This window comes from Vigna unguiculata, chromosome 7 (assembly GCF_037176805.1).
Source record: "Vigna unguiculata cultivar grain cowpea cultivar isolate G323 ecotype 2 chromosome 7, ASM3717680v1, whole genome shotgun sequence".
NCBI classification, from domain to species: Eukaryota; Viridiplantae; Streptophyta; class Magnoliopsida; order Fabales; family Fabaceae; genus Vigna; species Vigna unguiculata.
The window spans coordinates 294,301-551,443 of NC_140798.1; the positions used below are offsets into that span (position 1 = coordinate 294,301).

At 30.1% G+C, this 257,143-nt stretch overlaps 27 protein-coding genes, 1 long non-coding RNA gene and 2 pseudogenes across 47 annotated transcripts; 16 read left to right on the forward strand and 14 right to left on the reverse strand.

Annotated features, from left to right (window-relative positions):
• Positions 1-4,445: 4,445 nt before the first annotated feature.
• On the reverse strand, positions 4,446-6,405 carry LOC114192248 (uncharacterized). The gene is made up of 3 exons (XM_028081906.2): positions 5,638-6,405; positions 5,351-5,546; positions 4,446-5,257 (listed from the first exon to the last, which is right to left on the reverse strand). The coding sequence occupies exons 1-3, from the start codon at positions 5,989-5,991 to the stop codon at positions 4,689-4,691; spliced, it is 1,119 nt and encodes a 372-aa protein (XP_027937707.2). The 5' UTR covers positions 5,992-6,405; the 3' UTR covers positions 4,446-4,688.
• Positions 6,406-17,360: 10,955 nt separating this feature from the next.
• On the forward strand, positions 17,361-20,555 carry LOC114192066 (protein LIKE EARLY STARVATION, chloroplastic). Its single transcript, XM_028081637.2, has 4 exons — positions 17,361-17,878; positions 18,502-19,187; positions 19,455-19,645; positions 20,025-20,555. The coding sequence occupies exons 1-4, from the start codon at positions 17,437-17,439 to the stop codon at positions 20,461-20,463; spliced, it is 1,758 nt and encodes a 585-aa protein (XP_027937438.2). The 5' UTR covers positions 17,361-17,436; the 3' UTR covers positions 20,464-20,555.
• Positions 20,556-21,107: 552 nt separating this feature from the next.
• LOC114190003 (2-methyl-6-phytyl-1,4-hydroquinone methyltransferase, chloroplastic-like) lies at positions 21,108-22,605 on the forward strand. The gene is made up of 3 exons (XM_028078741.2): positions 21,108-21,801; positions 21,876-22,182; positions 22,279-22,605. The coding sequence occupies exons 1-3, from the start codon at positions 21,257-21,259 to the stop codon at positions 22,432-22,434; spliced, it is 1,008 nt and encodes a 335-aa protein (XP_027934542.1). The 5' UTR covers positions 21,108-21,256; the 3' UTR covers positions 22,435-22,605.
• Positions 22,606-25,173: 2,568 nt separating this feature from the next.
• On the forward strand, positions 25,174-26,408 carry LOC114192208 (calmodulin-1-like). The gene is made up of 4 exons (XM_028081851.2): positions 25,174-25,350; positions 25,444-25,601; positions 25,696-25,776; positions 26,145-26,408. The coding sequence occupies exons 1-4, from the start codon at positions 25,275-25,277 to the stop codon at positions 26,280-26,282; spliced, it is 453 nt and encodes a 150-aa protein (XP_027937652.1). The 5' UTR covers positions 25,174-25,274; the 3' UTR covers positions 26,283-26,408.
• Positions 26,409-28,238: 1,830 nt separating this feature from the next.
• Positions 28,239-33,681, reverse strand: LOC114190601 (uncharacterized). Of its 3 annotated transcripts, none has more exons than XM_085676246.1 (8): positions 33,454-33,681; positions 33,259-33,318; positions 32,217-33,167; positions 31,654-31,854; positions 31,329-31,532; positions 31,024-31,206; positions 30,701-30,901; positions 28,239-30,460 (listed from the first exon to the last, which is right to left on the reverse strand). In XM_085676246.1, exons 2-8 carry the CDS (start codon positions 33,299-33,301, stop codon positions 28,782-28,784), a joined length of 3,462 nt encoding a protein of 1,153 aa, XP_085532372.1. In that variant the 5' UTR covers positions 33,302-33,318; positions 33,454-33,681; the 3' UTR covers positions 28,239-28,781. The 3 variants fall into 3 exon arrangements, with proteins under 3 accessions (XP_085532372.1, XP_027935353.2, XP_027935354.2); XM_028079552.2 differs by having other exon boundaries at positions 28,239-30,520; XM_028079553.2 differs by having other exon boundaries at positions 28,239-30,517; positions 33,454-33,680.
• A 2,079-nt stretch (positions 33,682-35,760) lies between these two features.
• Positions 35,761-38,352, forward strand: PRPL28 (Ribosomal L28 family). 2 transcript variants are annotated; one of them, XM_085676247.1, is made up of 4 exons: positions 35,761-35,917; positions 36,020-36,136; positions 37,784-37,846; positions 37,952-38,352. In XM_085676247.1, the coding sequence occupies exons 1-4, from the start codon at positions 35,839-35,841 to the stop codon at positions 38,182-38,184; spliced, it is 492 nt and encodes a 163-aa protein (XP_085532373.1). In that variant the 5' UTR covers positions 35,761-35,838; the 3' UTR covers positions 38,185-38,352. The 2 variants fall into 2 exon arrangements, with proteins under 2 accessions (XP_085532373.1, XP_027934999.2); XM_028079198.2 differs by lacking the exon at positions 37,784-37,846.
• Positions 38,353-45,522: 7,170 nt separating this feature from the next.
• On the forward strand, positions 45,523-52,911 carry LOC114192131 (protein argonaute 10-like). 2 transcript variants are annotated; one of them, XM_028081739.2, is made up of 22 exons: positions 45,523-45,898; positions 46,886-47,427; positions 47,653-47,861; positions 48,028-48,177; positions 48,259-48,392; positions 48,482-48,591; positions 48,692-48,798; positions 48,923-49,061; positions 49,142-49,258; positions 49,779-49,886; positions 49,979-50,050; positions 50,145-50,267; positions 50,351-50,510; positions 50,652-50,773; positions 50,930-51,067; positions 51,166-51,308; positions 51,446-51,508; positions 51,590-51,653; positions 51,764-51,899; positions 51,989-52,062; positions 52,204-52,330; positions 52,443-52,911. In XM_028081739.2, exons 2-22 carry the CDS (start codon positions 47,005-47,007, stop codon positions 52,640-52,642), a joined length of 2,919 nt encoding a protein of 972 aa, XP_027937540.1. In that variant the 5' UTR covers positions 45,523-45,898; positions 46,886-47,004; the 3' UTR covers positions 52,643-52,911. The 2 variants fall into 2 exon arrangements, with proteins under 2 accessions (XP_027937540.1, XP_027937541.1); XM_028081740.2 differs by having other exon boundaries at positions 46,991-47,427.
• Positions 52,912-60,975: 8,064 nt separating this feature from the next.
• On the forward strand, positions 60,976-65,457 carry LOC114189800 (pentatricopeptide repeat-containing protein At1g64100-like). Of its 7 annotated transcripts, none has more exons than XR_014996522.1 (5): positions 60,977-61,178; positions 61,570-63,657; positions 63,900-64,049; positions 64,649-64,928; positions 65,017-65,457. XR_014996522.1 is itself a non-coding variant. In XM_028078498.2 (3 exons), exons 2-3 carry the CDS (start codon positions 61,743-61,745, stop codon positions 62,503-62,505), a joined length of 672 nt encoding a protein of 223 aa, XP_027934299.1. In that variant the 5' UTR covers positions 60,976-61,178; positions 61,570-61,742; the 3' UTR covers positions 62,506-62,736. The 7 variants fall into 7 exon arrangements, 1 of the variants encoding a protein (XP_027934299.1); XR_014996525.1 differs by having other exon boundaries at positions 63,982-64,049; XR_014996524.1 differs by having other exon boundaries at positions 61,570-63,595.
• A 1,991-nt stretch (positions 65,458-67,448) lies between these two features.
• LOC114189953 (uncharacterized) lies at positions 67,449-74,773 on the reverse strand. Its single transcript, XM_028078683.2, is given in 19 exon segments — positions 67,449-67,728; positions 67,730-67,750; positions 68,028-68,085; positions 68,283-68,374; positions 68,456-68,575; positions 69,084-69,173; positions 69,311-69,403; positions 69,490-69,574; positions 69,688-69,806; positions 70,377-70,490; positions 70,571-70,696; positions 70,940-71,042; positions 71,583-71,667; positions 71,749-71,997; positions 72,332-72,476; positions 72,571-72,700; positions 72,797-72,860; positions 73,242-73,478; positions 74,289-74,773. Coding segments are annotated over 19 exon segments (2,136 nt in total). The 5' UTR covers positions 74,455-74,773; the 3' UTR covers positions 67,449-67,689.
• A 6,388-nt stretch (positions 74,774-81,161) lies between these two features.
• LOC114189881 (heat stress transcription factor A-6b-like) lies at positions 81,162-82,797 on the reverse strand. The gene is made up of 2 exons (XM_028078602.2): positions 82,227-82,797; positions 81,162-82,067 (listed from the first exon to the last, which is right to left on the reverse strand). Exons 1-2 carry the CDS (start codon positions 82,488-82,490, stop codon positions 81,342-81,344), a joined length of 990 nt encoding a protein of 329 aa, XP_027934403.1. The 5' UTR covers positions 82,491-82,797; the 3' UTR covers positions 81,162-81,341.
• A 2,922-nt stretch (positions 82,798-85,719) lies between these two features.
• CLH2 (chlorophyllase 2) lies at positions 85,720-87,510 on the reverse strand. The gene is made up of 3 exons (XM_028078603.2): positions 87,314-87,510; positions 87,058-87,212; positions 85,720-86,504 (listed from the first exon to the last, which is right to left on the reverse strand). Exons 1-3 carry the CDS (start codon positions 87,405-87,407, stop codon positions 85,809-85,811), a joined length of 945 nt encoding a protein of 314 aa, XP_027934404.1. The 5' UTR covers positions 87,408-87,510; the 3' UTR covers positions 85,720-85,808.
• Positions 87,511-88,726: 1,216 nt separating this feature from the next.
• LOC114189858 (uncharacterized) lies at positions 88,727-89,684 on the reverse strand. Its single transcript, XM_028078574.2, has one exon. The coding sequence runs from the start codon at positions 89,459-89,461 to the stop codon at positions 88,943-88,945; it is 519 nt and encodes a 172-aa protein (XP_027934375.1). The 5' UTR covers positions 89,462-89,684; the 3' UTR covers positions 88,727-88,942.
• Positions 89,685-91,526: 1,842 nt separating this feature from the next.
• LOC114189781 (uncharacterized) lies at positions 91,527-92,341 on the reverse strand. Its single transcript, XR_003605732.2, has 3 exons — positions 92,236-92,341; positions 92,024-92,137; positions 91,527-91,807 (listed from the first exon to the last, which is right to left on the reverse strand). It is a non-coding gene; the product is annotated as an uncharacterized LOC114189781 (long non-coding RNA).
• A 2,318-nt stretch (positions 92,342-94,659) lies between these two features.
• Positions 94,660-99,242, reverse strand: LOC114192139 (VAN3-binding protein-like). 3 transcript variants are annotated; one of them, XM_028081755.2, is made up of 7 exons: positions 98,847-99,242; positions 98,189-98,296; positions 96,857-97,307; positions 96,146-96,406; positions 95,863-95,912; positions 95,597-95,654; positions 94,660-95,412 (listed from the first exon to the last, which is right to left on the reverse strand). In XM_028081755.2, exons 1-7 carry the CDS (start codon positions 99,177-99,179, stop codon positions 95,189-95,191), a joined length of 1,485 nt encoding a protein of 494 aa, XP_027937556.1. In that variant the 5' UTR covers positions 99,180-99,242; the 3' UTR covers positions 94,660-95,188. The 3 variants fall into 3 exon arrangements, with proteins under 3 accessions (XP_027937556.1, XP_027937555.1, XP_027937554.1); XM_028081754.2 differs by having other exon boundaries at positions 98,189-98,299; XM_028081753.2 differs by having other exon boundaries at positions 98,189-98,308.
• A 19,381-nt stretch (positions 99,243-118,623) lies between these two features.
• LOC114192075 (CCR4-NOT transcription complex subunit) lies at positions 118,624-125,882 on the forward strand. The gene is made up of 12 exons (XM_028081649.2): positions 118,624-118,936; positions 119,246-119,356; positions 120,595-120,681; positions 121,445-121,498; positions 121,659-121,804; positions 121,950-122,100; positions 122,179-122,316; positions 123,243-123,314; positions 123,396-123,469; positions 123,568-123,709; positions 124,536-124,614; positions 125,534-125,882. The coding sequence occupies exons 1-12, from the start codon at positions 118,778-118,780 to the stop codon at positions 125,629-125,631; spliced, it is 1,311 nt and encodes a 436-aa protein (XP_027937450.1). The 5' UTR covers positions 118,624-118,777; the 3' UTR covers positions 125,632-125,882.
• Positions 125,883-128,248: 2,366 nt separating this feature from the next.
• On the reverse strand, positions 128,249-130,158 carry LOC114192463 (neurogenic locus notch-like protein). The gene is made up of 6 exons (XM_028082196.2): positions 129,960-130,158; positions 129,522-129,680; positions 129,274-129,354; positions 129,068-129,193; positions 128,744-128,839; positions 128,249-128,563 (listed from the first exon to the last, which is right to left on the reverse strand). Exons 1-6 carry the CDS (start codon positions 130,048-130,050, stop codon positions 128,487-128,489), a joined length of 630 nt encoding a protein of 209 aa, XP_027937997.2. The 5' UTR covers positions 130,051-130,158; the 3' UTR covers positions 128,249-128,486.
• A 5,914-nt stretch (positions 130,159-136,072) lies between these two features.
• LOC114190632 (protein IQ-DOMAIN 19-like) lies at positions 136,073-138,572 on the forward strand. The gene is made up of 4 exons (XM_028079591.2): positions 136,073-136,822; positions 137,008-137,241; positions 137,456-138,101; positions 138,297-138,572. The coding sequence occupies exons 1-3, from the start codon at positions 136,397-136,399 to the stop codon at positions 138,092-138,094; spliced, it is 1,299 nt and encodes a 432-aa protein (XP_027935392.2). The 5' UTR covers positions 136,073-136,396; the 3' UTR covers positions 138,095-138,101; positions 138,297-138,572.
• Positions 138,573-141,320: 2,748 nt separating this feature from the next.
• TPR3 (Tetratricopeptide repeat (TPR)-like superfamily protein) lies at positions 141,321-148,682 on the reverse strand. Of its 2 annotated transcripts, XM_085665098.1 has the most exons (10): positions 148,408-148,682; positions 147,440-147,533; positions 147,303-147,353; positions 147,021-147,194; positions 144,231-144,410; positions 143,911-144,030; positions 142,974-143,020; positions 142,806-142,817; positions 142,548-142,681; positions 141,321-141,821 (listed from the first exon to the last, which is right to left on the reverse strand). In XM_085665098.1, the coding sequence occupies exons 1-10, from the start codon at positions 148,551-148,553 to the stop codon at positions 141,733-141,735; spliced, it is 1,047 nt and encodes a 348-aa protein (XP_085521224.1). In that variant the 5' UTR covers positions 148,554-148,682; the 3' UTR covers positions 141,321-141,732. The 2 variants fall into 2 exon arrangements, with proteins under 2 accessions (XP_085521224.1, XP_027937314.2); XM_028081513.2 differs by lacking the exons at positions 142,806-142,817; positions 142,974-143,020.
• Positions 148,683-158,729: 10,047 nt separating this feature from the next.
• On the forward strand, positions 158,730-160,958 carry PHT4;6 (phosphate transporter 4;6). Its single transcript, XM_028079350.2, has one exon. The coding sequence runs from the start codon at positions 159,502-159,504 to the stop codon at positions 160,789-160,791; it is 1,290 nt and encodes a 429-aa protein (XP_027935151.1). The 5' UTR covers positions 158,730-159,501; the 3' UTR covers positions 160,792-160,958.
• Positions 160,959-165,000: 4,042 nt separating this feature from the next.
• On the reverse strand, positions 165,001-165,927 carry LOC114192675 (universal stress protein PHOS34-like). Its single transcript, XM_028082453.2, has 4 exons — positions 165,678-165,927; positions 165,479-165,579; positions 165,282-165,403; positions 165,001-165,211 (listed from the first exon to the last, which is right to left on the reverse strand). Exons 1-4 carry the CDS (start codon positions 165,865-165,867, stop codon positions 165,124-165,126), a joined length of 501 nt encoding a protein of 166 aa, XP_027938254.1. The 5' UTR covers positions 165,868-165,927; the 3' UTR covers positions 165,001-165,123.
• Positions 165,928-173,429: 7,502 nt separating this feature from the next.
• Positions 173,430-182,626, forward strand: LOC114191604 (uncharacterized). Of its 7 annotated transcripts, none has more exons than XM_028080880.2 (13): positions 173,431-173,831; positions 174,670-174,849; positions 175,525-175,645; positions 175,723-175,780; positions 175,906-175,958; positions 176,034-176,089; positions 177,249-177,401; positions 177,553-177,749; positions 178,034-179,457; positions 179,646-180,578; positions 181,168-181,558; positions 182,168-182,230; positions 182,311-182,626. In XM_028080880.2, exons 1-13 carry the CDS (start codon positions 173,773-173,775, stop codon positions 182,376-182,378), a joined length of 3,756 nt encoding a protein of 1,251 aa, XP_027936681.1. In that variant the 5' UTR covers positions 173,431-173,772; the 3' UTR covers positions 182,379-182,626. The 7 variants fall into 7 exon arrangements, with proteins under 7 accessions (XP_027936679.1, XP_027936680.1, XP_027936681.1 ...); XM_028080881.2 differs by having other exon boundaries at positions 175,723-175,762; XM_028080882.2 differs by lacking the exon at positions 173,431-173,831 and adding an exon at positions 174,944-175,012.
• A 2,520-nt stretch (positions 182,627-185,146) lies between these two features.
• LOC114192245 (putative protein phosphatase 2C-like protein 44) lies at positions 185,147-187,810 on the reverse strand. The gene is made up of 5 exons (XM_028081904.2): positions 187,576-187,810; positions 186,887-187,162; positions 186,112-186,373; positions 185,634-185,767; positions 185,147-185,548 (listed from the first exon to the last, which is right to left on the reverse strand). Exons 1-5 carry the CDS (start codon positions 187,606-187,608, stop codon positions 185,411-185,413), a joined length of 843 nt encoding a protein of 280 aa, XP_027937705.1. The 5' UTR covers positions 187,609-187,810; the 3' UTR covers positions 185,147-185,410.
• A 2,840-nt stretch (positions 187,811-190,650) lies between these two features.
• LOC114189991 (large ribosomal subunit protein eL14-like) lies at positions 190,651-192,553 on the reverse strand. Its single transcript, XM_028078725.2, has 5 exons — positions 192,414-192,553; positions 192,199-192,300; positions 191,225-191,354; positions 191,030-191,142; positions 190,651-190,860 (listed from the first exon to the last, which is right to left on the reverse strand). The coding sequence occupies exons 1-5, from the start codon at positions 192,414-192,416 to the stop codon at positions 190,810-190,812; spliced, it is 399 nt and encodes a 132-aa protein (XP_027934526.1). The 5' UTR covers positions 192,417-192,553; the 3' UTR covers positions 190,651-190,809.
• A 4,126-nt stretch (positions 192,554-196,679) lies between these two features.
• Positions 196,680-197,737, forward strand: LOC114190377 (albumin-2-like). Its single transcript, XM_028079229.2, has one exon. It carries the CDS (start codon positions 196,773-196,775, stop codon positions 197,457-197,459), a length of 687 nt encoding a protein of 228 aa, XP_027935030.1. The 5' UTR covers positions 196,680-196,772; the 3' UTR covers positions 197,460-197,737.
• Positions 197,738-199,360: 1,623 nt separating this feature from the next.
• On the reverse strand, positions 199,361-200,591 carry LOC114190251 (photosystem I reaction center subunit IV, chloroplastic-like). Its single transcript, XM_028079061.2, has 3 exons — positions 200,162-200,591; positions 199,693-199,758; positions 199,361-199,603 (listed from the first exon to the last, which is right to left on the reverse strand). The coding sequence occupies exons 1-3, from the start codon at positions 200,393-200,395 to the stop codon at positions 199,499-199,501; spliced, it is 405 nt and encodes a 134-aa protein (XP_027934862.1). The 5' UTR covers positions 200,396-200,591; the 3' UTR covers positions 199,361-199,498.
• A 4,477-nt stretch (positions 200,592-205,068) lies between these two features.
• On the forward strand, positions 205,069-206,127 carry LOC114190114 (albumin-2-like). Its single transcript, XM_028078884.2, has one exon. It carries the CDS (start codon positions 205,161-205,163, stop codon positions 205,911-205,913), a length of 753 nt encoding a protein of 250 aa, XP_027934685.1. The 5' UTR covers positions 205,069-205,160; the 3' UTR covers positions 205,914-206,127.
• Positions 206,128-210,905: 4,778 nt separating this feature from the next.
• LOC114190113 (uncharacterized) lies at positions 210,906-212,811 on the forward strand. The gene is made up of 2 exons (XM_028078883.2): positions 210,906-211,587; positions 211,656-212,811. The coding sequence occupies exons 1-2, from the start codon at positions 210,989-210,991 to the stop codon at positions 212,638-212,640; spliced, it is 1,584 nt and encodes a 527-aa protein (XP_027934684.1). The 5' UTR covers positions 210,906-210,988; the 3' UTR covers positions 212,641-212,811.
• Positions 212,812-231,470: 18,659 nt separating this feature from the next.
• On the forward strand, positions 231,471-232,392 carry LOC114192398 (albumin-2-like). Its single transcript, XM_028082109.2, has one exon. The coding sequence runs from the start codon at positions 231,524-231,526 to the stop codon at positions 232,202-232,204; it is 681 nt and encodes a 226-aa protein (XP_027937910.1). The 5' UTR covers positions 231,471-231,523; the 3' UTR covers positions 232,205-232,392.
• Positions 232,393-235,556: 3,164 nt separating this feature from the next.
• On the forward strand, positions 235,557-236,577 carry LOC114189852 (albumin-2-like; annotated as a pseudogene).
• A 15,067-nt stretch (positions 236,578-251,644) lies between these two features.
• LOC114190671 (albumin-2-like) lies at positions 251,645-252,651 on the forward strand (annotated as a pseudogene).
• Positions 252,652-257,143: the final 4,492 nt, after the last annotated feature.

Genomic DNA, 257,143 nt, shown 5'->3' on the forward strand with positions numbered 1-257,143 from the left:
TTAATATATTATTATTATACAATTTTTATTATTTTTAAACTACACTACAGATTATTAAATAAATTCAATATCTCATATATTAGTAAATTGAAAATTTCATTTTATTTAAATCTTATTTAGTTTTATAATTAAATTAAACAATGAATAGCATAGTCTGAAAGAAAAGTTTGTACCACTAAAAATAGATTTCAACGCATATAAACGCGTATTTAGATTTGTTCCATTATTCTAATGTTTGAATCATTTTTTTTTCTCTCTAATGAAAGTTATTGGTAACTTAATTTAAGTGCAATATATATTTGGTAGCTATAATATTTTGGGATTTAATTAAATGTTACCTGTTATTTTAACTTGTAATTTCATCATTGATAATGACATGTTTAGAATCAAGTTTTGTTGAACGTAAACAACTTTTTTTAAAATTAACGAACTTGATATTTTACTATCGATACTTCAGAACGTGTTATTTTTACATTCAACATTGGTTTAATGAAAAATTCAAAAATATATAATAAGTCATGAAATTCTTATTTGTAAGATGTACTCTTCATTTATATTATAGTCTTAAAAATAAAGAATACATATTATTTTAAAAGAAAAATATTTAATTACAATGTAATTTCTTCTTAATTGATTATCTTATCATGAATTAATTACAATCTCTTACTACATATTTAAAATGAAAATTTATCTATATAGCTTAGATGTCTTTTATTGCATATATGGATTATGATGGTGTATTTGTCTTTTTAAAATGACATATATTTAATATGTAGTAAATAATTCAAATTATATATCTTTTTTGATAAATAGTCGTTTTAACATCTTAAATATTATCCTATTACATTTTTAAATATGATAAAAAACAACAAATTTTAATTTCATTAATTTTATATAAATTTGATTAATAGTTATATTAATTAAACATGAACTTCATTAATTGTACGTGTCTTTTAGCAGAATATTTCAATATGCTAATTCTTTATAATAAAGGACAAATTTATTATATAACATAGATCATAAAAGAATATAATAGCGATATTAAGAGTAATTAAGAATAATATATCTATAAATGATTACGTAACCACCAATTAAGCTATACAGTCTTTGATGTAAGCAACTATTATTAACAAATTAATTATCTCAATTTGTGTACGGATTTTGATGCAAGTAACGTATTTTTGATAGATTAGTTATCTGAATTCATATAATAATGTGTTTGCTTCACGCAATAAATTAATGTAGAAGAATTCCCTTATTGCAAGCAATTTTTTGGAACATGTCTTCTCGTTTATATTTGTACAAAGCCTTGATTGCAAGTTTTGTTTATGCTAAGGTTAAAGTGTGAAAAGGTTTAATACCAAATTAGGTTACTACTTTTAGATCCAAAGTTTAGTTTTGCAATTATGGATTTTTCTAATTTTAATACAAGCTTGCATTTTATTATTAAATATGCGTTTGATTCTCAGATTGAAAGTTTAAATTCAAATTTATTTTGTATTAAAAATCATAAATAATATTTTGTGAGTTTTTGTTCTGTTTTATTGAGTTCTAAATAAGAATTTATTTTAGAACAAAATCATAATTAATAATAAAAATTAAGTTTAATTAGTCGGATAATACTCACTTTCATTTAGATGTGTCAGTTTGGTACTCGTTTTTAAAAATGTGTCAATCTAGTCCCAACTTTTGAAAAAATGTTTTGATTAGGTTTGTTTCGAACAAAAATTACTAAAGTCGTTAACTTAATTCATGATTTTTTCCACTCAATTTTAATATAAATATCAATACTTAATTTTGTAAGTCATTTTAAATATCAAAATCGTTAACGGTATCAAAATTTTTTGTTGAAAATGACCTGATTGAGACATATTTTCAAACTGACATATCTAAATAAAAGTGGATATCATATGACTAATTAAACCTAAAAATTATAAAATAATAATAATAAATAATAAAAGCAAAATGTAAATATAAAATTTGTTTAAAAATTTATTTAATTTTTAATCGATTTATCGGTACATAGTACATAGTGATAATTATCCATACATATGATATGAGAAGATACATGATGTTGGATGTGAGAGTGGATCCATATCCATATCTTATGATATAATGATATGATATGATGGTGTGAGTGGCAATAAAGAAAGAAAAGAGCTTTACTCATTCACTCACTCACTCAGTTGTGAGAAGAAAAGAGACTTGTCAAATCAACATTGGATAAAGGCTCTTCACTTTGTTTTCTTTTTCCTCAAACCCCCACTCTTTCTCTCTCCCAAACTCTTCTCCAGGTTAGGTACCATAAATAAATCCTTATCATTTTTTTAGTATTATAAATTAATAAAAGAAGATATTTTAATGTATTATAAATTTGCATAATTAAGAGAAAGTGTGATGAAAAAATATGCATATGAAAATATAAATTGGTAAAGAAGAAAGGGTGGCACATGGTGATGTGGATTTCGTGTGGGTTGGGCAAAGGGTTGTAAAAAATCAAATTTCCACTTCCTAAGTAACCTTTCTCTATCCAATGGGCTACAACCAAACAAACCAACATTAAACTAAAAATTAAAACCCATTCTTATGTTAGAGGTTAGGTGTGGGGTTGCTTTCATCACCCTATTTATCAGTTTATGTCTATTTATTATTGCAAACTTTAAAAAAATACACTTTTTATTTTATTTTTCAATGGTCATGTTTATTATTTTTTAAAGTTTCTGAAGCAGAAGGAAAAGGACCCCTATTTTTTCTCTGACAGGAGAGCTTTGTGATGGGCCCACTCGCTTTATAAATGAGTTTTGCAATATTAGTAAATATCATAAATAAATAAATGCCTATTTTTTCTTCAAATATTATATACTGCAGTTGGGCATCGCAATGGATTACTGGGGGCCCACTGCAATCATTGTGAATTATTTATGTTTAGTTCACAAGAGTGTCGTAAATTCCTAATCCTATCATCAAAAGAATTTCATATTACATTCTCACACAAAACCTCATCTTCTTAACAATTCTAAATAATTGCGCAGAATTATCCTTGTTAATGTAATACCAGTGATTCTAACTAGTTATGTTTTCTCTTGGAATTTATAGAAAGATATAACTTTTGATAAATTCTCCATCTTATATGAGTTATCTTATATTTTGTATTTTCTTTCTTTATAACTTGTATAATCTTTTTTACTATATAGAAATATGTGATATAAGTGTACAAATAAATTTATCTTTTACATGAATGGAAAAATTATAAAGGAAAAGCATGTTGAGATGGTAGAAGGAGGCATGGAAGTGACAAAAATATAATATAATGGCACAACCATTTCTGATTATTTTGTGCCCTTCATGGCACCTCCTCCCCACTGTCAAGTCCCAGAGACCACAATCAAATTTTTCATTAGTCAAAGTAACTGTTCACCTAATCCCAGTTTCCTTTTCTTTTCGTTTTTTACACAAACTGTGGATTCCATTCTCTTTTACTTTATCATTCATACTAAAATATCTTTTTCCTATTTCTTAATTATTGAAAATTTTGATTTTTTTTTTATATTATAAGGTATTAATTGAACATAGTATTTGGTGTTTTTTTTTTTCTTCAGCAGTGGCTTGTAGTATGACTAACAGTATCGCAAATAATTAGGCATATTCTGTCAGGTTTCATTTAAAGGGCCTTGCTTGGTGAGAGAAAGGAGCAGAGATTTTCACTTTTTCACTTTTCCTCTTTTGCTTTTGATGTACTCCAAAAGATTTTTAAGATTAAAATAAATAAGAAGAAAGAAAATTGTTTTTAATATTCCAAATGCAATAATAATTTATTTACCCTGTCTGTCTCTTCTCCTTCAAGTGATTTCTTCACAGGTTCCCCAATCCTCACGAAATTCGAGATGCCACGACCCTTCTTCCTTCTTCTGCAGCTCCATCCTGCATTTTCATCAGTCCACAGTCACCATTAATTTTTGTATAATCTAACGCATATAATATTGTTTACACATATTCAATGCTTCTCCATCTTTATCCATTCCAGAGTTCAATGGATATTAGGGAAAATTATAGAAGAAGAAAAAGGAGGATCGAGTATTCATGAAAAGATGAGAAAATTTAAGATAGCAAAGTTTCATACTTCCTTGTCTCCTTTCAAGGGACCAGAACGTTGTGAGTAGTAGCACGATGCCAAAAAAAATTTGAAAGTTGCTGGGTCGTGTAACTTGTAACTTCTCTCTGCACTTTCTCAATCATGATGAACCAAACCAACACTCAGAAGAAAATAAAAAAAAGAAAGAAAAAGTGGTTCCTATTCAAAACAATTAAAAAAGAAAGAAAATTCTGATCATGGCAGAAGCATAGTACTGACATTTGGGAAATCGAAGCAAAAGAATCTCTCGGCGCCATGCATGCATCCTCAGGTGGTTTTCTTTTTTCTTTTTCAGTTTTATGAACTTTAGAAATTTTTTAATTTCAGCTTTTCATTTTATTACAGATCATATTGCTGTAGCAGCAGCTTCTTACACTTACACGGTGCGAACCAAAAAAAAAAATTACAAAAAGTTACTTCTTACAAATTTCCCTTGCTAACAAAAGAAGGGAAAACAAAATTAAAAAAAAGGGAGCCTCATCCGATATTTTCTCTTTTATATTTTAATTTTTTAAGTTCAGAACTAAAAAAAAAAAAAAAATAACAAAATTTTTTTCTATGGTTTGTCCTTGAGAAGAGAGGCCAATCCGGTAACCACCTTGGTCCCTCTCTCGACGCTCTTCGGCTTCACCGCTGGCGGTTGCCACGCCGTAGTAGGTGATGGCGACTCTGCCTTCTCCTTGCCGGAATCAGCCACGGACTCGGTCTCGTTCTTCGGCGGTAACTCGCCGAAGATCAGCTCCAACTCACCGCAATCGCTCTCCCTCGACGCTGCATCGCCGGAGTACATTGTTTCCGGCGGAGCTACGGCGACTTGCACGGAGGAGGACGGGGGTTGCTTCTCCCTAACGCTAGACGGAGAGAGCCACTTTGCGAGCATGTAATCGCGCTTCCTCCAGGGCGGAACGTGCATTCCTTTCTTCTTCAAACTCTGCTTTGCCGCTTCGGAGACAATCGCCACGATCTGCTTCAGTCTCTCAGATTTTCCAACGAAGATGAACGGCAGCGATTGAAGAATTGCCTTGTAAGTTCCCGTGGATCTCGCCACCTCAAACTCGGATCGAAAATCCACATCCACGATCAACCTCTCACCTTCCACAATCGCATCTATGAATTCGTATTCACCTGAACCAAAAACGAAAACACTCTCAGTCAGCCAAATTCAAATTCAACTCCAAATCTAAACTCAAATTGAAATTCACAGTTGATTAACAGTACCAGCAGGACACGACGAAGTTTTCTCCCATTTCGATTTGCAGATGGAAGAATCGTAACCGAGAGCAGAGGAAAGTGCTTCTGCGACTACCTTTATCAGATCGTCTTTCCTCTTAAACAACTTGCCATTTTTCTCCACGATTCTAGCCACGTCAGCTAACAGGTTCCTCTCGCCTACACTCGCGCAGGGGATCAAAGTCTGCTCATCACAAAATCAAAATTGTCATAAATCAAAGAAACTGTAGTAAAATTAAAATAAAATTGGACTGTAATTGAGATTGATTATCCACCTTGAGCGATTCAGCGGCGTCTGTGGTGGATGATTCTGGTGGCGGTGGCGCACCAAAGAGATCGAAATCCTCTTCGTCGGAGCTATTTACGTTGAAGCAGTTGCAGCGGTTGCGACCACATTTCGGTGCCGGAGGTTGTTCCTCCATGAAATTCTGCACCATTTTCGCCAAGCACACCGAGCTCGGTTCAAACTCTGTTGTCACATCTTTGTTGTTCTTCGGTAACTGACGGTCAAAGACGAACAACCGTTTCAGCCGCGACTTCAACACCGACTCGTTCCGAACAACCACCGCGTCCTTCACCTTCTCGGAATCGATGTCGATTGCAATCGGTTGAACCTTCATCGGAGCCATGCCTTTCTTCTGTTGCTACTCCTTTTTCTAATTTTTTTTTTCTCCAAAAAAAAAAAAACCCAAACCCCTATTCAACACACATTCACCCTTCTAACTTCCTACACCAGTCAATAATAAGTCACGGATTGGGCGTGTTCTTCATGAGAGAGGAAAGGTTAAAAGAAAAAAAAATAGAAAAAAGAAATTTTAATTGGTAATTTTGTATGTACGGTTTTCTTTTCTTCTAGGCTAAGAGAGTGAAGGTTTCAAGGTGAGGGTTTTTCATGGAAAACATGGCGACGGTGGTCGGAGAGACGAGCATTGGTCATCGAAGGGGAGTTTTGCGTCGCCGGAGTGTTCATTCTCCGGCGGTGAAGAAGAAGAAGAAAGGTTTTAATAATTTGTTTTAGTTTTTTCTTTTTGTGTGTTTGAAATTGTTCTGGATTAGGTGACTTGGTGGGATTGGATTTTATAACGAGTCAAGGTTGCTGACATGGACATTCTCACGCCACGTGTGCCCGACGTGGCACCAGTCGTTTGGGCGATGAAGTTTGATAACCGCACCCAGTGTGCACGGAAAGGTTTCTCGACTGAACGACGCGTGGTGCGAATGATTGCCTCAACTCTGAGTCAGTGAAGTTACCGTTCAGCCCTTGGCTGTAATAAAAAACACCCACCTTCATTTCATTCATTAACTGATTGATTGATCATACTGCTTTTTTCCTTCTTTTTTTTTTCAAAAGAAAATAAAATTATATAATTTTTAAAGAAAAAAAAAAAACTAATGATGCGTGAGAGTGGAGAGATGGAGATCTTTATGGCGTGTATGTGAAGTCCATGCTGTCATAGATGTTTGCGCCTAAAGTTTTCGACACGTGTCCACGAAAAATAGTTTTATACTATATTTTATTTTCTATAATCCATATAAAATGAAATACTTGTAATTTGAATGATCGGAAGGCATCAATTTATTCATGTCACCAGCACAAACTATATAATATCCATAATACTTAATAGTATACAAGAAATTACTAGAATGTGTCCATAGTATTTTTTTTTATATCCTTCTTGGCATCATATTAGGAATATAAGTAACTTAAGGTCTTAAAATATATTTAAAATATCCTGTCCTTTGTGTCAATACAATTCATGAAGTTCATAACATGAATGTGAGGAAACAGAGTTTGAATTGTAAAGATGAGACCAAAAATTTGTTATAATGTGGAATTGAAGTATTCCCTTTGTTTGAAGATGATTAAAAGAGTTTCCTTTACCCATGATGAATTTTTGTTGCAGGAATGATGATAAACCCTAGATCATCGATGCCCTAATGGACTTCATTCATGCTGCAATGATAGTGTAGGTAGCTTATGCGTCATTTTAGCAGTGTGGACCTTTTCAAATTTTCATGAGCATGGAAAGTTTAGGTTGAAAAAATGATGGAAGGAATTGTCGTTTATGAGAGTTAAAATGGTGAAAACAAGAGTTATTACAGACCAGGATTGAAGAGTACTCTACCATTCTACAATGTCGGGTCAATTTCTCATCATATTTTTTCACAGACACATCATTTTGTGCAAATAATATATCATTCTTATGAGTAACATAATTCACTTAATGTGAATTGGGGAACAAGAATTGAATGGAATCTTTTAGGGAAAAAAGAAAAAAAAAAGAGAAAAGTGAGAAAAAAGATGAAAGAGATATTTCATTTACCTTGCATTTCTTTTGGCAAAAAGAATAACAAAAATGAGGAGATAAGGTAAAGAATGATGAAGCTGAGCTTCATGAGTTTCATCATTTGAATCACTCACCTTCTCTTTTTGTTTTGGAAAAGAGAAAAAGAAAATTGTAAAAGGTGTTAAGAAGTAAATTTTAAGTCTAACTCAATCTCACTAAAGCCGTCCTTTAAAGTGAGGTTCAATCATGTTTAAAGTTCAATTCTTAACATGATATCAGAGTCATAAATTAAAGTCTAAACAAAATTTATTATTTGTTTAATCTACTGTTCTACCTGCTATCAAATCATATCTTACACTCGATATGTATATGATTTGACATGAAACGGTGTGTTAGAAGTACTACATTAACTAAAAATAAAATTAATTTATAATATATTAATACATACAAATCTTATCTTACAAATTAGTTTATAAGATTGAATTAGACTTAAAATAAAGATCCAAAATTATGCTAGTAAAGTTTTGTGTTGAATGAAAGAAGCATTTAGCAAAAACTTGAAAATGTAATGAATGATATGCTCCATTGCAATTGAACACCAAAACTTATGTGGCCCAGCATTCATTGGTAACATCAAAGGAACAATATTGTTTTTCTTTTTGGGATTTTTTGTGTACCACTATGGTCTGTAGATGAAATCACAATGTCCCTTTTCTGAACCTTAACATTTCACCATCTTCATCTTTAGCTCATTGTCTGTGCTACTTCATTCTTGAACTTGAGTTTTGGTGCTAACCATTGTGTTCCTTTCGCACATTCAAATTAATATTTACATCAAACAAACCCTATGATAGTACAAAATGCATGCAGAGTGGACCAACCTCGATCGATGTTCAAAAAGCACCTCACTTTATAACAAAATATTTTAACTTTTTTAACATAAAAGTAAATATCAAATGGTATTTATTCATGAATTTTTTTTTTCCTTTTCATAATTTTGGTGCATTAAAATATTGGAATGATAAATTTTAATTGTGAAGTTGCTTAGGTTGAGGCTATGGTAATTAAGGAATTGCATGACACAATGAGGCCTAAAGTAATTAAAGCTTTAATTAATAGTTTTGCACAGACACGTGTGCACGGCACATGACTATGGTTAATTAATATCCCAAAACATTATTATTTGTTTTTAATTAAAAAAAATTAACTCACAAAGCTTGTGAGAGGTAATTCCATGATCCTTTCACTATTATGGTGTTGAAAAGGGAAACGGTTGGCAATTAGTGATGCATAATGATGTTGAATGGATTAAGCTATTGTGACTAAGCCCATTGGATTTATTTTTTCATGATGGAAGACATTTGATGCCTCTTTAGTGAACATCTTTTGATGATGTCTGCTGAAATTATTGATTTTTCTTTTTCAAAAATTCCATCTTTTGCTCTAAATCTTTTCGGAACATGGGGTGGTTATTACCTCCAAAGATAAAAAAAAAATACTTTTTTTTGTGAATTGAACAAAAGTTTCACTAATTGGTTTGGTGCATTATGGAGAGGTCCTATATTTCCTTAAAATTTACAAATTTCATCGTTTGAAAGATTCACGTCGACTACAAATAAGGCCAATTCACAATATATAAGTGGGTGCAATCCTCACCTTATAAGCCAGTTTTGTGGGGTTGAGTTAGGCTTAAAGCTCACTTTTAACATGGTATCAGAACCTGGTTAGAGCATATTCTAGCAAACTTTCTTGGATATTATATTTCACCTAATGTCAGGTCGCTAACGAACCATCCACTAATTCTTTGTCCCACGCACAAGATGAATATACCTCAGCGTGAGGGGGTGTGTTGAAAGTCTCATATCAACTAAAGATAAAGTCAATTCACAATATATAAGTTGATGCAATCCTCACCTTACAAACCGGTTTGTAGGGTTGCATTAGGGTTAAAGCCCACTTCTAAAATAAGGTAATGTTATGTATTTAACCTTGCTTTCTTATGAACACCATAAAGAATTGTCTTTGGAGATATAAACTATAGAGAAGAATTACTTGGTGGTTCCTAAAGCTTTGGTGCATGAACTTCTTACTCACATGATGCCATTTGGCCCAATTTCATGGGTTGTTTTATTTTATGTAATAAAATCTCAATTATTATTAATAATAATTATTATTATGTTTCATGGGATGGATTGTACACCACATTCATATGTGTGGACTAGACCCATGACGAATGGCACAATTGTGAGTTGATTGCATTATTAAAAAAATGTTTGTGTTTGTTTTTATCAATTGGTACAAAAGTTGGTGTGTAAAATAAAAATACCTCATTTTGCTATGTTGATGTATAAAATAAAGAACGGATAATGAGTCATGAGGACATAAAGGTTAATGAAAATGAAGGGCGTGTGAAACATCATACCTAGTCCTCACCAAAACCATTTCTTACTTTTTTTTTTTTGTTTTGTTTTCTCGTGTCAATGGCCTAAACCAAAACCATTTAGGTTTTTTTTAGGGTCCAAGGGTCACTGTTGATAATGAATCAGTGGGCCATTCAATTGGGTTTATGGATTGGGCTCATTTGATTTCATGCAATGGAAATGTAAAAAAAGAGTGTAACTAATTTCAAACGATGTGGGGACCTAATAATAATTGGTACTCTTGTGCTCATTGCAATTCCAATATGTGGCAATCTCTCGGCCAGAACTTTTTCTTCTATCATTATCCAGGTTTAATTAGTCGAATAATACATATTTTTGTTCATATATGTCAGTTTGATACTTATTTTTAGAAAGGTGTCAATTGAATTTCAATTTTTTAATAAGTATTTTAATTAGGTTCATTTCAGAAGAAAAATTATTAATGCTGTTAACATTATTCATAACTTTACTTTAATATAGATATTAATACTTAATTTTGTAAGTCATTTTAAATATTAATATCGTTAACGGTGTTCATAATTTTTTTTTTTTATATAAGAGACTTAATTGATGTATGTTTTCAAAAATTGAGACTCAATTGACACCCTTTTAACAACGAATATCAAGCTGATACGCCGGAATCAAAGTGGGTACAATCAAGCTGATCAAACCTTATCCATTACCGTTCGATTTCCTGAATTGTTTTTGTAACATGTCCTTTTTTCTTTCTTTCTCTTGGGCATATTCGGTGAATTTCATAATAAATGTGTGGTTTGGATATTCTTTTATGGCTCTCGTTCTAAAATAAATTCCAATAAGAGAAATATTCTTAAAAAAATAATTCAAAATATGATGGTTATCGTTTCAGTGAGAAAAAGTGTTTAAAAATCCTCGTACTTTTGAAGGCTTCATCTCAGTTTGAGGGAAATCAAATTTGAGGCATTGTAAAAGACCCCTTATTTCGTTCTACTTTTAGTCGTTTCTTTAAATTTTACAGAATTCAAAATTTGTTATTCTGAATTCATTTTTATTTGAAACGTGTTTCTTTATTAGTTTGAAAAACATAACAATTGTAGAGCTAAATGTAATGCAATGTTTTGTTCAAAATAGTTTAGAAGTTAGAAGATATAGGTAACACGGTCCAAAAAATGGGCCATGAACGCCGCACTAATATAATGGGCCCGAGAATGGCATACTGCTTTGATGGGCCTCAGTGAGCATAGGAGTATGTGTTATTAATGTTCAATTGGACTTCAGACTTTTTTTTTATGTTTGAGGGTTTTTTGAGTTTAAAGTTTATAGAACAACTTATAATCACAAATCTGACTTCCATCATTACCTCCAAAATCATTTTTAAAATGATATATATATATATATATATATATATATATTAGTTTTAAATTAAAAAAAATGAATGAATATAATTTTTTTAATTTGGTAAAAAGAAAAATTGTGTGTATTTTTTGGTTTTTACATTTTGTTATTTTAATAATATATTTTAATATTATTATATATAAATCAATGATTTTATGAATTATTATTGTTGATTTAATTATATATAATGATTAGTTTGATTATTTAAATATATTACTTATTCAATTAAACAATATTATTTATCCTTATATATTATGATTTGTTTGAATTACGGAATAATTTGTATTATTATTGTTATTTAAGTTGGTTAATTAACAATAAATTTAAATTGATGTAATTAGGTTGAAATCATTCTTTTGTCATTAAGCTTTTTAACTCTGGATTAAACATAAAATTATAGAGTTTAAATATTATGATACACAATATTTATTGAATAGAATAAATATAATTAAATTGTAAATAATTATTTTTTAGCAAAATACGAAGAGCTGGCGGCAAAGGAATAGTTAATATATGTCTTTTTAATACGTCTACACAATGATATTTTGAAAGAGGTTTAGATATTTGTTACCAGATTAAAAAAAATTATATTCATTTATTTTTAAGCCTTTTGTTCTCACAAGGTCTTTTTAAGCCTTCAGAGCGCAGTTCATCCAAACATGATTGTAAGTTTAGTCTATTTCTATTATTACTGGTAATGTACATGCATACATATAGTTGTTAATATTGGTTTCTTGTTGATGCTTCCGATAACCATTGATAATTTTGTCCGATCACTTTTAAATATTTTGTGAGCATGAAGTTTCGTTTCACAATCTAGTAAAATTGTATGATTCTCGGTTTAAAAAGTTTGAAATATATATAGACACAAACGAGACTAGAATGATGGTACTCTTTGGTTTGTCCCGGTATATTTTATACTATGGGTTAGTTATACTTGTTTCCTACATTTAAATTATGTAGGAAACACCCAACTTCAAGTTGCTTTTACTAAGTACGTTTGAAAATTAAAATTAAGTAGTTATTATGTTGAAGCGTCTTCAGTGGTATTTTATAGTTATATATTTATACTTTTCGTTTACGTGTTCTCTAACACAATTATTTTGTCGCTGCTACCAACACCCAACTTGAAGTTGCTTTTGCTAAATATGTCTAAAAATTAAGTAGTTATTATGTTGAAGCGTCTTCATTGATACGTGTTTTGTTTATAGTTATATATTTATACTTTGTTCTTTAACATAAGATTTGGATGCTAAGTTTGTTAAATAATACTTGGTGAAGGGCCGAAAGAAGTATCTGGTGACAAATGAAAAATCACAATGTTGGACCCGTAGAATTACATTTGAGTGTTATCTCACATACATATGGAAGAAATTTTATAAGGACAATAGTTGGTTGCTAGTCACGGTATAAGACTTAAGGTAGAGAATAACCAAACTCAAACCAACATAATCTTTTTAACCTAATAACATTCATATTTTTAAATTTGGCAAATGGTCTTTCATATTAATATTTGAGTTTAAATATGTCAATACTAATATTTGAATTTAAATATGTTATAATATTTGAGTTTAAATATGTTATAATATTTGAGTTTAAATATGTCAATAGTATAAATAATTCAAACATCATCTTAAAATATATTTAAGATATTTAACATGTCAAGAAACATTATTATAATTAAGTTAAGAAAGAGGAAAACTATAATTATTAATTTCTAAAGTTTAAAAACTAAAATATATTTAAGCTTGAAATAAATACAAATTTTAATTTCAACGTCCATATTTTGGATACTAAAATATGTTTAACTCATTTTTTATCTATTCTTGTCTCCAAATTCTTACATGAAAAAAAAAGTATGCCCATTTTTATTTCTTTAATATTTTAAATATTAATTGAATATTTGTTTTACAAAAAAAATAAAGATAATGGTAAAAAAAACCACATTACGAAGAATTAAATATGAAAATAATACACAAAGTATTAAATATGAAAATAATACACAAACTTAAACTTAAATAAAACAAATCAATAAGTTTAACTATCCTTTCCTTACATAAGGTAAAAAAAAAAATCTATAAATGTGTATATTGTGATGATACTAAATAGATGTAAACCCTTAAATAATACACAAACTTAAATAATAAATCAGAAGTAAGTTTAATTATCCATCCTCATGTGGACATGTGAATATCTATAGATAAAATTTGTCATAAATACTAAATAAAATTTGTGAAGAATATTAAATAAGTGTCAACAAATTGACATATAATAATTACTAATAAATACTACTAAATCTTATTTAAGTATTTTTGTTTTAGATTTAAGTGACTAAAATAAATTTATTGGTAGAAGAAGTATAAATTAGAAATACTATTTAAAAATAAATTTTATATTTCTTGTTTATCTAGACTATAAAAAAATATTTTATAAAATGTTAATTTTTTGAAATTTTTATTTGAACAAAATTTTATTTAATTTGTTTTTGTAAAAGGTTAAATTAATTTACATTACTATTTTGTCAAATTTATATATATATATCCACAGAGAATACCATTCAGAGATACCAGACAAATAATCAACAAAATTTTTTAAACACAACAGATAACATCCAACTATTACCATCACCCATCCTCATCATCTACGCATCTTCTTACTGATTTAAATATTATTAAATATTAAAAAAATTAAAGTAAAAAATATTATATATTGTTAAGTATTAAATATAGAAATATACATCTTGTTTTTTTATTAAATTTCAAATATATAATTTAGCTTTAAAAGTTCATAGAAAAATATAAATTTATATTTTGTTTTACCTGACAAAATTCACTTTATATAAGTTTACTTTTCCAGTAAAAACATCAAATGTGTCTTTATAAATAAATTAAAGCACTGATGACCAAATGTATATATTTTTTGGATTACCTAGTAAAAACCAAGTATAGAAAAAGGTAAACTTATCAAATATGCCTTGAAAGCAAATTTTAAGAGAACTTTATAATATTAATTTTTTTAAACGAATATAAATTATATATTTTTTTATATTCTTAATAATTTATTAAAAGTGTATAGAATACAAATTAGAATAGGTAATTACTTGATAAGAATGTTTCACTAATTTAAGATGGGAAGACAAAATAAAATGAAGTTGATTACCTTATAAAAATGTTTCAATAATTTAAAATAGAATAAAATAATTTGAAATAAAATAGAATAGAAAGTAAAATAGTTAATAAATTAAAGATGTTAACAAAACAAGTACAGAAATAGAAGGATAGAGATGATTACACCTAGTCAATCATTTCCATCAATTGCAGTTTCAGATAATGTCGCCACTCGCCACAACTATTCATTTGTTATTATCTTACTTAATATTTTTTTCACTACTATTCATGTAATTTCCTCTTAATTTTTTATTGGAATTATGGTCTTACTTGCTACCTAAACATTTGCTACACAAGTAAAAATGAAAAACACTACCATGCAGTATATTGGTGGGATATAAATAATAAAATAAAGAAAAAATTAATAACTATTTCTTCTTCATAGAATAACCTTAAATAAACACTTAAAATATACTATTCATGCTTTTGTTCTACCCAATGATACTTGGTCCAGTGGGTGGCGTTATACCCGGCGGCGGAGCACTTGGCGGCGGCAAAATCTCCGGGGGCCGCGGTGGATCCACTTCCGGTGGTTGCTGTGGCACCTTCTCCGGCGGCTTCGGCAGCGGCGTTTCAATCCCGGGTGGGGTCAGCGGGGGTTTTGGGGCATCCGGTTTCGGATTCGGGTACGGGCCAGGAGCCGGATCCGTGAATATTTCGGGTGTGGTGACTATTTCGGGTGGTACATTGGGGTCGGTTTCCGGGTCAGGGGTAGGAATCACGGGTTTCTCACTGGGAACGGGAGAAGGATGAACTTTTGGCAGGGAAGGGATCTCGGGTGGGACCCGTTGCGAGTGTTCGGATATTTGATTGGGTTGAGGGGTGAACATGGTGATTTTGTTGGTGTTTGTGAGGGAAATTGAGGATGGTGGAGTTTTGGAAGTGAAAAGGGTGTGGGGAGAGAGAGGAATAATTAGGGTTCTTATCTTGAGGGTTTGTGAGAGAGAGGATGAGATTAATGTGGACATTGACGAAGACATTCTCTGTGTCTTTTGTGTTTTTGGTTTTGGTTGTTCTTGAATGTCCTGTGTTGTTGTTTGCATGAAATAGTGGGAAATGGTTCTTAACTTTACATGCATGGAGAAACAGATGTGAGTGTTAAAACACTCCAACGCACACCGTAGGATGTTCTTTGCATGTTTTTCACTCACCACGTGGCAAATGGAATCCATAGGTGTAACGTAATGGTGATTTTGATTTGTAATTTTGTTTGTCACTCTTTACCCCTTTACGAGAAACAAAATATTACATGTTCACGTACAAAAGATTAATTCACCTTGAAATGATTAGCTATTTGGATTAAAATTATGCTGGATTTGTGAACTAAGAAATCTACATTTGTATACATTTATTTGCTAAAGGAGCGGTATTATGAAAACGTGAAAAAAATAATTATGATCATCACTTTTTCCATGAAGATTGAGTTTGTTGCATGCTTTGATATTACAATTCAAGCAACTGTCAAATTTTAATTTAATATTTGTTATTGTTAATAGTAGTTTCTCTTTAAGAGTGATAAATACTTGAAAGAAACAAAATACATTGATTTTAAATATTTATCACTTAAAAAGAGAATAAAAAACAGAAAATGTGTATAATGAGTAGACAATGATAATAAATAATGTAATTAAAGGTTTTATGTCCAAAATATTTATGGTAATGTTGAGGGGATGAGTAATATAAATAAATCTTTCTTAATAATATTTTTTATTTAAGGAATGATGTTGTTATATAACATGCAACTACTCACTCTAATTTACTTATATAAATTTTATTTAATAAAGGATAATAACTTAATAATGTGAAGGCATGCTACACATTTAAAATTTAATATTGAATCTTCATACAATGACGAGTCAAATAGAACAAATGTTAAACTATTTTTCAATTTCATGATGATTAATGTAATTTATACAACGGGTTCAATATAAAGTTACCTTATGTATAATTATTAGATCACAGATATATTAAATTATTTTTCTCTATTCTCACTTCATCAAAGATATAATATTCTTTTAATAACTAATTAAATTTTAAATTATGCAAATAAAAAATTTATACGATGAATAAAACATGTAAGATGCAACTGTTTCCATTCATCAAGATTACATCCTTTAGAAATAAAAAAGAAAAGAAAATTTCTTGCAGACCGAAAACAAAACTATCAAAAGAAATAAAAATATCAAATTATTGTTGAAAAGAACATTTTTAAATTGCTTTAAAATAGATTCAAACAAGTTCTTAAAGTCTTTCTTTAAAAAAAATTGAGCATAAAAAGAAATATATTTTAAAAATGTAATTTTCTTGTTGGATGAATGAAAGTAAATTCATAGAATCATCTCCAAACACATAATAATAATAATAATTATTATTATTATTATTCTTTAACGGCTTTCACGTGATTTCTTCTGTTTGCTTTTATTTGCTTCAACGTATGCAGCGTACCATGCACGGAGATCCAGAGTCACAAAAAGTAATATATTGTAATAAAAATCATTTTAATGAGTTAAATGTGAAACTAAAAATAAATTAAAATGAAAAAGAAACTAAATAGAAGCTTTGGAAAAAGTTAGTACCCTAATAATACGGTTGGGTTCCTCCCTTGAAGACAAAGAAAATGTCCCTCATCTTTTTAAAAAGTAAAATTAAAAAAAACCCTTAAATTCGCCATCATTAACAAAATTGACATTCACCATTTTACCCTTCCCTCTCATTGGAAACGGTATAAATACTCTCAAGGCCACATTTCACTTTCACAGTTTCACTCACTTCACTCTGCTTTCCGATCAACGATTTTCTTCACACACTCTCACGCTTCGCTCTCAATGCACTTCGGAACCTGTGCCGCTGGTGCACCACACCGTTGGGTGCACCTTCACCAGCAACACGGAAACAGAGAATGGATGCGAGTGAGAGCGACGGCGCGTGGAGGAAAAGAAGACGGAGACACCTCCTACTTGGAGATGTGGAAGAAGGCGGTGGAGAGAGAGCGGAAGAGCGCGAACTTCAAGACAATCGCCGAGCGCGTGGCCTCGACACGTGAGGAAGGCACTGCGCATGACGATTTGGAGAAGAAGACCAGCGAGTTCAACAAGCTTCTCCAAATCCCTTCCGAAGAGCGCGACCGCGTTCAGCGGATGCAGGTCATCGACCGCGCTGCCGCTGCCATCGCAGCCGCCAAGGCACTCATTCAAGATCGCGGTACTGCCGGTTCTGGCGACAGCGACGGCGGCGACGGCGACAACGGCGACCGCGAACGACAGCGCGGTATAACCGAATTACCTGTTTTCGATCTCTTTTGCTTCTTTCTTTCAGTCTTTTACATTATCACTCAATAATCAAGAAAGATAATTAAAAATCAAGAAAATCAAGAAATATAATTAAAAATCAAGAAAATTAAGGTTTCTAATATTTTACATACTGCAATTAAATTTTGGTTGCCTTTTTTCTTTTATCTGCGTTGATAATCTTGGAATGCGGCCGCGTTCTTTTATTTTAATAAAGAACGGCAAACACAGTAATAAGGAAATCAATGCTTCTGTAGCATTGAGGTTGCATGGTTTGTGAATTGCCTGAATTTTGAAGATTGCAATATAACGTGCTGTGAAGATTCTTTCGTTGGATTTTCTTAATTAAGAAATGGAGTGGTTTAATTTAGTTTTATTTCTAACGGAAGTGTTACTATTGATTTCTTGTATTCTAGTTATCAAAATTTGAAGTTAGCACTGAGATTGAGGTTACATGCTATATTAATCTAATATTCTGTGAATATGCTATTGTGTTTATTTTATTCCCTAAGAAATTGATAGTATACTTGAGAGATGTTATTGGAAGTGTTGATTTCTAATTTATTGTTTTTTTTTTTCGTTTGTTTGTTAATTATGTGATAGAATTGGATTCGGGAATCGGAGTGCGGAGTGGAGTTATTCCTGTGCAAGAGTCAGCAGCTCAGGGAAATGGTGTGCCTGGCCCTGATTTTTGGTCCTGGACTCCTCCCGTGGAGAGCGACCTTCCCTCAGGTGAAGACAGTGGGTTGCAGTTAAATACTAAGGCTTCCGTTCGTCCAACTTTGCCCAGTGCAGTTGTGGAGAAGGAGCGGACACCGCAATTTCTCTCTATTCCATTTGAGAGTTTACTTTCTCGGAGCGAACAGAGTGACACTCTTCCACCATTTCAGTCACTTTTAGAGGTTGAGAAAGCGGAATCTGCATCTGAACAACAGTTAAGTTCCTCGTCACTTACCCTGGAAGAGGAACAGTTACTTGGTGAATCTTCTTCTGGCTATGCCGAAGAAGCAGCACATGCCCTTAGTGAGGCCAATAAATGGTCACCCATTGGAGTGAATCCGGATGGATCAAGATGGTGGAAAGACACCGGAATTGAGCGAAGACCAGATGGCGTGATCTGCAGATGGACAATGACCAGAGGTGTTAGTGCAGACACAGAGATTGAGTGGCAAGAGAAGTACTGGGAGGCTTCTGATGATTTTGGCTATAAGGAACTTGGTTCTGAGAAATCTGGCCGTGACGCATATGGAAATGTTTGGCGTGAATTTTGGAGAGAATCCATGAGTCAGGTTAGCAAAATTTGACACATTTAATTTGCGTCTAAATAGCTTTCTTATTTAATTTGACACATTTAATTTTTCTGAAATATGATTAGTGTATTTCTAGAACTCATCATTACTGCCTCCATTCAAACTCTCTGTGATTGGTCTCTACCGTACCTTGCCAATTATTGATGCGTTAGCTTTAGTTGTAGCCACATCAGTAAATAGGTCTTGGACAACAGATTCGTTCTTTCATTTCAGTATAATCATACGATGTATGGTTTTGGCATGCAGGAAGATGGGCTTATGAATTTTGAGAAAACTGCAGACAAGTGGGGAAGTAATGGTAAAGGTAATGAGTGGCAGGAAAAATGGGGGGAACGCTACAATGCCGCTGGTCAATCAGAAAAATGGGCAGACAAGTGGTGCAGTATTGACCCAAACACACCACTTGCTCCAGGGCACGCCCATGTTTGGCATGAAAGGTAATTGTCAATAAAATTATATTGGAATTTTAATGCTCTTTTTAAAGAATTCAGACCTCACTGTTTAGAATGTTTAATAATCTATTGAAGTGTATATCTTTGTTCAAGACTCTTGGACTGCAAATGATACTTTGCACAGTTTATGCGTTTCATGTCAACTCTGTCTAAGCTTTATGAATTGATGAGAGTATTTTAGATTTATTTTTCAAACAAGATAGATGTTCAAGCTTTATGCAATTTGTTTTTTCCGTGAAGCTTGATTTTTTGACATGATTAAAAGTTGAAAGAATATATTATTTGCTTGCATTGCGAGGGATCTGGTGTGTGTGGTTTGAGAATTTGATGTTGAGAATTTGATGAAGAGAAATGGTTTTGGCAGGTGGGGCGGGAAATATGACGGGTATGGTGGGAGCATAAAATACACTGACAAATGGGCGGAACGATCAGTGGACGGTGGATGGGAGAAATGGGGTGACAAATGGGATGAAAACTTTGATCCAAATGCTAACGGCGTGAAGCAGGGAGAGAGCTGGTGGGAAGGTAAGCATGGAGAACGCTGGAACCGAACCTGGGGTGAGCATCACAATGGCACTGGTTGGATTCACAAGTACGGCAAGAGCAGTTCTGGGGAACACTGGGACACACACGTCAATGAAGAAACCTGGTACGAGAGATTCCCTCATTATGGCTTCTTTCACTGCTACGAAAACTCCGTCCAGCTCAGGCAAGTTCCCAAACCTTCTGAAATTCAGCAAGTTCCCAAACCTTCTGAAATGGAAGTTCCCAAATCAGAGATACAGCAAGTTCAGGAGCCTTGATTACCCAAAAATCATCTTGTAGAATAAATACTGTGTTCTTGTTTCCGATACAACAGACAATGATATATACATACTCTATTTCACTCGTACAATTTGTTTCACTCGTACATAATCACGTGCTAGGTAAAGCATTACATAAATTCGTTCATTACCGGTTTCAAAAAGAAGTGCAAAACACCCCAGAATATTCGTTTATTAATATTAAATAAATATGATTTTTAAAATATATTATTCGCTTAAATCTATGTTATATGGCACTTCTACTTTAAAAAAAGTCATCCAAGAGGCTTTCCTTGTTAATTAAATTATAAAAAAAATCATTTGTAATAGAATGCAGGGAAGTTATGAATACACTGAAAAGATACATCTTTTAAAATTGAAGAGAAATTTATGGATAAAAATGATTAAAATAGTGTTTATGGATAATAATGCAAAATCCAAAAAGGAAATTTAACTAAGATTGATTAAAAGCAAAATATTTTAAAAATTATGGAGGGTAATGTATGGTACTAAACTAGTAAATAGAGAAAATCCAAAGGGGCTGCAATTGAAGTGATTGTGTGCCACAAGTGGCGATTATAAGCTAGCGTCAGAATGGATATGTGGTGCACATCCACCAATATGTCTTTCTCTCTTACCGCATAATCCTTACTTACACAACTCTACCAACAATTTTCTCTCCCTCTCCTGTTTTCATGACATAAACAATCAACAGTTGCTTTCCATTTTCCACACGCAATGTGCCATTCATTGCAACTGTAGTATTATTACCCTTTCTTCATATATATCAGTTATGGCCTCCTTAATGCTGAGTGGAGCCCAGAATCCAAAGCTCATCACTGGCTTAGCCTCAACTGCTGTTAACTTGAACGACAAGTGCTTGTTCAACAAGGGTGTGCTGTCTCGTAACAAGTTGAGGGTCAGAAAAAACATGAGCCTGAGATGCAGCCTCTCAGCCTCAAGGCCTGCTTCTCAGCCCAGGTTCATCCAGCACAAGAAGGAGGCATTTTGGTTCTACAGGTTTCTGTCTATTGTGTATGATCATATAATAAATCCTGGGCACTGGACCGAAGACATGAGGGATGAGGCGCTGGAGCCTGCCCAACTCTTCAGCCGTAAGCTGAGGGTGGTGGATGTCGGAGGTGGAACTGGCTTCACAACTCTTGGAATAGTGAAACATGTGGATGCCAAAAACGTCACAATTCTTGACCAGTCACCCCACCAGCTTGCCAAGGCTAAGAAGAAGGAGCCCCTGAAAGAATGCAAGATAATTGAGGGTGATGCAGAAGATCTTCCATTTCCAACCGATTATGCTGATAGATATGTTTCTGCTGGAAGGTACGTAACAACAGTATTTACCTTGATAACAATCTAACCAATCATATAGTCTAATAACGATGATCGTTGTTCAGTATTGAATACTGGCCAGACCCGCAGCGTGGCATTAAGGAAGCCTACAGAGTGCTAAGGATAGGGGGAAAAGCCTGTGTTATTGGTCCGGTCCACCCAACATTTTGGCTGTCTCGGTTCTTTGCAGATGTGTGGATGCTGTTCCCGAAAGAGGAAGAGTACATTGAATGGTTTAAAAAGGCTGGTTTCAAAGACGTTGAGCTGAAAAGGATCGGTCCAAAATGGTATCGTGGGGTGCGCAGGCACGGTCTCATCATGGGTTGCTCAGTCACAGGAGTGAAGCCTTTGTCTGGAGACTCTCCCCTCAAGGTACGTACAATATTGCTTTTTCTTTCTTCTATGTTCTGTTGTTGTAATTCTACCTAGTACATGTTCTGAAGTATGTTTTCATTTGGCTTTATGCAGCTTGGTCCCAAGGTAGAGGATGTGAAGAAGCCTGTAAATCCACTGGTGTTTCTTTACCGGTTCATCCTTGGTGTAATTGCATCCACTTACTTCGTACTAGTACCAATCTACATGTGGATCAAAGACAAAATTGTTCCAAAGGGCATCCCCATTTAAGATTGGAAAAACGTAGGAGGAAACTTAGTTCTGTGCCATTGCTAGCTTTGTCTGTTTTTGTTGGAGAGGATTTTACTGAGTTTAATTTGTATCTGTCATTTGGCAAAGAGATATAGAATGTGTGATGTGGTAGCCTCTTGTTCGATCAGTAAAATGTTGTGCTTCTCTTTTGCTTTGTTTTTTTGTACCAAATGTACACGACTGGGTTCTTAATTTGACACTAAAAATATTAAAGAAAAATATTGGAAACTTCACTTAATGCAACAATAACCATAATTTGACACTAAAGTATTTAAGTTGATGCTAGTGTCTTTTTACATCAAGCTTTGTCTCTACCCTGCAATTTTATAAAAATAATATACCATCTAGATTTTTTTTTTAAATTTCGTTTTTCATCAATAAATATTATAAATTAGGTGATATTAATTGATATTAATTATTCATAACAAGAAATTTGAATAGTATTATACATGTAAGGGCATTAAAGTTTTATTAAAATTGATGTTATTCATTTATTACTAAAATTGAAACATCAGTGTCGTTAGAAAGAATGACACATAATCTTACTATATTCTTTATTGACGTATTTAACTAAGTACTTTGTTAGAGTACTTCAATTAGACTTTTTAATGTCGATGTGCGTTTAATACTTAATAATGATATGTGGTTTTAAGGTATGTCATAACAGTTATATAATATTATGTATTTCTTAACAATTGTGTAATGGTAATCTCATAACAATTATCTAATACGATCCTTCACACAATTATACAATTTTGTCACTTAGTATTTTAGCATAAAATATTTTTGTCTATGTGATATATACTTGGATATTTGTTAGATGATGTAGAAAAATGATTGAATATGCATATGGTAATCCACACTTTTGGAACTCAATGATGTACATATTTACATACAAATTATTAAAAAAAGAAGTCTTCTAGATTTCAAAAAAATGTTAGCCTAGTTTGAATTTGAAAGTACAACAATTCCACAATAATTAGTTAATTTCGTTTTCTATTTCTTGAGATTATGAAACAATTATCACTTCCTACACTTTTAACATGTTTTCAATTCTTACTATTAAAAAAAAAAATTATCAATATTCTGCATATTATCTCTTACCTACCGTTAATATTTTCCAAAGTAGTAACAATAAACCAAAGTTGGTGAGTTATAAAAAATAAAAAAAAAAAACAAGTAACAGAGTTACATATTCACACAAATAAAACATGGACTTAAAAAAAAATTATAGTAACTATAATTACATTTAATTAAGTTTGTTAATTATTACTATTATTGTAAATTTTGATAACCGAAACAGAAGTTTTGACCCCTTCCAATGAAAGAACATTACGTGCGATATTGTTTTTCCCAATGGAAATTAATTAGAACAACAACACTACGCGTGTTTTTCTAATTCTTAAACCGCGTTGAAAGCGATCAATTCATTCAACGCCACACGTAGAATTTATGAAACCTCCTTCTCACGTAAATTTCATAACTATAACATTCAATCTTTAGAAAAATATTTAGTTTTCTTTTCTAAGTAAAACCATTTTCTATTATTTCATAAACACAATTATCACTTCATATCAATTTTAATTAGGATTAAACATGTTTTTATCCTTAAGTTTAAGTAAATTTTGGAATTAGTCACTTTCGAAACTTTATATCAATTTAGTCATTTATTTTTAGAAATGCGTGAATTTAGTCTTCTTATCAAATTTTGTTAAGTTTATTTAACATTTTAAACGCATTTTATGATAATATTTGAGTTAACATTAAAGTAAAAGTATGTCAAACAGTATAAACAATTTAAATATTATCATGAAATGCACTTGAAATGTCAGATAAATTTAATAAAATTTGATTAAAAAAACTTAATTCACACATTTTTGAAAAGATGAAGTACTAAATTGATCAAAAATTTTGAAAATATACTAATTTTAAATTTTACTGAAAACTTGAGGAACAAAAACATATTTAACCATTTTAATTACCATTTATATATTTATTAAATGAGTTTTTCTTTATTTTCTTTGTTAATTGCCCTCTCAATGGATTTGAAAACATAGTGTCCCCTAAACATCAAACCCTCCAGCTGTCCAAATTTCATCCCCAATATAATAGTTCTGCAATTCATTAAACAAATATGAAAGCCATTATATCTACATTCTCACCCATCTATATATAAATTTCTTTAATTATTTATTCTTTTACATATAAATTGTTTAGAAGTAGATTTAATCAGTAATCTAGGATAAAATTTCGAGTGATACTATAAATTTTAATTCATAATTTTAATATTATCTTAAAAAATAAATTTTAAACATAATTTAACTCATAAAATTAACCTGTAAAATAAAAATTACGTTTTTTATATGTTATGAATTAATTTCATCTCTTATCATACAAGACTTAAAACATAATTTATTGTGAAATTATATTAAGAATATTATTATAATATATAGAATAAGGTATGATATTAAGACATGGATAAAGATAAAAGAAGAAAGATTAGAATATGATTCTTTTCTCCGTAACAAAATCACAGATAGACACCACAGTCATCAACGTGGTTTGACTATAGCATACTTTTTTTAAAAGTTTTAATTGAAAAAGAAATAATAATAATAATAATAATAATAATATGTGATTAATTAGCGTTTCCACACTGAAGCTACCATCTACAAATACCCCAATTCAGGTTCAAATTTTGTATAATACACCAAACATCAATCAAATTTCTCTCTCTCTCTCTCTCTCTCTCTCTCTCTCTCTCTCTCTCTCTCTCTCTCTATTTTCTGAGTCTGTTTTGAAGCTCAAACAGAAACAGCATGGCAGAAGTTCTGAGTGAAGAACAGATTGGTGAGATCAAAGAAGCCTTTGGCTTGTTTGACAAAGATGGAGATGGTGAGTTTCCTCGGAATGAACCAATGCTTTTTATGCATTTCACTTTTTCTCTTTTTCAGTGTTTGTTCATTTCACAAATATAACAATTCACAGGGTGCATCACTGTGGAAGAATTGGCCACTGTTATCCGATCACTGGATCAGAACCCAACAGAAGAAGAACTCCAAGATATGATAAACGAGGTTGATGCAGATGGCAACGGAACCATAGAATTTGTTGAGTTTCTCAACTTAATGGCCAAGAAAATGAAAGTAATCTTCTTATCTATGCTCTTAATATTACATTCATTTCTCTTTCCAGAGAGATTAATTATTAACAATATCCATCTCATTTTTTCTGATTCAGGAAACCGATGCAGAGGAAGATCTCAAAGAGGCCTTCAAGGTGTTTGATAAAGATCAAAACGGTTACATTTCAGCAAGTGAGGTATATTATATATACCAATTTTTTCTTTGACGGCAATGTGAAATCAAAACCATTCTAAGGGTTTCTTTCTTCAAAGTTGAACAAAAAGGAAGTAGGGTCAATATGTTGCAAAATGCAAACTAGATTCCAACTCATGAATCTCTTCCCTTTTCAATATTTTTCTATAAATGTGCGTTTACTTTTATGGCTACGTAGCAGAAGCTGCATATGCATATGCAACTTTTTTTTTCCTTATAAAATTTCCACGTCAAGTTTCAACCCCTTCAATTATTCATATTCATGCGGTGTCACTTTTTATTTTTTTAATTTATCTATGCATAATAATATTATGTGAAAAATAAAATTAAAATTGTTGGTTTGTTATGCAGTTGAGACACGTTATGATAAATCTTGGTGAGAAATTAAGTGATGAAGAGGTGGAGCAGATGATTAAAGAAGCAGATTTGGATGGTGATGGTCAAGTTAACTATGAAGAATTTGTGAAGATGATGATGACCATTGGATGAAACTTTCATATCTTTTCTTATTAATGTTTCTTGTTGTACTAATGTAGCGCATATAATTTTTTTTTTCAGTTTAACATTCCTTAATTATGTTTTAAAATTAATTAATCTAATTAAGAATTGCTTAAATTGGACTCTTTCTTTCTTTCTTCATATGTTAATGTATGCTGCAATTTACTTTATTTCATATTATTATAAACTACTTTATTTTATTACTTCTTTTAATTCTAAGCATGAATTAAAATATAAAATTTTTATTTCGATTTTACGATTTAATTAAAAACACATGAATAATACAAATATTGCCACAATTAACGAGCAATTAAATTAAGTTTAAACGTATAGGTTGACGCCATCCGGGTCGAGTTAAATGAAAAGTGAAAATATTTTTATAATAAATTAAAAATTTAGACTTGATTTTCCTATGACCGATTTATTTAAGTTGAAGTCACAGGGAACGATTTAAAAAAAAGAAAAAAGAAAACAACAATATTTAATTACAACGACAACATTAAATTATAACTTTAATTTACTTGGAATTGTGTATCTTGTTCAAAAACTTTAGAATTGATATATAAAAATAATGCTAAAAGCACGTCAAGTTTGAAGATTGAAAAATAAGTTACACATTTAAAATTTCTAAGTCGTGATGTATTATTACTCTTCTGTTCCTTAAAAGTATTCATAATATATGATACAAAATTGTTACAGTAAAACAATGTCAAAGTGTAATTTTTCAACTTTTATCATTATTATTAATATTATTTAATTCATAATATTTATTTATATTCTTTATTGTATCTTTTTTATTTAGAATGGTCTTAATATAAAATATGACCAAGTTATAAAAAGTATATAAAAATATTATTTAACATTATATTAAGTCTTTTTTTAAGGTCCCAAAATTTCTGCAATAAATTTTGTTGACAAAACATTGTTGCTTAAACACAGTCGTAGTCAGATATATTTACTCGGGTTGTGTTTGACTTAATTATCACACGTTGAATAATAATTAAAATAGAAACATTTAATTAAGTTAGAAAATATTTGGAATTAATAAATAAGCTTAATTATTTGATACTAAAACTTCAAGTAATTCTAATTTAGGATTCCTAAATTAAAAATAAATTTTAGTGGTAAATATGGGAACAAAAACAATTTTACTCGTAAATTCTAAATCTTTATATTCTAATCACAACACTAACAAAATTAATAAAGCTTGTGCTTTCTTCAACACTGTTCAAGTGATGATCATGAACACAACACCCTCTGAGAACTTCTGAGAACTTCTTCAACCAGGGCTTTCTAAATGGCAATGACTTTTCGTAGTTTCAAACTTAATCTCTAAGATCCAACCACCCTACAAACATGTCTTTTTCTTGAAACAAAAGTACGACATATAACAACAGTTGACACAGTGACTGCTGAATGAGAACCCTTTCAGCTTTTGCTGTTCAACTTTGACCTATAAAACAATGGTTGCTTTGGAGTTGGACACATGTGCTTTATCATCAGAAAATTTATGGAGAAATTTGTCATTTTCTCCACTTCTTACAACATCATCTCTTTCTGATGTAGCCTTGGGATACACATAAAACAAATAAACAACACCCATTCATATTAGTTGTTACACTCACTTTATGTTTACCATGTTTTCTCCAAAGATAATGTCTACAAGTCATACTAGGTGGTGCCTTTAAAAAAGAAAAATGTGTATACAGAGCTTGCACTTAGCTGTCTTTAAGCCAATATTATGTCTCATATTTTTCTAGTGTTCTAATGTCTCATTACCAAACTATAATGTCACATTTTGTTGCCTTTGATTTTTGAGTTCTCTTTTCAGATACATGTTCTTTTGGTCAACAGTTTTTTAATTATGCAGATTGATGATTACATATATATATATATATATATATATATATATATATATATTCGTTCTGTTGTGTTGTGTATAAAAAATTCAAACACAAGAATGAGGTTTTATGAGTATGATTGTCCAAGTTCACTGTGGAAGAAAAAAAGAAAACGTTACAACATACAATCAAAAGCAGAAAAGTTTTGGTGTCTCTACATCTGTGAAATCTCTCAAACAAAGTTAAATTTCACAAGGAACCACTTCATCTCGAACTTGCATCAGAAAATAACCACGGAAAACAATGATCATGGCTGCTGCACTGCCCCCTCTGTTGGTTGAACTCACCATGATGCCAAATTGCTCATCAGAATTCTCCAGATCAAAACTTCACTTTCAAAAAAATAAATTACAAGGCTTTAAATTGAAGTCACAGTTGCAGTTTCTTTGCAATCTTTTATATTAGGGAGGCTTGTGGAGAAATGCCACAGATGTGGTTGCACTTGCTGTCACATTGTGGTCTTGAAATCTTCAAAACCTTAACGTTGTAGCCACCACTGCAATTGTGTTCTGTTTTTAAAACCTTGATAAATTAGAAAGAAACTCACAACACAAAAGAGAAAAGTAAAATAGAATTGTAAGTGTAGTTCTCAAGGTACAGTTGCACAACACATGCAGCTGCTGAAGAAGGAAGACCTAGTCTTTCGCTTATCTTTTTTAGGTGAAGTAGATGACACTGTATTCTTTGTGCCAGCATGGTTTTCTTGTATCCGTGACATGCCTAGAAGATGAGCTTCTTCCTCTTCTTTTAAGAGGCCTATGAATGGAGCTTTAGATTTTCTAGAGTAACTTCTTTCCATAGTAACTATTTTCTCTTCCACTGGCATTTCTTCACTGTGTAACATGCACTGCTCATATTGAGCATGAGGCATTGAGTTGATGAGATTCAAACTGGTCTGTTTTGAGAAGCTTTCATTTGCAGACTTATTCTGATGAAGCAGTGGAATCTTATCTGATTCTCCAGGCCTTGCTTCCTTTCTGAGGTTGAGATTGAAGCTTGGTGACTTTTGCATCTGACTAGAGGTGTTTGGATTGTCAGGGTTTGATTCAGTACTGAGCCTTGTTATGCTTTCCCTTGTTTCATAGCCACCATTTTCAAATATGGACTTATTTGAATATGGTGCAATACTGGACATGGTAGCTGTAGAAGCTGTTAGTTCTGCTTCTGTATGTTGTGAATCTTCTTTACCTTCTTTCTCAAATGCTTCTTTATCATCCAAGTTCAGAGATGGAACTGTTAACTCAGAAGAATTAGAGTTGTCAATGGTGTGGCCAGAGTTTCTGGTCTTATTTGTTTGCTTGCAACCTAAGTTTGGCATGCTGGTAGCAGTAAAACTTTTGTCTTGCTTTACATTGTCCTGATGGTCATCATAGAAATGCAACAAAGAGGAATTATTTTTCAAGGGAAAAGATTCTTCCTGATTTATAGTTACCAGATCACAATTGCAGTGTTCTGACATTTCAGTCCCCTCAAAAGTATTTACCAAGACATGTGAAATTTCTGGATTTTGATTTGTTTCTTCAATTTTGTTCTCGTTCCCTTCCTCATGTCTGCAATCAACATCAGTTAAACCTTCAATAAGAGAAATCTTTTTGGCTTGAGGAACCACATAATGTTTTTCTTCTGAAGTAGCACCAGTTTCCTCTGAAGTCTTGTTGGAGTTGTTAATAAAATCATCGAATGGTACTCCATTCTCAGTGACTTTAGGTTCTTCAACTTGATCATTGGTGACAAGCTTGGAGACATTAGAATCAAGTAACATATTTCTCTCTCCATTGCAGTCCCCATTAGACTCTACTGACACATCACATATATACACCATATTGTATTCCTTCAATGAGTCTTTCATGCATTGATCTGGTTTGCAATCTTGTGAATTCTCCATTGATCCACTTCTGCTTAATATACTTTCTCCATGTGGTACCTTGCAATTTTCCTCATGGTCAAGTTCAATTGGACTAACCACAATGGAATATTCAAGAGGTGAGGTTTGGGAATCCTCAGTAGTACACTTTAACTTGGTCAATGAATTACCATTTATGGTGGTGTCAATACTTAGGGAATCAGATGTTGTATCCAACATGTCAGTACATAATTCTACATGGGATTTCATTTCTTTTGCTAAGTCATCATCCTTAATCTGCTCAGAGTGAGAATTAGTATCCAACAAATTATGTTCTAGGAGTGAGTCTGTGCCTACAAATGATTGTTCGGAGAGAAATTTGTCTGGCTCATCATTGTCAGAATGTCCACTTGATTCTTGAATCTCTATATCATTTGACATGTTCACAGCACTTAATGTTAAAACCGTTGTTTCCTCTACATCTGCTATAATTCAAAACAAGACAACAAATACATCTAAAATTTTCATTGTGGCTTACAATCTCTGATAATTTGGAAGCATTTAACATTAAAATCTAAAACATTTCAACAAGTAGGATCTAATCAGGCACTATAATCAAGTAAATCTGGATAAGGCTATCAAAATATTGACAGAATTGTCCTAACCTTGTTGGATTGGAGGCTCATTATTAAGCTGATGATTATATGTTAGCAATATTTCTTCTCTCAAGCATGACTCTTCTTGCTTCTCGTATTCTTCAGTGCCTTCTAGTGAAGAACTTGACAAGATCTCAGAGTTTGTAGCTTTAGCTTCAACTGATCCATCGTTTGAAGTGTCAGATTGACCGACTTCGATTACAACACCCCCTATAAAAGCAGAATCATAAGTCTTTTTTATAAATTACTCTTACAATTTGGCTTCGTACCTAACTAAACTGGTATTAATCAGTTAACTAAGACTGTCAAAATATTAACAGAATTGTTCTAACCTTGTTGGATTGAAGGCTCATTATATGCCACTAACAAGTGTTCCCTCAAGCAGGTCTCTTCTTGTTTTTCATATTCTTCAGTGTCTTCAAATGATGAAAAACTCTCAGAGTTTCCACCTTTTGCTTCAACTGCTTCATCATTTGGAGACTTTTCAGGTTGTCTGAAATCAGATATTTCATCCCCTATAAAACAAAATTATTAAGTACTTTTTTCATATATTACTCTTAGAATAAGGCCTGACTCAACTGGAATTAATCAAGTAAATGTAGACAAGAGTCTCAAAATATCTAGAAAAAGTCCTAACCTTGTTGGATTGAAGGATCACTGTTGAGGTCATGATTGTCTGTTACTAACATGTGTTCTCTCTCGCGTGTCTCTTCTTGCTTCACAAATTCTTGAGTGTCTTCCAATGAAGAACTTGACAAGATCTCCAAGTTTCCACTTTCAGTTACAACTGATCTATCAATTAGAGACATTTCAGGTTGTCTGACTTCAGTTATTTCATCCCCTACAAAACAGAATCGTTAATAAATTACTTAGACTTTGGGCTTAAGGCCTAACTCAACTTGGTTTAAGAAAATGCGGATAAGAGCTATCAAAATATTAACAGAATAGCCTTAACTCCTAACCTTGTTGGATTGAAGGCTCATTATTAAGGTGATGATTACATGTTTCTATCCAGTGTTCTCTGAAGCATGTCTCTTGTTTCTCATATTCTTCAGTGCCTTCCAAAGACAAACTTGACAAGTTCTCAGACTTTCCAACTTTAGCTTCAACTGATCCATCGCTTGGAGATTTTTCAGGTTGTCTGACTTCAGTTATTTCATCTCCTATAAAACAGAATTATGAGTAATTTTTTTAGATCACTCTTAGAAGTTGAACTTACAATCTAACTCAATTTTACAAAACTTATTTATAATAACAGAACATCTGAAGTTGGACAAATGTTGTCGACACATTAACAACACCCTTTCATGCCTATTAATTGGCATCTAAAGTATAGACAAACACAGGAGACCCAATAACAGATTTTGGATAGACTTAAATATCATTTTAAAATTTGGACTCACCAAACTCAATTCCACAAAATCAGTTTAAAGCTTATAAAGACTAGATCACATCTAGTCTAAGTGAGATTTGAACAATCCGTATTAGTTATTTTATAAGCATCATTATGAAAGAAATTACTAACCTGAACCTTCAAAAGAATTTGTCAACTTCAATGCAGCATCGGAAGCTGAGATGATAGTTTTTTCCTGAACATCTATGCTATTGACAGTAGGCTTTACTGCATTAGCATCTTGTTTATCTTCCTGAGTTGTTTTATCATCAAATTCACTTGTTTCATCATCAAAATTGAACCTTGTTTCTATCTGTAGTTGATCAAATTTGTCGTCAATTGTTTTGTGCTTTTGATGATTTACATTAACATCATCCTCAGGGTCATCTTCTTCCAATAAATCATTTTTAAGTGAACTTATAGAATAGTGGGAAGTCATTCCTGTAGCCTTCTCCTGAACATCTTCAACTTCAGCAGTTGGATGTATTTTATTTTCCATATTCAAGTCATTTTTGCAAGTATCTTCTTCCAACAAATCATTTTCAAGCGTGCTTTCTGTATTGTTAGAATTTAGCCCTGTGACTTCATCCTGAAAAGCTTCTGCTTCTCCCTCCTGAACATCTTTGGCTTCATCTGATGGAATCATTTGCATGTTTTCTTTCATACGATCATCATGATTATCTTCTTGCATTGTCACTTTTCCAAGTTCAGTTGTTGCATCTTCGGAAACAAGTGCTGCTTCACCTATCTCCTGAACAACTTCAGCTTCAGCTGTTGGAGGAGTTTGATTTTCCATATTTACATCACTTGCACGAGTATCTCCTTTCATTGAATCATTTTCAAGCACTGTTGTTGCATGGTTAGAAGCAAACCCTATAGTTTTCTCTTGAGAGTCTTCATCTGTTGTAATTGTTTGAGCTTTCCCTTTTACATCTTCTCCATGACCTTCATCCTGCCATGTATCTTTCCCTGGTTCATTTGTTATATCAATTGAAGCTTTTTCCTCAACATCTTTGGCTATAGATGTTTCATTAGTATCGCCTTGGAAACCTTTTTTCTCAGCTTCACCTATGTTATCTTCCTCTGCAAAATGGAAAATGAAATTAAGAGTTAAAGATAGGAAAAATTGTACTGTAATTAACCAAAATTTCTTCAGGAATCCAAAAACATGTACCTTTGATAGTAGATGTGTTGTTATTACCCATTTCGTTGCCCATGCTCAGCTTTCCAAATCCTGCAATATAACCAATGTAAAGAGATTATTATGCTATAATCCCCACACAATTGATTTGCTTATAATAGAACAAGATATATCAATTAAAAAGGCTCCAAGTTAAAAATCTCCAAGAACAACAAGGCTATGCCATACCATGATAGTGATACTGATGATGATGTTCACATGCTCTTAACTTTAGACATTTGAGGACAGCTTCATTTGTGTGACATTGCCAGAGTGTTTATAGCCAGTAACATGCTCTTGCTTGCTTCATATTCTTCATTCTGGGTCATATATGTCTGCATAATTATCACACCCTTAAAGTAATTGATCACATATAAAACCTCATCTCTTTTTTATCTATCTGGCATTACAAACTTAGACCATGATTGCTTCATAATCTAAGATATAATGTGACCAAATAAAGTTCACTTTCGGTATGTCCATGATTATTAAGCAGCCTTAAACTATCACTGGCCTATACCATCATTGTTCCTATGCTGTTTGTTGTTGAGCTTTTGGGAATACATATTCAACCTCAAAGGGCTTTCCATGTGTCTTAGAAAACTTTCCAAGTGTTTCTGCTTTTCTAAAGTAAGGAGTTAATAAGGGTTTTGTTGCACTGTCTGAATGGACAAAGGAACCAATGAATAATAATAAAGGTAGGATCATGGGACATGTCCATTAGAAATTTGCAAAGAATGAGGGTCACATAGCCATTTTCTGTTTACTTTTCCATTTGTGAAGAAACTTGTGTGATGATGATGATGATTAGGATTGAGTAATTGGGTTTGTTGTTTCTTAATTTTTTTTTTCTGGTACAGAAAGTTGATTCTTTGTATGCAAGGTGGCTTGGGAAACAAGTACCATAATTTTTGGCATTGGACTCATCATTGTGTGCATTATTTCTCTGTACTTGTTGCTTTTCTATATGATAAGAAGTTTAACAACTCACACACCTTCCTCAATTGTTTAACTCTTGGAAAGGAACATGAAGAAAAGTTTATTGCGTTTGTCAAAGGTGTGATATTTTTATATGGCATGGCCTGTGTCCATTGTCATCTTATTTAACTGAACTTTAATTCGATAAATACAATTTGAGAAAATTTAATAAATTATTTTCAATATTAAATTACAAAGTTTTTTTTCTTGATATTACTCAAATTTAGTCTATTATCTATAACATTATTGTGGTATACTACTAGAAAGAAAGTTTTGTCACATGTAAAGTATTATCATTTTTTATGACTAATAAATTCTATGGGCCTTTTAAATGATTTATAAGAACATCTTATTTTTAGTACAAAAAAGCACTTTCTCACAAGTATCTTTCTGCTAAACCAATCAATTAAATAATTAAATGTGACCTTCGTCAATCTTGTCTGGTACTTTTAGTCTCTGTATTAGATTTATGTCTTGCATATTAAGCTTCATCGAAGAGATTGGTGATTAAAGAGATGTAATTATTATGAGAAAAATAGAAGATATATAATCTAGAAAAATCTCTAAATGTCTCCAAAATGAGTGTATTTGTTTTTAGTCTTGGTCTGTTTTCTTGTGTACTTAACATAATTATAGAAAAATCTCTAAATGACTAAAACATGAGTGTATTTGTTTTTAATCATAGTATGTTTCCTTATTATACTTAATATAATATGGTGTCTCTGTTGTTAAAATTAACATGACATGTAAACCTAGACGGATTTGTAGTCACATTATGTTTGTATTAAGTGTACTTAGGACATATACAATTTTATAATGTAATTAGTCGATACATGTAATCTTTGATTAATCTTTTACAAACACTAAATACAAGGTTGTTGGTATATTTTTATTTAGTATATTATGAAATGAACCATGGAAACACGAACTTATAATACAAAAGGAAACCATGACGAAGACGAGCATACTTAAGTGTGCTTGAACACTAAGAGTTAGTATTAATTGTGTTTTCCTTAAGTGAATTAGTTTGATATCACATCAAAACAATTATAATGATCTCAAATCATATTTAATCTAATTAAGATTACATGTAATTTAAATTTAATTTAAGTTATACTGAATTAAAAATATCCAAATGAATATACGTATGTTAATACATGTATTTTAATTTTAAATACAATCTCTTTTTATTGGTTTATTATTGGATTTATGTGATAACCAAATAAAGTTTTTTAATTAAATTAAACTCAGTTAAAATCCTTTGAAATTTTTCTTACAAGTTGTTTACGTTTTTAAACTGGGTGAAAATTATTCTTTCACTAACAAGAAATTTGCGTCATTAATATCTCAACATAGTGACAATTAAAAATCATCACAAAACAATAGATATAAATCTTGTAATTTAAGTTTATCATAAAAATAAGTGTTTCTGACCCTATTCAAAAGAAAATTTGAAAAATCATAAATAAATAAAAAAATAGATATAAATAATATGGATAAAATTAATTATAATTTTTTACATCTTATCCGGGTGCAGGGCATGGTGTGTGGGTAGCAAATAGTAGGGAGTGTGAAGAGATAACAAACGCAGAGGCAATGACAATGGCAATGGCAATGGCAAGTTCTGCAAGCTGTGCGGTGTCGTTTAGGAACAGCTTCGCTCTCAACAAACCCTGTAACACTCATCTTCTCTTTCTTCCTTCTTCCTTCTTCCATTCTTCATCTTTGATTCTGTGTTTGTGTTTCTGAAATCAATGGTTTTGATTTTGACTTTCAGCGGATCTTGGGTTTGTGACCTCGCAGTTGAGCGGCATCAGAATCTGCTGCCCCAAACTCCCCACACCGCCCCTCACCGCTTCTCCCTCCTTCCCCACACCTCTCCCCATCGTAGCCAGTAAGCAATTCCCGTTACTTCTTCATTTCTCTAACTTTCACTCAATTCGTTAACCCTAACATTCATGTTGCTTCCCATTAGTAATTAGGAAACGTATAGCCAATTCCAAATTTTGTTCCTCTTCTTTTAATTATCTCTACCAATATACTTCCTCTACCCGCAAAATCTTAAAATCACCGCATTTCCAGTCTTGAGATATTCAAAATTGTACTTTTAATCTGTAAAGGAAATTATTGCTTGCGAGAGGGAGGTTATTTTAGTTCAATTGTTTCAGTAAAAAAATATTTATTTTGTTTTTAATATATGTGACTGTAGTTATCTTAAGATAGAGATTATAAAGATAATACCAAATTTTAGTATCCATTTCTGAGCTTATTTACTCTTTAAATGCTAATAATACTAGTTATGTGTTGTAGTTATACACTCACCGATGGCAATTTCTGTTTTTATTCTTACTGGAGGAGTATATGGTGCAATGTATTCTTTTTAAGTGTTGGAAAAGCAGTAGCCCGGCTAAGTTGTGACTCTCTTTGGAATTGCCGAAACTGCAACTTCAAGAGTGATGGTTTCTTTAGTCCCACGTCAACCAGTGATATGGTTAAAAAGGAATATACAAGTAGGGTAAAAACTTCACTTTACAAACCTGATTGAGTTAAGTTAGATCCAAACCCAAATTATAAGATTAAGTAATTGAGTATCAGCGTGATATATTTCAAACAATTAAGGAAGTGTATGGTGCAATGTATTTCTGAGATTATAGAGTATCAGTATGTATAGTGTATTTCTAGAAATTGAGAGATTGTTAGTGTAGGGAAACAAAGGCTTGGGTATTGTGTGAATTTGGAAGAACTGATACAGAGTGTTAATATAATATGCTCTATGTTAATTGCTCTGATTCTTTCCGTCAGTAAAGCTATCATATTGTTTTCTTTGTTCTCTGATTTCAAATCTTTATATAACAAATGATGAAAACATTTTTTTTTTGTTTAAAATTGAAAATAGAAAATATTTTTCAAGCAAACGTCAAGAGAACATGCATAACTAACGATTTTCTAATATCGTCACTTGTTGATGTGAGTCTATCTCACTGTCATTATTGTGTGATACTTCTTAACTGCAATCTATGAAGCACTTATACTTATACTTTTAGATTCTTCGCTGATACGTATTGGTGAAGTGCCCACACTTTGGAAACATTCATATCTAATAAAACTAAGAAACATAAAGTATGTGTAATGCAGAAACATGGAAACATTGTCTCTTCATAAATCAAAATGGAAATTGTTTTCTTTATATATTATTTTAAAAGGGTATAAGATTGACAGTGCTATTCCTGTATATAAATAATAGAAAGTAAGTTATTATGACAATGATTTATATTTTTTATTTTATTTTGGTAATGTCTAATAAATTTGTTTATGAATTGGATATGTACAACTGCAATCATATATTTATTATATTTTATAAATTTTTAAATGTGCATCTTACACATATATCTTGTTATTTTTAAAATAAAATTTTCTTTTGGCCACATCTAATGCGTGCATCATAGACTGCAATCATGTTACTATGTTAAATTTATTATTTTGGGGGTTAGATATGTGTAAATGGGAGGATGTATATTTTTATTTTCCATGTACTTTACAGTTTATACATGTCCGTGGAGTGCATTTTTGGGCAAGTCACACTTTGTGATCGTTTGGCTACAAGGTTGAATAAATTTTATTTTGCTGATTCAGAAAAAGAAAGAAAGAAAAAGTAGTTGGTTGGTGATTGATTCTTCTAATGATGTGATTTTATTGTTTTTCTTTTCAGGGAGAGTTTGTCCCTTCACTGGAAAGAAATCAAACAGGGCCAACAAAGTATCATTTTCAAACCATAAGACAAAGAAACTGCAGTTTGTGAACCTTCAGTACAAAAGAATTTGGTGGGAAGCGGGGAAGCGCTATGTAAAGCTGCGTTTATCAACAAAGGCATTGAAAACCATAGAGAAGAATGGACTTGATGCAGTTGCAAAGAAGGCTGGAGTTGATCTCAGGAAGAAATAAGAGTACCTAATTATGGTTTTGTAACAGAGTGGAAGAATACATTCATGTTCTTTAGATTTTTCTTATCCGTATATTATTTTTCAGAAGCAAGTTGTATTGTTTGTAGAGAAACAAGATATGGAGAGCTCATAGGCAATGAATTTCACTGATGGAAATCTCTTTGATAAATCCCTCGTGCAGCTTATAATGTCCATGGATATCACAGGATCATTAGTGGCTGCATAAATGTGAATTATCCTACTAATATTTTTTTATGTATTTTGAATTGTAGTCACCACAACCAAAAAAGCTGTTGGCAGAGTCTCTGGTTTTGGCTCTTAATATGGTAATCCCCTTGCAATGAAGAGAATAAAGTGAATGACTATGATAGGTACATTTATTATCTTCTTATCTATCAAGTATGTGGAGATGTTATATAAATCAGTGTCATATTTAGAGAGTAGAAAATGCTGGGTTTGGAAATCACTATTAGTTTTGTAATTCTTTAAGCTGCTAAAAGAACAAAAGTGTTTGTTTCAAGGTGTAAGTTTTCATCGTCAGAAATAGCATTTAAGAAATATTATACCTGGAAATGTTATTCTGTATGATAGGTTTAGTTGACATTTAGTTTAATCACAAAATAATTAAAATTTAATTAATTGAAAAATAAACGTTAAAAAGAAATGAGAATAACAAATTCATGAAGCACTTCTCTCCAAAATTCACTGGAAAAGCCAAAAGCACAAAAAAGCAACATATATAGGCATAGACAAGAAGAAAAACATAGTCAGATGAAGATTTTATTGGTCTTTGGTCACCTCATTCATTGGGATTTGAAACTTATAAAATATTTAACAATAAAATAAACACTTCCAATCATCAATAAATAACATAACTGTTAATATTTTAACACATAGATGATTTGTTACGTTGTACTATTTTTTTTTTTCAAATAAAACTCATGTTAGGTATTATTATCATGAAAATTTTATTGAAGAAAAGAAAAAAAAAATATAAAAAAGCTAAGTAAATGTATGAATGAAAATTTCTTACATACTAAGAGATTTTTCATTGGGTTGCTTTCTTATTTTTCAAAAAAAAGACCTTTAAAATTTTTTAAATTCTTATTTTGGAAGATTTAATATTAACATTTTTTTACCGACCTCTATCAAGTCTCCTTATAGTTTAAACTAGGTCATCATCATTTTTCGTATTAGAATTTTTTTTCTCATCAATTATATTAGTTCATTTAAAAACTAATTTTAATTCTTTCGCAAAATAAACTTCTTTATTAGTTAAGAAATTACAAACTATCTCAGAACCACTATGAGGTGAATTTAGATGCTATAAACCTTACAAACTATTGATGGGAGTAACATCTTACAAAAAATGCATATCAGCCAATAAATCAAACTCCACCGGCACATCTATAATGGAAACGTCTAGACACAATTCATTCCAAACACATATTATTATGATTAACCATTAGTGACTTCACTCCCAAACTAATTTTTCACTTTATAGGAACATATCCTTTCATATTTGATATGTGTACCTCTATTTTAAATTACTTCACAAAAACTTTTGCCCTTAAATGTTGGCTGATTTGGGGGATAGGGCACACTCATTGTTTATATCATTGTCAATACATGAAATTTCTTCCTAAAGTAATCACTTATTTTTCACTTTGGTTCTTGATAGGAAAGTTAAGAGGTCACTATGGTACACTTTTAACATAATCATACCATAGGAACCATGCATATAAAAAATTCTTCAACAAAACAAAAAAAAAAGGATAAAAGAAAATAGAGAAAATATTTTATTGAAATGATAATGTTGGGCCTTTATTTGCAATGAACAGTTGCAGGCACAGTAAAGCAAAAAAGAATCAAATTGGATTTAAAATGTCTCTTTTCTCTTAGCTTTGCAGCTGATAGGCCCATTACCACCTCAAGCCTTTTGTCAGCTCCAATAAAGGCATAAAGTGGATACTAAAGCAATTGCAAAAGTTTGGGACACTTTCAATGAAAATCATGTCACAATTTTTATTTTTTTTTACTTTTCAATAAATCATCAACTTCGTCTCCATTATTGTTTTGGAACTAAAGTAGTAAATTTAAAGTAACATTACTAACACAGTTCACACTTTTTCAACCATCGGCAAAATTCATAATTTCTTTTTATTTTATTTTTTGGTTTGAGTTTGCCAACTACAATAAACACTGCATTTTGGTCTTAGGGAGTACTGAGGTGGCCCAAATTACTGTACGGAACATGGATTGTATGGCCATGTAAAAAGATAAATTGGCCCATGGACTTTAGGACAGTTGTGGGCCCAAATCAAACACGTAAAAGACAAAAATCTATATCTTTTCTCTTTGAACTTGTCCCACTTTCTGTCCTTTTTATTCTAGAAAAAAAGGTGAATGTGGGGCTTGGGCTATGGGATTAGTGGATGATAACCATATAAATAATAAATCATTTACTAATGAGTAAAGTTGATAATAGAAAAAAGGTTATAATGCACATGCTCAGTTTTCTGGTTCAGTGACTTTCTTTTTTTCCATATCATGCTCGAATTTTATGAAACTATTATACAAATTTCTCTCCATTGGATTTTTAATAAAGTTGTACAATTCAAAACTTAAATTCCAGATTATCTGCTAATTAATCTGCGAAGATAATCATAATTATTTATTACAAAACAAATAAATTGTAAAATTATGTTTGACAATAAAATTTAATTGAAATTTTATGAATGATTATTAAATTTTACAATAAATTGTTTTATTAGTTAAATTATTAAGGCAAATTATGCATAGAGGTAAAACAAATATCAAATATCCATCATGCACAATTTCCAGACACAACAAAACACAAACCCTTAGACATTAAAAGAGTAATTATATAGTTTATAGAATTTTATTATGTAGTAGTAATAATTTCATAATGAATAAGATCTTCAATTGATGGAAGAAAATAAGTGGTTAGTAGGCAGAATGTGAGTATCATTATGATGGCAAGCATGCTTCATAATGGGGAGAATTCCACCAACATATATCTTAATGCATATTCTTTTACATGACCTTGTAATTCATAATATTTTTCATTTAAATATATGTGGGTTATTCTTTCTAAACTCGATGGATTTCTAAACTCGATGGATAGTAAATAAAATGCAATAATATTTTAGGGTTTTACTATAACTAGTGTGCAACTGTGATATTATTGAAGATATTAAAAGAAAAATATTTTTTTAAATTATATAAAAACAGATTAAATAAATATTAGGGAGTGCATTTTTTAAGTTTTTATAACATTATTTTTTACCTTTTATTGGTATTAAGTTTTGTGAATAAAATCAACTTCTTTACGACTTTTATTTTATTTAATTCAAGTTTATATTTTGATTTTGTATTATTTTATGTTTGTTTATCTTTAATCTTTATTTTTTTAATGTTAATGTGAAATAATTAAATAGAAAATAATTTTGATAGAGAAAAACAAGCTAAAACTCAATGAAACATTAATAGACAAGAAAAAAAATGATTTTTAAAGAAATCACGTCGAGGGACACGAGAATCGCACCCAACACTGTAAATATAAAGAACTCATTTGTAGGATTATATTCTCATGGACTACCTCTTGAACGGCCAAAAAACCATTGTTGGGCACCAGGTTAACTCGTTGGACGAGTTGGTTGCTCGTTGTGCGTAAATGATAATCCAAACCTGTAGTATTCGATTCACTAGGCAAAAATATGCTCGTCTAGCGGAGTACGAGTTAAAGAGCATTAACTTTTATGCTTCGCTGGGCGAGAATGAAGCCGTTAGGCGAGAATGTCAACCATGACACACAAATATGGATATTTAATCATGTTTCTATGAGAATTTTATGGCAATCCTAATTTTGCACAAATAGAAATATCTTGAGTGCTTGGAAGAGGCTCTCAAGAAGGATAAAGGAGAGTTTTCCAACATCCCTAATAACCTCCAAGAGCCTATATAATATAGTTGGCTAGGATCGGTCATTGCCTAACCAGGATAAACTTTTTATTGTTCCTAGGTATTTTAGGGTTGGATATCGTGAAGAAGATAGAGACGTAACAATTTCTTTATGGTATTAGAGCAGGTTCATAACATGTTTTGTTTCCGTTGCCTTCTCTAATTCTTTTTTTGTACCTTGCAAGATGACTTCTTGTGATGAAGACAAGAATATTCAATTAACACATAATCTTCACCAGTCTCTCATCCCCACCGATCCTTACTATTTGTACCTAGGAAAAAGTTTTGTTATGATTCTTATCTCACCACATTTAAATGAAACTAATTATAATTCTTAGAATAAGAACATGAATAGAGCCCAATTGTCCAAGAATAAGTTGAATTTTTTTTTACGGGTGCATTAAGACTCCTTCCAATGACCCTCTTTACAAAGCATGAGAAAGATGCAAGGTGATGATCCTTTCATGGATCATAAGAACCTTATATGAAAATATTGCAAAAACCGTGATCTATATTGAAACAACTAAAAATTTATGGGGACTAGAGATTTAAAAAAAAAAAAAAACTTTTGAGTCTCTAATTTGAAGAAGTTCACTCAATTAAATAATGAGAAAGGAACATCACCTAATATTTTAGAGAATCAAACATACAACATTATATGAGAAGAGTTGAAATATAAGAAAAATAAAAATGGTGAAATATATGATAGCCGGGAGACGATGATAGAGTTTTGAAAAATAGGTGATATGAATATGAATGTGGCATCATTGAATAAAGTTGTAGCAAAACATTTCCATTTGGAGAAAAAAATATATAATGTAGTATAATGTGTTTCTTTATAAGCCTTGTTCTGAATACACCTTTTAACCTTCACTCAACTTTCATACTAAAGAAACAAAAAAGGTAATTAAGCACCATGATAGTGATGATGAGATCATCATCATCATCACTTGTTTTGTTTTCAACCCTAAGTGGTGAATGGGTTGAATGAGTGAGTGGGTCATGCATACATGCATGCTATGTGTACATGCTACAAACATAGCATAGTACACTTCAATCAAATATGTCTTAACATTTTTCATTTGTATTATTAAATTAAACATAATCTTATTATTGTAATAATAATAATATTAATAATAGAATGAAAAATGTAGAATATATTGGGATTGGGAATGTTGCATTGTTTGGGAATTCCCAGTTTTGTCCTCAAAGGATTCGTCTTGATCTCTCTCTCTGGTGAGGTCTGTGGAGGGTAATGATTTGATGCAATAAATGTATTATGGAATCATGTGAGCATGCATCCCAAACCATCCAATAACCCATCATTATCTCTTATAGGACAATTATGCTCCTCACTCACACCACTGCTCTAAATCTTTTTTTCACTTTTCCTATCTTTAAAAAATTTAAACAATTCTCAATCAATCAAAGCAAATTGAGAAATAGCATTTGAGCTAAATTTGATGATTGTTGTAAAAAGTACAAACATAGATATGATGTTGATTATTGCTTCTATAGTAGTAACCTCTATTACATCTAGGAAGAATATTGTGTTGATATTTTTCTTAGATAATCATTTGTTATAGGAAGAGTTTGCATTTATGGAACTCCACAAAACTTAATTTTCACATTCTTATAAAATCAACAAGGATAAACAAACCCTACAAAACTAGTAAAAAAAAATAAGAAAGAGAGAGAAGACCCAAGTCTATACCATAAAAAAGAAAAACACGTACGTGCATGGAGACGTGAACAAATCCATTACCTAATACATGATAAATATCAAAGATAACAAAATAAAATTCAAAATAACGTCCTTTTTAGTAAAATGAGATTTTTTTTTTATCTCTAATTATTATAAATTTCTAACATTTATATATAATAGTTTTAGATAGTTTGAATACACCCACCATTTGTAGGGTATAGTTAGATTTTAGAGAGTAAAGATTGAAGTATGGAAAATCATTGGAAGTGGAGAAACACATATTGAAAAAGTTAAAAGTGAGGGAAGCATAAGAACAAATAAGAAATTGAAGAAAATAGTGAATCATAACCCTGTCAAAGTGGTCCAAACAACAACACAAAATAAAATGTTCTTGGTAGGATCATACATAAACTTTTTTTGGGTTTCAATCTTATATAATCTTCATTTAAATATCAAACAGGTTTCATTTACATGTTCATATTCCTATGATTTAAAAAAAAAAACATAGGAATATGATAATAAGCATGGGATGGTAGTGTCTGCAACAAAATAAAAGATAGATTGAAAAGTATAATGTGTTGTTGTTGGGGTCAATAAGTAATGATCCACTACCAGGTTTCCAACATGCAACCTTCCAAATTACACTTGAGTGTGCTTTCATCAAAAACCTACTTCCATTTCCCACCGTCGGATTTCATTTCTCCTGGGTCCCCACTCATCATATCATCATACACAACACAACAACTCCTCCTGCAAATTATTTCTATTTTTCGACAACCACTATAAATACTAATCGATTACTAAATCAAAATTAACTTTTGTATGTTTTAAAATTACAATTAATTATCATTAACTAGTACAGTGAAATGTAAAAAATAATAATCATTACAGCTACCTTAAAAACAAAAACAATAGTGAGCTTAGGTTTTGTCTCTCACACACTCACACCCCCATGATCCAATGATTAGCATTAGCCAAAGGCACAGTGCACCCGCACCCCACAAAGTGAAGAATCATGAACGAGGTTCAAGCGGAGCCCTTTGGTATGGTCGTGAATCTAATGATTTGAAGGCATCAACCGTGCAAAGCCCTGGCCCACAGGACGGTGCCGTGAACCGAGAAGCAGTGAATCATAGCGCAAAACTCCAACTAAAGAAAGTGGCGTTAAAAAGAGAGAGTAACATAACAGTTGGAAAGTGGACCCCACCAAATGGCGAAAACCATTGAATCGACCGTTACGAGGCTTACCCAAGCAGAGCGTAAGTGGATGATGGGCAGTGAACACTTAAACAAAGTAAAGATTACTGCGACATTTGCATTGGGACGAGGAAACAGATTTTACTATCCAATTTCTCAGACCAACACAAACAAAAAACCTTTCTCATAATTACGTAACTCACCAAATTGTTTTTCTAATATTAATAATATACTTGCATATTTAAATTTATTAACTTGTTAAACTCTTCTGACATGGGTATGGAAACTGTTTTCTTGTACAAGTTAAAGATTGGTTTTTTATTTTTGAAATGAAAAAGAAAACAAAGCATACATACATAATAACATTGCAGAAACCTGCAAGAGAGAGGACTGCAAGTTCGAATTATTCTTCTTCCTTGTATCATTGCTTTTATAATCCTCAGTACCTCTTTTGGACTTATTACCCTCTCTCTCTCTCTTTCTTCAACTTTCACCATTTTTTAATATCTCTCTCTTCATAGCCTGTGCTGCTACAACAACAAGGGGTGTAATGTAGGAGAGAGAAGAAGAAGTAAGAGGAATACAAGAAGGGAAGGCAGAGCCTTTTTTTTTACACGTGATAAAGAAAACACCAAAAGCTCTTTTGCATGCGTGTATAAGATTCATCACCACCACCACCACCACCATCATCTTCTCCCTTTATCTTCCGTTTTCCCTTCTCCGTCTTTCTAAATTCTCAACCTTTCCATACACCCCCACACTAGTTTTCACGTGGCTACTACTTGTTTAGTTTGCCATACGGCCTTATTTGCTAGCAAAGAGAAAGAGGGTGAGTTCAAGTTGTGTTTTTTTTCTTCTCCTTTTTATGTTCTCTTGGTTTAGTCGATTTTCATTTTCTGTTTTGACTTTGTTTACGCTTCAAGGCATTTGTCGGAGAAAGCATTTTGTTATCTAGCATAGCCTTTGCATTACTTTTTTTTGTTATTGTTTATTTATAATTTTTTTTTCTGTCTGCAAATCTTCTAGACAGTGATTTTTCTGCCCTTTTCAATGTTTATTCTCTTCACTTAGGATGTTTTGTTCTTGATTTTTGTTTTCTTCTGGTTGTTTTATTCTTTACTCCAAGGCACTCCTTAAAGGTTTGTTTCAAACCTGTACAGTCAATATTTTTATTCCAATTTTTTCGTTTGTTTATTTGTTCAAGTGTGTTTTTTTTTTTTTGTATGTGCCTGTGTTTGGTGATGTTTTCAGTTTTTGGTAGGAGGAGACAGGTCTAAGGAGTTGGTTTTGTCTTCTGGGTATTTTTCATTTTCTGGGATTTTCATATATATGTCTAATCATATTTTTATATAATAAGTTTTTCTCTTCCTTACACTCACTGATTAATCTTTTTTTCTTGCTACGTTTGTTTGTGATATTTCGTGAGTGTGACAAAAAACTTTATAACCGAGCTCCATAATTGCATTGGGATTTCCTTTAAAGCAAAAGGGCAGAAGAAAATGTTGTCAAAATTTGCTTTTTTTGTGATACTTAGCCCTATGGTTCTACCAGCTCACCATTTTTGGGTTTGCTTGCTGAAACAAGGGTGACTTGTTGGATTTTTTAAGTTTTGCAAAGGAATAGTAATAATGTTTGTATCCTTAAACAATGCATGTACTTTAAAGTTTTCACAGCATACCATCACCATATTTTACTTTATGCATTAGTCCACTGAGAACACAACTCGAAATAATTAAGTTTTACTTTTTGGGTTCTTACTTTACAGCAATTACTACTCATTGATTTTCTATCTTTGTTTGTTTGTTCCTGGCTGAAGCAATTGGCACTGCTTTGCTGTTATAAGCAAAGACTAAACGTCAAAAACTGGTCATCTTTGACAAAGTGTGCTTCTTCTTTTGTGTATCCATTGGCCACCACTCAGCACAAAAGGTGAACATGCCAGTGAGACAGATGAGGGAGAGCTCAGAACAACATCTTGTTATCAAGCCCCATTTGCAGAACCCCATGAATGGAGCTAAGAAGGTTCCTAGAGCTGTTCAAAATGGCAAAGGTCCACCACCACCACTGCCACAAGAACCCCACAACCAAACTTCACCTCATGCTAGGAACAAGGGGAGAAGAAGGAGCAGAGGTGGCAGAAAATGTGACCAAGTGGATGTTTTGATGAGACCTATTGTTACAAGTGGTGTTGAAAATGGAAGCACCATGTGTGGTGAAATAGAGATGGGATACCCTACATCAAGCAAGTCTTTGAGCTTTGCTCCTAGGCCTGGCTTTGGCCAAGTTGGGACAAAGTGCATTGTGAAGGCTAACCATTTCTTTGCGGAGTTACCAGACAAGGACTTAAACCAGTATGATGTAAGCTCCTTTTGCTTGCTTGACCTCTATCACGCTACTGTTGCCCATTTTTGGAAGTATTTAAGCTCTTCCTGTTATTCCCTCTTATATGTGCTGTTCAATTGCAGAAGGATCTGAATGGGGTTATGTTATTGCTGTCCTTTTCCCAGTTGTAACATTTATGACTCCTTAAATTTGGTCTGAAGTTTTGTTCTTTTTGTTTGTTGCCCTTGCTGTGTTTTGTAGGTCAGTATCACCCCTGAAGTCTCTTCCAAAGCTGTGAACAGGTCCATAATAGCAGAACTCGTGAGGCTGTATAAAGAGTCTGACCTTGGGATGAGGCTTCCAGCATATGATGGCAGAAAAAGTCTGTACACAGCAGGGCCACTTCCCTTTTCCTGGAGAGAGTTTAAGATAAAGGTTGTGGATGATGAGGATGGAGTTAATGGCCCCAAGTAAGATTTATTGCATATATACAGTTTAAACATACTGAATATATATGTATAATAATCTCATACTTTAATTTGGCTTTAAAGCAAAAACATTTGTGTGTATCTACCGTATGTATGCATCTGAATTAAGTTCAATTCCCAAACCAACTGACACTTGCCCCATTTTCAGAAGGGAAAGAGAATATAGAGTGGTGATCAAGTTTGTTGCTAGGGCAAATTTGCATCACTTGGGTCAGTTTCTGGCTGGTAAACGTGCTGATGCTCCACAAGAGGCACTCCAAATTCTTGACATTGTATTAAGAGAGCTATCATCTAAGAGGTAGTTTTGCCAAGGAACTGACAGAAAATGTGAATTTTTATGTTCATGTTTTGTCTCTCACAAAATCTTCTTTTTCTGTAGGTTCTGTCCAATTGGGAGATCATTCTTTTCACCAGACATTAGAACACCCCAACGGCTTGGGGAAGGTTTGGAGTCTTGGTGTGGATTTTACCAAAGCATAAGGCCTACTCAGATGGGTCTTTCCCTCAATATTGGTATGTCACTCACCATGGATATCATTTGCTGAGGGAACTACTGTTTTTATAACTTCAATTTCTGATTGTACTCTTCTTGCATTTCATAGATATGGCTTCTGCTGCTTTCATTGAACCTCTTCCAGTTGTGGAATATGTTGGCCAGCTATTAGGAAAAGATATCCTGTCAAGGCAATTGTCTGACGCAGATCGCATCAAAGTACTTATATGAACAAAGCTTGCTTAGATGATTTTTTGTATAGTATATTAGTACCATTAGTACTATAAAACTTACAGAGCTACTTTAAGATGTCTAACAGATTAAGAAAGCTCTTAGAGGAGTTAAAGTTGAAGTAACTCACAGAGGGAGTGTTAGAAGAAAGTACCGAGTTTCTGGTTTGACTTCTCAACCCACCAGAGAACTTGTGTAAGTAATGATTCTGATTTTATGATATTTTAGGATTTCCAGTATCTCTTTTTGTGCACCAAGTTCAAAGAAGTTCCAATTATTTTCCACAAGTTATCTTAATGGCAAGGCTGTGTCTCTTTAGGTTTCCTGTTGATGAGAACTCAACTATGAAGTCAGTAGTTGAATATTTCCAAGAGATGTATGGCTTCACAATTAAATACACTCACCTTCCTTGCCTTCAAGTAGGAAATCAAAAGAAAGCAAATTATTTACCAATGGAGGTAAGGGGAATTCCTGGTAATTGACATAGCTTATTTTCTTTCTAGTAATTATTTGATCATTCTTACTTCTGGTTCCTCAGGCCTGCAAAATTGTCGAGGGACAACGCTATACGAAAAGGTTAAATGAGAAGCAAATCACTGCTCTCCTGAAAGTTACTTGTCAAAGACCTCGTGATCGTGAAAGTGACATTTTGCGGGTATTTTGTTGATTTTGAGTTGATGAACATTTGCTCTAAGCAGTTTTACAGTTAAAATTTCTCTCTGCAGCACTCTGAATGTATGACTACAAATAAACTAACATGCATTATTGTCCTCGTAATTTGAAAAAAAAAAGAACAATAACTGCACCAATGTTTATATTTGGTTTCAGAACCACTATTTTTATGTTGTTCACTTTTCATTATTCCTTCCTAAAGTGTACTTAGCAAAATTATGTTCTAACCCTTGTCTGTGTGTCACTTACACCTTGAAAGTCAGAATAGTATAAAACTTGCAGACTATAATATGATTCAAACAATGCTGAAATTGGAAGATGCAAATGATGTTTCAAACTGCAAAGCCCGTGAGGGAGATCTTGTAGAAAAATAAATCCTACTAAATAAGTAAAGTTGAATAAGGAAGAATGCATGCAACAATGACACTTATATCTCTACACTTCGAGAAGCTAAAATATAAATTTGGACCATCAAACTTACGATTCAGTTTTTCTTCATGCAGACCATTCAGCACAATGCTTATGATCAAGATCCTTATGCAAAGGAATTCGGGATTAAAATAAGTGAGAAGCTAGCGTCGGTAGAAGCGCGAATTCTTCCAGCTCCATGGGTAATGTGCTTCTCCACCAAAATAGATGCAAGATAAAACATACTATTAATTCTTTTGCCATTATTCATTGATATCTAGTACATGTTTGCCAGCTTAAATATCATGAAAGTGGGAAAGAAAAGAATTGTTTGCCCCAGGTTGGTCAATGGAATATGATGAACAAGGTATTGTTTTCATGATGAACATTGATATTACGATGATCCGTTTTCAAGCAACTGTGAATGTAACTATTTCACCTTTTGTTGTTGAATGGTTCAGAAAATGATAAATGGGATGACTGTGAGCCGGTGGGCATGCATAAATTTTTCACGAAGTGTACAAGACACTGTTGCTCTCTCTTTTTGTACCGAACTAGCTCAAATGTGCCAAGTATCTGGCATGGTACTGTTCCTTCTATTCTCTTGTTTATTTTTGAAGAGTGAGCAAGCTTTCTTCTTGAAATTCATATTGATTTTTGGTTGTAGGAGTTTAATCCAGAGCCTGTTATCCCCATCTACAATGCCAAACCCGAGCATGTGGAGAAAGCTTTGAAGCATGTTTACCATGTGTCATCGAACAAAACCAAAGGAAAGGAATTGGAGCTTTTATTAGCAATATTACCCGACAACAACGGTTCTCTCTATGGTAAGCCACCTTAATGGTGATAAAAGTGCATGACTAAGTATTGCTGTTTTGTTTCAGTTGACAGACATATAAGTGCTGTTCCAAGTTTAAAAGTTCTAAATGCTTATAACTTCATATAACTTTTCCTTTTTTTGTTTTCAGGTGATCTAAAGCGTATTTGTGAAACTGACCTTGGTTTAATTTCTCAATGTTGTCTGACGAAGCATGTCTTCAAGATCACTAAGCAGTACCTGGCTAATGTGTCTTTGAAAATCAATGTCAAGGTTTGTTTTCAACTTCTGTCAATTGTTTGACAATCCTGTCATTTTTGGTTTTGCTGGCCAATGTAGTCAATCCTTGCTCAATGGATATTGTCAGAACTGTTTCTCTTTGGAAGGCTTCCAACAACTTAATGATCATTTAACATCTACTTAATGCAGATGGGAGGTAGAAACACTGTTTTGGTTGATGCCGTAAGTTGTAGAATACCATTGGTTAGTGACATACCAACTATAATATTTGGAGCAGATGTTACCCACCCTGAAAATGGGGAAGACTCCAGCCCTTCAATTGCAGCTGTATGCATTTTGATCCATTTGTCTTAGTTTTTATAATATTGCAGTGAATCTTTTGGCTTGTGGTTGCTGATATATCTGTTACCATTACCAATCTATAGGTAGTAGCATCTCAAGACTGGCCTGAAGTGACAAAATATGCTGGTTTAGTGTGTGCTCAGGCTCATAGGCAGGAACTTATACAAGACTTGTACAAAATGTGGCATGACCCTGTTCGTGGCTTAGTTAGTGGTGGCATGATCAGGTAATAATACTAGAGATTTCACATCCTCTTTTCTAATTCTCAGTGTTGTTTTTTTGTTTTGGAATTATGGGATTTTGACAATGCAAGTTTCACTTCCCCCCTGCATCTTAAATATTTTGTTCTGTCCTTTTTTGCAGAGATTTGTTGATTTCCTTTAGAAAGGCAACAGGACAAAAGCCTCTAAGGATTATATTTTATAGGTATGTAATTATGATACAAGGGCTAGTTTTTTAAGCATTATAGTTTGTTGAAACTGTTGTGCTAACAAGAACTTCTAACAGGGATGGTGTAAGTGAAGGGCAATTTTACCAAGTTCTACTTTATGAGTTGGATGCAATTCGGAAGGTGAGAATCAGAATTTTTTACACATTCTTCTCACATACGTTCTAATAGGTCAATTTATAAACACATGTTGTGACAAGAATACATATATATATATATGTATGTACTTGCAGGCATGTGCTTCTTTGGAACCAAACTATCAACCTCCAGTAACTTTCATAGTTGTACAAAAAAGACACCATACAAGGTTGTTTGCAAACAACCACAGGGACAGAAACAGTACAGATAAGAGTGGAAATATATTGCCTGGTATGATGACTGTACCTGAATAAATGAGCTTCTTTTTTTTTTTGTTTAAAAGTGATTATCTAATTAATTAGATAATTTTTTTTTCTCAGGGACTGTTGTGGATTCTAAGATCTGTCATCCAACAGAATTTGATTTTTATCTCTGCAGTCATGCCGGTATCCAGGTGGAAGATAGTTTTATATCTGTTCTATGCTGAGCTTTATGATTAAAATGTTGATTATGAAGAAAAATATTTTTTTTTGCCAAAGTTTTGATAAATGTCATATTTGTTTTTGTTAAGATTGTTGTTTGTGTTATGATGCAGGGTACAAGTCGTCCTGCACATTATCATGTTCTTTGGGACGAAAACAACTTTACAGCAGATGGAATCCAATCTTTGACAAACAATCTATGTTATACATATGCCAGGTGTACACGCTCCGTGTCTGTTGGTAAGCCCTTGTCATTGATTTAGTTAAAGTTTGTTTCTTTATATTATATGTATTGATTGAATTCTAATTTGTTTGCAAAGTATAAATCTTAATGAATTTGATTCATGTGCAGTTCCTCCTGCATATTACGCACACTTAGCTGCATTTCGAGCACGGTTCTACATGGAACCAGACATGCAGGAAAATGGTTCTTCCGGTGGTGGTGGCGGCGGCGGTGGTTCGAAGGCAACAAGAGGAGGTGGAGAGTGTGGTGTGGTGAAGCCGTTGCCAGCTTTGAAAGAAAATGTGAAGAGAGTAATGTTTTACTGTTAGATTGTGCAGTTGTAGCAGATGCATAAAATGTTTCATGCGACAATGTTTTCCCATGATTATAGTTGTAGAGGCTTTTGGTTGGACAATGAGAGGCACATCATAGGTTTAGTGTTGCTAATTCTGAGTTCCAGCCATCACCAAAAATTGTTCAAAGATTAAATTAGGCATCGGAAACAAACTTCATGAATCAATCTTTATTGTAGAAATTTTTGCCTAAAGGGGCATTGTAGATGTTCAAATAGTAGAAAATTTTCAATTCTCTGCTCTAATTGTTATTAACTGTGTTTTGAATTGGTAATGCAAAATTTTTATCAACGACTTCAGTCATAGGTTTGATTAGTTTGAGAAAATGTTTTTATTTTTAGTTTGTCTCATTTAAGAATTTATATAGGAAATGGTAAAGTTATGTTTTTTTTATATATTCTATGTTTTTTTTAATCTTTCTTTGCATAAATATCAGGAAAAAGAATAAGACAATGAACACAAAATTTCAAATATAACTTCTTAAATTTATCTGTGATTTAGGATCCAATTGGAAAACAACTCACCACCCTTTTAATTGTATAAGAACTTATGTTGTATTTATTTAAAATTCAGGAAGTTAATATTTATTCATAAATGCTACAACAATTTTAAATGTTTGTTTCATATCTGCAGAAACATCAAGTTTTTATTTTAAAAATGTAGAAATATGTTTGATGGTATGAAAATAAATTAAAAAATAAAACGTAAGTAACTATTAACGTACTAATATTATATATATCGCAAATACATCAGAATAAGTTATACGTTACTCTCTTCGTTACTTCTTTTCTGTCTCAGCTCTGATAAAATTAGGTCTTTTTAATATTTCAAAAATATTTTATAATTTTTTTTCTTAATTTCTAGAAGATTTAGATATATAAATGTTTGGTTATCATGATCACGAAATGTTATAACAAATAATTATTAATTGTACAAAAAAAATATACTTTAAATCATTAATTATTGAATACCGGATGCTAGCCAAAAATTATAACTGTAATTCTTTTATATAAAAATACATTTATTATGTTAAGTGAGAATAAAATGAATATAATAAAAAAATAAATTGTTTTTATTATAATTAAGAAAATTTATTACTATATTTCATCAGATTTAAACATATGTTTGATGCAATATTTCATCAGAGTTTTTAATATAAATAATATGAAAAAAATAAAATAACTTTTTAATAAGTAAAAATTAATTTATGTAATTTTTTTGAAGTTTACTATTATTATTATTATTATTATTATTATTATTATTATTATTATTATTATTATAAATAAACAGTAAGAAAGAATGATTTAGTCATTAAGAACCTAATGAGGATTTGTGTGCTAAATTATTTGGACAATTTGAATGATATTTTGCATTAAGCAAGTATTAATATATAATGAAAGTATTAATATGACTCCCAATGAAGAGGAATACTTTGTTATTTTATAAACCGTTATATAGTTTGTTAATAGACTTCAGTTTTAGTTTTACATAGAATCGAAGCCTAGTCTATATAACTTTTGGATGTATCGTATGATTAAATCTTTCGTCAACTACATAGTAAAAATGTACAATATTATGATTTAATATACTTTGTAATAACTATGTGTAACATATATTTGTAGGATATTTAAAGTGTTATGATTTAAAATTGTTATTTATATATTATTGCATTTTGTTGTTTTGTTTTTGTCTAGATTCATAATTGTTGGATTTTTTTTTTTTATATGTGTTATTGATATCACTTTTATTTTAAAACCTTAAAAAAATAGTATCATAAACATTTATTTTTATATAATGTTTAATTTTATCTATTTTATTCAATATAAGACTTTGACTAACACTTAATTATTTCTAATAATAATAATAATGTAAACACAGAAAAAAAAATATAATAGACTTCAATTATAAAAAAAAGTCAAAATATATAGTGAAAAATAGACTTTGGTTATACTATAAACATAAACATGTAGTCGAATAAACTTCAATTATTTTCAGAATCAAAACTTATTATTCTATTCAAGTTTTAAATATATTAGAATAAATTTCAAAATGATTTAGAGAATAGTTTTCGGTTGAAAAACCTATTCATTTTTTTTCAATCTTATTTTAATTGATTTTAGCTTTAGTAGTGAAGACTTTTATCTCGCTTGAATATATTTTGATTGAAAAAATCAAAATATAAAATAAAAATGGTGCCAGAAAGTTTTCACTACACCGGTGTTTATTTTGCTTTGAACTTAAAAAAAAAAGGTATTAAATCTTTGTTTTTTTTGTGTTATGAAAATGGGAAGGATGAGATTACTCGAACAGTTGAAGATTAATTTTTTTATTTCTTCTAAAAAAGTAATTGTTCTTACTTATTTTCTATGCATACCAAATTTCATTTGGGAAAAATTTTAAAATATAATTTCACTTTTGAGTTTTTTTTTTTTTTAATTTGGATTATAATAGTTGAAATTTTCTAAAAGAGAGTAAATTGAAATAAAGAAAGTATTGTGTCAATCTTTAAGGACGTGTAACAGTTATCTTTGTTTATGAATTTGAAACTTTGAAATAAGTACTGATGGAAGAAATTAACCTTCTATAAAAAATATTAAACTACATTAAAAAAATTACCCTTTTTAAATGTATTCGTTGTTTATAAATTATTATTAACAATGCTTCTCAAAAGAATTTTTTTAGATCTAGTTTATAACCAACTAGGATACAAGATAATTGTTGAAAGAAATATCATAGAGTGAGATATCAAATTTTGTTTAGTATAGAACTTCAATAAATAAAAAATGTAAAAAAATGACAAAAGAACAAATTATTTTTAAAAAAATCAAACGTAAAATTTATGCAAAACCTTTAAATAATTAAGTATTAAGGTGTCTAATCAAGTTCATCGAACATTGAACTACTAAAACTTTTTTTATTTTATTAATATAAAGAGTCATTGAAACTTTGTTATATTTTGGGGGATTTTCCATGTTGATTTCTTATAAAGATTTGTAACAGAAGAACTTTCCGCTATTTTCCCATAGCTGGTTGATACGCAATTTCTCATAAATAATTAGTAATTTTATAATTTAAAATTTCGTAAGAAATTTTTAAATTATTTTTTATCAGAAAAACTTTATGCAAAATAAAAAAAAATGTAGAGTAAAATTTTATGTGAAAAAAAAAAATCATTGTAAATGACTTTCTGAAGAAAAACCATTTAAAAAATAACAAATATTTTTTACTGTAAATTTAAATTTGGTAGATAATTTTTTTGTGTTAATTTTGAATTGACATAGTTTGTAAAAGATTGTGACATGATGAATAAAAAATTGTATGGAGAAAAGGTATATACTATATGGAGTTGAACATGTGAAAGTATAAAGAGAGAAAAATGGAAACTTGTGTTTTGGCTTTAGATGGTGCAGAGATTGCTTTTCATGGACCTGGTTATGCTGCCTGTTCCTTTAGCCTCTGTTTCTCACTCATAAATAAATAATAGTAAAATTTCTATCTTAGGTAATAATTAAAATTTCCATACAAAACTCCAAAATTTTAGTCATCTTCTTCTCATTAATAATAGATTCTCTCATTCATTGTCAACAATCTATCACTGCAAAAATTTGTTTTTTCTCATATATGGAACCACAAGTTATGGCTATCACCATACTCAAATTAAAATTATATATAAAATCTGGAAATTCTTTTTTTAAATGGCTTAAATATGTTTTTAGTCTTTCAAGTTTAAGTGAAATTTAGAATTAGTCACTCTTCAAAATTTTTAACCAATTTAGTCCTTTATTTTTGGAAATGCGTGAATTTAGTCATTTTACTCAAATTTTGTTAAGTTTATTTGACATTCCAAACGCGTTTTACAATAATATTTGAGTTAACATAAAGAGAAAATGTGTCAAACAGAGTAAACAATTCAAATACTATCATGATATACATATGAAACGTAAGATAAACTTAACAAAATTTGATTAAAAACTGAATTCACACATTTTTAAGAATTAAAGACTAAATTGGTCAAAATTTTTAAAAAAATAACTAATTCTAAATTTTACTAAAATTTGAGAGATAAAAAACATATTTAACCCTTTTTAAATATCAGTGCAAACATGATGATAATAACGTTTATTTTCAAAGATTTTTTTTTTAAATTATAAGTATATTATAACCTAGAAAATGGCAACATTGTATATCGTATGAAATTGCCAAATAACCTAACATATACTATTATTATAACATGTTTTAATCATCATAAATAAAATGCTATTTATTCAAACTTGCTTTTGGACTTGATCAATCTAAAACTGACTGGTATAATTCCTTAATTCAAGTAACATATATAGTAAAAGTGTATCACTATTATTTCTAAATTCTGAATTTCAATCTAAAATTGGCCATCTTATGATTTTAATTTATGTATGTTACATCATGCTAAGAGGTAAAAGAACAAATTTGCATATGTTACAAAGAAATCAGACGTAAATTTTTGAGCAATTGTTCACAAAAATTTCACTATCTCATTTTTTAAGTTGATTATTTTTCTATAGAAAGCTAAGATAAAGCTCTCTATTTTTTTTTTCTTGAAAGCAAAACCTAGTTCACATATACATTTAAAATCCTAAAATTGCGATCATGTGCTCATTTTTTATGTAAGCCTAAGACTCTGGTTTTGTATGGTTAAATATAAAAATAAACCCATGTTAAGATATAAGTAAATGTTTTTTGTCTAAATTTATGTATGATCAATTTACATCAATATATAATCTACATTCATTTGATGATTAAGTTGGAAAACAAATTTGTATCCACATATATCTGTGGTCCGTGGATACTAAATATATATTCTGAGTAGTTGATATGATTAGTATTTAATTATGTCGTAAAAGATTAACTTTTTAAAATTTATATTTTGACATAATTCAATAAAAATTTATTTTTTAAAAAGACTTAATTAATTTGCATTAATATTTTATTGAGTAATTTGACTTAAATTTTATTTAAAAAATAATTTTAATCTGAATTATATTTTAAAGATTTATTTAAATAGTTTAATTTAAAATATTAAAAAATTGAAATATAGAAAAATCAATTAATATGCATGAGTAGTCAGGTATATAAAAGAAATTCAAGGATGTTTTTTGGTGAATGTATGTCCCCCACTTGAAATTAAATATTCTCTACATTGTTGGAAAATGAAGGGAAATATCTCTTATATTGTTAACTAACAAAATCAGAATAATTTAATCTCCATTTTTGTTTTATGATTATGATATATTGTACAGATTATCGAGAACTATATGGTTTCAAGTGTGAAAACCTTTCTCATAAACCCTAAACCTAAACTATATGTTTTATGATCACATCTACGGTCTTCAATTTCATAAACTATTCCTTTTCACTCTCTCTAGCATGTAAAATAAAACTAAATTTCCAATGATTAATTGAAACATAATTAATCCAAAGTACATTGAGATTTAAAGTAAATGGAAATAAAAAATTGGCACCGAAAGAAGATCCTTAAGTGATGGGATGTGTATGGTGGTAGAAGTGTTATAGATAGATAGATAGAGAGAAAGAATATGGAAAGAAAAGATGGTTAATTTTGCATCTTCATGAAATGAAATGAATGTTTAGTAATGCATGTCTAAGCTTCCATAGCCATGCAAGAATGGTCCCCCCCATACATGTTTTCTCATCTTCTTCTTCTTTCTCTTTTTCATTCTCACTGCTAAATTGCTTAATGAAATGAAATGAAGTGTGAGTGTGTAAAGGGTCCCCCACTCTCCCAACCCAAACTCCATTAATGCTCTTGCAATATATGTACATACAAAACACTCACTATCTTCTCCACAAAAATGCATGGTGTATTGTTGGGGTGACAACATTCATTTGGGACCACTTTTACCTACTTTCTTTTGTCTACCTCTTCAATTTTTTTCTTTTCTTTTCACTCCTTTCTACTTCCCTAACACAACTATATCTTCTAATATTCTATACCATATCTTCTGAGAGTTGCTATATATAATGCTCCTCACTCCTACTTTTCTTTCATCCATTCTATATATCAATTACACTTCCATCATTTCTTTTCTTTAGTTCTAACTCTTTCATCGTATCATCGTATCATGAGATTTTACTGGTTGAAGCTGCCAGCGTGATCTTAACTTTTCTTTATTAAAGAAAAGATTAGATTACGTGGTATCTTCACCCAGTTGTTGATTACATGAATGTTTTCTGTTTATTCCGGTAATATATCTTTATTAGTGTTTATTCATGTTAATATATCTTTTGTTAGTATTTAGAAAGGAAGAAACAAAATATACTTTTAGATTGATTTATCTCCATTTTTATTATTTTCTTTTTTTAAAATTTAATAATTAAAATTAATTACTCATTAAAATTATTAGATTTAATAAAAGTGAGTAGTTATAATAAGTATTAAACTCTCTTTGAAATTATTTTGGAATAGCTTGATCTATCTACTTGTATAAAAGGAGAGATCAAACTTTTCTAATTAATATTACTCCCCGTCTTAATCTTTTTTTTTTCTTTCAATTTAATGGGTTTACCAAATAAATCAACTTTAACTCTTATTAAATTAAAAACATTAAAAATAAAGATGAAGAACCAAATTTTAATTCTTATATTTAGGATGATCATATGTTTAATTGTTAAGCTAATTAATGAGTAATTATCGTCTTCTTGTTTTCTTTGAATCTAAGTTTAAGTAGTTATTCATTTATTTTCCCTTGATTAAAATTTGGTATAACATGGATATGCATTTGAATGATTGTCTTTTCTTCTGTTAAAGTCTAGACGACTTGTTATTTCTTAACTTAAGCATTTGAGCAGCATTTGACAAATTTCTTTGACAGAGAAATAAATAAGAAAAAAAATTATATAAATTAAAAATACAAAACATTAAAAAATTGATATGAAATAACTTTTTATAAATTAGTTTATATATGAGTTCATTTCTATTTATGAATATCATTTAATTTTTTATTTGAAAGTTATTTTAAAAATGTTTATCTAGAGATGTTCTCAATCCAAATCATTAATGGTTTTAAAATCCATTGTTTTTGAATGTTGATGTTAGAGGATGAATATATCTAAACTCAACTCTATGAATCAAGGTTTGCTTATGAGGATTTTAGAGGATTGAATTCGAAGGATGTATTTGAATAGAGGGTTCTATTGATCAATGTTTAATACTTGCCTCTTTAGTGTTAAAGTCAGAAAACGAATGTCTTTGGATTAAGAACTTTACGGGTCATGACGTTTTTGTGTTCTGTTATAAAAAAATATATTTTTTTAATATCATAAGTTTTAAACATTAAACGAGTTTATTTTCAAAATTGATATTTTTCATTTTAGCTCAGCCACCTGTTTGTGATTGTGGTTTCCACATTGTAATTTATTATGCGAGCATATGATCGTATAGGTTGAGAAAAATGCACAATATTAAGAAAAATGGTCATTATTAACAATGTTTGGGAACAATTTGTATTTTTTTCCTTTTCAATAAAGTTTATGGTTTTTTCTTTTCAATAAAATTTATGATTGTAAAACAATAATATTTTTTTATTTTTTATTGATATTTTTAATAAGTTGAGAATAAAGTTTTATTATGCAATTTGTGTTAACTATAGACTTGAAGAAAAAAAATGAGGAGTTACATTTTTAAAAATAGATATTTATATACATTTTTCTTATTTTATTGAATATGATTTCTTACAATAATTTTTTTTTGTTTTTTTTTTTGAAGTGGGAGAGATAGAATGAAATACGTTTTTCATAGGATATTTTGTTGTCTTAATTTTTGAAATTTAATTATGAATTAAAGTCTCATATCGTAAAAAATAGACAAATTAAATAACATATAAGAGGAAAACATAAAATATTATTTGAGAAGAAATTATAGATAATTGTTCATCAATTCTTTAGAAAAATTATAGACTTTCAAGAAGAAAGAAAACAAAATAAGTTTTAGGTACTTTCGATACTTAATATTTAATAAGTAATGTATTAATTTGTTGATTTCTGAAGGTGTTATATGGTACCACACATGAAAATATCAATCAATATTTCGTATTTATTGAAAATTACTAATAAAAAATAATGAAGTTTTTTGAAAGTATAAAAAGCTTAATTAGCCTTAAAAAAATGTTATAACTTGTCAAACAAATATATGTTTTTAAATAAATTTGTTGTAAAAAAAAAATTGTTATCATACAATATGTTTAATAATAACTTTGTTAGTGTCATTTTTTAATTGTGTTTATTATATTTATAACATTCCATTTCCACCTTATTTTTTTTTTATTCATTTTTCGTTTGGAAAACATGGTGCGAAGAAAGTTTAAACAGAAGAATACCTAAGGTGAAGTCATGCTGTGTTCTTTCACGTTGACGGCACCACCACCACCGCCACCACACTGCCTCAGCAAACGGAAGAAACACAGACAACTCTTGCCGCTCATTCTAGCATACACAAGTTCACGTCTTTGCCTCTCCGGTAACCCTTTAAACCATATTTCACCATCTCCCTTTTCACTCCCTGCACTTCCATCATGTTATATTATGTTCCCCCAACTTTGTTCAGTTTGTAGCTATGACTCAGTCATTTTACATTACATCTATACACTGAAAATCAATCTCTCTTTATTAAAAAAAGAATGGTTTTCCAATATGTATGTGTCTGTATGCACTCTTTCCGTTTGTCAAAATGTCTCCCTATGATACCCGTTTGTTAGTTCCTTTTCTTATAGGATTACTTTTTTTGAGAAAAAAAAATAAAAGGTTGGCACATACCCATTTGGTTTGTTAACTTATATTTTTTATTTTGTTTTTGGTTATTCTGTTTAAAAATATTCATTGTATGTTAATTCATATTTTCCATGTTTTAGTTAGTGCAGAAAATAAAGAGTTTATGGATAAGGGAGCTGTTTTCATTCTTCCATGTAGTTCTACTGTTTTGTTGTTAAACCTAGTGGAAGGTCATGGGGAAGGACTGAGAAATTTAGAGTGAGCATATTGTGTTGTGTGTTTGGAGTAGAGCACATGTGGTATACGGCGAGGTATGCAATTCCTGAAACTTCCTCGCCTTCTTATGCCACATATGAGGAGGATACATCTACATTCGCAGCCATTGCCATCGGAAAGCACTTACAGAATTGGTGGTATTGATGATGCTGTGGCTTTGATTCATCGCATGGTTGATATGCATCCCCTGCCATCGATTGTGGAATTCACCAAAATCTTAGGAATGATTGTGAAGATGAAATACTATGCGACAGCTATTAATCTATATACCCTAATGGAATATAAGGGTGTTGTGCCGTTTACAGTCACTTTTAACATTTTGATCAACTGTTTCTGCCACATGGGTCGGATGGATTTTGCATTCTCTGTAATGGGTAAGATTATTAAGTGGGGTTGTCAACCAAATGTGGTGACTTTTACTACGCTGATGAAGGGATTGTGTGTTAATGATAAGATGCTGGATGCACTACACATTTACAATGAAATGGTTGCACGAAGGATTTTGTTCGATGATGTTCTCTATGGAACCTTAATCAATGGGCTGTGTAAGAGTAAGATGGGAAACACAAGAGCTGCCATTCAACTGCTTCAGAAGATGGAGGGACAGTTGGTTAAGCCCAATCTTGTAATGTACAATACAATTGTCCATTGTTTGTGCAAAGATGGACATATAAATGAGGCACGTGTTTTGTGTTCCAAAATGATTGTTCAGGGAATTTTCCCAGATATTTTCACTTTTAGTTCATTAATTTATGGTTTGTGTCGTGCAGGCCAACGGAAAGAAGTTAGATCTTTGCTGAATGGGTATTGTTTAAACAATAGAGTGGATGAGGCAAGAGAGTTATTTAATTTGATGATTGAAAGAGGTGAACAACATGACATTATTATTTACAATATTTTGATGAATGGATATTGTTTAAACAATAAAGTCGGTGAGGCAAAAAAGTTATTTCATAGGATGATTGAAAGAGGTGAACAACCTGACATTATTACTTATACTATTTTGATGCATGGATATTGTTTGATTGATAGAGTGGATGAGGCTAGAAAATTATTTCATGGGATGATTGAAACGGGTTTGGTGCCTGATGTTTGGAGCTATAACATCTTGATTAAAGGTTATTGCAAGATTGAAAGAGTGGATGAAGCTATGAATGTACTTGAACATATGTTTCTTACGAATTTAGTTCCAAATATTATAACTTACAATTCTCTGGTTGATGGTTTATGCAAATCTGGGGGAATCTCTGATGCATGTAAGCTTGTTGATGAAATGCATTATTGTGGTCAACCACCTCCAGATGTAACCACTTACAATATCTTGTTAGAATCTTTATGTAGAATTGAGCATGTTGACAAGGCAATAGCATTTTTTAAACATCTCATCTTCGAAAGAAGTTTTGCCCCTAATGTTTGGAGTTACAACATATTGATTAGTGGCTGTTGCAAGAATAGAAGATTGGATGAAGCCATGAATCTTTTTAATCAAATGTGTTTCAAGAATTTGGTTCCAGATATTGTAACCTACAATATCTTGTTAGATGCTTTATGCAACGGGCAGCAACTTGACAAGGCAATTGCATTATTAAAATATCAAATTGTTGATCAAGGTATTAGTCCAAATTTGCGCACATACAATATACTTATAAATGGGTTGCACAAAAGTGGGAGGCCAAAGACTGCACGGAAGATTTCCCAGTATCTTTTCATTAGAGGCTATCATCCAGATGTCCAAACCTATCTAATCAATGAGCTTTGTAAAGGCTATCATTAGAGGCTATCATCCAGATTGTTAGAATAAAGACAGGCCTCACTTTTACATTAAATGGAATGCAATCGGCTCCCTTCCATGATATCGGAGTCAGTTATTCATCTGCTTTGGAGAAAAAGGTAGGAATGATGAAGCTGAGAAGCTTTTTTGACAAATGATCACTACATGTGTGGAAACCAAGGTTAGAAGTTTTAGTTTCAATTTAATTAACTTTTATGGTCATCAAATGCTCGTTACTTTTGGGTTTCATATGTTGGACCAGATAAATGCGGTATTCCATTAATCTCAAATCCCAATTGTTTTTATCCTTTTCAAGTCTATAAATATCTGTGCATTTTTCTTAAATTCGTTAACAGAACTTCTTTTGGGAAACATGGCAAAGGAAAAAGGTTGTTTTATGTATATTTCTTTGACAATTGCTAGGCCTTCCCTGATTGCAATATGCATCGATGCGTTCACTGATTGTGATTTATGAAAGTTTACTGAGTGGAAATGCTGCTTGCAGTCACTAGGGCACCCTGTTCCAGGGAACTGCTCCCCCTTTTTTCCTACTGCCTTCAATTTCAACTCCAGGTAATATTTATTATTGATTTGGAGCTTAAGTGTATTTGAATGTTATTTTTAAATTTCACATGGTTTCTAAGGCAAGTCTGAAGTGACTGGCATCATATTTTGCCTTTATTATTATGAATTAATTGGCTTTAGTTATGGGTGAGGCCTGGATGTTGTGCTTAGGTGTACAGATTTTTCTTGACAGAAGATTGTTTCGTTAAGGCTTGAAGATTAAATTCTTCATTGACCCTTTCAGAATTGGAAGGAAAAGTCCTTTGTTTGTTACGTAGTATATGTTTGAAGAAATTTCTGCATAAATAATTTTAGAAGAGAAAAATAAGAAGGAAAAAATGAAACTAAGATCTCTATTTAAGTTAAAATTAGTTTATAGATGTGGTAAACATTAAATTTTAGAGAACTTAATAAGATATAGTTTCTAAAAATTAGTTTATACATCACTAATTTTACTTTATGCATTGTTTTTATTCTGAAAAAAATATAGAAAGAAGTTTGTTTCAAATAGACCTATATTATAATAGTTTTAAGAATCTGTTTGTTGTACATGTTTTACGTTCGAACCTCGTGTATATGTATATTTCAAATGTGATATTTCATTGCAGGCAATACTAGGGGCAAACAGCTAGAGAAGTTGCTTCGGCTGCTTTATATTCACTGCTCCTGCAAGCTTTTCAAGGTGCTATCGAAGAAAAACATGAAGAATTTTTTTTATGTGCATGTTGAATCGTGGTTTTTAACCCTGCGAAAAAGGAACATAACAGACACGAGAGAAAATTATTAAAAGGGATCTGCAAATAATATTCTTATGAATTTGGTTTTTTCCCGATTCTGGTGGCATAATCTACTCTATGTAATGGTATGGGGCCATTGTTGTTATGCATGGTGAGCAATTCCTGCTAAACGGTTATATGATACATTGTTTGAAGTCATTTATTCGATCAAATTTGATATTTATGCATCTATTTTGCAGATGGAGAATTCTTGGGCAGTTATAGCATCTTGATTATAGCTTCCACCCAAATCTCTTCTATTCCTCTTTCCTCCTTGTTCAGGGTCTTCATTGAAGAGAATTCTAATAAAAAGAAAAAAAAAAAAGGAATGGAGTGAAGAAAGGGAGATATATCTGGTTTTCATTGACTTGAAGGCTTTGAAAAAGAAAGGATTTTGCATTTATAGCCCATACACCAAGGAAATTAGAAAGAGGAAAATGATCGCATGGATAAAGTGTAGCACAAGATGAGAAGAAAAAATAGATGATCTAAGAAGTGTGTTTTTAGTTTGTAAAGCTAATTTCATTGTTCAGAAATTATTTATAACCTATTCCAAATGGATAACACAAATAGATTGAGATATCTTTTATATAGAATTGTCAAGTTTTAATAGATTAATGTTATTGCATTTATATATGAAACTAATGTCTCTTGTTGCAGAATTTTAATACGTTAAAACATGTTTTTAAAGGACTGAAATCACTAAACTATAAATTTTAAACCGTTTTATTCGATTTTTAGACTTTGAAGTGCTTAAGCAAAATTAACATATTAAAATAAAAATTTAAATTAATTAAATTATATTTTTCTTACAAATTAAACAAGAACATTTTAATAGGTTAAAAGCGTTTAATATGTTAAAATAAAAGTCAACATTTTAAACAAATTAAAATAGTTTCCCATGAAGTATTCACTTAAACAAAACAACATAAAAGAAAATAAAGAAATCACTTAGAATAAATTTAAACCACAAATTATAACATAAACCCATATTCTAGTACAAGATTTTTAATTCATGTAATATTATTATTATTATTAAATCTTTAAATTTGAAGCTTTTGTACCAACATCAACAAGTTACCATATAAAAGTAAAAATTAGTTCTTATGAAATTCTTATGTAAAGATAGATGGTAAGATCAATAGTTCTTAAGAGTGAACCATCTTCATAAAAATTCATGTAAGAATGTAGCACTCATTTATTTCACATAATGAGTATCAATGGAACATTTTTTCTATAAATATTTCTAGAAAAGAAAAAGAAAATTTAAATCAGCCTTTTCACAAGGTAATTTCTACAAAAACTCCGAACTCTTGGCATGTATTCCAAAGATTTCATACTTACATTTGCTTAAATATAATTTCTTCTTAGGAAAAGTTAATTAGGGGGAGAGAAGATACTGAAAATTTTAGGTGAATGACAAATTTGACCTCTTAATATATGAATGGTGATAATATAGTGTTTAAAAAGTCTTACTAAAAGTAAAAATTATAATTTAGTTGTTAGATATGTAAAAAAATATATCAATAATATTTTCTTGTATAATTTAAAGACAAATTGATCCTCTTTGACATTACAACATAATTATTATGTTTTTTACATATTGAGTAATTAAATCATATTTTTCACATTTTTAAGGACTAAATTAACTCATTCAAAGTGGTATGTATTCTGAAAATTTTATATGAAACCTGCTCAAAGATTTAACGACTTCATGTCTATTATATACATTTTTACTTTTTCTTGTTAACATCAACACTATAAGCTTTCAATGCCTTCTTATTTTTTACATTAGGGTATTTTGAAAAGCTTTCTTTTAATATATCTCTTAGAAAACTAAAATTAGTTTAGTAATAAATTTTAATTTTAGTAAAATTCTTGATAAAAAACTTCAAAAAAATAAAACTATTAGAATTAGTTTATGCACTAGCTCATAAATTCTTTAAATTTATTTAATTAATTTTAGTTTATAGAGAAACTCGTTGTATTTTTTTCCCTAAAATTCTTTATAAAGAAGCTAATTCAAACAAAGTTCATTTATACAATTTTTTTTTAATTTTTAATTTTAACTTGGGTAAGTTAATTTTAATTTTTGGAAAGAAACTTATTTCAATTGTTATTTCTTATTTTCCACTACTAAAATTTCTTCCAGACATGTTTGTCCAAGGACACATAATAATAAACAGGATTGGTTAATGAGTACCTAATTAAAAACTATTTTAGAAAATCTTTGATTTAAAATATAGGTATTTAAAATAGTCATATAATTGTTTTAAAATATACATAACATTGTAACAGGTTACAATCTTTTGTTCTATAAATATTTGTATATTTTCATGTTACATGAGAGGCTAATGCTGACACAATCAAGACAGTGTGCAGGTTTTTAAATCAAGGAGTAACTACTTCTATTGTTTCTGTAGCATGTTGTTCTAAATCATACCATATATTACTGGAGTTTCAAAATTTAAATATTATACTTTTGAAGGATAGTATTTAAATATTATACATATCAACTATCTGGAATATAACTAACCATTATCATCAACATATATGCATTGTTTTCTATAAAAATGAATCTTGATATACCAAGAAGACCTGCCTTATCATAAAGCTACCACAAACCATAAAATGAGGTGCAAGTGATTGCAAACTTGTATAAACTATGACATAACATGGATGACATGTTAGCATCATCATTTATTCATTACATGGATATCTCAAGCCATTTTCATCTTCAGGAGTGAACAATTACACTCAAAATTTATGAACAGAAAAGAATGAGAACATTACCTTTTTTTTTTGTAACTAATTTATCTATACAAATATTCACAAACAGAATTGGAGTACTTGGCAACGGATCAAGCTGATACTCAGACATGGTCAAAGTCACTGTTTTGGAATGTATTTCCCCTCCACCGCATTGTCAAGTTTCTGCAACACAGTCAATTTTTTCATTGAAGACATTATTCCAAGTTCATGTATTAGTATGTCACACCTATACAAAAGAAAACTAAAGCAGCAAATCATCATAAACAACCAATTCTTCCATTCTTTACTCCATTATTTTTTTCATGTCAAAGAGAATGGCTGGTGCAATTTAGCTTTTCTGACAAGTAACAGTTAAGTTGCTTAGAAGTGCTATACAGATATATAATGGAGCTTATCCAAAAAATACATATAAATATACACTGGAGATTCAGATACGTACATTGGTAGGTATATCAGCTGGAAACAAATTTATAGCTGTTGCATTGAATTCAAATTCACTGCAGATGACAGAATTTTCAAATCAGAAACATGCACAGACCAAGAAAACCATATTTAAAAGGTAATCAACAAAAGTTACAGTGAAAAACAAGATGATGAATTTAATATACCCCCATAATCAACAAAGTTCGAACAATAAATGAGAAAAAAAGTTGCAAATAGTCATCATGAGGTATGTGGATAAGAATCTCCATACCATTTGGAAAGTACTAGCTTCCAGACATATGGGATGAAGAACTCCTCTGGGTGACTCTCTTGTTCATACGTGAAGTGCAGTTGAGTAAACATCTGCCAAACAAGATACAGTCTTACAAAAGAAAAGAAAGTGATCATCACTAAACCACAAACCATAAAATATTTTCGTTTTACCTTCATCCCATCAACGCGCCAAGATCGACAGTTATCAATTACCACTTGGAGTACTTCATTGACTGACCATCCACCATCCATTCTTTGGGCATCCATGCGACTGTTAAAAAATTCTAACACCTGCAAATATGATAGGTTTGGAATAGTTTATAAAAGGAGGGAAAAGAGGAATAACTGACTATGACAGTTATAACCTCTGTAGAGTAATTCTGTTTTAGTTTTTTAAAACTGTCATGTAACTGATTATTATAAATAATCAGAGATTATAGGAAAAAGGAGTTTTTTGGTTTTTCCTGAAAGGATCTGGTAGGAGAGTGAGGATCTCTCAAAGCTTCCTCAGTTGTAATCTTGAGTTCTCGCTTCTTCTCTTTTGGCACATGCAGTGTTGTTCAATAAAAGTAATCAAGAATTAATCTTGATTGTTCTGTATTACTAATTGTATCAAAATATAAAATACAATACATTACTTGAACACTCTTGAGACATGATGTATTATACAAACACAATATTCACAAATGTAATGTAACTAAAGAAAGACTATGAAATGTGCTCCTTTAAAGTTGCAAGATTTTAAAGGGAAAAAAAATGTATGATGTTAGAGACTTAGAAGGAAATACATGAAACGTACAGTATAGATGTTTTCAATGAGCTCATTGAAGCGGGGATGGTTCTTGAACGGCTGAAAGACATCCTGCTTGTGCATTATTGCATACACCACCTGTCCCCGTCACAAAAGCAAAACATTTGATGTTAAAGGTCATAATGCAAATATAATTTCTTATTATTGGGAAACATGTAGAATTTGTTTTGCATATGTCAACTCTGAAATTAATCAAGTGCAACATTACATTGTACCTCAGGATTCCGAGGCAATGCATAAGTCAGAATTGCATTTATAATTTCTAGTATAAGCCTCAAGAAATCAGTATATATGTGCAACTCCGCTGACTGTATCAAAAGACACATTTAGAAAAAGGAACAGTCAAAAGTTTGTAGTCAATGAATGATAAAAGTGAAAAGCTTTTATCACATACCATATCTACAAGGCTACTTATTTCAATTGAGTTGTTTTCTGCATCGTTGAGCTTCTTATCTCTGGGATCAGATAATTTGTTATACCTAACGATAATCAACATTAGAATCAAACCTTAATACAATAAATCAGTCATTCAAGATATAAATATGAAATGGATATAGTTTATTATGAAATCCCAGAAAGAGTGGCAACATACTTCCTTGATAGCATGTGAAAGAGGCTGACTAGCCTCTGAGATGCATACGGACTCAAATGGTGGACATGAGGTGCCATGTTTGCCAATGTTGCCAGACACGTTGTATGAAGATATACATCCTATCACAATTCAAACAATATCCTTTTAGCCCAACATCTAAACATATCGAAGAAATAATTAAGTACATCATGTAAACTTAAAGGCTTACACACACAATAGTCTAAATTGTGCTATCAAGGTCAACAATCAAAACTTATAATTTACTGGAATAAAAGCATATGCATGTGTTCCTCAGGAACACATCAATCCATAACATTCTGAAATATGAAAAAAATTAAGACAAGCATTTTTTTTCTTTTTCTGCTGAGGATTGGAGTAAGGAGAAAAAAATTAAACTGTGAAGTTTAGGATCAGAAGCCAGCCCAATGTTTTTGATCTTCTTGAGTTGAAGTATCTTGAAATTGAAAAATGAGACAATATTTAAGCAAGACAATTCAACCCACAGCATCAATCAATTTATATATTCCATTAATACACTCATAAGAACAGTCAACAAGTCTCTCATAATAGCCATCTCAATTAGCCAGTGTACTAATAATATGAAACTTAACTAATCAGTCAGAAGAAAATGGAAGCTTAAATACATGGGGTAATTAAATTAATAGTTCCACTTGCATTAAGACTCGTACCCGGAGTTTAGACAAATTAAACTGTACAGTTCTGATAAGAATGATGACCATGAGAGAACCAAGAGAAGTCTGGAGGAGGAGTCGTTCTTTGTACCATGGAACGGTTGGTAGTATCTGTCCATAAACATACTAGATTACTATTGGCACAATCATTACAGAATAGACTTTGTCTAATGCCAAAAAACAAGTCTTACCAGCTTATGGACTCCCGCATTGAAAGAAGAATCTTGACTAAGTATGAGAAGTATAATCAACAACATGTAAATTTGATTGGCTGTTCTCCTTCGAGCATCATATAATGCTTCTAGAATGGGCATTAACTGTTAATTTCATTAGATAAACACAAAGATCAGATTATCAGACTGTGACTCAGTCCTCATTCATTTAGAAGCACTGGTAAGACTGGTATGATTAAGATATAAGAATGATTTGTCAGATTTTCAAATCAACCAGTTACATATATCAAATCATAGTCAAGGAATTCCACTAATATTTATCCATACAATATAATAATCAATTCATTCCACCTTTTCTCAAGAGGATTTAAGTTTATTTCTTCGTACCAATGTATCCAAATCAGTCCGGACCAAGACATACTCCAGAAAGGTGGAATTCCCTTGCAACAAAGAGTACAGAAGTAAGACAGCTGTTTCATCAGCTAAGCACCTAGAGAGGGAAAAATGTTGAAATGTTTATAATACTGTCATTTAAAATTCAATATAATGAAGAATACACTAAAAGTACGTTATGTATATATTACAGACACGCTTGCTATTAAAAAAGTAAAACAAAATATTAAGATACCACATGCATACCCATAACTCTATATGTGTGTGTGAGTGTGTGTGTGTGTATATATATATATATATATATATAAGTCCAACAAGGAAAGAAGTCCAAGAATTCTCGCTTGATCTACATGTGGTGGGAACAGAGAGAAAGAGGAAGGACATTCATCCAGTGGTGAACAGAAAAACATAAGAAACAAGTACTCTATCATCATAAGATTCACTTACAACTGATTATTGATACATTTTTCTGATAATCTCATTTTTTGAGAAACGGAAGTTACCATCTTTTCATGATAGTATGCTGGACATGTATATTCTATTTTGAATAGCATAACTCAACTATAAACAAATATAAGTTTGCTACAGATCTAGTATGTCAGTTATCAACAGCACACTCAGGCAGCCTGATACTCACATGCCAAGGGTATCAAACAATGGTGAAAAAGGCAACTTTACATGCTGATCACTGTGTGCATTATCCTCAAATTCTACACGATCCACTGCATTTAAAGCATTGGAAAATAAAATTATTGATCTCTCCAGTCAACTAAAAGAACACAAAGATATAAAAGATATATTACATTCACAATCAGTTGCATGCTCTAAGGCCTTGCAGTAAGGGTTGTCAGAAAAATATGTGTCCTCTTTAGGTAAAGAATCTGAAGAAGCAGATACTTGATTCTCTATGAGAGAATAGCCCTCACTCACAAGACATTTATGATAATGAATGAGAACAAGAAGCACATGAAGACTGCTATCCGCTATTGGATCTCTTGAACCTTCACTGCTTGAACTGATCAAATAACTGAATGGCAATAAAACAATATTTGCTGAATGGAGAAAAGGAAATGCCAAAAGAAGTGACAGTCAGTAAGTCTCCAACTTTGAACAAAAAGAAAATTATCACAACATTTGTAAAGGGTCTTTCTGACGGACACTGGTTAAGAAATTAAAAAGAGAAAGTTTTTATTAAAATAAAAATTATAGTCGATCACATTAAGAATCATAGGGAAGCACACTTTACACATCACAATAAAAATCTTTCTACTTTTAATTCCTTAATAAGTGTCTTTAGGACACTAGTTAGCATTTTCTTTTCATAAATAACAATGTATGTTCCACCTCAAAAGTCCGTATATAAAAAATTATATTCATTCCCCATACCAGCTGCAGAACCAACTCTCTTTAGCATGCTATTCTCACGTCCATCATCAAATATGGGATAAGAAGCTCTATTAAAAGGAATACGAGGACGGCTAATGTAATTTAAAACCAGTTTGCACACAACTGAACTAACCAGATGACCATCCTGCAAAAGATAAGAGTGCACTAACTTCAATTGCTAGCGGGAGATCGCGAGAAACTAAATAGCCAAATTAGATATTTAATTTTCAGCTTCTTACCTGAGCCATCGCTGCATCGAGAAATGGGTTCACATCATTCGATCTAGGAGATAGCCCACATAGAAGCTGAGTTGACATTGCAATAATCGTAAAATTAAGCAGCTCCAGATGTAGGAAATATGTATTGGGACTATAAGAAAACAATATATATAATCAGGGTGAAAAACGTTTGCAGTTTCACACAATAACTCAACAAAAGTTTATCAATTTATTATCCCTGGTATACCTCAAGTCTACAGATCCAATAAAGTTAAGCACATTCCTCATAACAAGAATTTCAATGGTCTGATCTGCATTAGAATAGAGCATCTGGATGAATTTTAATAACTAGAAGAGGAAATTTCAGGGCCGGATATCTGAAAATTTATTACCTTGCCACAAAACCAAATAAATGAAAAAGTTAACTTAATGCACTAACAGTGTAAAATACTTTTGCACTAGCATCAATCACAGGTTGCCATGAATAATATGCTTGTTGACTTTTATAATAACTAATTTGAAAGTCACGCTTTCTTAATGATTGACAATACAAAAAATATACTAATAGTGCATAGAAATTAAATTCATAAATAAATAAATAATAAAGAAAGATAAAAAAGCTTCCTAGATAAGGGTACTTAGCAAAGATGAATTTCTAAAGTTCTATGAACTTTATAGTACATAGTACTTACCTCCCAAAATACTTTTTGGTATCGACTCGTTATCATGGAGAGACAGGTACAACTCAACAACACCATCTTGGGCACTTTCAATCAAGTGTTTTAGGAACACTGAAGTGAAGCAAACTGCATTAACAGCCTTTTCATAATCCAACGGTGGCACACCAGAAGTAGACATGGATTCCTGCAAGTAGCATGCTAAATGAAACAAAATCTTCGCAAGATGCCTCGTCTTACAGTTGTTTTTTGCTGCAAAATGAAAACCAAACATTAGCAAGCAAAACAACACCTAATCAATAACAAACTTTAGCCTCCTCAATACCATAACTAGCATGCAAACTAGAATTCAACGCTTTCCTGCAGTCACATACCAATTCCTTTAAAAAGAACAGGTAATTATTAACAATTGCTTCTGAGGAACAGACGAAGAACTCAAATCACCACTAATTCATTAATAACACAATTTTATAGAGAAAAAAATTCCATATAAACAATTAAATGGTTCCTTATTGAAGTTTTCTCTTAAAACAAAAACAAAGGTTTAAACTATTCACTTGGTCGTATTTTAAATTTTAAATTTTAATTTTTAATCCCTATTTGAGAAAACAGCAAGTTTATGTACCTGTTTAGTTTTGTTTTTGTGTTTGTAGCAGTTTATTACTTTCATAAAGTTTTTGTAGCAATGTTTCTACACAAAAAAAAAAAAAAATTCCCTGGTGTTAGCCACATAACCCAAAACTTAACTTGAAAAGTGTTAAGAATACACTCTTCTAAACACATTCTTTCAATTTTATTAGTTAAATTTTATTGAAACCATGTAATCAGAATAAAAAAATCATTAACTATAACATGAGAGCCACAAAATTTTGTGATTTCTGATCAATTTCAACAAAACTGAGAGAGAGTGGATTAAAAAAATGTGCAGGGACTAAAACTTTTATGTTTCTTCCATGAAGAGACTAAAACATGAAAGTTAAAATGGGTCAAATATAGTACCAAGTGAATAACTTAACTAAAAACAAAAAGAATGATGAGAGAAAGCAAGAGTGTATGACAGACCTAATAACTGGCAAGCTTCATGAACACGTTGTGAGGGCAATTGGGCATCGAACGGAAGCTCGATAAGCTTTTGCCAGAAGTCAGAGGAGAGAGGTAAGGACTCATCACCGACGAAGGTTCCGACGAGATGCTCAACCGTGTACGGCGTCGACGGTGCCGCCCCCATTGATTCGTTTCTAATAAAAAACTATGTTTTTCTCACTCTTTTTTTGTGGCGGGTTCAGGGAAACAGCATTGAGATGAATCACGGTGAGAAATGAAAAGGGTTTGATGAGAAGATGAAAAGGAAGGTGGGTTTTGAAAATAAGAGAAGTTGGTGCACTACGACAAGAACAAGGCGAAGAAGAAGAAGGAGCAATGGCTTCCAAACCAAGGTTTTCAAACACAAGAACTATTTTTTTTGCATTTGTTATGGTATGGAGAATTGTCAGCTTTCATTCAGAAAAGACAACAGATTGTTACATTTTCTTCACAAATCAGAGTAAACAATTCAAGGAAAAGGACTAAGATCCAACTCAATGATAAATATGAAATTACATTGTTCAGTCAGAGTAAGAAAATGTTTTTCTTAGAAAATAGCATCACATTTTTTCTTAATGTAATTTTAATTTTAGCTAAAAAATATTGAGAATAAAAAATCACAGGTTTTACTTTTTCTTTTCACTAAATGAGTCATTCATAATTTGGTATTTTCTGTAAATTCAAGGTGTTAAAAAATACAATAAAAAAGGTGGTAAGAATATTGTATTCTTCTTAGTATTTCTCATAAATAGTATATTTATGTTTACATTGCAATATTGTATACTTTAATTTCTCATAAAAAGCTAAAACATTATACACAAAATTAAATATAATTTTTTAAAAGAAGTTAAGCATATTAAGCAAACATGTTTTCTTTTATGTCAAAGAGTAGGAATGTGTTTAAAACAAGTCGTACTCGAAAATTTGATACGATAGCCTAATCAATTTAAACTCAAATTGATCAAAACTTTACAATATATGAGATAAGATTAACTTCATTTATTAAATAATATATTTATCAATCTTAAATCTGAACCTTGTAAGAAGTAACAAGCATAAAATTGAAATTAATATATGTATATTCTATAGTTTTAAATGAATAATATAAGTATAAATATAGCATTATATTATATAAAATAGTATTGTAAAGGAGATTTTTTTTTATCTTCAAATTTCAAAATATCTAATTTATCCTTTAAATATAATAATTTATTAAATTTTTAAAAATTGATTATTAATTTTACAAATTTTTTATAAAATCAGCTGTTTCTTCTCTTTTTCTTTATTTATTAATGATTATTCTTTCATTTATTCTAATATATATTCTCACTTTATTTTTAATAAACATAATTTTAATTTATATATTAATTTAATAATATTAAAATATTATCACCTACTAATATAATATTATACATATTTAAAAAATCATAAACACATATGCGAGTATTTATAAAGAAAAACGATATTAATATATAATTTTGGAAAAAATTATATTCTTAAAAGTTTTATAATATTATGATTAAAAGACTTTAATATATCTTAAAAATTATGTATAATATCCTTATAAAATGTAAAACGATTGAGTAATAAAATAATTTTTTTGTTGTTATGAATACATCAGCAATTTTTTGTAACAGGAGGCGATGATGCAGACGTGCCACCAACACCAAGACACTCTCCTCGTTGACTCCGTAGTCCACACAACATAGTCAATGTTCCATCACCATTAATTACCAACTTTTTTTTTCCTATTATTTTACTTTATTTTATCAATTATCACTCCAAATTTTATAAATTTAAGATAATTTAGTGATAGATACCCAACCAACATCTTAAATATAAAATTTATTATTTATACAATCCTCAGTCAAAGAAATAGATAAAAACAATTAGCATATTAGATAATTTATTTTATAAGATCTCTCAAAATTTCAAAAATACTCAAAAGTTCATATTTAAAATTGTTCTTGTTACTGTGAAACTTACAAAGTTATACAAGAAGATATTTATGATCTTAAATTGATATTAGATTAAGTCTGATTAAATAAAATAATGAAGCTTTAACCACCGATTTATTTTACTAATAAACTCCCAAATTTAATAGCTTGACTCAGACAGATACATGGTCTTCCCTTTGGATAAGGTTTGGAAAATGAGGTAAGGTAGGTCCTCCCTTTCTTATCATTCCAACCAAAAATTTCTCTTATTTTATTTTATTAAAAGGAGTTCATTTTAACTTATTAAAGGGGCTATTTTTTATTGTTTATCAAAATATTTATTCAAACATGAACTTAATATAATTTTACTTTAATTTTTAAGTAGTTACTTGGAATTTTAGTTATAAATTTATAATCATATTTTTTTTCAAAATTACTGTTTATAATAATCTTATTCTACAGGAACTGTTAAATCCCAATAATATAAATAAAAAATGTCACCTAGATTATTATTATTTTTTATTTTAAAAGCCGAGGAAAAAAGGTTGGGCTGAAACCAATGTGCGCTAATTCATTCTCCACCTACAAATGCATTTAAAATATTCTTACAAAAGTTAAACTAATCTTTTGTTAATAAAATTACTGAAAAGTTCAGAAATAAGACACTCTGGGCGATGTGGGCCAATAGCTGCTTGCCCTGAGGCCCAATAGTACGCGTAGAAGCCCAATAGATATTAGTCATGGTCAAAGAATTAACCACCTCATTTTTTCAAATTTTCTGCTAATTTTTTTTGTATTATTTTCTGTTGAATATTAAAAACATATTATATTAATATTTTAAATATTTTTTAATATATTTTAAAACGTCAAAATTAATGGTAATTAATGTATTATAAAATCACAATAAAAATTCAAATTCTTTATAAGTAGGATTTGTATGTATCAAAACACTAGTATGCAATTATTTTTTATAGTTATGCCATTATAATTTAATTGAATGATATTATTCAAATCAATATATTTTTCTTAAAAATATTACACTTTTTCCCCTACCACGGATATTTGTAATATAATTATGCTTATGGTAGTATAATAATTATCACTTCAAAAAGCTTTTTAAACTCTCTAAACCTTTTTTAAAGATTTTCGACTAACATCATTAATCAAAATTTTGATATAGTTTTTGAATATAATATATCATTTATTTTCTATTTTATAATATGTGCTCTATATTAAAATGGACTGGAGAATAAAAATGTAATTACGTGATAGTAATATGAAGCCATTTTCATGTTATTAAAAAAATTTAAAACAGTAAAGGTAAATTCTGCAAAATTATTTTCCCTCTCTATTTTATATCCAGAAGCAGTACCTGTGTCACACACACACACCAATCAAAGCTTCTGTTACACATGCATGCATGCATGCATCTGTCCATAGTATGGTTAATAATGTATGATGATGTCCCTCAAAACGGGTGCTAAATTTTTTCACTTTTTTGTTTATCTTTTTGTGTACTTTTTGCCCTATGAAAATAATAAGGATGCTATAATGTTTTTAGCTTAATAGTATTTTCTTCTATATTTATATTAATTATTCAATATTTTCTTTTATTTATTTTTATTTAATGTGATCCTTATATTATGTAAAATGATTATCAATATTAATTCATCTGGATAATGATAAATTGACATCTATTAATATAATTACTCACTTTTCTTACGCATTTACTATTCAGGAGATAAAATGAAAGGAGTGATATCAATCCCAATTTAAGAAAAAAACCACCTTTAAAAGAAATATATAAAGATAATATTAAGTAAAAAAATAAATAAAGAAAACATTGAATAAAAATATTTATGAATTTATTAGTTATATAGAAACTTATTCTTTCATCATCCAACAAAAATAGAATCAATAATTTTGTTTGACATCCGCAACAGATAAATTTCAGTTCCTAAATTTTAACGAAAAATTATAATTTATTTTTATCTTAAATTTTTATATAATTTAATTTTTAAACTTAAAAAATAATAGATATAATTTTTTTAACTCAATTATACATTAAATTTTGTTGACATGTCAAGTAATTATCAGGCTTACATTTGAGTTGTTTATGTAAAATCTTGAAAAATGACATTTTAGAAGTCGTAGTAGTTTAAAATAGTAAGATTCGATTATATTTAATATTAAAATGTTTTAATATAATTAGTTTTGTTATAAATGAGTTTCATTATTTTAAAATATATCATCTCTCTGGAAATCATTTTTCTAGAGTTTTCTAACTTCTCTACAAAAGTTCTTGTTCTTTGTTCACTTGATTAAAGATTTCATACCGCAGAAGTGATCCTGGCAGTGAAGTCTTCAATTTGGACTGACCAGTTTTTTCAACCGTGTAAGTTGCTTTATGTTTGTTTTCTTGTGGGTCTTTCTGTCCTGACTTGCATTTGACCCTTCTTTTGGTTGCATGTGAGGTTTTAATCTTCTATATGAGTATTTGTTGATCAATGATCATAACGATATGTCCTTATGATTTGTGATGTTTTTATGTGTAGATAGAAAATCTTATGGAGTTAGAAGAGTTTTGGTGTTTTTAGAGCAATTTAAATTGGATAACAAGTAAGAGAAACTAGTCTTAAACTTGTGTATAAATGAGTGTTTATGATTTGTGCCTTTGCTTGGAATGATAAAGTTTTTGAACTTGTATGATTTTGGTTGGTTAATTTGGTTAATTAGATTTGTAATTCTTGTTGTATGTTGTTGTTTGATCTTGTGGTATTTGGGAGAAAATTGAATTTGAGTCATTATTGAAATTGGTGCTAGTTTTTATATTTTAAAAATTATATAGGATCAATATTTAAAAGAGGAGTACCAATTTGAACTATGAAACAGGTTCAGATCACCTAAAAACTCCAAAATGTATTTGTTGTTATATGATATGTTGTTGGGCAATAGGTTTCATTGTTGAACTCCACTTTTTGCGAATTGATCAACGTTGAGCAGCATTTAGGTGGTGTTGAGCGCCAGTGTCCACTGTAGGTTTGGGAGATATGAATCTAGGGCGATGAGCGCTAAACTTTAGCGTTGAGTGCCAATTTTTACATGCAAATGGCATTAAGCGTGAGATGACCTGTTTTGTTTGTGTTTTTTGTTTAACTATTTTTCTTTCTTTTATTGTTGTGTAATTGTGAAGTAAAGTATATGATTGGTGTATATTATGAAAACAAAGATATATGGTGAATTGTTGAAAGGTTTCCCGAGGAGGAAATTCCATTGATGATGTGTGTTCATTAAAGTGTGTCTTGGGGTTGAGACTATTCCATTTTTTGAGGCTATCCTAAACTCTACTGCTATTTATACTCATGTAGAGGAGAATGATTAGGTGGTGAGAGTAGCAGAATGTCATGTCATAAAGATAGTTCCATTGTTCTTATGATTGTAACAAGGATTAACCTTGTGTGTGATAGCTCAATAGAATAGTTTATATCACCACAAGTGCTTGACTTCACACGTATGATTCAAGTGCACATATCCGGATAATATAAAGTCTAGAAGAACTTGGTTGACAATATAATATGTTGAGTGGTTGTGTTTTATATTCGGCATGAAACTTATACACATGTGAGATGTTTAAAATTTATTTGTATCCTTTGTTCAACTAGTTTACCCTATATGTTTTCTTTGTTTTCTTGTATTGTATTTTTTTCTTTTACAATGATCACCGGCGTGGTGTGAGCATATGATGTTGTAGGTATAAAAACATCTTTAGATGAGAAACTAACACATAAAGTTGAAAAATGCTTTAGGAACATGACCGGTTAGATTTTTTTAAAGGGAATCGCATAAATGCAATGTTATATTTATATAATCATGTGGTTGGTTGAATTGTATAATTTACTTTATACTCTAGGATCTATTTTGAATATTATTATAAAAGGTCTTATTTTACTAGTTTTATATTACTGAAATGATATGCCACATTTTGTGTTGCTTAAAACGTTATCATTTAAAAATTAGTTTTGAAAGTTAAAACATAAACAAATCTCAAATTCCTATTTAAATTTACAAACTAAAATTCTATTTGACCTTATAAGAAATGAAAGCCAACTACATTCTTAAAATTATATATATATATATATATATATATATATATATATATATATATATATATCCAAATATCCAAGAATAAATGACAAATCAATAATGTAAATAAATAAATTTAGAAATATCATTAAAATCAATATATCTGGAGTTTAAAATTTTGTTAAACGTCTCAAAGAATTTAAAGAAAAAAAAAATGTATTCAAATTTACCGCACACCAATACTCCTACGACAAAACAATTGTGAATAGTTTTCACTACTATTTTTTTTTTCTTCTTATAAAGGGTAAATACATGACATTTACCCTAGAAAAAGGTGGTAAAGGAATAAGTAGCAGTTTGAAAATTCTAACTTCTTTGATTGGGTGCTGTAAAGTTAATGTCATGTTGATTCACACACTTTTTGAATATAGTAGATCGCACTAGCTAGAATGGTCCTTTTATTTTGGCCTAGGATGTGCTAGAATGCAAAAGAACATCAACATAATAGTTTGTTTTCAACAATAATGTTTTTATAATATCCAAAAGTAGCCTCTTCTGGATTTGTTTGGAATGTAACCAAGACTTTCATCTTCCAATCATATCTCAACACCACAACATCCACTTTTCGGGTCAAATCACTAAAACCCATCTAATATCTATCAACAATATTACAACAAAGCAAATTGGTTAGAAGAAAAAATACATTTTTTTCTTTTTATTTCAGAAGAGGACTTGTAGTGCATCTATCTACATATGGTTAACATTTTCCTTCAGCATTCGTGAGATATCTAATTTACGAACTTTATAAATTAATTCACTATTCACTCACTAATTATAGTAATCAATAACAATTCCAACTCAAGCAATTCAGGTAGCAACACAAAACCAAATAAAAAATAAAAATTCCAGATGCATGTAAAATCTGTCAGAAAAAGAACATAGTTGAAGTTATTTTTGACCAAAAGTTTTAAGATCATACCGCAAACACAACCTTGGACTGCATCAATCTTATTTAGGACTTGGAAGCTAAATAACCAAGTTCCTCAGACAACAAAGTTACATCTTCATTATCATCATCATCTTCCAATGCTAGTAGATCTTCTTCAACACCCTCATTCAGAAGTTCTTCCCACAGTACTTCCTCAATGCCTTCATTTCTACTTTCAGCTTCACCTCCTTTCTCCTCCTCACCACTTTGTTCCTCCATGTTCATAGCAAGCTCTATGTCAGAAACTTCAAGCTCTGACATTTCATCATCATACTCCTCTTGTTCAAGTTTAACCAAATCTGAGCATTCTTCAGCATCACAAATAGGCCTTCTTCTCTTGTTGGAAAAAGCTTCTTCCAGCTCCTTCCTCCACTCCCTTTGTTGAACCAATTGTTGCAAGAAGTTGGGGTTCTGCATTGCCCTTCCCAAGAACTTCATCATCTGCTGCTGTTTCTGTTCGGTCTTTCTGAGCCTACTTTCCATTGATTGAAGATGGTTCTTTGTGTTCTGCTGTTGGTGTCTGAGTTTCACCAGCTCCATCATCAGAACTTGCTTGTCACGTTTCAACCCATCCATTTCTCCATCTAATCCAAACCTCCCTACTTCAACACAATGCTCAAGAGATCGTTGCAGTGGCTGAGGTTGATGACTGCTCTTCCTCCTCCTTATCATCTTCAATAGATGCCTTTGTCCTCTGAGAAACCCTTCATTGGCAAACTCCCATTTATCAGGATCCACCTTTCTAAACCCCTACAACAACACCAAGTTCCTTCTTTTCAAATCCCTAAAATCTCAACAAACAATTCAGACACACACAACTGGAGAAGATTATATGGATTCGTGGTTGTAACATGAATGCAGATCAGAAGAGTTAATGAGAATACGATGATGTAATTAAAGTATACGTACATAGGTGTTGAGCTGTCTGACAAAGCTGGAGAAGTTGTTGTGTTTGAAGTATTTGGGGAGAAGAGTGATGGAAAAGGCTTGAGGATCCCACACAACGAAGCTGTTGTTTCCTCTGCTCCATGAAACTATGTCATCAGTGGAAACATCATCGACTATGTCGTAAGTCTTTGTGAGGAACGGTGGAGGAGCACTTTCATGAAGCCCCTCAAGCGGTTGTGGAGAAAACTCTTCCTTCACAATCACAGGACCATCATCATCATTCATATTTCCAATATTCAAACAAATCAATCCACACACAAGCTTCGATCTGGGTTGGTGAAAAACGATGCCTTTGCCTTTCGTTTTTGAATGTGAAGCTCTCTCTCTCTCGCTCTCTCAACAAGGTGATGATGATCGGTGTCTACTATTTAGTTATCTAAAATGGAACTGCTTTGGAGTGAAACTCAAAGGAAAATTGGATTCAAAGGGTGGCACCATAAGACAAAGAAAGAGTTTTGTAACGTGTGAAGTTTAGAGAAGTTGTCCCCAAGCTCTTGTGATCGTACATGGATTTGGAACACAATAAGAGGTGGTTGGAAACTCTTCCGAACAGCTTTTAATAAGAATTTTATAAAAATAAAATATGATAAATTTTAAAATCAGTCAATTTTAAAATTTTAAACTAATTTAGTTTTTTATATTTTAAATTACATAAATTTAATTTTTTTAATTAAATTTTATTATATTTCAAACATATTTTATAATCTTATTTAATTAAACATTAAAGAAAAATATATCAAACAAAATAAATAATATAGATACAATTTTAAAATGCATACGAAACATCAAATAATCCTAATAAAATTTGATTAAAAAAATTAAATTCGCATATTTCAAACAAATAAGGATTAAATTGATCCAAAATTTTAAAATAAACTAATTCTAAAATTTAATGAAAATTAAGAAAATAAAAACATATTTAACTCAAAATATGAATGAGTTCATGTGTTTAAAAAGTTGTTTTTTCTGTTAATAAAAATTAATTTTAATTTATATGTAAATTAATTTTTTATATATATTTTTTTCTAGAAGTTATTTTAAAGAAACACCTTCAATGATGCATCAAATAAGAAATAGTATCTGTTGTTTTTGTTCTTTCTCTTTTTTGCAGTCCTTTTATAAAGATCACATGAGTGTTGAAAGGAACAAGGAGGCAGGTGGCAACCTGATATTTCTCGTCTCAATGTTTCACTGTGTGATTTCATTAATTATTTTTTATTTTTTCCTTTTCTGTTTCATTTTAGAGACTGAGTTGAAGATGTATTAGTGTTCATTAAAGGCCATGTTGGCTTTCATATTAATGTTTACTAATTTATATGCTTTTTTTCTTTAATTCTTCATCAAGTTTTCAATTTCTGAATATTTCATTCTTCATCTTTTTTCACACATTTTATTATTATGGTTTCAGCATTTTCTATGTATTTTATCACCATAACTTTTTTATAAAAACATAATTATAAAAGAACATTGCTTTATGTGAAGAAGTTATAATATGAATAAAAGGAAAAAAGAAAAAAAGAAGAAGATGCATTATTATAAGACTTTACTTGTTAAGTTTAGAGTATGAGAATGTGGCAAGTCGTTATGTTATTATAAACAGAGAAGTTTGCAGAGAATTTTTTTAGGATATTTCCTCTTTGGTTCTTTCTTTAATCATTGTGTTCATCTCATTTCGTTTGTCCTTTTCAGATGTTCATAACTCTTGTGAAAATGAGTTGTCAGAAGTTTCTGGAATTTTGTGAAGGAAAAGATTGTAAATGGAAAGGATAATGTTCTTAATATTTACAACAAATTTAAATATATAGAAAAGGATTTAATGTAATAATAAAAAGTATGATTATTGTTGAATCTTTAGCATAATATATATATATATATATATATATATATATATATATATATAAATTATGATTTCAACCTACTTAGATAGTTATTTAAAAAATAGAAACAGAAAAAAAATTGCTTTTTTTTATAACTACGTTAGAACAGAGACAAACTTAAAACAAAATTGATAACATATATCAATTTTTGTATGTGTGTACTATAAAAGTCACGTATAAATAAATTATTTTTAATCATAGCTAATTTAGCATAAACAAAGAGATTCGTATTATTCTTAGATATAATGTGAAACATATTATGATCAAAATTATATTAATGTTTTGCAAATGTGAGAAAATTCCTTAACTTTTATTTTTGTTAAAAAGAGTTTTGTAAAATATTTATAATATATGATTTCATAACTTAACTAATTAATCGATAACAAATTTATTTATAAATATGTGAACAATGTTGTTGATTTTATTCTAATAGATATAGATGGTATAAAATACTAGTAATTTCTCACATGAGATTAGATATATTATTTTTAAATTAAAATTAAATGAATTTAATATTATATATTATTAAAAAAATAGAATCTGAGAAAATTAGGTGAAGACTCTTTAATGATTCAATAGCCAACAGTCAATTCCAATCAAAGAATGGTGTCCCTCTCAACTTAAAGGTATTTAAAAAAAATGCATTCAAAATTATATTTATTATTATTGTTGTTGTTTAAAACTAGAACTTTATGTTGATGTTTCACATATTAATTTAATTCGATTTTTTAGTAAATAATGACTCAAATAAATATAAAAATTAAATGTAGGCTGATTTATTTTAGTTTTAATTTAATATAAAATTTAACAAAAACGCATTTCACAGTTTAATTTAAGTTGGTTTAAATTCTTCAAGAAAAGCTGTTCGATATTTATAATACAAAATTTTCATGTTAAAAGATATGTTATGAATATTTGGTGTTCATACTAACTTCAGTGTTCTGTTGCTTGACAGAAAGAAAGAAAAAAGTAGATCGTAAATAAAAATTATTTGTCTGAAGAATTAAGAAAATAATATTACAATAATTTTGGGAGAGATAGTGGTAATTTTTTATTTTTTATTATCAATATTAATTTTGTTTTAAAAATAAGATTTGGAAACAATTATAATGTCTAATATAATCAATTACGGGATATTATTAAAAACTGAAAACATGAATACACATCAACATATATAAACACAACAGAAACAGTAATTAATGATAAAAAAAGTTCCAACAATAAGTTGAAAAACCTTTATTCACTCTATTATATGTAAAAACCAAAAAGTTTGGAATCAATTTTAGTATACAAAATTCCAAGTTCCTAACATCACTTCAACTATGGTTACTGGTTTTTATGTCTGTCAAATAGTTCTATCTTTGGTCTGTCAAATAACAGAAAAAGACCAAATGCAGTATAAAAGAAAGAGCAATTTATTAATATCTTGCTCAAGATGATGCAAACTTCACTTGTAACTCAGAAGTTGAGTGATATGTGACAAGTGTGATAATAGCAAAAATATGAATTTGGATTTTCGGTTGATTTTTATATACTGTTTCGTTACTGTATTTTTATAATATACTGATTATCATCTATTTTAACGTTTTAAAATCATTACATAATATTCAAGAGAAAACAGCAACAAAAAACACCATCAGAGAATCCGAACTCAGAAATATAAGGTCTACATCTTCTGTGAATTTGACAGATAAGAATCAAATTTGAACTCCAATGGCAGACTCACATGCCTGTCTCTGATACCCAACAAGTCCCCATAATCATCATGAAAGTATGCTTTCAAGAATGCAACAATAACTCCTCCAACAAACTTTCTCATTGGTTTTCTGGACTCTCCATTTTTGCATGAACAATATGTAACTTTCCCTCTAATTCCTTTGGTGTCATCATCTAGCATGTCAGAGTGGCCATAATCCTTGGCCACAAAATACCATGCAGGTTTCTTACACTCGCTGAAGAAATTCTCATGGTTCACACCCTTAGGTGCACAAGGAGGAAACAATGGATTCCTTTTCACTTCACCAAGACCTGACCCTATCACCATCACTGGCATGTCAAAATCAAATGAGTGAGGAACGTAGGAGAGAACTGGTGGGGGAGTTTGCTTTCCTTTGTCCATTCCATCAACTGGGTCCACTCCTATCAAAGCTGAAAACTTTATATCAGTGCTGATGTTTAGTTTCCTCAGAGAAAGAGCAAATGCTGTTTTTCCTCCACGACTATGCCCAGAAAGTGCTACCTTGTTCAAGTTTGGTCTTACATTTGGTGGAAGAAACTTGCAGAGTCCTTCTGATAGCCAATTTGTTATTGCAGCTGCAGAATGAATCTCATCGCTTGTATCAGGTCCTGCCACTGTGTACAACTGTCAAACGCAAACAAGATTGAAATTTGTATCTCCATTCATATGGGATAGTTGCATCAAAAAGGGTTAGTCACATACACTTAAATCTCTGTTAAGAAAGTTGTGGTAGAGGATCAAGGGAAAGAAGCCAATTTGTTTGCAAAGGCCAAGGTGTCATCATGATGACTTCTTCCTCAACATCAAAACCAGACCTAATATCTAATGATTTCCCATAATTATGATGCTTAGGACATGCATATATCCTTATGTCTAAAGGGGAAAAAAAAACTTACATTGTACTCATGCAGTGTAGTAAACACGGAAATGATGATGATTGAAAAGAATAATCTCTGTTATGCCTGTGTTTGTTAATCAAGTAATGGCATGATAAACTATAACCTCTGAGAAATAATAATCCCAAATCTATTTTCCCAATCAATTAAACACTCTAAGATAGCATGGTCAACCACTGAGACAGTATAATATTATTCACTAAGATGTTTTCTCATAACTGATACATGAAAAAGCAAGTAGCTTTTTACAATAATTAAGGAGTAAAATGGTAAGTAGTGACCTGAGGAGCAATGACGATGAATCCATGAGAAGCAACATGTTGTATCAGCTGAGAATAGAAGACGTTGTAAAGAAGATAGCCATGTAGGAACATCAGAAGTGGGAATTCTCCAGCTTCAAGAGGAGTAGCAATCAAGAGAGGTTTTGGTGGTGGAACTGAACGCAGAAAAACAAAAAAAGTTACACAGAGAACTGAGTTTTGAGTAACCAAAAATTACAGAAACATAATTGTAAAAGTTAAGGAAACCATAGTGTACCATTGTTCTGTGTACACGACGAAGATTCAACCCTTAAAATCTCAGTTGTGTACTTTCCGATGTCAAAGACAGTGGTAGATGAATAAGAACACATAACTGAAAATTGAGCTTCTGCTAAGTTTTTGCTGCAGAATTAGATGATAAACTTGTGGCTTTTATTTAGCCTTGTTGTGTACTTTAGTTTCTTTTGATATTTTGGTTTGGCTGAAGATGATATTTTAACTTTTGTTTGACTTTTAGTGGACCAAAGACCCAACAACATGTTTGAGGCTAAAGATTCTTTATGCACAAAAACTAATGGGGCTTTGCTAATTCCACCCCCTGTTTAGCTAAGTTCACACCTTTAATTTCCCGTATTTTTTTTTACAAAATACTTTTCATTCAGAGAAATACAAAAATATGCTGACTATGTTAAATGAATTTCATTTTACTTGTAAAGCGCCAATATTGATTTTTTATTGATAAAAAAAAATAGTAAATCTGTGATATAAAATAACACTTTATCGATAATTGATAACAGTGAGAGAGGTACAACCTTTTTATCTAAGAGATAAAAATACAAAAATCAAGTTATAAACATAAAACTAATATTTTAAAATATATAAAAAAACAAAATTGTGAAAAAAATATGTGACAAGTTCTACATTAATTATCCTAATATGATAAGTCTAATAAAAATGAAATTAAGAAATATTATTACACATATCTTAAAACTCAATGAACATACATTTGAAAAAATACAAAAAAAAATATTAAATTTAATTTTTGTTTATTCTTTCTGTCAAAAATAGTGTGAAATATGTTCATGACCTATTCTATTTATGTATCTTACACATAAATATTTATTTCTAATTTTTTTAGATGTTGTTGAATATATTGTTAAAATATATTAAGTTATACTGACGGTTTAAATATAATAAGACATCATTTATTGTTTACTCCTATTATCCTAAAATTTGGTCTGATAAAATTTAGCAATAGTTATTAATCGAATTGGAGTTTTTTTTTTTCTTTTATTTAAGCATCCATTTCTAACAATAGCTCTATTAGTATTACTACCAATTTTCTTTGTTTTATCTTCTTTTTCATCTTTGTATCACATGAACAATTTTTTTTTCCTTGCTTATTGTATCTTCTTTTTTTCTTTTATTAACATTTACCAAAAATAATAATAATAATAATAATAATAATAATAATAATAATAGTAAACATTGTGTTTCTGATGAAACTATTTACATTTTCTATAACTAATCATCTAATATTTTAGTTTCAAAATTACATTATCATAAAAAAAAAAATCTTGAAATTAAAGGTTATGTTATTTTAAAATTATTATAATATTATTAATTATAACATTATTACATTATGATAAGAACAAAGTTTGATAATGGAGGTGGGAGAAAATAAGCATACTACAAGAAAAAAACTGATCATCTCATTTGTGAAGATTTGGATTGAAAAACCGAATCCTTTGGATGATGATGACATTGAAAGCATAGAGAAGGGAAGAGAGAATTTGATAAATAGATTAAAATGAAGCATCCAAAAAGAAGAACATTAAGGGAAAATTTCCAAAAATAAATAAATCCCATTAATGTTCATTCATGTTAAGAGGTTGAGCCAAGAAAATCACTTAACAGGAACCAGCTTAAGATTTGGAACATAAACACTTTTTTCATTTTTCTGAGAGGGGCTTCTCCAGAACCCAGATCCGTAAAATCTCTCCCACATCTCTTTCTCCAGCTCCACCATGTCCGAGTCTTTCTCCGCCACGCTCCGCCGCCGAAGCGCCGCCACGTCCTCCTCGTCCTCGCTGCACAGCGGGTACACCCGCCCGGCGCCCATGATGTCGTCGCAGCATCCGCACGTGCACCGTCGCGAGTGATTCACCATCTCCAATCCATCGCTGTTGCTCCGCAGATGCCGCCGCTTCCGCCGCAGCGCCTTCTGGCAGAGTCTCGCCGGCACCTTGTACATCGTCAGATACATCATGTTCGCCAGCCCGAACGAGAAGCAGCAGCACACGGCGGCGGTGCCGCCCACCGCCTCCCCCAGCCTCGTCCCCGTCTGGGGGAAGCTCCGGCTCTGCGTCAGCAGCGGCTGCCCCGGGCGAGACACGGCCGAGCGGAGAACAACCTTTTTCGACATAACTGACGTCGTAGCCGCTACCTGACGGCAGTTATTAGTTTGGTTTTTTTTTTTTGTCTTTTCCCCTTATCCTTCTCTCTTCCGTTTCCGTGATAATCCGCACGGGGTGTGGATGTCTCTTTAAATTTGAAGAAATAAGGGAGAAAAAGTTTTATGAGCGAAAGGTTTTATCGTTTTGTTCTGTGCTTGGCCATGGCATGGGAACCAGGTGCAGAAATGGTGAGTTATGAAAGTCAATATATAGGGAAAAAATTTGCTTTTTATAGGATATTTAGTTTTGGGAGATGATGACTAAGCTAAAATGTAGGAGGAGATGAATAAGGTGTTAACTGTGGCCGTTTTTTTAGGGTTTAGATTGACTTAGTTCCTCGTCACATTGCCTATTTGGTGAGTTTGTTTCTCAATATATACGTTTTACCAATACAGATCTTATTTGAATATTAGGAAAGAGAATGATACTTTTCAATCCATTATTTTTTGACCTACTTTTAACTCATCATTTCGATTATCACTAGATTATCATATCACATCATTAAAAAATATAAAAAAAATATAATCTAGTGATGATTAAAATAATAAGATAAAAGTGGATAAAAAAATGAATTAAAATATCATTTTCTTAAAAAACAATATATAAAAAACAAAATGAGATAAAGACGTATAGAGAGACTAAATTACTAATTATACATAAATTTAAATTTTATCAATTTTATTATTAATTTATAATTTTCTATCATCACGACTATTTATTTGATATTTTATTAAAAGTGAGTCACTATTATAAAATGATTAAATAAAATCTGATCTCTCGATATCCATATTTACTTATTAGAATTAAATTGAATTATTTCTTTCACCTCAAGTAAGGAAGTGTGAAACTTCAAATGTTGGGCCACTAAATTGGAGAAAAGCCCAGCCCAACTACCAATTACTTGTTCGGCGCTTCTTCCTGCACCTCCAAGACGTCTTCTGTACTCTCAAAATTTACTATTATACCCTTCATTAATATACAAGTGAAAGTGGGTAGCAACGCAGTAAATTTCATTTACTGCGTCGCCAACTTCTCTGCACCCCAAAATAATTTCATACTATTTCTTCTCCCGTTTCTTCTCCGTCTCATTACTCATTACTGTGCCTTCATTTAAAATTTTTTCCGTTTCATTCTGGTGTGGTCCCTAAGCTTTCATCTTCTGTCCAGGTTAGCCTTAATATTAGCTTAACTTTTTTTTTTCTGTTTATGATGTGAGACGGAATTTGTATTCCGTTTCAAAATGTATGAAACAGTTTCCACATTCCGTTTCAAAAAAACAACACGAAATCTTTATGAAACGCATTCTGGCATCCGTTTCACACCAATTTGAAACGGAATACGTAATCCGGTTCGAGAAAAAATTGAAAAATATTTGGGAAACGGAATACGAATTCCGTTTCATAAAATTGTGAAACGGATTCTGTAATCCGTTTCAAAAAAATTTGATTTTTTTTTTGAAACGGATTACAGAATCCGTTTCACAATTTTATGAAACGGAATTCGTATTCCGTTTCCCAAATATTTTCAATTTTTTCGCGAAACAGCTTACGTAATCCGTTTCGTAAAGGTGTGAAATGGAATTTGAAATCTGTCTCACCAAGAAACAAAATCTCAAATTTATCCTAATGATTCATACAAGACCAAGCAAGTTATCTCGTGGTTTACATGAGTTAATGTCGAACTAAGAAAGGAAACAATATGACAAGTACCACACATGTTTCCCCACCAAATGGTTATGTCATAGCATAAGAAAACATCAAACAAGGGTCAGCACTTCATGAACAATTGTAGATAGTAACACAGAAAAATAATGCTAACAAATGATGAAATAGTAATATAGAGAATGAATACTTGCACAGGCATCAAGGTGAGGATTATAAGTACATGGACAATTTTGTTGCATTTTACATGGTAGAGATGTAGGTCACAGGAAAAATATGCTCGTAAACTACAACTGATAAATACAAGGGATACTTACATATTTGTCAAATTGAGGATTATAAAAAAATAGGTTCCTTGGTTCATTTGTTGGATTCAACAGCAAAAAGGTTCTTTTGTTCATCTGTTGGATTCAATAGCCATCTACAGAACATCCATGTTGCACCAATAACCGATAGAAGAGACAACAAGGCCAAGCATCCAAAATGAGAAGGATCATTTGCAATTATTGCAACACCAAGCATTATGGACTCCGCTAAACTAGCAACAACAATCTCTGTCGTTCCAATGAGATTTGCTTTGGATGATGGGATTTCTGTCTGGAGAATTTGTGCCCCTACAACATCATATGACATGTGCCCTAACCGCTATAAAATCTGAACAGACAGAAGCACAACAGTTTATGTTAACAAAATTCAGTTTGAACAAACTTGACAAAAGTTAATTTTACATTAAAAATACAGTTTAAAATTTTCCTACTTCTGCTGTTATAACAGAATTTCAATGACCTGTTGCAACTTTTTTCAAAACTGATATCTTGTACTCATCTTATATTAGTGAAGGTTCAGACACTTCATACTTTCGTGACTTACAATCAGAAATAAGAAAGTAAGAAGAGGACTCTGATGAGAAATCGATCCACTCAAGTATACAACAACAGCCATGCTGAGAAGTAAAGCTTGAAATACCAGCCCAACTGCCCCAGCCTGGTACAGGGAAACAATAATTATCTTAATAAAAAAGAGTGCTCAAACATTCCCATGTGCAAGAGTAAAATTAAAACTACTAAAGATAGAGAACAAACCTTTAAAATGCCAAATTGCTCGACCAGAGTTGAAGACACAAATGTTGCAGCAACACCCATGACAACACACATTCCACTGAATCCTCCTATGATAGATGGATGTAAGCCTGCATAAATATTGGGAAAAACCAAAAAAAACACCGAAACGGATTCCAGGTTCCCTTTCAGCCGTTTGGGAGACGGCTTCCACAATCCGTTTCAGTTAAAATAAAATAAAAAAGGAAATGGATTGTGTGTTCCGTTTCAGCTTTCTGCGAAACAGATTTCACAATCCGTTTCGTTAAAAAAAAAAAAACAAAACGGAGTGTGTATTCCGTTTCACGTATATTTGAAACGGATTTGGAAAACCGTTTCTTATTGCTTTATTGGATTGCGTTATGGGGGTGCAGAGGGTGAGGGTGTATGGTTTTGGGGTGCATAGGAGCGGTGAAAAAGAGAGAGTTAGTAACTCTTAATTTTTACCATGGACAAACATGGAAATAAATTTAATTTTGAGGGTACAGGAAATATTATTGGAGGTGTAAGGATAAGCCCCCTTACTTGTTTCAGCTCATTAATGGTCTTGTCTTGTTTAGACACCAAACAAACATGTGTTCACAACACAATACACAACTAAACAAGTCCCGTTGTATAGTTCAGTATAAAACACCAACAATATTTATTTTTACTGCTAATATCAACAGTATTAAAATTATATTGAACGGTATTAATGTAAATGTTTTAATCATTTATTAAATATAATTATGTTTATTAAAATTAACTATATATATCTCTTCAATGATTACAAAGTTTATGCTTCGATAACAACTGTGTATGCTTTGATTCCTATATTACTTATTCATTATACAGAATATTATGAATTATTTTCAATTTAAATAAGTATTTATAAAATTATCATTTTGAATTAGTAAAAACACATATATTATTGCACATTCGTATTCAGTAATAAAAAACAGTTCGTATGATCAAGAAAATATTATCATTGTAAAATAATGATATTGGTAAAATTGTAAAACTAAATTGTACGTCAAAAGTACATTTATATTGGTGTAAATTAATTGTTGTAGATATTGTTTCTTGTCTAAAGTCTAAATGGTCTAAATATGTCTTAGATAATGAATGAATCATTTTTGTTAGTCTTCGTAATTTTTTTAGTCCCTGTGTAATTGAAAATTAACACTTTCATTGTCTTTATATATATATATATATATATATATATATCACTACTTAACTATTTGTGTTAAAAAGAATAAATGATATTTTCAATACAAATAATCTACCTTACTATATGAGTATTAAAGACAAAGATACTAATTTAAAACTTTGAAAGGGTGAAAATAAATAAATAAAAATAATAGGACAAATATAAAATTCACACATTTTATAAAAAAAAAAATACAAATTTTAATTTAGAATTTTATAAGAATGAAAAGCAAAGAAACCTCTTTTTTTTAAAGACCTAAATCAAACTCACAAATTTTAAAAAGTGCTAAAACTATATTTAAGTCTAACTAAATTAAAAAGTAGAGTATACTACATATTGTAATTTTCAACTTAAATATATATTTGTTAAATCATTAATTTGAATTGGTATTGTTTCTCAAATACATTTTAGTTATATATATATTTTTCTCTTAACTTTAAGTCAATTTTGAAATTAGTTCATTTCGAAACTGTAGACTAATTTAGTCATTTATTTCTTAAAATACATAAATTTAGTCTTTTAAATCAAATTTCAGAATTGTATTTGAGTTGTTAATACTGTTTGACACATTTTTTCTTTAATGTTAAGTTAAATATTTTATGAAACGCGCTTCAAATGTCAAATAAACTTAACAAAAAATCATTTAAATCAATTTTTTAAAATTTATTTGATGTTTTAAACATATTTGTTAGCTAACATTGAAGCGAACATATATTAAACGATATAAACAAAATTAAAATACTATAATGAAATCTTTTTAAACATTAAATAAACTTAATAAAATTTGATTAAAAAAACTAAATTCACATATTTACATAATCAAGGGACTAAATTAGTTCAAGATTTCTAAGAGAAATTAATTCTAATTTTCACTAAAATTAAAGAACCAAAACATATTTAACCATTCTATAAAATAAAGTTAATTTTCATTATACTATGTCTGAATCTGACTCACTTGTTTGAAGTCATGATTGGCAATGAAGAAAAAGAGTATTTTTTATTCCCTAGCTAGGTTTGCACACAATGTGACTAAAACTTTATGAAAACCATTTAGAGAAGGGCAAAACAAAAGAGGCTTTAAATTTGAAGTTACCACATGTTGAAGTAAAGTTAGGAATAGTTTACATGTTAAGTCACTCTCAGCTATATTTGCGAAGGCATATTATATATCTGTTCACCACTTTACTTTAACCAAACAAAACACAAAGTGAAGAGGAATATAATCCAAAACAATGATGACTATCTCACAAAACCTTAAACTATTTCTCGGGATCCAATGAGAGAAAGCTCAGATCAACATGTATAAACAAAAGACATAGATCATCAACAACAACCTTTGTCTTTATCTTCAATGCTACACTTCACTCAAATCTCACCCTTTCTTTTTTGTTCTTTTCTTTTGACTAACTTTGGTCTAAGATACTCACTCACTCCTTTAACTTCTTTCCAAATCAGCAAAAGAACAACACCAAGGTTCATTCACATGATTTTCTCTCACTTTCCCATTCAAAAAATACATAAAAATGTCCCCCAACATTAAAGAAAGCAAGAAAGAAAACCCTCATATCACATAATTGGAACTTCATTTCAATTTTTTTTTTTTTTTACATTTGGATCAAACCCCCCACCCCATCATGTATCAAAAGATATACTACCATGTTCATTAGATCATTATCATCATCAATCATACTTTCCCTTTTTCTCTTTACCCTTTTCTCTTTTCCCAAATCCCAAAATTTCTTCGCACAATCAAACGTTGCATATTCTGTTTCTGTTGTTCCTCTCGGCAGCAATAGATAGAAGCCTCGACACACCCTGAGTCCACACATCGTACTCTCTCTGATTTCTGCACTCAAATTCAACAACACCACGCATCACTGTTTTCAAACCAAAGTAGCGACGGTTCTCTCCGCCTTCAAGCAAGTGCCGACCAGGCCAAGCAGCCATGTCTTTGATCACTCCGAGCACCACATCTGTGCAACATTTTTTCAAAAAAGGGGTTTGGAATTAAACCTAAAGAACAACTCTTTTCATTCTTTTTCCTACTTTAAAGACCACAGCTTTCACAAATCCCTAAACCGGACCAAGACCCACCTCCAATTCAGTTAAATTATTTCGAGAGTGGGACAAAAAAGTAAACCAAAATCAAAGACTCACTCTTCTTCTTTTTCGTGATGGTCCCAGCAACGTGCCTGCTCTTCATCTTCACCATAACCTGAGACCATAAAAAGAGTTATCACACCACTTTCACATTTCTCGGAAAACTAAAACTTGTTCTCATCCCCTTCACATCACATCATTCTAAGCGCCCTCACTTTACAACCTTTTTTTTTTTCACAAACCGGGTTCCTACTCTTTAATCCATCACCAAATAATTGCTTATCTAATACATGATTTCGAACAAAGTAAACAAAAAGTCGCACCTGGTTCATCCTGTTTATGTAAACGGATACAATTTTCCAATGCAGTTCACCTGCAAGAGCAACAACCGATTCCTCAAAACAAATCATTTCCTAATCATCGTACAAGGAAGAAAAACAGGACACTTAAAATAACACGACAGGATCTGCTTTACTAATGTCTTTTTACTCCGCAGACACAAAACAGAGACCATGCCTAATTATAGCAGAGAACAAAACTCATTGTAACAAACGTTCTGAATCAAACAAAATAAAATAACATAATAGAAATGTATTGAAAATATACCGGTGCGTGTGCGTTTGAGAAGTTCACAACCTCTGGCTAGCAATTCTCTGCTACAGATACCCAAGAAATTTTCTTCTGGCACAATTTCACCACTGAAGCTACTATTAGAGCTGCCATTGCTACCATTGCTACCGTTACCGTTACTGTTACCTATACCACCACTACCACCACCACCCAAATTCTTCTCCACAGGAATCACGGCTGCTATGTTCCAAACCTCCTTAAGGACCCTCGCTTTCAACGTGGCAGCACCGCGTAAAGCTGCAAAATCAGGCCACAAACACCATGCTCAACACAAAAGCATCAAAACCCCACAAAACAATCCTATGTAGGGACAGAAACAGATCCATTTTGCAAACAAGAACTAATGTTAACTGAAAATATTGCATGAACATCAGAACAAGATAATATAAAGTTGTCCTATGTCAGGATATATTTCCAAAAAAGCTAGTACAAAACAAGGGATAAAAACAATAATTGAGAGAAAATTCATTCACTTTAAAAGTTTTTTTATTTGGTTCTTCTAAATTTGAGCAAGTGTGAAGTAAGTAAAAATGAAAAATAATTACCACAAAAAAACTTCTACCCTTTAAAGTCATGTATATTACAGTTAAATAAATTCAAAATATTTATCGAATTATAACGTTAATTTTTTTTTCACGTTAAAGCAATTAAAGTGAATGTCATTTGTTTCTAGTGTCATGGGCATACCTGTGGCCGCAGCTGCCGTTAACGTCGTGATGTCGCCGGCGGATCTCACGTTCACGGCGGAGCTGACCACCGAGGCCAGGTGGTCGCGCTCGGCACCCATGGCCTCGGCCGCTTCCACACACTGGGCTGCCACCAGAGTGGCCGCCGATGCCACCGCCATGTCAGTCTTTGCCATCTGCTCGTCCTTTCCGGAACCGGAAGAGGCGGCTCTGGCGGCGGCGGCGGCAGCAACAGCAGCAGCGACGCCAGCAACCGAAACAGCCGCGTGGAGCTGAGCATTGTGCGCCCTGGTCTCCTCCTTCTTCTTCTCCTTCCTGTCCTTCAGCCACCTCCCCACTGTCTTACCACCGCCTGCGGCGGCGGCCGCAGCAGCGCCGCCGGCACCCCAGTATTGACCGTTGAGACCGGTGATGATGCTGGTGGCGTTGTGGTTGTTGTTGGAACGGTTATACTGCAGAGAAAAAATTCCATGTGGTGGGCCATTCTTAGCAACAACATAGACCAGCAACCAACAACTTGTATTGCAACATCAACTTTGTGTGTTTCACAATGGATCTTGTCGTGTCAGTGAAAATATTCTGTGTCTATTTCCAAATCACTAATACCCCTTATCAAAATTTGTAAATATTTTAGAACCAAGTTAACAAAAATTGTTAACATTAGTCTCTGCTGTTCTGAACAAAAGAACAAGGTAACAACCTTGGCGTGGCAGAGGCCAAAACTGTACTTATCTTTATTTATGTTTTGGTCAATGCCTATGGTTAACTTATGCTGAATCCATTTTTCCAATTTTTCCTCATAGGGTGGTCCATCAGCTATTAATGCAACCCAGTGGGAAATTTTTTTTCAGGCATGTTCAGGAATCAGAAGAATGGTTATTGTTGGCGGTGCTCACCAATTTCACAAAGAGGGGGGGACCACTGTGTAACCTTGTAACTGAAATTGCAAGGGGAAAAAAAAACAGCTTTTGGAATTGTAAACCTAACGAAAAAATTGAAACACTCAGAAGCATGAGGATTCCGAAGAAAAAATAGTCCATTTTTTAGTGGGCAGTGGAAAAATGAAAAAAAAAAAAAAAAAAGTACTAACTAGTTTGTTTGTTTTGTTTGGATTGAAGAGAGAAAAGCAGAGGAGTCTCTCTTAAGTTTGTTCTGTTTTGTTGGTAAGAGAGAAAGCTGAAACTACATGGTGGGTTTGGTTGGTTGGTTTGGTCCAAGTGTGCAGTGATATCAGTGTTCGTGCTTTGCACCAAAACAAAAAGTATAAACTCCATTAAAAAAAAAAACATGTTTGTCGGTTGAGAGAGAGAAAGAGAGGGAGAGACATAGTTACCTTGAAATCGTCAATCTCAGAAGGAGAAACCGGGGGGCTGTCTGTCAGGGAGCCATTAAGAGGGCCACTGCTGTGAGAGAGCCTTCCTGAGGTTCTTGGCGATACCTCCTGCTGACCAAACTCAAAACCACCCATTCTGCTTCAGTCTTTTCTCACCATTAACACACAAAAATGGAACACTACTCATACAAACATATTCAAATTAAGGATATATGTTCAAACCACATTTACTTAATTTAATTTTTATACATCCTATGTATTTTAGTTTTCATAAATTTTGACAGTAAAAGCTAGAAGGTTTAAAATTGTATATACATGAACGAAAAAGTTAAAATGTCTAAAATAGATTGTTTAAATGTAATTAAAAACAAAGAAAAAGTTTGTATATCAAAAGAAAAAAAATCAAACTAATTAAAGTGATCTTGAAATGTTTACAGTAGCAACACTGATACAGAAAAAAAAAAACACGGTTTCCTTCACTGAATTCAACCACTGATATGCTCCTACTAAGCAACAAACACATTGAAATCCCTACGAAAAAATTGAAATAATTTGATTTTGTTATTCTCCTTTCTACATAGAAGTAGTTGCAGAGAGAATAAAGTGAGAAGTGAAGAAAGAGAAGACGAAGAAAGAATGGAAGAGTGAGAGAGCATACGGAGTGAGACATGATACGATCCATGATCATCTGCGAGGTCTCCGAGGAAGCAAAGGAGAACGGGTTGCCGGAAACAGTGGCGGATTCTTCAACTTCTCCAGCTATGTCTTCGAGTATCACAGAGGCATTAGAATTGTTGGAACAAAGGTTAAGGTGGTTGTTGCTGTTGTTGTTGGTTTTGTTGGAACAAGGTGGAAGCTGTTGAGACGAAGAGAGGGCCTTGGAGACTTCCATCGCGGAGGCGCTCCAGGACCGCGAGAGGAACTCCATGGGGTCGCGAGGCGCCGTGCTGTGAAACGGGTCGGGTCTCCATGCGGGTCGCTCCTTTTCCATTATCGGGTTCGGGCTTTGAAGAAACGAAGATGAAGAGGTTTTGTTTTGTTCAGAGAATCAGAGAGGTTTTAAAGAAGAAGAGGGGAGCGGAAGTAACAAGTTCTATTAAAAGAGCACGGAGACATGTGACAACCGTTGATCTTTGTCAGGATTCGATCAACGGATATCGTTGCTCGATGCCATCATGCAAAATATACCCTACCACACTTCATAAAAGATATAAAGAAGGGGAATTTTTGACAAAGGGAAAAAGTGAGGGGAAAAACATGTTGAATAGGTAGATCAATTAGAAGCTTTAATTGATTTAGTAATATATTTATATAATCAAATAAAAATCAATAAATTCCATAGAAGTTCTAATTGATTTAGTAATCTATTTATATAATCAAATAAATTTCAATAAAAAAAAAAACTTTGGTGTTTCACTCACAATTGTGGTAAAAAAAATGGATCATTTTTCAAGTGCGGAAAAGGAAAAAAGCACCATAGATGAGTTCTACTTTATACCATAGTTAATAATAAAATCAAACAATTCAGGATAAGATTAAAGGGTCTTTGATTTGAACCTTTTTTTTTTTTGTTAAAAGTGAGAAAGTGTTTCTATTTGATTTTCTCAAATCCCATGTTGATACTTTTTTTATATTAAGAGTAAATTAGTTGTGTGCAAAACTAAGCTGTCAATAAAATTTATTTAAATGTTGTAAACAAGTTGATAAATAAGTTTAGTATATTTCTTAAGTTGAAATTAATTTTGAATTTTTTTTCTAATTTTAATTTTTCTGAAAAAAAAAATGGATGAGATATTTGTCTTTTGCAGGTAGGTCCATGATTCAGAGAAAAAATAGTACCATATTATTCGTTAAAAGAGGCAATGCAATGCAACTCTGCTTCTGCTAACGATACGTGCATATGCCACTCACACACAAACAAAACAATCGTGATTTTCATAATTGCCAAAATCAATTTCACTCAACTTTTGTAACAAAAAAATTTATACATGAACACTGTAAAATAATTGTTTTATTTTATCTTTTTCATTCAATTATAAATCATTGGTTACTTTTCATACGAATGATCTGAAAAAGCACATACTATTATACTATTCCTCATTAAATAAATGTGTGAAATTATTAACCTTCACTTACTATAGTTGTTAACACTATAACTTTTCCTTAAAATAGTAAACAAATATATATTACCACAAAATATTAAGTTGTAAAAATTGCTTAATTGTTAAACCCCAATTAATAATTTGCACTTAGAAAAATAATCTAAAAAGGGATATATAGAGTTTATTGAACATAAGCTATTAAAAAAATGGATAATTTCACCTTTTTTATTAAATTTCTAAAATACTAAATATGTTTATTAATTTTTTTTCTCTAAATTGAAACTCGTTTTTTAATTTAATTAATAATCTATACTATTATATACAAATGATTCTCTATTTGTTGTATATATTTAATTTTCTATTTTACTCTTTAATACTTTTTAAATTAAAATAATTGTTTTATCAATTTTATTTTTTAAGTTATTTTTTATTTAATCATTTTTTAAATTAACTATTATTATAAAATTTAACTACTTTTTTAAACTAAAATAAAAAATATAATAAAAAATTGTCTAAAAGAAATAAATCTTACCTATAACAAAATTTGTAAAAGTTATTAAATTTTTTTATAATTATAATAATAATAAATAATTTTATTATTTTTTATTGACATAAAAAAAAATAATACACGTTTATTTTCACTGACAACAATAACTAAATCAAATAAAAAAGTTTTTTTAATAACAGAATTTATGTGTTAAAACTGTGATGGTCATTCACAGATTTAATAAATGTTTAAATTTTTAAAAAATAATATAACACATTTGTTTTAATAGTTTGAAAACTTGACATGTTTCACCAGCAAAATACATGCAAGTTTAATTCTCTGACAGTGTCTTCACCACTGATCTGAGATCTCAGTTTCGAACATTGCCATCACAGTTTACCAAACCAAAAACATCAATTCAGTGCACGAGAAACATGACACTGTGACATTATTTAACATATGTAGAGAACTACAAAGGACACATGGTTAGGTTTATCGTGAGAGTGGAAGATACAGTATCAATTAAACTTAATTAAATTTGAGTTCAATCATATAAGATATTAACACCATTCTGAGTCTAAAATCGTAAAATAATAAATTTATGAATTTTTATTCTTACATAATATTTTACTTTATTATATCTAACCAATATGTAATTTAAACTCACACTTAAATTTTTAACTAACATCGATCCATGTTTTAGCATTTAGCATTTACTACAACATTAATGGATCCTTCACTGTACTGCTCCATTCTTGGATTGTCACGAGTTGGTAGCAGAGAAAGAGGGGACAAGGATGTTACAGTTGCATGAAGCAGAAGTGTCTGATGAAATAGTTTTAGGTTTTAAGCATGCATGACATGAACATCTATCACTCTAACTGTTCATCCAGCTAGCTTGTCCATTAATGAGATTCCTTCCTTTCTCTGGGTTCCAACCTTGATTCATACATATTAATGTATGTCTTCATCTTCATGCTCACCCTTTCTTTTTCGCTCTTAATTAATTCATTTATATATATATATTTTTTCTTTCAAACATTATGTGAAATTATTTGCTTTATTAAAGCACTATTTTTAAACTATTTGAAATACAAAAGTTATTGAAGTCTCACGTCGTTGATTATAAAGAGAACATCAATGAATACAAATTTTTAATGTTAATTTTGAATATATTTGTTAGCATTTGATATGATATATAATGTTGAATCTATTTCTGGTTACATTGTCCACCTGCCACACGAATGGAAAAGGAAAATGGTGGGAATAGTGTTGATAATCATTCATCTTTGGTTGAATATATATATATATATATATATATATATATATATATATATATATATATATATATATATATATATATATATTTGCATTATCGTCAAAAAGTACGTACGTTTGAGTACACCCAATTGATGAACTTGTTTGCATTAATAACTACAAGAGTCAAACTCATTAGATAATATTAAATGCATGTTTTCACCTTCAAATATAACTATATAGGATAGATTTGAATAGTCATGTCAAACATTTAGTGAAGTTATTTTGAAGTGATGGTTAAAGATGCCGTTTTGAAAAAGTTTTAAATATTTTAATTTTATAGCATAGTTGAGAGGTTTTATACAAGGATTTGAATTCAACCGAGTCTACACAAAAATTAATCAAAGGCACAGTATTTAAAAAAATGTTAAAATTAATAAAAATAATATTTTAGTTATTTTAATTTATTAAATTTTAAAAATAATCAATTGAGTTATTATTGAAAGATTTCGTAACATAATAAATGATTATCAACTTGATCGATTAAAATTGAGAATAAATTTATATATTTTTAATGTTCTAATAAATTAATTGATTAAAATCTCACATAATCAATTAATTTTACTTGTTTAATCAAATATAAAAATAATAATCAAGGATCAAATATGTTTTTATATTTTAAATTTCATTAAAAGTTGATATCTAAATTTTTAGTAATCAATAATTTTTTATTTTACAAATTGATTTTTAAATTAATTATTATAATATCTAGTAATTTTTATCATTAAAATTAATTATTAATGAGACATTTTGTTTGTTGTAGTAATTCTTTTGTTATTTATATTTACACTATGCAGACATTATTAGAGTTTAATATTAAAAATACATTTTTGATGAAAAATGTGTATATAAACAATAGTCTCAATTAGTAAATCTTGTTAGAGCTTTGGTTGTTATATCATTAGAATGATTATTATTTAGTCTTATATTAGTTTAGTTATATTAATGTGATAGATTATGATATTTTAATTTATTTTTTTTAATCTATTATTTTAATCATTATTAAATTATTTATTTTAATTTTTTTAGTAATATAATATAATGATCTAATGATAACTAAAATAATAGATTAAGAAAAATGAGTTAAAATATTATTATGTGATACTTATTGGTGAGTTTTACTGTAAGAAAGGTATGAATATTTTTTGTCATTTGTTAGCTAAAACTAGAGTGCAGGAATCCTTGTTGCATGGACAAAGACAGCATGAATAGACATGAGACAGGTAGCCATAATGCAGAAAACGAGATTGTGACGAAACCAGAGAGACACAATACACAGTACAAGAAACAGCACTAGTGATCGAAAAATAATAAGTCATTGTTACTATCAAATATGCTGGAAACAATCCTTTGTGTCTTCATCATCATATATATCTGCAAGCTGGTTTAGGTTAAACACGTATATATGTAGGAGAGATAGATACAATTTAACAACCAATGGCCAGCACATCATAATATCATATATATTCAAATAATTAATCTTCATATTCTATTACCCTATCTTATAATAATTTCTTAATCATTACTTCTATCTATGCACATCACATGCACGTACGAAGAGGGTTAGAACAATAATCAAAGAAATAATAGAGAAGGAAGAAAGGTGGTAAATCATTATTATTCGATAACATGAGAGAATATTATATATTAATCATTTAATTTTTCAGGTGGGTTTAATTTTGTCAGAAAAACTCTTTCACATGTCATTGTTTGTTAATTTTATTGATTCTGTAGAAAGTGAAGGGAGTGAGATTTGAGGTAACTTAATTTGGAGGTGAGAAATTGATTGTCGATCTTTAACTTCAAATTAAAAAAGAAGTTAAAGTTGAAATTAAGAAAGCAATGAGAAGGGTGAAAACGAACGGTGCATAATTTTGGTCATGTATTCATGTAAAATGTATCTGTGTGCGATGCTTTAGGATACTTTATCGATATTTATACATGAAGTATTTACTTTATAAAATTGAATAATGACTAATTTTAATGACAAAAATAATTATTCATTATAATAATCAATTTATAAACTAAACATTAGTGATAACTAAAATAGCTCAAAAAATTATAATTGGTTTCTATATATTAATAACTAAAATAGTTTCAATCATAAATTGGTTTATAAATTAGTCATTAACATTAGTTATCAAAAGTTTTGACTATCATAATAACTGGTCTCTAAATTGGTATCTATTTAGGAAATTAGTCTCTAATATATTTTTTGTTACTAAAATTGACCATTACTTAAGAGTTGTCTTGCATTGATGCTTTTATGATGACAATAGTTTATATTTTTTATGTTAAAGACTTTAGTATATATGCTTTGATTTGGATTCAGATTTATTGTGTTTTTAAATAAATTGTACATTTTTCAATATTTATATCATGTATCTATCACTTTTCGTATCATATTATTTTCAAAATAAACGTATTGGCACACCGGATACTTGTCTTATCCAATACACATATTGCATCCGTACATTATAAATAAAAACTTAAAAAAAATAAATTATTTCAAATTTTAGAAAAAATAAAAATAAAATTAATTGAAAGTTTTAAAATAAAATTCACATGCACTACAAAACAAAAGCATTGTAAGGATACTTCAGTCACTAAAAAATCTTAAATCGGTCGCAAACTTTTTAACTACCGAAAACATGTAGTTACAAAAATCTAATAACAAACCAATTAGCAATCGAAATTAATAAAAATTGAAACGTATTTAATTATTTATTTACGTACGAAAGACTTGTATTCATAAAATGATTTAATTAAATGTGAAGTGTAAAAGTTGAATAAAAACTAAAAATAAAAGGAAAGGAACGTACAAAAAGAACTTTATTTCAAGAAAAACTAACAATAAAAGGAAATGAACACACAAAATGATCCTTTTTTATTCAATTACACTGTTTTAAATTGTTGTTTAGAACAATTGGCAAAACAGATGAGTTAAATATATACATGTATTGTTTGAATGTGATACAGATAAAGCATTATGCCGCAAATTAATATTTTGAACAATTTAACACAATTTCAATTAGTAATTTTATGAATGTTACAATTTATACTTACATTTGATTTTTGTCATATTAATTCTATTCCTCAATATTTAATCTATAACCAAGCAATTTAATCAAAATTATCTCAAATAGAATATTCATTTTTTGTATATAATTGCAATAAATTCTACAAGGACGTAACATCACACTTTTAGAAACTGAGTAAATAAAGTATTAATTAAAAATTTTGCATGCAGATTACCACAATTAAATAGTGATTAAAAAAGTTGATAAATATGTTCGTACCTTTTTTTTTATCTATGTTACTGCCCAATTTTTTCTTCTCCGTAAAATTAATTATTTTTTAATTTAAAAATAAAAAAATAATTAGTCATTATATTAATGAATTCAGACATTATTTTATAAAGTAAAGATATTAATATTTAAAATTTATGTATTATTAATCGAAAATTATAATTATTAATAAAAATAGTATTTAATTGATAAATGAATTTAAACTTGTAATTTTTTATTAATTATAAATATTATTTTAGATATCAATTATTTTTTTTTATAAAAAAGTATCTAATTATTAGTCAATATTTTTTTTCCTCTAAATTAGTTCTCAGTTAAATTTTTTTTGTAATATATATATATATATCAAAGTTAAAGGTTAAAATACCCAAAATTACTATAATATTTGGGGGTAAAATTCAACTATTATACAAAAAAAAATGCAAATAAAGGATATAAGTAATATGCGTTGATGAGATTTATTTAAAAACTAGAAAGATGAGTTACCAAAAAATATCACCTCAGTAATAAAGTTAAAAAAAAGTTAAATATGTTATTAGTTTTTAAATTAAATGAAAATTTAGGATTTGTTTATATTTTAGAACTATGATATATTTTTGTCTCAAATTTTAAAAATAAATTGATGTATAAACAAATATCAATTTAAAATATCATTTAATATATAAACAAAATTTAACATTAATAAATTAAAAAAAAGTATTTGCATTATTTTTAAAATTTTAAAAACTAAAATATATTAAAGTTTAGTATCCAATTTTACATATAAATTACGAATTAAAAACATATTATATTTAACACATGAAAATAATAAAAATAAAAATAAAAATCTTTTGTTGTGCATCTTTCATAACTGTCCTAAGATGGAAATATGCAGATAAAATATTCATATACAAGGACCAGATGAAACGTCACATGCTGCGCATGCAACCTTTTGGGACCATTTAACGCAACAAACTATTTTTCATTTTCACTTTTTACTGTAAAACTATTATTTCATTATTCTCTCCTTCATGCTTTTACACAGAAAGTATCTACAGTTAAGAATAAAAACAAAAATATAACATAATTTGAATATAATTTCTTCTTCAATTATAAACTATATTTTTAAATCAAGATGAATAATTTGAATACATGTCATTTAATCTTCTCAGTCACTTTCTGAACAAAAAAATTTATCACAAAAATTATAACCTTCAGTGAATTTGTGCTAAACACAAATTAATCCTTCTAACACACAACTTAATTACATGTACTAAATAATGCATTAGGCTTTTAATTTCCATTTGAAAAATTAGAGAAGGATGAGAAAGATGATTGAATATTTGAGTGTGACTCTGAAATTAACATGAAAAAATAAATATGGAAGGGTATGGTGGGTCCAAAGTGTTCTTTCAGTGTCTGACCCAACAATTACAACAGAGTCTGTGACAGATACGTTTTTCCGTAGCAAAATCTTCACCCTTCATTCAATATCTGAAATCACTGACGCTTCTTCATTTTTTTTGCCCTAACTTTCATTCCCCTTTCACTTTCTCCCCCAAAAGCTTCACACCCCTACACCTTTTTCTCCTTTTCTCAAACCCTTTTTTGTTTCTTCTACCAAAATTCAATTCATCAAAATTACTTATTTTAGAATTAAGAATTCAAATTTTCAGTATATTTGGTTCGGTATTAGATAATTGATTCGAACTTAATCAATTTTTTTACACGAAACAACAATTAGTTGTTTTTTATTCAATATAATTTTTTTTATTTTTTAATTAATTTTGAAAATCATATACAATTTGCGTTAGAAAATAAATTATAATCAATTCTAAATATTTTGACGCAGAACTAATAATCGAGAGTTAGCAAAATAGTCTTTGACATTTGTTTTTTTTGGGATGAATTGGATAAAATTTACTTAAATAACAAAGTTGTTAGAAGATGTATGTTGGTGTGAATTTTGTTTTGATTTTATTTGGGTTTTGGAATGTTAGTAATGTGGAAGAGACAATGAAAGTAAAGAAAGGGCAAAGAATATTTGTGTGGTCAAATATGTGGGGCTGTAAATGGTTAATAGGTTGGTGACAATGGTGAATAATTGGATAATGTTTGTACTTTTGTTTCTTTTAATGCCAACATTTTTGGCACTTGCACCCACATGACAAAAACATTGCTGGATCTTCCTGCTCAACTTTTCATTGAATTTTGAGCATAATTACGATAACAAAATTTATGTTTTGCTGTAACTTTCTCCTTTGTGTTACAGAGTAATTCACCTTTATGCTTATACTGAATCTCATGGAAAAATCACAGTTTTATTGCAATGGCTATTTAGTTTTTGAAAGAGTCGAATCCTTTTTTCGGCTACTAAAAAATTTTAGGGCAAAACAGAGCTTTGAAACATTACAAACTGAAAACTATGCCATAAACAACCTTTTTGTTTATTCCTGTGATGTATTTTGAATCAATGGTTTTGTAGACGAACTTCATGGCAATTTTCTAATATAATAGTTTTTATGACGTCATATATGATTTTTTTTTATTTTGGGGTCGTTTTTAACTTCAATTTGTAAAAATGATTCATTGATTTTTTTTTTTTTTGCAAAATAGGGTCAAGTCGTCCTGGTGGAGAACGACATTAAAGGTGAAGTCGTCCTCCACTCAGGCGGTTTCTATTTTTTACTTTTTTTTTTAAAAAAAGTGAAGTCGTGTTGTGGAAAGCTAGTTTCTATTGATGTGAAAAATAAAATTGTCTTTGTACATAACGACTTTACTTTTCAGTTTTTTTTTGTTTGACGTTGAAGTTTTCTATTTTTTCTTACAAATTTTGTTCTCCGTAGATTATTAGTGCAGTGAGTGCTATTGTATTCTCGAATCCAATATCTGGTGCAAATGTGATTGTTTTTTAAATGTTGTTTGTCCATGTGCATGTTATATTATATGATGTTGAATATGAAAGCAGAAAAATACCAACACGCAAAAAAAAAAACTGAAAAGTGAAGTTGTTATGTACGAGGACGACTTCACTTTTCACATCAATAGAAATCGATCTCTCATAGCACGACTTTACTTTTTCTTAAAATAAAAAAAAAATCGGTTGGGAGGAAGGCAACTTTACCTTTAATGTCATCCTCCATCCTGACGACATATATTTTGTAAAAAAAAAATTAATGAGTCCATTTTTACAAATTTGAGTTAAAATCGACCCTAAAATACAAAAAAACCTCATATATGTTTATAGTTTCTCGATTTTAAACTGAGTTTAATCATGGTCAACTCATTTAAAATTGGTGTTTTTGAATCCTAGGAATTTGAAAGAGAGTTTATTTTAGTTTATATGTTCAACATTTTATACAACATTGTTAGATAAACATTTGAAGGAAAAATAAATGTGTTGTGAAAATGAATAATTTAAAAAAAAACATTGTATAATTAAGGTTCAACCTAATCTTCACTTAAAGTTTATAATTTAATATCAAGAGAATTTATTAAGGTGTTGTTTAAAGTTTATAAAGTGAAGTGATTAAAAGCATTGAAATATGATATGGTTATTATGAGATTATATAGTGGTGGGGTGCATTGCATAAATAGGATGGTCCAATGTCATAAAGGCATAGTTTTCAGCATTAACACAAAGATAATAAAGCTTAAGAAAATAGTGGTTGAACTCTATTAGACTATTAGTACCTTTTCATAATCCCTATGCTAATTCTTATTAAAACCAAAATTCTGGAATTAAACCCTTGATGGGACCTTCAACTGCATATTAATTAATGCTTCTTATCTATCATACAATTTCATAAACTTGATGGATCCAATTATATAAATTTGATGGGACTTCGATCACTTGGACCAATTCACATATTTAATTTGTAATTGTCATATCTGATTTTATTTTATTTTCCTTTAAAGTGTTACTTAAATTTCTTCAGAAAAAATATAATTTTAATAACTTTTTTTTATTGTTGATAAAGTACGTATAATATTTTCATATCATCATAAATGTATTATATATAACAAATATATTTGTTTAAGTTTGTATTTTAATCTTAAGAATTTAATGCAAATTTAAATAGGATGTAGACTTATGAAAAGTTAGAAGTGATATAATTACATTATAAAAGAAAATACAAAAGAAAATAAAATGTATAATAAATATAAAAAATACGTTATAAGATAAATTTCTTACTTTATTTTATTCATATTATATATATATATATAATATTAAACATAAATAATAAAATAATAATAATTTTTTAAAATAAAATTAGAAAATAAATGCAACACTGAAAAATAATCGATCCAGAAAATTTGATGAGACTTATAATTAGTTGGTGAAACGTATATTTCTAATTTGCAATCTTTTTTGTGTTCACAAGTTTTAATGTAATATGATGAAGAAGATATTTATACAACGATAAGGTTGTTGCTGAAATTGTGATTACGTCCATATTTTAAACCTTAAAATAAGTTTTTTTTTTATTATTATTATTATAAGTCATTTCTCCTGCTTCGAATGTCTGTGGAGGGTATTCGACATGAATATGAAAAGGGGGATATTTTTTGTTTATTTATTATTTTAAAACGTTTTAAATTTTCTAAAATTGGTTTTGCTACTTTAAACTTTACATTAAAAACTGATGCTTTTAAACTTGTCATAAAAGTAATAGGTTGATATTTTTATAATAAACATCAAATGTATTATTTACATACTATGTTGATTTAATACAAAATGATAATACTCAATTATTTATTATTTGCTAGATTAGTTTCAATTTCATTTCATACATTTAAAGCCGTTTGCTTTTTCTTTTATTTTTTTTTTGTTTGACAATAAAAATGTCCAAACTCTAAATTCTTTATATTATTACAATTATTTCAAGTTAAAAATAATTTTAAAATCTAATAAATTGAGGATAATAGAGTGTTCTTCTATTTTATATCTATCCCTAATGAGATCGTAAAATTAAGAGCAACTTATTAGAAAGAAGTAAACTTTTATTTGTGTGTGTATCAAAATTGTGTGAGATTTATAAAGTGTTTAATTTTTTATTTTTTGTTAATAATAAGTTGTTATTGGTGGGTAGTGCTGCAATTTAATCCTATGTGGTAATGATTAAAAAGTTGAAGGATGTATATATTATGAGATGGGTCAGAGCTCCATCAACTCATCAAAATCAAAAGCAGATTCAGAATTTGGACTTGTTTCTTTCTCAATTTACAATTATACAACCATTGTACGTGCCAAATTATGCAAAGTTATAATTCTATTTGACTCATGATTGTAGAATATCATTTTTTTAATGCGTGCTAGAAAAATGTGTTGTTAGCAATGGAAGATAATTTGAACAAAAAGTTAGAAAATTGAATGTTTCTTAGATTTAAGATTCTCCGCTAAAGATCGTAACACATTTATGAATTTATATAAAGTATAAGAACTAAAAAAATATAAATTATTTTTTCTTAAGTTTAGTCCTTTCGGTAACTAATCGAAAGAAATTTGTACAACCCGCAACAGTCGGTCACCAAGAATCGAACTTGTAACTTGGTTCTGATACCAATTGTTATGATTGAACATTTATCACTAGACTAAAAGTTTTAGCCATTAGTAAGAGCGCAACTCTTTTTATGTAGGAGTGTAACAACCAAAGCATCACGATAATTTGATTGTGACTCGACTCACTTGATCTTTATCACGAGACAATTGATGTCACTTACAACAAAAATATCAGTGAACTTCTTTCCTTACGAGATCTATCAATAGTATCAATTTAGACAAGTACATACGATCTCCGAGTCAAAAGTATTTTTGACAAGAATTTTAGAAATAGTGAAATGAAGAATCGAAAAATATAATGTGAGAAAGCAAAGGGACAAGATGAATTGGAGAATGATTATGGCATATCTCATAGGAAGCAAAATGACTCATTTCATAGATGAGATGGTGAAAGAAGCACCCAATTGAGTAAATATGAAAGTTTTGTATCCATTTTCAAATTTCAAATTTGGTTTGAGTGGAATATTTGATTACGAGCACTAACACAGCAAATGTGTTTGCACTAAGGGGACTTAATTTGACTTCAACATCACATATCAATCACAATACGATTCACACACATAAAGTTGGTTTTCAGCAATTTCCTAATCAAATTAACTTCATGCCAAAGTTGAAGATACAAGTGCTTCTTTCTTTATCAGGAAAAAATGGAACAAAGAAAAAATCTTCTTGGTTATGGTTTCAGTGTCTTTATTATACAATAGGGTTCTGCTGTATTTGAATATCTCTATCATCTATATGTAGCTAAAGGTGAAAGAAAAAGATATATAAGAAAAGTACTATAGTTAGTTTTGGTAGTTTTAGTCATTTACCAATCTATCAACAAAATTTATTTTCAATTTAAAATATTAAAATAACATTTATTATTTTTGCTTAATTTTGAGATTATAATTTATACATTTCTAATTTTTTTGTTAGAAAGACTATCAATAGATTATTACATGTATTAGTAAGGATTTAACTAAAGTTCTTTCACTTTTTTATTTTCCGGAAAAGCCAAATGGGAGTGTAGCTCTTGATTCATTGGAACTAGAAAACATTGTAAAACTGGGGGAGTGAAAAAAAGTTAATTTATTTTATGATCATCATAATGATGTTTAATTAAAAATAGCAAGGGTACATAGTCCTATATATTTGCTTTGAAAATTTAATAATATTGTAATCGATTATAAGTGTTTAAAAATAGTGTTATCGTCACCACCTTGAAGTGTTGTTCATGATTTTGAAATAGGTGCTAATCATTTTTAGAATATTCAACAAAACAATGTTAAAGAGAATGAACAATAATCATAATTAACCCTAAATCTTTGGGATATGTTACTCACGGCGCATGCTTTTGCTAACAAAAGATTCCATAGAAGCTAACACCAAACTCAAACTCAATATAATAAATTAATAATCAAACCACACACTTACCTAAATTAGGAATAGTTTTAATCTCTAATTATGATCATAAATAATTGGCATCATTGTTTTCGTCCATAGTGGGATGGACCTATACCATAGCCACATAAATAAATATTTTTTTTTTGAGAAATGAATATTTAATGGGAAGACTTTATAGTATGCTATGTACGTAAATCTAAAACTAAAATAAATTTTAAAATATAAATTTGGGAATGTGCTATTTTTTTTTTTTTGTGTTTAGATTTTATTCAATTAATAGTAGTTATGTGATAAATGCGATTAAATATTTTAACAAGTGTAGATTAGCTTTTACTATCTTTTCTTATTTATTGAAAAGACAAAGTGCATGGGATTCGAGAAAAAAATTGGAACATAACATAGCACGAAAGATAGTAGGCACACGTAGTTTCAAGTTCCGATGTTCTTTCTTGAATGTTACTGTTTCCAAAAGGAATAAACATAATAGTTTAACAAGTTTAGAAATTGATTAATAGATAATATAAATTAATTAATCGTAATATATATATATATATATATATATATATATATATATATATATATAATGTTACATTTTTAGTAAAAATATGCTTTAAGCTTGTAGCTAAACAAACCCAACACTCTTGACTAGAATTTGAACTTCTACTTGTAGAATGTTAATACTAAATTCAAATTTAATTATTGATGAATCATTTAATTTATGTATCAAATAAAATCACACAATAAAAAGGACCATTTTAAAACTTTGCCGCGAACTTTGAAGATGTTAGATTCAACAATAAAGCAATGATAAAAAGGGTCAAAAGAGAGGAGTTCTCTTATTCTTTCACGCAAAAAGAAAGTTAGAATGGGTTCAAATTTTGAAAATAACACCCATTGCTATTAAGATCAAAATTGACACAAAAAGAATGGGGAAAGGGTATTTAGATTGTGAAATTCAAGAATGAAAAAGAAAATCAATAATGAACTATAATATGCTAAAGTTTATTTAGACCAATTAATTGCTTTTTCTATCTAAAACTAATCACCGTCGTTAACACATCTATTTCTATTTAAGAAAATAATACTCTTTTAATAAATATTTTTGTATTTCATGTTTTATATTTTTAAAATTAGAAGTCTCATTTTACCTAGTAGACTTGCCTTTAAAACTTTATGAAACAAAGAAGAAGAGAAAGGTATTTGACCATAAATTTTGTTGTTTTTTTTTTTTATGCAAACATATAAGAACTGTGTTTTAAGTAGGAGTGGTAATGTGGGTCGATCTGGCCCGTTTAGGCTTGGTCCGCATAAGGCCCACACACTTTATGCGGGCTGCAAACACTGGTCCGTCCCGCATATTTCTTGGCCTGCGGGCCCGTGGGCTAGTCCATTGTTTTTTAAAAAATTTTATGATAAAACTTTGAATGTTCAAAATTTGAGAAACTTTAAGAAGTTCACAAAATTAAGTAAAGACTTTGGAGAATTATATGATAAATTGATAATTCAACATTTTCATTATATTCATATTATGACATACACAATGTATTTTTTAAATTTTAGCACATTTAAAATACATAATACTTGTCTTATTCCAGTTATACAAGAATTTGAAACATTAATGCAATAGTCCATAAGAAAATAATTAATACATATAAGTGTAAGTTTTTTTTTTTTAATTTTATGCGGACTGCAGACCAGCCCGTACAGACTGTAAACTTATATAAACCAGACTACTGCGGACCTGCAAACTCACTACTCTGACTCACTTCACATTTTTTTTGTAGACCGGCATGACAGGCCTAATTGCCGACCCTAGTTTTAAGAGAAGTGGAGGAAGGGAAATAATATAGGTGTGGTTGTAGTTGAAGAGTGTTGAATATATGAAAGATGGTTTTGGAGGATGTGATATAATAATGATGGTGGGACTTAAGCCGCGAAATAAGGAAGCGCCAATGGTGAATGGTGTACTTGCATTTAGCAGATAATCACTGTTATAAAAGTTTTATTGTCACTAAATTATAAATTGCATTATAAAAATTGATTTTATTTTTAGAAACTAATCTCAATATAAAATCATATGTTATTACATTTATCATTATTATATTTATACATGATTTTATAAATATAATTAAAACAAGGAGTGTGATTCTTATTTTATTAAGAGTGAAAAAGTTCTTTTAAGACGAATTGACATTTTCAGTCTACCATCATGACCGTAGGACCATTTTATTTAATTTTTCAAAACTGATTTATTAAAATCAAATAATATTTTATAGAAATATAATTTTAATACGCAAATTTAAATCGTGAAGTTAAATTTTTATTATTATTAAGAAATTCTTATATTACATAAGATTTTCTTTTTATAAATTTGTTAAGGAAAATTGCAAGTTATGTTTTTCTAGAAGTTTTAATTAACAGATAATTTCTTCTTGATAATAATTTTCTACAAAATTATAAAATTTGTAAGTATTTTCTACAAAATTATAAAATTTATAAGTATTTTTTATAAAATTTGTTACGAAAAATGTTTTACATAAAATATTTTACAAGAAAATTGGTAACAATTTCTTACAATTTTTTTTCACAACAAAAATTATAATTATTTAGTAAAAAAAATTTAAAAACAAAATTAACGGAAAATATTAATTTTTTACTAATTATTACTAATTGTACTAATTACAGTAATTTAAAATTTAAAATAATAATATGTTGTTAGAAATATCCAGTTAAATATTAAAAGGAATTAATAAATGTACTTTTAAGTAATATATAATAATAATAATAATAATAATAATAATAATAATAAATAAGCAAAATATATTTAAAAAAACAATGGCAGCTGGCGCAAGACTTTGGTCTCATCCTAATTATAGTAGGTCCGCTCACACCCAACACATTGTCACTCTTATTTTCATTAATAATAGACGAAAACAAACATCCAATTTAAAATTAGAACGTGATATAATTATTTTTGGCTCAGAACCACGTATATTTTTTTTTCTATAACTAAATCATTCAATTTTTTGTTCATAATTTAGTTTATTTTTTTATTTTTCGTAAGTTTTATTCTAACTTCAGTGAATATGTTATTTTTTCAATAAAATACGAGAGATAAGAGTCATTTTATTAAAATTTAAGAACGATGAGTATGTTCTTTTAACACAAATGAATTTTTGAATATGTATTTTAAAATTATAAATGAATGGCTGTCATTTTGTTAAAACTATAAGATATACGTGTTTTTCTTTTAAAAAATAACAAATTAACTAAATGTTTTAGTATAAAAGTACATCAGATGGAATGAAAGTAAATGATATTTTTTCATATTTGAGTACAGGCACAAGTGTGTTTTATTTTTCTTATAAAGAGAAGAAGAAATGTATCGAGTATTTAAATATAATTTTAATATCTAATTATATTTTATTTATTTATGCTTTTGTCTGCTTGAATTTTAAAAGTAAAGTAATATTTGTGAATATTTATAGCTTAATTTAAGATCGATTTAATTTTACTCTTTTATACGTTATTCTTATAATAATAATAATAATAAAACACTTTTTATGATTAAAATGACATCAATTATTTTATTATAATAATAAATGTCAAGCTTCAATATTCTACATAATCATAAAAAATTAAATTATAATACGATTTTGACCTTAAAATACATACTATCGCTTTTAACATTTACAGACAATGTATGATTTTGCAAAAAATATTAATTATTTTCGAAGAATATTTAATAATAATTATATTTTCTATCACTTAGTATTAAATATAAGTTGCTATTCAATAAATTATTCTCCTCCTTGGTTATACATTAGACTTTTTTTTTTTTTTTACTTTTATCTTTTAAAAACTTATTTATTTAAATAATTTTGCTTGAATTTTTACAAAGTTATTTTATTTTAATGTATAAATTGTATAATAACTAATTTCAAAAATATCTCCTCAAACTAATAAATAAAATTATTGTTAGACTCAAATCATCAAACAACAACAACCAAATACATACATGAACACAATACGAATAAAATAAAAACGGAGAGAAGAATATCTTTGTATCCATCTAAACGTTGGATTCTGATTGTTTAAACAAAACTAAACCAACTTAATTTAGGACATAAATGTGTTAGTAATTTTGGTCATATATATATATATATATATGATAAATAATTAAATATGTTAAAGTTATTATATTTTATTAGTTAATTTATTAAAATATCTATTAATTTTATTTATGACTAAAAGTATAAATATTTATCAAGAAAATATTAATGGTATACATATTTATGATATTATAATTTGACGTGAGGAACAAATTAGAAATAATATTATCTTTAGAAAATAATATTCGACAAATATTATATAAGGGGTTATGATCGTCATCGGATAACACGTTAAAAATTATTTGATTCCTTTCTCTTTCTTTTCATCATAAGAAAAAATCAAAAATCAAAAAGTCAGGTGCTCTACAGTAAAATATCAAATACTAAACGTGCTTTTAGTCCTTTGAGATATTGAAAACTATTTATTTTATTTGAAGGTTTATTTTATTTATGTTTTCAAAGGCCAAAGAGAATGTGGATTGAAGGTTTATTGTACTTGATTAGTTGATACTAGTTTGAATTGGATAATATTTTTTTATTTTTTTATTATTATATTTGTAAAGATTTAATGTTTCCGTGGTGCAAGTAATCATTTTTCATATTTAACTTAAGCATGTTTTTATTTGAAATAAATAATAAATTTAATTGTATGAATCATTGGGATATACTATTATCTTACAAAAACTTAGAGTAAAAAAATATATTTTTAAAGTATTATTGTCGAAATTATCTAATTATCTTTATATTTAAATAAAATTAAAATGTTATTTTATATATTTTTATGATAAACACGATATCATTTAAAAGTTTAAGTCAAATACAATTTAAATACATAAATTATAATATCCTTAATTATAATGAGTTCAAACTCTAAAACAAACAATATCCTTAATGTCAACAAATAATTTCTCTTTTAGAGTATTATTATCACAATTATCCAATTATATTTCGATTTAAATAAAATTAAAATGTTGTTTTGTATTTTTTATTATACACACAATAGTAAAACTTATGAGTATACTAAAATTGGAGATAGAAGATGATGAATTTATTTTACAATTTAGTGATTTAATTTGAGGAGAACATCATAATGTGTGCATAGTGCTGATGCCACCAAATATGATGATAGCTCTAATAATTCAAAACTAGGGTGCCATGCACTATTCACTCTTCAACATACACATTCTTATCAAACCAGTGCCGCAAATAAAGGCTTTCTGCTCTTTGTCTTTTTACCAATTTTCTTCACAAATATACCTAAATGAAATTAAATCTTATATAATTTTAAATAACTCATATACACATTAAAAATATAAATTTAGAGAAGTTAGATAAAATAAATTCGGTAGAGTTAATTTAATTTATACTTTTCTCAAAATGTTTCTTGGAAAAATCTATGATGGATACATGTTATATCTAAGTTTTCTTATAAAAAAAAAAGATAAAATTGTTTTTGATTTTGAATTTTGGAATTAGTTTATTTTGAAATTTTTGACCAATTTAGTCTTTTATTTTTTGAATTCTGTAGATTTAATCCTTTTAATCAAAATTTGTTAGGTTTATTTAATTTTTCGTACGCATTTTAAGATTGTATTTGAGTTGTTTATAATGTTTAACATATTTTTGCTATAATGCTAAGTTAAATATTATTATGAAACGTACTTGAAATGTTAAATAAACTTAACAAAATTTGATTAAAAGAACTAAATTCATGTATTTCAACAAATGAAGGATTAAATTGATTCAAAATTTATTGAAAGTTGAAGAAAAAAAACTTTTAAGAATTGACACAGATAACCCATTCAGTTTTCGTGTGAAAGTTGGATAGGCTTTATGGGCTTTAACTCATTAGTATTTCGAGCTTTGTTATTCGCACCTCCCATATTTGCTAACTATACGCCCTTGTTATTTATTTATTTTTTATTTTTAAAGTACTGCTTCTTGAAATACATTGGAATATGATAAAAAAGGAATGTTTGATTAAAATAATAACAACAAACACATGTTTGGAGACTAAAATAAAAAGGTTAATTTCAGAGATCTAAATAAAGTTTTAAAAAATTCCAGAGACTTATTCACTGTAAATAAAATAAATTCAGCAATGTCGGTAAATAAATAAATAAATAATTTATTTGTTTGTTTATTGTTTAAAAAAATAATTTAATTTCCTTTCGTGTTCTTGTTCATGGTGGTGAGTATTAACAGCAGAGAGCAGCATAGAAGAGAGTGAGACAGAGAGAGAGAGAGAGAGAGGAAGAAAACCTAGAAATCACGTTTTTGACTTAAGAGTGTGTCCCAAATTGTGAAACCCTAACACAGGAACGCAATCTGGAAGATGAGCATTCGAAGGTTGAGTAGCGAAGAATCGCAAGCGCTTTACTCTTTACTCAGAGCGGAGCAGCGTCCATTCCATGAGATCCTCTCGCAATTCAACTCCTCAATCCCTTCCTCTCGTCATTTCACTCTCTCTTCCTATATCCTCTTCCTGTTGCAGGTAACAATCCCTTTTCTTCTCGCCCTTTTTCAATCCTCACTCGCAATTCAAATTTCTAGGGTTTATCTATCAGAAATCTTGTACATAATCTGGCACTGATTCGAAACTCATTCTTGCATGTCAGCCTTTTGGGGGATTTTTTGTTTGCTCCTTTTAAATTGTTAGGATGATTAGGTGGAAAATGGGTTGAATGAAAATAATGGGCTGGGTTTTCATTTTTTGTAAGGGGGATTTGTGTTTTAATTTTTGTTCGATACAGCATTTTGGGAGTGGTTTTGATGGTTGTCTAATGGAATCTTTTGTGAGCAGGACAACAAGATTCTCACCACCACTGAGAGGTTAATAGCTTTTTCTCTGCTTGTTGAGGCTTATTCATCCCAGAAACCTGCTTCAAATCCCTTCATAAGCTTTGTTGTCAACGTAAGCAGTTATTGTTATTGATCTTGTTGTTGTCTTGTCAACTTTTTTGTATGGGTACTCTATATGATTTGTCTAATTCTCTAAAGATTGGGCCAGTTTTTGAATGCAAGAGAAGGATGATGTGGTTGTTTATCAAATATGAAATTGTGACCATAAGAAGGATGAGCTGGCACCTTAAATAAGGTTTTATCATTGAATTTGTTGAAATATTGTCAAAGATATGTGAAGGATACATTGCTCAGAAGAATGGAAGAACTGCTTTTATACCCGCATCTGTACTGCATAGCATTTAAGAGTCTGTGACTGAAATCTCACACACATATGGAAAGCTAACATTTTTATTGCGGAGTGATATTCCACTGTTCACTGTTTCTCAAATCTGAAGTTGTGACAGTATAACTAACTGTATTTCTTCTAAATGAGAATTAAGTTATTAATGAACGTGCTATCCAGAAAAAAGAGTTAACCAACATTCATCCATAAACTTGAGTTTGTGCAAATTGAATTTGAACTAAGTTTACCGTAAGTGATGGTGATTTTTTGTGAATTAACACAATTTTGTCACTATGGTGCAGAAAAATGTTTGAGTTCGTGGTAAACTGATATGGCTTTAAGAGAATAAAGAGAAACATGAGAAAATATATTATTGATATGGTTTGAGAGCTGATTGCTTTTTTAGGGTACTATAGTTGCTTAGATCTAACCAACTGTTAGTTATTTACAACAGAATAATAACAGGAATTGACTGTCTGACAAGTACAGCTCTTACTGACAGAATGCAGTATGCTATACAGCATAATAGTTTTTTATTTAAAGTTAAACTAGCAAGTGGACAACCATGTGATAAGATAAGTGGATGAAGGGAAGATAATCCAGATGTCCAATTGGAGGTGAGAGGAAGAGCTAAGAGTGCAATAAGACAAACCATTAAAAGGAAAACCTTCAAAAATGGTGTTATTTGAATATGGATATTAGATAATTACTTGGTTTATGTAGCCAAGCTTGCCTGCTGAAATACGTTGAATGGTGTTAAGATTTCTCTTTAGACAATTCCAATTTGGAACTTATAGTGAAATTCTTATCTGAAACAAGTATGCAAGGTTAATGATAAGCAATTGGAATTGTATCATATTTCATCTCTATATAAGTAATAAGTTAGATTTTGGTTTTTTTTTCTCTACATTTGTTTGTTATCGTGTTATATTACTGTTGAGGTAAGGATAATTTCTTGGTTACAGGCTTCCTGTCATGAAGGGTCAGAAAAAGTTGAGAGGGCATTTATTCTGCAGCTACTCGGTTTTGATAGCTCCAATAGTGGGAAAGAGGTTATAATCTGTTTGTTTTCCCTTAACAATTGTCACTTATATTGTTCAGTCTTTTATTTATTTTCCATAATGGTGCTTTGTGTTCAATGTCATTCCTATTTTATACAGTTAAACTTCATTCTTGTTACCTATTTGCAATTATTCTTAGTTTATAGTCTGGGAAAGAGCAGATACTTGATATTGTTGTTAGTCTTGTGCAAGTTTTGATGTTATAGGTACTATTCGAAAATCACCCTTGGTCAAGTGTGGAATAAGTAGATCAATAATTTAAAGGTGTTCTTTTTATCTGTAATTTTGTTGAAATTTAACTGGAAAAGGGAAATTTTAGTAAGTAGTAGTATGATATAGGAAATAAGTTTTTAAGGGAGTCGTCTATTTGACTGGTTTCTGGTTCATATTATTATTAATAGATACTGCCGATGTGATTATTTTAATCTTTTTTCCTTTCAGCCGTCATATTTGTCTGTTGGAGTTCTAACCGTTCTATGTTGCATTTACATTCTCTCCTAAAAATTTCCTTGAAAAAATATATCTTCTTTTTGGTCATTAAATTTGTTTTATATTGGAAAAATTGTGAATGGAATGTTGTATGTTGGTTAAACATGTTGCTAACGCATTTTTTTGTTCTAGATTGTCACATGTTTCGCATGCAACATGCATCTAAGTGTTTGCTTTTGATCTTCCATACTTTCTATTGCATTAGATATATATCTTTAGTGGTTTGTTATTTCTGAGGTGTTTTTCTTTTCCTGGAGGATTGCAGTTTCTTAAACAGTCTGCATCAGATTATGTTAAAGGATTTGATGAGTCATTACATGTAAGTCACAATATGCAAAGCACTTACCCGTACTGTATCCAATATTGTCCTTCCTTAATATCTATTGTCTTTGAGATACATCCCTGCTTTTTTAAATTTCTCAGGATAGTCCTTCCCTTGATTTAGGATTTCTATACTTATTTATCCTCTCTGATTCCAGGAGTTCCCTCCACTAGATCAGTTGAAGCAGCAGTTTTCTGATAAAGTTCATCTAGAACCATATCATTGCTTATTAAGAGATGGTACTGTAAAAAATGTAGTCCCAGACCCAGATGTTCCCCCAAGTTGTGATGCAGATTCATTAGAGTATGGCCCATGCAGTGGATTTTTTATTATTAATTATTAATTTTTAATTTGTTTTTTAGTCTCTTCAGTAGTTTCCCATAGCTATTTTAGAGTGGCAATTCAAAGTTCATATATGCTCTAAATTATTATAATTACCAATTTAAAGGTTTGACGTGCGGCCTGGAACAAAAACTAAATATGGTGCTGGAGATAAAGAAGAGGCAGTAGTTGGGTTGTTGTCAAATCTTTCATTGGAAGGATTAAATCCTCATTGGATCAGACCACTTCCACCAAGGCTGCCTATACTTGATGGGGAGGTACTGCATATTTGTATCTTCTATATTTGATTATTGAATCTTAGTGATTAATGCTATTTATACTTGGAACCTTTTCAGCTAGTTTGGCTCAACCCTGATGACAATCATGAACTTATGTGGGACTATGGTATGTGTGTTGATACCAGCAGGGGGGCTGCGGTAAGGGACTTAATTGCAAAAGCTCTGAAGGGAGCCCTTGCACCGGCACAGCAAGAGGTTGTTATTATTATTATTATTATTTGATAGAAGAGGAAAACATTGTAGGAGCAAGGACACCTAGTCGACCTCTTTGCATCTCTGTTAAGGATAAATGGATAATCCACTTGAAAAAATCATCTACTTTACACTGAATAAAGCCAAACTCTTAATCTTATCTCAAATCATTTGTTCAACTCTCGAAACAATTCAAATGAGTGTTACAATAACCAAGTGGCATGTGAATTGTACATGGCCATAAAAAATTAGCTTCTTTAATATGACAAAAATCTTTTAAGCTAGTTAAAAAATGGCCTACTGACATTGGACATCATTAAGAAACAGCAGCAGAACATTTAAGAACAGGTGAACTCATTTTGAACAAGCACAACACTATTTCTTACTTATCAAGGGAAACAACCTTTTGGTTTGTGTCCAATGCTGAAACTTGTAAGATTATGATTGATTTTTATGTTACGGTGTCCTGATTGATTTTATGTGGTGGGTCTCCTGATTGATTTTTAAGGAAAAAGTATTTTCTTCTTTAGCTTGGGATATTTAGGAAAACTAAGTAAACCACTGTAATACTTTTCCTTGTACTTTAGCATCAATGATTATTGAGTTCAGGTGAGAGACTGAGAGTTGAAATGAGTTCAACCCTCCTATACAAGAGATTACAACAGATTTATATGCTGTAACTGATTGTAACAAGCTCTAACTATCATTTAGTTTGAGATGACAGCAGTTTATCAAAATATAACAATCTAACTGGACTACTGCTGTGCTGAGAAATAAAAAATATATAGATAAAACTATACTCCAATGATAATCTGCTGTATATTCCTTGCTAGTTGCTACATATTCAGTATGGAAAGTGATATCTGTACGTTTGTTTTAATTTGTCAACTGTTTAATGAAATACGACTTGTAACTTTCTTTTAATCCAGCAAGTCCTGGTGGAGCTAGCCAATGATCCAAAGCTTGTATATCACTGTGGACTGACACCAAGAAAATTGCCCGTACGTGTTTTTGTAATCTTTTTGGTGAATCAATGACTGAGTCAGGTCTTGATGTTTTATTCTCATTTTTCTTAAAATCAGGAACTGGTGGAAAACAATCCTCTTATTGCAGTTGATGTTCTCACTAAGTTGATAAAGTCTCCAGAAATATCAGAGTATGCCTTTTTTATCTACTATATGTTTGTCATCTAGTATATAGATTACCTTGTTCCTATTATTTTCTTTATTTCTGTTTGCTTATTTATGGATGCAGATACTTTACAGTGCTTGTCAATATGGATATGAGTCTACATTCAATGGAAGTTGTGAACAGGCTTACGACAGCAGTTGAACTACCGTCACAATTCATTCACATGTACATAACTAATTGTATAGCATCCTGTGTGAGCATCAAGGTACTTCACGTTACCTCATTGCCATATGCTTTTACTTTTCACTAAACAATTGTGTTCTTCACAAACATTCAATGGAGGCGCCAATGTTTTTGTGTGTTGGAGCTTCATAGTTCTTGACTTATAGATTAGGTAGGGATGTTGGATTCAGTTTTTTTCTGTTATTTTATCACATATGGAAGTTGCATGGTAAACATAAAAACAATAGGGATATGGGAGAATTTGGAAAGACATGATAGAGAAATAATTGACCTTAAGGGATAATGTTGTGGTATGATAAAAGTGCTGCTTTCGAGATAGTAAAGGTTGTCAAATTGTAGAGTCTATGTAAGCTTGTGTAGTTTTCGTAAACTTGATTTATAAACTTCTAAGCGTTTATCCAATATATTAATCAAATGATATTAAAAACCCCATTAATGCATTATATGCATTTATAATAACCTTGATCATTGCTCAACATTTTTGACTGCGTAATAAAGCACTAGCAGACAGAAGTGCGGTAGTACTTTTAGTACTATATATATGATCAAAGTACATAAATGACCAACCATTTATCAATTAAAAAAAGCAGTAGTTTCTAAAGTGAAAACATGTCAAAATGGACTTTCTCATATCATGAGTCCTGGTGAAACACATCATTATGGTTTCCAGGGAGGATTACATTTGATTTCAAACTAATTGACTTCTTGACTTGAGAGTTCATGCAAGTTTACACAAGTTTAATTATGTAGATAGCACCTTGCTTTGTCTACCTATGATGATGATGATAATAATAATATTGTAAGTATTTTTTTCATAATTAACACCTATGCCTTCTACTTTTTATCAGGATAAATACATGCAAAACAGGCTTGTGAGACTTGTCTGTGTGTTTTTGCAAAGCCTCATTCGGAATGACATTATTAATGGTGAGTTTACCCTATTGGTGCTTTGCTGAATAGTTTTGTCTCGTAACATTTTTCTCTTAAAATGTGAGTAAAGGGAAGAAGATGAATTGTTGTTATTGACTTTTTTTTTTTCTGGATAAACTATGATTGGTGGTAAGTGGAAGGTGTAGAAATCACTTGAACATGTTTGGAATTCGTTTAAACAGTTAGATAATATTTTATGTAAAATGAACAATACTTTGTTGAAGGCACACATACTAACCAACAACTTTTGTTTCCTGAATGATTCTAGAAATATTTGTTACAGGAACCATAAATAATCTTTGCAAGCTAGCATAAAAAATTAGTTGGGAAATAAATTTTTAGTTACATTGTACATACGGCTAACCCTGCAATGTTCCTGCCACCCTGCAATTTGAATTTAACTATGCTTTAGGGCCTGTACCTCTATGAATTAGAAGAAAACATGGGTTTCCTCCAAGGATCTCCATAAGTTCCTATATTAGATTTAGAGGTTTTGACACGAATAGAGGCTGAAGGAGACTTTGTGGTTGTCCAGTCCAGTTTGAAAAAAATATATGCTATTTTCTTTGCTAAACTTTTATCATTGGAGTTTATTTGGGATTTTGTGGCAAAAGAACAATATTGGAGCCCGTCTTTGTATTTCTTACGAGATTGACATGCAGTGTTGCATGTTCTATGTTAGTTTGTCATTTTTTCCTGGACTAGTTTTTTTTTTAGGATATCTTATCCTGTATTAAAAAAACAGTATTGAGAGTTGATTTTGTCGGGTTTCTTGTTTGTTGTTTGCTATTAATTCACAATTATGGATCTACTTAGTGTATTTTCCTGTAAATGGACGTCATTTTATACATTGAACACAAAAATAAAGAAAAATTGCAGCATGTCACTGATTTTAGTAAATGATCCTAACTTGCAGTTAAAGATCTGTTCATCGAAGTTCAAGCGTTTTGCATCGAGTTTTCACGGATTAGAGAGGCTGCTGCGTTATTTAGACTTCTCAAGTCTTTGGAATGATTGTTGTTTTAGCTTGTCAATTTCCCCCTCTTGCTGCTCCAATTTCAAGACATTCTGTAGATATGTATCTACCTAGAGCTAGGTAGCGTTATGTACTCATTTCAAATTGTGGACAATAAATCAAGATTATAGCTTTAATGTCATTTGCATTTAATTGTAAGGGTTTATTTGTGAAATGTTCAAACAAGTTAGAGTAGACAATTTAGAGTGTAATTGAATTCTATTCTATAACTATATAACTATACTCCTCACCCTCCCTGTGCTTGTCCTTGTGTAGCCCTTTTCTTCTATGTTAGTCGAGTAAAATAACAAGTCTATGAGTACAAGTTTCCCATTTATAAACAAGATGTTGCAAAATAGAAGTGTGTAATCTTATTGATTGTTGAATTTAGAATTTTAATTATTTTTACTCTAGGTTTCAATAGGTGTGCTAGATACTCTATCATTAGTTATATCTCATTACCTTAAATTTCTAGTTTTAGTAATGATTTTTTATAAGAATTAACATTAATTTAATCGCTTGGGTAACAATTTTAATTTAAATGCTGAAATCTCATTAACTCGATTTAATTTAGTCCCTTTTGAGTGGGTTTGATTTGAAAATAATTAACCGAAAGTATAATTTATTCGTTACTATGTTGAATTTGGAATAAAAACTACTCTAATTGAGATATAAATCTGTTATTCTTTTCCATTTTCTGTTCGATTGAAAATCTTGTATTTTAAAATACCTACTCAAACGAGTCTTCTGGTTTAAGAAATTAATGTAAAGTATTTCACATCATGAAATATTCTAAAAAGGCGAAGACATTTCTAATTGTTTATTAACATGAACAAAGAAATACTTAAAAAATAGCCTAAGGAGTGAGATGAATGATAAGATAATTGATTTATAGACATTTCCTCGTCTGGTACAAATCAAATATTAAAATAACATTGTCATAAGTAGATAAAATAATATTTTTATTTATTTATCAAAAGAAGAATAATATTTTTATTTATTTATCAAAAGAAGAGGATTCTTTAAAATTAGAATTGATTTTCTTTTGATATAACCAATGAAAAATATCCTTAAAGAATAATTAGGGATATGAAATATATTTAATACATGCACTTCCACAATATGTTGTACTTTTTATAGAAAGAATATTGGTAAAAAAAGTGTGAAAATGTTGGGTTTTAAACTTTTACTCAAACACAATAAAAATATTAGTAAAATGACGAGTAATTTAATAAGCAATTATCAACTACTACTGTAACTTATATTTTCTATTTTAGTTCTCAATGCTTCAAAAGAATTTAGTCTACTAAACTGATTAGTTAGATATAAGAATGGGAAATTGATATAAACATATAAATATAAATAAACATGAATTAATAATAAGAGTTGAATACCCTCATGTACTATTATCATGAAATTATTTGAATCACAAATTCAGACTAAAATAAAAATAACACAAGAGCAAGGATTCTAAATAAGAATACGAATTAGTTATATATGGACTATAGCTTTAAAGGAAGAAAAAAAAAGATGAAAAAAATAATGGATAAAGAATATTGCTTTATTTGTGGAAAAAGAACTTTATATTTTTCCAAGATAAACTTAAAGTATTGAATCACTACGTCATCTCTAGGAACTAATATAAAATAATCAGAAGAAACTCTCCACACACTCAAGTGCCGAAAAACAATCTCAATTTCATGTATTTAAAAAATGTTTTTACAAAAGACTAAATTGTTTGAGAAAATTGATTCTATTTTATGCAAGAGAATCAAGTTTGGTTGATAGAGAAGTTATAAAAATTTACTTTTCTTTGATCTAAATTTTTCATCTACAATTAATTTTAAAAATTGATTTTTGGTGTCTCCGAACAATTTATTAGTATGAATTGATTTTAGGTGTTTCCAAAAAGTAAAATCAAACATACATTTACTCTTAAGAAGATAAGTCATCGTTTCAAAAGTGAATGATATTTACCATGAATGTTTGATCATGCTTTCTTTACCTCTTTTAATACATATATTCATTGTTTTATTTTTGTATGAATATGACTAATATATTTGCCACATAATCCATTAGGATATAATATATTAAAAATATGAAAATATTTGATTATATTTTTATTTAGATCAAAGAGTCACAATAAAAAAAATAAAGAAAGTAAAAAGTTGAAATCTTTTCGAAAGTCAAAATTATTACTCCTATCATTTTTTAAATCTAAAAATTCAAAATGAGTTTTCAATTTTACAGATAAAGACGTGAATAAAAAAATGTTTAAATATATCAATATAAAAAACAGATATCTGCATATATAAATCAGTTTATATAGAAAAAAAAAATAGTCTTTAAAGGCTTTTCTCCCTCTCTATCAACCATACAAAACAAGATGTATCTAAATATACATTTTTTACTTAATTATCTGATATAAACTCTTTCTCCTAGGATTTGAATTATCTTAAAAAACTTATTTAAAAGCTTGTTTTGAAGTCGGAATTTTTTAAACATCTTATATAATCCTTCAAATGGCGGCAAATTAATATTTAAAGAGAATTTCTATTTGAAGACTTGTTAAATAGCTTTAAAACTGAAACTTCTTAACTATAAACAAGACAACACTTAATTAAGATATGGAGTATTTATCTCATTTGTTTATGATATCGTGTAAAATATTTTGAGAATAATTAGTATTTATCTCATTACATTAATATGCTATGGAGTATTGTATTATACACCGAGAATAAAGAAACAAGAGAAATGAAGATATATAATAACTAAAAGTGTTGTGCATTAAACTCTAATGTGATGGCATGGTAGCCAAATAAATAGCAGAAGATGAAATAGTTCTAAAATAATCCTATTGCAGTTGGAGCATGGCCACCAACAAAACTACCATGCTCACCCTATGGGAACTTCCTTCTACCATTGAGCTACCTGTTAAACCCAAAATATTAAATATAAAATAATCAGAAAGGATACTACGAATACTGCAAGAAAAAAATAATCTTTAATAAATTCTAATTATATAATCATTTATTTGTAAATATTATTTTGAATTTATCTTTGCAAATGTTGCTAAAAATTGATTCTTAATTATACATATGCAAGAATTACCTTCATTCTTAGTGTTGTCATTCAAAGCGGGTGGTGCAGAGCTTGAAGAATTTGTCACTGATATTCCAAGTTCAGAGCATCCCATGCCAAGAGAACCTTAAACACACAAAATTCAAAATCTCAAAAAGTTTATACCAAGATAGACTTTAACTTAACTTTGATACCATATTAGAAGAGGATTTTAGATCTAATTCAACTTCACAAAACTTACTTGTAAGTGAGATTTGTATCTCATTTTATATATTGTGAATTGACCTTATTTCTAATCGATGTAAAACTTCTAACATATCGGTCATAAAACTATAGTGTGGTTTGTAATCTTACATTGTTTGAAGCAAGGAAAGGTCGTGACATTTAGGAGATTGTAATAGCCAGCATCACATGCACAATTGTAGGAGAACATTGATGTCTTGTTGCATGACCCACCTCCACAATCAACCCAACGGCAAGCTAAAACACTAACACAATGTTAATTAATGATGTTTCATAAAACCTTATCAAACTCAAAATGTCACTCATCTTTCAATTACCATCAAAAATTGACTCATTGGATTTTGTTGCCTTTTCTTGAACAGGAGCAGGGGCTTCGGAACAAGAATAGTCCAATGTACCTAAACACAACATTCAAATATTTCACCATTTCAGATAGTAAAATACTTCTTAACTTAACACACTTTCTTATTCAGTGAAGTCAAATTCATGCTAAAAAACATACATAAAACTTTGTTTGTGTTAACATATTACTAGTGAGGAACAAGTATGACAGAAAATTTCTTACAATTAGGAACTACGCAAGGAAGAAACTTGAAGTCTGAGTTATCATCATTGGAAAGAACCTGCTTCCAACCAGGTTGGCACTCACATTCAAAGAAGAAAGTGGTGTTCTGAGAAGCTTTGCATGTTCCTTTTCCACATTCCACTCCTTTGCAGATCTCATCTGAACCCATCTCACATAAGAAACAAAACAAAAACATCATGTCAAAACAATCACACAACTCATCGAAAAAAAAAATGTTTCAAAAGATCCTTTCATCGAAGATTTGAATGATTAGCAACATATGATCTCAAAAAGAGACAACTTTTTTGCATGCAAGAACCGTATCTTCTGTGTTGTCGTATAAAGACCCATCAAAAAGTTTTACATGAACTCTCAAGAAATCTCAAGAATGGAAATGAAAAACCAAGAAGAAGATTAGAAAAAGAAATGGTTACGGACCAATGATGGGAGAAAGGATGTTATCAGATGTAGAAGGAAGAGGGTGTAGAAGAAGAAATGCAAGAAAGGGTATGAGAGTTGCAAAAGCCATTTTTGTGAAAGTCAAAGAGAATGAGAAGGAAGAGCTTTTACATAACACAAAAGGTTAACACCAGAGAACAAAAAAAGGAAACGTTGTCTTCAATTCACTCTTTTTAAAGCAAAATCTGAACCTTCAATCACTTCTTCTCTGTTCTCTGATTACTGTTACAGTGATCAATTAATGACTAAGATTTTATTTGAATAGAGGAATTAACATAGTACAGAAAAAAAAAAAAAACAGTGTATGGACACAGTAAGTCATTGGAAGTTGAGTGTTTGACTCGTATTGTGTGTGTATCGCTACACGTACTCATAACTTCATAAATGTTTTTTAGGTCATGCAACCGTCCAATGTGAAATATGAGTGCTCTCAATACTTTTTTTTATACCATCAATAGCCTTTGAAAAAGTCAACCCTTTTCCTTTTTCTATTAGTCATGTGTTGCCCATTTTCTTTCTTTTATTACATCTTTCAACTTTTATTTATCATGATGGCAAATAAACTTTTATGAACATAGAGATATGGTCGATATTTATTTTAAGTTTAAATTCATCGTTTCCCATGCGGGTGAATTTTAGAATTAATTTATTTCAAAATTTTAAATCAATTTAATTTTTTATCTTTAAAATATGTAGATTTAATTTTTTAATTAAATTTTGTTAGATTTATTTGATATTTTATATGTATTTCAAAATTATATTTGATGTTATGTTAAATATTGTTATGAAACACATTTACAATATCAAATAAATTTGTATAAATAAATTTGTATAAATATATCTATATTATAGTAAAAAATAAATATAAAACACAAGTTTCATATACTTATCAAAACATAGAAAACAAAAATAAATCTAAATTTTTATTTTAAAAATGAGAGCCGTTATAATCAAACATGCATCCTTATCTTTGGTTATTATCTTGTCCTTTTTTTAATTATAATTTTACTTTTGTACTAAAAATTTTTTCCATTTAATTAGACCAATTTCTGTCACAATTCTTAATTAGTCTGTTTCACACGCAACAAAATCGAACATATACATCCATGTTATTCACAACGTATAATCCAATCATTGTATCAATCCATCAAACATTTCATGTAAATTTAGTTCATATATATATATATATATATATATATATATATATATATATATATATTAATACAAATGTTTTGGAATATCTTTAAGTATTTAGTGTTCTAAAGACACACTGGTTATTAAATAAAGACATTTAATTTACTACACAAATCTTATGAGAGTGGTTACAAATTTATAAGAAACATAGTTTTACGCATTCTAATAAAAAAATTCAATTTAGTATGCTTGAAATAATTAAAATAAATCAATTATTGTTATAAGTTTTTTAATTAGAACAAAGTTGTTATTAGATACGTTTGATGAAAAGTATTCTTACATAAAAAATGAGTGTACTTGTGAAGTTGAAAGACAGTAAAAAATTTTGAGAAAAAAATTACAAATTTTTAATCCACAAAAACTACTAATTTAAAAAAAAAAAAAAAACTTTTTACATAATACAAACAACAAAAATTACATAGCAGTAAAAGTAGTCGAATAAAAAAATGATATATTTTGTAGACATAGACATGTTTCTAATTCCATAATTATTGTTGATAGCATGTTGTGGATGTTTAGATAGGTAGTTCAATTTGTATGCTTTGACTTTTTGCCATTAACTTTGATTTTTTTGCCCTCTTATTAATGAACATTTGAAATTTCCCAAAAACCTTTTCTTTTCGGAAATTGAAATTCCCATACCAAACCAAACCTACCATATCCTTTATTCCGTCTCATTAATACCATTTTCTGGAAAAACAATTTGTAATCATTATTTTTTTTTTCTTTTCACAAATTTATTAGGAATTGTTGAGGAAGGTATATGCTTCAAATAAAATGGTGGATTAACTTAAATACTAATCATTAATCATAGAACGGTCAATTTTATTCATAATTAGTGCAGGCTAATAAATGGGTTCATCTAACCAACCCATTAATCATACAAATTTATTCAGTCTTTCTAATATTTCATGTTTATTATGTATAATATATGAATTTAATTAATTAATAGGGTTGGCTGAATATATGCACAAATATAACACTGTAACACAAAAAATTAGAGAAAATATTTCATCAGTTAGATTGACATTAAGATGATGTTTCAACTCATCTTTTTTGACTTATTTTCAATTCAGTATTTTAATCATCATTAAATTATTTATTTTAATTTTTTTAGTGATATCATATGATGATCTAATAGTGATTAAAATGGTGGATTAAAAGTAAGTAAAAAAAATAGATTAAAGAATCATTATCCAACATAACAAATATAACAAAAAAAATCTGATAAAATAAATCTATGACAACCTGAAAAAAAAAAAACTAAATAGACACTAAATGATGGATTAAAAGTAAGTAAAAAAATAGGTTAAAGAATCATTATCCAACGTAACAAATATAACAAAAAAACTCCGAGAAAATAAATCTATGACAACCTGAAAAAAAAAAAAAAAACTAAATAGACACTAACACAAGCAATTCCCAAAACTGATTTTCTTAACCATAACAATTATATCATTAAATAAGTCAATAAAAAATCGACGGCATTAACAACAATTCACAAATAAGAATTTGACCAAAATAACAAACCGAAAAATTCTAGAACAAGATCAAGTAACTTTTACACCAAACTGCAAACCAAGTTCACAAAATCTCAACTTTGAGACAAAGGAAATATCAAATAAATTCTTTACAAGAAATGTTTACTATCATAGCAATTGACCATGTGAATTGAAATGCAAGGAAATAATCTCTGTATAAACTCTATTTGTCGAAATCTTGGTTTTGTTTTCAATCTTCACAAAATAGTATATTTTTCATCTCACTCAATGATTACATTGACCATACAATATTTATCTAAGTTGTTTCATGTCTAGTTATGTCATTAGTCATTGTGACAACTTTAACAAAATAAATCATATTGAATCATTTAAAAAAAAAAGACTAAGTTAAAAAAAAAACTGAGAAAATACATTAAATATTTTTAACAGATACTAGAAAAAAAAAACGCATTAAACAAAAAGTAATTAAAAAAATGAGCGCAATTGAAATTTTAATTTTGGACTTGTTATAATGTAGTTGGCATAATACGTACATGGTCTGGGGTCCATTTAAGAAACCCATGATGACTTAGGAACAGTGTTAATTGGATTATGGACCACTAGGCCCAATTTAGTTTTGGATGTACCAAAATGCTCTACCTTCTAAATCAAATCCTCTAATACCAACATTTTTATGCCACCTTCAAGAGAAGACAAATCAGCATTTTTCACAGGACTTTATGCAACACACATGTTCAAAGAAAGAATTTCATGTACTATTATTATTTTTATATATAAATAAAAGGTGTGATAATTATGCCACAGACCATTTTATCATTACTTCAATTTTTAATAACATACCAAATTATATATCAAAAATTTATTTTATCTTTTAATGGAGTACGACTTCCGATAGAGTCTCTCATGTCAAGACATTAATAAATGATCCGATAATAGTTTGATAATGAGACAACAAATCGAACAAAATTATAAATTCTACTAAAATAGACTCTAACTATAATTTTAATATTATATTAAGAAATATGGTTAAATATCTTTCTGGTCCTTTAACTTTCATTAAAAATTAGAATTAGTTAATCTTCGAAACTTTAATTCAATTTACTCTCTCAATTCTAGAAATGCATGAATTTAGTTCTTTTAATCATAGATTCAGTTCTTTGAACCAAATTTTATTAAATTAATTTGAGGTTTCAAACACTTATATCAATTAACATTGTAGCGAGAATGTATTAAACAGTATAAACAATTCAAATGATATCATGAAACGCATTTAAAATGTTAAATAAACTTAACAAAATTTGGTTAAAAGAACTAAATTCACACGTTTCTAAAGTTGAAAAACTAAATTGGACAAAATCTTTTAAAAGAAACTAATTTTAACTTTTATCGAAAAAAAGTTAAAGAAAAAAAAAATATTTAATCCTAGAGAAATATATCTAACTTAACTTTAGAAAACTTAATTATTAACCTCAATTAAAAAATATATAGAATACTCACGTGATGGATGGGTAGGTTAATTGGTTTGAAAGCCATGCTTTTCACCGCATTGAGGAATTTGCTTGGTGATGATACCAAGTAAAAAGGGCATTTAAATAGAGAATAAAGAGAAGTGAATGGAGCAAATCCCAATGCTTTGTTTCCTGAATGAAATTAGGTAGTCAAATTGAGGAGTTTAGTGATCACAAAACATGGCATGTGATTGCCAACAAATAATTTGTTTAAGCAAAGATGTATATAGAATTGATGTAAGAACACAAATCACAACTCCATCATAGGTATCATGGGACCCATTTTCCTATTTAAATTGATAGCCATGTGTAAACAACCATTTCTTGTCCTTTCCTCTGCTACATTATTTCCATGCACCGACTCCATTTTCAACTTCTTTTCTTCGTTGCACCATTTGCAACGAAAAGCCTAATTATATATGAAGTTTTCAATTCCCTTCATTCATAAAAAAACAACGTGATTTCCTAAAAGTTGAAAAATGCATTCATTATTACAATCTAAATGTAATCTTTTTTTTTTTCTTTGTCTTGAATGCAGTTTGATACAGAAAGAGTTAAAGTGCATGGATGATGGAGCATTGAATAAGAGTGACTTTTGGTTATGAGCCAAACTAATTAATCTAGCCATTTAAAAACTTTGGCACTCATGGGTGGTCCTCACTTGTACCATAAAATTAAATTTTAACATAAAGTCATTCAACTCTATCTTCACTAACTCACTTGCACTTTAGTAGTTGTTGTGGGAATTTGGGAGCCAACAACATGAAGTCAAGAGTTTCCTCTTGAGGGGACATGGGAGAATAAATTTTAAATTCATATTTTTTTTCTTCACATCTTTTAAATGTGAAATATTAAAGTATAGCTACTTATAAAATATTAAAGAATTTTCAAAAAAAAAAAGGAAAAAGAAAAGAGAAATTTTATCTAGAAAGATATTGAAACTCTTCATTATTCTCCATTGTCATTAAGCAATGACCCAGGAAACTTGCAACACATTATGCCAAGAGAGTGCATGAAAGCTCTTGAATCCATGCAATCTTATTCGATTTAGGAATATAATGAAAAGGAAAAAGGTGGATTACTTTTCACAATGCATTGCCATGTCAAGGCAACCTAGGTTAGGCAAAAACAAATGAATAAGAAAAAAATAACATTAAATTGTAATTTTGTTCCCCTTTAGTTCTTGATCCAAGATTTTACTCTTCAAATTTTGGAAAATATAGAATTATTTATTTTAATATGGTATTTTAAGTAAATAGGTTCCATCTAGGATTCAATAGAACTAGAAAAGACATGCAAATTCAAAAATCTCAAATACACTATTTAGCTATAAATAAATTTGGATCTCCATCTAAATTTTTTTACCTTTAAAATACGTTGATAATTATTTATTTTAAAATTTTAAAATATCGTACTAACATATTTTTAACGTTGATCGTAACACGGTATCAAAAAATTCAGTAGAGAAACTAAACTTGCAGTTAATAAACACATGTTTGAATGAATGAGATGTGAAATTGATGGAAAATAATGTTTGGTGGTGATAATAGGAGTTGTACTTTTTCCATGGTTGATTATGGAGGCTAGCCAAACAAACCCTTGTACCCAAGAATGAGTATTTTAGAAGGATTCTGCCAGTTGTTGTTGACGTACTTTTCACATGCTTTCTGATCCAACCCATTTCTCGTTAACCGACAACTCAAATCACCAAACCACACATTGCAACCAAGCAAATCTCATTTTTACCTTAACTTTTACAATAACTGCTTCACAACTCTCGGTAACTATGATCTTTAACTGATTAACAGCAGACACATGATGATGAAACTCTTCTAGATTTGAGAACAAAATTGAAGCTAAAACATTACACATTCCTTATTTATGTGTGCAAAGTGTTTTGATTGGTGGCAATGGATCTGTAAGAGTAGTGTTAAGGAGGTGGGCATTGGCCTATGATTGAAGCTGCTTCTGTGCTTCTCCTTATGTAAGCAGAGGAGTTACCCAGTTACGTGGACATGGATCCAAAAATGCACTGAAAGAGATAGTTGTAATGGAATAAGTTGAGGGGCCAGTGAAAATGCTGAGCTAAATTTAGCATCAGATGGGGACCATGGTATTGAAAGCAACATGTCAAAAACAGATGTGAATAAATCTTGCATTTCATTTTGTTACTTTCTTCAGAGTTTTTGATGCTATCCATGTTTTGAAAGAGATGGGGAGAACAGGCAAATGGCTCAGAAACTTGTTGACAGGGAAGAGAGACAGAGAAAAAGAGAAGGAAAAATGTGGTACCAACAACCTCTGTCTGTTAAATGCCACAACACAGAATCCAACAACTCCTGCTTCTTCAACAACAACAACAACAACAACATCATCAAACACTCCGAAGGAGAAAAGAAGGTGGAGTTTCAGGAGATCATCAGCTTCCAGGGAACTGAATCTTGCAGAATCTGGTGTCACTGCCTCAGTGACAGTGCAAACTACCACCACAGATGCTGAGAATGATCGAATGAAACATGTTACTGTGGTGCCTGCTGATGCTGCTATCATCTGCTTCACTCCTGATTCCAATATATCGTCAACAAGTATTGAAGAGGCTGCAGCCATTAAAATTCAGTCAGTTTTTCGGTCCTACTTGGTATGTTATGTCATTTGAAGTTGTTTGGTTTGAAAAAATTTAAATCTGTTATGTATTTCAGAAAACAGGAGACAATGAAAACAGAAAACTTTTTCTCAGATAGGCTAATATCGGAGTTTGTGTGAGTGTGTGTGGAGAACTGATACTGGTGTGGTGTGACTAATGCTTCAATGTTTGTGTAACAGGCAAGAAAGGCTCTGTGTGCTCTTAGAGGACTAGTGAAGTTGCAGGCACTAGTGAGGGGTCATTTGGTGAGAAAACAGGCCAGGGAGACACTAAGATGCATGCAGGCTTTGGTCATAGCACAAGCCAGGGCTCGTGCTCAGAGGGCAAGGATCGTGTCAGAAGGAAAAACTGATCAAAATCTTTCACCCTACAGAATAACCCCAGAGGACAACTTCTTCATGAACATGTATAATGTGAGTTCAATAACTGCACCTTTCAAATTGCAGAAGCATGGTTTGTTTTAAAACTTTACATGAAAATTTTCTGATAAGCACCAAGGTAGTGAGAAAAGGATAAATTTTCATTTTGAATTAACTGGAGAAGCATTTTATAGCACATATCAACGAAAACAGACTTGGTAATCTTCTGTTTGATTGATATATTAGAATGTGGTTTTTGTTCATCTAGGAAATGGAAAGTGGTTTGGAATTGGAAGAGAATGCCAAGATTGTTGAGATGGCTGTTTGTGAATCCAAAGCTAACTCCAGAGGCAGAAACAGCTCTGCAAATAGAGAACTTTGTGATCACAGATTTTCTGCATATTATTCATCAAACGGTTCATACAAGGAGGAAAACTACAATGCATCATCACCTGCACCATCAACACTGACAGAATTGAGTCCAAGAGCATACAGTGGTCATTTTGAGGAGTGTTCCTTCAGCACAGCACAAAGCAGTCCCTATTACAACAACACAAAGCTACCCTTTACCTTCCCTAAACCACCCTACACAGAGGCCATGTCCTATGACCACCCTTTGTTTCCAAACTACATGGCCAACACAGAATCATCAAGGGCCAAAGCCAGATCACAGAGTGCACCAAAGGCAAGGCCAGATTCTGTTGAGAGGCAACCAAGCAGAAGAAGGGCTTCAATGGAAGGTAGAAATGTGCCAAAGCCAGTTAGGATGCAGAGGTCATCTTCTCATGTTGGTATCACTGCTCAAAACTACCAATATCCTTGGTCAATAAAGCTTGACAGGTCCATAGTCAGTGAGTGTGGCTCTACAAGCACAGTGCTCACAAACTCTAATTACTACTGCACATGATCCTGATGTGAGTACTGCTACTAGCCAATCTCATGTCACATGTTCTCACCACAAAATTGAATTCATAGAGCAACACATGAACAAATCAAAGGAACCATGTGTATTAACAATAATAGACTTGCATAGAGACTAGGTCATGTCACTTAGTTTGTTAATACTGTTTGATCTGATAAGGTTTCACTGTTGCTTGTTTTGGCTGCAGCATCATGGACTTTCCACTGCAACAAAGAGTACCCGTTTTGCAGCAAGTCTAAAAATCCAGACTTTAGACTCTAGAACATATACCAGACTCTGCATTTACAAATTGGGGGTCCTAGATTGCAAGGGTTTTCCTTTTTTTTTTTTTTGAGTGAAGTTCAAAGTTTGAAGAGTGTCTTCTTGTATTTACTGTGTTGTGGATTACACTACGACTACGAGAACACATTTTAACTGTTTGTGAACTGTGTATAAATTTTGCAAAGTCGGATATTTCCTAACAGCAATTGTATTTGGACATGATTTTTCGTAAGTACAAACAAGACTTAAATATGTTTCAGTCTCTAAATATAGATGCAAAATTAAAATTTGTATCTATTTTAAATTTTGGTATATTTTGATCTTCAAACTTAACAAATAAATAGATACAATATTTTAATCCAAAGAAATCTTTTTAGATATTAAACGATGTTTCAGATTGTTATGTAAGTTTAAAAGTGTAAGATGGTATAAATAAATTTGATATTCTTGAAACTCTCTTAATAAAAAAAAAAAGCTTCATGCAGTTGGATTAGAAAGATTATATATACTCATTTTTAAATTTTGAAAATCAAATTATATCGAAGTTTGAGATATGAACGAATTCTAATGAAGAACTAAAAACATATTTAACTAAATAAATAATATCAAAACATGATAAGTAAAATCAAAGAGATGTAGCGTGATTTCTTGTTCAATTTAGATGTTTCAATGTCTTATTCTAAACTTGAAGCTACTTAGGAGATAAGATTAAAACTTATGCAGAAGTGTTGTTATGGCAATATTATTATAAGTTGGAGCCATGTTGCTTACTCTGTCATTAACACACAAGTGTTGGATAATGTATAGCACATGCAGGGCTACAAATGGATAGATTTATACAGTAACAGACTGGCATAAACTGCTTATGAAATAAATTTGTACTTAAGCAATATAATAATGAAAAAATAACATGGATTATCAAAGGAAATGCATATTAATTCTCCAAACACACTTTGTTTAGTAAAAACAAGCATATGAAATATATAAAATTTTAAATTTAATCTATAATTTATGTGATCGAACCATTAACTCCTTAATACAATACCTCATCTGGTTGAATTACTAATCCAATTATAATAACATTAATAAGTAGGTCATCTAAGGGTTTTGTCTTCTGAAATACTAAAATTCATTAATAGAAAAGTATATATATCACCACATTATAAATTGGCAAACTAGGAAACATGTTTATTTAAAATAATAGAGTTTAGTGATCTGAGTTTATTTTCAGAAAACATTAGAAACATTTTAAAAAATTAAAAGTCTTTAAGATTAATTTTTAGATTTTGGAGTGAACGAGAATTAGGAAAAATATTATCATTTTTAGTTTGGAATGACAACGATTAAGACTATCCGAATTTGACTGCATTTGTTCGAAAAGTAAAAATTTACGTTTATATTCTTTATTATACTTACTCATATTTATTTTTCATGGTATATATATATATATATATATATATATATATATATATATATATATATATATATATATATGGCTTTATTAAATATTGTTTTCCAAAAATTAAAAATTAAAAAATATATAATATTGTTTTCACGTATTTGATGTCTAAATGATGAATATACATATTATCTCATCTTGATTTCCAGATAAAAAGAAAATAATACAATTGTATAAATTTAAATTTCAATGTACAATATCGAAAAAATTAAATTAAATTTAATAATTCAAAACAAAAATAAATATAAATAAAGACACAAACATAATATATATATATATATATATATATATATATATATATATATATATTTAACCATTCTCGTTCCTTCATAATTAATTTTAAAAAAATGAAGATATTACCCAATCAACATTTTATTGGACAACATGACGAAATTTATGTCCAAATCCCAAAAAACGTAGGATATCCGAAATTTTTACTTTTTCAATGAAATAATGCTTCGTATAAAAAGTTCAATACTTTTATTCCCAAACCTGAAAAATTATTTAACATGTCATCTCAAGCCTTATGCTAGCAGTGTTGCTGTATCCAATAGTGTTCCTATTTTCTTATGAATATTTCACAAAATAAATAACCATTAAACATATGCTTCCACAAGATTCTTCTAACTCAACGAGTAATCTCAAATGAATAGGCACTTATATTAAATACTTCTAAAAAATAAAATATGGTTTATACGAATGAAGAATCTACCTAGTAATAGACTACCACAGAGTAATGGAGTATCTTTTCACATTATTTGAGACTATTAACAGATAACAGAAAGACCAAACCGTGAAATTCTACAAAGTAAGCATGTTAGTTTAGGCTTGAGCAACTTGTACCAAGTTTTTTGCTTCTCTGATAATTCTCCTAGTGCTTTCATTTCCTCTTGTCATACCAGTAATGTTTTCATTGATCCCTTGGCATATAAACACTGAGTGACCCACATGAATGTTCTTTTGTAATCACTAGTCAAGAACATGATCCACTTTTGCTGGGACCTCATTTAAGCCAAATAAATGACACAAAATTGGATGTTGACAGACATGCCTCCCACAAATGACGTCAACCATTATGAATAAACTATGAGCTCTGACACTGTTACATTTTTTTTATCCCAATCCACTCAAATATGAAACAGATATGTTTATCTTATATTTTGCAGGGCACCTGAATTCTCTCATTTATATGGAGAAAATTAGAAGAACTTTTTAATCATGCAATAATATTTAATACCAGACAAATATTTCAGTTCAAAATTTCAATAATCTCAGTGATTATGTTATCATAATTCATGTTAAATAGGATACTAGATCAGTTCTTCTTTCATACTGCAATGTAAAAGAAAATTACATGACTTTTGGGGTTATAGTAAAAGTCAATAATTTTATCCTATGTGTGTGTGTGTGTTTGTGATTGTTGACATTGTAAACATTCTTTACACTATCCATGCATAGACCATTTTATTCAACAAACAAAAACAGGATACATAAATAAATAGTTGATCTAAATTTGGACATCCACCACCAAACTCAACATCCATATCCGAACCACAAAGTTACATATAGAATATCTATGCTACCTCCTTCAATACTATCCATGCATAGACCATTTTATACAAGTACAAACAAAAAGGGCAAAGCTTCCAAACCAGAAGAACAGAAAGGCAACTGTGAAAAAAAGGTACCAAAAGTTCAACTCCTTGATGGCTTGAATAATTTTAAATAATTAATAAATAATATATGGATCTAACAAAATTATGAAGCACACAAGCTTGCCAGCATTTGTCACATCCCAAGAACACAAACAAAACATCACCAAATTGCATCTGTATTGGTTGAACAAGCAAGTCTTCAAGTGAGCCTGTCATTTCTACCTTACGAAATAAATATACACCAAGTACTAGTGATGTACACTAAGATCGGGGCATCTTTTCTTTGAATAACCGGGGAAGAACTTCATGAGCACCAATGTCCAAAACCTCTGGATCCCTGAAAATAACAAACAATATAGTTATAATTTGTTAATCTCCAACAGCAGTAGAGTAGCGCTTGACCTATTAAGAGTTAATATAAGGATGGAATTGAAAGGAAAATGGCAACGCACTTACGATGTAAAATAGTTGTACATCGAATCACAAATTCCTATAGACTTGTTTGGAGAAACTTCTCCATAAGCACTTTTAATTGAGAAAAAATGAAAAGAACTTCTCCATAAGCTAAACTTAGCTTACGTACAAGTTTAAAATGACAATTAGAGAAGTCATATGAGAGAATTTGTACAGACTAACCTATGCATAAGCAAATTTTAGCTTATGAAGACTCGTTTCATTTTTACACATAAAAGTTACTATGATGTTGAAATTTATTTGACAGAAGTCAAAACTTTTAAATCTAACCTTTTTGAGAGTTCTTTAAAGGCTTTCTTCGATATAAAAGATACCTTTTTAAAGCTCTTTTTCTTAAAATTTTGTTTGGGTCAATTTCTTGAGGGAAAAGAAGCCTAAAATAAGCCTAGTCAAACACTACCACGCTAGTGGATAGAAAGTATTAAAAATAGGAAAAGAGAATAAAGTTGATCAGAAACGAACTATTATAAGCATATATCCTCATATGTCCCAAAAAGAACATTTGATAGTTGCAATATCACCCCCAAAGATTGTTACAAAACTTATATTCATGTAAATAAGAGTATGCAAGACATAATAGGAGGTAAACCTGCACAATGTCTGTCCCTTTTCATTTGAACTAGGTATGAAAAGGAGCTTTCGCAGAGAGGGTGACTCAAACTGAACAAAGAAACCGTCACTGTGTGCATGTTTCCACTTTCTCGATCCTTGGCCCTTCCAGACCTGCAGGAATAGAATATAATTAATAGATTCTGCAGCCATTTAGAATTTGCAATTCTAAAATACACATGGAATTGAGGTTGTAGGCTGATCTGTCAGAAAATGAACATTGACTAGATAGATTTACATGTTCAAAAAGTATGACATTAACATGTATTTGGCCAATTAATGCACCAGTACAGCCCCAAAAAGAATTGAGTGGAGAAGATGGCTGACACAAATTTAAAGAGAAACAACTAAAAAAGTCCTTGATATAAAGAACTTGGATTTGCAAAAAGAAAAATGGTATCATAAGGTCGATGTAGTCAGAATCCCACCATGCACCTTTAATTTTGTATTAACCTGAACAGCCCAAAAGGAGAGAAATTGAAAGAAAGAAATAAACGGAGAGGAGATGGAATGGAAAGGCAAGTATAAAGCAAGTCACTGGCTGATACCTTACATATAGGCTTCCATGGGAACGTTAAACTATAAAAAGAAATAGTATTGAAAATGAAATGATAAGCAAAAAGAAGACAGCACATCCTTGAAAAGTAAAGGGAAGCCTCCATTTTATTTCTTTTACCCGTTTTGCCTTTTTAAAACACACCCTTGACGAGTCACTACATCAGCACTATTGATGTAATGAGCTCGTCAGTGAACAAAAATCATCTTTCCTATTGAGACTACCAAGTCAAGCTTAACAAGTATTTGACAATCCTCTTTGAGTAACAAAGATCTATTGTATCAAAGTGCAAATTTAACTAAACATAAGCCATTTGGATGGGAGACATATCCCTTCAGTTCAGTCCCTCTGCAACCATCTTCATGTGCTGTGTGGCCATGCCTAGAGTATGTAATGTATAAAAAAAACCTAATGGTAGCAAGTGCCCGATACTTTAACTACATGAATGAAACTACAGACCTTTTCCTATTTTCTTTTCATGCAGTGCTACACCACTGAATTTGAAACATCAAAGGGCATGAATGCATCTGAATTAACTCATATTGGGCCCACCTAAACTCATACGTTGATCAGCTTAAACATTTTGGAACGTGCAAATTTCACACACCTTGCATGCTAGGAGTGAAATTATGACTTCTCTTCACTTTCCCTGTTAACGATGTGATAAGCCTCAAAAGTACCCCTTAACCTAGTAATAAAACTTCCCATTTAACTTGAACTTCTTAACCATTTACAGCATCTGATGTGGAAGTTTCAATCATCAATGCTTTAAGAAATCAGAAGTTACCTGTGGATAAGCAATAATGCTTTTGGGAGTTACCAAGCAGGCTGCTTTGGAGAAAGACTCCTCTGCGTACTGCCTAAGAAATGAAAAGCAGTTGCTGTGTGTATGGGGTGATTCAAAGGCCTGCCAAATAAGATAAGAAAAATAAAAACATTAAAACTTATAATATAGCATTCAGGGAAGTTTTAAGAGTTGATAATCATAAGTGAACAACAAAAGCCATCAAAATAAGCAGGAATACTAAGCATAAAGTTCAGAAATAAGATATCCAAGCAAGGAACCACAATTATAATTGCACAAAGATTTAAAAAGAAAATGCATACCTTATCAATATTCACAACTGGGGCATACTTATCGGTCTGTGTCTTTTCCTTATCCAGAAGAAAGTAAACTCTAGCATCCACTGAAGATGTTTCATGCCACGATTTTACGGCGGTCTCTATTGTCTCAACAAGGAATGAGAACAAATCTTTCCATCCTTCTTCAGATCCATACTTTCCAGCCTGTACGGAGATCATTTAATCCTCTCAAGGGAAATTTTAAAATGATGCAGGATTATATGGAGAAACGAATTATTTCACATCCATTAATAAATATAAATAACATGAAATATAAGTTTAAGGGAAACAATAAAATAAAACATCTAGAAACCAAGATACATAAAGTAGAAGGAAATAGATATATTTCCAACAATCTCAGTTCATTTTTTCAGTTGTTTTTCTCTGTCTGAGAACCTGAGTCTCTGCTGTTCATTCAGTTGAATTTCGATGTATTAATGCATTATTCAATTTTCAATGTGTTGATATCCTACAGCTTATTGTCATAAATTTCTAGCAGCACCAAGGATGTAGAAATTCTGCGTCCCACCTTCGTTCAGACATGGGAGACAGAAAGTTAGAGGTAAAATGTGAGATCACGACTCAAAATGGAAGGATCCTAAAAGGGGGGCATATCAAGTGAGTATGGAAAGAGTTAATTTTAGTCATACAATAAAATACAACCACACAGAAATATTCAAAATTATTGCTAGAATAGAGACCGTTGACACCCCAATGCTTTAACAAAAGACTAGGTCTTATCATAATTATTATACCTTAAAGAAAGTCAAATTCTGCAAAAAAATGTGTCCTTATCATTAAATGGGGCAAGAAATTGAACTTCCAAGGAAAGATACAACATACTAAGTCAAAAACAGAATATTTTATCTAGAAAGAAACCTATAGGAGCAGAGATTTGAGTAGCACAATCAAAGATTAAAATATGTTTTCAGCCAAGACATTTGAAGAAAAAGTACTTGGGAATTAGCTCGAACAGGCTAGTAAAGAAGAATTAGACAGTGAAAAATTGAATATAAACAGTTGAAAAGGATAGTGAAACTCGTGGCTCTTTTGTTAAGGATTAAGGACTACCAGGCTCCTGTTTATGAGATAAACTAGTATATAAATTAACATGTATAACTTTTTGTTCATCATCTTCTCTCTCCAAGCTCTTATTAACACTCAATGGGGACTTCATTGAAGATTTTGTTTTAGAGATAAACCAATAGTCTGCCTGATAATGAATAAATGCTGCATTGAGTAAGGTTTGTTGTTGTTTGTTTTTATTTGAAAAAAAATATATATTTAGAGTAGAAAACTTAGTTTAATCATCCTTCTTGTCTGTTTATGATTATTTTACACTTGATCATCCAATACGGTTGTTTGGTTAAGATTAGCATACACACATACAAACACTAGAATAGACATAATCGGTATTAGTGTTTTGCAAAACCAATACAAGTTTAACCAACATTGTCATCCATCACTTTGATTTCCTACTCGTGAAGAAGTTTAAAATCCAGAGCTGTTACAGTTTATGTTTCTTCCAAGTTCCAACTCCACCACTTGACTCCCTTTTTTGTTCATAAGCAAGTAATTTACTAAAAAAAAGTGAAAGATGCAAAAATAAAGGATAAGACATCCATAAGGGAAAAGGACAACGAAGTAAAAAACTTGAAGAGGAAAAGGGGAAAAGGCAAAAAAAAAGAAGCAAAGACCAAGAATATTGCAACAATGCATGCTAATCTCTCTGAAGATCTAGCAATATTGCATATATTGGTATTTATTTATTATTCTTTTGGTGTCAATAAACTCAGGTCATTTAGAGTTTATAGTCACTTTTGATTGCTTGCATTCAGCTTGTGAGATGTTACACTCATTACCACACCAGAGATCACAGATATTTGAAGGTTTTGTGGCAGTGACTCTGAACAGCATCTAAAACTCATTTTGTCCCCATTTCTGTGTTGTCATACCTGGTTTTGGAGGATTATTTTATTATATCTATCTTTCTTCATCTGAGGTGTAATGGTTTTGGAAACCTATGTTTGAAACTCTTTCCCACAGACCCCAGCAACATTCTGTCCTTTGATGCAATCCCTCCAACCCACAGATTTCTAACATAGTTCAGGCCAAGCCCCGCAACCATTGATCTAATGCACACACACTTACCCTGTTCAGCCTGTCCTCTATAGCACGACTCAGTCTTCACGTAAGTATTTTCTTTCTAACACAGGTCTTACCTTCCACCTTCGTTTTGTGGCATTGCCGCTCAACCTTTTGTTCCATTATCATTGATTTGTATATTTAGGCATAAAACTGAGACTTCTGACTACTAATTTTGAATATATCTCAAATTTTGAATTGTTACTTTTATTTTTTAACTATTTTAAGGGTAGTCTAAAATATATAATTCGTATTTTAAAATCTTCATAGTAGTGGTCATCCCACTATGTGCTATCTCACTATAGTGATTTTGTGGTCAGCCACTCTGCGCTGTTAATAGGAATTGTTAACTATGAGATTAGCCTACACGGGGATAACTATACACTGAATTTGATACCTTTGACCCGATTTAAGAATATACATTATTCCAAAACTTCTGTTTCTACCTTTGTGTATTCATTCTCTCTTTTTGTCTCTCTTCTTGATACCTGATTCCCTTCTCTTTCTCCCATACCCTTTCCAAATCACATATGTGCGTGTGCATTAATTAATTAATGCAAAAGAAAAGCTGAGAAAGCACATACTTTTTTACCACTCCTAGTTACAGATTGGGAAGACATGTATACTAACCATTTCAGATTTCAATGTATCTAAATGTTTGGCCACGTCAACATTGGATCTCATATTCTCCACTTCTTGAGCTCGCTTGCTATCTTTCACCAGTTGGTTCAACCTCTTTATCTTTTTTAATACTTCTTGACTTTGGGAGTTATACTGCAATGCTATCTGAAAGGCAGCCAAAGCCTACAAACAAATATTCACACAAGCATACACAATAAGAATAAAATCCTAAACCAGAGAAGAACAAATAGCTTTCAATTAAATCTAAGCAATAAGCTATTGAATACACACATCGTCATATCGTTTCATGGCTTCCAATATGCTCCCCTTCCTGAAATATCCCTGGAAGTGTATTCAAGCAGCATCACTCCAAAAGGTATTACAAAGGTTCAGACACTCAAATATTAACAAATTAGATAAACATTTACCTTTTCCCATTGGGGTTTTAATTTGATTGTCATCTCTGCATCATCGAGAGCTTTATTAAGCTTATCCAATTGCAGCAATGCTGCAGCACGATTACTGGAAGACACCAAATAAACAGAAGAAACTACAGGAATCAAGATAAGGTTTATGCATCGAGTTCACATTCACACAACATATCTGACATGAGAAAAGTGTTGATCCAAACTACTAAATTTACATAAGAAAGAAAAAGCCAGTAACTTCTAAGTGCCACGCCACGCAACACATTTCTAGAATGGCCTATATGATTAATTAATAATTATTTCTAACAATATGCCCTCTGACATGAGATATAATTAGAAGCTCAATTATAGTGTGTGACAATCAACAAATACTGATATCAAATGAAAAGTAAACATAAAAAAATATACCATTCAAAAAGAAACTTTTTCTACTCCCAGAAACAAAAAAAAAAAAAAACTTTTATTTCTTTCCACTTTCCCTTCAATACAAATTTCAAACTTTTCTCTTTCCACACTTGCTTCCTCAGTATCAAACAGACCATGAAGCTCAGTATATTTCACTCAGCTAATCAACACAGTTAACTGAAAGAAACCTGAAAAGGGAGTCTTTTTTTTTTCCTATTTAAGAGTTTCAGCTTAAGCCTTAAGCGTCATATCGATCTAACTCCAAACCAAACAACACACATGGGCATGCCAAACTGTCACTAAAAGACTAAATTTCTGAAACTCTGATAATACACTGGCAACAAAAACTGACAACTCAGTCTATATAAAAACCGAAAACCCCAAGTAAAAGAATAATGATAACAAAAGAAAAGAAGAAAAACCCTTTCGTGATTTCAAGGGAGACAAAATAAACAAGAGGGAAAAGCAGAGTGCTGAAGCAAATTTTAAAACCCACCAATTGAAAGAATTGAATAAAGACACCAAGATGAAAAAAGGTGAAAGTTTTGAAAGAAAAAAGGTACCTATAGAGAGTAGGGTTAGAAGGGTCTTGCTTGATGGCTTGAGTGTAGAGTGCAGCAGCTTTGAGATACTTTCCTGACTTGAAAAACTCGTTGCCCTGATCCTTCAGAGACATCTCCGAACCTGAACCTTCTTTCGTTTCTGCCATTGATGATCTTTTTCGTCTTAACCTTCAAATCTGTGATTCTGGTTCCTAAATGATGTCTGTAGGGTTTACCACAAAGATGCTTGTTCCTTCCAAAACCGCTTTCTTTGGTTTTAGATGTTTTTATTTCATACTAAAAAATAAGAAATAATTGTACTTTACCCCTCTTATCTTACTTTTATTATATTTAATTTGTTATCTTATCTTTTAAGAAATAATTTTAATATTTTTTATAAATGTGTTGAATTTTGTTATTTTACCAGTTTAAATAAAATTAACTTTTTAACATCGGTTAAAAATTTAATATCTTTTTAACAGTAATTTATTATGTGATAATTAAGGATAACATCGATGGTGAGAGGGTTCTGAGTCTAACACCTACCACTAACATTTGATTACTCAAAAATAGGTCAAAATAGTCATATAATATACTTAGGTTAATAACTTTGATTTATTTTGCATGACTATAATTTTGTGGGTTAAATCATGTAAATTTTAAAAAAATGATAAATAATATTTAAAACTCTTAGAATTTTCATGTATGAAAAAAATCTCATCAATCGTAACTTTAGATATATAATCTTCTTCATATATATTATTAGTTAAAGAAGAAAAAATCTCGATCTACATAACATAATTATTCAAAACATAAAACAATTAACTAACGAAAAAAAATCATAACTAAAATAAAAAACTAACAAATTTAATTATGTCATAAAAAATTATAAAAATAATTAATAACTCAATATTTTTAATACAAAAAATTTATATTTAAAATGTAAAAGAATGTGATTAATAAATACTATATCATATAATTAAAATATAAAAATTAAATAAAAACTTATATGAAAAATTAAAATATCTATTAATGTATTAAAAATAATTAATAACCCTGAACGTTTAATCTATAACAATATATAAAGGGGATTTCCTTTTTTGTGTCCACTTTTCAAAATACCGATTTTACTCTTTAAATATAATAATTTATTAAATTTTTAAAAATTGACCGTTACTTTTACAAACTTTTTATAAAATCAGATGTGTCTGCTCCTTCTCTTCTTCTTTGTTTATTAATGGTTATTCTTTTATCTGTTCTGGTATATTTCACTTTATTTTTAATAAATATAATTTTAATATATATATATATATATATATATTAACTTAATAATATTATAATATTATCACCTACTAATATAATATACAAACAGACGCGATAGTACTGTGTCTAGTACAAAGTAATACATATTATAACTTAAAAATAAACGGAAAACAAAGTACACAATGAGAAATGAACTTAAAAAGTATTTTAAGATAAATAACACATATTAACTAGTAGTAGTTTTATGTGTTCGTGCATGTTGAGATTAGTTTATGTCAATAATATAATATATATATATATATATATATATATATATATATATATATATATATATATATATATATATATATATATATATATACGGTAATTAGTAATTAACTGAGTTAAAAAAACTTCAACATACATTGTACATTTCTGTATTTCATCACATTTAAAATTATGACAAGTCAATATTAAATGTTGACAATGATAAATATATTTAACTGACATTCATTATTTTTCTGTTACAATGAATGTGAAAACCTGATTTATGTGTTTATCAGATGTTCACATTTAATACACTTCTAAATACGTTACGTACGGTGACATCTGAATTTTAAACATATCGAATGTCGACAATTAGTATTATTTTGTCAAAAAATAAAATAAAAATCTTGCATTATATATGTCCACATCCATTACCGATCTAAATCGGATATTAACATCTGATTTCTGGACCTACCAGATGTCGATAACATATATGTTTTTTATTATGTTTTTCTTAACCGAAGGTTTATATCCAATATTTAGTGACATTTTTATTTATTCAAGTATTTTGCTAACAATGCATCAACAATAAACCAAAGACACTACATAAAGAAGGCATAAACAATATAATGAACAACTTATATCGACAAACAAGAAAACAGATATAGTTATGCATTGCAATGCAAATGATACGTGGAATAAAAAATACGTCTTAATGAAAATAACAATCGCTGGACTATAGTACCCGGATGAACAATGACAAAGAGAGACACGAGTGTAAATGGGACCATATTTTTTTTTAAATGATTTTCAAACTTATTATATTAATTTTTATTTTTATTCACTATTAGACAACTTTTTCATTTTCACACTTCTCCCTTAACTATTAATTATGATTTTAAATTTATTTTGTAATTACTTAATACTTTGTAGTTTTACTTCATCTATATCACCTAAATATGTATGCTTTGATTATTTTTTAATTTAACGTCGACCTATGAAAATTTACAGTTAGAGAATTAAATCTACTATATATCTAAGAAGATGTTAGTATAATGAAGTTACTGAATTGGCCATTCTAATTCATTGACACGTGTCTCAAATGAAGGATTTTTACGTCTTTTCTCTCTTCTTTAAGATTTCCCGCTTCTTCCTCCTCAATGGCTGATAAAATTTTTGAATGACCCACATTCAATGCTTGATTAAAATCTTGATTGACGTCTGACCAATAATTACTATTTTTTTTTCTTCTCCAAGAAAAACTATTCGCATTCTTCTTCTTCCACAAAAATTTACAAAACCAGAAGAAAACCCTCAAGGTTGTCTTCTTCTTCTTCTTCTTCGTCTTTGTCTTCGTCTTCTTCGTCTTCGTCTTCGTCTCCTACTCCTGCCGTCATATCCAGTTGAAGGTAAGTTATAATAACCCAACTTTGTTTTCGAGTTTTCCTTCTCGATATTCATAAAAGGGTTTTTTTACTTCTTCTTATCACTTATCCTTCTTCATCTTAATCTAAGTTTTTTTTTTTTTGCTTCTTAATCAGTTAACATCTGAAAGTTAGGTATTGTTTAATAGCTTGAGTTCTCCTTCTTCATTAGAGGTTCTTCTTCTATTTTTTTAACTAAACTTTGTTTCTATTTTGTCTCTGTAGGTCTCCTTCATCAAAGGGTATTTTTCTACTTTTTATTTGGTGAAATATATCCAAACATTCTTTTTCTTTCTGAAATTCTAGGGAGCATAATCTTTCATCTATGTTTGTTTTCTCTTCGGTCTTGATCATGTAATATTTATTTTTATGTTGTATTCAGACACTTTTTTTTTGTTAAACTTTGGTACTTCTCCTTTGATGGTGTATGACATATTATGGGTTTGATTTTCTTCAAAACTATTGTGATGCCCTAATCATGCCAAAAAGATCATCGATTATCGATTATCAAGTTGGTGTGTGCCATTAATTTTTCCCTTTGGATATATTTTCTTGCTAGTGGATCGCCAAAAAACCAAAATATTTTTTTAGGTTTTTGAAAAATATTCAAGATTTGAGGTGCGGGAAGAGATAAGAAGGCATGACCAAGGGACACAAATGGAGGGAGCTTTTGGCTACAGAAAACCATTTATTAAGTTGGACTTCTTTAAAAACCCTTTTTATTTTATATTATTAGTTGGTGTGTGTATTTTTTTTTCTACGATTTTCGTAATAAAAAACAAAGACATTGTTTCCTCTTAGTAAAAGGGTACTTTTTTTGTTAAGCTCTATTTGATTTATTTTTTATTATGGTTGTAATTTTTATTACTCATTTTGGTTTGTATGTGTTGTGAAGGATAATTCATCAAATATTCAAGGCTGCCAAATCAATCAAGGATAATATGGCTTGAGATATTTATGCCATTAGTAATTAAGGATGCACTCCGGAAGGTAATCTGCTTTGAATGCTTGAATTTTTATGCTCGAAGCCTCAAGCAAACTGTTTTCCATTTTAAATGGTTTGAAACAAGATAACAATGTTGTACCCCATTTTTATCAAGAAATATAACAATCATAATGATTTTTTGTGCTCCAATAAGAAATTGCTCTTGATTTCTATCAATTTTACAACGACTCATAATGTTTGTAAAGAATAAGCATTCATGCATATTTTTTCTTTGAAAGATACAAGGTGCTTCATACAATTCTGTAAAATTATAAGTTTGATTGTAGGAATTTTATTCAAGAGCAAGAGGCAAGAAGAGGAGTTCCTCTCTTTTTGTGAATAAATTTCTTTTGTCTACTTGAAGGTACAAAATATACACATGTTACTTATGTCTATCTCTACATCTTCAACTTTTGAGGAAATTAACTAAATTTAATGACAGCAGGAACTACATTTGTTGAATGAGAAACGCAATCTGGTGAGACAACTATCTTAACTAAGCAAGGTTAGTAAATGTCTTTGTAAATTATAGTTATATTTTAACATCTTACTTATATAATATTAGTCTTAAACTCTGAATGTCAAACATGTCAAATTTATATGTTCCAAATTATTCTTCTCATACTCGGTCAAGATTATTCTTTTAATGCGAGCATTCATAAGTTGGTAAAAGTTGTTTGATATTAGATTTTGTTCTAAAAATATATGGATTGTGATATATGTTAATGGTAATGTGGTATATGAATGGACAGATTGGTGTCCCATGGTACAAAGAACACCTTCTCCAGTAGACATCTTTTGGTTCTATTATTGTCATAATTCTTATGAGAACTATACAGTATCATCTGATGCAATTATATCTCATGTAGGTTATTTAAAGAGTTACAGGACCCTTCAGATGTTAGTGGAATAACTGAGGTATTTATTTACACTTCTAAAGTTTAGGGTAATCATTTTGAGATTTTTGTCATGGGAGGTGCATTATTTCACACCATCGAAGAATAATGCATAAGAGCACCTGCAAAACTTTGATGCCAACATTTGGCCTTTTCTTGTAAAGTATAACTTATGATAAAACTTTGGAATTGTAATTAGTGGTAAGTTTGTCAAAGCTCTTATACTTTTGTTGTGTTATTTTTAGATATTAGAAAATAGTGCATGAATAATTGCTTCTAAATCATACTTAAAAACTAAAGTTTTATTTTATTCTCATAATTTAATAAAAGTGGTTAGCAAATTGGTTTTCAACAAGATTTTCAATTTTCTCCCAATTGTAGTGAATAAATTATATATCATTGAAAATTCATCTTTATCATCTTTCTCATTAGCTTTTTCATTGTGCAACAAGTGCATACAAAAGTTTTAGTCTTTTGGAAGAGCAATATGCACAAGGAGAAACAATTTTGAATGATGATGGTGGAAGAGAAATTCAAAGAATTACAATTCAACATCAGAACATATACAAAGTTTGGGGTCCTCAAACCTGACACTAAGAATAAAGCCTTTTATTTAAATTTTATACTTATTTGCATATTTGAAACATTTTAATTTAAAGCAAATTTTTATCTTCATCTTCTGTTAGTCTTTGTAGCTTGACTAATACCAACTGAAAGGAATCATGGACTACAACTTGAAGATTAGTTAGTTTGGTTTTTTAATGAGCATGTCAAATGTTGTAGTTCAGTCAGGAACTAATATAGTTGGTACGTTTTATCAAGATAGGCTGCAAGATGTAATATCCAAAGCTTTATTAGCTTATAATATATTTTGTAACCTTCTCATCTTTATCACTATAATTAGTGATTGAAAATGACCAAAATCCATGAGCAGAACAATGTGAAAATAAAATGTGTATCTAACTTAGGATTTTTTTCAAACAATTACAGACCATTGGTTATGTATTAGCTCAAGTAAGTACAAATTGGAATGGATTTATATTATCAATAATTATATGATTTGTTTCTAACTTTTTTATTAATTGACCAATTAATTTCATTCATTGTTTTTAATGTTCTAATTATGAATGGATTTTTTTTATAATCAATAATTGATTTTATTAATTATTTTAAATTTCTTTAATTATAAATGGAGTTTTAATTGGTAATTGCTAATACTATTGTAATTATTAGTATTTTTGTTATTATTATTTGAATCAATAAATTAAATATTTATTATTTATAATAATAATAACAAATAAATAAAATATGTATATAGCATTTATTATGTAGCACATAAAATTGATATTCTAATATATAAAATTGAGTTTATGCATCACAAAATAGATTTTATATTTATATTTATGTTTTATTATATTCATATATATATATATATATATATATTATATTCATATATATATATATATATATATATATATATATATATATATATATATTTATAAATCTTTGTACAGATGTGATAAAAGATTTAAGAAAAAAAAGTATAATGTTTTATAAGTTATTTTATAATGATTTTTTTATTTTTTATTTTCTAATTTTTAGACTTATTATTATAATAATAATAAATATGTATATAGCATTTATTATGTAGTGCATAGAATTGATATTCTAATATATAAAATCGAGTTTATGTATCACAAAATAGATTTTATATTTATATTTGTGTTTTATTATATTCACATATATTTGTTTATAAATCTTTGTACAAATGTGATAAAAGGTTTAAGAAAAAGAATATAATGTTTTACAAGTTATTTTATAATGATTTTTTTTATATTTTTTTTTCTTCTAATTTTTAGACTTTTTATAATAATAATAATAATAATAATAATAAAAATATGTATATAATATTTATTATGTTGCGCATAGAGAATTGATATTCTAATATATAAAATCGAGTTTATGCATCACAAAATAGATTTTATATTTATATTTATATTTTATTATATTCATATATATATTTTATATATATATATATATATATATATATTTATAAATCTTTGTACAGATATGATAAAAGATTTAAGAAAAAAAAAGTATAATGTTTTATAAGTTATTTTATAATGATTTTTTTATTTTTTTTCTAATTTTTAGACTTATTATTATTATTATTATTATTATTATTATTATTATTATTATAATAATAAAAAATGTATATAACGTTTATTATGCAGTGCATAGAAAATTGATATTAAAATTGAGTTTATGCATCACAAAATAGATTTTATATTTATATTTATGTTTTATTATATTCATATATATATATATATATATATATATATATATATATATATATTTATAAATCTTTGTACATGTGATAAAATATTTAAGAAAAAAAGTATAATGTTTTATAAGTTATTTTATAATGATTTTTTTATTTTTTTTCTAATTTTTAGACTTCTTATTATTATTATTATTATAATAATAATAATAATAATAATAATAATAATAAAATATGTATATAGCATTTATTATGTAGTGCATAGAATTGATATTCTAATATATAAAATCGAGTTTATGCATCACAAGATATATTTTATATTTATATTTATGTTTTATTATATTCACATATATTTGTTTATAAATCTTTGTACATATGTGATAAAAGATTTAAGAAAAAAAAATATAATGTTTTACAAGTTATTTTATAATGATTTTTTTTATTTTTTTTTCTAATATTTAGACTTTTTATAATAATAATAATAATAATTATTATTATTATTATTATTATGTATATAACATTTATTATGTTTCGCATAGAATTGATATTCTAATATATAAAATCGAGTTTATGCATCACAAAATAGATTTTATATTTATATTTATGTTTTATTATATTTACATATATTTGTTTATAAATCTTTGTACAAATGTGATAAAAGATTTAAGAAAAAAATAATAATATTTTACAAGTTATTTTATAATGATTTTTTTTCTAATTTTTAGACTTCTTGAGTTTTTATTGTCAAAACAAATAAAATCTAATTGTGAGTATGAGTCTTATTTACTTATACAAATATATTCATTGTATTAATTTATTGATGTTGTACTCTCTATGTTTTATAATTCTTTAAACAAAAATAAGAAAACAAATAATACATGTCATATATCACAGATAACAGAAACTATAATATTAATCCCAAAATTTTAGTATCTAAATCGTATCCAACCTAAAAAGAGTTAAATGTCTCATAAAATTTCAGGATCCATACTAAATATATTAAGAACTAATTTTAATAATTGTTATAGACAAAGACATGTCCTCAGACCAATTCCAATACGGTCTCTAGCCCGAAATCCATTTGCAGAAAAAAAAAATTGTTTCCACCCATAATTGAGAATTGTCTCACATATATTTATAATTATACATAACTAAATTATTTAATTAAAATTATTTAAACAAATTGTTGATTTAAATATAATAACAATAATAAATATTTTAAAATATTAAAAACTAAGAAAAAAATAAACAACGACCCCGTATTATTATTATTATTATTATTATTATTATTATTATTATTATTATTATTATTATTATTATTATTATTATTATTATTATTATTATTATTATTATTATTATTATTATTATTATTATTTATATATACATCTGTTTCTATTTAAAAAAATTACATCAATTTCGTGTTTTATTTATGTTTGTATGAACCCTAATATACATATTTTTGTATGAGACCTTAACATATGCATTTCATCTTAATGTAATATACATATGTTTGTATCTGCATGTGTTTCTGTTACTATATTTAAAAGTGTTAACATCAATGTTATGTTATATTTATTTTGTACGAGACAATATTATATAATAAGCCCACATCTTACTTTAGCAACAACCTCTGCACTATTTCATTTTAATCTAATATACATGTGTTTATATCTACATGTCTTTCTATTTAAAAATTTTAACATTAACTTCATGTTGTATTTATTTTATACGGGACCATATTATACAATATGTTTGCATATTACTTTAACAATGACACATTGATACACATTTTATTTTAATATAGTATACATGTATTTATATCTACATGTGGTTTTATTTAAAATTTTTAACATCAATTTCATATTGTATTATTTTATACGGGACAATATTATATAATATGTCTACATCTTATTTTAACAACAACGTCCCGTAAATACACATATTATTTTAATATAATATACATGTGTTTATATCTACATGTATTTCTATTTAAGATTTTAACATCAAGTTCATGTTATGTATATTTTGTACGAGACCATATGACACAATATGCCTACATTTTACTTTAACAATAACCTGTGCATATGCATTTCATTTTAATTTAATATACATGTGTTTCTATTTAAAAATGTTAACATCAATGTCATGTTATATTTATTTGTGTGGGACCATGTTACATAATATGATTACATTCTACCTTTAGCAACGACCCATACATACTCATTTCATTTTAATATAATATACATGTGGTTGTACCTACATGTGTTTTTATTTAACAATTTTAACACCAATTTTATGTTGTGTTATTTTATACAGGACAATATTACACAGTAGGCCTACATTTTACTCTAACAACGACTCGTGGATATATATTTTATTTTAATATAATATACATGTGTTTATATCTTTCTGTGTTTCTATTTAATGACTCATACATATGTATTTCATGTTATATATATTTTTTGTACGGGACCATATTACATGTTTACACTTTACTTGAATAATGACTCATACATACGTATTTCAATTTAATATAACATTCAAGTGTTTATATGTACATGTGTTTCTATTTAAAAATTTGAATATCAATTTGATGTTGTATCTGATTTATACGGGACCATATTACATAATATATCTACATTTTACTTTAAAGATGACTCATGAATATGCATTTTATTTTAGTATAATATACATGTTTTTTATTTATATCTACATGTGTTTATATTTAAAATTTTTAACATCAAAATTTCATGTTGTATATATTTTATACGGGACTATATAACATCATATGTCTACATTTTACTCTAATAACGATACATGCATATGTATTTCGTTTTAATATAGCAAAAAATGTTTATATATACACATATTTCTATTCAAAATATTTAAATCAATTTTATATTCTATTTGATTTATACATGATCATATTACATAATATACTTACATTTTATTCTAACAACAATATATACATATACATTTTAATTTAATTTAATAATAATATTATTGTTAATAACATTAATATTATTATAAATTATTACAATTAATTAAATCAATAGTATATCTAAATAATAAAATTAATCATTATATGTAATTAAATCAATAATAATAATCATTCAAATAATTGATTTATATAATAATAACAAAATTTTTATTTTAAAAATTACATAACATAAAACGAAAAAACACGATCCGTGCGTATGCACGGTTCCCCCTACTGGTTTTAGATTGAAAAATAGATGTAAGCGTGCGACAGAAGATGAGGCAAATGCGAGAGAAAATTGGTGAAAGTGCATAACATAAGAAGACTTAATAAGAAAAAAATGACATTAAAGTACTGCGGCGTCGATGGTATATTGTAAAGTAGATGTCATTAATCCGAAAACTCTAATTTGCGCTGCTCTTTCTCTCTGCGTTTTTTCAAATCAACGGCACCCGCAGCCTCCATGCATTGCTTATTTGTATTGCTTCATGAAGCGATGGATTTGAGTTTTCGGAGGCATACGAGAGGAGAGTGAGAAACGTCTCTGAGAACCTTAGAAATCTGAGTTCTGTTAACAACAAGGGTTGTTTGGTGACGGGGAATGTGATAATTTGATGCTTTCACAGTCGTAGGTGACAGATTGGTCCGATCTGTGTTGTGGGTGACAGATTGGTCCGATCTGTGTCGTGGGTGACGGATCTGGTCCGATCTGTGCCGTAGGTGGTGGCGCGGTAGTGGTCTGCACGGTGACGTGGTGATGAATAGAAACGATGACGGTGGAGAAGTTGAAGGAAGCCATGGCTGTAAGACAATGAACGTTCTCATCTTCCTCAGTTTTTCTCATTACGGATAACCCGCATTCATTCGCATTTGACCGTATCCCCGATAACATAAACGGTCGGATTGGGGTGGATTGGTCTTGTTGACCCGAATCTGCCCAACCCGACCGGTGTTCAGTCCTCCTTCTTTTCTCAGATTTCGTCATTTTCTTATATCTTCAATCAAAATCAATTTTGTATTCTGACCTATACCTGTTGGCCATGAAGCTCCCTCAGCGGTACTTGATTGTTATTTTGACCTTCATATGCACCTCGGTTTGCTACATCGAACGAGTAGGGTTTTCCATCAGTTACACAGTTGCTGCTGATAGTGTTGGGGTGAATCAATCGAGCAAAGGTACAATACTGTCCACCTTCTATTACGGATATGCGTGTTCTCAGGTTCCCGGAGGATGGGCAGCTCAGAGAATCGGTGGCAGGAGGGTCCTGCTTCTTTCGTTTCTGTTGTGGTCACTGACTTGTGCACTTCTTCCTCTCGATCCCAATCGTGTTATGCTTTTAGTCGTCGCTCGTTTGCTCGTTGGTGTAGCACAGGGTTTTATTTTCCCTTCCATTCATACAGTTCTAGCACAGTGGGTTCCCCCTCATGAGAGATCTAGATCCGTCTCTCTCACCACTTCTGGGATGTATCTGGGTGCAGCTCTCGGAATGCTTCTTCTTCCTACCCTGGTTAAGTTCAAAGGTCCTCAATCTGTGTTCCTTGCGGAGGCAGCATTGGGTGCTTCATGGTCTTTACTTTGGTTCAAATACGCCACCGATCCCAAATCCACTGCTTCTGGTGTTGGGGAATCGGTGTTACCCGTCAATAAAAAAATGGACTCTCACAACAAAAAGGTACTTTCAGCCAAAATCCCCTGGGTCAAAATTTTAACCAGCTTCCCTGTGTGGGCGATCGTTGTCAATAACTTCACCTTTCACTATGCTTTATATGTGCTAATGAACTGGCTCCCAACCTACTTTGAATTGGGCCTTAAGCTTAGCCTGCAAGACATGGGTTCCTCTAAAATGTTGCCCTATCTCAACATGTTCCTGTTCTCCAACATTGGCGGTGTTGTTGCCGACTACTTGATCACCAGGAGAATATTATCTGTCACTAAAACCAGGAAATTCTTGAACACCGTAGGATTCTTGGTTGCTTCTCTTGCCTTGGTGGTGATTCCCAGTTTCAGAACTTCTGGTGGTGCTGTCTTCTGTTCTTCTGTGGCTCTTGGTTTCTTGGCACTTGGCAGAGCTGGGTTTGCGGTGAACCACATGGATGTTGCTCCGAGATACGCTGGAATAGTGATGGGTGTTTCTAATACTGCGGGTACTTTAGCTGGCATTGTGGGCGTTGACCTTACTGGGAAACTTCTTGAAGCTGCTAAGGCTGCTAGTTCTGATCTTTCAAGTCCAGAAAGCTGGAGAACAGTGTTTTTCATTCCTGGATTTTTATGCATTTTTAGTTCTTTTGTATTTCTAATATTTTCAACAGGAGAGAGAATTTTTGATTGAAGTAGCCTTGTCAATTTCATGGCTTAGTTTAGTTCTAGTTTGCTTATACTAGTTTAATTGATTGTTAGATTCTCGTTGTTACATGCTTTAGTGTAGATTTGCTTTTCCATTTTAATTGTTGTTTTGAAGTTATATTAGATAATCACTTTGCTGTTTTTGGAGTAGTATTTTATCTGGCTCTTCTTAGTTACATGTGAATTCTAGTTTAGGTACAGCTGCTGTATTAGAGTAGTTTTTTTTTTTTTTTTTAATTCTGTTTTAACATTCATATAGTCCGTAGCTTTTCTTAGTTCAATTTGCTTCTTAATTCTAGAATTTAGAGATAGATACCCCTCTTGAATTACTAACACATAGGATAGCAAGTTCATTAATACTTTTACAGTTTTAAGGGCAATGATTGTGGAGAATAAAAGTTAAAAACATCAGAGTTAGTTGTTGTCTTGCATTTGGGTTGCATAAGTGAGCTGTTGACATGCTAGAAGCTGAACCACACTGCTGCCAAAAAGAGTTGTTGAACCATAGTTTAGGAGCTACAAAGTGAGTGATCAAACCATGGGTGTTTTTCTGTGATGCACTTCATTTTAGTTGTATTTTCATTACTTTTCACCGATTAAATTCGTTGTTTCCACTGTATAAACATGTTTCCATCTGAGTTCTTCCACTCGATACAGATTTTGCGCTTTATTCACTCTTGAATTGGTCATATTTCTGTAAAATGCTGAATCATGGCGTATGCACAGTCAATGCTGTGATTTGGTGAGCACAAAGTGGCTCTTAAACATCAGAAACATGATTCAATTCGAATTTGAATAGGTTCAGAACCTGCGTTGACAGTCTTTACGTTAATTCCACTGTTGCGTTTGTTTTTAATCAAATTCCGTAATTTCTGTGTGTGTTGCTGTATAAACGTGGACTGATTCAGGATTGATATGGTCTCCTGATAAGATGAAACTTGCCATCTAGTTGTATGGCTTTTTCTTTTAATCAAAGTAATGCCATAAGATCTTGATTTTCTTGCATTGAATTTTAACATTGTTATTCACTCGGAAATCTGATTTCATATAGATTTTTTCTCGTTCGCAATGAGCTTTGCCTAGATGATAGGTTGCGATCTGTGAATCACTAATTGGAAGTCTTATCTCTCCATTATTGGTATTAATGTACTCTTCTCTGATATGCCCTCTTTAGATCACTGCTTCAGATCCTTTATCAAAAGGCAAACATATTGATGTATTGCACAGGAGGGATTCGATGTGATGTATATTCTACAATACTAAGGTAAATTATTATTATTATTAGAGAATGCTAACGCCTTGATTCTTTGATTAAGAAACAAAAGTAGAAAGTGATTAACAATAGGAAAAACATTCGTTACTTATGGTTCTAGAAACAGGATTGGGATAACCTATTTGACAAAAAAACCCGTGAGCTAGTCTAGTGTTTGGTCCAAATAAACCATAAAATCAACCTTTCTCTCTCTCTTTTTTTTTTCTACCTAGGCACTGTAATCTGATTCCTTATTCATAGAACTGAAGTCACTTAATCTTTCTACTCCTTTTCATATTGTTGATTTGGTGCCATGTGACAGGAGGCAGGGATTTCAGAATCTATATACCCTGAATGGAGGTGTTTCTCACTATTTAAAGAACGAAGGTGCTGCTGAATGGGTGGGAAATTTATTTGTATTTGACTCCCGTTTGTCTCTCCCTCCTTCTGTTTACTATACTGGGAGCAGAATTAACTCCAGTTTCTGGAGATGATATTAACCATGTAAACCAGTTACCATTTGAAGTGATAAAATTCATGTAGAGTATGTATGTTGTGTAGACCTTGTTTTTTTACAGTGTCCCGTGTAAACTTGAAATTGGCTTTATTAGAATCTGCTATCATATTATGTTCCACCTTATATACACCTACAAAAATTATACACTATTAGTTATCATCTTCTGTTCCATTTGTATATAAGTCTTATTAAACTGTCAGTGGATTAAATGTCTGTATTCTATCATATCAGGACATTATTTTAGTTAAACTACAGAAATCTTAAAACTTTGTTACTTATTTACACATTTTATTCTAATCTAGGTGCTTAGCACAAGGATGTCATTCCTCTGAAGTTGCATTCAGTGCAACATTGATTATGAGATCACTTGTAGTTATCTTAAATTTTTAATTTGATTATGAGGTCGTCTGTAGTTATCTTAAATTTGTAATTTACTTGGAATAATATTGTCTGGAGAATTGAGAATTTTATATGGTTGTGTTTGAATGAGAAAATTTTAAATTTTAGGGAATTGGAAATGTTTTTTATTTAATGTTTTCTATGTTCTGTTTATAAAAATTAATTCAAACTTATATTTTAAATTCTTAATTAACATGTAATTAATTTTACCATGTCCAATAAAGTTAAATATATACTCCTCTTTTCCATTGAAGATTTTAGCCACACAATTAATAGCTACAATCTTTTAAATATAATGATCTATTTTAATATTTAATTTTTATCATCAAATATCTGATCACATTTTTATTTCAAAAAGCGCACTTTAAACAATGTTTAAGAAAATTAATTAAAACAATTTTTCCGAAAAAAATTACCACTTTGCCACCGCCACATGTAATAAACGATGGTATGAGATACATACAAAAAATCGTGTCTGTATGGAATGCTAAACAAACATTTCAGTTTTTTTCAAATTCCACAATTATATGAATCAAATTTAAATTTAAAGAACCAAGATCAAAATTTGTTGAAGTCTAACCTTAAAAGCACGTTTGACTTAAAGTTTCTAATATATAAAGATATGCACATTAAAAATTAGGGTTGGAAATAGTTTTATCCCTAAAATCTTATTTCCAACCCAAACATAGATAAGCCAGTCATACGTAAATATTATATATTTTTTTCTGGCTAAGTCTTTTAATAACTAATTATATATGACACAAAAACAGTTAAATGCATATTATATATGCGCACCCTTTCAAATTTTCTAAATGACCATTTTATCTTTTATGAAATTGACTTCCTGAATGTGTTCTGGAAATTTTCAGAATAATAAATTTTTGAAAGTAAGATTTTCAGAATTTTTGAAATGAAAATTTCAAAATAAAATTTCCAAAAACAATGCAATGGCAACGATAATGGTGTTTAACTTTATCATATTATCGTATAAATGATTATGTTATGTGTATTGAATTTTGTTATGGAACTTAGACTTTCTAGTTAATTTACTCGAATATATTATTATTTATTGCAAATTAGTATTTCTTATAAAATTTTCACTTAATAAGTTATTGAAAAAAAATGTTGAAAATGAATATGATGATGAAGATATATAATTATGTTAGAAATTTAAGTGTGAGTCTAAGTTTTATATTAGCTAGAAATAAGAGAGTACAACATTATATAAGAATAAAGACCCATAAATCCGTTATCTTAAGGTTTTGAATTGAGAATAATGTCAACCATAAACTTAATAAGTAATATCAAAACCGATGGTTAAAACTGACTCAGATAAGTACAGCACAGTCCTTGTATATTTTCTGGTCGATTCTTCTTAAATTTCGTTGATTCTTGGTTTGCATGGAATGGAACACAGTTTTGCTTTCATTCCTTTTTCATTCTCTACTTACTTTTATGATCGAAAGGTGAAAAATAATAAGTTATTTGCTAAAAGCAACTTTTTTCTAAACATAGCATTTAAACAGCTGTGTGGATGATGAAATACAACAACAGGATTTACCATTCTCCAATTCTCATTATGGCTGGTGAGTTTATGTTATATGAATAAAATTAATTTTAATCATAGATATAACAACATATACATAAATATAAATTATAATGCATATATATTTTTAAAAAATAAAATTGTTTTTCTTTAGTAAAACATGTCAATATAAAGTAAGTTTATTTACACTACAGATTAAAGGGACACAAAACATATAATTTAATTTAAAACAATTATTTCAGTCTAAGATTCATTTTAAGAATAGCTCTAGTCACAATGGACTGTATTTTATATTTGAGCAATTTTGGAACTAAAAGATCAATCAAATAATTTTCCTTTTAATATATATGGTAAAGTATGGAATAATATATATATATATATATATATATATATATAAGTATATTTATAGATTATTCAATATTACACTATCACATTATTTTCAAAGAAATGGTGCTTTTTTAATATAAAAGAAACAGAAAAATGAGAGAAGATAAGTTGTTGATAAGATGAGAGTAATGAAAAAGTATAGAAAATAGGATACAGAAATAGAGAAAAAGCAGAATATAAGATTACATGAATAATTAGAAAGTAGAGAGGAGCTTGATTAATTTTTGAACTTTGGCCTCTTGACAATCATGACAGAACATTGAGCATGACGAGCACAGTGGTCACTCACGCTTCCTAAAACCGCTCTGCAATGCAATCAAATGATGAAAGGGAATTTGTTTTATAGAATTAACTAATAGACTCTGAATAACGTACCTTTTGATAGCTCCGTAGCCATGGCTTCCCATAACCAATATGGATGCGCGGTGTCTCTCCACAGCATCACACAACACGTTCCTCGCATCGCCTTCCGCCACTTCCATCGTCACCTCATCAACCTTCAATCCAATCGCAATAGTTAATAATTCATCATATCGTTCGTTCGTTTGTTCATTCATTCATAATGTAACTACCGATTTGCTGCCACATATCTGCTTTGCCTTCTCTATAATTTGATTAGCATTGAGTTTGAGCTGCACTTCTACAGCAGGAAATATTTCAGATCCTAAGACACCTGTTGCGAGTTCCATCAATTAATTAACAAATTTAATCAAGAGGTGCATTTTTGTAACTGAAAACAAAGAGAGAAGAAAGAAACACTTGCTTAATTACCAGGTCCTGCCATGGTGACGGCCGGCGGAGGAGAGGGTTTGGCATTGATAATAACAAGATTGTAAGGAGCATCTGCACCGAAAGGGGTGAAGAAGCGATCTAGGGTCCACTCCAAGGCATAATTGCTATGTTCATGTTCGTCCATCGCTAACACCATCACTCGTTTTTCTCCACTGCAAGAACTCGCCATTTTCTTTCTACTTTCAAGATCTCTTTTCTTATCGCTGGTAACAATAACAATAATAATAATTATAACAATCAATGAACTCTATATATACCGCATACTCTAAAGACACAACATGTTTTTCAATTTAATAACTATTATCGTTATAAAACTTTTTATTTTTTTATTTTAGTGTTAATTATTATTTATTAAACAATTTTAGTTTAAAAAGGAAATGGAAGTGATTAACATAGTTAAGGAGATAAAAGCAGTATTGTGAGAGAGTTTTAGCATTATACAATGTGCTTATTTAAGTAGATACATTGCACAAGTTTCTTGTTAGACATATTGACGGCTTAAGTTACCTAAAAAAGGTTATCACAATTGGCTTTTGGTATCATAGAAAGAATATATTCTGATTGTTATGTGGCTGTTGGTGGTATGCTATTATTATTTGTCTTTATCATTGGAGTTTTTTTTTTATGTGTACTAGAACTTTTGTAACATGAAATGACGCGAATTGCACTTATATATATAGCTGTATCGTTTTGAGAGTCGTAATTATCTGCGAATGGATCATCTTGAATAATAAAATAATCTATTTTTAAATTAACATATTTTTAATCAACAGTTATCATAATAATACAAATAAGAGATGATCTTCTTGAATTGGCAAGGAAATGTCGCCACTGTTGGTCGTCGTCACCGTCGTGAGGGACGTTGTCGGAGTCGCCACCGGTGCTAGCGTGAGGTTAGGGTTTTGGGATAACGGCAATGGTACAAAACTGACGCTTTTCAAAGAGATCTCGGAAAGTTTTTCGACGGAGTTATAGCCTGAATAGGATACTTACTAACATTTTCTTTTCTATTTTTAATTATTTTTAAAAAAATTGTCTTCAATATTGTTTTTGGAACCAGTAACACAATTTATTCATTTTTAATTAAGCCTTTTAATATAATTGGTAATGTTTATCCTAAAAAATATTAATAAACAAACCAATTGTTAAAATAAACTTATAATGTTTGTTATTACGTGTAAGATCGGTGATCGTTATTTTTTGAATTGTAATATTTGAAAAAGGTTAAATGTTTCTTATCTCTTGATTCTCAATAAAAATTTATTTTTGCTAAAATTTTTGTTTAATTTAGTCCTTAAGTTTATAATTATTTAAGTTTAATCATTTTAATTCAATTTTGTTAAATTTATTTGATGTTTCAAACGTATTTTTTGATAGTTTTTTAGCTAAACTTAAAATAAAGATGTGTCAAATTGTGTAAATAATTCAAATGTTATAATAAAATGCATTTGAAATATTAAATAAATTTAACAAAATTTAGTGACTAAATTCACGTAATTCTAAAATTAAAAAACTAAATTGAATTAAAATTTTAAAAAGAGACTAATTCTAATTTTTTCTAAAGGTTAAAAGACAAAAAAAATATTTTATCTAATAAAACATATCGATTATATTTTATAAGAGAATATTTTTTGTTGATATATTTAAAAATTTCAATTTCAATTTTTATACATAATTGATTTTTGCACAACTAAAAATTTTTATATGAGAATTTTCTTACAAATTTGTTAAAATAAAATTTGTAAAAAAATACTTTTTTTTGTTATTTTTTCTAAGAATTTTAATTAGTAAGTAATTCTTTCGTGAATAATTATTTTCTACAAAATTATGAAATTCGTAAGTATTTCTTACAAAATTTGTTACGAAAATTTTTTTATACAAAACATTTTATAAAAAAATTGGCAACAATTTCCTATAAACTTTTTTCATAACAAAATTTATAAATATTTTTTATAGAAAAAAATTTCAAAATAAAATTCAGAGAAAATAGAAAATATGAGTATTTGTATCTATGTTGGCGTCAACCAATACATCTTGATTACATCATCACTCTCATACATTATTACCACGATACAAAAATTTACCTCCTCGAGAGTAAAATCTTGTAACAAGTTTTTCATTCAGATATTTTAATTACATATTCCACCTTGTACATAAAATAAATATAGACACTATGTCCACTTTTTTTATTTTTTTATTTCAACAACAAATTATGAAACTAGTTATTCTTAAAATAATTATAACAAAATATTTTTTATATTTTTATCATTAAAGAAAATAGAGCATTGAAATAAAACAATAAGTGAGAAATATGTCACTTGACTTTGACTCGTGATAATCGAAAGAAAGAATAATCTTTTTATTCCTAATAATTTAAAGACAAAACTCAAATGATGAAATCATGCAAAGGGTATGAAAAGATAAAGTAACATTTCACATAAGTAGTTCCTTATCCAAAATCCACCATAACCAATTCATAATGGTAATAATCAATTAGTTTAGCATTTTGTAAAATCAAAATCACAGAATTTGTATGTTGCGTGCGAAAATTTGTCCAATGGATATAAATATATGTGTGTGTATAGAGAGAAAAAAAAAATTCTTGATATATAATTATTATAAGGTGATACATTATTCATCAAATTAAAAAATTTCACTTTTAATTTTTAATTTTGTATATTTAGCATAATGATTAACATTTACTTCATCTGTAAGCTCTTATTTATAATTTCAATTTGAAAGTGACTTTTTGAGGAAAAAAAACTAATTAAAGGAATGAAGTTTTTCTAAAGGACTAAAATCAATAACATTTTATAATAGAATAAAAGTAAGCATTTATATAAAGTAAGAAATTAAGTATATAATCAATTTCTAGTTAATTTTTCCTTTTACATACTATAACATAACATATTTGTTATTTCTTAAATACGTGATAAGGAGCATATAAAATTATGTAGTATAAAGAAAACTTTAAAGGAAAATCTCTTAAAATGCAACCAACAACTGTCATTCTAAAAAATGTTCTAAAAATTAATTTTTATTATTAATTTCAGAAGTGAATGATTATAAACATAATCAAAACATATTTAATTAGGCAATTTTTTTACTAGCATTATATTTTTAAATAACTTTTTGTCCACTTTTATACTCCATGCATGTATAAAGGATAATTCTTTTCTTTTTTTTGATGATAAGTAAACTTTACTAAGGTCGAGTGCCATTGAAAAATTAGTTACCTTAAATATAAATAATTTAATAAAGATGTTCAATAGAAAAATATCCAAAATTTTAACTTGTAATTTTTTTTTACTATCATCAATATCAATAGGCAATGTCACCCACGAGTTTCCATCCATTTTAATGATTTTAGTTGAGATACTAAAATTCATTCTAAACTCAACTATTTTGAACATGGTAATGTTAATGAAATGTTGAAATTTTACCTTAATAAACATTTTTTAATTTTGAATGCAATTCACTAATACAATTTAGGTACATATTACAAAATCATAATTATATAAATGATAAATACTTTATTTGTTTATCTTTCCTTTATTGTTCTCTACAATGCACACATTATCACATGTGCAATAATGATATATTAACTAAATAAAATGAATCAAATGGTATTTTAAATTTAGAATGTCATATTTTCTTTCAAAACTCACAACTTAGTTGTCAATTTCATACATATCAAATTCTTAAAAAAGGTATTATATTTAATACACCCATCTCAAATAAGATTGTTTCTAGAAAAGTGTATGTAGAAAAAAAAATTCACAAACTCCATGAAATCTAAATTAATGCAATATACTCACATGATCATATATATATATATAAGCTATATAAAAACCCCAATGTAATTATATATCTAGAGTGCTCAATTAGTGTTCTTGAGTGAAAACTAGTTTTGGCTTTGTCCACTTTGACCTACTTGTTTCAATTTTTTTTCACTTGTTTGTGCATCACCACCATGACCAACCATTTTTACAATGATGTGCTAAACCATGCACAATTCATTGGACTTTGCAACAACACAAGTTCAAAAGGATGCAAGTTGTGCAATCAAGTTTTCACTAGCACTCAATCCCTAATAATCCACCTTGAGTCTCACATGGCACAAGAAGAAATAGCCATTAAAAGACTCTATTCATTACCACAACATGTCAATTCTCAAAAACAATTAGGTTCCCAATTCGCTCCACAACCTACCATGGGTGATGCTAGGGTTTTTCAAGCACAATCACAACCTATTATGGAGATCACTCACTCAATTAGAAGAAATTCATTTTCCAATGCTATCCAAATTGGTTCTTCCTCAATACCATTTAGGAGAATGCAAGTTCCATCACAAAGTTTTCATTATGATGCAAGTATCAATGATGATGGGTCCAAAGCATACATCTTGAAGTTGGAGAAACCCATCAAAAAAATTGATTTCATTGACTTGGTTGACATAGATGATGACAACAACTCAGAGGTAGAAGAAGTAGATTTGAATTTAAAGCTCTAAAAACTTGTCTTAGGTTATGATTGAGTTTTGTTGATTCAAGCTTTTTAAATTATATATTATAACATGTTTCTTAGGTTATGATTGAGTTTTGTTGATTCAAGCTTTTTAAATTATATATTATAACATGTTGTCGTTTGATTTTGTTTATTGTATTTTTGGAGTTGAATCGTAATACAAAAGGAGAAAAAAAAGTCTCTTTTCAAATTTTAGCATTATATTTTTTTATCCCCTTTTATACAAATTTATACAAATCTATATCAATTTTTTAACATTATTTTCTTTCAAATGATAGAATATGCAAATAAAAAATAAAAAATATATAAATGAAAATTAATATAAATAATAAATTTTAACCCATGAAAATAAAATAATATAATAAAAAAAACACAATTAGTGCAATAGTTTCTATGTTTTCGTGTAACTTATAACTTACTTAAATGATTTGTAAGGTTGTTTTAAAAAGGTTAACACTAAAAGTTAGTGACTTTAGAATTAGCCAAGAAAAAGTTTTTTTCTTTTTCTTTTTTTATTACAATGTTTAATCACTAATTCATTGTTTTTAGTAGTGATGTATATTTATAAAACCAAAAATAAGTAATAAAAACTATTATAATTTTATGCAGAATTTACCTTTTAAAGATTTTATAATAAATAATATTTATTAAATTACCTTGATTAATCAATCAATAATAATGACAAGACTATATATATGTTATGTTGTTTACGTTCACATTCTATGTAACACGAATAACATTATTATTTTTTCATCTTTTGTAATTATGAATAAACATAGCTAATAAAAAATATTAAAAATATTCACAATGTAAAGGGAAATATATATATAATATAAAGGAGATTGTAATTCAAAATTAAACTTAGCATTTTTGGATGAATCGAGACAATTTCATAGATACAAATTAATCAAACGTTTACCATTTGAGATCCTGAAATCCATTCCAAACTAGAATCATTGAAGCATTTTATCAATATTATCGATTGTTCAACTGTTTTTTCCAAACTTGAAATTTATTCTGAGAAATTTATATTTTCCCTTAACGATTTTTTTTAAAATTTTTTTCAATACAATCGACTAATGCGTTTTAGGTAAATATTATAAAATCAAAATCATAAAGCAATAAATGCTTTATTTGTTTCTTTTTTCGTAAGTGTCTCTACAATGCATATTTTGCATATGCAATATTAGTGATAAATTAGCTATATTAAATAACTAATTTTTAAAAAATTTAAAAATACACTAATTAGTTGTCAATTTTATATGTAACAATTATTAGAGAATATGACCCTTCATGATTTAGGTCTTGGTGAAATTCGACATATCACAGATCAATTAGTATATAATTAAATTACGGAACATTTCTTAACTTTTTACACATGTGATATTCTTTCATGGTAATTTTACAGTTCTATAACTTTTTCTTTCACAGTAATTATTAATGCCTTTAAAAAGTAACAACCAAAATTCATCCATTAATAAATAATTTGTCACGTATTATTTTCCATTTTCCATTCACTATATTTCGATGTTTTGATATTATTTTTCGTTATGTGCCTAAAAGACTGCATAACTAGTCCACGTCATTCTACATTTTTTTACCTTTAAAGCTTAAAAAAAAAGCACAATTATTGATTTTAGGATTTAAACTATTTAAACCATAGAAAAAGACACAACACATCATATTCATACCATACAACGAATGCAAGTGAATTATTGTATTACGATATTTGTTTCTTTTCTATTTTTTAATAATTTTTTTATTTATCTTATCTTATCTCCAACTATTATATAATTATCTCAAATGAGTAAAACAACAGTAAAATCACAGTAGGAAATTATTTTCTTAAAATTTCTACAAAAATAGAAATATGATTTGGTGTATAAATAAGAACATGTAAAAGAATGGAGTAATTTGCTAAACTATTACACCATAATTATAAACTTAAGCAAAGTGAACAAACATTCATGTCAAATAGCAAGTGAAAATGTCTATAATTTCTTAAGTTCTTATCCACAAATTTTATTATTATTGAACACATTCAATATCCATAATTAATATTGAAAAACACATAACCACATGTGTTAAAACAATTTTTGAATCATTAAATAAGAAAGTTAAGCAATTCAGCAATGAAGTGAGATCTTCAAAGTGTAATTAGATCTATCAGAACTTGCTCTAACTAAATTAGTTCACTTTAAATGATATAATTAATAGTTCAGAATAAAAGAGTTAGAATACTTAATTATTACCTATTATGTTTGTATAGTGTATAAGTCTATTACATTTTGTAAACACAAGCTATATAAACGCAATTGTGACTTTAAAACTTCATACTGAATTTAGTGCATATTTAAATTCAATTTGGATAATATACTTAAAGTAATGTTGAGATATTAATCAATGTAAGTTTAGATAAATAATCATATATTTAATCTCATATCGAGATATTATATGCTATTTTTTGGAAAAATACGGGATATTTTACATGTTTGAATTTACAATGTACAATTGAATCAAATATGTTAATATTTGAATCTAAGTTCGAATTTGATTTTGAATTAAAATAATTTTAATTCGTATAAACATTTTCCTTTATGATAAAAGATAAACTTTCTGATACATGGAATATTTTGCATGTAACTTTTACACACCTCCACACATTTTTAAGTTTTGAGATTAAAAGGTTGAATTTGTATAGATTTTCAATGTGTATCAAGGCATACTCTAATTTTTTTTTTTCATTGAATAGAACAAAAATCAAATATACTTTAGTCATAGAATTATTCTTAAAAAGATTATTTTTTATTTTACAAAATTTTAAAAATTGTAAAATTAAAACAAAGTAACAACAACTAAAATATTTGTTTTAAAGTAATCATAAAAGATAATTCTATATATATTAGATGGAAAAAATACATTTATCATAAATTTTGCAACTGTAACCGAACAATGAACAAGTGAATGATGTCACTTAACAGGGTGTCGTCAATTCAACTTCAACGGTCCTCTGTAAGGAAAAAACAGTGTAAAAAAAACTTTTTGAGGCCAATACGGTAATTTCATCTAAGTAGCATCGGTTTCGAAAGACAAGTATGTGTTTGATAGCGTCACTATGTTGCCGTTTGTCAATGTTGCTTGAAATCCCGGTTTTGCCCTCATTTTTTTCCACAATTCCAAAAAATGCACCCTTGCTTGTGATATTCAAAGAAGAATGATGGTCCTTCTTCCTTCGATGAGTTGGTATCCTAAGAACAACAACGTTGGATCCTGTCTCAAAGCACTCACCTGTCTTTGGAAGCCATTGAAGCTCGTCTTCTGAACTCGGTTTCTAAGCATTCATTGCAACTTACCCTTTTTTCTCTTTTGGGCCGTGAAGCCTGTTTTTTCAAGCAAAGCTTGCCTTTTTGAGTCACCAAAGTCTAACCCCACTTTGGAACTTTGCTTTTTCCTTTTTGGGTATGTGAGCTTAGCCTCACTTTAGAGTCTCGTGCGTGATCCCCGAGAAAGCAAAACCCAGTTTCTGGTTTGGTTTTGGTCTCTCACAATGAGCTCCTCTACAAGGTTGGATTCAGTTATGTTTCAGCTCACACCGACTAGAACCAGGTAACAATACTGTTACCCCATTCATCAATATACTTTACCATCTTATTGTGTTTTTTTCTTTTACCTTTTTGTGCCATTTCTCACCCACCCTAAATAGGAAACAAGAACTACCGGGAATAAGTTTGTTGGTTTTGTGTTTTTTTTAAGCACTTGGGGTATTTGATAGTCCCAGTAGTGTTACCCCATTCATCAATATTTTTTACCATTTTATTGTTGTAGTTTTATATTTCTCACCCTAAATAGAGAGCAAGAACCAATGAATAAGTTTGTTGGTTGTGTTTTTTCAAGTGTATGGGGTATATGACAATCTTAATACGTTTGTTTATTTTTGTGTTTTCTTTTCTGCACTTGTGATATTTGATAGTCCTAATAAGATGAATTAAAACGCAGATGGCTAGTTGATTACCTTTTTTAGAAGCAATAATAATTTAGAGGACTATACTTAGTTTAACAGTCTCATGGATTCAGTTCAGTTTTACCTTTTTTGATTTCTGCAACTGGAGTGTTGTCTTGCCCTTATTTTTCAAATGTTGTAGCTGATGTCTCTGCAGTTTCTTTTGTTTAAATTGTCATGTGATCAAAATTGCTGTTATGGGTTGACGGGTGGTAGGGGATTAGTGTATGTAGTTTTTGCTAGTGATTTTTTGGTTGATCGAATACATGGTTCATAGAAGATATTTCACGGAAAAGTTTGTGTAAGAGTAGTAGGTCACTAATTGATCTATGCAAATAGTTCATTCAAAACAATGATTGTAAGAATCACTCTTTTGGTAACATGATTGTGGATATCAGTTGCCTGACTTTTTGCTTTGCTTTTTTATCCTCATCTGTAATTCAGATTTGACTTGGTTATAACTGTGAATGGAAAGAAGGAGAAAGTTGCATCAGGGTTGCTCAATCCATTTCTATCCCACTTGAAGTCAGCTCAAGATCAAATAGCAAAGGGTGGTTATTCAATTGTTCTTGTGCCTGGGCTTGACAGTGATGCCTCATGGTTTACCAAGGGAACAATTGAAAGGTGTGGCATGTTATCATAGTATTTTTTTGTTAATTATTCTTATCAATGTATGTTTGAATCTGAGTTGTAACTGATCAGTCTATGCTTATTCAAGGTTATCATTTCTTCCAGTACTCAACTCAACATGGATCTAGTATGCTGTTTTGGAAGTCCTGTTTTTCATGTAATACGTATTCCAAAATTCCATTTATATTTTGTGTTCTTACTCTTTCGAAAGTAGAGGGAAGTACCAGGATGTTGGGTCTTTCGAGAGAGGATGACTGAGAAGATTTAACACCAATGAGACATGAGCTCAACACACACATAAAGAATTGACACCACTCTTAATCCAAAACCTTAAGGTGATGGATTTATGGGTCTTCATCTTTATATGATGCTCAACTTTCTCAATTTTACTCAATGTGGAACTTAGACTCACACTTGGATTCCCAACAATCTCCCCCTTAAGTGTGAGTCCTTTCACATTAGTACTTCTCTCTCGAGCTAAACTATCGAGTACCCCTTTCTTTCTTTTATTGCCTTGTTCCTAACATGGGATTCCTTTGAAAGTTAAACACATAGACTAAATAAATTGTAACTCTAATGAGCTCAAAGTTGTCCTCTTACAAATGATTCTAGGTGACATCTAATTTCACATAGATTTGCATGCTGGACTAATTTCCTCTACTTCTTTAGGTTTGTTCGCTTTGTGAGCACTCCAGAGATATTGGAGCGTGTATATACTTTAGAATCCGAAATTGCACAAATTGAAGAGGCAATTGCAATTCAAGGAAATAATTCTGTAGGGATGAGCTTTGTAAGTAAATATCTAGCAATTTTTATATTCAATGGCAGCAATTAAAGGTCTGTTTAAATTAACTTGTATATCTGTAGGTAGAAGAAAACCAAATAAAACATGCGGAAAGCACTGAAGGTAATTTTGAAAGAACAGGTACATGTATTTTATATGATTATCCTTTGAAACTATAGCTAGTATTCAACAAATTTGGATGTATATAAAGCATTGCTGAAATTTATAATTGTGTGTAACTAAGAAGATCTGTTGGCTTTGCTCAGGCAGGAACACTCAACAGGATACAAATGAGGAAAAAACTATTGTACTTTACAAGGTTAGGAAAGTCTTGAATACCCTAATCTTATATAGATTTATTATTTTCTTATCTGTTTGTGTGGATTTGTACCAGTCTGATACACAGCCACTTGATACAAATGGAGGCACCAAATCAGAAGGAAACTCAAAGTACGTTCTAAACATTACTTTTTTTCTTCTTTCTATGGTCATCCATCAGTAGGAAACTTTAGTTGATGATTGCATCTGATTAATATAAAATGCTTTAAGTGCCTATTACCTGGATATCACTCAAAAGAGATTTGTATTATGGTCGGAGCAGATAGAACAAACTGGTATTGCAGTTTACTTTTAGAAACAATTATGAATCAGATAGAGCTTCTTTTTAGTTTGGACATATTTATTATTCATCACAGAGGATATGGAACCGATAATTCTGAGTAAAGAAGGAAAGGACTTGTAAGGCTCTTATGCCAGTTTCACCATCTCTTTTTTGACCCTTTGAGGATAATCCGTTACCCAGTACCCTCTCCACCAGTTTATTCATAAATAACAATATATGCACATCGTAGTCAGTGAATTTTTTTTTTTAAGAAAATATCGGCTTCTTTTAAATTGTCAGAATGTAGAAGGTTTATTCCATAAATATATGATAAATTAAATTTTTGTAACAGTTGTTTCTACATTGCCATTTTGAATTAAATCTTGCTTATTTTCCTTATTGTACTTGGGATTTGTAACATTTGTTAATGCATGAATTGCAGTTGGAAACAAATGATTTCTTATTGACTAAGTTCTACCCTTGTTTATTTTTCTTGTATTGCCATATAAAACTAACGATTTTCTAGTAGATTATTCTGATAAATTCTATTGTAAAATTTACATCACTACCATTCTCCTAGAGTTATGAATATACTGACTAGGTAATATGCTATATAGAAATCTTCAGGTGATGTCTGATCTTTGTGGATACTATTAGTTCCAACTTCTTCTCTGGCAAACATAAGAAATTTCTCTCTTTTTTTGGGATTGAGCTTCCACACTAACTTTTCCTCTGAGTTTCTTCACAATTCAGCATAAAGACTCCTCCTTGTTGAATTTAATGGGCTAATTTCAAGAGACTATTCTCAACTTATGGTGAATGAAGTGACACTTAGTGAATTTTTGTTATAAAATTAAGCTAACATTGAGACCTGATTATGTGGTGTGCATTATGTATAAGTGGTACTACTTCAAGTGTTGTTCTATCTATTCATTGAACTTTATTACACTGCAAAATTGTTTGCTAACGTCTTTCCTACTGTATTCCCTTTTGTATGTATTGTTTTAGAGTTCAGCTTTTGAAAGTCCTGGAGACACGTAAATCTGTGCTGCAGAAAGAGCAAGGAATGGCATTTGCACGTGCTGCTGCTGCTGGTTTTGACATTGACTACATGCCAGCTTTGATGTCATTTGCCGAATGCTTTGAAGCATCACGCTTGTTGTAAGAATAATTAACTTTCTTAACTATTTTTACTAGTGAGATTTTGGATACTTGGCCAATTGGCTGATAGCACACACACATATATGTCTGTATGTGTATGTGTGTTTGATTTCTGGATGATCTTTCTGATTCTAATTTTGTTGCATTTCAGGGATGGGTGTAGAAATTTTATATCTCTATGGAAAAGAAAGCATGAAAGTGGCCAATGGCTTGAAATTGAAGCTGCCGAAGTCACACCCAATCGTGCTGGCACCTGTGCAATTAATGCTTCTGGCATAGTGATTTCTAATATGGTTACTACATCCCATGCTGAGTTGGACTCAGAAAGTAACGGGAAAACTAATTCAGGTACCTAACATCTTCAGCACACCTTGGACTTCGTATTCATGCACTGTTTTGTCTTAGAGGTCAGGGAAGGGATTACTATTATGGGTTTCTTGAGTGGACTAGTAATAGAACAAATGTGGGATTTTCAATTTGGCTAACTAGGATTTTATTGAATCAAATATGTAGTGCTGACTAACTGCCAACAGTTCTAGATATGAGAAAATTAGTAAAGTTCCTGATTTCTATTTTTTCTCTCCCTAAATGTACTAACATTATTGTTTACAAATTTATTGATGTGTGTTCAGCAGACAGACAACCAACTGCAGGTTACCAAGATAATGTTCAAGGTCATTTTCCAAACAGTGGCTTCTCCTCTTGGCCTGTTCATTCTCCCCCAGGTGCTTTACCAATGTTTCATACTTATCCAGTGCAAGGGATACCCTACTATCAGAGTTATTCTGGCAACAGCCCATTTGTGCAGCCAGTTTCCTCACCTATGGAGGAATCCAGACTAAATGCTAGTCCAAATGTGGGACATAGAAGGCATTCCATGGATAATGGACAGTATACTGAATCTGAAACTCCGGATGAAATGGCTATGGAAAGGGAGGGTTCACTGACTGGAGAACGACGAAAGAAGGCTGGGCGATCAGGCAGACACAGATCTGGTATGGTGGTCATTCGGAACATCAACTACATAACAAAGACAGAACGATCTTCTGGAAGTGGATCATGTTCAGATTATTCTTCTGAAACTGATGAAGATAAAGAGGTTCAGGAATCTGTTAAGACATCAAAAAGAAGAGGGTCCAGTGACAAATCCTTCAAAAGGCTGAATTTATCTGATAAGGAAGTAACAGACTCTGGGAAAGATGCTGATGGAGGACAGTGGCTAGCATTCCAAAATTGTTTACTGCGAGGCGTAGATGAAGATAGGCATGCCGTTGACCAAGACAAGTTTGATGAAGTGAGAAGAAGAAAACGTATTGCAGGGAATGATCCTATAGATTTTACTGAGCGGAATATGCATGAAGTTCAAGCTGGTGAAGCCTTAGCCATGCAGAGAATTAGTAATGGATTGACCCATATGCCTAGGTCATCATCTAATGATGGTTTCTTGTTATCAAGAAGCTCGGGACAGTCGGTTAATGGTAGGTCCGTGGATGCTATGCAGTCTTTAGAAATAGATGGAAGGATTGGTTATAGAAGGGGGGCAAATGATGATTTTGTTAATGGACTAGGTTATTCAAGCAATAAATTGGAAAGGAAGTTATTTCATGATATGAACGATGACTCCTATGTAGTGAGAGTCAATGATTCAGGAAATCTAGAGAGAAATGCTATTGATATGGACTCAGAGTTCCCAAAGGTACACAAGAAGGAAGAGAATAATTCCAATTATCAACCAGATGAATTGAGTTTGATGCCTGAACGACGAGTAGAAAAGGGGTCAAGGGATTATGATCGTGCCTTAGACTATGAAATGCAGGCTCAGATAGGTGGTGGTGCTTTGCAAGATAAAAAGAACAAAGGTCTGAAACCAAGATCCAAGATGATGGACAAAGATCCGAAATCAAAACCTACTCCAAATAGTTCTGATCTAAAAAAGACTATTGGGCCAGTAAGGAGAGGAAAGACTAATAAACCGAGTCCATTGGATGAAGCACGAGCACGTGCTGAAAGACTACGAAACTACAAAGCTGATCTCCAGAAAATGAAGAAAGAGAAGGTAATCTATATACCCCTAACTACTAAAACTACCGTTTCATGTTTGTATTGCACATGTTTAACATACAATTGAAGTACATTGCTTTAGTATGTTTAAATTTAGATTAGTGAGAGATTCATGTTTTCCAGGTTGTTCATCAGCTTCTCAAATCTATTTATTTCTTCTTTCTTATTTATGATAATAACCAGGAAGAGGAAGAGGTAAGACGCCTCAATGCTTTAAAGATGGAGAGGCAAAGGAGAATTGCTGCCAAGAGTAATTCAATGGCTACCAAGTCATCCACGCCACCACAGCAAACAAAGAAACAGATTCCTGCGAAGCTTTCACCTAGTTCTTATAAAGGCTCTAAATTTAGTGATTCAGAGCCATGTTCATCCTCACCCTTCCAAAGATTTCCAATCAGAACAGCTTCTGTTGGATCCAATGATTCTTCCAAAGCCCCCAAAACCGGCAGATTGAATACAAACAAGTTAAGTCGATCAGCGCCTTCTCTGCCTGAATCCAAGCGAGAGAAGGGTGATGGTACCACTGATACTAAGGCGTCAATGGCTAGAATTAGAAGATTGTCAGAACCTAAAACGAGTACAATTCGTCATACTTCGTCAATATCTGTCAAACCAAGAGGTGCTAGGACAAGTTCAATTACTAAAGCAACTAATGAGACTGATATCAGAAAGATTTCAGCTATTGTGAATCATGATAAAAGCAAGACTACAACTCTCCCTGAACTAAGAATGGGAACATCTAAAGCAAGTGACATTGTCCAAACTGGATCGTCAGTTAAAGAGAGGACACAGAAACTGAATATTAACAACTCTTTGAATTTAGAAGGCACCTTGCTGAAGAAAAATGAATTTGAAATCTCACCTTTCGACGATGAAGATGACAATCCTATTATTGAGAAGACCGTTGTAATGCTCGAACGTGAAAAACCTTGTGCTCCCAATAGTAATGATGGCAAGGCAAAATCAAAAACAAGGATACTGAAGGGTCAGTATGAGACTGATAGAGTAATGGTGAAAACTGAAACAGTGCCAAGTTATGTTGCTCTTCAAACATCAGTTTCGGTAGATACAGAAGCCTCAGACAAAAAATCACATGTGAAACCTGGATCATCCAAGGTGTGTTTTCATAAATTTAATAATAGTTAACTGTTGTAATCAGTATGCATGAAAGAAAATAAATGTGAACATGATGATGTAAAGTAGGCAATACATGCCTGCACTCTCCAAGTATAAATTGTAGGAAACATATTAGCCTGCAGTTTCAAGCCTCACACATGATAACATGCTACTGGAAGGCTAAGTTGATTGCATTACTGTTAATTTATCTCAAAGATCATACTCTGCCAGACAGACAGAACATTCATAAATGGCGAAGTGCTAACATGTATGACCTACTTACATCCTAATTGTTAATTGTGAATAGTAACAACATAACAAGCAGGTACAAAGTTGAGAATTTTGCTTTTCCTTAAATTCTTACATATGATTTTCAGATATTCTGTAGGGGAAGATAAGTCTATGTTCAATTATCATGCTGGTATTTGATAATTAATTTGAGGAGTGATGTGTTATTTTAGGCATGTAACTGTAAGGTCAAGGAAATTCTAGTTTGACCTGTTGCTTACATGTCTGTGCACTAGATGTTTATCTGAATTCTCCATGCATGAAAGATCTTCTTATACAATGTATTTTCTTCCAAAATCAGGTTACATTGAATGATATGGAGAAAGAGCCTACAAAATCGTCTAGCATTCATATTACAGATAAAACATATCATTCCCCTCATGTTCGAGTTTCTTCTTTAGAAGATTGTAGTACACAAAGCTCTGAGTACGGTAAAGCACCTTCTGCAAGCTTTGACAGTGCATCAATTGGTACGGAGACTTTTAGATCACGAGTGTCTGATTCCAGAAATTCAACTCTTGAAAAGATTCCGGAGGTGATTGAGAAGCCTCAGGTAAAGGAATCATCTAAGGGGTTGAAACGGCTGTTAAAATTTGGAAGAAAGAACCATGACTCGCCACCTGCTGCTGGTCGCAACAGTATTGATGACTCTGAAGCAAATGAGATTGGAAAGAATGGTTCCCCCAATGAAGGTAGCATGATTCAAACAGAAACCAGCATATTACTATAGTATATTTTACGAAGTACATTTCTACAGCACTTTATTGATACCATGATCCACACAACACACAACACTCAAAACCTTGAGTTCCTGTAAGTTTGTTGAAACTTAAAATCTAAAATTATCAAACACAACTTTAATGTGTCTTTTAAGAACTAAACTGTGAAGTTGAAAGCTGACAGCACCTAAATGAGTTTAGGAACCTCCCTCCCACAAAACTCAACACAGACACACTCTCCTATCTGCTCACTAAACATTCAAAGATGAGTTGCTTTCTCAATAATTACATAATGACCCATTTTAGCTGTTGTGTTCAATTTTTAAGAACTTGCATATGAAGCATCATTTAATTGTTCTCATCAGTTCCATTGTTCTTGAAATCGCTGAAACAAATGAAAATATATTAACCCAAGATAAAAAGGAAAACACAACAGTTCCCAAACTGTTTTCTTTTATTTTCTTTAACCAGCTTATGTTATTTTTTTCTCCTTGTGATGCTTGCCTTGTAAATATGAGTGCCATGTGACAATTTGAAAGATGACTAATATACATCATATTGGTATTTTCTATGCTGTCGTAGTTCATACACTGAGGAATTTGATCTCTCGAGATGAAACTCCCCAAAGTGCAACTCCTCAAAAGTGTAAGTGACTTTGAAAGAACTCTTGCTTCATCTTATCTAGATTCAAATTAATATTTGATGAACACATCATTCTTATGCAGCTTCTCGCTCTTTCTCCTTGTTATCACCCTTTCGAAGCAACAAAGGAAAAAAGATAATGATGTCTTGACAGAATTTATGCTGTTACTTGCGGTTGTGGCAGTGACCATTTACTTGATTCTTTCCATTTTTATCTTTTTTTTTTTGTTTTATATTTTTCTTAGCTGAGATTATTTTGCTGTTGGAGTGTGTCTGTTAACCAAAAGCAATTTTAGGCCCTCCTTTTGACACAGTTCTTGAGTTTCAAAACCTCGACAAATTATTTGGAAATCTAAATGGGGAAATTGATTCTGAATCCTTAAGGATCTTGGTTCAGCATGTGGTGATGTAAATTATGTCCCTATTTATTTTTGACAACAGGAAATATCAGTTATTTTATTTTTCCATGAAAAACAAACATCTCAATGTAAATTTATTGGTGGCATTAATTTTGAGATACATTTCTGTACTGTATGCCCCATCGGACCATCGAACAAGGCTGGGAGGGCTCGCATATAAAACATATCCACCGGTCGAACGGCCTCACGGATGAACTGTATAGGACCATCGGTCAATCGGTCTCACAAATGAACCACGTATTATAACGTAAGGGACCATCGGTCGATCGGTCTCGCAAACGAACTACGTATTATAACGTAAGGGACCATCGGTCGATCGGTCTCGCAAACGAACCACATATTATAACGTAAGGGACCATCGGTCGATCGGTCTCGCAAACGAACCTCATATTATATCGTAAGGATCCATCGGTCAATCGGCCTCACAAATGAACCACATATTATATCGTAAGGAACCATCGGTCAATCGGTCTCACAAATGAACCATGTATTATATCGTAAGGGACTATTGGTCGATCGACCTATATATTAATTACACATTACTCCACAAAGGACCATCGGTCGTTCGGTCCCACACGAACAGCGCCTTAACTTATAAAGAACAATCGTTTGATCAGCCACCAGGTCGATCGGTCGATCAGTCTCCTAAGTGATTCGCGTAGCGCTTTATATATGACCATCGGTCGATCAGTTATAAAGATGAATTATTCACTTGTTAAAATCAGAAGATAACCAGCTTAGTCAAGCGACCATCGGTTGAACGGCCAAATGACACCAGTCAATTGGATTAATTAACGTTAAACAAGTCAGTAATCTTGATTAGAGGATCATTGGGCCGTGATTAAGGAATCCTAATCACAGGCCCACACCGGAAATTATAAATAGGGCCCAAAGGTAGGTTGGTGAGGATCTTAAATTCGCATTTATTACGACAATTACACTTATACACCGATCGGTTCATCATCTTACTTAAGCATCGGAACCTTTTAGACAGGTACCCGATCGTCTGTTCGACCGATCGAGCGAGGAAGCGGATTTCTTGGAGAGGAAGTTATTGCAGTTGTGAGAAGAGGAAATTTCAAGAAGAGGAGTAAGATCGGAGAGGTTCTTAGTAGGCTCTTGGTCCCTATACCCGAAACAATTTCATTTACTCAATTAATTTTATTCAACTATAAAATAAATGGGTCTTGACTCTTTTGCAATCTTGATGATCGTGACATTATTAATTATATAGAATGTAATTACATTTTCATGAACATGATATTTAGGACTGCTTCTCTTATGGAAACTATGAAGTACCATGGTTTAGTTAAGATATAATTTGAAAACATTTTTCAAAATTTAAATTATATAAGAAAATAATAGAAGTGGGAGTGAGGGTTAATACTTGGACTATGTTGATAATTTGAAATATACCATGGGAATGAAAGTCAAGCAAAGTAGTATTGTGAAAATAATTTATATGTATTATAGTATATTCCAATTAAATTATTTAATTACTTTCAAAGGCCTATCAACAAATTCCATCAAGTAATTAGTTAACGAAATAACAACAATATTAAATAAAAGGCACACAATTTGGTCAATATTAAAGAAGGGACATTAAATGTTTGCTTTAAGTTGTAGTGGTCTTATGCTATATGTGGGGTTGGTGGTAGATGTTGTAACTTGGCATCCTTTGATTGTGAACAATAAGCAATCTAGTAGCATATTAAACTTCAATTCAACTCGTAACATAATAAACAATCTATGTAACACAATGCACAAAGAACGAGGTTTTGTCACCTAGATAAACATAGGAGAACTCAAAACATGTGTCAAGTTAATAAATTTTGCCTAACAAAAACTATAAAAAAAGAAAATGGTTAATTGACACCATTTGACGATCATTTGATAACTTGTATCAACGAAAAAATAATCTTAAAGTTAACTTTTATATTTTTAGAAGAAAGAGAAAGTAAATAATTGTGAGAAGTAATGTCAAATGATAATAAAAAAAAGAATGATGTCAAAATATCAATGTACATACAAAAATTATGTTAGACATTCCTTAGGTTTGATGGTAATGTAAGAAATTTTCCTAATTTTTAGTGTTTACAATAGTCTTCTTTAAAATAATCTATAGTTCAATATTTGTGAAACAATAAAGGAATTAATACGATGAACAATTAAATATGTGTTTAATGTTTTTAAATATTTGAAGGATTAATTTAGGGGTAAAATAAAAGTACGAAGAAAAAAAAAATTAAGGAAACTTAATACCATGTTAATGTAGTTTGTTGATTAGTATGAGAAATGAGAATTGTAAATATAAATCATGAATTAATTAATTCATATTTAGATCATCAAAATGGAGAAAAAAAAACGTAACTTTGAAGTGGTACCCAAGAAGCAATTTTTGTGATATTATAATCTATTAATGGTTGTATGATTCATATTTTTTGTGAAAACTTAAAAGTCATATTGAACGAGACTCGTACAATAGCAATGTAAACCAAGCTAGCTCAGAGAAAAAAAAATATCAGTGATAGAAAAAGAAATGAACAACCTTTGTGAACATTAGTGCAAATCACTTAGGAATTACAGAAAAAAAAAAAAAAAACTTAATTTTGTCATCACCATGTTGGTCATTACTAGGTGTTTGAACTCATCAAGTTCTGTATCCAAATCTTGAAGTCTGATAAGTGAGTTTGTTGGCTACAACTGCTGCAACTAGGAAACACCAATTATGGTGGCAAGATTCAACAAAGCTGAAGGTGAAGAATCAGTCAAAGCGAATGACTAAGCATGAAATTTTGCTTCTGCTCATTCTGATCAAAGCTTCCTTTGCCAAGCACTCAGCTGCTTCTTGTGGATCCTCTATGTGTCTTATCAGATTCACAGCCTCTTGGTTCTTCATCACCTGCTAACATATATTCAGATTCATGATCCACTGTTTTCTCATGAACAAGTATTAAAAGTTACTTAGTATTCTGGGACTTAGTTACCTCCCATATACCATTGCTTGCTAGGATCAAAAATTCAGTATCAGAATCGATTCTATCACCTCCCACCACAAGTTCTGACCCTTTAGAATGCTTTGTATCTGTTGTGTTGCCTGATTCACAAGCTATCATGCGTACTTTTTGTGCACATGCATAGCATTCATTATGAGATGTGTGAACAAAAACAAATGGATGAAAAACAGAAACAAAAAATGAGATGTAAGATCTTTAACATTCCTCTTGATGCCTACACATATGTATCTTGACAGTGAGAATAGATATTAATAAATGAATGATTCGATAGTGCTCTTATAACGCGTAAGTCCAACCGAGAATAAATTTTACTAGGATAGATTTTGGATGACTCAAATACCATCTACAAAACCGGTTTGAAAGGTGATGTTTTTATATGTAAGTTAATTTGTCTTATCTCTGGTTAATGTTTAAGTAATAATGAAAAAAAGATGAGAGTGATTGATACCTGAAAAGAGTCTGCTATACCAATTTCTCTTGGCTGAAGGACTGTATCTGCCAGTTGTCTGATAAGCGACACCATTTCTGCACAAAACAGTTCTGTAATCTCCCATGTTGGCTATCACAAGCTTTTCTCCATTTATCACCATCACTGATGTTGAACCTATTCTGCATATCTCCTCCTCTGGCTTCAGTGCCTCTCTGATCTTTGTTCTCACACCTAGGTAAGCTCTCTTCAGTGTTTCTTTGCCTTTTCTCCTCATATGACACTAACATGTAATTGAAACATCAGAAAAACAGAAGAGGCCAGAAATATAGATGAAAATAGGGAATTTGTGGAATCTTTTTAGAACAATCCTTGGTTGCAGAAACATCTCCTCATATTACTATCAGTTTTTTTCCACACATTTTACTGGTTGCAGAAATTTCTCAGGGAGTGATGACATGGTTTTACCTTTTCTGGTGATATGCTATCATCAATCCTTTAATAGGTAGAATGTACGAAAACTGTAAATTTTGACAGTAAAATGTATGAAAAAAATTTGATGGAAAAAATGTGACAACTTTAATGCACTTTTGACCATGATGAAATTTCAATTTTGTTAGAAGAAGAACAGTAAAACATTCATAGCAGTGTATTAAAGTTTTGTTCTTTACCTCTCTGACAATGAATATACCAAGGGTGGTGAATATATGGCTATTGATGAGCATTATTATTATTATGGTTCAGCAAAAAGTACAGAGTATAGCTGAGAGAAGTTAACATAACATTGATTTGTCACCTCTTTGAGCTTCTTGCCAAAGAAATGGGATTGCACATACTTGGTAACTCCATCTCCAACTACAGCATCAAAGATTCCAAAATACCACAGTTCTGTGTGATCCATCTGCTCCCTCTGTATCACAACTGAATCAAACTCTGAGTCATCAGAACCACCTTTGATCACATGATGCTCCACCACATGATGTCCATGTGATATTGGAATCATCCATGAAGGCTTGTTTCCTCTCCATTTGTTTCTCCTTCTTCCAAAGAAAAAACGTTTCAACCTGAATGCCTGCTCAAGTCAATGGAAACATTGCTTATTCATATAACTTACTATTCATTATTTTTTTTGTTCTCAAAAGAGGATGATTTCCCTGGAAGTCATTCATCTTTATACTACTCGCGTTCAAACATACTTAACTGCGTAGTTCTTATGAAATCTGATGCATTAGTGCTATCAGTTACTATTCATTCATTGAACAAGCATTTACCAGAGATACTTTTGATTGTGTTTCTTCAATCAAGTTTAGAGCTTCATCTCACTTATTTGCAAAGATTCATTAAATATAAAAAAGGAATTAACACTGCTGAAACCCCAATTCTGATTTAATAACAGCATGATGAAAACAAACATGAACAACTATTATTTGTGATGAACTTCAAAGAACCTGAATGGAACAGTGAAATAGGGACATACATACATACCTTAAGCTTGATATGGAAGTCTCTTATTCCCATATTTCTTTCTATAACGACTTGATCAGATACTGTGAAATCAATATTTTCAGATGGAAAAAAAGATGTCCCAATTTATTCTTTTGGCTCTGTGGTTGCATATTCAATAGAGGTGTTGTGTCAGGTAGAAGTAGCTGCTCTATTGAAAAAATTAATTGGTTTTGATTATCTGTTAGGAGAAACCTTTGAATATGAAATAACAATCTGTTCTACTTTCTGAAGTTTTAAACCAGAACAAAAAACAAGGGCTTCAATAAGACAAAAAAAACCAGCTGAAAATATTGCCTTTGCTCCTTAATATTAGCTTAAAAGAACTCATTTAAAAGTGTAACAAATTTAAATCATCAGTGAATAAATCAATGCTTTCTTTCACTTATACATTTATTCATTTTAGAAGAATGAAAATCTTTATATAAAATGACCTGCTGTGAACAAACAAAAATGATAAACGATGGTATTACTATTCAACTTTAAAATTTTATGATTTATACACTTTGTTTCCTTTATTTGCTGAAACAAAAATTAGCATCTGACAACCTTAACACAAGTAAAAAAGTTCATCTATCAGTAATTTATTGCATACTAAGAAGTAGTACTAGTTTGATGCTTTTACTTTTTTTTTCATTAATTCATTAATTCATTGATGCTTTTACTTAGATGCAACCATTCAACATTCATTGTGATGTGCTCTCCTTACCTCAACTTTCAATGCACAATGCAACTGATTCTCATAATTATCTTGATTTTACCCATGCACAAGTTTGAAATTCAAATTGTGTCAAAGTTTTGAGATAATTCTTACTTTTCACTTTTACTTATCCAAATAAACCAATACCTATATGAAAAATTTAAGTGATCATTAAATGACAATTTTTTATGAGTTTGTAAGAACAAGAAAATTATAGATATCTTGTATTTTAAGAAATGTTTTTAGTATAAGTTGTTTTAAGATTATAAACTTGGTTTTAACTTTAGGTATACATTTGAGATAAAAGTTAAATTAAAAAAAAAAACTTTTTATGATATTAAAAACTTAAAAATTATTTTTAACACTTTTTTCTCCTTCATCTCTATGCATATACATTTCTTTTTTATGTAAAAGCTGATTTTTGTATTGTCTCCAGAAAATATAATTATTTAAAATATTTTCTTTCAAAACTTATCAAAACAAAACAATTGAGTCTAATTTTAAATTCTAGTTTGAATAATTTCATTTTTTTTTAAGTTATCCTCAACATCATGTAGTTTCTTTGTCTTGCATTTTTTCAGGATTTAGATATAACTTAAAAGCAAAAATGCTAACCATTTTTTAAGTATAGGTAAAAAAAAATTATCATTATGATTTCTAGTATATTTTTCTTTTAACCTTTCAACCATTGTCCTAAACAAGACTCTGAAAAGGAGACAATTGGGTTGAATTAATTAAAAGTTTCCACCAAATTTATGCATTTTATTACTTATAAAATTGAGTTGAGAGAGAGACGTATATTTAATTTAATTTTTTCTGGTTGCATGTCTGGTGCCATGATTCTTGCCAAAGTTAACAACTTAACAGAGCTTACATCCATACAAATATAGAAAAAAAAAAGAAATGAAAGGATAAAACAGAAATAAATATTAATTATGAAAACAGTGGTGTTGAATCAGAGTGTTAGAAATTAGAATGACGTGGTACATCAATATTCATGTTTTTTCAGAAACTTACAACAATATACTTTAATATCTACCTATGCATACTTGAATACCAGTTATGTACCATTTTTCAATTATTATTTTAGGTGCAACCATTTCATTCATTTCTTTTTTTTTTCGAGTTAATTACTTAGTTGATCCCCACAAATGCAACCTCACATACTTATAGAGTTATTTTTAAGAATTATTTTACTACTGTTAATAATTTTTCACTCAGACAAAAGTGATTCATGCAATAATGACTCGAAAAAGATTAGTTGAAAATTGAAAAAGAAAAATCAATATTTGTTAAAAATAATTGTCAAACTTATGTAAGTCGGCACAAGTTTAATCGAAAGTCTTATGTAAAGATATTTATAGTTTTGATGGGAAGAAATAATATTATATTTTAGTTATCTAATAAAATGATTTCTGTAACTTGACGTAGCCCAAGTTGGAGTATAAATTAAAACGTTCATAACTATTTTCTATTATTTGTGTACAAGGCCTAGTTGGTTTTATAAAAATATTTAAGAACTTTTTTTTTTAGTTTAGAATAAACCAGCATAATCTTATGGTGTTATCGTTTCTCATCAGACGATTTATGCTGAAGAGTTTAATGCTTATACGAAAAAGTCTAAATACTCAATTCAATCTCTTTATAAAATCAATATATCTTAAAAGAAATATCTTAAGTATAATATGAAGAAAGTTATAAAAACACAAACAAATTCTGACACGAGAAAGACCAAAAAAACTTGGAGTAACATAAAATTCTTTTCAATCGGAGCGCAGTTGCTTTTTGATATCAGTTCAGTTTATCACATTCAAATCATATAACAATTACTATATATGTTCAAAGAATTATTAATTAATAATGTAAATTGACACATAACATTAAAATGTATTATTGTTAAAGAATTAAGTAATGAAATTAAACTTTTAAAAAACATTTCTTGTAAAAAACAAAAATGAGAAGTAAGGCGTTTGAAATATAAACCAATCTCCACTTTTTTGCAAAAAACATTATTCTACTTTGATGGTTGGTAAGATTAAATATTAAAAAATTGATACATTTTGGTAAAAAATATAATTCTGAATCAATCAAGCTTAATTTTTACTAAGCTCATTATAGGTGTATCACAATCATGAATATCTAATTACCAAGGAAAACAGAGACATGAAAATTTAAAACGATACAGAAGATAAAAAAAAAATCCAATCACATGAAAATCCTAACAAGAAAAATAAAAAGCAATTCTTGCTCATATTTGCATTGTAGCCAAAAGATTTTTTAATCAATTGTCAGAAAACCAATAATCAAAGTGCAAACAAAAGGCCAAAAGAGGCAAACCAAATATTGTAACAATGAGATTGGGAGAACTGGCATCAATCCACTAGTAACACAAGATCTCAAAATAAACATTTCTAGGAAATCTGTCAATGATACATAATAAAAACTCATGTAACAAAAGTAAACTAATCGAAAGAAATTCATAACAAAATTTGGAAATTGCACATGAAATTAGAGGCCTAAGCAGTCTTTTTCAGCTTAGCAAGCTCTTGCCTAACAACTCCTGCCCTCTGCACAAATTGAAAAAAAAAGAACAAATTTTAAATTAACCACCATCATATGTCAACAAACTAGAACAGGCCCTTGGTTTTTCTTAAACATAAAAACCAATTCACAAACTATTAAAGGAGCAATACCAAAATCAAAACAGTGAGAATAGGCATGTTTAGTGAAACTAACCTTGATCTTTGCCAACATAATCTTAAACCTGTCAAAGTCATTGAGGGATGCTCTTCTCTTCTGCACAATCAGTTTTCTGCCCCATGAACTTTTCTCCCACCTGTTCTTAACATCTGTTAAGCAAAGAAGCAAACTCATCAACAAAAGGAATGCTTTCAATGTGATAAAAATTTGTCCTAAAAAATGTGTACCAACCAGCAGCCTCCATGGCTTGAATGAGATCCTTCTTCTTTGGGACCCTCTTGATATCAATCTTAATGTCAGTGAGTGACAGCCTCTTGAAGTTCACTTGGGACCTCACCATATCGGGAGCGTCCACAAGAGCCTATCAAAAAATGATGATAGAAAATTATGCTAATGTTTCAAAATCAAATACCTAAAAGCTGAAGATAGCACATCAAACTTATAAAAACTTTGTACAACTCTAAATCTTAATGAAATTTGATTCTATTGCATGCCAAATTGATAAAAAGAATTCAAAAAAGAGCACATTTTTTCATTTAGTTGACGCTACTCAAACACAAACATACAAAGCCTATATGATACAACTAAAACTGACACATTAAAGTTATCAGCAGGATTGGCTGTTCTAACTCCTCTTAAAAGGACTTTGATATTATATATTATATATTATCACAAAACCAAATCGATACAAAGAGTCAAAACTTAGTTGATGCTACAAAAATACAATACACAACAAAGCCTTTAGTGCTATAACCCAGTTTAAATACCATTAAGAAAAAATAGGCTTAACAAAAACTATAGAAATAAAACAATAAAGAATAAATCATACATCAAACAAACAGGGTAAACGACTCTAACTAACTCCTTCACCGGATTTTGGCATTATCGCATACCAAATTGATACCAAGACCCTAAATTCAGTTTAAGCTCTAAAGTACAAATAGCGAAAGCCTTGAGACCCAATTAACATAAAACTAAGCAGAACCAACAGCCACAACAGAACCAAAAACATAAAACCATGGATCAGAACAAATATTCCAGCAACGAAATTCATGCCGAAATTTACCAACACCAAGATCAAAGAATGGGATTTCTTTTACCCCAAACGTCACAAGAAACCAAAACAAACACTAGGGCACGCACTCCATGAATCTAATTCAACTAAAAAACACCAAATCAAAGAAAGAAAAACAAAATGGACATACTCTGTTCTGGTCAATGACGTCGACAATGACCACTAGCCTCCCATACTCTTTGCCGTAGTTGATCTGAGCAACCCTTCCAATCTCAACGTACCTCTTGAAAGGCTGCAACAAAGATCAGAAAAAAAAAAACATTCTTTCATTAAAACCAGAAAATCCAGATGCAGAAACACGCAAGGTAGATAGAAAGTGTTAAAGGGTAGGTCAATGGAACTCACCATTTTCGGCTACGAGGATTCTGTGACTGCCGAAGTGATGAGAGGAGAAGCGAAGGTTTGAAGTTAGGGTTTTGTTGAAATAGCAATTATAAAGAAAGGAGCGTGTGTTGTGACGAGGATACGAATGGGCCAAAACCCACATATTTTTGTGTCGTAAAAGAATGCTCGTTTTAGAAAAAACAAAAACAGAATGGGCTATGATGGAAGCCCGTAAGACTCTTTAAAATTTCAGGCCCATAATTTACTATATTTTATAATTATTATCCATATTTTAAAAATCGAACTAGGAAAAATATATGTCCATAATTTACTAGATCTTAAACTCGCGCAAATATTTATTTAAATTACATTTTTAAAATTTTAATTTTAAAAAATATATAGATAGATGTAAACTTAATAATAAAATATTCTTTAGCATATAAAATATAATTATAATGTTTTATAACACAATAAAAAGAGTTAATTATACTTTCAACCTCAACATACTTGTGAGATTAATTTAAAATCTCTTTTCTGCTCAACAACCATAAGCATTAGCCACCATCACTTCCACCAACCACTAACAATAACAAGGACAGTTTTTGTATTCAGACAATTCTGGGGTGCAGGAAAAAAAAAGAGAAATGCAGGAATAAATTGCTTTTTGGTTACACTTGTCAATCATTATCAAAATTACTACCGGACCATAACATATATAAAATTAAATTCTCTATAAACATCATTTTTTTTAACTTGCATATTTCTCTATACATGATTAAATTCATATGAGTTTAAATCATTCTTAATTAATATAATTAAATCCTCTTGATATTCAAAATAATTTAAAGATATTTTTTAATTCACGAAAGTATCAATGATAGATAAACTTGTGAGAATAAGAACAATCCAAATTGATTGCTACCTTTGATATATTCGACTTGAAGTTAACAGAGATATGAGCTACGCAAGAGGACCATCACACCCTTTAACTCTTTAGTCTCGATATAGATTGTTTTATTTGATTTTTTATAACATCAATACTCTCCTTTTTTATAAAAAAACAAAATGGCAACAGGCCCATCAAAGTTGGCTGGCCATTTCTGTCCTAAAGTTAGGGGTTGTCCTCTTGTGTTTGGGCCTAGGGTTGGCCCAATTGATAAAACTCTTTCAGGTTGTCCTAACCCTCACTTTGCACTCTTGCAGAAGGTTCAGCAGTCGTCACTCTCCCTTTCCCTCTCACTGAACCCTCTGCTAGGGTTTGCCCTAAGGTCCACTTCGAGCTAGCTCAAACTCAGTTCCTACTCACGTAAGTCACCTCTCAGCTCATGCTTATATTTTCGTAGTCTATGTTTGTTGTTATCGTTAGGGTTTAGTAATAACCCGCCCCTTTCTTCTATTTTACCGTTCATTCCAGCTGCTGACCACTCTAAGGGCAGTTTTGCTTCCTGTGTGCGTGTCGAAGCATCCCGCTAGCTTGTTTTCCAGGTACGGGAAGTTAGGGTTTCGAGTTTGAGTTGTCATTAATCTGTTTTGTTTGGGTTGCCTTTGATCTGTTTGAGCCTACTGGATTTTTGTATGGATAAATAGCTATTCGTGGTGCGTGGGATATCTTGTATGATGGAAGGGTTGGGAAAATTGTATCTATTGCAGGTGAATCCAGGGCGAGACCTGGTAATCTCGCTCAGGCGAGTCAGACTCGCCTAAGCGAGTCTGGCGGAGGCTCACCCAAGCCTTTTTCGCCAAAGGTCGCCCAGGCGGCCAGCTCTTTAATTTTGAGCGAGCAGACAACTCGCCCAGGCGAGAGGGGTCTCGCCTAAGCGAGACCCCGCGTTGTCCTCATTCCTGTTTTGTGCCCTCGCCTAGGCGGAAGGGGGGACTCGCCTGAGCAAGACTGTCTCGCCTGAGCGAGGTGCTGGGCGAGACAGTGTTGTGATTGGATGTTTGTTTGTTCCCGAATGATCTGTTTTGGTTGAGTATGAATGTATGATGAGTGATATGTATATAATGGAGCATGAGGTATACGTGGCATGATTCATGAATTTCAAATGATGGGTTTGGTATGAAAGTTGACATGTGAACTAAGTGAGCGGGTTATTGTTAAAGTGGTATGAAAATGTGATGAATTGAAGTCCTATGAGCATGGATGGACTATGATAAGTTGGGATGGGTTGGATCTGGAAATTGAAAGGTAACGACTTTAAAGGTTGATGTGATGAGGGTATCCTTACATGGTGAGTATTATTTGATTGTATGATCGTATTTTGTCTGTGTCGGTGCATAATGCCTTGGGGGTCTCTAGGTGAGACTTTCAGGGTTGCGCTTTAGTGGTCGGGACGTAATTCCATGGCCCCTGGTAGTGGGTGTCTATGGTGGTGCCCCATTTGTATAACTAGGTAAGGATTCAAGTTAAGGTTGCATCCTGACACTCTAAGGAGTCAGTTAGTCTTACTTAGAGCGGACTGACTCTTGTGGTGAGAGTAGCAGGAGGCCTGAAATTATTTAAGGGCTAACCTTGTGGTGAGGGAAAATTGATCCATCGTAACACTTGTAACACATAGCTCGTGAGTGAGCAGCTCGGGGATGAGCAGAGGTATCCACCACAAGTGCGGGCATCCGCTGAATCCGATCAAGTTATACGTATCCGGATGAGTCGAGTCGTAGTGTATTGAGTGAAGAGTCATAACATGCTTGGTTGTTATATGGATATGGGATGATGAAAATATATACTTGACTGTATGATGAATATGTTGTTGGCTCTAGCTTACCCGTTTTGTTGCATGGTTGTATTGTATGTGGCTGTTCTTTCTTGCGATGATCATCAATTTGATTGATGGGAGCAGATGGGAGAAGTTCTCGTGGTCAACAAGGAAATGGTGATTCCGCTGCTTAGCCATCTCGGCTGGAGTTTTCTTCATGATTTCTTTAGGGCTATAGCCCATGTATCGCTTTATGCATTTCTACTATATTCTCTTTGTTAGACTTGTGTATGGTTTCCGTCGGCATCGTGGTGTGCCTAGTTCTGTAGAGGTTGTGTTAAGGACCCCAATGCTACGCTACAGTACTATTATCGTGTGACGTTTTTCTTTGATTTCGCTTAATAATTAAATGGGACGTTACAAAAACACTATTTAAAAACTAATAATAAATAAATATAAATTATAAGGTATTTCTTGTTTCTTATGTAGTACATCTAACAGTAAAAGATAGTAATTCTTCATCAACTAATTCCCTTTCTGCTTTTCAACATCATCAAATAAGGTAAAAAAAAAAAAATAGAAAAAGAAATCCAACATTTATACCTCGAAACATTGTTGTATCCTAATTCTCCATCATTTATGTTTCTTTAGGACAACTGTGTGAGTGGAATCAACGGACACAACATATATTCGTTTTCATATGTTCACGATCACTTTCGAAGTTATCTGCAATATATTCTCCAATTTAAAATTTTTTCATGGCCGTCCGTTCAAGTGGGAACGAAAAGGAGACCCAAGTCATCGTTTATATTCTTTACCAAATGGACTACAATATTCTTTTCGTCAGATAAGAATGAATATGTAAATATATAATGATTTATTTTTATACCTTTGAATATTTTATTTCACATATTCAGCTAAGATACTATAATAAATCATTAAATTAATTAAAGTATTAGAAAAATAAAAGAAAAATATAGATAAAATTAAAGTAATACTAGAGTTGTTGGAACCTGCGAGCCGATCTGGCTCATCACAGGTTCGAACCGACTTGGATTGAACATTTTTTATAAATTTCAATACGGGTTTATTTTTGACCCGACTCACTTAAAACTTGGCTCACTCGGATTGAACCTGTGGTGAGCCGAGTTGGTGAGCTAACCTGCAAATAAAGGATTACATAAGTATTTTTTGTTAAGTTGAGCTTTGCATTTAGGTCATGTTAGATTGTTTTTTTAGTTAACAGATAGATAATTTGGTATATTTGTGAATTTAGTTTGTATTTTGATTGTATCGAAGTTTATTTAGATTTTAATTATAATTATAATTTAGTTTTAACTGAGAAAAATTTTAAAAAATTGTATTTTTTTAATTAAGTGGATCCGTGAGTCAACCCGTTTAACCCATCAACCCGTGGTGGGTCAGAACAGATTTGAATTTTTTTGACTCACTAGTAAATAAGTCAGGTTGAGTTGTCTCACTAAATTATTAACCCCTAATAAATTGAACTAGGCTGGACCACATTACCCGCATTCAACAACTCTAAGTAATAGGACCAAGTAAAGAAGTTCTCAGTCCGCAACAGAATAAATAGGTGTCTCGGAGAGGAATGTAAGCATCCTGAAATCACAACTCTATTGTATTCTGTGTATCTAACTTTCTTCCTCTTCCTTTGTCAAGAAAGATGTCAAACCCTTATATCAACGCCGCATTTCGTTCATCAAAAGAATACCAAGTGTATTTCTTCATGAAGAATAAGTATGTGAGGTTGCACTACACTCCCGGAACATACGATGACAAGATATTGACTAATCTGCGCTTGATCAGTAGTGGTTTTCCATCACTTGCAGGAACGCCATTTGCAGAATCTGGAATAGACTGTTCCTTCGACACTGAAGCGAGTGAAGCATATGTGTTCTCCGGCAACCACTGTGCCTACATAGACTATGCTCCCGGTACAACTAACGACAAGATCCTCGTAGGTCCTACCACAATTGCTCAAATGTTTCCTGTCCTCAAAAACACGGTGTTTGCGGATGGCATAGACTCTGCATTCAGATCAACCAGAGGAAAAGAAGTTTACTTATTCAAGGGCAACGAGTATTGTCGCATAGCTTATGATACCAAGAAGCTTGTTGGCAGCATTCGCAACATCGGTGATGGGTTTCCTGTTCTGAAAGGTACGATCTTTGAAAGTGGAATCGATGCGTGTTTTGCCTCTCATACGGAGTCTGAAGCTTACCTTTTCAAAGGAGAGAAGTATGTGCGCATCAAATTCAGCCCAGGTGCATATGATGACGCTCTTGTGGGTGATATCAGGCTTATCCTTAATGGTTGGCCGGTTCTCAAAGGCATTTTGCCGGTCACCTAACAAGGTTTTACTCCATTTTCGCTATCATCATCAACCACCGTAGTCTCATCTGAATAAATGGTGTCATAATATGCTACGAATAAGACTTCCATTGCCAAACTCTGTCTCTTTCTCTTTAATCTAACATTGGGATTGGATATGTCTGTTTGCTGTCCTAATGTAACATGTCTGAATGTTTGTGTTTGGTTTCCTGTAAGTGGATGTTTGTTTCCTATCGTCATGTAATTTGTGTACTTAATAATAAATAAAAGTAGGTGGTTTGATTTGGTTTGATACAATGATTATCATAGATTTAATTTAATCCATAAAAATATTTTTTATAACTTTATGGATAATTCTTATTAAAAACTCTTTTTTGGGTAAAGATCCATAATTTTATTTTATAACTGCATTAGCTTTTGATGTCAAAATGGTTAAAATAAATAAACTAGTTTTTGGAGGAGCAAGTCATAATTTTTCAAAGACTATGAAAGGTAAATGTGGTTGAATTGAATAAAATCATCGATTATGAGTGATAAACTCTAATATAACACAATTTAGATATGAAAGAACCTATTAAACTATTGAATAACTATTATTTTTCTAAACTTGGTTAAATAAATAAGCAAATTACATTAATCTCCCTCGATAAACCCTCCTTTTTTATCAGAAAAAAAATATAAATAAGTATTAAATAATATTTACAACCACGATAAACCAAACGATGATATGATATTGTAAATTACATTACTTATCTACGGTAACATTTGTCTAAAACTGTTACAATTATTATTAATATTATCTATAGTAACGTGTTTTAAAAATGTTACTGTAGCATACAAAATTTATATATAGCAACATTTCTAATAAATGTAACTAGATAAATGTTACTAAAACTAATAAGTCTTGCAGTGGGTATTGGGATAAGCATGGCAATATCAGAATCAACCAAGTAAGAAGATGAGGCTGGTTCAGCTGCAAACTCAATCGAATCTTTCGCTAAGTTACGAACCTAACAATGGCTACAACGTTCGGTTTCAGTGTCTCCTAACTCCACCACTATGTCTCTCACTCTAACCACGCAACCCCTAAACAACCTCATCACCAATCATCATACCATTTTCGTGTTCTGTGGCCCAAGTCTTGGCTATGGACACACTCTGTCCTTTTCAGACCAAAGGGTTTCTTCTTCCTTTGCCACTGTTGCCTGTTCTGCTGCCAATAAACCATCCCCTTCATCAGATATTAAGTACCTTTCTCTCTCTCTCTCTCTCTCTCTCTCTCTCTCTCTCACTTCTTTTATATCACATGGAGAATCAAATGTTAAAATTTTGTTAAAAACAGAAATTCCAATTTTCAAATGGTCTATGATTCATAAGAGAAATTGTATTTATATATTTTTTCTATATATGTGGAACGAACGAGAGAGTTTAGAAGAATAGAAAGAAAGTGTGTGGCAAGATAATTGACGTGATACATAGAGATAAACAGATAAAATAAACGTGTTATTGAGAAGCAGTTTACATTAAGGTATATTGATTCTTCTGTAATTTAATTGTAATCAGGATGTGTTACATGCGAGGCATGATCATACAAAATATTTTATATATATATATATATATATATATATATATATATATATATATATATATATATATATATATATATATATATGAATGAAATGATCATGAGAAGTAATGCCAAGAATGGAATTTAGTGGTTACAAATAAGTTCAGAGTTTCACCTATTCATGATATGCTTGGAATTTCAGGTAGTGAAGCTTGAAAAAGAAACATTAGGGTCAAACAGATATAGTTTTCATTGGAATTATCTTTGTCTTATAAACATGTTTATAGATGTTTGTTCTTGTTGCTTCCCAAGTAGCTTTAGGTTTTTATATGGAGTGTTGTTCACATAGAATGTTGTTCACAGAGAATAGAGATGAAGGGGTAGATATCAGAAAGAATATGATACAGATTCTCTTGTTTTGTAACATGATAAAACCTTAGACTAGTAACAGCGATAACAAGACAGACATCAAAATTACAATTAAATTGGACTCATTCAACTTCCACGATTTCATCCAGAGCATAGTTGTTTGTTGATACATTGGCATAGTTCACTTTGTTGAATCGAACCACAACAGGGTACCGAGTCTTGGGATCCTGCACAACAACCACATACCAATCAAATATGAACTACAAATCTGAGAGGGAATCACTGTCTTAGAGTGAGTTTAGAAGCACTAATTAACCTGATCAACAGCAACAACTGAGCCAGTTCCTTTGTACCAATACGATTCCTTCCTAAGAATCTTCACCTGTTTATTGCAAACAAAAAATATAAATTAACCCTCTTGCTTCAATACTTGGTAAACACAAACTTCAACTTAAGAACACAAACTGCAATGAATATACAACTAGTAAGATCCATCACTGTCCTTGTTCCTACATAGTTTCAAGATAAATGCTACAACTTACTCCCAACCGAAAATTTATTGAAAATTATAGAATTCCCCTTCTCACCATATATATTTTCAACAAGAAACTACACCGATACACTAAGGGTCGTGAGAGTTGAACCAGATTACACAGACTAGTCGAAAATAAGAAACATTTTTCTGGAACCAATTCAATAACTTCATCGGTCTTTAGTGTTATAAATCCAATTGTAGAGGAATGTTGAAAGGTTGAAAGTGAGTTAAATTGTGGGGGGTAACTGACCTTAGCACCTCTCTTGGGGCCAATAGGGGGTGGCTTTGGCTTTGCTTCAGCTTCAGGTGGGGGAGTGGCGGTGGCAGGTGCGGGTGCAGCCTCATCGGAGGCCCTTACAACAAGCCTAGAAACATTGTTCTTTGAGGGGAAGATGACCCTTGAAGGGGATGATGATGAGTTTGTGGTGGCAGCTGCAGCTGCAACGTTAAGAGACAACACAAACCCAGATGCTGCTGAGGCCATCTTCTTATGTTCTTCTGTGTCTTCTGTAACTTAGGTTGTCTCTCTACCTTTGCTGATCTCAAGCGTTGCAAAAGGACAAGAACAACAGAAGAAGCAGTGAGAGGCTTTGAATGAAGATGATGAATGTTTAGTTTGCGGAATTATCTGATCCCCAGAAATGTGCATCAATCGTTTCCACCACTGGGGTGGTGCCACTTGTGAACCATATCCCTTTCCATTGGATAATGTTATTACAACTCGGTGTGTGGCTTCTCTTCTCACTCTTCTATGCAACCAAGCCTGAAAATTCCAAATGCGCATTGGAAATGAAATATTACATTTATAGTTTTTTTTTTTTTTTTTTATCACAATTTCATCACACTTTTTTTTCTAAGTTCTGGAAACCAGCATTTTATTTGAAAGATTTGAGTTTAGTTTCATACGAATCAATAACATGTTTTGCGAATAAAGATTTGAGTTTAGTTTCATTACATTTAAGAGAGAATACATAATAATATATATTAATTAGTTACAAGCACTAACTAGCATATTACACATATAGCATGTGTCATCATTTCCTAAAAGAATTACACACATATAGCACTGACGTTTTGAGCCCATTATGAGTCCATTAACCCGCTGAAATCCAATATAAGTAATCTACAGCCTATCTGTCATAATAAGGGGACTTCTCCTTGTACCCTAATGGTTTCTTCTTGTACCCCATTGGTTTCTCCTGTATCTCCAAAGAGTTTTTTAATTTCTTCTTTACCTTTTACAGTAAAAAATAAAAGTAAAATTTCTCTCTTCTTTATTTAATATAGTAGTCCACCCATGTACCCCAATATTCAATTTGACCTAGTTCCTGGAACAGCGGTCCTTTTTTCTCCACATCCATCATATCTTGTTTCTTCTCTTCGCATTGCAGCAACGGCCACACCCTCCACCTCCAGATTTCAGATTCGGAGTCCATTGTTATTGTGTTTTTAGTGCTTCACATCCTTTCGATCTTCACCTATTTAATCATTTGTATGTTTTATGTATGGAATCCATGTTTAAATTAGTAAATGAGTTTTGTTTGAATCTCTTTTTGGAAACAGACAAAGTGGAGTTCCGTAAAAGAATTTTTTTTCTCTATTAAAGAGCATTACGAATGTCGATATCCGATTCAAGTAATTACATTGCAGATGTCAACATCCCGCTTTTTTAAATATAGAAACAAATGTTGCTGTTGAATTGAAACATTACGGATGTTGACATTTGGTTCACGTTTTTGAATGCTTATTACGGATGTCAATTTTAAAATACATTATTACGGATGTCGACATCCAGTTCACGTTTTTGAACTGTGGATGACGACATTCGGTTCACGTTTTTGAATTGTGGATGGCGACATCCGGTTCATGTTTTTGAATTGTAGATGGTGACATTCGATTCACGTTTTTGAATGCTTGTTACGGATGTCAATTTAAAATACACTATTACGAATGTTGACATCCGGTTCATGTTTTTGAATGCTTGTTCTTTCAAAGAATAAAAATTAATAAACACATGTTAAAATTAAAAATAAATCGAAAGTGCACAAGCCATGTGACATTCATTTGTACAATGAACCAGATGTCCACATCTAGATTCATCACATACCGAATGTCCACATCCAGATTTAACACATATTGGATGTCCACATCCAGTCTAACACGTTTTTACAAATGTCGACATTCAATTCTACAATATAAATACCGGATGTCGACAATCAGTACTTAGATGATTATTTCATAAACACTTAGTTTCCTATTTCTGTTACCTCAGCAACAAACAACAGTCACCCAACAAGCACAATTAACAGTCATTACAAAATAAGTGTAGTGAAATATAAATGAAAAGGATTAGAGGCTGAGCGATTGGAATAGGGACCACAACCAGAGAGGTTCGAATAACATGACTACAATCAATGAAGTTTCAAAGAAAAAGCGTGCAAAGGACAAAACAGAACGAAACAAATTTGGAGGTGTTGTAGCTTAAGCGAGAAATTTGGATGAAATTCTTTAAACATCATAACTTGGCATGCTCACACAACATTTCATACCAATTATCTTCTTATATATGCATAATAACATTTTTATCTTAATTCATAGCAATAAGGACTACAAAATCCAATTGAAGTATACATCGAACATCCAAAGTAACCAAAACAACAAAAATAGGAAAACACAGCAATTGTCGCTATATATGAAATACATCCACCTGGTGAAAACCCTTTCTCTAACCACAGACTTCAAACAAAGATCCCACCAGTCAAAATGAAGATTCACGTGTCTAGAATCAGCTGTCAAAATTTTAGTTTAATCTAACGGTTAACGAAGCAAAATCTTCATTTTACCAATAAGACGCTGTGTAGGTAGCGTTGAGTGCCAGAAAGTGACGTCCAACGCTGATCAATTTGCAAAACCTATGCTCAACGCTACCTGGCCAATGTCAGCGCCAATCGATTCGCAAAAATGAGCGCTCAACGCTGCCACATGAGGCTTAGCGTTGTATCAAATATCAACAACATCAAATTAAGGTTTTTGAACAATTTGGACCTGTTCCATTACTCCAATTGGTACTCCTATAAACAATGGTAAAAAAGAGTTTTAAATTATACTAGGTCGCACCAATTAGGTTCATGATCCAACAACTCCATCTTTCTCAAATACCCTCAATTCAAACAATACAATCAATTTCAATTCAATCATTTAAGAGATCAACATACCACAATCACAAGCATCAATAATTCATTATAGCATATCAAATACTTCACAATCATACAAGATGTGACTCACTAACTCTAAAAGCTATTAGTTTTCCTTACCTGTTATCCTGCTTAGGTCGTTCTTTAAACGTCAAACGCCTCTAACCTCACAGGATGCTCTATCTATACATACAAACATCAGATTAGGACATAGCCTTATGATCACTAATCAGCAAAGACTCATATTGATGATTAAAACGATACATGCAAGCAGAAAAGGCACATGCGACAAAAAATACAAATAGACCAAAAAGATGGCAGAAACTCAACTTACGCGATCGAAAAAACTGATCGGTCTAATGTGAAAAGCTCGCCAAGAAATCAATCATATAATCTCGATTTTTCAATCAGACGATCAAAGAAACAAAACTCCTAGGGAGAAGTCAGAAAACTCTAAAAGAATGATTTTTAGAGATAGTATGTTTTAAAATAATAAAACTCTTTTAAAACGATTTTATTTATATTAAAATCTTTTAACATTAAAATTAACAAGTCTCACTATTTTTAATTCTCCATCACTTCTAAAATTTTATTTTGTAGATTTCACGCTCAAAAAAGCCTAAATATGAGGATTTTATAACAAATAACTCAAAAGACTTGATTGTCTTATAGTAGATACTAATATGTTCTAATATACATCCGAAAAATAAACTTCAAATCAAATTTTTAATTTGGAAGGTAAAATTTGTACTCTTTACTATAATAATTTAGTTATATTTATACTAAATGAGATCTCCATCAAATTTCTTTCAAAATTTATATAATTATATATTTCGAATCAGAATATCTTATGGTAGTATAAGAACGAGAAGATGACATAGTGAACAAAGATTTTTTATGTGTCCAATTTCTTAGCCATTTAGGTTAGGCATATTACTCATCCCTTTAACCTTGTCTCCTACACTAATCTGAACAATGATTAAAACTTTCACAAAAATTATATATATATATATATATATATATATATATATATATATATATATATATATTTATGTAGTATTTTTATACTCTTTTCATATATAAAGATTAACGACATTCTTTATTTAATATATTAAATTATAATATTAAAAAATATTATTCGGCATATATATTTATATTTTTATATTAACAAATTAAAATATCCTTGCTAGTATGAATGGTGCAACTTATAGAGTTTATGAGATGATACAAACAGCACGGTTTAAATAAGACAGTAAAGTATTAAAGTATGGGAAGCTGAGATAAGAGTGTAGAGACCAGAAGGCTCATAACATTGATGTGATGGCAAACGGCACATGCACAAGTTATATGCTATACATCCCATCCCACCCTAACAAATTATATTTAAGGAAGACATCGAAAGAACATTGTCGGTTGTTATTAGGTTACGTGTAACCCGACCCGACCCTTTAACCTTATCCGGAAGAGCTATGTTCTAAACAATGATTAAAAAATTCATTTTTTTATATATAATTCAACCGTTATATTTTATAATTAAAAATTTTGAGTTATTAAAATTAATTGTTAGTGAGATATAACTTAATAAGTTTGCCATTTATTATAAGTAGAGTACTTCATGATCATTTTTTCAACTTAAGAATAATATGTATAAAAATGATTTTGTGATAAATATTTTGTTGATAAAATTAACAAAATTATTAAATAGAATAGTTTTTTATTTTTTTTATGAAAATCATAAAGATAAAATAATAAAATGTCAAGATCTTCTTATCAAAAATAGTATTTGTCAAATAAAAATTTTGTGAAAGTATATTTGAAAAAAAAGAAGAAGAAGAAAGCAAAGTACGGCTAAAAGATCATGTAACACATTTGTTACATGCTTTACCTAGAAATAATTGTTTTCACGGTAGCTTCAGTATACCGAGGAAGGAAATTCCTACTTCATGACAGTATAAATAGGTGCCTCGGAGAGGAATGTAAGCATTCTCAAACCAAATCATATCTCTCCCTTCAACTCTATCTATCTATCTTATTCATCCTTTTGTGAACAAAAATATGTCAAGTTACATAGATTCTGCATTTCGTTCATCAAAACCAAATGAAGTTTATTTCTTCTTGAAAAATAAGTATGTGCGGGTGTATTACACTCCTGGAGACACAAAGGATAAGATCCTCACTGATCTGCGTTTGATCTGTGATGGCTTTCCATCACTTCTTGATACGCCGTTTGGAGAATATGGAATAGACTGTGCCTTCGATACTGAAGCTAGCAAAGCATATATCTTCTCCACCAATCTTTGTGCCTACATTGACTATGCTCCAGGAACTACAGATGACAACATACTGTCGGGTCCTATGACAATTGCAGCCATGTTTCCTGTCTTGAAAAATACTGTGTTTGAGAATGGTATAGACTCTGCATTTAGATCAACCAGAGGCAAAGAAGTTTACTTATTCAAGGGCAATAAGTATGGTCGCATAGCTTATGATTCCAAGCAGCTTGTTGGCACCATTCGTAACATCAGCGATGGATTTCCTGTGTTGAAAGGTACCATCTTTGAAAATGGAATTGATGCATGTTTTGCTTCTCATAAGGAGGGTCAAGCTTATCTTTTCAAAGGAGAGAAATATGTAAGGATCAATTTCACCCCAGGGGATACTCATGACACTCTTGTGGGTGATGTGAGGCCTATCCTCGATGGTTGGCCATGTCTTAAGGGCACTCTGCCTCGCGACAATAAAGGACTTGATGCTCATTCTCACTCTGATCATCAAGAACCTTACCCTGATCAGCATGATGAGCTTTGATTATAAAAGAAACAGATGTGATAATATGATAAGAATAAGGCATCTGTAGCCAATGTTTGCTTCCATTTCTTTCCTAGTGTAAAATTAGGATTTGATGATGCTTGTTTGTTTTCTTTCATAATGTAACAAGTGTGTGTGGATGTTTGTTTTCTGTTCTTGTATGTGTATTTAATGGCTTAATAATTAATAGAAGTGTGTTGTTTGGTTTAACAAAGCATTTCAAACTTTTTTACCTTGGAACAATTATATATTTTGGCAGAGTTGATTTTTGAAACGAAAATGATATATAGACACAAAAGTAAACTCATTTTGACACCTAACTTACGTGGCATTTAATTTGTAATTTAAAGTTTAATAAAAATGAAAAAGAGAACCTACACACCTGTGGGTGGGTCAAAATTTAAAGAGGAAAAATTGTTTTTTCAAGTTTTTTCCAAATTCAAACACGCACTCCAAGCTTTCCTCATCACAACAAGCTCTTCTTCGATTTTTCTTTTTCATTGTTTTTTAGATTTTTTTCTCATTTCTAATCATGTTAAAATGAATACTTGAACTGTTTGACTCGTTTCCATACCAATTTCTTGGATGATCATATATAATTTTGCAATTGTGCTTTTAATCGTTAATTTTTAGGGTTCACGAATTAGGATTTTACATTTTACTCGATATTTTGTATGATTTCAATTTCTAAACTTAATTGATGTTTATTCAAATTGTTTTGCATCTTTAATTTGTTCATCCATCCTTTTCTTGGTCACACTCGAATTTTCCATGCGTCTTCACACATGAACATCTATGCATTTTTAGTTTTCCATTGTTTAGGTTCTGTTAGCATATTCTTTGATCTGTGTAGATTAAGTTACTTATGACGTATGTGTGGAGTACTAATGGATTAAATTACAATCACAACAAAATTCGTCAAATTTGTTGCTACCTCATTCACAGCAGTCACAGCCACTAGGTTCATAACAACAATTAATGCCTCAGATTCACACTTAGCCCACACAGTTGCAACAATGGTGTCTCTTCGTGACAGAACAATGGTGTGTTTTGAACCCGAAACCTGTGAACCCTAAAGCAACACAAACGAATCAAAAACGCAAAAAGAAAAAAACAAAATACGAAGGGAAACCCATTTTTCGAACTCACCAGTAGCGAGAGGTGATGATTTAATCGGTGACAATGGATGGCGCGACAGAGGTGACGACGCACGACGGACAACAACTGTAGTTGGTGGGCGGCAGAGATGGACAATGGTGGTGACAGAGAGAGCGAATAGGGTTTTGCGCACAAAGAGTTGTGAGAAGACAATGAATAGTGAAATGATTTCGCGATTTGGGAATTTAACAGACTTTATGACCTCGATTCAATTAATAACTGAGGCCTAAAGTCCCTTTACTGCTTTGGTCCCTAAACACCAGAGGCAAAAAATGTTGACGTTGGTGACAATTTTGAAATTTTGCTTATTGAGCTGCCTTATAGGCTTCAGTTCTTTTGTAACCGAGGCCTAAAGTCCCTTTACTGCACCAGTTTTCAGATACCCGAGGCAATATAGTTGGACGAAATTGCAAAAATGCCACCGCCTCCTTATAGGTTTCGGTTCTGCTATAACCGAGGCCTATAAGGCAAAATAAAATGTCAAATCTGCACTAGTGAAGTTATGTTGGATATTTTGGTCATTAGTTGCAGTTCTTAAAAAAAAAAAACTTTAATGCAAACAAAAAATGTTGAATGTGAACATAATATAAGACAAAAAGGATTTCCATTACCACTAAATTCAATATCACCTTATTTGGATGGTGGGCATGAAAAAAAGTCCCATAAGTTACTTATGAGTTATGTGGGGAGTACTGATAGATTAAGTGGGGATGTATGTTAGATATTTTGATAAATAGTTGCAGTTCTTAAAAGGAAAAAAACTTCAATGTTAACAAAATTGAAGGACAAAATTGAAGGTTCAATTACGCCTTTCTAATACATCATTTTGTTATGGTATGTTGGACATTGTGTATTAAGCACAAGTATCATGTTTCTCAAGGAACTTAGCGAATGGACCAGGGTGTTGTCCACTTTCATCATATCATCTATGATACTCACTACCTCTATTTGACCTTATGATTCTAACAATTCTATTTAATTGCCTTTCAACTTCATTTATATAAACTTTTCAAGACATTCACTGATTGATATTTCTCATGCAGTAGATAGAGTTGTCCATAATGCAAAAAATCACCAATAAAGGTGATGAAGTACTTCACTCTATTGAAGAAATTTACATCAAACAGACCAATGTGTATGATTTCAAGAAGTTCAGTGTTTCTTGTGGCTCCTTTCTTTGTGTGTTTTGTTTGTTTGCCTATAATACAATCCACACATGCATTCAGGTCAGTAAAATCCAAATCCGTAAAGTCTTCAAATGAAACAAAAATTATTAAAGAAGATAAATTTTTTATATTACCTAGAAAATGAAATGTTTATGTTATTGAAGACTTAAATTGAGAGTGTTAAACAATCTCATGCGAAAAGAAAATATACAATAAATAAAAATATTAAAAAGAAGTAGAAATATTTAAACGTGAGACATAAAAAATATTTAGTTGATATACATCATTTGAAAATAATTACATAAATGTTATGATAAGACGAAAATAAGTTTGGAGATGCGAATGAATATCATGAAAACCAAACAATTAAAATAAATAAAAAATAAAAAGTGTGTAGTATATATATATATATATATATATATATATATATATATATATATATATATATATTTCTGTAGTAATTTTATACTCTTTCCATATATAATGATTAACGACATTCTTTATTTAATATATTAAATTATAATATTAAAAAAAATTATTCGGCATATATTTATATTTTTATATTAACAAATTAAAATATCCTTTATAGTATGAATTAATGGAGCAACTTATAGAGTTGATGTGGGAAAAGAGCACGGTTTAAATATGACAGTAAAGTATTAATCTATTGGAAGCTGAGATAAGAGTGTAGAGACCAGAAGGCTCATAACATTGATGTTGATGGCAAACGACACATGCACAATTAGTTAGATATCATTTGTTTACGTGTTCGAATTTAGTAGTTTTTAAGGTTACCTGTTACCCCTCTCTAAACCTTATCTTCAAGTACCACAGCCCCAACAACGACTAAAAATATCCAAAAGTTTTAGCACGTTTGCCCTTTATTTAAGAAGAAATAATTATTTCAATAATTATTTTTATTGTATTAATCCAACTGCTATAAATTAAAAGTTATCATTCAAAAAATATCAAATGACAGTACAACTATAAGACAATTTTATAAACTAAATCTACTAATAAAATAATAAAAACTTAATTTTGAAGTATTAAAATTTATTGTATATAATTATTAAAAAAAAAAAATTTAAAACAATATCATTGTCCTAAATGATTTGTTTTCTCACGTGTTGCGCGTGCTTTGGACCAGCATTCAATTTTGTCCGGTTGTCTACTGCGTATACTGCCGACTACATTCAATTTAGGGGATAATATAGTTTTCCATAATTATCTTAAATTTTATAATACAATTTAATAATTAGTTTTATTTTCTATGTCATGTGGACCTCTTTTAAAAATTGTTTTGAAACTATTTAACAACCATTTCAGATTTATACCAAGATAATTATCACTGCAAAAATAATTTTTGTATTGTAAAATGAAAGTAATAAGAAGTAAAAGATCAAGTCAAAAGTAAAACAATTTTAAATATCAAAATATCATCGTCCTTTCGAGCATGAAGTCCTTTTTCTATGACTTTCCAAAGACAGGAGTAAGAGATTTTAAATAAATAAAACTAAAACATTTTTAAATCAATTATACGGACTAATACTTTTAAGTTATTTTACTTATTTTTATCAGTAATATATATATATATATATATATATATATATATATATATATATATATATATATATATATTCCTGTAGTATTTTTTATACTCTTTCAATATATAAAGATGAACGATATCCTTTATATAATATTTTAGGTTATAATATTAGAAAAATATTATTCAGCATATACTTATCGAGTTTATTTATATATTACAGATTAAAATATCCTATGATAGCACGAATGGAGCAACTTATAGAGTTTATGTGATGAGGCAAACGGCACGGTTTAGATAAGACAGTAAAGTATTAATTTATTGGAAGATGAGATAAGAGTGTAGAAGCCACCAAAGTTCATAACATTGGTTTATGTGATGACAAAAAGCACATGTACATTATAGATAACATTTGTTTACGTGTTCCAATTTAGTTTTTTTTTTTAAACAAAAATGAATAAATTAAAAAGAACACTTAAGAATACTCTAATTCTTATACAAATTAACTTATACAATAAATACTAAATCTTGGCATCATGACCAAATAACAGGAAATCTACAACTTTTAGGATACATGCTAACCTTATCCCCAAAAGCCACAGCCCCAGAAACGATTAAGAGTATCCAAAATTTTTAATACCTTTGCCCTTTTATTTAAGATGAACTAATAACATAAAACAAATTATTTAAGGAAGACACCCAAAGAATATTGTCGGTTTTTATTAGGTTACGTGTAACCCGATCCTTTAACCTTATCCGGAAGAGCATGTTCTGAACAATACTAAATTTTTTTTATATAACAGTAATATTTAAATGGCTCACTATAATAATCACAAATTTTGAATTAATAAATTAATTGATAATGAAATATTTTCTTATTGTATAAATTTGCTCCCGTGATATAAAATTCTGCATATGCATGTAAATTAACACGTTTGCCATTTATTGGAAGAAAAGCACTTTGTGGTCGTCCCTTTCAACTTGAGAATAACACGTTTGCATATGCATGTAAATTAACACATTTGTCACATGCTTTACGTAGAAATAATTGTTTTCACGGTAGCTTCAGTATACCGAGGAAGAAAATTCCCACTCCATGACAGTATAAATAGGTGCCTCTGAGAGGAATGTAAGCATTCTCAAACCAAATCATATCTCTCCCTTCAACTCTATCTATCTATCTTATTCATCCTTTTGTGAACAAAAATATGTCATTCCCTCCACCAAATGATCCTTCCAGAGGATGTTCCTCAGAATTCTCACAGCCTCTAGGGCAACAAGATTTGGCTGAAGCTCGAAATTTGTTGGAGAATCTGAACCGTGTTAACGTTGTTCAAGGAAACTTGACAGAAGTTGTATACAGAACAGGTGACCTAGATCTTGATATCCGTCGCCCTGTGTATCGTTGGGACAGAAGGCCCTACCAAGAGATCTTTGCTAATGGCTTCCAAGCATGGCCACAGGGACAAACTCCCAACAACACTTACTATGATCTGCTTCACTTCATTCAACATGCAGGTGCTCCTCTTGATTCAAACAGGCCTCCAACTACAACACACGCCTTTGTGAGCACCACTCTCAACAATGCATGGCAACCAACCCCTTCCACCCAGGTCCTCCCACCAGGCTCTCAGATTCAGTTTTATCGCTATGAAGTTTATGCTCCTGGTGGCATTTGGGTCGCTGTCACCCTTGGGAATCGATACTCCTACGTTTCTCAGGCTGAGGTTTGCTTTGCCGGAGGCATTGCTCCTCAGTACATTCGATCCTGTCTCATATTCACAGCAACACGTGAAGCCGGATCAAGGTTCTATCTCATGCTATTTTTATAATCAACTACTCATCTTATCAATCAATAACTTATACTGTGTGCAGGTATGTGAGATTACGGAGAGAAACAAGATTGATCATAAACAGGAATTTCAATCCAGAGTCCGCTCCTTACAATCAAGTAGTAATTGTTATGCCTGTTTACTACTACAGGGATGATAACGGTGACAACAGATACCTACCAGAAGAAACTTATCCGCCTATCAGAGAGAAAAGACTGGTCTTGGAAGCTGATAACGATGCTGTTCTTGACTGGTATACTACTAAAGTTGTAGAGGTACCAAGTTACATAGATTCTGCATTTCGTTCATCAAAACCAAATGAAGTTTATTTCTTCTTGAAAAATAAGTATGTGCGGGTGTATTACACTCCTGGAGACACAAAAGATAAGATCCTCACTGATCTGCGTTTGATCTGTGATGGCTTTCCATCACTTCTTGATACGCCGTTTGGAGAATATGGAATAGACTGTGCCTTCGATACTGAAGCTAGCAAAGCATATATCTTCTCCACCAATCTCTGTGCCTACATTGACTATGCTCCAGGAACTATGGATGACAAGATACTGTCGGGTCCTATGACAATTGCAGCCATGTTTCCAGTCTTGAAAAACACTGTGTTTGAGAATGGTATAGACTCTGCATTTAGGTCAACCAGAGGCAAAGAAGTTTACTTATTCAAGAACAATAAGTATGTTCGCATAGCCTACGATTCAAAGCAGCTTGTTGGCAGCATTCGCAACATCGGTGATGGGTTTCCTATTCTGAAAGGTACGATCTTTGAAAGTGGAATCGATGCGTGTTATGCTTCTCATGTGGAGTCTGAAGCTTACCTTTTCAAAGGAGACAAGTATGGGCGAATCAAATTCAGCCCAGGTACATATGATGACACTCTTATAGGTGATGTGAAGCCTATCCTCGATTTTTGGCCATGTCTTAAGGGCACTCTGCCTCGCGACAATAAAGGACTTGATGCTCATTCTCACTCTGATCATCAAGAACCTTACCCTGATCAGCATGATGAGCTTTGATATAAAAGAAACAGATGTGGTAATATGATAAGAATAAGGCTTCTGTAGCCAATGTTTGCTTCCATTTCTTTCCTATTGTAAAATAAGTGTGTGTGGATGTTTGTTTTCCGTTCTTGTATGTGTATTTAATGGCTTAATAATTAATAGAAGTGTGTTGTTTGGTTCAACAAAGCATTTCATAATGATAATTCTCTCTAGAACGCACTACATTTGTGTTTCTCCCTCTCTCGTTTTCACCTTCTTCCACCCTCCTCTAACCATCCACATTGTTACCGCCATTGAGTGCAGTATTGTTGCTCATGTTGCAACATGTACTTGGGTCGTCATCACTGCTTGCTAGGTTCTCATGGTTCACGTTCATGCAACTACTAGGGTTGGCATCCCATTGTTGTCAGGGTTCTCGTTCACGTTGCTAGTGGAGGTGTCCGTGTTTACATCGTTGCTGCTGGTCTCCGCGTCACTTGTGCTTTCATTCGCTGCTCTATTTTAGTTTTATTATAAACTTCATATATATATATATATATACTAAATGTTCCCATTAACATACAAACCTAACAATCAGTGATGAAACTTAAAAAAAAAAATTTAGAAGTGTCAAATTATATTTTTTATGTATAAATTATGTTTTTTACTTAAATAAAAAAATTATCATGATTAATCTTTTTAATTCATTGAATTCACATTACAAGTGGATTTGAATTTCTATGTCAATTCAAAGCTGATTTGAATTTCTATTTCAATTCAAAGCTTTTCAATTAATTGATTATATGTAGCGAAATTTGTACTACAGTCCACAAATACATTCATTAAATTTACAAAGATTGTCATATGAAGGGATGTAAAAAAATCTGCACCCGTGGATATTAGTGGATAAAATCCGCAACGGGTAGGAAACAAATATTAAAAATAGATATCCGCTACCCATGGGTACGGGTATTTTTGATACCCGCATATTAACGGGGTATGTACGGGTATCATAGTATCTGTACCGTGAATACCCGTACCCGCTAAACATTAATTCACAAAAGTACCCTCATATATATATATATATATATATATATATATATATATATATATATATATTAGTAAAACATATTATGGTCTAATTTTTTCTAAGTTGCACATCTTATCTTCTGTCTTCATTCTTCAAACTTCAATAGTATTGGTACGTTGTCTTCTTCCAATTACACTCTTGACATTCTTCTCTATCCTTTATTTGAAATTGGACATATACATCAAATCCTATATAGACAATAACGTTTATGGTATGCTTGTTGTCAAATGATGGAATCAAAATAAGAATACTTGGCACGTGGCAAATGAGGTTTATTATTTGTTTATTTTGTTTATTTTTTAGGAATTAATTGGAGAAAGTGGACTTTTTTATCAAAACATTAATTAAAGAATTTTCATTGTGTTGAACGTTGTTTTATATCTACTTTTATCATTATTTGGACTTGTATGAACTTGAGTTTATTTGAACTTTATTTAAAATTTATGACATTGATGTATTTAATTTTATTTTATTTGAATTTATGATTAAATATTTATTTTTTAATAATTTTGTAAATATCTGCGGGTACCCGTGGATACCCGCGGATATGAAAAAAATAGACGGGTACTCACATAATGGATGCCCGCATAACGGATATGGATACGAGTATGAGACATATATTTATCTAGTGGATAGGGTACGGGAAACTACTACTCGTACCCTATCCGCCCCGTTGACATCCCTAAATACATTGTATTTAATGAATACTTTACATTTAAAGTTATAGTATAAAGTACATTCACTAAAGTATATTAGTTATTGTATTTTTAAAAATATAATATATTTATAGGAAAAGAAATTGATTGATAAATATATATTATTAATAAAGTTTATTAATTTAGCTTAAGAAATGTGATTTTTATATTTTTTTTACGTTATCGATTAATTATTAAATAAAACAAGTTAAAACTTTGAATTTATATTATTATTAATATTGAAAACATATGTGTTTTGTATATTTGTGTTTAGTATAGTAGAAGAGTTATTATTATAACTTTTATTAAACTAAAAAATATAATTAAATTAATTTTTATAAAAATATAACTACGGAAGCGAATAATTTTATATTCGTTTAATGTGTAGGTAGTTTTTTTTATTATGAGATTCTTTTATGTAATTTATTTTTTTAATCTTTTAAATAATGACTTTTTAAATTAAAATAATTATCTTATCAATCATTTTTTATTTTTATTATTTTTTCTTTATTACCGAATTCAAACTAAAATAAATACTTATAATAAACAAATTTAAAAATTATTTATTTTAATTTTTATAATTATAACAATATATTGATTATTTTTATCATAAAAAAGTGAATATACATACTAGTCATGCATATGTTTTCACTATTGAAAGTGAATGTTTTTTTCTCTAATGCAGAATCTTCAAAATTCGTTGGTATTTATATTTTTAATATTTGATATTTGTATTTTTAATATGCATTAAAATTAGTGTCAATCAACATATTTTAAACACACGATATTGTGATCATTGATATTATTATATTTGATTTTATTTACTTTTATGTTTAATTATTATTTTATTTTTGGATTTGTTTGATATTTCAGATTTTATTCAATAAGAATGGATAAAGATTATATTAAATGAAGAATTCATAATAATACATTACACCCAAGTCACCTTAATAAAGAAGTTAGCTAATCTTAGACATACCGAACACAAAACTAAAATATTGATGTTAAATTTTGAATGTCCTTCTACCTTTAAGTGTATGTTTTTTTTACCTATATGTATTAGATATAATGAATATAATGAATATAATAATAATAAATAAGAAGCAATAAATACATCTAATAAAAAAAACATTAACTAATAACAATTAATAAATAATATATTAAATAAATAGATTTGAACGTTTCTTTACATTAATAAAAAGAATATTCTATATTAAATGAGTATACCTCTTAAGATACTATAAAAGTTAGAATTGGGTTTCTGATTTTCTCATCTAGAAATCCAAAATGGCCACTACCTTAATTCCATTTTTTCTACTCATTGTTGTTTCAAATATAGCGATAGCAAATGCTATATTTGAATCGAATGAGGCTAATATTGTGGTCATAGATTCTGCACAACAACGTCTTATTAGCAACACTAAAAACAAAAGATTTCATGTTCTTCCGAAAGGACCTGTTCCACCTTCTGCACCTTCACATGGTTGCAGCACTCCACCTTGTCCACCTTCAAATGTTGTTAACAACATTAAAAGCAAAGGATTTCATGTTCTTCCCAAAGGACCTGTTCCACCTTCTGCACCTTCACATGGTTGCAGCGCTCCACCTTGTCCCCCTTCAAATGTTGTTAACAACATTAAAAGCAAAGGATTTCATGTTCTTCCCAAAGGACCTGTTCCACCTTCTGCACCTTCACATGGTTGCAACGCTCCACCTTGTCCACCTTCAAATGCTGTTAACAACATTAAAAGCAAAGGATTTCATGTTCTTCCCAAAGGACCTGTTCCACCTTCTGCACGTTCCACCTTCTGACCTTCACCTCCATGCACCCATCCACCTTGTCGAAATAGAGTCAACTAATTCACTATAACAGTGACATTATTGCACCAACTCAACATCTTCTTTAGATACAAATGTGTGACTTTGTTTTCATTCTCCAAAATCAATAAGGGAGGATCAAGATACCTATTTGTAATAAAACAATTGAATAATGTTAATATTAAATAATTTAATATTTTCATACTGAATCACACCCTTTAATCAGTAACTCCTTAATTTTTTCTTCTTATCTTTTGTTCCATTGAATTAAATTAAATTAATATAATATGTACCGGGGCGGCTCAAAAGTTTGGGAGGTCTAAAGCAAACTTAAAAAATGAGACTTTTTTATTTAAATTTTATTTTTTGAACTTTTTTTGATGCAAAATTATTTATTATATTGTCATAATTAATTTCATTTAACATTTTTTTCAATTGATAATATGGTTAATTCATTTAATCTTTATTGGGATATTGTTATCTTAAATAAGTTTTTATTATCTTTAGCTTGTGAAACTTCTTAGAGCTGAAACAACTGACACGGGAAATTGTTAACATCCTCCTCCTCGCTACTTCTCTTTCTCTATTGTTGTTTTGACCTAAATTTATATTGTTATTATCTTGTTCATTCAAAGAGTAGTCACATCTATTTTTTAATTTATTTTCATATTACTAAGTTATAAGATTTTATTAAAGCTACTTGATTTATTATTATTATTATTATTATTATTATTAATATTCAAACTACATTTAGATAACACATATGCTTCGATTATTGAAAGTGAAAAGTGAATGATTTCTTGTTGTCGTTGCTGTGATCTTATGCGGATAGTTCAAAATTCACTAATACTTATATTTTTCATGTACATCAAAATCAAAATCAATTAATAAATTTTAAAAATACATTAGATTGACAATAGAAAAAGCATAGAAGATAATTTGTATTTATATAACTTTAAGAGAACATTTATTGAAAGAGTAAAACCAAAACATATAATCTTTATTAATAGTATACATACATACAATATATATATATATATATATATATATATATATATATATATATATATATATATATATATATATATATATATATATAATTTTTGAACTTTTTTGTTTGCACTATGTATTAGATCTGATATATTTGGAGTGTAGAATTATTGTTGGTATAACACATTTTAAATGTTGAAAATGTTTCAACTAATAGTATAAACCTGCTAAGATGGGATGTTGCAACACATTATTTTTATATAATACATGTGTTTACTTTTTTTTTTGTGATAATAAGAAATTGTAAAAGTAATTTTATTATTATTGTATATTATTATAATTAGAAAATCAAATATAAATAATTTTAATGATTTTATTGTAAATAATTTTTATTTTTTTTGTAGGCCGTTTTATAATTATAAAATATTTAAATTTAAAAAATATTAAATTGAGAAAAACAATTAAATTTAAAGAAGTAGTCATTTAAGGAGTAAAATTAATAAAATAATTTTAATTTTAAAAAAATATTTAAAAGAGTAAATTTGAAAACTAATTATGGACACCAAAAATATTTCCCTTTATATGTATATATAAACAAGTATATATAAAAGTAAAGATGTTTAAAATTTAAGTATTTATAATGATACAATTTAAATATGTAATATATTTAATAAAGTATATGAATACATATGCAGTGAAAATTCATATATTTCATAATTAAGAGTTATATTAATTTGGAAAAAAAGCATAAGTAGATTCATCTAATTTCATAAAAAAATCTCTAAAATTATAATTAAGATTCATACTAATTTAAGAAAAATTTAATTTGAGACGACGATAATATACATAAATTATAATATAAGATATCAATCTTGATATACGAGAGATATTGTAATAATACGTTATTAAATTTTGTTCTCCTACATGTGTTATTTGATTTATCTCTTTACCTCTTTTTTTACTTTCATACTTTTTCTATGATTTATTGTGAAAGAATTTTATAAAAAAAAATCTACTCTCTTTTAATAATCAATATCCATCAAATTGATTTTTATTTTATTTTTTAAACAATAAATATATATAAATAAAATAAATGAGATGGTAAAAAAACTTTACTAAAATTAATATAAATAATATAATAATATATAATTTTAAAATAAATAAATATATAAAAAGAAAATTAAAACATTTTGGGAGTAACGTGATTCCCCTGTATCATAACAATAGTCCACTGTTCCTAACAACATAACAAAAAACAAAAGTATACATCTAATAAAATATAAAAATAATTATCATCCGCATCAATTAAAAATCTGTGTCTACACATTTCATCCTCTGCATTTACCAGCTGTGAAATTAGTGCAGTAATAGAACTTCCTCAGCATTAAGATGTTGTTATCCATAGCTTGTTTTTCTAAGTTCTTCTTCTAGACTGTTTTTAGTTATGATGTTGAATTTTGATAACTTGTAACACTAAAATTTCCAAAAAAAGAAAATTAGATATCATACAATATTTTTAACCATCTCTATCAAGATAATGAATTTGAATATCATAAAAATATGTTTCATAAGTTACTTATTAAATTTTAAGATATCAAACTATGATAAATAAGTAATAAGTTTTAAATTTATCTAAGTCGCACACAAATAATTAATCTTCCAACAACATCATAGTTATTTCAGATCCTACCAAATACAGAATTAAATAAATTTTTCAATAACAATACATATATGCATTTGATTGAAATAAAATACAAGTCCATAAAAAATTATGCATTCTAAATTATCTACATCTTAATAAAGAATAATGAAAACTTTTTTTTTTTTTTCAAACCATGTATAAATCAAATTTAACTTGTAAAAGAAATTATAAGTATTTATAAAATAATTACTCAATTAGATTTTATATAATATATTAGAAGTAGAATATATGACTCTACGTAAGATCTAGTTTTACAGATATGAAATAGTTCTAACAAAAAAATATTGAAAAAATGTAAATGGACTGTTATAAAATAGTTTTCATTAATTTTTCAAATTAAATTATGTATTGTATAAATCAATTTTAACTTGTAAAAAAGATTATAATTATTTATAAAAGATTTAAGGTAAGTATACAAATAAAATGAAACAAAACTGTGAATTGATCGAAGGATTTCGAAAATATTGTAAAACATACATGGTATACATGCTATGTTGTATAGTCCAAACTCAATTGAGGTCATTTTTAATTCACTGGTAACCTCTGAATTCTGTACCTCCATTTTTGAACAATATTTTTTTTTGGTTTTTATCTTATAATTACCCACCCACATGATGCGTTGTTTGTTGATGTTGGACTCAGTCACTCACTTCTTACATTTGAAGAGATGTTTTCGAGAGATGATCATAACAATGTTGTTATGTTCTCTACTAAAAAGAAAAATAAAAACAAATATTAAAGCAAAATTTAATAATTAAAAATGAATTGATTATTGTAGTTTCCCAATCAAACAATGCTCGATAGTTAAAAAGATGATAATAGTTAGAAAGAAAAATACAAATCAATCTGATATGTGCATGTATATAGTAAATAAATAATTGAGAATGAAAAAAAATAATTTTTAACTTTTGAAAAATTAATAAATAATTATATTGTAAAAGATAAAATAAAAATAATAATTATGGCCATAAAAGAGATAATCATCTTATAGAAATTGTTATTCAATAACTGATTATATATTATTAATTACAATATGAGTTAAATATGTTTTTATCCGTCAACTTCATAACAATTGGAATTAGTTCATTTTCGAAATTTTGTCCCAATATAATTCTCAATTTAAAAAATGAGTGGATTGTTATGAATTAATGGTCGTCCATTGATTTATACAATTACTCATATGATTGATAATCATATTATTCATTACTCTTTATGTAATATTTTGTATTTACTATTTGATTTTATATCCTTTTTGGGTTACCATATTGTATCTATAAATAGGACTCGTCCTATCAGTAATAAGACACACATACAAACAGAAGTTGCTCCCTACTCTCTCATTCTCTATTCTTCCTCTCCTTTGTCTCTCTTATTACCTTTATTTTATAACACGTTATCAGCACGAGGGTTATCCAACTGAGCGTGAAGGCATATTTTTTTTTCTCCCTAAGAACAACGCTCTACATTCCTTAACCGAGTTCTAAAACATGTCAAATCTTGCAAAGCTTGAATTTGCGGCCCTTGATATTTCGGGGGAGAATTATTTATCATGAATTTTAGATGCTGAGATTCATCTAGATGCAATGGGTCTGGGTGATGCTATTAAAGAAGGAAATAAAGCATCTGAACAAGATAAAGCTAAAGCTATGATTTTCCTTCGTCGCCATCTTCATGAAGGGTTGAAAATTGAATACCTTACTATAAAAGACCCTTCTGTATTATGGAAAAATTTAAAAGAAAGATATGACCACCAAAAGACCGTGATTTTGCCAAAAGCTCATTATGATTGGATGCATTTACGGTTGCAAGATTTTAAAACTGTAAGTGAATATAATTCTGCAATGTTTAGAATTACTTCTCAATTGACTCTGTGTGGAGAAAGAATTACTGATGAGGATATGTTGGAAAAAACATTCTCAACTTTTCATGCAACTAATTTGCTTTTGCAACAACAGTATCGTGAAAAAGGTTTTCACAAATATTCTGAATTGATTTCATGCCTTCTTGTGGCTGAACAAAATAATGAGCTCTTGATGAAAAATCATGAGGCCCGACCAACTGGTTCTGCTCCATTCCCAGAAGTGAATGCAGCAACATCTGATCCATATAATCATGGACGAGGTCAAGACCATAATAATAATCGTGGTCGTAATTTTGGCCGTGGTCGTAGCCATGGTCGTGGTCGTGGTCGTGCTATTAATCATGGTCGTGGACATGGTTATAAAAGAAATTTCAAAGAGAAACTTCATCAACAGAAGTGGAACAAGAATGCGAAAAAGGAAAAAGAAAGGGGTGAAAATAATGGCAAAAAGGCTGAAAATATATGTTACCGTTGTGGTAGTAAAGGTCATTAGACCCGTGCCTGTTATACACCAAAGCATCTTGTTGAACTCTACCAAGAATCACTTAAAAAGAAGAATGTAGAAACACACTTTGCTTATGAAGATGGTGATTCTGATTATGGTCATATGGATACTACTCATCTTGATATTGGTGATTTCTTTTCTAAACCCGATGGAAGCATTGATCACCTTATTGGTGATGGGAGTGTTAGAAAATAGTTTTATTTTATGATTAAATTTTAAGTTTATATTTAATTCATGTTGCTTTTATATGTACAAGATTTTATGTTTTTATGAATAAAATCCTCTATTTTATTTTTTTTTCTCTCCTCTTACAAAGTAATCTCTAATATTGATATTTATGTTTATATGAAGAATGAATATTGGCATTAACACCAATGATGAGGATCTGTGCCTTGCTGATAGTGCAACAACTCATACAATTCTCAAGAGTAATAAATTTTTCTCTACTTTGGTAATGCGAGAAGTCAATGTTAGTACTATTTCTGGTACTACAAATATAATTGAAGGCTCTGGAAGAGCTACAGTACTTCTGCCAAGAGGTACAAGATTGCATATTAAAAATGCATTTTATTCTCCTAAGTCCAATAGAAACTTATTAAGTTTCAAGGATATTCGTCTAAATGGATATCATATTGAGACAAATAATGAAGGAGATGTTGAATATCTTTATATCACTCAAATTGAGTCAAATAAAAAATGTGTATTGGAGAAATTATCAGCCTTCTCTTATGGCTTGTACTACACATATATTAATGCGATTGAAACGCATGTTATTGTAAGCCAAAAGCTTACAAATAAGAATGAATTTCTTGTTTGGCATGATCGGTTGGGTCATCCTGGATATATCATGATGCGAAAAATAGCTGAAAACTCATGTGGACATCCACTTAAAAGTCAAAAGCTTCTTCAATCCAATGATTTCTCATGTACTGCATGTTCGCAGGGAAAATTGATAATAAGACCATCACCAGAAAAAATTAGAAATGAGTCAATCTCATTTTTAGAACGAATACAAGGTGATATTTGTGGTCCAATACACCCACCATGTGGATCATTTAGATATTTCATGGTATTAATTGATGCGTCCACTAGATGGTCACATATTTGTTTACTATCAACTCGAAATCAAGCATTTGCTAAGTTATTAGCACAATTGATCAAGTTAAGAGCCCACTTTCCAGATTATCCAATTAAGAAAATTCGTCTTGATAATGTTGGTGAATTTACATCTCATGCTTTTAATGAGTATTGTATGTCAATTGGAATTGAAGTTGAACATCCAGTAGCACATGTTCATACTCAAAATGGACTTGCAGAATTATTGATAAAACGTCTAAAATTGATTGCACGACCTTTACTTATGAAAGCTAATCTTCCAATGACTACTTGGGGATATGCAATTCTGCATGCTGCAGTATTGATTCGCATCAGACCAACAAGTTATCACAAATACTCTCCTTTACAGTTGGTTTTTGGTCAACAACCAAATATTTCTCATTTAAGAATTTTTGGGTGTGCTGTATATGTCCCAATTTCCCCACCAAAAAGGACTATGATGGATCCTCAAAGACGTTTGGGAATATATGTTGGATATGATTCTCCATCGATAATAAAATATCTTGAACCATCAACAGGTGACTTATTTACAGCTCGATTTGCTGATAGTCATTTTGATGAATCAATTTTTCCAACGTTAGGGGGAGAAAGAAAGAAACTGGAAAAGGATATTGGTTGGAATGAATTATCATTATCTCATCTTGATCCTCGTACAAAAGAGTGTGAACTAGAAGTTCAACGGATAATTCATTTACAAAAATTGGCCAACCAATTACTAGATGCTTTTACTGACACAAAAAGGGTAACTAAGTCGCATATACCCGCTGCTAATACTCCAATCAGAATTGATATTCCTGTTGGACAATCTAATATAGCAAATGAATCTCAAACACGCCTAAAGCGTGGTAGGCCTTTGGGTTCCAAAGATAAAAATCCTCGTGTGAGAAAAAGGGAAAAAAGGCAAGATGGCCTAATCGAGGGGGTAAAAGTCCCAAAAGATTCTTTTGACATAATCAATGATTCGGTTCCAGAAGAACCTCAGGTACCTAAAATTGTTGAAAATGATGAGATCTCAATAAATTATGTCATGAATCATAAAATATGGAATCAAAATGAAGTCAATATTGACGAGGTTTTTGCATATAATGTAGCAAAGGATGTTATAAGTGACAATGATGATCAAGAACCAATGACAATTGAAGATTGTCGGCAAAGAAATGATTGGCCAAAATGGAAAGATGCAATCCAAGCAGAATTAGATTCGCTTGCTAAACGAAAGGTTTTTGGACCTGTAGTTCGCACACCTGAGGGTGTAAAACCTATTGGGTACAGATGGGTTTTTGTACAAAAACGAAATGAGAATGGTGAAATTGTTAGATACAAAGCACGGTTAGTTGCTCAAGGTTTTTCACAAAGACCTGGTATTGATTTTGAGGAGACATATTCTCCAGTATTGGATGCAACAACATTTAGATATTTAATTAGCCTTGTTGCACAAGAAGGTTTGAATTTGCACCTCATGGATGTTGTTACAGCCTATTTGTATGGCTCTTTGGAAAATGATATTTATATGAAACTCCCTGAAGGATTTAATGTGCCCAACAAAGCAAATTCTAAAAAGGATTATTCAAGAAAATTGAATAAGTCCCTTTATGGATTGAAACAATCAGGACGTATGTGGTATAACCGTCTAAGTGAGTACTTATTAAAGGAAGGGTATAAAAATGACCCTATTTGTCCTTGTATTTATATGAAAAGATCCGAGAATGAATTTGCCGTAATTGCTGTTTATGTAGATGACATAAACATAGTTGGAACTCTTAATGAGCTCACAAAGGCAATTGATTGTTTAAAGAAAGAATTTGAGATGAAGGATCTTGGAAGGACAAAGTTTTGTTTGGGATTACAAATTGAGTATTTAAACAAAGGTGTTCTTGTACATCAAGAAGCTTATATAACGAAAGTGCTTAAAAAGTTCTATATGGACAAATCACATTCACTATGCACTCCAATGGTGGTGAGGTCATTAGATGTTAATAAAGACCCTTTTAGACCTCAAGAAAAAGATGAAGAACTACTTGGTCCTGAAGTACCATATCTTAGTGTTATAGGAGCACTAATGTATCTTGTTAATTATACTCGACCTGATATAGCATTTGCTGTAAATTTGTTAGCAAGATATAGTTCTTCACTTACAAGAAGACATTGGAATGGAGTAAAACAAATACTCTGTTACCTTAAAGGCACTATGAATATGGGCTTGTTTTACCCAAATGATTCAAAATTAGATCTAATGGGTTATGCAGATGCAGGTTATTTATCAGATCCTCATAATGGTCGATCACAAACAGGATATTTGTTCACATGTGGTGGCACAGCGATTTCATGGCGATCTGTGAAACAAACAATAACAGCAACATCGTTAAATCATGCAGAAATTTTAGCATTACATGAGGCAAGTCGTGAATGCGTTTGGTTAAGGTCTATAATTCAACATGTGCGACAAACTTGTGGTTTATCCTTGGGAAAAATGAAACCAACAACAATATATGAAGACAATAGTACATGCATTGCTCAATTGAAAGAAGGATATATTAAAGGAGACAGAACAAAACATATTCTTCCAAAATTCTTTTTCACTCATGATCTTCAAAGAAATGGTGATGTAGAGATCCAAAAGATTCGCTCATGTGAAAATCTAGCAGATTTATTTACAAAGTCTCTGCCAAGGAGAACTTTTGAGCAATTGGTTCACAGGATTGGACTCCGCCATCTTAATGATGTAAGTTTACATGAGGGGGAGAAATAGAAGATGCAAAGAATAATATTATATAGAATGATGTACTCTTTTTCCTTCACTAGGTTTTTATCCCAAAGGGTTTTTCCTAGTAAGGTTTTAACGAGGCACATTCTTTTATCAATGGACACTCAAGGGGGAGTGTTATGAATTAATGGTCGTCCATTGATTTATACAATTACTCATATGATTGATAATCATATTATTCATTACTCTTTATGTAATATTTTGTATTTACTATTTGATTTTATATCCTTTCTGGGTTACCATATTGTATCTATAAATAGGACTCGTCCTATCAGTAATAAGACACATACAAACAGAAGTTGCTCCCTACTCTCTCATTCTCTATTCTTCCTCTCCTTTGTCTCTCTTATTACCTTTATTTTATAACATGGATTTAGTTCTTTTAACTAAAATTTATTTTTTATAAAGTTTATTTGACATTTTAAATATTTAGTTATTTTGACTAAAGTTTATTAAGTTTATTTGACGTTTTAAACGTGTTTTATAATAATATGTGAGTTGTTTACATCATATAACACATTTCATTCTAATTTTAACTGAAAAACGTGTCTTAAATGTCAAATAAATTTAACAAAATTTTGTTAAAAAGACTAAATTCATTAAAAGACTAAAGAGAGCTAAAATTTTAAAAATGACTAATTTCAATTTTTACACTAAAATTATACTTAACCCTTAAAATATCATGTCTTAGAAACATGGAGCACATTATTATTGAATATACGTACGTGTAGCAATTAGAAGTTTTAGGTTTATTAGCTGTCTGTTCTATAATTTTATAAAGCTGTTTGCAATTGACTTTTAAACACTTCAGTTTATGTGTAGTGATTTTATAAAGCTGTTTGCAATTAGAAGTTTTTGTTTGCAATTTTATAAAGCTGTTCTATATATATGACAAATTAAAACATGGTGTGATGGTATGAATGGAACAAGTTAGAGTTTATGTGATATGACAAACAGTAGAAGGTTTAGATAAGACTATAAAGTATTATTTTATGTTTGGACAAAACATTTCAATAATTTTTAGAATTTGAAATGTACTGTATTTGAATTTTTTACGATTGAATTTCCCGTATTTTTTTTTAAATAATCTATTTGGATATAATAATTGAAATATCTTATATCTCAATTTCTTGTTTGAATAAAATAATTGAATTTCTCTTATGAGATAAACTTTCATGTTAACAATATTTATTTTAATATATAAAAATTTGAAATTAAATTTAAAAAATATTTTGTCAAACTTAGCCAAGTTGGTCTCAACCAAAATTTGACCGAATTAGGCCGAGTCAGTATTGATTTATTGTTAGTTGAGTCGACCTTGACTTTTTTTTATCTTGACCAATAAGGAATTCCACAACTTATGAAATTTCAATTTCTTTCTTATTTGAGTAAATTTCAAATTCTATTATTTTAGTTATTTGAAATACCTTCTTAAAAATTCTTAATTTTAGTATCATTTTAATTTCCTTGTCCAATACTAGAGGCAACAATTTTTTTTCTGTTTAGGCCAGGAAATCCGAAAATCGTTGCTTATTATGCCAGATTTCTAAATGTGTCGTACAGTAGGCCATCAATGTCATCACGTGAGTCTTCTTGATTGTCCGTGTTGAGAACATGTGATGGAATTTCCTCCCCATAGTTTACTCAAATAGTGTAGCCCTTTAGAAAGCCTATGATTATTAAATGATCATAAACCACACTTCTTCTTGCTCAACACCGATTTCTACACTTGGCAAACGGACATAAAATTTCATTTCCTTGAGGTCATCCCCTGGTATAAGCAAAATTCAAAAAAGACTCCACACCATTGATGTACTTTGTACTAAACCTTGGAAGTTTAGTCCATTCTTTGTCCATGACCCTTAATATAATAAATAATAAAAATGTGTTATCTATAGTTTATGTTATTCAATAATACTGTTTATAACTATTATACGTTTCTCTATTTAACCTTCAATAGGCATTGGATATATATATTATATTTTTTGAGACACTTATTTATATAAAAAATATGGTGGAAAAGCAGTAACAAAGTGGTGTTTACATCCAATGTTCCAAGATAAATAACATAATTGGTGAAGCTAAAAGCTATATTACATTTTGTTTATTATTGATTTCAAAGTAAATCTAAATGCATATGACAACCAAAATAAAATTAATCTCCTGTTTTAGATAAAAGGAGATGGCCTAATACTAATGCAAGACAACCAAAATCAGAACAATGCCACGTGTAAGAATATATCCAATGACAATGACCATTATAGAAATATTTATATCAGCGTGGGATAAGGGTTATCTGTTGCTGATTAAAAGAAAAAAAAAGAGTTACCGGTGCCACTGAAGTTGAACAGCCTCTGGTTGAAAAACCTGCACTGTGCACGACCAAAAGTGTGTGCACCTTCGAAACCAAACACTAGTTAATAAACATATGATGTAATTAATTGTGGCCAGAAAAGTTGTTGTAACTACGGTTACCAGATAATTAATTGTGGCCAGAAAAGTTGTTGTAACTACGGTTACTAGATAATTAATTGTGGCCAGAAAAGTTGTAATTATTTTTTTTTTTTTGCAGAGTACCATCCCTTAAACCTTTAATTCAGTGAGGACTAACAGCACATGCAAAAACGTGTTCCAATTTATTACATTTTATGGTTTAGTTGACTTTAAGTTTACATGTTACCTGTTACGTACGCCTCCCTTTAATTAACCTTTATACATGCCCAATTGCCACAGTCCAACAGCGATTAAAAACAACCAAAAATCTTAACACGTTTGAACAAAAAGAATAAATGAAGTTCTTAAACCTTAATTATCTTTACCAAATGTTATCTGCATATATCAGTTGCATATCTTGAAAGAATATATTAGAGGTGTACAAATTTTCTTTTATAAGTATATATAAATTTAAAGGGGCCCAAAGATATGAAGTTTAATAAAATTAAAAAAAAACTTATGTTACATACTAATTTTTGTTTATGTATAGAAAATTTGAGAGAGCCAGCCCCAGCTACACACGTGCCTTACGTAGAAATAAGTGTAAAGAAGTCCCCACTCGAGATGGCAAATAAACCCGTGCCCGTGGGTATCACCCGAACCCGTCCCCGTTTTGACGAGAATCCCCGCTTTGACTGGGTATGGGTATGGGTATGGGTAATACCCGAAATTTTCAACTGGGGATGGGGATGAGGATGGGGATATATATATACCCGCCCAAATACCCGTCCCCGCTTAAATTACTAAACTATTTATAATTTATTAAATAATCTAAAAAATATATATAAATAAATAATATATTTACACATAAAATATAATATAATATAATATAATATAATATAATATAGTATATATACATATAAATAAAATATACTTTTATATATATATATATATATATATATATATATATATTTACACATATACATGTAATATAATATAATATAATATAATATAATATAATATAATATAATATAATATACATATAATATATATAATATATATAATATATACGTATAAAACAAATTAATCATTTAACTAGTAAGATTTTTTATAAACAAATTTATAACATTACAAATTTATAAAAATTTAAAAGAAATATATATATATATATATAAAAGCATAAAATATCTACGCATATACATATAATATATATACATAATAATATAATATATATTATTATATTTATATTATTATATAATATAATATAATATATACTTAAAATAAATATATATCTATAAATATATATATATATATATATATAAAAGATATCCACACATATAATATATATACACAGTAATAATAATATAATATATAATATAATATAATATATATAAATAATTATATATATATATATATATAAACATAAGATATCCACACATATAATATATATATACATAGTAATATAATATATAATATAATATAATATAATATATATATATATATATATATATATATATATATATATATATATATATATATATATATATATATATAACATATTTCTCATTCTCTTTGTTTTTTGTTATACACTTTGTTTACTCTCTCAATTGTCTGGTTTGTTTTTCAAGATTTAATTTTGAAGGTAATTTTTCTTCTTCTTATTACATAATTTTTACTCTCTGTACATGGTTATGTTCAAATAGGTGTTTCTCAATTTCATTCTATGAAATAATTTTTAGGTTACACATTTGATTATCTTTATTTATTTATTTATTTTCATGAAAATGTTTGACTCTTATTTTGTAGCTCTTCTTTTTGTTACTTTGGTTATACACTTTTTTACTCTCTTTTAATTGTTTGGCTTGTTCTTTAAGGTTTAAGCAGATCTTCAAGGTACTTTTCCTTTTATCATAATCTTAATTATACATTTTTTGTTATGTTCAAATGGATATTCTCAAATTTGGGTCACACATTTAATTATCTTTACTCCTTTATGATAATTTTATTTATTATTTATTTTTTGTTTCATGATAATGTTTAATTCTCAATTTTAAGTGCTCAATTGCATAAATCCTTAATTTAATTCAAGATCAAAAGATGAAGAATCTATGTTTAAATTTGAATTATTATTAATTTAATTTTGTTATTTGTGCTATTTCGTTTAAGTGGTATAATATAAATTTTTAATAGTATAAAAAATATTTGAAATTGTGCGAATTTCTTTCACTAAAAAGTTAAGTTTGGATTGCCCAACTAGATGGAATTCTACTTACAAGATGCTTGATATTGCCATATGTTATAAGGATGTGTTTTTTAGGTTAAAGCAACGTGAAGCTCAATACACTTCTTTGCCAACTGATATGCAGTGGGAATTTGCAAAGGATGTTTGTCGAAGGCTAAAATTATTTAATGACATCACAAAAATCATTTCTGGCTCCAAATACCCAACTGCCAACATCTTTTTCCCAAAGATTTGTGAGATCAAGATTGCAATAAATGATTGGGTTAAATCTCCTGAGATAACCATTCAAAATATGGCAATACAAATGTTAAAGAAATTTGAAAGTTACTGGAGTGTTATTCATGATATATTGGCAATTGCTTCAGTTTTAGATCCAAGGTACAAGATGGACATGTTAGAATATTATTTTTATAAATTGTATGGTAATGATTTTGATCTGAAACTTAGTAGGATTCGTCAAATGTGCTATGATTTGGTTTTGGAATATCAATCAAAAAAGAATGAAACTTCTTCTTATAGAGCTACATCATTGGAGTTGGGAAAGGATGTTGATAATGATGCGAATGAATTTTTAGAGTTTATGGCAAAAAAGAAAAAATCTAGAACTACAGTTATGAAAACAGAGTTGGATTATTACTTGGAAGAAGATAATTTGCCGGTTACACAAGAATTTGATATCCTATCATGGTGGAAAACAAATGGGTTAAAGTTTCCAACCCTTCAAGCAATTGCAAGGGATGTTTTAGCTATTCCAATAACAACTGTAGCTTCTGAATCTGCTTTTAGTACTGGTGGTCAGATATTAACTTCTCACCGTAGTCGACTTCATCATATTACTATAGAGGCTTTGATGTGTACAAGAAGTTGGATATGGAACTCAAACCATCTAGGTAAGTTACTCAAATTTATTAATATTTTTTGTTAGTATTTTTTGTGAATTCTCATCTAATATTCTACATTTGGTGTTTGTAGGTGTTAAAAAATTAAAAGGAAAAGATGTTCTCATGAGTGAAAATGAATCTGATGAAGAAGGTACATTATATTCTAGTAATTAAAATTTTCAATTTCAATTATTATATCATATCTAATTTTTCATTTTTTTTCTATGTGTAGGTGGATCGAATGCAAATGAAACCACTGATCATTTGTAAAATTAATAAATATTTTGGTTATTATAAAATTTTAGTAATGTGTAATTTTTTAGCTTTTATATAATTATTTGAATTTTATTTAGTTGTTATTTGATACTTTAATTTGAGATTTATACTATTATAATATTTTTCTTAATATTTGACATCATGAAAATCAAAAAGAGTATGTTATTTTAATATTGAATATTTTGATAGTATCATGATTCCGTTGGTGTGATTTTTAAATTTTTTTTATAAAAAATATTTAATTGATATATGGAACAATAAAAAAATGGGTATGGGTATAAGAAAATACCCGTTACCCGGTGGGGATGGGGATGGGTCAAAAGTTGTATACCCGTTGAGTTTGGGGATGAGGATGGGATGAATTTTTATTATGGGGATGGGGATGGGATCATGATACCCGTACCCGTCCCGCTCCGTTGCCATCCCTACCCACTAGGGCAGATAAGAGTACTATAAGTAGATACCTCAGAGAGGAAAGTAAGCATCCCCAAATCAAATCATATCTACCTTACTTCCTCTTGTTTGGTTAAGAGGAAACAAAAAAAGATGCCAAACCCTTATATCAATGCCGCAATTCGTTCATCAAGAGATCACGAAGTGTATTTCTTCATGAAGAACAAGTATCTGCGGTTGCATTACGCTCCCGGAACATATAATGACAAGATTTTGACTAATCTGCGTCCGGTTAGTAGTACTTTTCCAGCACTGGCATCAAAGTCATTTGATGTAATAGACTGTGCCTTTGACACCGAAGCGAGTGAAGCATATGTGTTCTCCGGCAACCGCTGTGCCTACATAGACTATGCTCCTGGTTCAGCACAGGACAAGATACTCGCAGGTCCTACCACAATTGCTGAAATGTTTCCTGCCCTAAAAAACTATGTGTTTGCGGATGGCATAGACGCTGCATTTAGGTCAACCCAAGGAAAAGAAGTTTACTTATTCAAGGGAAACCTGTATTGTCGCATAGCCTATGATACCAAGAAGATTATTGGCAGAATTTACGACATCGGTGATGGGTTTACTGTTCTGAAAGGTACGATCTTTGAAAGTGGAATCGATGCGTGTTTTGCTACTCATAAGGATTCTCAAGCTTATCTTTTCAAAGGAGACAAGTATGTGCGCATCAAGTTCACCCCAGGTTCATCTAATGACACTCTTCTCGGTGATATCAGGCCTATTCTTGATGGTTGGCCCGTTCTCAGAGGCATTTTGCCTGTCGACTAATCACGCTCTCTTCATCAACCACCTCAACTCAACCTTAGCATTGGAAACCATGTTTCCTTTCCTAACGTAACAAGTCTTCATGTTTTTGTCTTTTCCTTTTCTTTTCTTTTCTGTTGTATCTGATGATGTTTTCTTTTTCCTGTCTTTTGTGCACTTAATTATAAATAAAACTGGGTGGTTTTGGTTTAGTACAATTAATACTCTGTAGATTTATTTTAATTCATAAATTTTTTTTTTGACTTTATTCTCGATTCTTTTCGAAACCCAATCTTATACCAAAGATGCTGCCTTTGGTCTTTCTTACAAGAATCGACAAGTCTCGATAATCATTATTGTAGTTCCATCTTTCGCATCCTTCTATTTGGTCAAACTTTCGAAGAGATATGTTTGAAGAGATATGCATCCTATTGATAGAATATTTGATATACCCTTTTGTAACTTTCCTTGTCTTGAGAATTGATCTACTTATAGTGTTACTATTTTACCTCGAAATTTTTTGGATCATCATCCCTTGCTTTCTATTCTTTCTCATTCGGCTCGAGTTTCCAAATCACCCCTTTTTGGTTTCTAAAAATGTGGAAGTCTCATCTAGATTTTCGTTCACTTACAGATATCTTTCCAAATATCTTCGGCCACAACCATATTATTGTATCTTCGCCGAGTTGTCATAGTTAATCACCGTCAACTTGATAGGGACACATTATCTGTAAGATTGTCTGTCTCATTCTCTTTTCTAAACACTCAAGCTCTCTCTACCTTTTTTTTTTTTTCAATCCAACACTCAAGCTGATAGCTCTTAATAATAAATTTTTTATTGTGAAAAAACTTGATCTACCTCTTCTGTTATTTAGTTCATAGCCTCAACAATACAATTTATAAGCTTTCAATTTTCTGACTGTGCTCAAAACAGATAAAAATGGTTAGAACGGCTAACTTATTAATTATCTAAATTTCAACGGCTAATATATTAATTATCCACCATGATTAATTACCTACAACAACTAATTATCCCCAACACGACTAATAAATTTAAGTTTATTACAAACCCAAACTACAACCATTTGATCAAAATTAATATATGGTTCTTATTAGTTCCATTGCACCAATTCATTGATTTGTGTCTGTATAGAGTAGGTTTAACCCACACATTTATTAATGTTTTATTTTTTATTTATTTTCTCTGCACAGTATTGGTTAGACGGACACTTATATTAATTAAAATTTATTTTATAGTGTTGGCTTAACACAATCTAAATTATTTTAGTGGTGTTAGAGTTTGTCCACACTCTAAATTTTATTTAATTATTTTATTTTAATAAATTCTAGTGTCCAACTAAATTCTGTTTAGTCAATTCTAAATTTAATTTAGTGTTATATTAAACTCTGTCTAACCCAATCTAAATTTTATTTAAACTTACTTTTTATTTTAATAAATATTAGTGTTCGACTATAGACTGTTTAGCCTACTCGAAATTGTTAGAGTTGACTTAGTCCATTATCAATTTTGTTTAATTTTTTTTATTTTAATAAATGTTAGCATCCAACTAGAGTATGATTAACTCACTCTAAATTTAATTTAGTGTAGTGTTATAGATGTGAGAACTTAGAAAATTGTGATTTATGAGTGATTGTGTTTTAAAATAATGAGATCCTATTATTTTTTTGGTGATTCACTTATATCATGGAAGAGTGAGAAAAAGGATATTGATAGTATACAAAAGCTGAGTATCGCGTCATAGCTTTGACTACGTGTTTGATTGTTTGGTTACATTGGTTACTTGTCGATATGAGTGTCTATTTGAAAGATTTTATATCTCTACACATTGTGACAATAAAAATGTTATTCATATTGTTCATAACTCTGTTTTTCACGAGTGAACCAAGCATATATATTGAAACAGATTGTCATTCCACTCATCATCTTCAACTTGATTTTATATCCTTACCATTTGTTCCTTTGGCTCGAAGATTGTAAATATATTTTTCTAGTCGCACCTCATTTTACACTTTCGCTTTTTAATTGACAAACTTTCAATGCATTTAGCCGTAACATTTTGAGTTTGGGAAAGATGTTAGCAAGGTCCATGTTTTAGACCGATTTACTTGTGGCTTCTAGGGTTAGCTTTGTATATATATATATATATATATATATATATATATATATATATATATATATATATATATATATATAATATACCTCTTGTAACATTTTATACACAGTCAATATTACACAATACCCTTTTTCATATATTTATTTGCTTTCTATATTAATATGCGGGTATAAAAAATAACAGTATTCGTTACCTATGAATATTCATTTATAATATCTATTTTTTATCTATCGGAAGTTTTATATTCAGATATTAGTTTTTTTTACATCCCTGACCTGATCACATTAAATTCTTCTACCATGTTTTATCCATAGCTCGTTTAACTGCTACAAAGTAGAAGTGTCACAGGTACATTACCTTATACTGCTAAAGTATATATTACGCTCAATGGCATGTTGTTTAAGTTAGACAATATGTTGCGTATGGAATAAAATAATTATATCCTGTAAATAAGATTTAAAGTAACCACCCTGGGTTTTACCTACTTTGCCTAAGCGTTTTGATCGACGACAAATTATAAAATACTACCTAATGTAAAACGCATGGCCCCTGAAAACATACTATTGCATTGCGGAAACACATATTCAATAGTTTTAATTATATAATATTGTTTATGCAATAATTGATTATATATTACTAATTAAACTATCATATCGTAGAAGCAATGGAGCATATTATTATTGAGTATAGGTGTACCAAATAGCAGTGTTTATTTATATCGGTCTGTTCTATTACTTTATAACTGGAAAACACGGTTAATTTGTAATATATAAAATATGTGTGGTAGTATGAATAGAACAACTTATCTGAGTTTATGCGATGAGGTAGCACACGGTTTAAATAACACAGTAAAGTATTAATTAATGTATTGGAAGCTGAGACAGTAAAGTGTAGAAGCCAAGAAGCTCATAACATTTGTTCATGTGATGACAAAAAGCACATGCACAATTTAGATAACATCTTCTTACGTGTTACAATTTAGTGGCTTTTAAGGTTACGTGTTACCCCTCGCTTTAACCTTATCCCCAAGTGCCACAGTCTCAGCGTCGATTAAAAACATCCAAAAATCTTAACACGTTTGCCATCATACATTACAATAATAAAGTTAGATGATGCCAACAGAAAAGACATGCAGCACCGATAACATTTACAAGGCTGGTTTGTTTTGACATGATAGATCATATTTGTGTCAGTTTCCACTACTAAGTAAAGATTCCCACTCCATATCACTATAAATACGTACCTCGGAGAGGAATGTAATAAGCATCCTAAACATCTCTCTTGTTTTGTTTAAGAAAAAAAATATGTCAAACACTCCTTATATCAATGCTGCATTTCGTTCATCAAGAGAATACGAAGTGTATTTCTTCGCGAAGAACAAGTACGTGCGGTTGCATTACACTCCCGGGAAAACAGATGATAAGATTTTGACTAATCTGCGTTTGATTAGTAGTGGTTTTCCATCACTTGCAGGAACGCCATTTGCAGAACCTGGAATAGACTGTTCCTTTCACACCGAAGCGAGTGAAGCATATGTGTTCTCCGGCAACCACAGTGCCTACATAGACTATGCTCCAGGTACAACTAATGACAAGATCCTCGTAGGTCCGACCACAATTGCTGAAATGTTTCCTGTCCTGAAAAACACGGTGTTTGAAAACAGCATAGACTCTGCATTCAGATCAACCAGAGGAAAAGAAGTTTACTTATTCAAGGGCAATAAGTATGTTCGCATAGCGTATGATTCGAAGCAGCTTGTTGGCAACATTCGCAACATCGGTGATGGGTTTCCTGTTCTGAAAGGTACGATCTTTGAAAATGGAATCGATGCGTGTTTTGCTTCTCATAAGGAGCCTGAAGCTTATCTTTTCAAAGGAGAGAACTATGTTCGAATCAATTTCACCCCAGGTGCCACTGATGACACTCTTGTGGGTGATATCAGGCCTATCCTCGATGGTTGGCCTGTTCTGAGAGGCATTTTCCCTGTCAGCTGAACAAGGTTTCACTTTCATGCATCGACCACCTTAGCCTCGTCAGAATAAACAATAAATGGTCTCATAATAATATGTTACCAATAAGGCTTCCATTGCCAAAGTTTGTTTCTTTCACTTTGATGTAACATTAGGATTGGAAGCCTGTTTCTTTTCCTAATGTAACAAGTCTTTGTGTTTCCTTTCCTGTACGTGGATGTTTCAAGTTTGTTTCCTATCATCATGTAATCTCTGCACTTAATAATGAATAAAAGTGGGTGGTTTTGTTTAATACAGTGATTGTTATAGATTTTGTGGTTTTTCTTTTTATTTTAAAATTTATCAAATGAACTTTCATAAAATAAAATACAATTAAATTAAATTAAATTAAGTTTTAATTTTAACTAATTACTTATATTAATTAGTAATCAATTTACACACTAAAATTTTTAGTGAAAATCTTGATAATTAATTAATGTCAATAACTAATTTAAAGTTTAATTGATCACTCATTATAATTTTTTTTATAAATTACTATCAATTAAATCACGATAGTGATCAATTATATTCTACTTTTAAAATTAATTGGATTATTTTTTAACTTTAAAATTAATTATTATTTAAAAAATTTCTTATAATAATAAATAATTATTAATTAAGAATTTTTTTTAACGATAAATAATTTATCAAAAGGGTAGTCATGAAATTTTCTTGTAAATAGAGTAGTCTTTAAGTAATCATGTTCTTCAAATAGATGTCTAAAATAAACAACTTTCAAAGACTACAATTTATGAAAGGTATCTTTGATTGAATTGCGTAAAATGGTCAATTATGAAAGATAAACTCTTTTTCTCAGTATGCAACTCAGTTTGGCATTAGAAATTTCAACTTAAAATAACTTATCAAAATTGCACTGATGCAGTTTGTAAAAAGCCTATGCAGGTTTCCTCTGAATTTGATATTTCAAATGGTGTTCCTGAAGTTCACGCTGATTTTAATGCTTTTCACATAATTGGAAGCTGAACCTAGAGAGCTTATAGCTTAATCTGGATGAAGTTTTAAATGATAATAGCTTTGAGATGAACATTGATACCGCTGCTGAATCATATGTTATTGTTGATTTTAATGTGGCCACTGAAATTCATGGTGCAGTTGTTAATGTTGCTAATTTTCATGAAACTAGTTTTGATTTTAACATATTTGGTGTACTGACTTTTGCTAACAGTGGAACAGACGCAACGCAGATATGTTAACCGGAAAATTTTAATCAAATTATTCAAAAATTCAAAAGAAGAAAAAAATTAAGGCTTTAATTATATCACAAAAAAGAGTTAGGAATAAATTTATAAAAATAGATAAGAAAAAAAAATTAAAAAAATGCTTAAACCTTAAAAATTCTTTAACACATAATCATTTGTTGGATAGTGATGAATTTGATTTATTTTCAGAATTAAATATCTTAAGAGAAATTATAGGTTTTGAAAAATAATAAACCAATTGACATTATTAATTATATAAAAAGAATAAATTATTTTATAAATACATATATAACTTATAGAATAATATTAACAATTTCATTGTCAATTGCTTGAGTGAAAAGATTTTTTAAAATTAAAAATAATAAAAATTTATTTAAAATCAACAATGTCTCAAGAAAGATTAAACAGATCAAATCTATTATCTATTGAAAATAAATGTTAAATAAAATTAATTACGACAATCTAATAAATAATTTTGTATAAAAAAATTAAAAAAAAAAAACTTATTTTTTAGATATGTTTTGTACCTCTAGAGTCGTCCCTGATAATATATTTTAGCATTCAAATCAACATTTCTTAACCGGGGAATTGGAATTATCGGTGAAACCTGCAAATTGGAATATAATGTAACTGATCTTTCAGATGGTATATCATTACCCTCTTTTGTTGTTTTTCATATAACATATCTGTTATTCTTTATAATCAATAGCTTAGAGAAATTAACGAGCCTTCATAATCTATAAACCATGATTTTTTTTTACTTGGGACGTTTCATGATTTTGAAAAGTATATGGTACTAGTTACTAGAGTGAGATTCTTTTGTGTCCGGACAAAATTTAATATTAAAATAGAAAGACAAAGTCTCTTAATTATTATTGATTTGTATGCAAATTTCAAATAAGCAGAGTGAATCATTTATTGAATATAATTAATATATTTTAGGGTTAAGAACGTTTTTACCCTCTAAATTTTTAAAATTGAAATTGTGTCTGATATATTTTGATTCTTAAATTTAAAAAATAAATAAATATAATATGTTTTAACCTAATTACTTTAACTTATTATATGTATTTTTTATATTAGTATTAGAATTATTTATATTATTTAATGCATTCTCACTTCATATATGCTGGAAGATATGTTTAACATAAAAAAAAAACTAACGTAGTTAAATTAAAATAATTATTTATTCATTTTTAAAATTTAGAGATTAAAACTTATCCAAATTTAAAAGGTAAACAAATTTAATTTTGAGTCATCAGGAAAAAAAAATTTAACCCTAATATAATTTATTGCTTTGGGGTTAGTTGATCTTTTGCGAGTATCAGTAAATGTTAAATGTTGAAATATTATGTGTAGTTCAGAAAAAGAAAATATTTAACCCTTATTTGTATTACTTTTATTTAAGAAATCAATTATAAAACAATATTATTTCCTTTTAATTAATTTGTTATAAAAATATGTGATTAATTATTTAAACTTTTTATTATATTTATTATTATACGTAATTATAATATTTAAATATAATTATATGTATAAATTTTTTATTTAAATATAATAATATTTATTTGTAATTTTTTATTGTTATTTATAGTGTTGAAATTATTATTATTATTATTAGTTCTACTTTCCATAATTTATTATTTTAATATAATAAAATAATATTAATATAATATTATTTAAATAAATTATTTATTTTAAAATAATTATTATATTAATTTTCTTTAATACAAATATGGAAAAAAAAAAAGCAAAACGAAAAAAACGATCCGTGCGTAACGGCTCCAAAACTAGTTTATACCTGGAAACAATGTTGCATCCTCATTCTCTATGGATGATTAAATTCATATATGAATTTAAATAATTCTTAATTAATATAAACTATTTAAACAAAATAAAACAATTTTGATGTTAAAAATAATTTAAAGATTTTTTTTTTTAATTCACGAAAGTATCAAAGATAAATTTGTGAGAATAAGAACAATCAAAATTGAATATATACCTTCATATATTCGACTTGAAGTTGACGGAGGTAAAAGCTACGCAAGAGGAACACCATACCCTTCAACTCTTTAGTCTCAATATACCATTTTATTTGATTTTGAATACCAATGCTGTCTTCTTCTTCTTTTTGATCAAAAAAATACCGATACTCTTCAAAAACTGATAATAAATTATATGGTATTTCTCGTTTTTTTATTTAATACATCTAACAGTAAAATAAAATATATAAATTTAGATTTTTTGTTGGATATTTTTGTGTTATTTCTCTACTGTATCTTCATAATACACCGATTACTATTAATTTTAATATTTTAAAATATATTAAAAAGATATTTAAAATATCAATACAGTGTAATTTTAATACTTAGTAGAAAACAACGCCAAAAAATAAATAGAGAATCTGGATTCAAAATATATAGTAATCTGTCAAGAACTTACTTCCTTTCTGCTTACAACATCATCAAATAAGGTAAAAAAAGAAAGAAAAAGAAATCCAAAACTTATACCTAGAAACAATATGTTGCATCTCATTCTCCAATCATTTATGTTTCTTTATATGCCCACAATCACTTTCGAAGTTCTATCTGGAATATATTCTCCACTTAATATCTTGGCATGGCTTTGGGTTCAAGTGGGGAAGAAAAAGGATTGTTCTTAGAATTTGGCGAGAGGCTTCGTTTATATTCTTAACCAATTGGAATACAATATTCTTTTGGTTAGATAAGAATGAATCTATAATGATTTTATATATATATATATATATATATATATATATATATATATATATATATACATTTGAATATTTTATTTCACATATTCAGTTAAGATACTAAAATAAATTATTTAATTAACTAAAGTGTTAGAAAATTAGAAAAAATAAATATAGAAAAGATTAAAGTACTTCATGTACAGTATAAATAGGTGGCTGGGAGAGGGAGGAATGTAAGAAAAATGTCAAACACTTATATCAATGCTGCATTTCGTTCATCAAAAGAATGCGAAGTGTATTTCTTCATGGAGAATAAGTACGTGCGGTTGCGTTACACTCCCGGAAGATATGAAGACAGGATTTTGACGAATTGCGTCTGATAGGGAGTGGTTTTCCATCACTTGCAGGAACACCATTTGCAAAACATGGAATAGACTGTTCCTTCGACACTGAAGCGAGTGAAGCATATGTGTTCTCCGGCAACTACTGTGCCTACATAGACTATGCTCCTGGTTCAATAAGCGACAGGATCCTCGTAGGTCCGACCACAATTGCTGAAATGTTTCCTGTCCTGAAAAACATGGTGTTTGAAAAGTTCGATTCTTATCAAGATGAATAACACTTTGACTATCTATAAATAATGCACAGGTTGTTCTACACAAAACCAAGCCCATGCACGAATTTTTTCAACCATAACAACTCCTTGCATGTTTCTATATTGGCAATCTTTGTACAAAGCTATTGTTCTAAACATAGATATGGAATCACTTCTTTTTGTTGCCAATAATTCAGAAAAGTCAACACCTCTATAGTCTTGATTGCTAAGTCACAACCCTCCTGCAAACTTAATCAAATAACCTGAAGTGAACTTTATGGAATCAACGTCCACCACACCTGGTACCACCAAGATACCTCAAAATCTATTTCACAGAATTCCAATGCTTTTTACCTGGATTTAACAAAAATCGATTGATTGTACCAACAACATGTGCAATAACTGGTCTTGTACATACCATTGCATACATCAAATTATCCACCACAAATTCCTAAGAAACTTTGCTCATATATGTTTTCTTAACTTCATTTGAAGGATTATTACTACAAAAAATCATGTATATTATGGCAGTTTTAATATGACGGTTGTTTAAAATCATTACTTTTTACAACATAATATGACATTTGAACAACTGTTACATTTTACACGTAAAATATGGCAATTCACCATAAAATATGATGTTTTACTGTCATTTTTTAATTAATGTTGATACTTTCCCTCTCACTTTTTACTTACCCCTCTCACTGGTGCTTAAAATTTCTCAACTTTTAAACTTGTCTCCCACATTTTTTTCTCGCACTTGTTTCCCGCTCATCAAACCCTCTCAGTCCGAACCCACATTTCCAAATTCACATTTTGTAGACTTAGTCAGTGACAATTACGTTCAGTTCACTCTCATTTACACATTTTTTTGTAGTGTATGTTTAATACTCTTTTTAAAATGAGTAGCAATAAGAGAGCTCACAGTTTTAGCATTTTCCATCTGGAATCTTTATAAAACCTTCTTAATGTAATGCTCTAGTGGCAGCCAAATCTTCTTTCCTCTTATGTCACGTGAGATACTTGCAAAAAATCAGTTTAGCAGCTCCCAAGTCTTTCATGGCAAAAGACTCACAAAGTATTTTCTTTAACTTGTCAATTCCCAAAATACTTTTTCCAACAATAAGTATGTCCTCGAAATACAACAATAAGATAATAAAATCATTAGAGAACTTTCTAGCAAAGGCATGATGATCAAAAGTAATCCTACTCTTGATCACCATAAATGACTTAAACTTGTACCACTATCTTTTGGAGCCTACTTCAAGTCTTATGACTCTTCTTCATCCTATACACATAATCTTTCCTACCTTCAACAAGAAACCATCACGTTGTTTCTTGTCAATCTTTTCCTCCAAATTAAAGATGGAAAATTGTCTTCACATCCATATACTCAACCTCCAAATCAAGATTAGTGGCTAAATTTAACAAAATTTGATGGATGGCATTTTTACCACATGTGATAAAAATCCACACCTTTTTTTTTTTGTCTAAAGTTTTTAACCACTAATTTGGCCTTGTACCTTGAAGATGTAGAAGTAGCATATGTGACGACCCGACTACTATTATTATTTTATAAAAATATGGATTTTTTTTCTTTTGTATAATAAGATTTTCCTTGAGATGTCACTAACAATAACATAACTTCATATCCAACTATATATCAATAGTTTACACCTTTGTAATTGTTCATAAAATATTACAAAAATATGTTTTTCTATAATATTAAGAGTTCTACATCAGAACGAAAGATTATCTATATTTTCAATATCTCCTAAAGATATTAATAGAAATTATCCATGAGTCAATCTTCAGAAGATCCACCTATCTCTTTAGGTTATCTTTGCTCTCTTTTTTTTCTTTTTTTTCCTTCTTATCTTATCTTCTTATCTTGTTATCTCGTTAGAAGGTTCTTCCTTTTCTTTTTAATACACACATATTAAATAATATTTTAATTAATATATTTTTACCTAATATTTTTTTAATATATATATATATATATATATTTTATTAGTTTTGTTTTCTTCTTATTGTTATTTTCAATAATTAAAAACTACATCATGATAAAAATATAATTTTAATGTTTAAACTACATCAAATAAAATACGAAACATTAGTAAAAAAAAAATTAACTGTTATATTTAAAATAAATAATACAGTTTATTAAAAGTAGTAATGTTACAACATCTTGCTTCATCCTGAAAATACATTTGTCCTCTAAAGTCCTTTTGCCTTTAAGTAATTTCACCAAGTCATAAGTGTAGTTATCATGCTAAGATTTCATCTCCAACCATTATTTTTTTTTTCTTCACTGTCCAAAGCTTATTCAAAATACTCATATTCTCCACCATCAAAAATATCATCGAAAACTTACAGCAGCTTGCCAAACAAAAGCTAAAAGAAAAAATAGTACGGGTATTACTGGCATAATATCCACAATTGGATTCAAGAAAGCGTAGGCTTCGGGCAATTTCTCCAAAAAAAAACTACTGGAATAAAGGACGGAGTGAATACAAATACAGATCCAACTAAAGATATTAAGCATAACAAACATTTTGTTCTTTAAAAAAAATAAAAGTTATTTTTGTTTTTTTTTTTCATTCTAATTTTCAATTTTATTGCATTATATACATAATACAATAAAAAGGAAAATAAAGAGTTATGAATAAAAGTAAAAAAATGAATCAAATAAGATAAGAATCTCGAGAATCCTTCTTTTATTTGAACTTTTCCAGTTTCAAAATATTTTTTATTCTGAAATCAAAAAAATTGAAAGAAGGACTTGTGGGAATACTCACAAGCATAAGCCAATAAATCAAGTTCCTCTAAAATCAAATATGGATACAAGTAGGGATGGTAATGGGGCGGGGCGGGTACGGGTATCATGATCTCATCCCCATCCCCATAATAAAAATTCATCCCCATCTCCATCCCCAAACCCAACGGGTATACAACTTTTGATCTATCCCCATCCCCACTAGGTAACGGGTATTTTCTTATACCCATACTCATTTTTTTATTGTTCCATATATCAATTAAATAATTTTTATAAAAAAAATTTAAAAATCACACCAACGGAATCATGATACTATCAAAATATTCAATATTAAAATAACATACTCTTTTTTCTTTTCATGATGTCAAATATTAAGAAAAATATTATAATAGTATAAATCTCAAATTAAAGTATCAAATAACAACTAAATAAAATTCAAATAATTATATAAAAGCTAAAAAATTACACATTACTCAAATTTTATAATAACCAAAATATTTATTAATTTTACAAACAAAGTAAAAAGGTTAATATTTTTTAACAAAATATAAAAGGAAAACCAATAATCAAGTTTAAAAATATTTCAAATATTTTTTATACTATTAAAAATTTATATTATACCACTTAAACGAAATAGCACAAATAACAAAATTAAATTAATAATAATTCAAATTTAAACATTCTTCATCTTTTGATCTTGAATTAAATTAAGGATTTATGCAATTGAGCACTTAGAATTGAGAATCAAACATTATCATGAAACAAAAAATAAATAATAAATAAAATTATCATAAAGGAGTAAAGATAATTAAATGTGTGACCCAAATTTGAGAATATCCATTTGAACATAATGTATAATTAAGATTATGATAAAAGGAAAAGTACCTTGAAGATCTACTTAAACCTTAAAGAACAAGCCAGACAATTAAAAGAGAGTAAAAAAAGTGTATAACCAAAGTAATAAAAAGAAGAGCTACAAAATAAGAGTGAAACATTTTTATGAAAATAAATAAATAAATAAAGATAATCAAATGTGTAACCTAAAAATTATTTCATAAAATGAAATTGAGGAACACCTATTTAAACATAACCATGTACAAAGAGTAAAAATTATGTAATAAAAAGCAGAAAAATTACCTTCAAAATTAAATCTTGATAAACAAACTAGACAATTGAGAGAGTAAACAAAGTGTATAACAAAAAACAAAGAGAATGAGAAATATTATATATATATATATATATATAATTATATATATATATATATATAAATATAATTATATATATATATATATATATTTATATTTATTTATATTTATATTTATATTTATAGATGTATATTTATTTTAAGTATATATTATATTATATTATATAATAATATATATTATATTATTATGTATATATATTATATGTATATGCATAGATATTTTATGTTTATATATATATATATATATATATATATATATATATATATATATATATATTTCTTTCAATTTTTGTAAATTTGTAATGTTATAATAAATTTGTTTATAAAAGATTTCACTAGTTAAATGATTATATTATATTATATTAATATACTATATTATTATGTATATATATTATATGTATATTTTATTATATTATATTACATTACATGTATATATATATATATATATATTTTATATTATTTAATAAATTATAGATATTTTAGTAATTTAAGCGGGGACGGGTATTTGGGCGGGTATATGTATATCCCTATCCCCATCCGCAGTTAAAAATTTTGGGTATTATCCATACTCATATCCATACCCAGTCAAAACGAGGATTCCCGTCAAAACGGGGACGTATTTGGATGATACCCACGGATACAGATTTATTTGCCATCTCTAGATACAAGAAAGTCAAATCAAAAGTACCAAAGTGTTCATAACTAGCTGATACATTAAAACAATAATGCTATCAAATATGAAGAACAAAGAAAGATAAATCTAAAATAGAGTAACAATGTGGAATTGATTTCTCTAACCTTAAATCTCTAATTGACAATCTCAACGGTCAAGATCAAAATAAAGAACCAATAGTGAAATCCTAATATCAAAATTCCAGCCGATTCAACCGTGAATGAAGCGAAAATAACAATCTTAATCAAACGGTTATGTAAATATATCAATAAATTTTCTCTCTTTACTTACTTCCAACACTGCAAAAATAAACTCCTTTCTTATCCTAAAGGACCGTCTCCACTTAGATTAAATAATTGGTACTCCAATTCAACCTTATGCACAGAAATGTATCGACAACCCTCGGATGTGGGACCTTGGATAAGGCTAACACGTATTGTTGTTCTTTTCTATTTCTTTTCACTTTCAAATTCAAACATTTCTAACTTTTTATATTTCCATATATTACTTATTTTTAGTTTTGAAATGGTATTTATTATTTTATTTTTTATTTTGTCCGTAAACTAAATAAAAATAAAATGAATTTATATTATATTATATTATATATATATATATATATATATACTTTTATGATGTTTTTCTTACTTTTTAATTTTATTCCCTTAATTACTATTTTTTGAATTTAAATAATTATTTGTAATAATAAAATAATTTTCAGTTTTATCATTTTAGTAAGTATTTTTTTTTAATTCAAATAATTACTTATTATAAAAAGAATCATTTATTCTTTTATCATTTTAGTTGTAACACCCAATTTAAATAATAATATAATTAAATGAAATCTTACACCGGATAATATAAAGAGCCAAGTTGCTGAGTATAAAGTCATTCTTTACAGTTATCCAAGATATTTAAGAGGAAGTACTAAGGCTCACTATAATGCCTATAACAAAAAAGAGTAAAAGATAGACAGTATTCAAAATAAAGTCCTAGGGGCAATACAACACACGGGCCTTAGCCTTAAAAGAAAGCTCAAATCAGCGAGATCCAACCCGGATAGACTATGCAGCGAAATCACCATTTTCCTGTTGACCACAGGAAGTTCTCACATCTGCTCACATCAATAAATTGATGATCATCGCAAAAGGATAAGAACCACATACAAGACAACCAAACAAGCAAACAAGGTAAGCTAGAGTAGAAACAGTCACATGCTATTACACAATCCAAAACAATATTCATCAACCAATCATGTTATGACTTCTCAAGCAATACACTAGACTCAGACTCGACTCATCCGGATTACATATAATCAGGTCGGATTCAGCGGATGCTTGCACTTGTGGTGGATTACCATGCTCACCCCCAAGCTAAGTGTTACAAGTGTTATAATAATTCAATCCCCCACACACAAGGTTAGTCATTAATGAGTTTCAAACCTCCTGCTACTCTCACCACGAGAGTCAGTCCGCTCTAAGTGAGACTAATTGACTCCTTAGAATGTCAGGATGCAACTTTACCTTCGAAATCTAAGGCAGAAGAAAGGGATAGAGATTCATCTGTAACGTATTACCTACTCTCCAACTACAACTCCAACCGTAGGGAATAACGTAGGATAGAGAAAGACTTCCACTCTATATCCTCTAAAAAATGTAAACCCTGAGAATAGGGATATCTATTAATAGCTACTTGCCAATTCATTTGAAATGGGCCTTGCCTGAGTGACTCATACCTAAGGCCGAGGAAGGAAAGGCATGAAGTTCTCCCCCTATCGTTATCGCTACTCTCACCACGAGAGTCAATCCGCTCTAAGTGAGACTAATTGACTCCTTAGAATGTCAGGATGCAACCTTACCTTGAATCCTTACCAAATTATATAGATGGGGCACCACCATGGACTCCGACCACTGAAGCACCACCAAGAAGTCTCACTTAGAGACTCGTGGATTTACGTATTGGCAACATACCAATCACATTCCAAACAAAACCAATCACATTCCAAACAAACAAATAATATTGATCATGCATTTAACACCTCACACTATCCCTTGTAACTCATCATCATTCATATTCCATGTTGATTTCATACCATCCCATTCTTCCCAATTCGGGGATATAGAACTTTACCTCATACCAATACCATGCCATCAATGTAACATTATTGTTCATATCGAATTCATGACCACATATATAACATCCCATTTCATTGAAATCGCATGCCAAGATTTATCCAAGTTCATCATTCACAATCCATGAATCACATCACTCATGCAAATTCATTCATCTCATACTTTATAAATACATACCAAGACATACATATATCACAAAATAGTATTCATCCCAAATAAATGAGTGCCAACATTTAAGTACCTGCAATCCCATACAATCAAGCACAACCCACAACCATAATTCTTACACCAAAATTCCTAAGAAAATTTATTATCACAAAACCAAAATCATTGCAGTAATGCGTTACACATTTCTCAAGCTACAAACATCTAATCGAGGATCCAACCAGTCAAACCATAAAATAGAATGTTATGAACCATATGTCAAAATTTGAGTTCAATCCAACAGTTAATGAGTCGGGAAAGTCAATTTTACTAAAACTGCGCATATCATAAAAACACACAGTCGCCTAGCGACCAAAGGCACTTGCCCAGCTACTGTGCAACGCATCCAGAATACGAGAAATAACGTCAAATATCACAACTTCATGAATATTTGAATCCCTAACTCAGAAATATACCAAAAACTAACGTTTTCCCCAATCTCTTCTCATATTTCACAAAACATTATTCGTATAAAATAGAAATAACGTGAAACCCTAGCTTCCCTTATCTGAAAAGGGGTTAGCAGAGGATTCTAACACCACATTAGTGAGTACAGCAGCTCCAAAAACAATTAGGGAGCTGAAAAACAGTGGAACCATTCAAAATGGGTTACCAGTGAACCTTAGTTAGACTCAAGACTACAAAGCTGAAAACAAAGAAACACGGGGAGAAATTACTTATGTGAGCAGAAACAATGGAGTTGCGTGAGCTCAAAGAGTCCAAACCCTAGCAGAGCTTTTATTAGGAGGAAAAGAAGGTAAGAGCACTGTTTTTGCAAAGTGTGGCAGAATGAGAGGGGTTAGACTGCCTTAGGGGCTTTGGACACGCTATGGGTCAGCCTAGGCCCAAATAATTTGGAGCCGCCTTTTTGCAGAAATAAAAAGAGGGTTTTACATTAATAACTACCTTTTCAAATTTAAATAATTACACATAATAAAAATATTATTTATAAAATAACTAAAATTTATTTTATCTATCTATCTTTTATATATATATATATATATATATATATATATATATATATATATATTATCTTTCTAATTTTACACTTTTAATTATTATTTTTAAAATTTAAATAATTTATAAATATTTAAAAAATATGTACATTTATACTACTTTGTATTTATAAATAAAGTGGATGGAAAAGGAACCCAATTTTATGTTGTTGATGACGTTAATTATCTTGTGGTAGAGACTAAGAAAGGTAGGAAGCTGGATCACAGTTAAATTTGTGTTCTGATTAATGATTATAGTTTTTCTGGTAAGTGTTCTATCCTAACACTTTAAAGTTTACTTTATTTTTTTATATAAATAAAATGTTTCAAATAAAAAGTATAGATTTGTTATAAAATTAAATAATCAGTTGAAAATATAATTTTATTTTATATGTGTATGTGTGTGTGATATATTTCTTGAATTCACACTCTTACTGATATTTTTTCAAGTGTTGTATTTGTTTGGGACCAGTGGTGTGGTTGTCACCTCCATTATTGGTTTTGGGATGTTCGGGACCAGCATTCAATTGTCGTCCGTTGTCACGTATTGTGTTTGTTTGGGACCAAAATTCGATTTTGGTGTGGTTGTCACCTTCATCGGTTTTGGGATGTTCGGAACCAGCTTTCGATTGTCGTCCAGTTGTCACCTTCATCCGCTTCGTATAAATAACAACACGACAAAAAAAAAAGTGAAATAAGCGAATTTTGCTTTCATCTTATTGATAATAATTCTGCATAATTTTTTATCGTAAAATTCAATAATCGATATTATTAATTTTATTTGCCATGACGTATGTGAAATATAAATTTTTTGCTTAAATGGTATGTCTTAATATGAGGAGAGGACCATCTATCCCTTCAAATGAAGATTTTGTGCACTCTAATGGCAAGCAAAACTTCTGAAAACACTTCTTTACAACTTTCCCAAGACATTATTTAGAACGAGGAAGAACGAGTTTTTCAAAAAAAAAAAAAAAAAAACATATTTAAACCAATTTTAAACTGAGTAAATGCTGTTTGGTTAAACTTAAACTAAAGTGAAGTTATTGCAATGATTTTTGTTTCACTAGTACACAATTGGATTCCAAAATAAGACAGGTAAAGTGTATCCAAAACATTTTCTTATCTTGTTATTCCTTTTCTAACTTCATTATGAGCTCCACAACAATTATTACGAGTTGATTTTATTCACGAAATTTAATTTTAATAAAAAATAAAAAATAACGGTATCAATATTTCTCACATATATGAATTCTCTTCCTTAAATCAATAATTCAGTAGGTCTAAATAATAGAAGATACTAGAAAATCATTTATAAAAAAAAAGTTAAATATGTTTTTGGTCCTTTAAGTTTAAGTGAATTTTAGAATGAGTCTTTTTTCAAAATTTTATATAAATTTAGTCATTCATCTTTAGAAATGCGTAAATTTAATCATTCTTACCAAAATTTGTTAAGTTTATTTGACATTTTAAATGCATTTTATGATAATATTTGAGTTAACATTGAAACGAAAATGTGTTAAACTGTGTAAATAATTCAAATACTATCATAAAATGCACTTCAAATGTCAGATAAACTTAACAAAATTTGATTAAAAGGACTAAATTCATACATTTTTAAAAATGAATGACTAAATTGGTCAAAAAATTTTAAGATGAACTAATTTCAAATTTTAGTGAAATTTGAGTGACTAAAAACATATTTAACCAAAAATAAAATAAAATACAGTTTATACACACAAAAATAGTTAATACACCTCTCTACCAATTTATGGGTGCCAATATATTATATCGGTAATGGCTTAATTACCAATGGACAAAATACTTCGTTAACTAACTAGATGATATCACAATAACTTTTGTCTGAAAACGCGAATCAGAGCAAAGGCAAAGTTAGTGAAAACCCAACCTATGGTGACCTTGTCCTAGCCCAGCCACGACGTTTAGGGTTTCTGCCGGTCCTAAACACGCAAGAAAATAAATAAAGATTTATATAGGTCTGTCATTGATATAAGAAGATTAACTTCATTATTTATTTAATTTCTTGAAAAATAATATACAAAAATATTATTCTGTTGATGATTAGTTTTTTCTTAGTTTTACATTCATAAATTCATATACAATAAATGAAACATACAAATTTATTTCCAATTTACCGTATTTTTATACAGAATTCTGCAGTTAACACTTTGGGCGTATTTATTTAAGAAGAAATACGGTGTTATAGCTTCAATATCAGTGGCAACAGAGAGGACAATTATTAAATTTGTTTTTTCCTCTTTCATCATATGATCACATTTCCGTCACGTGTTTAATGTGGTGTTATAGCTTCAATATCAGTGGCAACAGAGAGGACAATTATTAAATTTATTTTTTCTTCTTTCATCATATGATCACATTTCCGTCACGTGTTTTATGTACGATAAGTTCATCGCAATATTTTTGGCACCTTAAAGTTGATTTCACTATTTTAATAATGAAAAATATAAAATATATATATATATATATATATATATATATATATATATATATATATTTTGTAGTTAAAGATTATAAAAAAATTATTAAAAAAATAATAATTGTTCTCAAAACGAAAAATATTTTGGACACCCTTCTTAAAAAATAACGTAATCATAACTAAAATATTATTATTTTCCGGTTTTTTATCTTTTTTTTGTGAAAGTCTCAAAAATATCAGAATCTTTTTTCCATTCTACAAGAGTGTGTATATGAATAAATGTAAAGTAAAAGAAAAAATAAATAAGAGAGTAAGGATCCCATTTCATAACAGTATAAATAGGTGCCTCCGAGATGAATTTAAATAAGCAGACTCAAATCTTTGTCTCTTACACCTTGTTGTTGTGTTAAGAAAAATGTCAGACACTGTTTATATCGATGCCGCATTGCCTTCATCAAAACCATTTCAAGTCTATTTCTTCATGAAAAACAAGTATGTGAGACTGTATTACACTCCCGGAACATCAGGTGATGAACTTCTGACTCCTCTGGAATTAGTTAGTACTGGTTTTCCATCACTTGCAGGAACGCCATTTGCACAACAAGGAATAGACTGTTGCTTTAACACTGAAGGAAGTGAAGCATATATCTTCTCCGGCAAGAACTGTGCCTACATAGACTATGCTCCAAACTCAGGAAACGACAAGATCCTTCAAGGTCCTTCCACGATTGCTGAAATGTTTCCCGACCTAAGAAACACTGTGTTTGCTGAGGGCTTGGACGGTGCATTTAGGTCAACCATAGACAAAGAAGTTTACATATTCAAGGGAGAGAAGTATACTCGCATTAAGTATGATACCAAGTTGCTTAACGAAGACATTCGTGACATCACCAAAGGTTTCACTGTTTTGAAAGGTACGATCTTTGAAAATGGAATCGATGCGTGTTTTTCTTCTAATGTGGAGAATGAAGTTTACCTTTTCAAAGGAGATGAGTATGTGCGTATGAAAGTCACTCCACATGCGGGTAATGACGAACTTGTGGGTAATGTCGCTCTTATCGTTGAAGGTTGGCCACCCCTTAAAGGAATTGTGCCAGTCACCGAATGAAGGGATTTACTCTCATCAATATGATGACCAGCTTTAAAAAACATGTTACAAATAAGGTTTTCATTACCAAAGTTTGTTTGTTTTTCTCTTTAATATGTGTAACATTAGGATTATTGGATGCTTCTTACTTTTCCTAATGTAACAAGTCTCTGGATGTTTCTTTTCCTTTCTGTGAGTGGTTGTTTCTTTCCCATCTTCATGTAATTTGTGTGCTTAATTATAAATGTGATGTGTTGTTTATTTCTTTCTGTATGCTTCATTCCAATGTGTAAGAATGTATCTTCCAGGATAAGAACACAATCAGAAACAACCTTCTTTTATCAAGATATATAACATGAAGTAAATCACACTACTAGATGTATTAGTTTTAATAACATTTAAAAAATGTTGTTAAAGTCTAAGAAAATGATGTCATTTACAAAGGTAACATTTATACACATGTTGTGTATAGCAGCACATGTACCAAAAGGTTTCAGTAACATTTTTATGTATTATTAGCATCATTTTTTAAAATATTATCAATTAATATCCTTACTAACATTAGAAAAATATTACAAATTTAATGTTTTTTAACACATTAAAAATGTTACTTATATATCTTCTAATATTTAAAAAAGGTTACCTATTAATTTTCTAATATTTAAATAAATGTTATTGTACCCTTGACCGATCCGAACTATACTCAAATCCCACTCCCAAACATGCCCCGATTAAGACTGACCAGTCCCCCACGTTGAAAGCCTAAGCAATCAACCCCTAATCTTTTGGGCGAGTTGGTAGTTATCCTAGATCCTCGGTAACCTTCGCCCCCAATCCCCTAGAAAGTCGGACCATCACTAAGGCTGAGGGAAGATAAAAGGGGGCGAATGGTACTCAGTTGGCAGGACGGACGGAGCAAAAGCAAGAGAGTAAAGAGACTTATTCAGTTCTTAGAGATCGGGAAACTGAAAAACTATTTGTTGAGGTCTCCTCGTCAATCCGAGAACAGTTATCAATTATCTTGTTTTATAACAATTAGAAAATTTTACAAATTGTCCTTTATGATATATATATATATATATATATATATATATATATATATATATATATATATATATATATATATATATATATATATATTGGACTTTTTTTTTTGACAATGAACTCTTAAGCAAAAGGACAATTAAAAAAAGTTGTCCTTAGTGGACAAGATATTTTTACCTATTAAAATTTAGTATTTGTTATGATCTTAAAATTATGTGTTATTTCGTTTTAATTTTAAATCAGAAAGTTAGATTAATTTTTTTTAGTAGTTATGGCTATCATAGTTTTCATTATTATAATTTTTATTATTACATATAATTCTTCTTATAAATTTGTTAAAAAAAATTTATAAGAAAAAACTTTATTTTACTATTTTTTCTAAAAATTTTAATTGACAATTATTTACTACAAAATTATAAATATTGTAAATATTTTTTAACAATTTTTTTTTATATGTGTGCTTGTTTTATGAAAATTAGAGGTCACTCTCGTATTAACAGTATTAGCTCCATTTTTGGAATTAGACTAAAAATTTTAAACAAACTTTTGAGAAAAATAGATGTTTTTCCTCAATGCAAAGAGACACAAGCAAAACATCAAAACGAAAAATTTTCAAGCCTATGTTTTAAATTCGAGCACAAGACTATGAATGAGGCAACTTTTAAATCATAAAATTCATAAGTATGATGTCAAATAAAATGGTTCCTTTCATTTTCATGTCATGAACAATATTTTCAAACTCTTGAATCTTGTTAAAAATATATTTATGGTTTAATTAGTAATTTGACCCTATATTTAACGCTTTGAGAGAAAAAAACTTAATAAACTTAACAAAATTTGGTTAAAAGCACTAAATTCATGTACTTTTAAGGCTGTGAGACTAAATTGAGTCAAAGTTTTAAAGAGTGATTAATTTCAATTTTCACTAAAAAAATAAAAACATATTATATATATATATATATATATATATATATATATATATATATATATATATATATATATATATATATATATATATATATATATATATATATATATATATATATATATATATATATATATATATATATATATATATATATATATATATATATATATATATATATATATATATACACACACACACACACGAAGAAGGAACTGTTGAAACAACCAAAAATTATTATAAAAGTTAAAAGGTCACATTAAAATAAGGCTTAATTAAGTTGTAAGCATAAATTTGAAAACCTTTGCATAGTTTTTTTACTACAAAAAGGTTTCTGTAGTTCATTGAATTCTAAAAACTTAACTAAAAACATTTTTTACTTCATTAAATTCTAAAAAATTTAAATTATTTTGGTGTTATTAAAACACTAAAAAATTTTAATTGAATCTTATTTTATTTTTTATTAATTAGATCATACAAATGTTAAGTGAATGAATATTCTCTTATCACTTTACTTAGTTTTTTTTTATAATTAATTTTATAGTTTTATAAATATCAAATATTAAATATAACATTACCGAATCCTAGCATAATGTCAATTGAGAGGTAACATTACATTCAGTAAGCAATTCTATAAATGGTGATGACATTAAAAAATCGCAATGGCTTTATTGGATGAAAAATTATACTGTAGAAGCAAAAAATGTATGACACTTAGGAAAGGATTTATTTATGAATATCATAGCAAGGAGATGAAGAAATAATATTAAGTGTGATACCAATTGTAATATAACTTTAAAGATAAAGTTTTTGAAGTCACTATTATATTTTAAAAAATTATGAAAAACTGTGAAGTTAAAGTGTTAAAATATGGTATACGAAATAGTATTTTAAAGGGTTAAATCAATTCATAGATTCCTATTTTTGTAACGTAATCTATGAATTCCTACTTTTGTAACGAAATCTATGAATTCTTATTTTTGTAACGAAATTTCAAGTAAGTCTTTTCTTTTTTATTTGACTCAATTGAGTCTCTATTTTATAAAATTCGTTGCAATTAGGTTATTTATACGAATAGTACTCTAACTATGTTAACTATGTGTCACGTGTCAGCACGTGGTTTTTTTTATTTTTTTTAATGTTTAACTTTTTTTATAATTTTAAAAAAATAAAAAAAAATTGTCACGTGTCAATCTGATATTGTGCCACGTGATAGAGATAAAGTTTTTGAAGTCACTATTATATTTTAAAAAATTATGAAAACTGTGAAGTTAAACCGATAAAATGTGGTATATCAAATAGTATTTTAAATTGTTAAATTATTTCAATGTCTTAATTTTTGTAACGAAATTTTAAGGTCATTTCTTTTTTATTTAACTCAATTAGGTACTATTTTAGAAATTTCATATGTTGCAATTAGGTTCTTTCTGTTAGTAGTATTCTGACGGTGTTAATTATGTGTCACGTGTCGGCACGTGCTTTTTTTTATTTTTAATTTTTTTTTATAATTAAAAAAATTCGTCATGTGTCAATTTGACATTGTACCACGTGACAGAGAAAACATGATGTGGCAGTGCCACGTATCATTATTGGATTGAAAAGTCTCAATGCAGCCCTGTATTTGTTATTTTGTCTCAATTTCGTTCCAATTTTTTTAAAAATTATATCAATTTCATCTCTATATCAAATTTAATTTTTATATAAATTTTACAATGGTATTTTTTATTACAATTAATATTTGTAACAAAATTCAGTTTATTTAAATGTATATTTTACATTGAAATTTATTTAAATATTGTTTCAAATATTTATATATCAATAATTTATAGACAAATGTTAGAGTTAATTTAAAAATAACAACTTTATAAATTGAATTGTAAAATTTTAAATAAATATATTTATTTTAAATTGTTATAAAATTGCTTTAAAATTTATATTTGAATTTATAAAGTTTTTATTTTTAAAGGAATTCTAACATTTATCTATAAATTAAAGATATATAAATATTTAAAACAAAATTTATAAAAATTTAATGCAAAGTATACATTCATATAAACTTAATTTTGTTAAAAATATCAATTATAATAAAAATACCATTGTAAAATTTATATAAAAATTAAATTTGATATAAGGATGAAATTAATTTAATTTTAAAAAAATTGTGACCAAATTGAGACAGAATAACAAATACAAAGAATGTATTAAGACTTTTCACATCCCAAGAGTGACAAATGGCACTATCACTGCCATCACGCTGTCTCTGCCACGTGGTATAATATCAGATTGACATGTGCCAATTTTTTTTAATTATAAAAAAAATTAAAAATTAAAAAAAAACATGTGAAATTAAAAAAAAGGTATAAAAATTAAAAAAACTAAAGGGTGAAATTGGTATTTTGAAATATAGACACAAAAGAAAGAATCTCTTTATATATTGTTATATATATACAAAGTAGATTTGATTTTTTAAAATGTTTTATTCTTTTCATAATTAAGAAACTGAACAATTTTTTTTTTTTTTGAAAACAATGTCTCGAAAAGTATTAACTATTTCTTATCTATTTTACAATCAAATTGAAAAATCAAAATTTACGTAATTTTAAAAAATTATTTAATTTTTTTAGATGAACACGATAAGAAGTGATCTTGATTTTACATATTTACATTCAGAATGAGAGATTAGGTATTACGTAGTTTTTCGAAAGAGTTATTCATTTAAAAAGTTATATTTTATTTTTGAAATTTATTTTTTCAGTAGTTTTGAAAAAAAAATGGTATGGAGTTCTAAGAGGATAC

What these genes read in the sequence shown, in the direction of transcription:
- LOC114192248 (XM_028081906.2), bottom strand. Translation starts at nt 5,991, where the DNA reads ATGGCTCCGATGAAGGTTCAACCGATTGCAATCGACATCGATTCCGAG. An exon ending in ACGCCGCTGAATCGCTCAAG is followed by an intron (nt 5,547 to 5,637) that starts GTGGATAATCAA and finishes TGTGATGAGCAG; the next exon opens with ACTTTGATCCCCTGCGCGAG. An exon ending in AACTTCGTCGTGTCCTGCTG is followed by an intron (nt 5,258 to 5,350) that starts GTACTGTTAATC and finishes TTTTTGGTTCAG; the next exon opens with GTGAATACGAATTCATAGAT.
- LOC114192066 (XM_028081637.2), top strand. Translation starts at nt 17,437, where the DNA reads ATGCACTTCGGAACCTGTGCCGCTGGTGCACCACACCGTTGGGTGCAC. An exon ending in CGACCGCGAACGACAGCGCG is followed by an intron (nt 17,879 to 18,501) that starts GTATAACCGAAT and finishes ATTATGTGATAG; the next exon opens with AATTGGATTCGGGAATCGGA. An exon ending in GGAGAGAATCCATGAGTCAG is followed by an intron (nt 19,188 to 19,454) that starts GTTAGCAAAATT and finishes TTTGGCATGCAG; the next exon opens with GAAGATGGGCTTATGAATTT.
- LOC114190003 (XM_028078741.2), top strand. Translation starts at nt 21,257, where the DNA reads ATGGCCTCCTTAATGCTGAGTGGAGCCCAGAATCCAAAGCTCATCACT. An exon ending in AGATATGTTTCTGCTGGAAG is followed by an intron (nt 21,802 to 21,875) that starts GTACGTAACAAC and finishes ATCGTTGTTCAG; the next exon opens with TATTGAATACTGGCCAGACC. An exon ending in CTGGAGACTCTCCCCTCAAG is followed by an intron (nt 22,183 to 22,278) that starts GTACGTACAATA and finishes GGCTTTATGCAG; the next exon opens with CTTGGTCCCAAGGTAGAGGA.
- LOC114192208 (XM_028081851.2), top strand. Translation starts at nt 25,275, where the DNA reads ATGGCAGAAGTTCTGAGTGAAGAACAGATTGGTGAGATCAAAGAAGCC. An exon ending in TAATGGCCAAGAAAATGAAA is followed by an intron (nt 25,602 to 25,695) that starts GTAATCTTCTTA and finishes TTTCTGATTCAG; the next exon opens with GAAACCGATGCAGAGGAAGA. An exon ending in GTTACATTTCAGCAAGTGAG is followed by an intron (nt 25,777 to 26,144) that starts GTATATTATATA and finishes TTTGTTATGCAG; the next exon opens with TTGAGACACGTTATGATAAA.
- LOC114190601 (XM_028079552.2), bottom strand. Translation starts at nt 33,301, where the DNA reads ATGGGCAACGAAATGGGTAATAACAACACATCTACTATCAAAG. An exon ending in TGATCCTTCAATCCAACAAG is followed by an intron (nt 31,207 to 31,328) that starts GTTAGGACTTTT and finishes TTTGTTTTATAG; the next exon opens with GGGATGAAATATCTGATTTC. An exon ending in TGAGCCTCCAATCCAACAAG is followed by an intron (nt 30,521 to 30,700) that starts GTTAGGACAATT and finishes TTTGAATTATAG; the next exon opens with CAGATGTAGAGGAAACAACG.
- PRPL28 (XM_085676247.1), top strand. Translation starts at nt 35,839, where the DNA reads ATGACAATGGCAATGGCAATGGCAAGTTCTGCAAGCTGTGCGGTGTCG. An exon ending in CTTCGCTCTCAACAAACCCT is followed by an intron (nt 35,918 to 36,019) that starts GTAACACTCATC and finishes TTTGACTTTCAG; the next exon opens with CGGATCTTGGGTTTGTGACC. An exon ending in TGTGATCGTTTGGCTACAAG is followed by an intron (nt 37,847 to 37,951) that starts GTTGAATAAATT and finishes TTTTCTTTTCAG; the next exon opens with GGAGAGTTTGTCCCTTCACT.
- LOC114192131 (XM_028081739.2), top strand. Translation starts at nt 47,005, where the DNA reads ATGCCAGTGAGACAGATGAGGGAGAGCTCAGAACAACATCTTGTTATC. An exon ending in TGTGCCAAGTATCTGGCATG is followed by an intron (nt 50,268 to 50,350) that starts GTACTGTTCCTT and finishes TTTTGGTTGTAG; the next exon opens with GAGTTTAATCCAGAGCCTGT. An exon ending in TACACGCTCCGTGTCTGTTG is followed by an intron (nt 52,331 to 52,442) that starts GTAAGCCCTTGT and finishes ATTCATGTGCAG; the next exon opens with TTCCTCCTGCATATTACGCA.
- LOC114189800 (XM_028078498.2), top strand. Translation starts at nt 61,743, where the DNA reads ATGCAATTCCTGAAACTTCCTCGCCTTCTTATGCCACATATGAGGAGG. An exon ending in AAGATGGACATATAAATGAG is followed by an intron (nt 62,385 to 62,475) that starts GCACGTGTTTTG and finishes TGTGTCGTGCAG; the next exon opens with GCCAACGGAAAGAAGTTAGA.
- LOC114189881 (XM_028078602.2), bottom strand. Translation starts at nt 82,490, where the DNA reads ATGAATGATGATGATGGTCCTGTGATTGTGAAGGAAGAGTTTTCTCCA. An exon ending in TCAGACAGCTCAACACCTAT is followed by an intron (nt 82,068 to 82,226) that starts GTACGTATACTT and finishes GTGTTGTTGTAG; the next exon opens with GGGTTTAGAAAGGTGGATCC.
- CLH2 (XM_028078603.2), bottom strand. Translation starts at nt 87,407, where the DNA reads ATGTGTTCTTATTCATCTACCACTGTCTTTGACATCGGAAAGTACACA. An exon ending in GTCGTGTACACAGAACAATG is followed by an intron (nt 87,213 to 87,313) that starts GTACACTATGGT and finishes TTCTGCGTTCAG; the next exon opens with TTCCACCACCAAAACCTCTC. An exon ending in TCATCGTCATTGCTCCTCAG is followed by an intron (nt 86,505 to 87,057) that starts GTCACTACTTAC and finishes TGCGTTTGACAG; the next exon opens with TTGTACACAGTGGCAGGACC.
- LOC114189858 (XM_028078574.2), bottom strand. Translation starts at nt 89,461, where the DNA reads ATGTCGAAAAAGGTTGTTCTCCGCTCGGCCGTGTCTCGCCCGGGGCAG.
- LOC114192139 (XM_028081753.2), bottom strand. Translation starts at nt 99,179, where the DNA reads ATGGAAAAGGAGCGACCCGCATGGAGACCCGACCCGTTTCACAGCACG. An exon ending in ATCGTATCATGTCTCACTCC is followed by an intron (nt 98,309 to 98,846) that starts GTATGCTCTCTC and finishes GGTGGTTTTGAG; the next exon opens with TTTGGTCAGCAGGAGGTATC. An exon ending in AACGGCAGCTGCGGCCACAG is followed by an intron (nt 96,407 to 96,856) that starts GTATGCCCATGA and finishes CTGATTTTGCAG; the next exon opens with CTTTACGCGGTGCTGCCACG.
- LOC114192075 (XM_028081649.2), top strand. Translation starts at nt 118,778, where the DNA reads ATGAGCATTCGAAGGTTGAGTAGCGAAGAATCGCAAGCGCTTTACTCT. An exon ending in TTGCACCGGCACAGCAAGAG is followed by an intron (nt 122,317 to 123,242) that starts GTTGTTATTATT and finishes CTTTTAATCCAG; the next exon opens with CAAGTCCTGGTGGAGCTAGC. An exon ending in AAGTCTCCAGAAATATCAGA is followed by an intron (nt 123,470 to 123,567) that starts GTATGCCTTTTT and finishes TTATGGATGCAG; the next exon opens with ATACTTTACAGTGCTTGTCA.
- LOC114192463 (XM_028082196.2), bottom strand. Translation starts at nt 130,050, where the DNA reads ATGGCTTTTGCAACTCTCATACCCTTTCTTGCATTTCTTCTTCTACAC. An exon ending in CATCCTTTCTCCCATCATTG is followed by an intron (nt 129,681 to 129,959) that starts GTCCGTAACCAT and finishes AGATGGGTTCAG; the next exon opens with ATGAGATCTGCAAAGGAGTG. An exon ending in CAATGAGTCAATTTTTGATG is followed by an intron (nt 129,194 to 129,273) that starts GTAATTGAAAGA and finishes TTAGTGTTTTAG; the next exon opens with CTTGCCGTTGGGTTGATTGT.
- LOC114190632 (XM_028079591.2), top strand. Translation starts at nt 136,397, where the DNA reads ATGGGGAGAACAGGCAAATGGCTCAGAAACTTGTTGACAGGGAAGAGA. An exon ending in CAGTTTTTCGGTCCTACTTG is followed by an intron (nt 136,823 to 137,007) that starts GTATGTTATGTC and finishes TTTGTGTAACAG; the next exon opens with GCAAGAAAGGCTCTGTGTGC. An exon ending in TCTTCATGAACATGTATAAT is followed by an intron (nt 137,242 to 137,455) that starts GTGAGTTCAATA and finishes TTGTTCATCTAG; the next exon opens with GAAATGGAAAGTGGTTTGGA.
- TPR3 (XM_085665098.1), bottom strand. Translation starts at nt 148,553, where the DNA reads ATGGCAGAAACGAAAGAAGGTTCAGGTTCGGAGATGTCTCTGAAGGAT. An exon ending in CAGTTGTGAATATTGATAAG is followed by an intron (nt 144,031 to 144,230) that starts GTATGCATTTTC and finishes CTTATTTGGCAG; the next exon opens with GCCTTTGAATCACCCCATAC. An exon ending in GCATTATTGCTTATCCACAG is followed by an intron (nt 143,021 to 143,910) that starts GTAACTTCTGAT and finishes TGGGCTGTTCAG; the next exon opens with GTTAATACAAAATTAAAGGT.
- LOC114192675 (XM_028082453.2), bottom strand. Translation starts at nt 165,867, where the DNA reads ATGGCGAGTTCTTGCAGTGGAGAAAAACGAGTGATGGTGTTAGCGATG. An exon ending in CGTCACCATGGCAGGACCTG is followed by an intron (nt 165,580 to 165,677) that starts GTAATTAAGCAA and finishes AACTCGCAACAG; the next exon opens with GTGTCTTAGGATCTGAAATA. An exon ending in AGATATGTGGCAGCAAATCG is followed by an intron (nt 165,404 to 165,478) that starts GTAGTTACATTA and finishes ATTGGATTGAAG; the next exon opens with GTTGATGAGGTGACGATGGA.
- LOC114191604 (XM_028080878.2), top strand. Translation starts at nt 173,773, where the DNA reads ATGAGCTCCTCTACAAGGTTGGATTCAGTTATGTTTCAGCTCACACCG. An exon ending in TTTGAAGCATCACGCTTGTT is followed by an intron (nt 177,402 to 177,552) that starts GTAAGAATAATT and finishes GTTGCATTTCAG; the next exon opens with GGATGGGTGTAGAAATTTTA. An exon ending in AGAAAATGAAGAAAGAGAAG is followed by an intron (nt 179,458 to 179,645) that starts GTAATCTATATA and finishes GATAATAACCAG; the next exon opens with GAAGAGGAAGAGGTAAGACG.
- LOC114192245 (XM_028081904.2), bottom strand. Translation starts at nt 187,608, where the DNA reads ATGGGAATAAGAGACTTCCATATCAAGCTTAAG. An exon ending in ACTTCCATATCAAGCTTAAG is followed by an intron (nt 187,163 to 187,575) that starts GTATGTATGTAT and finishes TGACTTGAGCAG; the next exon opens with GCATTCAGGTTGAAACGTTT. An exon ending in TTGGCAAGAAGCTCAAAGAG is followed by an intron (nt 186,374 to 186,886) that starts GTGACAAATCAA and finishes ATTACATGTTAG; the next exon opens with TGTCATATGAGGAGAAAAGG.
- LOC114189991 (XM_028078725.2), bottom strand. An exon ending in TCAAGCCATGGAGGCTGCTG is followed by an intron (nt 191,143 to 191,224) that starts GTTGGTACACAT and finishes TTTGCTTAACAG; the next exon opens with ATGTTAAGAACAGGTGGGAG. An exon ending in TTATGTTGGCAAAGATCAAG is followed by an intron (nt 190,861 to 191,029) that starts GTTAGTTTCACT and finishes CAATTTGTGCAG; the next exon opens with AGGGCAGGAGTTGTTAGGCA.
- LOC114190377 (XM_028079229.2), top strand. Translation starts at nt 196,773, where the DNA reads ATGTCAAACCCTTATATCAACGCCGCATTTCGTTCATCAAAAGAATAC.
- LOC114190251 (XM_028079061.2), bottom strand. Translation starts at nt 200,395, where the DNA reads ATGGCCTCAGCAGCATCTGGGTTTGTGTTGTCTCTTAACGTTGCAGCT. An exon ending in GCCCCAAGAGAGGTGCTAAG is followed by an intron (nt 199,759 to 200,161) that starts GTCAGTTACCCC and finishes TGCAATAAACAG; the next exon opens with GTGAAGATTCTTAGGAAGGA. An exon ending in CAGTTGTTGCTGTTGATCAG is followed by an intron (nt 199,604 to 199,692) that starts GTTAATTAGTGC and finishes GTTGTTGTGCAG; the next exon opens with GATCCCAAGACTCGGTACCC.
- LOC114190114 (XM_028078884.2), top strand. Translation starts at nt 205,161, where the DNA reads ATGTCAAGTTACATAGATTCTGCATTTCGTTCATCAAAACCAAATGAA.
- LOC114190113 (XM_028078883.2), top strand. Translation starts at nt 210,989, where the DNA reads ATGTCATTCCCTCCACCAAATGATCCTTCCAGAGGATGTTCCTCAGAA. An exon ending in ACACGTGAAGCCGGATCAAG is followed by an intron (nt 211,588 to 211,655) that starts GTTCTATCTCAT and finishes TACTGTGTGCAG; the next exon opens with GTATGTGAGATTACGGAGAG.
- LOC114192398 (XM_028082109.2), top strand. Translation starts at nt 231,524, where the DNA reads ATGCCAAACCCTTATATCAATGCCGCAATTCGTTCATCAAGAGATCAC.